Raw genomic sequence first — 264,138 nt, forward strand, 5'->3', positions numbered from 1 at the left:
ATTCTACATTTCTGAAAAGTAAAAATCTTTAATCCTGATCTAGTTTGAAATATATAGATTTATCATATAATTATAAAAGAGAAAGCTCCAACAAATAAAATTTCATTATAAATAAAACTTTTTCATTGCCTGTTGCACAATATCAACCATTAGAGAGTGAGAGAACTCAGAGGAGTAAGAGAAAAATGATGCTTTTTTTTGGCTCATCAGACGCGTATTCTAAATTCATGGATCCCTCGTATTCTAAATTCATGGATCCCTCACATAAAAGAACTCCCTCCAGATCCTAAAATCTTACATCAAATCAGTAAAACTCGATCGCTAACTTTAGCAGTTTCTTCTTCTTCTTCTTCTTCAAATTCATTCTGTTTGGCTTCTATTTCTACTGTTGGATTTTGGTTTGTCTTTGGAATCTGGTGTGTTTAATAAGGAGTGTGAGGTTTCCATGGAAGAAAATAAAGGGTTGTTGGGGCTTGAGATCGGTGGTTGTATTATTTATCTTTTTTTTTTAGATTGCTGATCTGAAAATTAAAATTTGTTCTACTTTAAATTATTTATCGTAGTCTACATATTTGAAAAGGATGCACTTATACCAGATTTGACAGGTGCTTAAATGGTCAAAAACATTAGCTTTAGATGCATAAATGGTTCCCTATAAAGTTAGAAGTACCGTATGATTATTTTTTAAAAGTTCAGTGGACAATCTATTTATTTGGCCTATCATCAATGCATATCTATAAAATATTCTTTATATATAAATATCTTAGGGTAGAAAGATAATATAATTTTTTTTATCAGTCTATCCAACAGATCGAAAAAAGACAATACAGTTTTAATATAATTGAGTTAAACAGTGGTTTCTTCTTCTTTTTAACAAAAAAAAAAAAAAAAATGAGAGTTTTACAATATGTTCATAAAAGAGCAGCTCTAGCTAATTGGATCCCATTTCCATCTTCAATATCACTCTCAAAAACTTTGAAAATGGCTAATAGTTTATGGTCCTGGTACTGGGCTTCTAGCAGCAACGAGAGGCATAACATTTTCAAAGCAGCAATTACCATAACAGTCACAATAGTTACACTCTTCTGCTTATTATGGAAACTCAAGCAATTAAAGAAACTAATCCCTCCATTGCCTCCAGGCCCTCGGGGCTTGCCGTTAGTTGGTTACCTTCCATTCCTGGGCACTTTCCTCCACAAAGAGTTCACAGAATTAGCTCAATTATATGGCCCTATCTACAAACTCTGGCTTGGGAACAAATTACACGTAGTTGTAAGCACTCCATCGCTAGCCAAAGAAGTTTTCCGTGATAAAGATAAGATTTTTGCCAACAGAGACCCGCCAATAGCTGCAAAGGTTGTCACTTATGGTGGAAATGAGATATCATGGTCATCGTACGGTCCTGAATGGAGCAAGATGAGAAAAGTTTTTGTTCGAGAAATGTTAAGTAATTCAAATATTGAAGCTTGTTATCCCATGAGGAAGCACGAAGTGGAGAAAGGTATAAGAGATGTGTTTAAAAAAGCTGGTGATAACCTGTCAATAGACTTTGGTGAATTGGTATTTGAGATAACTGAAAATTCTGCTATCAGAATGTTGTGCGGTGGAATGATTACAGGAGAGAAAGCTATAAGTTCTCTTTCAGAGTTCAGGAAATTGGCAGGGGAAATTATGGTACTTATAGGAAGGCCTAATATTTTTTATCTTTTTCCGATTCTTGCAAGGTTTGATTTGCAAGGTATAGAAAGTCAAGCAAGAAATGTACTTTCACGTATTGATGAGATTCTTAATTCTATAATAGAGCAACGTTTGTATATCGATGGTGTTGAAGAAGATAAGAGCAAGATGAGGAAGAAAGACTTCTTGCAGATTCTTTTGGATTTTAACAAGAATGGAGATTCTGAAACATCTATCACTACCGATCAACTCAAAGCTGTGCTATTAGTATGATTATTCTTAATTTATTAATTTTTGGTTTTTTCATTTCTTTTTCTTTTCCTGTTAAAACAATATATGTTACGAGTTAGACATTTTCTTACTACAATTTTGGTGCTTCATAAATTCTGTTCTTGATAGGACATTATGGTGGGTGGCACTGACACATCATCGACCATGCTAGAATGGGCAATGGCAGAGATAATGCTACATCAAGAAGTAATGAAGAAAGTCTATCAAGAATTAGATGAAGTCGTTGGAATTAACAACACTGTAGAAGATTCCCATTTGCACAAGTTGAAATATTTAGATGCTGTCCTCAAGGAGACATTACGTTTGCACCCTGCACTTCCTCTGTTACTGCCTCATGTTTCAAGTCAATCAACTACATTAGGTGGCTATACCATACCCAAGGGTACTGCTGTTTTTGTCAATGTTTATGCTATCCATAGGGATCCCCTTTTTTGGGACAATCCCTTGGAATTTATACCTGAGAGGTTCTTAATTAGTGAATCTAGCAAATTTGATTATTCTGGCAACAATTTTCAGTACTTACCACTTGGATCAGGAAGGAGAGTTTGTGCAGGAATTCCATTAGCAGAACGGATGGTTATGTACGTTTTGGCTTCATTCTTGCATTCATTTGAATGGAAATTACCACAAGGTACTGAACTAGAATTATCAGACAAATTTGGTATAGTCGTCAAGAAAATGAAGTCCTTAATTCTTGTACCTAAACCTAGGCTCTCTAATGCGGACTTGTACTAGAAGAAGACGTATCTATTTCTTTGCATCATATGCATATTTATGTGCCGCCAGTTGTCTATATATTATCCTGCTTCGTATAAATCGTATCCATACATATATTGAGTGTAATTTAAATTTCCTTAAGTGCTTTTTTTTTTATTATTATTATTACCTTGATTTATGCGTAGCCGGACAAGTTCAAAAATGGTGAAATATCATTTTCGTCGGTCCACACTCCACTTTACATCTATAAACACATATGACAGGACTCTAATTATTTTATGTACAAAATATAATAGCTAAATAGTCAAAATAAAATTATAGCCAATTACGAAACTTGGTTAAGATTATATATATGACTTCCTGTCTTATCTATAATTTTCTTCCTCTCAATCTTTGAGGCATAGCGTGTCAATGTCAGGAAAAAAAAAATTCAAAAAGGTGAAATGGATGTATTAGAAAATTTTCACACATGACATGATATGATAATCTATTAAAGTAAGACAGAAAATTAATAATATACATTTATTTTAAAATAAAATATAGTTAACTACTAAATTTATCCTTACATAAGTGCATATTTATAAGAATAGCTTTTACTATTTTTTTTTTCATTTAAAAATTTCAACGTTTCCAAAAAAAAAAAAAAAAAAAAAAAAAAAAGATGCTAGTATTTTTTGGCTTAAATTTACATTTACTTGGTTTTGATTATATCGAACTTAATTTTACTAAATAATATATAAATTGTGATTCAACAGCTAAATTTTGGAAAATAAAAAAATAAAAAACAACTCTACATATTTTAGCTGGTTTTGAATACATCCGGACGAGAGTAAGGTTAGTGATGTACTATTACATCCAATTTTGTCGAAAGATGTTGAATTATTGTGCTCCTGTCCACATCTATGGAAAAGACAACAAACACCGATTCCACGATAATCTAAAATTATAATTTTCATTTATTCTTTTAGATATTTCAAAATAAGAGTTTCATTTATATTTTTGAACTTTTTTTTTTTTTTTACTTTTTCATGATACTTTTATATAGTAACGTATGTAAATATTAATATTAATTGAATTTATTAAATGGTGGAAAAAAGTCTAATAAAAATTAATTAAAATCTTGATATATTAATCATTCATTTTATTTTAAAAGTTTTAAACCAAGAATGAGAAAGGATTAGGTTCCAAGCATTAAAAACAATATTGTCTTGGACATTTCCTTATCAAATGCAGAATAAATTATGGAGCCGGCCAAATTTACAATTGGATTCTGTAATTATTGGAAAAGCGTGCAATTAAAAACTATAGACGGTTAGCAAGAAATGACATTTCAAGCTTTTAAATATTATTTTCTTGGACATTTCCTTAGCAATTGCAGAATTAATTTAACCATAGAGCCTGCCAAAGTTGACTGAAACCGAAAAATTCTAGTTTAAATTGACTGAATTGAATCAGAACCTAATATTGAAAATTAATTTACTATTAGATTATTTTTTTTAAAAAATCATAATTGAAAACATATACGTAAGCTATTTTTGGGCGACAACAAAACAATAGCCTGAGTTTAATTCCAAGCTCACAACTGTATATAATTAGAGAGACTACTGAGTACTCAATCCATAATTACCTCCACTCAATCTTTTCATTACAATTCTCTTTCTCCAATGTCTGTCTGTAACCTCGCAAAGACAATCTATAACTGGTTCAATTCATGGATTTTCAATGTCAAAGAGCAACAGCACCAAATTGAATCATCACTCTTCATTTCTTTATCAGTTCCCATATTATTAGCTTGTTTACTCTTGTGGGCATTCAAGAATTCAAAACCTAAGGTTCGGTTGCCACCAGGGCCACTTGGCCTTCCAATAGTTGGCTATCTTCCTTTTATTCGCCACAATATGCACCAACTCTTCATGCAACTGGCTCAAAAATACGGTCCAATCTACAAGCTCTCAATTGGACAAAAATTATGTGTCGTAGTGAGCTCTCAAACTCTGATAAGAGAAATCGTACGTCAAAATGACATTACATTCGCTAACAGAATTCCATCTGTCGCAGCAAAAACCTTCTCATACGGTGGAAACGACATAGCATTTGCACCGTATGGTCCCGAATGGCGGGTGCTGCGCAAGATATTCGTCCGTGAGATGCAGAGCAATGCAAATCTTGAGTCGTTTTATCCACTTAGGAGAAACAAAGTCAGGAAAAGTGTAAAAGATTTGTTTGAGAAGAAAAGCGGAAAGGCTATTAATTTTGGAGAATTGATATTTTTGACAATAATTAACATGATGTCAGGAATGTTTTGGGGTGCCACCCTTGACGGAGAAGAGGAGATTAGTGTTGGAGCTAAGTTTAGGTCCGCAACGGCAGAGCTGGTTCAGATTTTAGGAAAGCCAAATGTTTCAGATTTATTCCCGTTTCTTGCAAGATTTGATATTCAAGGGGTGGAGAGGGAAATGAAGGAGGCATCGCAAAAGATTGAGGATATATATGATTATGTTATAGATAAGTATGTAATGAAGAAAGAGTTGACGCAAGGAAAAGAAAAGGTGGAGGTAAATAAAGAAAGAAAGGACTTCATGCATTTCTTGTTAGAGTTTAAAGATCAAGAAACTGGAAGATCAATTTCCAGACAACAAATTAAGGGCTTGCTTATGGTAAATAATCTCTTTTTTCGTCTCCTGCATGCGTCATTTTAACTTTTTTATTCTTGATTTTAGGATATTTCATTAGAAATTATGATCATATATTATGTTTTTTTTTTTTTATTGATTAGGAGACTCTACGAACTAAAATAATACGTGCGTTACACAATATATAGAAATGAGTAACACTCTCTTTAAGTTATAAGTTACTGAAATTTTTTTAACGATTCAAACTCAAAACTTTTCGCTTCAAAAAATTTAAAGAGTTTTAAGTAGAGGAGAATTTATTTCTTTTATGATGAACTCCTTTCACAAAAGTTAAATCAAGTGGTAACATGTGAGGAGATATTGGTATACTATGCAGAAACAAAAATCAGTTCGTGACCATTGGGAGAAGGAGGGGATATTGCCCATAGATTTTTTTATTTGAATTTGGCTTTACAAAATAGTGAATTTTTTATGGACATCGTAATTTTTGAAAATTTTGATTGGCCCATGCTCCATTTTTTCTTTGTTTGTATCCTTTTTTTGTTTTATTTATTTATCATCCAAATAATAATAATAACCAAAAACAAGTATATACATATCCTTCGTTCTTTCTCTTTTTAACAGAATAGTGTAATTGGTGGAACCGACACATCTTCAAGAACAGTAGAGTGGACCATGACAGAATTGATGCTTCATCCCCAAATGCTAAAGAAAGCTCAACAAGAATTAACAAAAGTAGTAGGAGCCAACAACCTAGTTGAAGAATCCCACATTCAAGAATTGCCATATTTACATGCAATTGTAAAAGAAGCACTAAGATTTCATCCGGTGGCACCATTACTCCTGCCACGTTGCCCTAAAGACTCCTGCAACGTCGGTGGCTACACCATCCCAAAGGGCGCTACGGTTTTCTTGAATGCTTGGGCTCTGCACAAGGACCCTGAGTTTTGGGACAACCCTACAGAGTTTGAACCAGCGAGGTTTTTGGATGGAAAGGGCAGTGAGTTGGATTATAATGGGAATCATTTGCAGTATTTACCATTTGGGTCTGGTAGGAGGGTTTGTGCAGGACTTCCTTTAGCTGAAAGAATGGTAATGTATGTGATGGCCACATTCTTGCATATGTTTAATTGGGAATTGCCGAATGGTGAAAAGCCTGATACTTCAGAGAAGTTTGGGATTGTTCATGAGAAAGCTACTCCTCTGATGGTTATTCCGACTCCTAGATTGTCCAACTTAGCCCTCTATGCATAGATAGCAACAGTGACTGTAGACATTTATTTTGGTTTTTCTGTAAAAATGAAAATAAAAGAATAATAGTAATGTAAAATATTGGGAGATTTAGAGTTTGAACACTTTCGACCCAATAATTTTCATTAATTTAGTAAATGTTACTTCAAAGAGAGGTTACTTTTGTTGTATAGTCCATGATTGTACCAAAGATAAAAAGATTTACTTAGGTTAATATTCTCAATATTAAGTGATTTTATACAAGAATTGATAAGAAATCTAGGCCAATCCATTTAACTTGTGAGCTACTCCTTGAGCTCTTCCGATTTTCCATCTACATGAACATAGATGGTGGGCTTTTGTTATAATTTTTGTATTCTGGGTTCTTGTAATGAATCTGATGTGGGCTTACTGTCAAGCATAAGATTGCTGGTTTTTTAGATCAAAGCTTTCTGATACTGCTGCTGGCATTAATGGGAAATCTTCACGACATGGTATGTGATAGAAACCTTATGTGTATGAGATCATTTAAACCTAATCTTATTTCTAAATGTGTTGAGATAATATCATGATATTATCGCTGTTCTTTTTTCTAATTTTATTTTTAGTTCCTATATGATGTTCACGGTGAGTGGAAGCTTGACTCATCATAACTATATACAATTATCTGCATGTGGACACACATTATACGTGGTTGATGGATATAATATCACACTAATCGTTATTAGCAACTTTTGGCATAATCGTTAATTTAATTTCTTATGATTTTTTACCCGCAATCAGCACAAAAAGAGCATGCAAAAATCACCAATCACGTACAATTTGGATGTCTTTTTCATCTTTTGTATCATTTCTTGATCATGGCCACTGTTTAAAGCGCAATACAAATGACTGGTGGAAGCTCTTATAGGGTTGAAAAGAGCATGGGGACAATGTATAATTAGCTAACTGCAGTTCTTGGGGTTACTTTAGTATCTCAATCCTAATTAAAAACTGAAAAGTACAATATGGAACTAAGTATTAAAAAATTATAGTTGAAGTATGCGAATTGATTAATAATCTTATCGATATTACCAAGACAACTTAATATAACGATTAAACGCGTTCAGTACCATGTAAATAATTGTAAAATCAAATAGTAAAACCAGCATTTTGGTTGAAAATAAATTAGTGTTTCATCATTATTTTTTATGACATTATTTGAGAGCATGACAATATTTTCATTTAATATATGCTATTTGTACAAGGAGACCATACGCAATTTTATTTCCCAAGCCATGGGACAACCTGCTACATTTGTAAATTATGCAAATTATTTGGTACTATGCCACTTCAAGCAGAATCTGAAGGTCTACAAACAGGCAAATCTTTCTCAACATTTGGTGGGATCCGAAGAATAGGGTTGCTCTCAAAGAAATTGACTGGCTTAAGATCAAAGCTGGCTGATACTGTTGGCATTATTGGAAAATCCTCCTGACATGGTATATGATGGAATCCTAATGTGTACCACACTACTATGTCCTTGTTCTCAATTGGACGATCCCTTCAAAACAAAAAAAAAAAAATCAACATCACTCTTTAACCATTGAAAAAAAGTTTCCTACTTTTTGAACAAAAACTATCCAAATTTCTTACCTGTCGGACCATACAGCAAGAGTGTCTTCACCTTGACTCTGGTAAACAAATAACCCGCCGGCCCATTGCTCGCTCCGATTATATGGAGTGACCCATATTTGATTATTTGTAAATGCTCCACGTTTCTGTGGAGGATCATCAAGGTCAAGCAAGCTAGCAGCGGTGCCACCAGGCACCACTTTATAACCAACCGGGTTTCCCACACGAGTCTTTTTATTCGGATTAATCACATGAAACTCCGACGGATCATAAAGTTTGAGTTGGATTTGTGCGTCTTTTTCAGTCTTCGCAACATTTCTTTTAGCTGTCAAGTAGCTTCTTCTAGGTGATTCTCCAGGTGAGGTACGTTTCTTTTGGACGTTTAGCTTAACAAAGGAATTATCAGAGCCATCAACGTCCATATCAAGATAAAATGTGATATAATGGTCATGGATGACACCGATCACATTTTCTGATAAAAGGGTACCATAGAGATTTTCTTTGCCAGCTACTTGATTCATGTTTTCATATGAGGTGCCTTTCACCATCAGAATTCCACTAAGTCCAACCTGTGACAAATGACCATTTTGCTTCACAGATTAGCCAAAGAAAAGTCCAATTCAAACATTTCCAAGAAAATAATTATAGTGACTAGAGGCAAGAAGTCCGTATTGAAATTTTTTCCACCCCAGCAAGTGGAGCTGATGCTGATTGATAAAGATTGCATCTTTTCTGATATTTTCAAAGAACAGAAAGATGCTTTTGAAAAAGGTAAAAGAACATAAAGATGTAAGCTTTATAGTTCTTCTCTAACTGGGCTTATAATATAATTGTAACAGCAGATATATATATATATAATCACTAACCTTAATTCTGATTAGCCCATCTATCTGGAACTCCCAATCAACTATATAATCATAGTTAGCAACTGATGCTGCCATTCTCACCACAAGCGTCACTTTTGGCCTGACTTCTCTAATCTGTCAAACAAAAACAAAAGAAACGACAACAACAATTTTAGTGCTAATGTTATCAGCAAATAAGAGCTGCAAGTTTTTTCCATACTGTTTCTTTTTTTTTTTTTTGGAATAAAAAATAATCAGTATAAAAAATTTGCATATTAAACCTGCAATTTTTTTGTTTAATAGTTAGATTGCATTAACTGTACAGTGTCTTTCGAAGTAGTCTTACCTCCATACCGGTAATCGGGCTTTCGGAGTGCCGCCACCCGATGTCACCAGTATAACTCTCAAACACGCAAATCATGTTTGATCGGATATATGGCGTTCCATCACCGGCGGGAAACACTCCGTCCATGTAGTAGGCATTCCGGGGACAATCATTAAGCGGGTCAAGGGGCATGGCCTGCAATCCGAACCCGTATTCACCCGCATCCATGTAAGTCTTAAAATACCACGCGTCAGTAGGGTCCATATATGGCACGAATAACTCTGATGTAAACCCTTTGTACATCACGTTCCTCGTCTCTCCAGTATCCGGGTCCTGGACCTTAGCGCCAGAAATAATAACCCCAGCTCTCGGGTCGGGTTTAAGGTGAAATTCCCAGTTTGCCCATTTAACCAAGTGATTATCTTCTACAGTAAAACTCGGCCCCTTTGGTTGCTCTATGGAAATCGGATTGACCAGCTTCATCTGTTGGTTGACTTTAACGGTGGAGTAAAGATAATCTGTATTGGCGGCCTTCGGTATGGGTATGTTCCTTCCTTTGTCTGATATCTCCACTACCTCTTTAGTGTCCATGTCAAGCAGAACAGTCAACCCTTCTATTGGCCTCATGTAAAAGTTTGCAGTGCCCTTCATGGAATAGCACTGTACCTTAATTAATCTCCTGTTCTCTTCATTTTTACCATACCAGCCTAGAGATATGGGCAGGCAAGCCAGATCCTTAAGAGCAACTCCACGCTGGATGATCGTACGGTTGAAATCAGCGTTTGATAGTGGAGCCCATGTCGCTGTAGTCATATCCTCTATCGTCATCGTCGGATAACCGGATAGTGGATTCGTTTCTTGTATGTCAACCTCGCTCGTAGTTAAGTCCACCGTTAGCACGTGTGATTGGCCGTTGACACGTGCGACCACGGCAGCCTTTCTTGGCAACATGGGATCTCCCTTTCGCCATCTAAGAACAAGCGACTTATCTGGCTCTTCCAAGACTACAGAGTGAAGAGCAAAGGAAGATGACGACTTGAACAGCTGATGCGATGATAGGATTGTACGGACTTTGTTAAGTTCTTTAATGGTTAAAGGATCAAGCGGATGGTGGGGGACGTCGGAGTCATGGTTGTGTTGGCGAGTGGGTCTTGGCGGTTTCTTGAGGATATTTTTGGATTGGAAACGGTTTTTGGAGCTGGTGCACCAAAGGGAGGTGGTGGCGGTGGCACAGTCGAGGAAGTCAGCCGTGGTAGGGGGTGTAGCGTAGGGGAGATGAGTCCAAGTGAAGAGTAAAAGAAGAGCTCCACTTGCAAAGATTAGGAGGAAACGGAGGAAGTTTCTTGATTCCATGAACTTCACTCTTAATTACTGCTATCTCAGCTGTTTGTTATGGGTTGTAATATTAAGGGATGGAACTGAATGGAAAGAAATGGATAAGAGTGACAGAGAGCTAATGGAGGGACTAATTTAGAAGGAAAGTGCCAATATGACAAGTGATGACATTGAGGTGTACACTCGCAAAAGCATACTATATGCTTTCGTGGCCTAAAAAACACCTGGCACTACTAGGAATCAGTGTCTGATATTTTATGTTGAGTGTTAAAAGAAAAAATGTTTTGTGTTAGGTTCTAAAAGAAGATAAAAGGGATTTTGGAAAATGAATCTTGATTCTCAAAAGTCTAATTGGACACAATTTCTCAAATTTTTTTAAGCTTCCATCCATAAATAGACATGTATAAATACTAAGCTAGTATCTTTATTTCATTAATTTGCTAAATCAATGGCATGAATAATACTATATATTTTTCCAACCCTGCGCATCCATCATTAAGTTTAGGATAATTATATATGGACCATCTTAAAATTATAAATCTGCTAGCACAAATTTTTTATTAAAAACTCACATTAATATGAAAATATAAATTTAATAATTCCAAGTGTACGTAATATAAACTCTTTTTAGATCAACAATTCATAATTAATAATTAATAAAAATAACATGAATACTTAATTACTACTACTTGCATTATCAGATTTATTTTGTGTGATTTCAAGATTTAATGATAAATAATTTATTTGTTTTTATTGGAAAACACAAAATAATTGTCCGCAATCAACGTCTTGCATAGTATTTTTCCTATATTATTTCTGGCTATTACTAACTACAAAGAGAAATCTATGCATAATACAATACAATAATATCTGGTGGAGCCAAATATTAGAATCTTCGAGCATTAGTTGGTATCTGGATCTGGAATATTGAGATTCGCGTAACGGACAAAGACTCGCCGGCCCACCACTCCCAAAATAAGATATTCACAAAAGAATCATGGCGCACTAGTAGCAGCAGAATACTCATTTAGAATTTTTTAAAAATTAAAATAACCTCTGGACCTTATTAACAACAACGGATACTTACATTTGGAGTGTCTAAATTTTTTTTTTTTTTTTTTTTTTTTGCTTTTTTTTTTTCAATCAATTACTTAAACTCATTAAAATTCGCATTGTGCTGTCAGAAATCATTGGGCCATGATTCTCAAGCCCGTGAACACTGGCCCAGACCGTCCCAGATCAGACAGCAGGCCGGCAGACGGGCAGATCCTTTTCAAAAATGGGCGGAGCCCTAAGAATTGGACTGTTCTCAAAGAAATTGACAGGCTTTAGATCAAAGCTAGATGACACTGTTGGCATTACAGGGAAATCCTCTTGGCATGGAATGTGATGGAATCCAAGTGTATACCATAACACAATGTCCTTATCCTCGATATCTCTGTTCCTGTTTAACGTTAAAAATTACAACATTTGATTAATTATGCTCAAAAAACAAAACAGAATTTGATAATACAAATTAATGTCTTATATCTTTCAGACCACACAGCAAGTGTGTCATCCCCTCGGCTTTGATACACCAGAAGTCCACCAGCCCATTGTTCACTCCGGTTATAGGGGGTCACCCATATCTAATTAACATTAAATTTTGCAAATGGAAATTCAAAATCTTTATTACTGTTAATCCATGGAACAAGTGCAAGTGATTGAAAGTACCTGATTGTTAGTGTAAGCACCTCGTAGTTGAGGAGGATCAAGGTGATCGAGCAAGCTAGCTGCAGTACCACCAGGAACAATTCTGTACCCAGCTGGATTCCCCAATCTAGACCTTCTTGAAGGGTTAATTACATGAAATTCTGAAGGGTCATAAAGCTTAAGCTTAATTTTTGCATCTTCCTCTGTTTTAACTGTCTCTCTCTTGGCTTTTAAGTAGCTTTTTCTAGGTGTTTCACCAGGAAATTTCTGTTCCTTGACTAAACGAACCTTAACAAATGTGTTATTAGTGTCATCAATATCCATGTCGAGATGGAATGTGATGAAATGATCATGAACAACACCAATAACATTTTCAGAGACTAAAGGGCTTGACATTTCTTCTTCATTTGGTATTTGATGCACATTTTGATGAGGAGTCCCTTTTACCATTAGCATCCCAGAAAGAGAGACCTGCTTAGATATGTATAAAATGCTTAATAATTAAAGAAAATGAAGTGAAATTAAATAAATGACAGGAACAGAGTTTACCTTAATCCGAATTAAACCATCAGTTTGAAATTCCCAATCAAATATGTAGTCATAGTTTCCAATTGATGCTGCCATTCGAGCCACTAATGTCACTTTAGGTCTTGATTCTCTGATCTGCTCCACATTTTGAAGCCAAAATCAAGTGTTCAATATCTACCTTAAATAAATAAATATATATATATATATATATATATATATATACTCTAATTTCACAAACAAAAATATGCAGTAATTGATTTTAGGTACCTTAAAACCATTAACAGGAATCTCGGAGTGACGCCAACCAATATCCCCAGCATATCTTTCGAACAGACAAATCATATCGGGCTGAACATAGGGTGTTCCTTCAGAAGAAACAAAAACAGCATCCATATAATGTGAAAACCTAGGGCAATCATTTAATGGCACAAGTGGCATAGCAGTTGCCCCTAAACCAAACTCACCAGCATCCATATATGACTTAAAATACCAATTCTCATCTGGGTCCATGTAAGGGACAAACATTTCTGAACAAAACCCTTTATACATTACACTTCTTAGCACTCCAGTCTCTGAATCTTTAACCATAGCTCTAGAAATAACCATGCCTTCTCTTTGATCAGCCTTCAAATGGAAAACCCAATTTGCCCATTTAACCAAATGTCCATTTTCTACTGTAAAGCTAGGACCTTTTGGCTGCTCCATTGATATCGGGTTTATAGGGTCCATTTCAATTCGCTTTTCTTGTTCTATATATCTGTAATCAGTATTTGTTTCTTTTGGAATTGGAATTCCCCTCCCTGTATCAGAAAATTTTACCACTTCTTTCTTGTCAAGGTCTACTGTCATGGTTAACCCTTCAAGTGGTCTCATGAAAAAATTTGGTGTACCCTGGCTAGAGAAGCATTGGACCTTAATAACCCTTCTTCCTTCTTCATGAGACCCAAACCAACCAGGTGAGGGGGTTATGCAAGACAAATCTGATAAGTGAACTCCTCTTGCTATAGCAGACTGGTTCAGCTCCTTGTAAGACAGTGCTACTTGAACTGCAGCTGAAATATCTTCCATGGACAGCATAGGATAACCTGAAGCTGAGTTGATTTCATGGGCTGTGACCTGGCCCAAAGCCAAGTCAACATTGAGAAGATGAGTTTGACCATTCAAGACTGCAATTACCAGTCCTTTTCTAGGAGGGAAAGGGTCACCTTGTTTCCACTCCGATACTAAAGACTTTTCAGGCTCATCAAGTGATAAAGAATGAATAGTAGGAAACTTGTTAGAAGACAAAAAGGGCTTATAGAAAGATAAAAGAATGGCTCTAACCTTATTGATTTCTTGTATTGTAAGTGGATCTAACGGGTGTTTAGGTGTTGGACCAGAGTAATCATTGATTTTGGGGTTTCTTGGTATTTGGGTTTCTAAAACTGAACCGAACTTGGAGTAAATTCGGTTCTTGGAGGTGAAGCTATAGGAGGATTCTGGTTTGTTTAAAAAAAATGCGAAAAGGAGCAGAAACATGAACATGAAGAAGGTGAAATGAAGACTTGAAGCAATTTCCATGGTGAGTTTCTTCCTGTGATGAGGGTGTATCAAGATTCGAAAAGGCTTTTAAGGAATATACATGATTGTTAGTTACAAAAATTAAACTGAGACTAATAAGAAAAATAGTATTCCGTAGAATATGTCAACTGTCCTTCCAAAGAGGATAAGAGGGAGTTTTATAGCTAAGAATATAGTGGTTAGGCTTTTAAGTACGGAATAAAGCTGTTAGGCTTTAATTATTGAATATAGCTTAACTTGAGTCCCTCTGGAAACACTATTTTCTGGTTCCATCTTTGATTACGAAGAGATAGATCTTTTATAACTTGAAGAAATTGCAGGCCAAAAATGTTGATGTGCAAATATAGCCAAACAAGAAGTGACGTGAATAGCAAATATTGGGATATTTGATGTATTAATTTCTTTGTCGTTTTAGAGTTTTAAACGCAATTTTTTTATTTGCACACTGTCTCTACACTCATTCAGGATTAGTGATTTATCCAACCGCGAGTTTTAACTAATTAAATAATTTAATCTAATTATTTGAATTATTATACCTCTTATTATTTACTTTCCTTTCACCTTGTCTCCCAAATATGGAAATTTGGTTGTCTGTACAAATTTTTGCACCAGCTTCGAGAAAGGGAATACGTCCGGCCGGTGGCCATGTGAAAAAAACCGTCACATTGTAACCGTCGATGCATGAAGACAATAGGAGTGGTTAAGTTATAACCATAAAATCGAAACCAATACAGTCTAAATCGAACTTTTCCTCAACTACTCTCTAATTAAGCCATTTTTCTCCACTATCTTCAATTTGGCTCATGTGTTCTTTAATTCATTTTGTTTTGGTATCACTTTTAGTTCACTCTTTTGTTCATTTTATTTGAATTCTTAATATCTGACCTAAGTTAATATGAAAGTTACTCTCGCGATCACTTGTTCTGTTCTAACTCATAATCTTTATCGATAGAAAATCACTCGATCAGTATATATATATAAGTAAGAGCAATCACAACTTGTTTATATTAAAGATAAATCTCTCCTAGCAATCGCGACTTTAATTTTTTAACTCCTGACTTTATAAGTAAAGTTCAATCGAAAATGTAGTCCACCAGTATAGTCATCCACGATAGAAACTTTTCAAACTGTGAAGTTCTCTCTCTCTCTATATATATATATATATATTATTTTTTTTAGTATTGATTACCATATATATTGAAGAAATGAAGTTGAATAACATATCGAATTAAACTAGGGAAAAGAATTGTGCCAAAGACATGTATAACATGTTTCTTGAAGGTTAATTTTCATGATGAAATTACACAAGTGAATTTGGTGAATGTCTGGGATTTCACCAATTTTTTTATAAAAAAAAAAAAAAGAAAAAAAAAACATGAGAAACAAAACCTAACTTAAATTAGAAAACAAGATACCATATAAGTATCTTTGAGGAAAATATAGTTGCCTTCTTTGCAAGTTTCTCCTTTTCACTGCTCACCTTCTTGTTACTATTTCAACCAAAATGCATTATGCATCCATAGCTCTCTCACCCACCTCCATTAATGACCTTTCTAATTACTATTTTTTAAAATCCATTACATTTATTTTTTTTGGAAAAAATGATAGCTACCAAGATTCTAAATTTGGACATTTTACATTAGTAAAAGGACCAGCAGTAATAGTAATAATAATAATCATTTCATTTGCTACTCCATTATATACTGGAATGTTCTTTAAGATGAAGCCGCGAATGGTATTCATAATCCTTTCCTTATCAATCTGCAATGTTCAAAGATATCTTCTCAGCCATGCATGAATGTGCTCATTCAATATGGTTCAATGTTCTAAAAAGACAAAGTAAAGACTGCCAATTAAACAAAATTGCTAATGTCAAAACAAGAAAAATCTTATGCCTACTTATTTTGAATATTTGAAACTACAACTTTTTGCAATCTCATTATATTGTCAATCTAATATTTTAGGAAATGGTTTCGTATGATATGGCCCATAAACATTCAAGATAAGTTGGAAAAAAAAATAAAATAAAAGATAAATTACTATCAAATCTATGAAATTTGACAGAAATTATTATCTCGACTTACTGTGTAGAGATAAATTATTATCTCGATTTATTTTAATTTTATTGGTTAAAAAAATAAATGTAATTTAATTTTGATTGGTAATATAAGTTTTCTATTTAAATCTAAATTTTATTGGATAAGGTAAGAAATTATATTATATATATTAAATGTGGTAAGGATATAATATCTTTTAAGGATTTTAATTTTATTTGGTTGAAAAAATAAAATTAATTTTATTTTGATTGGTTATATTATACAATATAAGGTACATATTAAATATGACAAAACTATAATATGTTCCATTATTGTTTTTAATGAATATATATTAGTTATAATTATTTCCTACAAGTAAATTACTCCACAAAAAATAAATGCACTTGATTATTATTTATTAAGAAATATATTATTAGATTTATTTTTTAATATAAATAAAAAATAAAACTCACTAAAAATATATATATATATAATCATGTATTTATATTGGCACCATATAATTCATAGAAGGATTTTTTTTTTCTATATTGGCACCATATAATTCATAGAAAGATTTTTTTTTTTCTCAAACAAAGTAACCATAAATTAATTATATACTAATATACTTTAACAGTAAAAAAAAGAAAAAAGAAAAACACCAAAATTATAAATAATGCTAAAAAAATTACTTTTATTAATTATTTAATAGCTAACACTGATTTCTCATATTTTGGTAAACAGATAATTTATTATATATACGAATCAAAAATTAAATTAAATAAAAATAATTATAAAAAAAATTAAATCGATTGATATGTAATTTTATTTTCACGAAAATTTGAGTGTCATATAATATTATATTATTATTATTATAAGTACCTTCTTTCCTTCGCAAGCTATTTAATTATTAAATTTTTATTTTATTATTTCATAGAATTTTCTTTTCTCTATTTTATTTTGTGAATGTTTTTAGATTTTTAAGTAATATAACTGTTTATAATATTATTATTTATAATAAAAAAAGTAATAAAGAAATTATATATATAAATTAATAAAAAAATTAAATTACATTTAGTACAAACAAACAAAAAATGCACTTTGGAGAATTTAATTATATAAAAATAGCCAGTCACAAATCTGAGCTTGTACTCAGAAAAATTACGCGAGATAGTCGCTACTATACTATAAGTAATTTCCTTTTGATATTTTCTTTTCTCTGTTGAAGCTATACTTGTGGATTAAAAAAAAAAAAAATCAATTGCCCTGGATTTTTATTTATCTTGTTTTTATCCACATCAAGCATTCAATTTCGTATTCTTCTCTTTTTTTTTTCTTTTTTTTTTTGTTTTTTTCCTTTTTATTGAATGTTCATGTTAAATCTAATAATTAAACAATGGGCCAAATTCTGCTTCCTAAGTTGGTATTTTAATTTTCCCTTAAAAAGAAATTGGTATTTTTAATTGTTTTTTCCAAAAAAAAGAACATCTTTTTAATCTCATATATTTTCCCTTTTTTTTCATTTTAATTTTAATTGAAAGATATTAATAAGAAAATTATGAGATATTAATAACAGAAGGATCAACATTAATCTAACCCTCACAAAATCTGTCAACAAATCATCAAAATTTGGTCAAATTTCACCTCCCTCGCTCTCTCCATAAATTTGCAAATGTTCCAACTTTCTCTTTCCCACCACACTTGACTCGTAAAAGCCACCGCTTTGACAGAAAAGAGAGAACCCAATGCAATCCATGTAAAACACCTCCATCCCCTTTTTCCGCTGTCACAAACGCCGTCTCCACCACCACCATTACCGCGTATCAATTAAACCCAGAATCAAAAAGTTTTGGTTGCTAATATTTTTTTATCCAATATGGCCTCACTCCTTGATACTACTCCACCTTCTACACCAGGCAAATTCAAACCGGACAAATCGTCAGCGTACCTTCATCCGCACCATCGCTCTCTCCGGTTACACTCTTCTCTCTCTAAACTCACTTTCTATTCCTTTCTCTTTCTAATTCTTTTTCTCTTCTTCTTTCTCCTTTCCTCTCCTTCTCCTTCCTCTCGCCACCAACCCAACACCTATCCACCGGGCGGTCCTCTATGGGAAAAAAAAGTAGTCAAATCGGCGCGTCCCAAGTCGCGTGGTGGCCTGACCGTTCTAGTCACCGGTGCTGCTGGGTTTGTCGGAACCCATGTCTCCGTTTCCCTGAAACGACGCGGTGATGGAGTACTTGGGCTTGACAATTTCAATCATTACTATGATATTAATCTCAAAAGAGCCAGGCAAAAGGTACTGGAGCGATCTGGGGTTTTTATTGTTGAAGGAGATATAAATGACATGACTTTATTGAAAAAGCTTTTTGATGTTGTGTTTTTTACCCATGTTATGCATTTAGCTGCTCAAGCTGGGGTGCGTTATGCAATGCAGAATCCAAAATCTTATGTTCATAGTAATATTGGTGGGTTTGTCAATTTGCTTGAAGTATGTAAATCAGCTAACCCACAACCTGTAGTTGTTTGGGCGTCTTCTAGTTCAGTTTATGGGCTTAATTCGAAAGTACCCTTTTCAGAGAAAGATAGGACTGATCAGCCTGCGAGTTTATATGCAGCAACTAAGAAAGCAGGAGAGGAAATTGCTCATACTTATAATCATATTTATGGTCTTTCAATTACTGGGTTAAGGTTCTTTACTGTTTATGGTCCATGGGGCAGACCTGATATGGCTTATTTCTTTTTTACCAAGGATATTCTAAAGGGGAAGGAGATTGGTGTCTTTGAAACTGCTGATGGAAGAAGTGTGGCTAGAGATTTTACTTACATTGATGATATTGTTAATGGTTGTTTGGCAGCTCTGGATACTGCAAAGAAGAGTACAGGAAGCGGAGGGAAGAAGAGAGGGCCAGCTCAATTCAGGGTTTTCAATTTGGGGAATACTTCCCCTGTTCCTGTGAGTAGGCTTGTTGGGATTTTAGAGAGCCTTTTGCAAGTTAAAGCTAAGAAAAAAGTGTTGCCTTTGCCTAGAAATGGGGATGTGGAGTTTACACATGCTAATATTAGTTTGGCACAGAAGGATCTAGGATATAAGCCTACTACTGATTTGGAGACGGGGCTTAAGAAGTTTGTGAGATGGTACCTCAGTTATTATTCAGGGTCAAAGAAGAAGACTTCTTCATGGTGAATTATAAATATGCTTTAAATTTGATTTATCTTTGTTGGCACATACTTTGATATCTTTGGTTCATTTGATTATTGACACAAGGAGGAATATTTGTCTTGCAATGTGTTTGATTTGATGAGAATATGCTTTGCAGGGCATATCTGATTTGTATCGAACAGTAATGGTTATTTATTCTTAATTTCTCCCCACATATTGCTTCATTTATAGTTTAGAGTGTAGATAATGTAATTTTTTTGATGATTTTTGAAGCAATTTCAATAAATTACTTTTAATCTTGGATTAAGCTTATATCCCCTTGCTTTTATTAATACTACTTGATTGGGAAGAGATTGGAAATTAACGGTGCTTCTGCGCTTCTTTTCTTTATATTATGCACAAGTGTAAGTATATATTTGCATCAGAATATACCTAATGTAGGTGGCTAGATATTGAAAAAATGCTTGTAATGGTAAAATCTGCATTGGCATGACTTATTTTGGTCTTTTGTTCATTGAGTAAATGTGTGCATGGCATGTAAATACTCCCTGTAGTTTGTTTTACCCTTTTATTTGTCATTCATATTTTTGTAATGTTGATGTAGGACACAGAAACTTGAGAAGAAAACATGGCGAACCTACTGAACAATATAATAGGGAAGTAAAGATTGCAAATACCAATACTATAAATTTCACTTCTTTTTCTTGTCATTTCTTGATTGCATCACTACGTAGAAATTTATGCACTGACTGATGATTTCACTTGGTTTTCAGTTAGATATTGTATCTTTTCTTCTCTATTTTTTGCACATCAGCTAGATTTAATAACTCCGTTCCTGTATTTGTTGATCAGACTAAGCCAATAATAACAGAAGCAATATGATTTTCCCAAAAGAACATCTTTCAGAAAAGAGATAGGTGACAGCAGCTCACTATTTTGAGGTTTTGGTGTTTTTGCAATCCTGGAATTAGGAATCACTAAGCAAGTAGTCTCAATTTAGTTTGAATATATTGTTAGTTACACAAGCTTTTTGTTAAGTATTTATGTCTTTATAATGACACGAGTTTATCTCAAAGTTTGCATTTCCATAGTCATTTGCATCGTCTGCATCTCCTTGTTGATCTATTTGACTGTCATTGAATTGCTTCTGATTTGAGCATGGATTGACTGTTTATTCTTGCTGGAAGAACTTAAAAGGATTTTGTTTTGAAGCGTCGCATTTTAGAGCTTTCTCACAACTGTTCCTTCTCCAAACTTAAGGATTGCCTCCTATTTTAAAATTCAGTAATTAAATTGAAATTTGGTAACAGATCAATTTCTAGCATTTAAAATCTAACAATCAAATATTGTAAAAAATTAATCTCTTGAAGTAGTTGATCAATATGCAAATTCCCAGAAAAGCTTCATTCTTGATTGTACGCCAAAAGTTCAGCCATTAGTGTTTGCTGATGGGCTCTAGTTTGAAAATTCTCACAACATGAGGAAGAGCATTTCTAGGCTGCAATAAACCATTTGAATGCCCTTGCTAATCAAAGTCAATTGTGGAAAATATAACACCTTGTAATTTCATATTCTCACATAGCATCTTCGTAGCAATAATTAACAAAGTTCATATCATATTATTGGTTTGGCATTTGCTACCAGATCAATTTCTAGCAGGTAGCAGCCAAACTTAACAGTCTAATGTTTGATAAAAAATTTCTCTTTTGGATGGACAACTTTGAATTGTACAGCCTGAAAAAGCTTTGATGTTTTTCTCCCTTTCATTCCTAGATAGGATAGAAACAATTCATTTTCATGTAATCACAATCATGGGAAATGGATTGGACCAAGAAGCATATATATATTTGAAAAGTAACATGTATAAATTCTTGTTAGAATAGAGAATTATTCGGATAAATTCAACATTCATAAAGGAAGCTACTTCCTTTTTGAAGTAGTTGATCGATTCAATATCAAATTCAATTATTCAATTTCGCACGAAGGTCTCATTCTTGATTTCATATTTCAGTGCTTGCCATCAGCAGAAAAATGGATTTTAGGCTCCAGTTCGAAAATTTCATTGTTAGAGACAATGAAGATCATTTCTCAACTAAGGTACATAATACCCCTTGATCCAGCAATGAACCATCTGCATCCGAGAAAAACACATCATCGACCATATGAAGTCCATGCGCTTGCTAATCACAGCCAAATCTAGAAAAAAGAATTTAATACCTTATAATTTCCTGTACATCTGCCCAAAACTTTCCAGCTACATTCAAATTATCACATGTTATCTCCATAGCAATAATCGCATTTTGGAGCTGAAATTTAAATAGAATGTTCCTGTCAAAATTATTGGTGATCATTTATTCCTTTGGCATTTGGATTGCAACTGTTCACCATCAACTTACGATGGATATAAATTAAATATCGAGTAAAGACTATCTCCAACAGAAAGTAGAAATGAACAATCTGCAACATATTATGAATTTCAATCCACTAATAATTGCTGTCAGTGTGAAAAGATCAACACCATAAACAAGCGCGTATCTGCTTGAATTTCCATCACAAAAGGTGCGCAATTCTATTGAGGCTAAAATAATAACAATAGAACTACTGAACTCAACAGAGCCCTTCATTGTACATAAATCCTGCTTCACCTATTTTACTGTCTAGGATCACACTCTATGCCAAAAGTATCAAGATTTTTATAGCTATTTATGAAGATTTGATGCAAGGTCTTATATTTGTAGCTTATTGACCAGTGTCCTGAATGTAGCAATATGAAGAGACCAAACAGTGGGCATATACAAGCCAGTGTTTCAACATCCACAAAAAAATGAACTGTGATGGAGTTCAACAATACAAAAACCAAGAGAAAGCTCATCAAATATTTAGATGAGATACCATGGCAAATGGCTAAAAAAAATCTATATGGCACACACTTTTACTCTAATAGAAACAGATAAAAAAATATTTATAGTCCAGCATAATTCTGGCCACTTACAGGAATCATAGGCCATGGTTCCAGGTGGTCTGCTTGTCAAACCTCATAAAATGTAATGGTGAACTTCACCCAAGTAATAAAAACTGATCTTGTGACCAAAGCATGTTTTTAAGCATTAGCCTCTGGATCAGAATTCAACTCCCACCAAGCACTCGCAGCTTCCTTTTGCTTACAGTCAACATCATCTTCATCAAAGATACCACCAAAACCTCCACACTCTCTATCACAATCACCATCATCAGCATCGCCATCATCATCATCATCATCACAAGTATCATCATCATCACAAGTATCATCACTTCCACAATAATCAAAAGCATTAACCACACTAGAAAAATTTTTCTCCTCCTTTGGATCGTGTGTCCACTCTAGTCTCTCCAACATGTCACGGTCCTTCCACCGCCCCACAACTGATACTGCCTCCTTCTTAGCCTTCCCCATCAAAATCTCCTGCCAAGAAAAACCAGCATCAGCAACCCTCTTCAATGCCCCATCATTAATATCCCCAACCACAACAGTCTTCAGACATCTCAACTTAGCCTGCTTTAAAACGCCAGCAAAATCCGAATCATCTGATACAAGTACTAAACAATCAGCCTTCCTCTTATCCATCACATCCACCATATGGTCCCTCAATGCCAAATCCGCAGCCTGTGGCTTATCTGATACAGTCCTAACCCAAAACCCTGCCCTTTTCAACTCATTTGCCAGACCATATCCTACTTTCGGAGTCAAAACATCCCTCACAGCATTCTTATACTTCTGCATCTTCATTGCATACTTTGCCACTAACTTAACTCTCCTATTCCCTCTAGCTGATTCTATTTGATTCAACCGCTTCTGCTGTTCACGCTCGTGAATTTGCTTAAAATGATTAATTAACTTCTCATTATTATAAAACTTTCTACCACAAACTCTACACAAATATGGTTCTACTGGTTTAATCAAACCCTTATTCTCTAGCTGATTCAACAATTTTCTTTCTTTTCTTTGCTTTTTTACAACATTTGGCACATAACTAAACGCATGCCGATTAGCATACGCCACCATATATCTAACAACCCCAAACGAAGACGCAGCCTTTTTAAGCCTAAAAGCAGCCTCATATGGCGGGAATGAATTTGGTGGCTTGTTGTCCAAATCCCAGAAAATTGCAACATTATTTTGGGGTTCTATTGGTGTAACAGTTGTTATTGGGTTTGTAGAATTAGAACCCAGTTTTGAATCGAAATGACAGTATCTAAACAAATTGAGACATGGGTTTAGCTGTCTGGACTGTATTGAACGGAAACAAACACGAAGTTTGAGCAACATAGTTAACGTCAAAAGGTATGTACAAAAGAAAGCATGAATCAAAAGAATAACATGGGTAAAGAAACGAGAAAAACTAAGACGACGAGTATTTGTTCAGAAGCAAGACTCCCTACCGCAAAAGAAGAGAACGCTTGTCTCTGTTGAGACGCTCGTATTCTCGTCAATTATTTCTTAAGAAAAAATGGCGTTTGCAGGTCAGTGAATAATGGGCCGGAGCCCAATAGCCCATCTGTAGAGATCAGTCGCATGGTCGTTCGACTACCACAATAAACTAGAATTCCTAAACGACGGGCTAGTAAGTTGATAAGGAGGAATGTACTTTTTCGTGTCGTTGGAACGATAGAAAATACTTTCTGGTGAACCTAAAATTCCAGCGAGCAAGACAGAATAACGCTGACGAGCAGTTGAAAACGTTACCGTGAATTGACCGTTGAGACCAAGCCACGTGTGTTTATTCATCCGGTCAACCACTTTCTCCGATAATTACAAATAAATAGAAATTGAAAATTTAAACGAACAGCCAATACTAACACGATCATCAATAATAATGAGAGAGATGATAGGGGAAAAGAGGAAATAGCTTTTATTCTCGAAATAAACAGTGATTTGATCTATCAAATCCAATTTCCTTTTCTTTCTTTTCCTCTCATGAGATTTTATGTTTCATAGCCGCAATCAGCAATGAAAGGCGTCTCGTCGGCGCCCGGTGATTATGTTTACTTCAAGTCTCAAGTTCCTCTTCACAAGATCCCTGTTAGTGTTTTTCCTTTCTATTGATTTCGATTTTTTGCCATTTTAATATGAATTTGGCCATGGGTTTTATCAGTTACCTTCATTTTGTTACTGGGTTTGAATTTGTTTTAATGGTAGTTGCATTCTCCTTGGCCAATTTTCTGCACTGGGTTTCGTTTTCTTTTTTTTTTTTTTGTCAATTTCGACATGTATTGATCTGTGTTTTTATTTCTTGTTTGATCATGGCTTTTACTTGTTAATTTGCTCTGGCTACTGGGCATGCTTTTTGTTTTAATCATGAAGTCTTGTATATGTCACTGACAAACTTAGACTTACATACAAGTACCCCATTGATGGGATTTGGTGTCTCTATCAATCTAAAAGATGCAATATTTGGTCTCGACATGCTTCAACCAGTAATTGATTGAGGTTGTAGCTCTATATTCTTATGAGCTTGATTTTTATTTTATATTTTACTCATTTAAGTGTTGCTTATATTGAGTGCTAGTATTGAATTCCACGGATTCGCATTCTCCATTTTATTATCTTACTGCCTTTTGTTTATAAAGATAGGCTCTTTGTTTTCTGTCAGTTGTTTGATTCAAGTAAAGGCACATTTTTATTTTCTTTTTCTTGAAGATTCTTATGTGATCCATCTGAACTTGTATTTTACCATCTGAACTTGTATTTTACCTTTTCATTTTGCTGTTTGTTCTCCTCAAAAGATTGGCACAAAGCAGTGGCGGTATTACGATTTTGGTCCAAAAGTGGTTCCACCTCTTATTTGTCTTCCTGGAATAGCAGGGACAGCGGATGTTTACTATAAACAGATAATGTCATTGTCCATGAAGGTAATTAACCAGATTTTGTAGCTAGCTAGAAAGTGGATTGACATGTTTAGGTTTTCTTTTTCTGCTTTTTATTTCTTTTGTGGAATAATTTGTTGACAATTGAGTTTTTCATGCGCATTACATAGGATTATATGTTGCTTGTATAGCTGTTCTAGAGAAAGCCAGTACTCGCTTGGGACTGATGATGTCATGTCCTAAAGCATGGTACATGATGCGGGATTACTGTTTCTCAAAGGAAATATAAGGAAACCAACTAAAATTATCGAAACAACTTTTTTGTTTGGAAAGATTTATTCTTGCCATAATTGTCGAGTACATGGCAAGTTTATCATTCGGTAGTCGCCAGCATGATATGTATATCAATAGAATTATCATATATCTTTTATATAATAATAAGCCCCGCTTTTCTTATCTTTGCAATTGAGTTAGTTCTTTTCCTTTTCTGCTTCTAAGCTATTTAGAACAAGTTACATTATTGATCTCATTCTCACTTCAATTTTATATGAATCTGCCTTTTTCTGTCGCTAAAATGGAAAAAGCAAAAACTTCTCTTCACAAAATCAATTCTAGTTCATCAGTTATGGAACCTAGGGGCTAAGTTGTCCCATTCGGTACTTAATGGTCAAGGAGAATACCTCATGGGTCATGTAGACTCAGAACATGTTGGAACTTGGAGATATGTGTATTATTAGATATAGAAATATGCATCATGCCTTCATTCTATTCTAAGTTCAATCTATATTATCCATTTCAACAGAAATATGCTAAATATATGATAAATGCTCGGGAACTATATAATTATAAGGTTCAACTGTATTCACATCATACATGACGGCAATCATTTGGACTGCTTTGTTTATTTTATTTTCTCGTGGGAAGCAAACTGCTTGACCTTTTACTGTGACCTGTCCTTTAAAAACTGGACCAGTCTGTTAAGTTGAAGGTAACAAGTCCTATGGCCAATTTCTTAAAAATATTATCAAAATATATTAAATTTCTTTTATATTAACATATAAAATATTTTCAAGTTTAAAAATAAAATATTGAAAAGTTATGAACTGAAAACCCAACCCAAAAATTGGTGTTATGATGCCTGGTCGGACAGGCAACTTGTCCATTATTTTTTTCGTTTTGTAATTTATCTCTTTGTAGTTGCTCTCATCCTGTTTCTTATATTTTTTTTTTTTTTTTTTTTGGCAAATTCAGGGTTATCGGGTGATTTCTATTGATATTCCGCGTGTATGGAATCATCATGAATGGATCCAAGCATTTGAAAAATTTTTGGATGTCATCGATGTTCATCATGTAAGACCTTCATTAGCATGTATCACATACTTTTCCTAGCCCATGAAGCTGTCATATCACATTGAAACTTTGTACATGGTGTTCTTATAGTGTGCCAAATGTTTGCTTTTCTTGACACAGCTTTTTAATGATTTCAAGTGCTTCTGCTATTTTAAAGGTCTGTAATGATGAAGTTACTCCACTTGTTACTTTGAGCCATGGAAATAACTTTCTACAAAAGTAATGTGAAGGCTGCATATATTAATTCTTCACAGAGCTAACAAATAGTGTGCACTGAGTCACCCTTTTTAGAGTGGTCGCTTAACTTAGTTTAGATTGTAAAATGCTTTGTTAGCAGTTACTGAGTCCAGAAGGACCAGAACAGCAGAACTTATTATAAGGTTGATTCATTGATATCTAAGCACCACACATCTCGTATATTCTATATTACTAACCTATGAGAGAAACTTTTGGTACCTTTTTCAGTTCTATTTATATGTATTTGGTTCAACGCCAAGGAGTTACAAGATAGATCCATTTCCTTTATGTTTTTTCTTGTAAAGGATAACCTTTGCTGTTTTGCTCATAGTTTCCGAACAACACATGCTATATTTTCTAACTATATTGGTTCATGTTAAATAGTCTTTGAACCAGATCTACACAGTCAAGCTGTAGAGAATTGGTAAGAATTTGTGTGACAATCAACTATGAGTAAAAGCATGAAATAGCATGCTCATAGTGATCAAAAGTTTATAAGATTATCATTGTTGTGATCATTGTGTTGCACAGAAATGGATATGCAAAAACGTGGAAACATGGAAATAATACAGAAAAACAACATTTTAATTATACTTTTAGATGGGAAAATTATAAGGAGAGACGAATATGCGGAAACATTTCCGAAACGGAGGGAAACACCCATGGCTGAGAGTTTTGTGCATCATGGAATCAATATAATGCTAAAATACTCTATTGTTTCTTGATTTCCTTTAATCACTAGGGACTTATAGATTGAGTAATAATTTATTGTTGGCATTTGGATTAATTGGGGCCTATCATAAAAGGAAGAGATTGTAAATTTGCTCACCAGTGGCATAAGTTCAGTTTATATATCAAACTGAAAGTAACTAGTTATATATTTGCATATATCGCTTACTATTTTCATTCATCTTATTGTCAACTTTTGTTACTGAGAACTGATTGAATAATGTGTATTAACAGGTACATCTGTATGGCTCATCTCTCGGGGGCTTCTTAGCACAACTTTTCGCACAGCATCGTCCAAGACGAGTGAGGTCACTAATACTGTCAAATACATTTCTGGACACACGGGATTTTGCAGCTGCAATGCCATGGGCTCCAGTGTATGTTGTCATATTATTATATAATCTTTATTATTTTATTAACCATCTTCCTTAGTAGAATCATTGGCATTATATTACAATACATATTTGATCACTTGATAACATGGAAATCATATGCATGAAAGATTCTATGATTATGCAAAATAGAAAGGATACATGACATTTTGTATAGGTACACTGCACACCAGAAGAATACAGTTCATATTAATTAGGGATGGCTAATAACCAGGGGAGCTTTTTATGAGATATTAAGAGACAATGATATTATGTGAATGAAACATTTCCTCTACCTAAAGATTGCATTACCTAAAAATTGATTTTTTTTTTTTTTTCTCTGGCATGTTTTCCCGGGCATAAATTTATAATCTTATCTAACAAATTGATTTGTATATTATTCATGCAGTGTTAGCTGGACCCCTTCATTTTTGCTTAAGCGTTATGTCTTAACTGGAATTCGTGATGGTCCTCATGAACCATTCATTGCAGATTCTGTGGATTTTGTTGTTTCTCAGGTAGTGTCTTAAACCTAATTCTACAGACCTTGCTGAAAAGCCCATGTCAGTTGTTCATTAACATTATCTCTATGATGTCTAAGCAGTCTCCTTTTGATGCTTTTAATGTTCTCTGATCTTTTTATCCTACAATCAAACTCCATCTTGTAAGGCTTGCATCTACAATTGTTGAGGGTCATGATGTTCTTTTCATTTTGCTATATCATCAACAACCACCTGTTCAGATTTCAGAGGGTGGGAACTGCAGTCATAGATTATTCACGTTCTGGAGATTGGAGTTGCTCATGTTATTTGCTAAAAATGTTACCATGTTCAGATTTCAGAGGGTGGGAACTGCAGTCATAGATTATTCACGTTCTGGAGATTGGAGTTGCTCATGTTATTTGCTAAAAATGTTACCATCCTTTTAGTGGGAAGATGCAGTTAATGATTTAAGAAAGCCCACAAGAATACAGTTTTATAAAGTTTTGAACTTGAAGTTTGGGTTAGCATAAAAGTTCCAATGAAGCGTTTCAGTTCACTTATTTTAAAACAAAAGTCTCTTGTTCAAAATATTAAGGATATAACAAGTGTAGAACAGCATGCATGTTCTTCATTTTGAATGTTGGTTCCTTGCTGAATAGTGTTGCTATTCTTGGAATCGCTGGACTTTGCATTTGTTTTTGGCTTTTTTAGTGTTATTAAAATTTCTATGACCTATTAGTAAGGAGAATGTTTCCCTATCTTCTGTATAAGGTGGATTCATTCTTACTTATGCTCAAGCTTTGTTTGTTTTACAGAAAATAATTTGTCTATGCAAAATGTTCTTTTCAGAAAAAGTTATTTTCTGTTGTCTAGTCTCTGGCAAATTTTATTTCTTGTTATTAAAACAAACAGGGGAAAAGTGGAGATGATCAAACTTCTATAGGAATAAGTACAAACTTGCGGAATACATAGAGATGCCAAGTACACAATCTTCAGACTACTTAGTGGTATAGACACATATATCACATAATACGATTTTGTGATTGGTGAATGATTAGTAAGAATGATAACAATCAAAATTCACCACTTTGCCATTCTCCTTCATAGACACATATTGTCAAACAAGAGTGTTGCATGCTTATTCGTTTTCTTTATCCTTGCACTTTGAACTAATGAAGAATGCAAGACATGTTAGGACTCGTAATCAACACATCCAAATAATATAATACATTGAAGAAACCAGTCTAGTAATTTGTCCAAGACACTTCGTAAGAGTAAAGTTAAAAGTAGAGAAGTCCAAAGATTTTGTATATGCTCATGAGTGATTTTTGTCCACACATGTCAATATTCACTTTTTCATTAATTAATCATGTTGAGAAAAGCACCCGTTCATGAAACAAGTTCAATACATATTTTTCAGTAGAAAAGAAAATGAATTAGTAGATCTAATTGAGAGGAGAAATTTCAAGTTCAGAATCAGTAGAATATAGAGGAAAGTTCTGTATTACTTTTACTGTCGACTGTGACTTTGACAGTGGCCAGGCTGGGTGATTACTGATGGACTGGTGGTTAGCATGGTGATTATCAAACGTTGGAGCCTTCGTATTTTGCTGTCCTTTAACTTTGTGACTCGTGCTTATTAATTCAGGTTGAAACGCTTTCAAGAGAAGACTTGGCTTCCAGGTTGACCTTGAATGTTGATGCTGCTTCAGTTGGATCTCTTCTACTTTCAGATTCCTGCATCACTATAATGGATGTAAGCTGAAGCTTGCTTTTATATGTGTTTTGAGAAATCATTCCACTACTCATGCATTATTAGAATCTAGATAACAAGGTGATTGAGGAAGTTGTTTTTCATTTTAAGGAAACTGGACCGTAACTTATTCCCTGTACAAAAGACAGTTACAACTAAAGCTTTGCTATGTGCCTTTTTAATTTGATTACTAAAGTTAAATGCTTGCTAATAACCCTATTGAACCTTCGCATATTTACTGCTTACTCATCGAAGACAAATGATTATTGTGCAATTCCTCAACAACTCAAAGACCAATTGGGTGAAAGATATCCTGAAGCAAGGCGGGCTTACTTGAAAACAGGAGGAGATTTCCCATTTCTTTCTCGCCCAGATGAAGTCAACTTGCATCTTCAGGTTGATAGAATATCTATGCTTGCTTATATACACTCTGCTTGCCAACATATGCTGTATTACTAACTGTATATCTGCATATAGCTACACTTGCGACGAGTTGGGGTTGAAGCTCGACCAGATTTAGTCCGGGGCATCCCTAAAGATGGTACTGGTGGGAGTCACAGTGAAAAAGAGAACGAGAAAGAAGATCCAGATGATCAGCCCAAACATAGAGAAAACTCCGAAAGTCCATCTGGAAAAAATCAATTGCCTCCTGCATCAGAAAGTTCAGAATCACATACTGTAGACGAGCAGCTACTTAGTAATGCAGAAGTTTTCCTCATTGATCAGAAAGATATTTCAAATCTTTGTGAACTACTGAAGAAAGAACAAATTATAGACACTGAAAGCATTTTGCAGTCTACCTGGGCGAGTTTTCTTCCATTTTTACTCTCTTCTTATATGCAATCATTGTACACTACAACCAAATTGTTGTCAGAACCTAAGGCAACCGGTTAAATTAGATTTGCACACGACTGTTCACATGGCTGTGCTAAATTTCCACTAGCATATTTGTTGCAAATGGACTCTCCTGGAGGTTGTTAGTGTTTTAGCTGTGAACCCAGTTGTTCTGTTTGACATAGTTGTACATTTGTACATTTGGCAATCAAAATTTTTTCATGAAATTGTGAAGTGAATTTTGTGCGTGTAAGTTATTTTTTCCCTTCTTATTTTATTTTATTTTTTGGTTCTTTAAGCCCCAACACAACTTGGTAGAAAAAGGAAAAAGATTTAAAATTGACTTACCAGAATCTCACTGCTGTGATAATGTGTTCCAGTTTGCAGACTCAACAGAGAAGTGCAGATTATTGACCTACCATTTTCATGGAAATCCTTACATTTTTATGTTGCAATAAACACTCTTCATAAATTTCAGGGTAGCTACTTAACTTTGTAGCTTAAATTGCAATACAACAATATTAATCTCATTGAAGCTAAAACAAAACTTGTGATATTTATCAATAGAAATTTAACTTTGAACTGTTCGTTACAGTTGAGAAAGATGAATTGTGAGCTGTGACACTACATTATAGCAGAGAGCTTAAACAAAAAATGTAGTTAAAAAAATTGAAAAACGCAGAGAAAAAGGTTTTCGCCACGTGATATTTTGAATAGCTATACGGTAAGGGAGTATTGATCTCGAGATACGAGAAGGTTGATAATATAATTACTGCTCTTATCTGTTACTTCTTCGGTTCTTCCTCCTTGTCTTTTTCTTTCCCTCCCAATTTCTGACTTCTCTCACTTTCTTGAATACCAAAGGAAAACCCTTGACGCCTTCGAGGAAATAGATCTTCAAGTTTATGTGCTTCGGGCTGCAAGAATCATTGAGCCGAAGATTTGGAAGGAATATAGTCCTCAGACGGCCGTTCCTTGCAAGAGGAATCTTTTCCCTCTCTCCTTCTGGACAGGTAAAAGGTTCCCCGTTGTGTAAGATACCGAGTGAAAGTTTTCTACCAGTTGAAAGAACTAGAATAATTTGTTCATATTGGGACTTTCTGATTTTAGCAGAATCCAGTAAGAGTCGTGTTATTGTTACATATTACTGTTACATAAATTAAAGGTATTATGTTGCTCAAATAGGCACCTTGAAAGTGGTTAATGCTGAGTTGAAGGAGTGAAATTATCCCTTTCACTGAACATAAACATGTAGCTTATAACCCATATCAAAATTTTACAGCTCCAATAGGATAAAGTGTGAAACATTGCCAATAAAAACAATAGATTAGGTAATCTGTTCCCTTTAAAAACTAAAATAAATTTTTAAAAAATGCAAGAAATTGTTTTCTGTCTGCTCTAAAATTCAGGTAAATGAGTTCAATTTCAGTACAAAGATCCGATATGACTAGTATGAGAGAATTGCTCATCTAGCTAGTAGGTAGCCACGCCTTCATTAAGCAACCAGGGTGCTTGCTGTAGTTGACTCGCTGCATAAATTAATTAAAAGAGGAAATCATCACCAGTTGTATTGAAGGAAAAGCATGAAAATTAGCAATAATGTATAGCAGCCATGGCCAACAAGACATAGGCACATACATACATGAACAAAAATATACAATACAACCACCCACCCACTCATATATCAGCTACAATAAGCCAAGGACACAACAGGCAAAGAGAACGAGATTTTCTTCTTAAAAAAGTGCAAGAACTACATGGTTCAAGCATAATAAGCATATAGCAGCAGATAGATGATATCAGAATTATCAATACCAATAAGTCAATAACACAAGGTTATAGTTCAATACTATCTATACTATCGTTGAAAGTGAAAAGACTGTTTCCTTTCCAAAGATTACTATCCATCTAAGACCGCAATGCTTCAAAGTGCCCATGAAAAAGTTTCCAATAAGCATACTAAAAAAAGGATTACATTTACAAGCAGATATTATCAAGACATAAAGTTCCCCATATTCATATTTAAGATTTTACCTGATATACTGAAAAGAATAGAATTGGGGTGAAATAACACAATAGCATAGAGATCTACAATGATCAAACAAAAGTAGTCCTACAAAAACAAAAATATGTAATTTCTGGTCTCTCCACAGCCCCACTTGACAGAGCTCTAATAAAAAACAATGTCTCAACTTTCACATTCTCAAAACCCAAAACGCAGGATGTATCTCTTTCATTAAATTCTATAGTTACATAGCAAATCCTTATATATATACTAACATGCACCAAGCTACAAATCAATTGCATCTCAAAAAATAACAAAATAAACAATAGTCATCCGTGAAAAATGACAAGAGAATTGTAACGAAACGTACTATTTCCAAACAGGAGGGAGCTTCTTGGTTTTCTTGTAGTAGCGAGCGAGCCTGTGGATCCTACTTTCCACCAAAATCAACCTGAACTTGGAATCCTTATCCTTCCTGTTCCTCTCCAAATGCTTGCGAATCGCAACTGCCTTCTTGATCAAATGGTACAAATCTTCTGGAATCTCCGGAGCCAACCCTACCAAACACGCCGCAAACCCCAATGTCAACAACACAGAATACACACCGAATGACAAAATCCATAATATCCACTCACCATGAGCTTTAAGAATACGGAGGATCTTGTTGCCAGTTACGCTCCTGACCTGAGCAATACCGTGAGAGTCACGGAGAATGACGCCGATCTGAGAAGGCGTCAGGCCCTTCTTTGCAAACTTGCAGATATTTTCCTCAACCTGAATAGGAGAAAGACAAGTATTAAACCTTTTTTTTTTTGGCTTGGTTGATGAAAAAGAAAAGGAATAAATTGAGTTTTCTATTGTTTTTGCAAGTTTTACATCTTGAGCGGAGATTTTGAGCCAACTAGGAGGAGTGCGCTTGTAGGGAAGAGCAGAAGCAGAGATACCTTTGCTGTAAAGAAAACAAGAGAAATTGTTAGTTTAAAGGAAGAGATGGAGATTATATCGGGAAAGAGACGAGAGAGCTAACTGACCCACGACTGTGCATGCGACCCATGGTGGATGGCTACGAGAGTTCAACAATTGCTCAGCTGAGATGACGAGTGGAAACTGGAAAGTCAGAAACCCTAGTTAAATACTGTGATTATATAGGGAGCGAGTTGGGGAGACAGAAATGCTAAACGACAACGCGCTGGCACCAGTAACTTACCAAACTATCGCCTTCAAAATTTAATTATACGTCAATCTGAAGAGTGATTTGTCGTTTCTTGGAATAGTATTTTTCAATGACCTCAAAGCGATATGTCGCATCGCAAACGGTAACGTGCTTGCAAAATACTCGAATAGATTAAGGTGCAGGTCATGCCCCCTCAACATACCTAGGCACCAGAACTATCGTTGAACGACCAAGTAAAAATTTGACGACAGATCCGGGATGTTGTCGTCTTGATCTGATGCTTTATCGGTTACTATTGAACTAAATGTTATCCCTCGTAAACGAGAAATAGCGGGTAACAATTTAGTAGAGACAAAACCTCTGGCCTCCCAAGCAAGTTTTCTTTATGCCCATGATTATGGGAGATATGACAAATCACAGAGGGAAATGCTTGGGCAATTCCATTTCGCTCATTACTAGCAAAGATAAGTTAGAAGAGTACATTTCAATCTCATAACAACATCAAACTGTATCATTGTCATTTTCAAGATAACAAAATAAAAACAGCAGCTATGAAGATAAAATGGGCAATATGGCCCTGCAAGCACTAAACTTCTGCGCCTCATTCGGAGAATAATAGATTCTTCCAAAATAGCTAAGCTTATAATTTACAAGATAAAGCTTGGTTTGACTCTTAACTCAAAAACAACAGTCATCTAATAGGAATAGTTCAAGAAAACAGAAATATATTGCATAATTAGACCTTTGCTATTCTCGATTGAAAGAATAACAAGATGGTTTATTGAAATAGATCAAGAGACACAACTTAAGTAACTCTTCCTCATAAGCAACAACAATATGATGCCAGATAAATCGAATATATTCAAGATATCACTATTTGAAAAGGGAGTTTCTACTGTTTCATAGGCAAATATTTAAAGTTACATTAGAGTTGCTCTAGATTTAGATCAAGTCCTGGATTCACAAAATGCAAAGACTAACAAAAATCAATATGTCTTGCCTAAAAGTTAATTTGCCAGATAAGTCAACAAGACTAATTCAAAAGGAAAGGAAATGGCAATCCTGTTACTAAAAGAAACCCTTTCTGTAAGTTAAACTAAATTATGAAGTTGTCACACTCAATCAAGCGCTGCACTTTCTAACAAACTAGATCTCAATTTTCAGGAAAAGAAACCTCAGTTGTATAAAACACACATTTCAAACAACATTGAATGCCCCAAGACATAAAACCTAGGTATAGTTTTATAATCAACAGAACAAAATATCATGTCGTTTCTGAGTTTTCCGAAAACATGAAACACAAATCAACATAAACTAAAGAGAACAGTTAACCCTGGATCCTAAAACAAAACAACCCCAATATAGAACATAAAAAACTCAGCATGGACCACCTACTCCTGCTGGGAAGTTGGAACTAGCTTAATAGACAACATTTACATATTGGATAACCTTTTAAATTTAAGCATGCCAAGTTTAAAGCCTATTTGATATATCAAAATTCAGTTCACAAAAATAGAAGCATCATCTACTCTCCCATTGCCAAATTAAGCCATCAAGGGTATCATTCTAATCATTTACAATTTAAATAAAATATATAGCCTATATTTTCCAGGCATTGTTGAACTGTATTTTCCTGCAACCATCAGCTAGTTATCTCATTCTTCTTTTAATAGGAAAGCCTAGGGAAAAACTCACCTCTCAAACAGAGACCAATTAAACCATACATAACCAGCACAATGTCAAAATCAGCGCATAAACAAAGTTTTGTAAAGCCAACCAACCCACAAGATACATGTATTTCTATTGCATTAGAAAGTACATCTACTAAACCTCCACAAGCATTTCAATCAGCCAAGCTACTCGCAAGTCATGTTCCGGAATACCAAATGCACAAGAGTCAATAAACATCTAGCCACATAATATGGATCCTTACATGCATCTAAAAGCAATTCAAAGTTCAAAATAAAGAAATGCCAGAAAAGGGGAAAAAGAAATAGAGAAATCTGAAATCTCGAACAGAAACAGATTAAATTAATTTTTCTGGGCCAATCAAGCCAAATACAAAAGCAGCAAACTTTGAATTGCCTGAAAGTACACAGATTCAGTTACATTAGCCGGGACGTTATAAACAATAACACATCTAGAAAGCCCCAAAATCATTAACGAAAAACTTAGCATTACTTCAATAATTCGAAGAACACCATCACATCGTTACCCAAACAAACCCTAATGTCCCAAAACCAAAAACAAAAGGCAAATATTACGCAAAAGTACTTCTGAGAATTATAAAAAAAATTTAAAAAAAAAAAAAAAACAAACAAACACACGGCAGAGTTCTTAACCGATCTTACTTCACTTGGCCACCATCCTTGCAATGAAATCCTCGTAGCGGATTTTCCCATCCGACCCAACATCGACCTCCCGGATCCACTCATCGAACTCGGCGGGTTCCAGCTTCTCGCCAATACTAGTCAAAATGTGGCGCAGATCCCCAACCGAAACGAACCCAGTACCGTCCTTGTCGAGCACCTTGAACGCATCGCGGAGCTGGCGATCGAACGGCTCAGGTTTCATGTGCTTGGCCATGAGATCGAGGAATCTAGGGAAATCAAAAGGAGCGTTAAGTTTTTCTTCAGCGACTATGGTCTTAAGTTGTGCCTGGGTCGGATTGCCGCCGAGAGAACGCATTAGGATTCCCAATTCAGATGGGGCGATCTTGCCATCACCGTCGGTATCGAAGAGCGTGAAGGCTTCTTTCATTGATGAGACCTGGTCCTCACTGAGATCCTTGCCCATTTTCCGGTCGGATTCGGGTCGTGTCTATCTCTCGAAAATGGTCCTCAACTCTCCTTCTCTTCTTGTCTGGAAATGGTGCTGCACGTTGTGTCGCGTGCGTGATTTTGAAGGAAATGATGAAATGGGAGGCAGGTTTGTATTTCTTAAGGGCGAGACGACATCATTTTAGGGATGTTATTTAAAACGACAAGGTAGTCGTAGAGCGGCAAATAAATGACGCCGTTTAAAGAAATGAATTGTGACGAGCGGGAACTTGTGTCAGACAATCATTTGTCCGTGTTGGAAATTGAAATGGAATCAGTTAAACGGGCCCACATCGTTTTTTTTTCGTAAAATAATGTAAAAGATAAAGAATTTTGGAAAATATTTTTCAATTGGATAAAAAATAAAATACTTAAAACATGTTTGGATGGGAGGAAAATGTGGAAAGAAATGATATACCAGGCGTCGGCCATTTCTATATGAGCTTTTTCCTCAAAAAAGATAAGGAGGAAAATGTTGGAGTAAAATCACTTTACCTTGTTTGGCAATAAAAAAAAAAATATTGAAGGAAAGAAAATGTGTATAAAATTTCTTTTAGGCTACATTAAAATTGAATCTTTCGAACTTGAAGGGAAAATAAAATATATTGATGGAAAAATAATACTGTTCATAAATAATTACAATAATATTCATTTATATTATAAGTTTTAAAATAATTACGCTTATACTATTAACTAAATAATTCATTCAAGTATGATTACTCAAAGCAATTTTAGTGGTCAAAATAAAAGTAAGAAGAAAATTTTAAATTAATTCTTCATTTTTTAAAGTTATATATTCAAAATATTTGACAGCTAATTTAAATTTTTATTTTAAAAAGGACAAATAAAATAAGAGAGAATGGGAGTATATAAACATTTATAGATTTATAATAACTTAATACACATAAGAAAATGTTTATCTTTTTTTTCACCTATATTTTTTTTGAAGAATTATTTTTGTTAATAGAAACAAATGTAAGGAAACATTTAACTCCTTTTTTTTTAGCAACATATTTATTAATAATTTACTTAGTAATAAAAAGCAAAAGAAAAAGAAAAAGCAGGGAGAAGAGGAAAGCCCACTATGGCAGTGACAATGTACATGTGAGCCATTTGAGCTGACCCGGCCCATTACTGGTACCCATTCAAATAATAAGCCTACCTCACTACGCTAAGTATAGAGTCCAAAAAAATAGCTCCATATGCAGAAGACAAGGTAGCCTTACTTCCTCTCTCCATAAATATAAATTATCTTATAATAATTATTTTATTTATAAATATAAATCGTTTTTAAACATTATTATATAATGATTCTTTCAAAAAAAAAAAAGTATAATGATGTTTTTTTTTATTATTATTTTACCTTTATTTATATTAAAAGTAATTAATTATTTCTGTAATATTTTAAAAGTAATTGAATCAAATTAATGAACTGTTATGTTATAGATAGGGGGAATAGTTGATAGTTTATAATGGTGCGTAAATCATTATGTTCACATGCAATAAATATATATACATTGCACATCCTAAAAGAAAGTGCAAATTCCCCTTTTCGAAAATAATTATCTTCCAACTTTCACTCTGCACCATCCATTGCTTCCACACTAAGAGCCCACTGCTTAACCATTGCCTTGTCTTCTCGCACTAAAATGAAAATTGCCAATTGTTTTAAACGAATATTATATATCTCTTGTGAGGAAAAAAAAAAAAAAGAAGATTATTTATTAGCAACTTGACAATTTCTTGTTTCTCATTTTGAAATTTTCATGTTTCATTATCCTAAAAAATATATATATTTTTGAAGTAAATAATTCTTTAATAAAAGTTTAATTTAAAAAATAAATCCGAACAAGTCATAACAAATGAGATTTTGCCAATAATACAGAGAAATTTTAAATTTTGATTTAAGAAGATAAATGGTTTGGACTGCCTTGCAATGGGGCATCATCCCACATTCTTAGGTAAATTTTATTTAAACTTTACTCCAAAAAGAGAGGAAGAAAAATAAGAAAGGATGAAAAATAACGAGCATTTATGAATTTATCTTTCATAATTATTTTTCATATTTGTATTTAGAATAATGAAAAAAATAAAATAAATTTAATTTTCTATGTGGAAAGGGCAAAATTTAGAGGAAAGAAACCTTATTATTTAAAGTTAAAAATTATGTCCTCACTTAAATAATGGATATCAAAAAAAAGGGTTAAAATTTATCAATTAATTTGAGGTATTAAAATAATTTAATAAAAGTAAGTGAAATTCTTGATTTTTTCTCCAAATTGAAGAGATTTAAAACCTATAGGCCTGAATAGAAAATAAATAAAATATTACTTTGTTTAATATTTTTTTCTTATCTTCCAAATAAAAAAATATTTTTCAATACATTTTTCATAGTTATTTTCTTCCATTAACAAAAATATTTTTTATTATTCTTTCACTCCTTCCTTTGTTGTACACATATAGATTAAATCTCTAATTTCTCTCTTACTTGATCTTAGCTTCGCTTTTTACTTTTATGAAAATTATGAACTTTTGAGTTGTCGTTTTGGTGTTGAAAGATGAATTGATGAACGGAAACAAAATAACAATGTTTAAATGAATTAATTGAATTCGTTATTCTTAAATTTTTTTCTAAAGAAGGAAATATCCTTATCTATCTCGTAGATTTTTTTTATATTATATACGAAAGGAGTTGAAAATCTTTAAATATTTTTTAGAATTGTATAGGTGAATTCGGCTGTGCACATTACAGAGCGTTTCAATCATTTTACCCATAAATTTAAATATTAAATCCCCCTTTTACCCTCTAATATAAATTCCATTCGAGTAAACTAGTGCATGCATATTTCTCACAACTGGCTTGGGAGACCCACTGTAATCTTAAACAATAACTCGTACCTACGGTGAAGTGGAAGGCGTATGATTAATGAAGCCCGAAGATAAATTATAAGGAATTAAAATTTTCAAAAGTATGTCATATTGACGTCATATATCGTCATTGAAAAAATCTAAGTGGAAGTTGTACTTTTTGCAAAAGTTTAAAAAAAAAAAAAGAAAAAATTCAAAAGTTGTACTTTTTGCAACATATCCCTCGTTTCTAGCATGGTAAAAGACAAAGTAAAAAAAAACAAAAAGCTAATCGAGATAAAAGTTAAAGACGAGTGTGATTTTACGTCTTCACGACTTCATTTCTTGAAAATTCAAATGATAAGAGTAGTCTTCATGATAATTTCTAGAAAGTAATTGAAAAATCAAGATCGACGTTGAAAAAACAAGTTTATATTACATGCCGTTGGATCAAGATTGGCCTGCCAAAAATTTCTTCACACACGTATGCATGCTGTCCCTATTATGTCATTGACATTAACAAATTGCTGCCATATTTGAAATTTGCAAATTGCTTTCTTCGTCATAAAATTTCCCTTTTAATTCTTACTTTCAGTCTACTCGAGAATGGTGGAGAAACTTTTGAAAAATAAGCATAGTCACTTTTCAATCAAATGGCATAATTTTCTTGCTCATACCTCCATTTCATTTAATTTATCAACCACTAACTTCAATTTTATTTCGTCTTTTTCTAATTTATTAAAATAAATACACATCAATTGATTGAATTACTAGCAGTGAACTATATGAACAGCTTAATTCTTTTCTGTTGATAGCTACCCAGCGAATATTTTTTTTCTCTCGTTTGATTGTGTTTAGCAATAAAGGTGTCCATTGGACTTGATATTTTGTCATTATTGGATTTATAATTGATTATTGCTTGGCAATTCTATTGTCGGTGCAATACAACAACACAACAGCTAGCTAAAACCACTAGAAAAAGGTTGGGGGGGGAAGGGGGAGCTCTTTTTGTATTATATAAACTTGGAATCTAAAATTAATTTTTAGTTTTTGTATTATATTAAATTTTATAGATGTTTTTATGAAATTCATCCTTCACCAAATAAAACCTTTGATCATATTGAATTGCAATCTATTAGCGAGTAACAGTGGAAATGTCCAAGGGAATCCTAAGCTCCAAAGTAGTGAGTAATAGCTGGTGTGGTATGACTAATGTCAGATTCCAAATTTACTTTCTCTTCCTAACCTAACGCATTTCTTTTCTATTTGTATCGAGTCAAACTGCATGCACTTTTAATATAATTTATAAGTTATCACAATGTATATATAAAAATTTTTATGTTGGTTTGGTAGTAATAATAATTTACTACAAGGCCTATGTATAAATAGTCAACCTCCATGTGGGGTTGCCGGAGTTAGGTTTCCCACCTCTTGACCTCCAATGCTTTTCAAACTACAGAGAAAAGAGGAACCTAACAATGCTTGATAATCTTCAATCTTTATCGGTGAGTAATACTTATTAAATGAGCATTTATTATAGGACAATGCCTCAAAGGGTATAAAGTTATAGTGGCACTCTTTTATTTATTTATTATTATTATTACTATATTATGTGAACAAAGGAATGATTGCTCCTCTAATTGAATTTGAAATTTTGAAGCTGTCTAGCACTTGCATCTTACCTTAATTTATTCTTCTATTACTATGTCGGATTCCACTTGAATGCTTAAACTACTGAACATAAATATTTTAACTACATTATTCGTTAAATATAATTTAATTAAAATATGCGAGAAGAAAATATTTAAATATTGATGATCTCTTATAAATAAAAAAATTTACATTTTATTATATAATTTATAATATTATTCCGGTTTGATAAGGTGGATTTAATGATAACTTTGTCTTTCCCATAAAAAAATACAAAGGAACAGTTCATATCAAGTAGGGACCCACTGGCAACTACATCAGTCTCAGTTCTTCGGATCAACAGTAGAGAACAGTCCAACAATCACAGCTACAATTGCCAATCTGGCACACCATCTTCTTCACCCTCTTATCCATCCACCATTTATCTATATGTATCTTTACTTTACACGTCTAAATCTAACATTAAATTTCAAATGTGAATGTCCGTCACCAAAAAACTAGCTAAAATTGTACCCTTCTTAATTTAAAGGAAATAAATAATTTACAATGAAAAATTTAATTTATTATTAGAATGACGTGATTATAATAAAATGATTTTGTATTTATCAATTGAAAAGTTAACTATGTAATAATAGACAAAGAAATTGCAGGTTTGAACGCACAATACTGCAAATGAGGTGAAAAGACATTTTGCCTTTTTATCCCGAAACTCTCTCGTAAATTTAAAGATTTTTTGCTATACGTAGCTCTGCCGGTCTTTCTCACTCTTAAATGTTTCTGGCTACTGTCTGCAACTGGCTTCCAAGACGGAGAAAATATAGGGAGGAAAGGAATAGAGCTGGACAAGTCAAGTTCACTGCCGCTTGCCTCTTTTGGTACCTTAAAAAATGGTCAGGATTTGTCGAGATTATAGTCAGAGATCAAGAAGTCCAGAAACAAACTTCATAAGCGAGAGAGAACCGGGTCAATAAGCACTTCTCTTAAAGATAAAAAGGTTTTCATCTTCAAGTGCTTAAGCTACATGCAGAGAGAATTTCGATGAAGGCCTAGAAATGGGCTCTTAGTGATCCAATGATCTGCTTTTTTTCAGTGGGTGAAGTGAGAGAATTTTGGAGGCAAAAACAGATATGGGTTTCTTCTATTTTCAATCGCTTCTTGCTGTATTGCTTGCAATTGCAAGTCTAAAACTTGTATGTGGAAATACCGAACTGAGAGCTTTAATGGAGTTGAAGTCTGCTTTAGACCCAAACAACAAGTTCTTGCAGTCGTGGAACAGTGATGGCGATCCATGCAGCGGTTCATTCGAGGGCGTTGCTTGCAACGAGCACCGTAAAGTGGCCAATATTTCCTTGCAGGGAAAGGGTCTTTCAGGCAAGATATCGCCTGCAGTGGCGGAGCTTAAATGCTTGTCGGGTGTCTACTTGCACTACAACAAATTGTCTGGAGAGATACCGAAAGAGTTATCAAATTTGACTGAGTTGACTGATCTTTATCTCAATGTGAATAATCTTTCTGGTAGTATACCTGCTGAGATCGGCAACATGGCTAGTCTCCAAGGTTAGTTGATTATCAGTCTCTGTTGCTCTCAAGCATTCTGGATTTTGGTTTTACTCTGTTTAATTGGATTTTTCTTTTTTGTAGTTTTAGAGCTATGCTGTAACCAGCTAACAGGGAAAATACCTACGGAGATGGGGTCCTTGAAGAGGCTAACTGTGCTTGCATTGCAATATAACAGAATAACTGATCAAATTCCAACTAGCTTAGGAAACTTGGGGATGTTGAGGAGGCTTGATTTGGGTTTTAATAGCCTCTTTGGTCCAATTCCTTCATCAATCACTAAAGCTCCTCAATTGCAGGTGCTAGATGTCCGTAACAATTCACTTTCTGGAATGGTTCCTTCTGGTAAGTCTGTTCCTTTCCTCTATACTTTTGGAGTGGCTTAATAAATATATTTTTTTGTGCATATTATTGGATTAGACTGATTTTAGGTTTTGATAATTTTGACAAAAAAAAAAAATGAAGCTTTGCAGAGATTAAATGAAGGGTTTCAGTTCAAGAACAACAAAGGTTTATGTGGAGTTGGATTTCCGCAACTGAGAGCTTGCTCTGCATTTGATAAGATGAACACCAATCAAATTGACCCTTCCGGACCAATCGCGGGTAGCAGCAATACTTCGAAAAATATCCCTATATCTACAGTGTTCCATTCACCTTGCAACCAAACCAACTGCTCGCATTCGTCAAAATTTCCGCAAATTCTCATTGTTGCAGGGGTTATTACAGTCACCATTTTGTTGATCGGTGCTGGATTTCTGATCATTTTCTTCTATCGCCGAAAAAAACAAAAGATTGGTAATACATCTGAACCTTCTGATGGAAGACTGAGCACTGATCAGGCTAAGGAGCTTCCTAGAGGTGGCGCCTCCCCTCTCGTAAGCCTTGTTGAGTACTCTAATGGGTGGGATCCATTTGGAGAAGGTCGAAATGGTATCAGAATTTCTGAGGGCTGTCTAAATAACTTCAGATTCAACCTGGAGGAGATCGAATCTGCTACTCAATGCTTCTCTGAGGTGAATTTGTTGGGGAAGAGCAGTTTCTCATGTGTTTACAAAGGAATACTTAGAGATGGTTCTCTTGTAGCAATTAGGAGCATTAACATAACAAGCTGTAAGTCTGAGGAAGACGAATTTTTGAAGGGGTTGAACCTGTTAACATCTCTAAGACATGATAACCTTGCTAGGCTGCGGGGGTTTTGCTGTTCTAGGAGTAGAGGTGAATGTTTTCTCATCTATGATTTTGCTCCTAAAGGAAGCCTATCAAAATATCTTGATGTAGAAGATGGAAGCAGCTATGTCCTTAACTGGTCCTTGAGGGTTTCGATTATCAGTGGCATTGCAAAAGGTAAGTTTCATTCTACTATTTCTACCGTGTAATCTTCTTATCGACTTCAATGTTTTCCTTAAATCAGCATTTTATCACAGGTATTGAATATTTGCACAGCAGTGAAGCAAACAGACCTGCCATAATCCACCGACGCATATCAGTTGAGAAGGTTCTCCTTGATCAGCAATTTAATCCGCTGATTGCTGACTCTGGCCTTCCCAAGCTCCTAGCAGATGACATTGTCTTCTCAGCACTCAAAATAAGTGCTGCCATGGGATATCTAGCTCCAGAGTACATAACTACCGGACATTTTACTGAAAAAGGCGACGTCTATGCATTTGGAGTGATCGTCCTCCAAATTCTCTCTGGCAAACAGATGCTTTCCAGCTCGATGCGCGTGGCAGCTGCATCTTACAAATATGAAGGTTTTGTAGACACCAATCTCAATGGAAACTTCTCCGAATCAGAAGCAGCTAAGATGGCAAAAATTGCACTTGCTTGTACCCAAGAGCTTCCTGAGAACAGGCCAACCATGGAAGCAGTGATTCGAGAGCTGAACAATAGTGATGAGAGCTGAACAATAGTGATGCTGGTTCTTCATGAGTTGATGACGCTAAGACTGCAATGAAAACCTCACCAGAACCGCACAAACTGCTGTAGAAATTGGAAACTGCTTGTACTAATTATTACATTTGTGGCTAGCTTCAATGGAGTGAGGTTTACAGCAAAAGTGAAAAGATGACTGTCTTTTGTAAAATTGAAGTTGATTGATAGAATATTCTTGAAGAAGTAAATTCCACTTGTTTTATCTTAATAAAAAGCTTTCCTAACATCTCCGGAATCTTTATTTGTTTCTTCTGCTGAAATAGTTGATTCAATGTGTCATGCTTAATACATTAATAGCAAGTACGATGCGAGACTTGGTAATGTTCGAAGCATAATAGCTACTAATTAACCATTAAATGACGGCAAAGGCAAGGTTTCTAACATTGACTTCTTCATCAGGGAATATTGATGTGAAAAAGAAAAGAAAATATGACCTGCAGAAAGCCTGCCAAACTCAAATCCACGTTCCCTTCTTTTCCCCTCCCAGAACCAAAAAGTAGTAATCAATAAGATTAAAAAAAAAAAAATCCCATTGAGTGCCCGTTTCCACTCGACAAAATTCATTCCTGCCAAAATCATAGACATTCCATCCAGACCAACAATATTGGCTTGCATATTGCGAAAATAAATCTTGAAACAACTTGTGGTATGAATGAATGTATGGGATTCTTACAACATATGCTTAACATCCTACTTTTTACTTTCTTTCACATGAATAAGCATGAAACATGCTACAAAGCTTTTAACCATGCGGGGTTCGTGCCAGCGAAGAATCCCACAATTTGCATGATTGATCAAGTCAAGGAATATGATCCATTCTAGTTCCAAGTTAAGCAACCGTTCTAAGAAAAAACTATTAAGCAACTGCACTATACCGTTTATGCTCTGGAAACCATTCAGCTGGCCACCATTTTGGTCTAATAGCCTCAACCTTCACATCCTCCTGTCCTTGTATTATCAAAGAACCTGAAATTTTAAATGCTTCCTCCAACCGCAAAAGACCTAGCCCTCGACAACCAAGTGCAGTTGTCACAGGGCCAACCTTCTTGCCAGATACAGCTTCAATCACTTCTGAACCAGGAGCAACTTTCTGCTCTACTTCTGAAATAAGATTATCAAAAAAGGCACTCTGAATATGATCATTTAATGGATATTGCAGAATCTGAATAGGACATTAAATTACCTTTCCCACTATCATCCAGAAACCTTATCAAAAAAGGCACTCTGAATATGCTCATTTAATGGATATTGCAGAATCTGAATAGAACATTAAATTACCTTTCCCACTATCATCCAGAAACCTTAAAGGAAGCAAACGTTTGCGAATGACCCCCCTGTGGTGGGTGCGAGCAATAAGCTCTTGACCCACATAGCATCCTTTGTCAAAGCTTATAGCATTCAGACCGACAAAATTGTATTCAAGTGGAATTGCTTCACCTGCGCAGCATAGTAAGTTCAAGATTGAAAGTCATGCGGTACATTCCGTAGAAAAGTGCAGCTAACTCCATATATACAAGAGAGAAAATCAGAGAACCCTATAATTCAGTATGAAATATGAAGTACAAGTAAAATTCATGAAAGAAGAAAGGAGGGTGCACCTTTTGGAATCTCAGTTGATCCTTCAGCAACTCCATTCTCAATTCTCCATAAAAGATAATTTTCTTCATCTGTTTCTTTGTCAGCCTCAACCAACGGTGCTGCAACCAATCAAATCTTAGTGAATAAGAAGTCGCAGCAGAATCAAAACAGAGGATTATAAGCAAATTAATCATAGAGATGCCTGCCAAGTAAGCATGCAAAAATCTCAAAAGCAGCAGAGGCCTCGAAAACCTACGCATCTTATTGGATGGAAAGACACCGCGGAAGCCAAGACATTCCAATCTAGGGTCTTTAAACCATTGCCATCCATTACGATCCCCATGTGCAGCTGACTGTGCAGTAGGATCAACGCTAGAACCCCAGCCAACACTAGCTGCCTCTGGTTCTTCTGCAACTCGTGATTTTTCAGCAAGCTTTCCACCGTAGCGCTGCCAGCAAGAGAATTCTTCTGCCACATTGTCAATCTCAACCTTTGACCTCAAACGGTATCTGCATCAGAACCTATAAGTTCAGAATCAAGCTTTGCTACTAGATTGCCATATGCAGCAGAGAGTAAAAAAAAAAGGAATAGGAGGATGGAAAAAGAAAGTCAAATCAAATGCATGGGGAAACTTTATCAGAGACCACTAGAAGCCTATTTTATAGAATGCGCAGTAGAAACGTGCGGCTTATTTGTTGTTCGTCAACTACTAATTACACATTTCTTAGATACTTAGTTGCATGTTCTTTCTCTTATAACCCTGGTAAGATGGGGGTATACTTTCAAGTACAATCTTTTTGCTCAACAGGAGGAAAGCTTAACAATCAACTATCAGCCCATTTTAACTTTTGGAAAACCTTTTCCACCTATGTGGCTCATCCTGTTAGCTAAACTAAACAACACTTCAATTGCCCGAAACAAAATTGCTAAATAGTCTAAGCCATTTCCTATTTGACAAGTAAAGAAGTGGATTTCTGTCTTGATCAAAATGTTTGCAGCTACATATGGCATTAAATATAAAAGATTTAGAAAACAAACAATTCTAGCTACGTATTGTTACAACTATCAATTCAATGTCAATCCATCCCTATTAAAATCTAGCAGCAGCTATAAAAATTACAGAAGAAGAAGAAGAAGAAGAAGAAGAAGAAGAACCCACCTTCTAAAAGTCTGCAATAGCTCATCAAGAACCGAAGTATCCACATCCGCCAACAGCTCAACAGACCCACTGGTGTCCGACCCGGGTCCGAATCCTTTACTATCAAGCTTCTCACTAGCTCGCGTCGGTCTATACAAAAATAAATCGTACAAAAATCTTCCTTGAGGAGTCAAAAGCGCAGCGTACATGGGCGACGCGGAGACAGTAGGCAAATTGGGAGTCGGCAGGGATGAGATCCTCTCGCCGGGTGGTTCACCGAATCTTTGTACATCGTTGGTTAACAGACCCTGAAGGAACTTGAGCGTGTCCGGGCCACTGAACCGGATAACAGACCGGGATTTTAAGATGGATACAAGGGGTCCAATGGCGTTATTGTTGAGCGAGTGGTAGCTCCGGGCAATAGATTTGAAACGATGCATTTCGCGATGTCGTTTTGCGGTTACTGTTTGGAGTCGGGAGGGTTTAAACTTTAAAGGGGTTGAAGAAGGAGGTGAAGTGAATTTGGGTATGTGACGCGTGGATTTGAGGGTTCTGGGTTTTTGACACGTAGTATTTTTTAGCTCCATAGATGAATACCCTTTGGCTAACTGGACAAGTTCAGTGCATCTCTAATTCATTTCAGTTGAACCAATGTTGCAAATTCTTTTCTTTTGGTTACATAAGAAGAGAAAACAACAAACAAAATTTTGATTTTCCAATGTTTAGCAATTCCTATTGAATGTTTCATTTATTTATAAATTTATCTAAAAAAAAGATTTACTTAAAACATCAATATAATTTCGAGAATCAAAACTTAAAAAAAAAATTTTACCTACACGGAGAAATTTCAAAAAATTATCGATCATTATAATCTAATTGATCTTTTTTTTATGTGAAAGTAAGAGATTTTAAATTCAAACCCTCTTAACCATAAGAATTTAAACAATTATATTATGTTATTCCTATTGAAGCATAACTCTATTTTCAATATTCAAAACTATAAGATTTCCAAGAAGACTCAGCACATTCATTTCTTTAAGTCTTTTGTACTCTTTTCGTATCGAAATTATAAATTATTTTGAGTATTTTAAAGAGTAATAAATAATTTTTTAATTTATTATTATTTATATCAAATACAATAAAAAATAATTTGATCAAATTATCTGAATTTAATTGTAATTTAAAATTTTTAATTATTTCTTTAATCTCTATATAAAACCTTAAACGAATTATATCATTTTGACAACAAAATACAAAACAATCACAACAAACCCTAATTAAGCCAATCAAATCCATCATAATAAAATCCTAAAGAATTAACCAAGGCAAAGTCTACTTCAATTTCAAGGAAGAATCAAATTTTAGTACCTCATAATCACGAGAAATCCTAAGAGCAAACCCAAAAAAAGAAGTTCAATAATCAAGGTCTAATTCTAATCCTTGAAATTAAGTATTTTCTACCACATAATTAGTCATAGTTATAACTTATAAATATCAAACATTTAAACTTAAAACCCCTTTTCATATTCCAGAAGGAAAGACTACAAGAATTCATGAACCAAATCTTCTTCTTAATATATATAAACGTAAAGATAAAGATGAGGTGGAATATTCCATGGTTTTGACCTAATAAACCCCTTTTAATATTTTGTTATGTGGATGTTTTTAGAAAATTATATTAATTTACGTATCTTTTGGAGTCATTTACAAGGTAGCCGCAAAAAGATTAGAATTTAGATTATTCGTATAATTCATAATTATGGCTATGACCAAAGTAAAAACCTTATTCTACACGTTAATTACATCCTCCTTTCACTTGGGATATATAAAAGCAAAAGAAAATGGTTTAATATGTAAATAAAAATTTACTTTTGAATTATTAGCTAAATGTGTACGTATCAGTAGTTGCAAAAGTAGACTTTTAAATATCTATGGATCGAAAATAAAAATAAATATTCAATTTTTTTAAAATATAAAGAAAAAAATTAAATTTGAAACATTATAATATTTCTAAAAATCTTATTAGTTCTAGTTTCATCCACTTGAGAAAGACCCTCGTCTCTATTCAGGTACGACCATAGTTTTGTTTATTCGTTGAATTCCGAGAATAACTATTAACATTGAAAAAATTTCTATTATAATTATATATAGATGAAATATATATATAAGCATGAATCTTTCTTTTCTTTTCTTTTTCTCTAATTAAGTAAAAAATGTTGTTTGTTGAAATTCGAATGTTGGTGCTAATTCTTATTAAGGCCGGCTTTGACAATTAAATATTTAACATTAGATTAATGCAACATTTGACAAAGTTTTTTTTTTTTTTTTTCAAGTAAATAAATTGCAGGAATTTGTCAGTGTCAATCCCATCATGACAAGGTTTAACTTTGTTTGAAATAAATTTAGGATGTGCGTTTACCTAATTCAGGTTATTGTCGGCATCTAATTTCTTGGCCATCAATTCATATAAGAAAAAATAATTAAAAGATAATAAAACGTCATCCCACAGAAATTAAGCATGATAATGACAATAACTGATACAACTGCAAAAAACGAACACATTTTCTGTTTTCTCTCTCTTTGTTCTTTTGCACCTCAAAGTCAAAAGCCTTTTGATGGCATCCGATAGTGTGTTTGATTGTATGTCGCCAGTAATATATCTGATGGGGAGAGTTTGATTTTTGTAGGGCTGTCATTATTCAACTAATTAAAAAAATTATTCTCTACTGTTGATTTTAGACTCTACTGCAGTACTATTTAATTTTATTAATTCAAGCCTCTATTAATTACTCGTTATGTCTCAAAATATAAGTGAATTTTGTTTTATCTCAAAATATTATTATTTTTTAAAATGTTACGAGTTTTTTTGCATTTAAAAATTTATATTATCACAAAAAAAATTAAGTGGCTTAATTTTACTTGAAGGCATGTAGAAGCTGCATAGGAAGAGAAGTCAACAAATCTGGCCGCTGCGATTTCGTACCGTCCTTTTTGTGATGATCATACGGACATGGTGACCTAAACATAACACCCCCGTTTGACCATCTCAAACTCTATCTCTTGTCTTGGTCTCATCTTCTCGATATTTCAATTTTATTCTTCTTCATGGGCCCACCACGAACCAAATTTCACACTATCACCCATATCCATCGCAATTCAATTGTATATACTTTAAAAAATATTTCTAACATCGTCTTATTAAGGAAAAATTATATTTTTATCCTTTTATTTTAAAAAATAAATTAATTACCTATATTTTCTATACTTATTTATTATTGTCCTTCTATCATAAAAATGTAACTTTTATCACTAAATGTATTGTAAAAAGATATAAGCAACCTTAAATCCAACTCACAACAAAATTTTTTTGTTATCTTCATTGTAGAAATTCATAATCGCTGCTCAACTCTATCATTGCAATCTTTACCTCCATTATAAAAATATAAAAATAAAATAGTGTATTTTCTAAAACACACGATAAAATAATAGTAATTTTTGGTAAACTATAGAAAATAAACTTATAATTTTTATATTATTAATTATTATTTTTTGACAAACATTTTAAGTAATTATCAATAAAAATAAACATGTCATAAAATATTTTGAAAAAAAAAAATTTGTAGAGAGAAAAAAGAGAAGTTAGTTTATAATCAACTCTTAGCTAAATATTAAAGGGAAATCATGGTTGATAACCAATTTCTTCAATTTTAAAATACTTATTGTAATATCTACTATCCGATTCTGTAGGATTAGATAATGAATGTCACATTCTGTGTCAGAGGCACATACTGATTTATTTTATTTTTATCAAAGATATTTAAGTATAAAAGAAATTGTATTTAATCAATCCACATTCGAAAAATTAGTAGAAGAGAAACCTTTAGTAAAAAAATTATCTGTTATATATGCAATTGATATTTGAAACCAACTTTAATACGAGTAAAAACTTTTTCACTGCGATTATAGTATAATATTTGAGAATTTAAAATTCTGAAATATTGAATAGATGATTTTTAATTATATTTTATTATTAATGGCTCTACAGAAGAATCAGTGTTTTAATTCCAGACATTGTTATGCAAATATTATAAAATTCTCAAAATGTCTAAAATTACAGATTTTGTTTAAAAATTAAATTATACTTTCAAAGTTATTGTCAAACAGAAAAATGATACTTTACCTTTTAAATGATATACTAATCAATCACAAATTTTAAAATAAAATAAATCGAATAAAATTAGTTTCGCATTTGAAAAGAAAAAAAATCTAAAAAAAAAAAAAATTTGTATTTGCAATGGAATAAATATGAGAAAATGAATATGCCAGTTAGTTATTTTATTATCACTTGACCCCCAAAAGGAAAGTTAATTAAGATTGTTAAACAAATACTGCAAGCAAGCCTAATCTAATTAATGGTTTGAAAACGAATGCTGATTCCTACATTACGTGTCTTAGTGTAGATAAAACTGACAAGTGGATGTTTTATCTTTTATGTTTATATAGTAATTAACACAATAAACAAGTAATATAGAAAGAAAGAAAGAAAGAAGAAAAATAAATTTAAAAGGGTCTTTTGATTGGTCGGTACTAATTGGTGATTTTGTTGTTAAAAGCTGGGTGATATTAGTGCTCAATATAAGCAGCTGATGACAAGTAGAAAGAAAGAAAGGAAAATGAGGTCGTTAGTGGGAAAACAGTTCTATATATTATTCTAATGCCAATCCCAATCCACCACACGTTGGATTATTTGCGCGGTTTAATGTCAACGGTCTAATAAAACCCACTTTCAGCAGCCAAATATAAAAACCCCAAACATCAATTTCATATCTGTCAACACCATTTCTGTAACTTGGCAACAACGACAAAGCCAAACACAATTTGAAGAGCTCAAGAAGAGGAGGAAAGAAGAGCAGAATTTTGAAGAAATGAAGCTGATTTGGACTCCTGAAACAGCATTAAAGGCTTATATTGAAACTGTTAAATTAGTAAGTAATCCTAATTGTAAATCGAGAATTGTTTTATTGATTTTTCTTTATCTTCTTTCAAGAATTGTGCTTTTTCTTGTTTTCAAGAATGGTTTTCTTGATTTAGTTTCATTCTTTTTTATGGATTTGTTTCCTTTATTTTTTTTTTTCCTTGCAGTGTGAGCTTTTTCAAGAATCTGGAGTGGCTGAGCTTATTTCGGCCATGGCTGCTGGATGGAACGCGAAACTTATTGTAGAAACATGGTCGCAAGGTGGAGTTATGGCTACAAGCATCGGCTTGGCTATTGCTAGTCACCAGACAAATGGAAGACACGTGTGTGTAGTCCCAGATGAGCAGTCAAGATCAGAATATATTGAAGCCATGGTAAATAAGGCCAGGATGTCACCGGAAGTTGTGGTCGGAGAAGCTGAGGAGGTTATGGAAAAGCTTATAGGAATTGATTTCTTGGTAGTGGATTCACGGCGAAAGGACTTTGCTAGGGTTTTGAGGCTCGCAAAACTTAGCAACAGAGGTGCAGTTCTTATTTGCAAGAATGCTAGTTCAAGAACTTCCAGTTTCAGGTGGAGAAGCGTTATTGAAGGAGGGTCTTCACGGCGGCTTGTTAGGTCTGTGCTTCTTCCGGTAGGGGAAGGACTTGATATTGCACATGTAGCTACTAGTGGATTAAATTCAGGGTCAAGCAAAGGTGAAAAGAAATGGATCAAGCACATAGATGCACAATCTGGGGAAGAACATGTTATTAGAAAGTAATTTATAACAGAGAATCATATGATTCTTGTTTCTATTTTTTCTTTTTTTTTTTTTCGTTTTTCAACTTCTAGCTCGTTTTTTGCAGAGAATTTAACTTGTATATATAGTTTCTTGGTTGCTTTCCCCTCTTTGGCTAGGATGAAACGTTCTGTTCACAAATATGAATTACAATATATAAGCATAATATTTTCATCTTTCAACTGACTAATACTTTTGGCTGAATTCCATGTTCTCCATGGCTATTACAGGAATTATTTGACAGTGATAAACAGGAATTACCTCACAAGCTGAGATAAGTAATTGGATAGAAAAGGGAAATCAAGATTGCCCCGTCATCTCTTTTAGAAAAGTAAGCACTCCATTTGAATCTTAGTTGCAGACTAGGATAGAAAATGATAAATAACTTCTGAAATAAGATTATTAAAGCCCTTAAGGATCAAGTTTTTACAAGTTGGTCACCTCAACAAATACAACTCTCAATTTTTAATAGCCTATGGTAAATGGTCAGCTAAATTTATGACTATAGATTTTACAAAATATTGAATGGATCACAAACAAAGAAGTGTCAATTTGTGTCCTGTAGTCTCCACTCTGGAGGGATCTTCACTATGCTATTTGATCCCATGATCACCACTCCATGGAATAAAAAATCTTCTTCAGCTCCTACAAGTATTAGGCAGAAGAAATAACAATTTGGTCACCAAGAAACAGTGTTAAAACAAAAAATAAAAAGAAAAACTGCGGGCGACGAACTTACAAACTGCTCTATGATTGAAATCTTATAAAGAAGTTAATTTAATCCCAGCTGTCCCTACTTCTTCTAAAAGCCTTTTTATCTGAAAGTGCCTTCTTACTTTTAAGTCGTTTCTGTTCTCCTATCGCGGCCCTTTGAAACATGCAAATCGATAATTATATACTGTCACAATTAACTTAAGTTAGATTACAGAACTAAGTTGTGAAACATAAACAGTGCCTAGCTCTTACAGTTTGGCAATTTTCTTCTTTTGTTCTTCTGAAGGAGGAGGAGGCACATAAGAAGCAGCATCAATGATGGCCTGGTTAGCTCATCAATTTGAAAAGAAGGAAATGAGAAAAGTAATTTATCATACTGAAATTATCACTCAAAAGATAAAAAAGGAACAATTAAAAGCAGGGCATATCACATGGCAAGGCATGGCAACTAAGAAACTAGCCGATTGACATACTGTTTCATAGAAGTGAAATTTTAGGCATGCTCATTTTATGCATGTGCCAGGTATTAGCAAGGCTAATGTTCAAATGTCTGTTTACCATTGTAATAGACTATTAAGCATTAAATAGAAGTGAGTTGTCAGAGTTTTTTATACCTGCAGCTTCGTTAAAGCATCTTCAATGTTACCTCTGAGGAGAAAGAGTAAGAAGGATTAAACCAACTGCTCAAGCATCAAATAAATTAAAGTGAAAACTAAATTTTTTTGTCAAAAAAGAAAGGATAGGAAGTAACTTCTGTGTTCTAGTCTTTGTTGAAGAAATAACGATCTCACCATCCTTGTTGATTCGATTCTTTTCCTGTTTATGAACAAAACTATTAACAACTAGTAGAAACACCACAATATAAATTTCAAAGAATTTTCTGTTAAGGGATGACTACATCAGAATCTGACAAAACTGAACCTCCAAGTAAATAAAGTAACTGTGTAGATTTATTTGATTTTGCAGTCATATGTTTTTGTTCCATGTTTTTGCCTTTAATTTTGGCAATCTCCTACAATCATTATTCATTAACTTATATTGCAATTAAGACATTTTGTCTAAATCATTGCAAAAATATGCAAGTAACACTTAATTACCACTATGGATCCTCAAACCAATACTTTGAAAATCATGACCCTATCCTCATTAAATAAAGTTGCATTATGCCTTCTTTTATAATCTTTGGAGTCAGAAACAAACCATTTGCATAATCCTCTCTCTAACCCTCTCACTCAGCCAGTATGCATCTTTAACATTGAAGCGCATGTCCACCTTGGTGTTCACTGTTCAATTAGAAACAGCAACAATAAGTTAAATCCCCCAGCAAAGCAAAATCAAACAGGGAGAAACGGATAAATGTTGAAGTGCACAAACCTTTATTCACATTTTGACCTCCAGGTCCACCACTTCTAGCAAAACTTACTGTAACATGATCTGCCATGGACATATTGATTAAAGATAATTCGATAGACACCATTTATATAATCCAATTAAAACCTAATTAGTGTTGGAAATTTTGTAGGCTTTCATGAGTTGGACAAAAAAAATTATTGATAGTTCAATTTGAAAAATAACAATAGGAACAAAGCAATTAAATTAAGTACCAATAGTGATTTTTGGAGGCGGCTCATTCCCAGCGGAGCTGGCTCTCTCCTCAGCTTCTTGAAGAAGTTGCTGAACCTGCGATAGCCGAGCCGATACCTTCTTGTCATTGGCGGCAGCACAGCGAATCCGGCTGAAGCTGAACTCACGGCGGGTCAATTCAAGGGCCGTGATGGGAAGTGTTAGACGGAAAGAAGGAGAGGATGATATAGAAGAGTAAGAGAATGGTAGCCTATGAGTGAACATCTCCTTGAGGATCATGTTTGTTGTGATTCTAATAACCGCCATTTTTTTTCGGTTGAAATGGAATTAAATGAAAACCTAGAAGTACAAGGGACCGACAGGTTCAGATTTGTGGCCTGCGCTCCTTTGTTGGGTTTCCAGAAATTCTTGATCTGATGGTTCAAGTTTTTTTATTCTTTCACGCGGTTGAGAACTAAACTGGCAATGCTATTTTTTCAAAATTATTTTTTTTTTCCTTCTCCAGAAAATTACAATTTCACAATGATTCAAGAAAATGTTCTTTCACGATTTTCTTACATCATTTCAGGTGATTTATTCCTATATCAATAATTGTTTTATATTCTTTGTTTTTCTTGCTACAATTAATAAATTCTCATTTAAGAAAGAAAAATTACCATTTCCAAATGTTCCCTGAATCTCTGTATTTGTTTTGCGAATTATGTCAAATTATCAATTCTTGCCAAATCATTTTTATTTTATCAATTATAAATTATAGTTAAATACCAATTTTAACACTAAACCATCCAACTTTACACTTGGTTTTATTTGAATTATATTTCTACTTTTTTTTTTAAAAAATATAATTAGATATAATCTTATATTAAAAATAAAATAATTCACAATGGAAGATATCATTACGAAAAATTGCAACATAATAGCATATTCAATTTTTTTTTTATACCTTTATTTCTTTTGGGAGTAGGGTATCATTTATTTACTAAATTAATATTCAGGTTCATATTATTAAGAGAGAACAATGTTTCTCTCCGAAGAATATTTTGTTAAAATATTATTTTTAATATTAGCTAAATTAATGAATAAATCTCGTATTATTTTATTCAGAGAATAACTTTTTTTTTTAACAAAAGAATTTACTTTTGGTAGTGCGCTACACTGCCAACATCTGAATTCTAGCGGACAACTTCCTATCAAAACAAAAAATAGAAGTTTAATAACGAAAAATAACAAATTAGAATTTTATGATCTTAATGAAAACTAATATTAACCCGAGACCTGGCAGAGGCAAAAAAGGCAGTAATTCTATTGCTACTCTCGTCCAAGCCATGTGGTTTGGAAAACAAAATTAAAACTTTCTGAAATGATAACAGCGACTTCCTTTTGATTAATTTCCCCTAATCTTCGTAAACGAGATCTAGAACCACTTCCTCTTGATTAATTTCCCAATATTTTTATATAATACGAGAATATATATTCTAAGAATAGACAAGACGGGAAGCCAATGAACAAGGTGCATGCAACAGAATGAAAATGATAGAAGAGACTGCATTCACATAGTAAGTTCAAGGAACAACTCAAGTAGGCTTAATCACTCGTGGGAATTTTTGCAGATTGCTGTAACTGACAGTGCCCAGCTAGCACAAATTGTAACTGGTAGATTCCTGTGAGGCATCCCTAGCCACGTAAAAATGGATAACACAGAGATATATAAGGAAAAACTCATCTGAGAATCTCCTTAATGCTCCCTAACTCACCCTTCACCGTTCACCCTCGAGAATATCCACGTTTGTCCTGGATATCTGATGAGCCTCTGCTCTTTCCAGATATTGTGTGCTGCATCCTGGAAAATCCTGCCTTGTTTCTAGCATCTACTGCTGTCCTCTGCAAGTGCTCTTGACTCTCAGTGGATGGAAGTGCCAGACTTTCCTGCCTTGCTTGCATAAACTGTCTACTGCTCCCAGCCCCTATAGCCCAAAAATAGCAAAGCATACAACTGATAAGCATTACAACTAAGCAAAATATTCAAGGAAGAAAACTTTTGCTGCTCTATTTCAATATCTAAAGGCACAAATACAACGGATAACTTGATATCAGTCAAGTGTTCTAAGGACTGTCGACAGACAGTTTATTTCATAATTGCACAAACACAGGCCCATTAATTACCAACACACGCTTAGATTATAAAATTTTCACATATTTCATTTAGGATATGAGTGAATATTGACTGATTGATGACATCCATCATCATAATCATGCTAGATATTAGTTTCCAAAACCCGCACAACTTTAACACAAAGTCTCATGAAATGAAACTTAAGAATATTCCGGGTATTACATGCAATGCATCTCCTCATGCTAATTTATGCAAATATCCACAGCAGGATTCCATATAAACTAGAAAGCAACAGCATCACAGCAGAAAAGATGCTTCAGCCATTGGCAATACATATCTTACAATGAGAAGCAACTCCATAAGATCACAATTCAAGCCAATCAGAACTGAAGCCTGATAATGAACACAAGCAAATGAGAGATTCAAAAGGAAATTTAAAAAAAAAAAAAAAAAAAAAAAACTTACCCACACCATCATGGCCACTGAAATTGCCATTCCATCCAGGAAGATACTTTCTAGTATTTCCATCCCAAGCTTCTTCAAAACCAGCAAGCTCATCTAGTGACAAGCAACCAAATATTTCACTCAATCTTTGAGAATGCATTAAGATATATCATTTAACAATAAAATATAATCCCTCCATACCTTCGTGAAGATTATGCAAGGTCTGCATTGTATTCACCTTACCATCTGAGTTGAGCTTCCTCGTAAAAGTATGACCCTGTAAAATCAATTTTGAACATCAAGAAACTGTCCGACCCAATACATGAAAACCAAATATACAAAATGTAGAATATAATTCTCAGAAGGATCATATCAAATAACACTAGTACCTTGTTGTAGAGTCCCCTAGAAATCTCATGAGTTGCTTGCCTAGTAGAACTATCAGCTTCTTTGCGTTCTTCAAATGTCACCTAGTTCAAGAAGGCCACATAGGTAACAAGACCAAAGCAATATAAACCAAGTCAAACTTGCTTAAAAAGAAACACCACTCACTCCATCACTCCCAGTCCTCCTAGTCATTGATGAGGTATAGTAAGCTCCATCACCACCACCATATGTGACAGTAGAGCTTTGAAAAGTGAAACTGCCATTTCGAGGCTGCTGCTCCATGTCAGTGAACCTGTTATGGCCATTTCTGTACTGCAAATGTTTATGCTCTCTATCTGTAACATAAGAAAAGACAAGCCACTTTCCTAAGACTAACAAGGACTGAGCATAACACAGGCACAATGATCATAAAATGGAATGCAATAATGCACTTCACCTTCAACTTCATCATCTTCATCGTCTACGACAGCATCTGGCTGCTTGCTTGACCTACCATGGATTCTAGGATTCTCTTTCTTTTTCTTAAACACTTTTTCTTTTTCATCATCTGAATTTATTTCTTCAATAATTGGTCCCCTTCGAAATTTAGGCTCTGGAGCTTGATGCTGAGGAAAAGCTGACGGATGCATGTCAGGAAATGGATTCCCATTATAACCCATGAAATTAGGTGGAAACATTCCACCAAAAGGAGCTGTGAAGAAAGGATCATCAAATGGATCCCTTCCGCCCAATAGACCAGACATCAAACCCCCAGCATTTCCGAAAAGCCCACCGAAGGCCCCAAATCCACCAAAAGGATCACCAAAATCACCCCTTCCTCTTCTTCTTGACATTTTCAGACAAGCATAAACCCTAAAAAGAAGTAAGCATTACCAAAAAAAAAAAAAAGTTCAGCATATCAATTAGATTAGCTTTTCCTATCATAAAAACTACAAAACCAGAACACCTCAACCATAGTACAAACTCAAAGCCCTCAATGCTTGTTTTCAAAAGTAAATTACGTATGGAATCAACCATATTCTCCAAAGGGAAAAAAAAAAAAAAGAGAGACATAGACGAGGCAAACAAGAGCAGAACGTTTTCTGCTTCCTCATACTGTTCCAAACAACAAGAAGCAGATCAAAATGCCTATAAAATGACCATCAATCAATCTTGAATCTAAAACTCCAACAAGTAATTCAAAACTCAAAAAGTGCAAACAACAATCAACGTCCAGCAGCAAAAAAACATAACCCGACCTTGCATCGATTATATTTAACAATAAAGCCATCAGAAAACAAAATTATAGTTAAAAAAAAAAAAGAAAAAAAAAAGAAGCAGGTGCTAGATGACGGAAATGGGCGATGATCATGATTTTGAAATTCTACATAATCAATCACCGATATCTATAGTGAGCAAAGATAATATTAACTTCAAATACCAAATAACAGCACAAATAATCGATAAAACAACTGATCAAACAAGATAGTATTTAATATACACAGTGAATCTTCGATAATATCAAACCCTAGATGCCACCGTGAAGAAGATTACCTCCAAAAGCACAATTGAAGAATTGAAAATCAAGAGAATTACAAAACCCTAACCGCAGGCGAGAAAGCTTCAGTGCAGATTTTTATCCGGAAGATGGAAATGTAAATGTCCAACAGCCTATATTACTGGAAGAACATATATGTGGAACATACATGTGGAAGGTTCTAGTGTTTGCGACTGCACGATATTACTGGCGCCAATCCACACCAGCCACGAGATGATGCTGAATATTAAATTTACTAAACAATCCTTCAACTGTTAATATTCCCAAATCTTTTCCTTTTCGAACGGAAAGTTTTCTCTGTCGTTTCGTTTACGTTGTGAGATCGATAGTTTGGATCGCATTTTTGTTTTTTCTCTCTTCTAGGATATTTATGGGCCGTGTTAAGAAGTTCAGAGTTCAGGCTTAGCTGGGCTCTACCCGATTATCTTGAGATGATATCCACAAAAATATTACAATAGTAAAGCCCATCCAGAAAGCCTAACAACTTTGCTTTATCGATGTATAAACTAAATAATTTTTTCTTTACTGAACTTAATTATTCGATCAAAGATAATTTTTTCTCATTGAGAATATCTCTTTGTTGAGCTTTTTTTAAAATGGTAATCATTGCGCTTTTAGCTTTCTTCTTTATTGTGTTTTTATGTTCTTATAATGTTTGATAATCCAGTGTAGTTTTGGAAATTTGATTTTAAACATTATGCATGTTGAGTGACTGTTATTTAACGTTATGCCACATATGCTGAAAGTATTTCTTTCAATTTTGGTAATGCTTTTCTGCGAATTATGCATGGTGGTTTGTGTTTGTTGGAGTTGTTTAATTGCGAAGAAAGCTGCTTTTTGGTTGTTCTTTATCCAATTAAGAACTTTGAGCTACTCCTGTGTGAAGAAGATAGAATTTGGTTTGCATATAAAAATGGTGAATTTTTTTCTCGTTGGCCTTTATAAACTGATCCACCTGATTTCCTCCTGTTTTTGTCTCTGAATTTGCATATGAAATCCAATAAACTCTCCTGTTGCCTCTCTGTCATCAAGTTAGTAATGAAACATCCAGATTCACCAAGTTTCAGTAGGTTTGAATCTCAAGATGGATATGGGGTAACAAACCCCTTTTGAATATGTTGTGATAGGTTGATTGAATTTGTATGTATCTCTTATACATAGGGTTTCCTTTGGATTGTTCGCATGATAATATTATGCTCGACAAGTTTCAAAAGCTGCTCATTGCTGACTTTTGGTAGGATATAAAGAGGGTACAGAGCACTGTACTAGCGTTGACAGATGACATAGTTCTTACAGTAAGTACAGTAGTACATACAGTTAGGGAGCTCGGTAATGAAGGAGCTGAGCAATGTGATCCTCATGTTGTCACTCAAGCATCATATCTGAGTACTTCCCTTAAACTTTTCTCATTTTTTCTTAGTGTTTGAGTTCCTTTTTGTGGTCAAAATGCTCACGCAGGCATGCTCAAGTGGATACTCATACACTTAATAAGTTTTTCTTAGTGGCAGTATTTGTCCCTCAAATTGGAAGTCATTGCCCGGCAGTGTTCTGTATCTTCATTTTATGAGTAGCAGAAGCTTGAATTGTTAGATGGCCTAATTGCAAAAGGCTCATTTTTATGTTAAAAACTGAGAAGCCGAAATAAGAATCACCTGTCCAAAGATAAATCCACTTTCTTCCCTAAGGGTTTTTCTGCCATTAAAGTTTATGTTCCATGTGCATCATGGAATAAGATACTTTCTCTTACAATGGTAAGGTTTGGAAAATTGTTTGCAAAGTTTCTTTCCTTTTCTTTGATTCATATAAGGAATGGCGTTCTTCTTAATAGAATGCCTTGTTATTGTCACCAAGTTGCATTTTGTGATTTATTTGGTACGAGGGTTGTCTATTCTCTATTTTTGTGCATTTGGTAAATTTCCTCCCACTAGTTATTCTCGCATAGTTGTTCTTCAACTGGTATCATGTCTTGTCATATGAACTCTTCTTAGTATTCTGTACCTAAGCAATCACTCCCACCTCGCCCCCCCTCAATCCCGCTAATTTCAATTGTGCAATGATCTTTGAGTTTTTTTTTTTCTGGTATGGTTGCCTTCAAGAATCCTCTTTCTGTTTGTCATATCACATGGCTTAGGATCTCTTACGCTTCCCTTTTCACTCCCTCAGAAGAGTTACATATGCTTTTCCATTTTTAAGTCCATTGGTACAGTTGGCTCTTCAGACTTAATGATATCATGATAAAAGATACCATGTTCCAAGTAAAGAATATTTTTCTAGCTGATTCTTCTATACTTTTTTTTTCCAATTTATTTTTATTATCTTGAAACATTTCTACTGATTAAGCAGCTAAGACTATAATATTCATGCTTGAGTTTTATCAGGTAAGCTGCCAGTGCAATTTTCATCCATGGATATTGTCATTTCCATCAGTTAGTCACTCCAATTTCCTGGCGACCGGTTGATAGAAGAAATCTCAAGAGTGTTGAAGCCTGGTGGAATTGTCCTGATTTACAAAAGTCTTCAGTCTGTTGCAGAGGAAACAGATAAAGTAAATATGATGTTGTTTCAGACCGGGTGAAGTTTTAGTTAAGATTAGTTTGTAGTAGAGTATCTCACGATGGTGTTTCTACAGGCATTAGTTGCTCCAGAGCAGAATTGTTGTCAGCAGGGTTCTTGGAAGCACAAGTAGTCCAGTTGAAATCTGTTTCACTATCTGGAGCTGTCCAACCTTTTGGGGTGAGTTATAGTGTTTCTTTCTTGCTATTAATATAATCTTTGACATTTCTCCTTCTTATCTGACTATTGTTATACGCATTTTCAAGCCTCTGCTTTGGATTGAATTCTCCTCCTCTTTGAAGGGGATTCCTATCTTGTGGAGCTTTACTTGATTTGATTTCTGTGACTTGGATGAATAGCTTGCAGCAGCATGATAAACGACTGTCATAATAAATCACAATGTTCGACTGCAAGTGTTCTCTAATTTTATGAAAAGCAGAAACCTCACTTGTTTAATTCACTTTTATGTTGTTCCAAATGGGACAAGATAAAAGCATTGCAATAACTTTTAAAAAATTGCTGTTGAATATACTGAGATGCTAATATTAGTAATGTTTTACCTAAAGCTATGTTAGTGCTTTTTTTTTTTTCTAGTATTTCCCTGATCTACCCTCAACTTCTACTTGAGATACTTGAATTTATTCTGGTTGTAAGCTTGCAAGAACTATAAAACAAGTTCTAAGTTTCTATACCCCAGCAAAACACAATAACTTTCTATCATCTGTTTTTCACTCAAATTTAGGATTTTATATTTTTCAGGTTATTTACATAGTATCTCCTCTTTGTATTTATAGGTTAAGGCTAAGAAGCCTTCTTGGAAGATAGGATCATCCTTTGCCATTAATAGGTCCATGAAAAGTCCAGTCAAGGTTTGGATTGATGATGATTTAATTGATGAAGATATCCTCTTAACTCAAGGGATTTGGAAAAACCTCAACTACTAGCTGGTTAGATAAAAAGGCCTAAACTCCCTTGATTTTACCAATTTGTTTTGCTTTTTAAGCCATGCATTAGCACTTTCTTTCTTTCTTTCCTTTGTTTTTTTAATATGCGTGAAGTTGCTGATTGTGAAGTCGGAAGCACAAGGAAAGCTTGTAAAAACTGCACCTGTGGGAGAGCAGATGCAGAGGGGAAGGTGAAGTTAGGATTGACAATAGACAAGTTGAACAATCCTCAATCAGCATGTGGCAATGTACGTTTATTAGAACTTTAAATTATGTCTCTCTTTTTATCACACGTGAATGACTGACCACTTTACTAGAGTTAGTATGAATATTTAGATGCTTAAGACATCTTTGGATCATGTGCATACATATATAGATTGAGGAGTTAAAAATTGTTTCACATTTGAGTTATCCATGGTTTTGTGTTTTGTTAGACTGGTTTAGTCAATTCTCCTTTCGTTTTATGTATAGTGTGGACTGGACGATGCTTTCCGCTGCAGTGCGTGCCCTTACAAAGGCCTCCCACCCTTCAAACTTGGCGAGAAGGTATATAATGAAATGAAGCTTTTCTATCTGATACTCTTTTTCTTATCGACGTCGGTTTGTGATAGTTGGAGCTAAGTTCTATATTCTTCCAGCAGGTTTCACTGCCAGGAAACTTCCTTGCCGCGGATATTTGAATGTGGAAAAAACTCGGCAAAACAATGTTTTGATTTTTAGTAATTTCTTTTAGCCTGAGTAATGAATAGACTCGTATTTGTTTAATCATTGTTTACTTGATTAGTAGTGCAACCGTTTTATTTTGGATTTTTCGTTTAAAATGCTAACTGTTGTTCAAACTTTGGAATGTAATAAATAATAGATTTTACTGTCTACGTTTTTACATTCATTCTCTTTTTTTTTTTTTTTTCATTTTTCATATATTATCTGATTAAATAATAATTATAGAAAAAAATATATACATAATTATTTTCTAAAATGAGGGAGCCTCAATATGTCAAAGTTAGGTGTACCTACACACGTGATGAAAAGAAAAACAAAGTTGGCAGAAGTTGGCAAGCGACCTTGACGAAGATGGAGTGCCGTGTATAAATGATACACGGCTCTCTCATCCTCCTCTCTTATAAATAGGAGAGGATTTGCTCCGTTTAACACACACCAACAAGACAGAGAGAGTGAGAGCAATTGTGAGAGAGCAATTGTGAGAGAGACAAATAGTGAGATCATTCAAGAAGAAAAATTAAGCTTAATTTTTCGGGTATTCTTAAATAGAGGGTTGTGAGTGTATGTAAACACTGTATTTATTTTTCTTCTATAAAAGATCTGTGGCAGTCCGGAGACGTAGGCAAGATTGGCCGAACTCCGTTATCAAATTGTGTGTTATTATTTTCTTTTGCTCCCTCGTAAAGGGGATTTTGCGTAATTTTTTCCCAACAACTGGTATCAGAGCCGAAGGTTTCGGCAGGTCCAGCCGGTCAGATAGCAGTACCGGATTCGTGGATATATTTCAAAAATAAATATACCACGACGACGAGAAAATTACGACGAGTCTATTGGTGTTGTCCGCTCGGAAAGTCGTTGCAGAATCGACTTAGTGGTGAATAGTAAAACAGTAACTCAAAGTGGTGGTGAACAGTACTATTGGAGTACTGTTAAGCCCAAGTAATATTCACGTATAGTACTATTCACATATAGTATTATTTACGTGTACTGTTACTATTCACGTGTACTATTACTATTCACGTATACGGTTACTATTCACGTATACGGTTACTATTCACGTATACTAACAATCAAGGCGGAGTTAGACTCGAGTGGGAGCAATGGCTGCAGATGAAGGAAAGTGGAAAATTGAAAAATTTGATGGTGCAGATTTTGGTTTTTGGAAAATGCAGATAGAGGATTATCTGTATCAGAAAGGTCTTTTCCAACCTCTCTCTGGAATAAAGCCAGAGGCAATGAAGGAAGAAGATTGGAATCTTCTAGACAGACAAGCACTCGGGGTTATTCGTTTAACCCTCTCCCGCAATGTTGCCTTCAACATAGCAAAAGAAAAGACCACGGCGGGTCTTATGGCGGCTCTTTCCAATATGTACGAAAAGCCATCGGCCGCAAATAAAGTTCACTTGATGAGGCGGTTATTCAATCTACGAATGACGGAAAGCGCATCGGTGGCCCAACATCTCAACGAACTCAATACAGTGACAACCCAATTGAGTTCAGTTGAAATTGAATTTGATGAAGAGGTACGAGCATTGATACTTTTGTCTTCCCTACCAGAAAGTTGGAATGCTACTGTCACAGCTGTGAGTAGCTCGTCCGGAAGCAAGAAGTTAAAATTTGATGATGTTCGTGACCTAGTTCTCAGTGAAGAGATCCGACGGAGAGAGTCAGGTGAACATTCAACTTCTTCAGTCTTGCATATAGAATCGAGAGGAAGACATTCAACCAGAGGGAATGGACGCGATAGATCGAACTACCGAGGCAAATCAAAGGACAGGAGGTCCAAATCCAGGAATCCCAGCAATTTCAATAGCACAAAGACCATTGAATGTTGGAATTGTGGAAAAACTGGTCACTACAAAAATCAGTGCAAGAATGCACCTAAGCACCAGGATGGGAAGTTAGAGGCAAATGGTGCCTCCACCTCAGGAGAAGATGATGCGCTTATATGCTCTTTGGAGAACAAGCAGGAGTCTTGGGTTTTAGATTCCGGTGCATCATTTCATGCAACTTCACAAAAAGAACTCCTTGAAAGGTATGCCCCCGGAAACTTTGGAAAAGTATACCTTGGTAATGACCAACCATGTAATATTGTTGGTAAAGGAGTTGTGAAGATTAGGTTGAACGGGTCTACATGGGAATTGAAGGATGTCAGACATATTCCTGACTTGAGAAAGAACTTAATCTCAGTAGGCCAGTTGGCCAGCGAAGGCTACACAACAACCTTCCACGGTGATAAGTGGAAGATTACAAAGGGTGCAATGATGGTTGCTCGTGGAAGTAAGAGTGGTACTCTTTACAGCACAGGAGGAGCAAGCTATTCTATTGCTGTTGCAGCAAACAGTGAAACTCCCAATTTATGGCATCAGAGGCTTGGCCATATGAGTATGAAAGGAATAAAGATTCTACACTCACAGGGAAAACTACCAGGTCTTCAGTCAATTGAAATTGACATGTGTGAAGACTGCATATTTGGAAAGCAGAAAAGAGTCAGCTTTCAGACAAATAGAAGAACCCCAAAGAAGGAGAAACTTGAGCTTGTACACTCTGATGTGTGGGGACCAACTACTGTCTCATCCATTGGTGGGAAACACTACTTTGTGACTTTTATTGATGATCACTCTCGGAAAGTTTGGGTTTACTTTCTAAAATATAAGTCAGAAGTATTTGATGCTTTCAAAATTTGGAAAGCTATGGTTGAAAATGAGACAGGACTGAAAATAAAAAAGCTTAGAACCGACAATGGTGGTGAATATGAAGACACCAGATTCAAGAAGTTCTGCTATGAGCATGAAATCAAGATGGAGAGAACCGTGCTAGGAACGCCTCAACACAATGGTGTAGCTGAGCGCATGAATCGAACGTTGACAGAAAGAGCCAGAAGCTTACGTGTACAATCAGGCTTACCAAAGCAGTTCTGGGCAGAAGCAGTCAACACAGCAGCTTACTTGATCAACCGAGGTCCATCGGTACCATTGGAGCACAAAATACCAGAAGAGGTATGGAGTGGAAAAGAAGTAAAACTCTCACACTTAAGAGTTTTCGGTTGTGTAGCATATGTGCATATAAGTGATCATGGCAGGAATAAGCTTGATCCCAAATCTAAGAAATGCATTTTCATTGGCTATGGCGGTGATGAGTTTGGATACCGCCTCTGGGATGAAGAAAACAAGAAAGTGATCCGCAGCAGAGATGTGGTCTTCAATGAAAGAATAATGTACAAGAACAGACATGACATAGTTGCCAGCGACTCAGAGCAGAGTGGGCCAGTGTTTGTAGAGATGGACGATATCTCAGAAAGTCTGCCGAATGAGTTAATTAAAGATACTCAATTAGAGGAATCAACTGACACACCACAAACTTCTCCTCCAAAAGCTTTAAGAAGGTCTGAACGTCCTCCAAAGCCTAACAGAAAATATATGAATTATTTGTTATTAACAGATGGAGGAGAACCTGAATGCTTTGAGGAAGCATGTCAAACAGCAGATGCCAGCAAGTGGGAGCTTGCCATGAAAGACGAAATGAAGTCTTTAATCTCCAATCAAACATGGGAACTAGCTGAGTTACCCGTAGGAAAGAAGGCACTTCACAATAAATGGGTGTATCGAGTGAAAGAGGAACATGATGGTTCTAAGAGATACAAAGCTCGACTGGTAGTCAAAGGGTTCCAGCAGAAGGAAGGAGTTGACTACACCGACATATTTGCACCAGTTGTAAAACTCAATACTATCAGGTCTGTGTTGAGTATTGTTGCTAGTGAAGGGCTCTACCTTGAGCAGTTGGACGTAAAGACGGCGTTTCTTCACGGAGACTTGGATAAGGAGATATACATGTACCAGCCAAAAGGATTCTCAGAAAAAGGAAAAGAGAATATGGTGTGCAAACTCAAGAAGAGCTTGTATGGACTGAAACAAGCTCCAAGACAGTGGTATAAAAAGTTCGACAGTTTCATGCACAATGAAGGCTTCCAGAAGTGCAACGCCGACCACTGTTGCTTCTTCAAAAGATACAGGTCCAGTTATATCATTTTACTGCTTTATGTTGATGATATGTTAGTAGCAGGTTCAAATATGGATGATATCAGAAACTTGAAGAAGCAATTGTCAAAAGAATTTGACATGAAGGACTTGGGTCTAGCGAAAAAGATTCTTGGAATGCAAATCACGAGAGATAAGCAAAACAGGTGTTGCAGTTATCTCAGGCGGATTACATCAATCGTGTATTGCAAAGATTCAATATGAACGAAGCTAAGCCGGTCAGCACACCCTTGGCTAGCCATTTTCGCCTATCCAAGGACCAGTCCCCTCAGACGGAAGAAGAGAGAAAAGACATGGCCAAAATTCCTTATGCTTCAGCCATAGGAAGTTTGATGTATGCGATAGTCTGTACGAGACCAGATATTGGCCATGCAGTGGGAGTTGTTAGCAGGTATATGTCAAATCCAGGGAAAGCTCATTGGGAAGCGATGAAGTGGATTTTGAGGTATCTACGAGGCACTACTGAGAAGTGTTTGTACTTTGGTAAAGGAGAACTAAAAGTACAAGGTTATGTAGATGCAGACTATGGAGGCGACATTGATCACCGAAGAAGCACCACAGGTTATATTTTCACTGTTGGTACTACAGCTGTTTGTTGGATGTCACAGGTACAGAAGATTGTAGCTCTATCCACAACAGAAGCTGAATATGTCGCAGTGACAGAAGCCAGCAAAGAGATGATATGGCTTCAAGGTTTGTTAACAGAGTTGGGTTTCAAACAGAAAAAGAATGTTTTGTACAGTGATAGTCAGAGTGCAATACACTTGGCAAAAAATTCAGCATTTCATTCCAGAACCAAGCATATTGGACTTCGTTATCACTTCATCAGATCTCTATTAGAAGATGATGTGTTAATACTGGAGAAGATCCAAGGAAGTAAGAATCCAGCAGACATGTTAACAAAGGTGGTGACCATTGACAAACTGAAGTTGTGCTCGACTTCAGTTGGCCTGCTAGAATAAACAGACCAGAGAAGATTGCCGCAGAATTAATGTGTGAAGACAGATTGAAATCAGTCTTCAAGTGGGAGATTGTCAAAGTTAAGTGTACCTACACACGTGATGAAAAGAAAAACAAAGTTGGCAGAAGTTGGCAAGCGACCTTGACGAAGATGGAGTGCCGTGTATAAATGATACACGGCTCTCTCATCCTCCTCTCCTATAAATAGGAGAGGATTTGCTCCGTTTAACACACACCAACAAGACAGAGAGAGTGAGAGCAATTGTGAGAGAGCAATTGTGAGAGAGAAAAATAGTGAGATCATTCAAGAAGAAAAATTAAGCTTAATTTTCCGGGTATTCTTAAATAGAGGGTTGTGAGTGTATGTAAACACTGTATTTATTTTTCTCCTATAAAAGATCTGTGGCAGTCCGGAGACGTAGGCAAGATTGGCCGAACTCCGTTATCAAATTGTGTGTTATTATTTTCTTTTGCTCCCTCGTAAAGGGGATTTTGCGTAATTTTTTCCCAACACAATACTACTTTGATCTGAATGTTAAACCAGCATAAAGAAAAATTCAAATATTCCATCATTTAAACTCTACAAGTCCTGAAACATTATATATATGTACTGCGGTTGCATTCTAAATCCTGAAATGTTTGAAGTTGAACAAAACACTAAATAATGGCGACGGTTTCTACTTTGTATAGAGTGGGCCTCTTTGATCAGAGCAGAGGTGTTCGATCTGGATCTGTGGATAGTGTGCTTAGTTACCCATGCAAGAAGGACAAGTAGGGGCAACCATACACGTGATCTCATACAAAAAAAATAGGGTGCACTTTACACAGGTCAGCGGCTGCCAAAAATTGACAACGGGACCACTCCAGAGTCCAGACTCTTTCCCTCCCTCTCGTCTCATTTATTAACTTCACATGCGATGCGAAACCCATCTCTCTCTTTAGAGTTACGTTGGTTGTGGCATTACATCCACCGCATTGAGTAAGAGTTTCATCTATCCATGGAATAAATGTGAGTGGTTGAAGATCTTAGATGGTCATAAATGCGACAATTCCTCTACTTCAACCATCTCATTAATTATCCCTCAGTACGGTCCAACCCTATTTTTCTCCTTAATCTATTATTCTTCAGAGAGGGTAATTTAAAAGCATATCTTTCTTAAATTCAACATAGCAGAGTTTTATTATGACTATGGAATATGGATGGAAATGCCAACATTTCTCACTCACTCTCACTTCATTCAATTTAAAAGCTACGAAAAATGTATCCGACTGCAAAAGTATTTAATGGATGGGTACCACATTTGATTTTTTTTCCAAGAAATACTATTAAGCTGAATGCTATTCAGCACTTTCACACAACAATATTATTATAATCTGAGAATTTCTTGTCATCGTCTCAGGAAAATTCCTTATTTTCTATTTCTGATAGTAGATGTTCATGTTATATACACACACACAGCAGGGTGACCCTTCAAATGGAATTGTCAAGATAATTTATTTTCTGTGGCCAGAATAGCTGACCTACAGGGAAGAGTTTAGAATATTTTGGATAAATGCCACTTGGAATCATTTTTTATTAGACTAATTAAAATTGACCATTTTTCTTCTTATTACTATTATTATTATTATTATTCACGAGTATTGCTATATTATTTTTTGGTAGAACAATAATCTCATTTCGAGATTCATTTATTCTTTTTACTTTGGATCTTACAAGATTCTGTTAAGTTTTATTAAGCTTGGGAATTCTTGATTACCGTTTGATTTGAATCTGGAATAATTGTGGTCCTACAATTTGACCCCAGTTGCTGCCCATATAAATTCAAATTGGCAGCAACTGCGTTTAGTAATTAATCATCCCATCCTGTAATTCTATAGGCCAGCTGATAGTGATATATGTATTGTTCACATTTAATGGTGTACTGTGCAGTCAACAAGTTGATTATGCTATTGTCATTGATTGCTTATTAGGGAAGAAATTACAGTACCTAACTAAATTCAATATAATACAAATCTTAATTAATTGTGATTTGAAAGCCTAACCTAAGTGGTCAGGATTTGGTGGGCTATTATTAATAATTTGATGCTGCTATTTCGACATTTTATCTCAATTAGTGACTCGATGCATTTAGGTGTTCTGAACTAAACAACTACTTTCTTCAAAGGCAATGGCATTTTGAAATGAAATGTTCTTAGATAATATGTTGGAATTCTATTTCACTCTTTCTTTTTTCTGTCGTGCATGTCAATTATACATCTATATGAAGAAATTATTATTTAAACTCAAATGCCAGATTCATAATATTCATAATTTCTGTGACTACTAAATTTTTACTCCTAATGGTAAAATGATTTTGCTAAGCATATTGATTTTTAATGGGGCATTCAAACAGTAAAGACTTGTATTTTCACATTAAAAGTGATATGAGTTTAAAAAAAAATTCTGAATGTCGACGTTGGAATAATGTTTTTAATGCAAACTTTACATGCAAAATTGCAGAAAGAAATAATCATACATTTTTAACGGCCTAGAAAATATAGGGATGTCACGAAAATCTAATTACATAATTTCACTGTTTTCAGAATCTACAGCGAGTAGTAACACTTGAATGTCTGCCTGTGATATTCATCGCCATGATTACAACACGACGAAGAAGCAACCTAAGAAAGTGAAAGAAAACGAAAAGAGACTGAACCACGAGACACAACATTAATTTAAAAAATCAAAAATAAAAAAAAAAGTTAATCCACCTCTTATAGTATCAAATAAAAAGAACAGACCTCTCCAAAAATGAGATAGATAACAAATTAAACATGGCTCCTTTGTCTTCTTCTTCTCCCTCCTCTTCTATGTCCCCTTCTTCCCCTCCTTATCCTCTGCCCTCTCACCCGTCTCCTCACTTCACTCCTGTAAGAACCAACATCTGTTTTGTATAATTTTCTGAAACAAAAAAGAAAGGTTTAGTGTTTGTCTTTCCCTGCTAAGTTGTATTCTTTGTTTCTTTTTGGCAGATTCAAGAATGTGAAAGAGAAGAACAAGAAGATGTATATAGTGCAACACCGGCGTCAATTGATAAGAGAAAGGCTGTAAAGCACCAGCCAACACCTCTTCATGTCAAAAACGGCAAGCCCAATATCAAGAAAGGACATGCATCAAGTGAAAATTGTGGAGAAGAATTAGATGGTTCTGTTTCTTGCAACAAGTGCCGTCCACACTCAAGAGAGAAGATATCTGTTGTTCCTTTAGACAACAATGGCTTAAACAAGCACTCATCATCTTTTATTGCGAGTCCTAATGGACTCTTTAAGTCTATTTTCTCTTCATTAACAAGAAAGAGTCCAAAATCCTTAGATGTATCATCGGCAAGAGAAGAACAATTGAAAATTGCAGTAGCTGAGCTTTCCCATAAGCTTATTCAAGCAACAAGAAGGAAAGACGAAGCAATTCTTGAAGCTTCGAAGCTAAAATATTCGATGTCTGAACTTGAAAAAAAGCTTAATAAGCTGGAAGTTTATTGCCATAATTTGAAATCTGGCCTTGATGAGTGTAGCAGCAATAACTCACCGTATCGGGCTGCAAAAGGTTTCAATATTCATATGCATCAGCAACAACAAAGTAGTATTATGGGTGTTGGTGACAAGGTAATTGAGCAATTCTTGGTTTCAGTCTCTGAAGCTAGGGCTTCAGTTAGGCTTTTAAGCAGGTCACTTACTACGCAACTAAGACACATGGGAGTTAGAGTTTTTGAAAGAATCTCTCTTCTTCTTCAAGCTTATGATATAAAGATTTCATTCTCCAAGAATCCCAAAAGTGTTCTTTTTTATCTTGAGGCTTTATTGAATAAAGCTTTCTTTGAAGATTTTGAATCTGTTGGGTTTCAAAAAAGTTCTATTAATCAAATATTGAACCCCATTGATAGATGTGAAGCAAATTATGCATCTTTTATTGTCCTAAAAGAGTTGACATGGGAAGAGGTGTTAAATAAGGGGACCAGGCATTTTAGTGAAGAATTTAGCAAGTTTTGTGATAGAAAAATGAATGAGATTGTTGGCATGTTAAGTTGGAATAGAGCCTGGCCTGAGCCATTATTGCAGGCATTTTTTGGTGCTTCTAAAAGTGTATGGTTGGTGCACCTTTTGGCTAATTCAGTGCATCCTGGTTTGCCAATATTTAGAGTGGATAAGTGGGTAAGGTTTGATTCTGTTTACATGGAAGATATGGGTGGAGACAGAGCTAAGAAGTTGGTCCCTACCATGGTTCGGATCATGGTTGCACCTGGGTTCTATGTCTATGGCAATGTGGTCAAGAGCAAGGTTCTTTGCAGGTACTATAGCAATAATAATACTAATAATAATAACAATAACAATGTTAGTGATGAAAATTGAAAAGGGTTTGACCCTCTCTTTCTTTAGGGTCTTGTCTTTTTAGTTTACTTTGTAACACTTTTGTTGTTAATGTTACATGGAATTGTCAATTAAGTGAGCATAAGATATGTCTCATCGGGGTTTTTGAATTGGGGATTTTTGGGTCAAAGTAACAAATTGGCATTTTGTGATTACTTTGTTTTATTCTTTGTTTGGTCAATTTTTTATCATCATCTTCGCTCTCAATGCTGATTCTTGGGAATTGAATTTTCTTATGGGTCCTATTTTCCTAACTCTCTGGATGGAATTTATAACAAAAAAAAAAAAATATCAATTAAAAAAAAAAGACCCATGTAGATAAGATGCTTGTCCTGTGACATTTTTTTTTTGGATTTTCTACTTGAGTTTTATCCCTAGTTATGAAAGCCCTTTTCTATGCCAACTCATAGTTCTAAGGTCCAGCTCATTCCTCATAAATCAAACATGGATTCTTCTAACTTGTTTTTGCAAGAACTTGGTTTTCTGGTGATTATCCATTATTATTCAATTAGAGTTCCATATGATCCTCTGCTTTTCTTTTTATTTCTGGGAATTGTCTTCATAGAACAATTCCATGTCAAATAGCAATTATTTGAAACCCTTCCTTTTTTTTTTTTTTTTTCTAAATTTACTCTGCAACTGTACTTTATTTTCAAAAGATTTAGATTCCAGTCTTTATCCTATCAATTTAGAATATTTCACTAAAATGATGATTATTGCTTTGCTACCTGTCAATCCCTTCATCCCTTTTTAAGATATGTAATAGATGGATGAATGGTCGGCTGAAAAGTGTGTAGGAAAAAGAGGTTGCAATTGAGGCATGTTATTTCTGCTTACTACAATGTACCTTCCTGAACCATGGGAAAGACAGATTTGGAAGTTTATGTTCTGGACAAATGTTGTTTTTGATTAAATGATTGAGTGAAATGGTTGGCAGGCCTTTTGTTTTCTGTCTGTGATTTGGTTGCAAGTGTAGGAGAGATAGTTGATGGTCATTTCTCTCAAGTTTAACGTATAATGATTTGGTCCAAACAATTGCCTTGTTTAACTATTAAACATAATAAAAATGGAGAAAGGTGGGCAGTTAGAAACTTTTGCGATTGCCTCTTTCAACGCTATCGCCTCCAAAATTAATGGATTGACCTATAAATCTGGTTTAGGCAGTGTTTTCCTGAAAATATAATAAATATGTTTTTCATGGCATGTTAAAAATTTTCAACCTTCCTGTGTTAACGACTAAATAGTGGAATCTTTCACTTTGCAGACGTCATAATAACTCCATTTAATTTAATTGCTGGAAAAAAATTACATTATTTGAATAATTTTCCTTAGAAATGTCGACTTCTCAATATTTCTTAAATTGTGAACAATAGTCACATTGTTCGGCTGCAATAACTGTAGAATTCTTTAAAAAAAAAAAAATTCCTACGTAATATTTATATTTCGATGAACTAATATATATGTTGGTAGCCTAACAAACGGCGATTTATACAAGGACACAGCTTGGTAGGAGCTACAACAAGGCAAAAATGTTATGCAATTTTCAAATACATCTTCATCTAAAACAAAATTAAATTGAAAGTAAACTCAAATTTTATTTAATTACCCCTTAATCCTTTTTTTTTTTTTTTTTGAAAAATAAATGAGGAGCAAAACTCAAAGAAAAGTACCAAAACTGCTTAAACTTAAGCTTAAGTAATTTTTGCACAATCATGAAAGCAAAGATAACAATTTAGTAGGCGAAGAACAAAGCAAATGAGCACCCAGAGGAAATCAAATGCTTTGGCAACTTGAAGGATAGTAAAAAACAAAATTTTCCCACGAAGTAGTAAATTTGACATCAAGACAACAGAAAGAAGCTTCCTTTCAACAAAAAGACCCAAAGCCAGGACAGACTTTTCTTCCAAGAAAAATTGGCTTATCATTGAAGACTTTATCTAAACAAGGATAACTGTCCGCAGACCTTCCTTCTTGGAAGCTCACCATCTTTCGAATCTTCTTGTAATTTATTTATCTTAACACTATATTTTTTTCATATTATTTTATTTTAATAATTAACTGGATTTATATTTTAGTTTTAATAAATCAGTTTCCAAATGTTTTTGTTTTGATTTTTTTTCTTAATTTAATCAATCTACCATATTAATCAAATTTGGCACTATAACTTATCCAGAATGTAAAATAAACCCGATTTAGCACCATAATTTAAACATATTCTTATTATAAAATAATAAAAATTATTTAAAATTAAAAAGGAGAAAAACCAAAAAACATTTTCGTTTCTTCTTGTTTATCATTTTCGTGGTTTTTGTTTAATATGCAAGTGTTGGGTTTTAATAACTTGCAGGTGTGGTGGGTGGAAGTAGGGGAAGGGGGGAAGAGGATGACGGAGAGGACACGTGTTCCTCTGCTTTTATTTTGTTGGAATAAAACTTGCTATATAATTTTCTCAAAAATCAATTTTTTTTATATAATTATTACTTTTAACTTTGTATCAGACAACTAAAAAAGCCGAATTCAGACAGAAAATAAATATTTGATTTAATCAGAAAATTAATAAAAAATTATAGACATTATATTTTATTTAATTATTTTTAAAATCAAAGAGATGAGACACATACACTTTTGTAATTTTTCCATAATTATTTTTTATATTTTTACACATTTTTTTCCTAATTTTATACTTTAAAATTTTCTATCAATTAAAAATATTACTTCTATTTTTTTAAAATTGATCTTTTTGTTCACATGATGTAAAATTTGAATGATAATTATATAAAAATTTGGGTGATAGTAGTATAAAAAAAAATTATTTTTTGAGAGAATTGAATATTTCTTCCAAAATTCATGGACAAATTGAGCTATATTCAAATTTGGTTTTCATTTTTGACGTTTTATAATTTTTATTATTTAAAAATATAGAACTTAATGTTTTACAACTTCCTTATAAGAATTGGACGAAATTGATTTTAATATCAAAGTTTTTGGTGCTAAATTGATCTAAAAATAAGTTTAGGGATCAAAATGAATAATTATTTAATAAGTTATTAAATAAATAGTCATGTGTTCAAATTAATTAAATTAAATTAACATTACTATGAGTTAAATTAATAGTCATTTAGAACAACTTTCTTAATCTAAGTAACAGATTAATCCGATTTAATATGATAAAAACCGGGTAATATTGTTAGTCCAAAAAGAAGAAAACAAGTATTGAAACTTCATACCGATTCAAAGACGAAACGCGAAATAACAATTGGCCGGTTCAATCAGGCTTCTGTTATGGTCAACACGTCACCCCCACGAGAGCCGTTTTTCCATAAATATATAAGTCAATAATTAACTCGTAATAAAATTAAAGAAATTAAAATTTTCTTTTATCTCACGCCCTATTTCTTACCTTTTTGATTGATCTTGCTTTCTCCTTCGATCCTCTAACCCGTCCCTCTACTTCCATTTCTAGAGCAGCATCTACCTGCAATTTCTTGTATTTTTGGATCAATAGACATGTCGTTCTCAGATTCTGACTCGTCATCTTATGGTGGCGAGTACAAGAATTTTAGACAAATCAGTCGTGAACGTGAGTTTTCTTTTCTTTCTGATATATGAATACAAATGCATATTATTTTCCTTGTTCAATTCAATTTAAAGTATAAGCAATTTGATATGAGATAATTTGATCGGTTCTGTTTTCATAATGTTTGAGTTCTTCTCTGCGATGTTCTGTTAAAGTACTGTGTAATTCAATTTGCTTTGTTGAAATTTTAGTGTCTAACTTGTGATTTATAAGCATTTGTATACTGTAGCTGATTTTGGTGTGGTGATGATATTATTTGCTGCTTCTTCAAGTCTAATGTAAGTTTAGAGTAGCTAAATGCGAAAATCGCTTGGATTGGATTTTAGTTGATATGCAATTGATTGACCTCACTCCTGTCTTGTAATTGCACTCCACTGGATACTTGAAATGTGCAAAAATTTTCTAGGCTTACACACACACACACATATATATTTAACTTTTGAGCGACTATGGCCTTCACGGCTATATTATACATGCCTTTAGCTAAATGATTATGGAATTTGTCTATTGCTAGTCTACTAGACACTCAAAGAATTAGGATAAGCACAAGGAGGTCCCGTGGTTTTCATTAGATGAAATACTTGTATTGCTATTTGAATTCTTGGATTCAGGAAGTAGAAAAATGAGACGCTGAGATAGTTGGGCCTGGGCATCTTAAATCTAGTAGAAGGTCAGTTTTTATGTGCTCACTATAGATTAAGAAAAAGAATGCCGTGATTGATGCATAAGGCTGAAATTGCTGCATTCAGATGGTAATTCCAAGCATTTCAAGTTTCAAAACTTAGATTATAGAACCATGGAATCAATTACTGAATATTTATGCTATGATGGCAGGTCCTATGAGTCTGTCCTTTTTGTTATGAAATGTTTTCTTTAACACACTTGAAAAAAAATGCAGCATTGTTATAATGTTTAAGTCCTTTATGTCACTAATGGATTTTCCTAAAAACACTATGGGAAAGCCACTTAAATTAGACCATTTCAAGTTTGATGTTATTGTCTGTGTTTTCTGTTTGATATTCTGTTAGAAAGGCATAGTCAATTGCTTGTTATATGTGTTAGTTGGCCTGATTATTTTTTATTTGAATTTGTTGACTGTTCAGGTTTGTTACATGAAATGCTTCGATCTGCAAAATCAGGGGACTCAAAGTCAACCTGGAAGGTAAAATAACTTGTAGATTCTTATCACTTGTTTATTGTTTGCTGGTCCTGCATATCTTGAAAAATTTAGAGTCTTGTGTTCTTCCAAAGGAAAAATTCTAGAAGTTATGTGGTGTTTCTTGGACTTTGATGTGAAGCATCAGGCATATGTTAATTAGATACTCTTGCACGAATTAAATGACTTAGTTTTTCATGGAGTTCTGGGAATATTTTTCTTTCAAAACATCAAACGATATCGATACTTAGGATTTGAGTGTTATCTGCCTTGCTTGCATTTTATGACATGTTGACTAGATCTATTCGATATTACACAAATTTTGGATCTGTTGGGCGTGATTATATCCAACAGGTTGTTCAACGTGGACGAGATGTCCCATAGAAGTGTTTTTTTTAGGGTCTTACAGATTGCTTAGGCAGAATCAGTTTGCACTTTCTACTTTAAAAAATTTGAAGTGCAGGTCTTTGCATTTTGTTTTTTTATTCATCATGCAAAAATTTAAATAATTGATCATGTCTAATTTAGTTAGACCCTTTTCTCTCCTTGAAATTTCCTTTAGCCTTACAATCATGTTTTGAGCATATGAAATATGCTCTCATTTCTCTCAAAGAGATAAAATGAGAAAACATTCTGCATGCACTTATTCATTTATGAGTTCTGTTATCTTTGTATTCTGTCTAATTGTTTGTATGTAGAGTTGTTGCTGAATATATATAAACTGCGTGAATAAAATGAGGTAGATTGAGGAGTTAGACTGGTTATGAGTTAGATGTTTATACGAAAGCTTGGATCAGGATTAGATATGCTGGGTTTTTCTATGGTAATTCTTTGGTATGTGGCTTTTGAGAAAGAAATTAGTGATGAAATTCTTACGTTAGGTTCTTTTTTTTTTTTTTTTTCTGAATGGAGGGGCCTTCTGGCATGGTAGTCAACTGATGTAGTTGCTTTATGACTGCATATCCATAGGATTATATTCTTATTTAATTTAACCTTTTCTTTTCATTCTTCTATGTTATGGTGGCGATGTGTCATATTGCATGCTTTTGTCCATTGTATCTTTGCATGATATTGCTAAATTATGTCAATTCTTGAATGTCTTATGTTTAGGTACTTATCATGGACAAACTTACTGTGAAGATCATGTCTTATGCGTGCAAGATGGCTGATATCACACAGGAAGGGGTTTCATGTAAGAATTAGAATGGTGAACTGTGAAAGTTTAGGGCTGCTTTTGCGGTGTTGTTACAGAATATTTTTGAAACATGCTTTAGAGCATAAGAATAGGGGAAAAATTTTATTCTAGTGCAGTTTTTGGAGTAAAGTCTTGTTTGAATTCCTACTGTTTGTGTTTTTCCTTGTTCAAAATGTATCAAACTGCAAAGAAAAACTTTAGCTTTTGTTTATTCTTAATTGGGTTTATAAAAAATTGTCTACAGAAGAACTATACTGAATTTTTCACGTATAAATTAATCTTCATCTTCAGAGGAGGCAGACTATAACTGTACCCAAATTTGGCTTTATTGAATTGAGTTGAATTAACATTTGATGATACTATAATAATAACTACTAAGTAAATGCAAGTATTTTGAATAGTATAAGGAATTTTTTGAGGCGCAGATAATTTAATTAAAAAAGAAAACCCCTTGCTGTGTGATTTGTTTATTTTTCATCTTTATTTACATGTAAGTGCTCTTGCTTTTCTCTTGCATATAAATTACATGGGTTAGGTGAGACAATATGAAGCTATGTTAAATAAGATGTTAAGTTCAGTTTCTTGTTCTAGTTCCTCAATAGTTACTGGATTTTCTTATTTATTTCCCTTTTTTTTGAAAAAAATTTTTTCCTTGTAGTGGTGGAAGATATATACAGACGAAGGCAGCCATTGCCCTCCATGGATGCTATATACTTCATCCAACCAACGAAAGAGAAGTAATATATTTTCCTTTTGCTGGCTGTCAATATTGATTCTCTTGTGCACCCAAACACATCCTTATTGTAATTATTGAGGCACTTACTTTGATGGATAAGTTATTATTGGAAGTTTGATTCTAAAATTGAAAAATAGATCATGCTTGAGCCCTCTTTGTTGCCCTAAAGAAAAAAGAGAAAGGAAGAAGAAAATGGTGGAAGTTAGCCCAAATGTTCTTAGTTTTATATTAAGTCATTAGTAGGTAATAGAGCCTATAGCCTAAGTAGTTGAGATTGTGATATAGGGTTATTTTACAAAGATTGGATCTCCAATGGCTGTCTTGAGGCAGTTGAATGAAATATTTAAATACAATTTTAGGATTAAAAAGTACATTAATATTCCATCATTTCTCTCTCACAAGTTCACTGAGTTTGCATGGTAAGATTACAAATGAACGTGATGGTTCATGGGCTTACATGATCTGGATCTAATTCTTTCATGATTCCTTTTTGTCAATCTAATTTGTTTCATTGTTGTACCATGTAGTTCTTGTGCAATTTTATGACCAGAAACCTTATGTTTGCAATTTCCTCTAGGGTTAAAATTAACTTGCAACTTAAAAATCTACCATGTTGGTTTAGGTTAGCTTTTAGGGATTGGTGTGCTGTATTTCTGTTTTATTTGTCAGATGAACTGGTGTACTCTGGCTTTCTTTCTTGTTTTTTCTCCATAGATGATTTTAGACTCTCTCTGTCTCCCTTCATCTATCTATGTTATTTATCTGATTTTCTTAATGTGTCTATTTTTCAGTGTTGTGATGTTCTTGTCGGATATGTCAGGGAAGGCTCCTTTATATAAGAAGTATGTCTAAGATTTTTATTTATTATTTTGCATTTGTGCTTGGATTCTGGAGTCCTAACTTTCTAATGTTTTGTCACCCTTTCTTTTGTTTGCTCTCTTTTATCGGTGAAGGGCATATGTTTTCTTCAGCTCACCCATTTCAAGAGAATTGGTTACTTATATCAAGAAAGATACAAGTGTATTGTCTCGCATAGGAGCATTGAGAGAGGTAAAGTTCTCATTTCCTTGGAAAGCTGTTATTCTTTTTTTGATTGATGAATATGCTGAAACAACTTATTTTTAGCTATTTGATATACTGATGGATAGTGAATTTTTCTGATCTGTGTGAGGATTGCAGATGAATTTGGAGTACTTTACTATAGACAGCCAGGTATATGACACCACATCAATCTATTTGTTGAATATTGTGTCGTAATATGGGCAACGAGCCGTTCCATTAGTGCTTTATGGATGAAGTTCTGTTGTCAATTGATTGAAGCTTTGTTGTTAATTATTATTGCTGGGAAAACAGTGTTTTACTCATGGTTGAGTTTCTAAAGCAATATTTAGGATGCCTCAAATGATCAATGATGTTTCTACCTTGTGTTATTGTTACTCTATCAACAGTAGAACTTCAATCAAATTGGTTTTTGAAAATTTGATGTTAAACTTTTGTTCAAAAGTGTTAATAGTTTTATTTCTTGACATTGTAATAGTGTATTGCATATTTAGAAGTTAGATGCTATCTGTGGTTTGCTAGTATTGTTAGAGCTTAGAAATTCACTTTTGTTGTTTCCTTTTCTTTCTGTTTTCTTCCTCTAGTGCTCTCTTGTACACTAGGGCGCATCTCTTTTGTTTTTGGCACTTTTGATAAATTTGTTGCTTTCTCTATAGTCCTATATAATTCCAACTACATCTCTAGAACCACCCAGTTTCTGATATTCATAACTTAGCATAAGCTCTTCTTTCACTTTGAGAAACATGGGAATAACTGCATATAGCTTATCAAAGGAACAGGGGGTGAGTGATGATGTAATTTAACTCTCACCTGATTTTAACCACTTAAACAGCAAATGATCTGTATGTTAGGCTTGAGTAAGCGTAATGGTCAGAATTGGGGTCGAAAAGATAAATTACTATTATTTTGCTGTGGCTGAATGTTGTGGATATTGTTTGAGAATTCAAATCAGTGAGGAAGAGAATAAAAGTTAAAATATTAGGAAATTCTGTAGAGCAAAACTTGGTTATCATGGTTTCAAGAGAACAAAATGTCTACAGAATTACTGAATACTACTTAATGTGAACTAAGTTTCAAATTGCATGGCTGTGCTTGTTTAAACTCTTTGGTATTTCTAGTTCAGCTAGACTTGCACAGGCCTTCCTGTCCAGACAAAGGTTTTTTTTTTTTTTCTTTTTCTTTTTTAGTTTTCAGAAATTTATGTATTGCTATAACATACACTATTTATTTTCTTAGACATTTTGTTGTTTTTAATATTCTATTGGCAATGATGTTTTCTTGATCTTATTTCATCTTCTCATCATCATCCCAGCATTTTATGATCTTTATTTTTGTTTGGTTCAAATTTGACATTCTTAATACAGGGTTTTGTCACTGACCATGAAAGGGCTTTAGAGGAACTTTTTGGGGATGAGGAGGATTCTCGGAGTGGTGATGCATGTTTGAATGTGATGGCTACTCGCATTGCTACAGTTTTTGCTTCTCTAAAGGTATATAAAAGTTAAATTGTCCCCAAACTTTGTTGTGGACTTGTTATCATATTTTTTAATTTATTTTATTCATATAAGATTATTATTTTTGCTTAAAGTCTATTTTATTAATATAAACTTCATTTTGCAAATACATATAATATTATTTTAAAAAATATGATAACATCTGCTGATTGCCTAGCTACTTTTGGTCATATTATGCCTCTTAGAATCTTTGCTCTTATTTTTCCACCGCCTGATCTTGTCCAGCATCATTTTAAGATGTGTTCTTAGCAGCGCTCCCCTTCTTTGAGGCCTGTTAGAAATTGTCCTTATGACTAATGGATAATGGAAAAAATTGTTGATAGAAATTTTATAACAAACAGTTTCCATTTAATTTTAACAGAGGATCCTTTTTTAAGTTTATACATATAAATTAAGGCCTGTTTGAGCTCATCAAAAATAAAGAAAACACTTCAGCTTAACTTCCGCTTTGCTGTTATTTGCTAATGTTAGGGGAAGAATGTCAATTGAGCCAAAATCACTGTTCCCATGAACAGTGATTTTGGCAGCGATTTTAGTATATATATAATAATGGCCATTGAGTTGTGATTCACATTGTTCTGATAATATTCTGAGGCATGCACATATCTAATTTTCAGGAATTTCCTTATGTGCGCTATCGTGCTGCCAAGTCACTGGATGTGACTACAATGACCACTTTTCGTGACTTGATCCCCACAAAACTTGCTGCAAGAGTTTGGGATCGCCTAACACATTATAAACAAAAGATTGAACATTTTCCACAGACAGAAACATGTGAGCTGCTCATCCTAGATAGATCTGTAGATCAGGTAAACACATGTTGCCTATTGACTCACTATACTCTTGTTGCATGGCTTGGTTAATGTGTTTGCTTTGCATTTCTAGATTGCTCCCATTATACATGAGTGGACGTATGATGCCATATGCCGTGATTTACTGAATATGGAGGGAAATAAATATGTACATGAGGTGAGTTAATAAAGTATTATCCACATATGCATGCTTTTGCCCATTTCCCATTGGATCTCTTTTGATCATGAATCCTACTGTTCAGGTTCCTAGTAAATCAGGTGGTCCTCCTGAGAAGAAAGAGGTTCTTTTAGAGGAACATGATCCTGTCTGGCTTGAGCTTCGACATGCACATATAGCAGATGTAAGTATGGTGCCTATATTTCTTTCGTGCATCCATGATGTTAATACTCAGTGATCCTTGGTTGCCTTGTCAGGCTAGTGAACGGTTGCATGAGAAGATGACCAACTTCATATCAAAGAATAAAGCTGCACAAATCCAACATGGTTCAAGGTTTGTTTATAATTGTTGTTAATGAAAATTGATCACTTTGTCCAAGGGTGTATAGCATTAGGCAAGAGAATTCTCTCTGATGATTTTTGAGTTGCCTGGTATATTCTGTCTTGCAAATTTAAAATAAGATGAAAAGTTCAATTGATATGAGCCTGTGTTGAGTGACTTGAGTCATATAAATGAGAAAGTTTGCTTCTCTGAAAATCTGGTGCAGCTTTTTCTCAATATTTCTGGGTATTCTTTTTCAACATTGCTTTTCTTCGCTGTATCTTTTAAAACCAGGCACAGCATGTGTTCTCCCTCAGCTTCCTCTTCATTCTCTTTGCTTTTTTGGGTAACAATCTCGTCTTAACCATCCTCATGGTTATTTTTTAGGTTTTCTGTTGTATAAGCTGAATTATCACAGCCAACAATCTTTATATTGGTTCTTCAGGCTAATCAAATAGATCAGTGTTCATTGCCTATATGAATGAAAAGAAAATTTAGAAAACATCGATCCTCATTATTTTTAGTTCTTGTTGTGGAGTCTTGTAATTTTGTTAATTCAAGAGGTTTGATGATAGGTAACCTGATACCTGTATCTTATTTATTCTGGCAATGGAGATCCTTAGGAGGATGGTTATGAGGTTTATCAAAGGTGATTTTAGCTTTAGGTATGGGTAATGTGTTTTTGGAATGCTGATTCTGGGGCCATTAGGAGATGATATGCTATCCAGTTCACCAATGACATTGTGGAGAAAATGCAGTTGTTGTGTTGCATCCTGTTTTAATTTTTGGGCAGTTCAGAGTTGAGTGAAAATTTTATATTTGTGAATTAGTACCATTGCTGGTATATGTGTCAATTAATGAGCCAGCAGGAATTAGGTTGTAAGTTGGTCCTTCTCCCAATTTCTTATTTGGGGTTTATGTTCGTTGGGTTTGTGGAGGGGCATCTTTAGACAAATGGTTCTGCAGGCTGAGAGTTGAAAGAAAGTCTGTGGAGGAGCTAGTGGACCTCAAGCATGGAGGACAGAATGACATAAGGTTCTAATTACATTACCTGTCATAATTACAGAAGATTTAACAATTGTGGCTGGTGATGCCATGGACATTTTGGAAAAATTAGCTTGCAAAAGAGAGGATGTAAATGGTTCAATGGTTGAGGTCCATAACAAGAAAAAAATAATGGTCCATAATGGGGTATAAAATGGTGATAACGGTCCATTTTACCTGCGATTCTCAAAAGAACTATATTGTTTTCAGTGCAAAATAATGGCTGGGCGAAAAAATGTTAAACATTGGTTGTACTTACAACCATGAGATGAATGAGTTCTGCAGTTTGCAGTTAGTTTTTCTTGGCACATTTCTGCCTTTGTTTTCCATCCCTGTGTCCTTGGTTCATGTAGGACTGGCATATATAGTTGTCTTCATATCAACAATTTATACTTGTTTGCATTGTTGAAGAAGAGATGCTTGCATACCCCATGCTTTCTTTTATTTGTTAGCTTCTGGACTTTTAACTACGATTTCAATGATTAGTTGCTGTCATGATATATTTCTTATTTTGAAGTCTCACATGTTGTGTAGAGATGGTGAACTTTCCACCCGGGACTTACAAAAGATGGTTCAAGCTTTGCCACAATACAGTGAACAAATTGACAAGCTTTCCCTGCATGTAGAGGTTGGTTTTTTGGTTTTGACCGCAGAGTATTATTATTCTTCTTCGCTGAATAGTTTTCTTATATAACAACCTCGTCTATCATCTTTGGAGATATTTTTCCAGATATTTTCTTTTATTTGTCCAACATGGTGCAGAAGTAACATTCTTTTCTTGGTTTTTGAAACTCAATGAAATGCATCTTGGGCGTTGGTTCACATAACCAGCAATTGCTTTCCTTAAGTTAATTGACAAATTTGTTACATTGTATTCCAACTGTATTCGTTGCTTATTCTAAATTTCTTCCCCATTTGGCTTTGTTAAGAGCCTAACCTTTGACAAAACAATATGCCACCATGATTGGTAAATGGTGGTGGCCGCCGGTGGGTGGTGGTGGTCGGTGGCAAATGGTGAATGGTAGCAGTGACTACGATGATTAATAAATTTAAAAAAATATGGATTTATAAGGTTTGTCAATGTCCGGAAAATGTTTCTCTCTCTCTCGAAATGAGAAATTATTTTCCTTAAAAAATAATTTAATTTTCCTTTGACCAGGAAAATATTTTCCATTGATTTATTTTCCTGAACGCTCCATACAACGGAAAATTCTGAAAAATATTTTCCTGCAAGTTGTTTTACGGAAACAAACGGAGCCTAAGTTTGAAAGGCATAAATATAATGGACTGAAAATTACTTTTAAACATGTCATTTCAAATATACTAGAAACTTTGGAATTCTAGATCTCAAATCAAATTTATATCCAAACAAAACATAAAGTTAATAGATGCTATGGCTATAACATGAAGCATTTCCCCTATGATTAAGAGGTGTGGATGCTTTTGGGCATGAAGATCAACTGGTAGAAGATATTGAATGTGGTCAATGTAGATCAGCATATGCTATTAATAGTAGGGTATCTACCTATGTGCAGTGGAATTATGGTCTGTTGCAAAAGATTTCAGTGAGCCTGGGAGGGAATTATGGAAACAAATTATAGAGGTGGACTTTCAACTGATTTGATATTTTAATTTGGCTTACGAGGAAAATATTGCTGCGGATTGGTTGGCTGAGTTTTCTCCTCCACTTGTTCTTTGCTTCTTAGTTATCAACCTCTAGGTTGGGTGCATAGTTGCTTTGACTCTTCAGCTTACTTAAATTTAATTGTCTTTGACAAGGATTCTTGGACAGGGTTGGACGGTTCAATATTTCCAATTAGTGGGAAAACAGTGGTGGATCTACATAGTAAAACGAGGGGTCAAGTGACCCTTTTTTTGACAAAATTCTGTGTTCTAATAAAATACTAGCACCTGGCAAAGTTAAGAATAAAAAATAAATTAAAAAGATTTTGTTGTATAATGGCACACTGAAAAGTCATCATCAAACTTAAATTTATCCACTTTAGTTTAGCTTTTTTTTCTATAGAAAAAAAAACTCTCTCGTCTCTTTCTCTCTTTCACACTCTTTTTAATTTTATACTATATGAGATACATTTGGGTAATTTAAGGTATGTATATTTTTCTATTTCGAATTTCATTTTGTTTCATTTTCTATCTCTTTGTAATTCTAATTTCATTTTGTTCTTTAAAATAGTTAGTAAATTCAAAATATTAGTGAACTCAAACCCAACGTATTTAATTTTCAATTCATTTGGAAATTTCATATGCTCTTAATTATTTCTTTCATTAATGAGTTACCTATTTCGCCATGGAAACAAAATTTTCTGGATCCACCGCTGGGATAACCTAGGGATTTTTGGAAAACAGGCAACCCAACCCCTGGACCAAAACATGAATTAAGTACTTGTACCAAGTCCAAATAATGCAGTTCGGCTACTGTTACTAAATGTTAATTGCTTAGTGGTGGCTTGCCACAGAATTATAGCATGTAGCAAGGTAGCTAAAATGTTGTAAACAAAAATACTCCATTTTTCTTCTAAATGCATATGATGAGACCAAGAATATTAGAAGGAAAAGAACATCTACTGGTTGCAAGAAGTTTTCACATGGCCAAGGCTTCATGCAAATTAAATTTTACGGATGCAGATTGCAGGAAAAATTAACAGAATTATCAGAGAATCAGGCCTTCGAGAGATAGGGCAACTGGAACAGGACCTGGTTTTTGGAGATGCAGGAATGAAGGATGTAATTAAATTTTTGACTACTAAAGAGGTGAGGATTTCTAGTAAATTGTACGGAAGTACTACAACTTGTCAAATGTACTTATATCGTTTAACTTCCTCTCACGCAGGATGCATCTCGTGAAAATAAGTTGCGTTTGTTGATGATTCTTGCGGCAGTTTATCCTGATAAATTTGATGGCGAAAAGGGTCTCAATCTAATGAAGGTTTGTCTCTTGGCTCTTTTTCTTACTCTATTTACAGTTCTCATTGTTCCATTTGCGAAGTCGGGTGTGTAGTTGAATCACACCTTTCCTGACTTGATGCTACTGAAATATCTTTGTATGCCTATTGATCCCTATTATTTGAATGTCTTTTCAGTTAGCAAAATTACCTGAAGATGATATGAATGCTGTGAATAATATGAGGTTTCTTGGGGCGTCTACAGATTCCAAAAAGAGTTCAACTGGAACTTTCTCTTTGAAGTTTGACATTCATAAAGTAAGAATACATGTTGCTGAAATGCTGCTGCTTTCTGTTCAGTAATCTAAGCCTAATCTTGCCTCTTCTCTTTCTGTCCCACCACAGAAGAAGCGCTCTGCTAGAAAGGACCGTGTTGGTCAGGAGGAAACACAATGGCAATTATCAAGGTTTTATCCAATGATAGAGGTACAGTTGAAGTTGGAATCATTTTCTATGTAGTATTTCATGCATGCTTTCGCATTCCCCTTTGTTTTCTATTAGCATAAAGAGTCTCATGATTGGAGCACTTATAATAGCAATCATTTACTTTTTAGGTGCGAGTATTCAGCCGGTTCGGTTAGTTTGGTTTGAATTTTTAGCAAAACCAGATTAAGAGGAACTTCTTAAAAAGGAAAACCAAATCGAAATGCTAGGAATAACCGAAAAAGCAAACTGAATTAACTGAAACTTTGAAAAAATATATTTACATATTGCTTAATGTATGAAAATATTTTAAATATATTTTTATATATAAATATAAATAAGTGTATTTATAACTTGGTTTAGTTTGTTTTTTTTTTTTTTTTTTTTTTTTTTTTTGGTTTTTTTGTTCCCAAAATCAACCTGAACCTAAATTTAACAAAACTCAAAACTCAAAACCAAAACAAACCAAACCAAACAAACCAAACCAAAATTGGATTGGTTCAATTCGGTTTTCGGTCGACAGAACCATCTGCTCACCTTCCCTATTTGTTTTTGCCTAGTATTTTTTTTTTTTTCTTTTTTACCTATTTTGAGAAGGTGTGCCAAAGTTGATCTCTCATTGTTTGGCAAGTTTTGGCAACAATTGAATCAAACACAATTTTGCTCTGAATCTTCAGATGTTTTTATGGCTTGAGGCCATGGCTAGCAAAAATCAAATGGTTCATAATTTGTTCTTTTGCTTGGGAGAAAGGATTTTTTTTTTAAGTTATCTTGTAGATTTTCTTCTTATAGTTTATTGATTTTAAGTTTTATTATGAACTTGTAATTTATTTTGGTCATCCATCTTACTGTACAAAATTATTCATTTTGTGACCTGTTCCTAGGTTATGATGAAAAGAATTCAAACTTGCTGAGAATGCTCTTTATTTTTCAGGAGCTTGTTGAAAAACTTAGCAAAGGAGAACTGTCTAAGGATGAATATCCATGTATGAATGACCCAAGTGCAACTTTCCATGGGGCACCCCATGTTGCATCGACAATTCAAGCTCCAACTCCTCATTCAATGAGATCAAGACGGACAGCAACATGGGCTCGACCACGAAACTCTGATGATGGGTATTCAAGGTGTTTTTCTTTCTTTTGTAACATAGGCAGATTTATCCTATGCATCACCCTTTTAAATGCCCTATTTACCAAATAATAGTGTATTCCATTGTTGAAGATCTTTGGATTTGGAAATTCCCATAAACTAATTTTGCTGTTTTTGCATCCTGAATTGAAATGTTTACTTCTGTTGACTGACAGCGATTCAGTGCTGAGACATGCATCTAGTGATTTCAAGAAGATGGGCAAACGTATTTTTGTATTTATTGTTGGGGGAGCTACCAGATCTGAGGTACAAGTTCTGGTCTCAAGTTCATTTTTTAATGTTTTTTTTTTTTTTTGTCTTGGATGGTCCTATAATTTCTCATAATAATCCATCCTCAGCTAAGGGTTTGCCACAAGCTTACAAACAAGCTACAGAGGGAAATAGTTCTAGGCTCTACAAGTCTTGATGATCCTCCTCAATTTATTACGGTAACTAGTCCTTTCTAGAGTTTCCAGTGCTCCTCTTCCATTACCAGCCAAATCTGTGGCCTAACTATATTTTTTATTTAATTATACTGCAGAAACTAAAGCTACTGACTGCGCATGAACTCTCAATAGACGATCTACAGATATAAATGATGTGGGTCAGGAAGCTGAGTAGGCGCTTTCAATAGGTTCCTAATCCCATTTGTGTTCGTAGATAGGCATTTGCATTCATTGAATCCTTTTTTTTTTTTGGTCTCCCTCGGTTTTTAGTGTTCAGTGTAAAAGTTTCTGCTTTTTGATATTTGTAGTCGCTTGGCTTTGTCTTGCACGTGCTGAAGCACCCTGCATTGCCAGGCTTATTGCAATTGGCTTGCGGATTGTAATTGATAAGTCTGGATGAAACTTTATGAGAATTTACTGTGTATAATATTATTTTACTAACCAATAGAAATCAATTGAGCTTTGAAATGGGAAAAAGAAAATGTAAAGCAGTGTTATTTACGCTTTGTGGTAATGTTTCTCTAACAATTGCTTTTTTTTTTTTTTTTTGTTCTATTTGCTTTAAAATGATGCCCTGTTTTTGACTGCCATAAGTAATCTAAGTTTTCTACTTTAACATAGATTACTTTGCAATTCCCAAAATCACATTTGTAAGTTCATATATTATAATAGATTGGACAAATAAATTATTGATTCCATCATGCTGCTATTATGAGCCTATCTGCTTGTCTTACTTGCATGTTAAAGAGACAACAATAATAATAATAATAATATATGTGAATAACAAATCTAGCCGGCAGAGCCAATAGCATTTCAGAAAACTTCGCTTAGATGCTAAACTCCGAACAAGACCTATTTCCAAAATCATGCTTCAATAGATTAATCATCATCTTTTTGTTAGGGTCAGCATACCCACGTAACTTAGAAGCCGACATTTTTGTTTCCACAGATTACACGGTGTAACAGAAATTTTAAATGCGGAGCTCTTTTGATTTGGCCCCAAGCTGAGTTTCTGCCTTTCTCTTCTTCTTTACTTCACTCACAAACTTCTTGACATAGGCAATGTAGCCATCAACATCAAATTTCCTTTTGCAGCCTGCATAGTTCATATAACGTATTTTCCCAAAAACTTGCCTTTCCTTCCAACCCTGAATGGCAATCAAGAGGACTTCAATGATGCTAGTGCCTATGTAAGAGAAAGTATAGTTTGTAACTACACTAACAAAACAGGTGAAATTTGAGAACAGGCCTCTATAGGACAAAAACTTGGAGGAACTCAAGTCAACTGAAATCCTAAATTCCACCAACAAAAACAAGTAGGGGGTAAAAGCGGGAGAGAAGTGAGTGGAAACCTGGTCATGAACACCACATATTGACCACATGCAACCAACATATCCATTTGGATCCCTCCCATCTATTTCATACTGCAAGAAAAGATGTAGGTTGAACAAACTTGTGGAGCACTGCTAACAACATTAATGGAAGCAGAAAGGAATTATGATACATTACCTTATCATTTAGATAAATTGATATTGCAAGGGCTTCTTCCGGTCCTTTCGTCCACTCAAGAATCTTTTTTGCCCAATACATACTGCACAGGTTTTAATTCTGATCATGACATTTTAGCGAGAAATTTATATTAATTTTGTACAGTGAGAGAATATGTAGGAGGATTAAGATCTCCGCCTGTTGAGGTAAGTATATACACTTTATTGTCTTTACATCTTAATGTTATTATGCTCACACAAGACGAAGAATTGACTTGAAGTATTATGTTTTAAGTCGCTGATCACAACAACATTTAAATCTTTTTCTCCAATTCAGTGACTTCCTTTCAGGATAGAAAAAACAGATAGAGAACTAATATCTAAGAAATCACACCTACAGGGAAGCAAAGTAAATTAACCAAAAAGCACTTGCCGCATAAAACCATGCATCTTCCCAAGGTAAACCATCTCCAGCTGAGAAGCATTCCAAAGCTGACATTTGTGATACGATCATTAGTATATTAATAAGAATAGAAAAGTAGAGAACATCCGTAGAAATATGATTTGAGTTCACAATCATTAATTCACTATTCCAAAATATATCAAAAGGACGGGGAGGAATTGAAGCAGAAAAACTGAATTTGGTAAAATTGAAGTACAGTGTCATTTATAAATTACATCAGAAAGTAGGCATACCGGATCAGCTGTTTGTGCCCTCTCCAATTGCTCCATCCTACAAATTTGGAGGCCATTCAAATCTTAACCTCACCCAGCAAAACAAAGAAAAATTCATGCAATAATAGTATAAGTGAAATCAAGAAAATTACAGGGGCTAATTTATTTATATTTTATTTTTAACAACCTTGATATAAATTCTTTTAGATACTTTTGCCACAGTTAGAAGGGAGAAAATATAGTTCATATTTCTGGTTTTTCTTGTATGCCCGGGAGAAGCGAAAAAGAGAGGCATAGTTTTAAAGGAACCAAAAAGATATTTGGAGGGCATGGGGGCCATGGCCACCCTCAGCCCCCCTCCTTCCACCGCTGCTTTTGCTTATGTGTGAAAGCACCTAGACATATGAAATATGAAATTTCCTATATATATATATATATATATATATATAAACTCACGAGTATATATGTTCTCGCTTGTCAGATTTATGGCTCAGCAAGGTATTACGCGCCCATTCCCATGCCCCCTGTAATGTATCATAATGAGGCTGGTAGAAGCAAAAGTTATCAGCAAGTTCTCTTCGCACAATCAACTCCTCCAAAAACACGTCAACTGACTTCAGAGCAGCAAGTAGATGCAGAAACATTCAGCCACATTAAATTGCATAAATTGTCAAGAAAATGCAAGAGATAGAACATAAAGGAATAGACAAAACAAAGACTACAAGAAATGAGATGAAACCAAGTCTTGGAACCCGTATATAACATGGCAAATTGAAATAGCAAGCTGATTATGGTTCAACCATGTTTCACTCAAACAATAAAATAGCTAAGCCGTGAATTCAAAAATTGCTTCCACAAACCTGAGGAGAATGATTCCGTACTTTACAAGCCTCCAATGCACACCTCTGTGCAGATATCTGCCCAAAATGAAGATAAGGAGAGAGACCAGAGAGTCCTTTAGGCTTTAATGGGTTATTCCTATCTGTAGAATAATTCTTCAATCTTGTGGTCAAGAATCCATCTTTACTTCCCATTAATACTTCACTTGCACCTTCTTCTCCTGGCATGCACCATTCGATTTCAGGAACATCTGCTCCTTTCCTAAATAAGGAGCAAAACTATAAACTCAGTATTACAATTCTCATGATACTCAAAATGGATTTATTCATATAGTTTAATGTCTGACCTTGTAACTTCATCAATGAGACTATCCCAATCAATCAACTGATTTGCAGCAGCAACCCACTTTCTATAAGGTGGTTGTAAAACAGGAAAATCAATGAGGTAATCTGTTAGCCTTTTATTTATCTTACCTCTTAGAGTTTTAGCACTATACTCCAACTTTTCTGATGCTATCCAAATAGGCACTACATTGTGAGCATCAACTTCGTGAATGGTCACTGGAGGACTCACTTTTTTACAAATTTCATCTTTACATTTACGGATTTCTCTTAGAGGTGAGAAATCAGTAACCAAAAGTGAAGCCCCACACTCTTTTAAAAAATTTGGAATCGTCTCTTCAGCTTCTCCCTATATTTAAAGCCCAAAAAATTAAACACAACCTACGAAGTTTCCATAAAAATAATTAATAGAATTGCTAATCAAATACCATCAATATGATTTAACTTAAAAGAAGAAAAATCTCAACTCAATTTAGATGCAATAAATTAGGAAGACAAATGCTAATCATCTCAAGCTTATAACTTACAACAACCCACAGCAAATTCAAAATGGACCCAGTTCAAATTTAAAGTGCATAAAGCTTTTCTCTATTCAACATTTAATTTGTTGTTTCGGAAATTCCCAATATTTTCTAATCATCCAGAAAGACATAGTATGAACTATTAAGGGAGAAATTAACTTACTTGGAATAAGAAAAATGGAATTTGAAGGGTCTCTTCGATTTTCCCCTGAAGTTGACGCAAACCCTTTAACATGAACCCTAACTGCCTCGCTTTGGCTCCCAAAAACTGATCGAACAAATTAAAAGCAACCGCCACAGGCACACTGGCCTTGTTAGCCTGATCAATGGCGTGGATTAACGCCCAGTTGTCTCTCAACCGTTGATCTCTAAACATCCAGTAAACAACAGGACCCACACGCTTGGTTGATCCTTCTTTAAGAACCCGAATTCGACCAGGTTGGACAGAGTTGGTTTGGCCTGTTAGGGGCGATTGCGAGGCCATTGAAGAGAAGAAAGCAAAGAAGATGAGTGAATGTCTAAGATTTCTAAGTTGCGCCGAGGGTGCACAGAAGTGGAGGATAGCTGGAGCCACGGCGCGTAGTTTGGGAAGGAGGAACCAATGGGTTTTCATGGAGACGAGGGAAAATGGAGGGAAATGAAAACCGTTAAAGTTGTGGTTTTGAATGTTTGTACGTGGATCATTAAACAGTAGACACGTGGTGAAGCCGTTATGTAATGGACAAGGGTTGCTGGAAATTCGGCCCACATAATTCTCCTAGAGAGGGTGGGTGTTCGGCCCACTTAGAAGAGGGCCATTCGATTGTATACGTTCTTGCGAATTTCATAATACAAGCGGAAACTTTGAGTTATGTTTAGTTTGGAGTTGGAAACTAAACTGAACTAATGTTCTTATTTTTTATTTATTTTTTTATTATTATTTTTTTTTTTTTTTTGTTAAAAGGGATGGTATTTTTCGGATTATACACATAATTTGGAGTTGGAAACTCTTAAGCTATTTACTATTACGATGGTTTTACTCTAACAATACTCTCAATTCTTAATTTTGGTTCTAGTATAAAAACACGTGTGCAATCCTAAAAAATAAAAATGTAAGTTGTATATACGAAATCAAGCATCATATACATATGTGTGGAAGTGCACTTGTTATATACCAGAAAAAGCAGTAGGGAAGTTTAGCTTCGCTGCCATACGAGGAATTTCAAGAAAATAAGTAGAATGTTATGTCATACCACATCAATATATAAGTAATATATACAGCATTTGAAGTAAGACATATATGATCTCATATATATTTGAACATTCCTCAAGTAAAAATAGCATATATACACAATAATACACTTCATCTTATTCTTATCCCGTCAATTAAGAGAAGAAATCAATCAATGAGAAGCAGGAAAAAAAAAATGCAAAAAGAGCAGTTGCTTGGTGGGTCAAATATTAATAATAAAAATGAAAAAAATCCAATCGACAGAAGCTTATTTTGTACATGTGTCGTGACAGGATGAATAGAGATTGCTGTCTGACCCAAAAACAGACCTATCTTTTATATGTATCTCTCTCTTTTCTTTTCTTGTTAAAGTTGTTTCTTTCCAGATTCAGAGAGCTTGATTGAAGGAAATACTATATGCTCATTGCTACGTACATGTAGTGGAGTTATGGGCTGTACGTGGGTCTATAATTGTCTCAAAGACCATGCATGTGTCGGCTTTTACTCTGCATTTATTAGTTTTACCTAACTGTGTACATGTACGTACGATGTACCCTCCCTGTCTATACGTAAGCACAGTTATTTCTTCTCAAAATACAAGTTAATTAACCTAATGATGATTATTCTGTGTTCTTAAATTCCAAGTCACGAAACAGATCGGTTTGAAACTAGCAACTACTCGTCTTGCTGCTAACTAATTTTGATATGATGACACTCAAAAGTTCCTCTCGCTTTTCTTTTCATGGTCAAGACCCAAAGCAGTTTGCTGCTTTCTGTTCCATTTCTCTCCAGAATTTATTCTTATAATTAGCTACTTAACTACTTATCCTGATAATTATATTTCAAAATTAGGTGTGTTTGTGTGTGTATTTTATATGTACATATGTATAAATTATTCGTGCTTTTGATAATTATTTATATTAGAGTGCAATCATATTTATGATTCTCCAATATTGCCACCAAATTTAGCTGCAATAATTTCACGTTTCTTGTTCCCTTTTCATTGAAAAAAGAAAAAATTGCACTCACATGCTCTCTTTATTTCCTCACTTGATGGCGATGATCATCATTTCCCAATAGTAGTTATAGACATATTTAATGGCACAACTCAATTTTATATTTTATATATTCATGACACTAGCTTAAACACTGTCTAAATGCTTCTTTCATTCGCAAAATATAAATCGTTTAAAATTTTTGTAATGGATGAAGGAATAAAATAATTCTTCCACCTTATAATAAAACCAATAATAATTTAACTAAATTACTTTTAAAATACTCAAAATGTCTTATGTTTTGGGATAAATATTTATTTTAAAACGATTTATATTTTAGAATTTAGAACGAATAGCTCGTAACTTATGGTTATTCTTCTTTCTTTCTTATTGAAGCAATAGATTATTAGAAGTTTCCATTCGGACAAGCCAAAGGACGATGTTATTTTTGTTTCCTAAAACCAAAAAGAAATTCTACTACACAATAATCTAATAATTAGGCATATACCTACAATTATAAGGTCAATTATTCTAACAGAAAAATAATTATCGTTGAAAAGGGTTTTTTTTTACCTATTCAATGACTTGGTTATATAGAATTTGAATATTTAAAAACGAGTTGAAGATTAATTATTTATTTCAGATTCGGCGAACTCATTTAAATTAATAAATAATATTTTATATAATATTTTATTAAGTAAAAAACAAATTTAAGATCTTTTTATAGAATTATCATTTTTTTTATAATAATATAATGCTAAAAATAAATAGAATTTATAAGTTCAAACTGAATAATGTTAAACAGGTGTTATACCTAACAGATGTAATAATGTAAAACAAAAGGACATGTGCTATAGCTAGCAGATTAATTTTATGCAACTATTTCGTAATGCGTATTACTTTAATGATTGTCCAATATCCAATAGCAAATTTTTTATTTCAAGTAATCCACTAAATTTGGAAATAATAATCCACTAAATCTTAGTGGTAAAGATTTTATACGCTACTTATTTATACAGAGAATCTGGCTAATCTCTTTTGAAAATAATAATAATAGAACTGACTTGTTTAAATATTCGATATTTGTGAATTGATAAAATCACTGTTGAAAATGTTTTTATTTATGGACATGTCACGATGCGAGTAAAATTAAATTTAGTAAATATATAACAAAATAGTAATATAATGGGCACTCCACTTGTTGAAAATTAAGAAAAATTAATTGAATATACAAATCACTAGCCTTACATTGCACTACTCTGTATACTTTAATCCCAATTAATACAGTTAATAACAATAATTATACTCCAAAAATATTATAGTTAAATGAATGCATGATTGACTGCTTAGAAAGTGGAGGATAAATAAATAAAAAAATTAAAAAGGAAAAAGAAAAAGTAAAATAAGGGTACTTAATCAAATTATGTTAATTAGACAATTGGCCCACATTCAAGACCATTGGATCAAAAAAAAAAAAAAAAAAAAAAAAGCAAATTCAAACCCACATCTTTCAACAAATCATAATATAAACCCTAAATGTCCCCACATTGAATTTTCAATTTTCAACTTTATTATCATTTGATTGGAATGGTTATAAATATTAATTAATTACTGGTCGATAGTTAAATGTCCGTACTAATTACCTAATTATGGACCACAATTAGAAGAAGGGTTAAGAATGTTTAATTAAAATAGTAAGGAATTAGTAAAAATTAAGTGGGGAAGATGGTAGCCATGATACCGTTCGTTGTCTGTGAAAGCTAAGTTTTAACTGAAACTATATTATATTTATAATTAGTTAATTAATTAATATATAATTACGGGTTAAAGATATAGAAAAAGAAATTGCATGATGATCTATCTTACCCACCTTGTGCTATGAGTGTTGTCGCAGGAGATCCCAGCGGTTCCCGAGTCCGATGCCCACACGTGCCATTCATGTGGATAGATAATTACAAAATTTCTGTTGGTTATTTATTTATTTATTTTAATATTAGTGGAGACTTGATATATACTTATTTACAATAATTGCAGAAGAGATTGCTTAATTAGGCTGCTTAACATTGAAGTTTACAGATTAGACATAATTATTATGTTCCCTAATATTGCAAATTATTTAGGTTGATATGCCTTTTTTGAATCATCATTCAGCTTTGGGATATAACTATTAAAATGTATTTTTGTTAATTTTTATAAGATATCATATTATCTCTATTGATTATTTATTAGTAGAAAAAAATTATATATTAAAAAAATTAATTCATATTTAAAAATTATTTATTCGGCGTTGGAACGATATAATCTAACTTTTTAATCATTTATCCTCAATTTTAATATAAGTAATATAGAACGAATGAACTATAATATTTTTATATTAGAAAATACTTGCTCATTTATCATTATGTATCTCAAGTCTTAATTCTATTGCAGTGGAAAAATAATTAAATTTTCACAATACAATAAGGGTAAGATTGTCAATTTAAAATTTAAATTAGTAAGTGGAGTGGCAAAATGGCCCACCCTTCAACTTTTAGCAAAAATGAAGGCCTTTGATTTGGGGAAGCTAATTAAACCAAATAAGCTCTTTTTAAAAGAAATAATATTTTATGAATCAAAAAAGAAATAATATTTTACAAAATTCACATTTTGTTTTGCAAATTCTTTATATTGAATAATCCTAGTCAAGACATAACTCTGCCTTCTAAAATCACAATTAAGATTATATCAACAATGTTTTCAGACACTATAAGTGTTTTCTTAACAAAAATTATTGAATTTATTTTTGACAACAGATAGGAAAATTGATGATAAATTTGGAATTATTATACACACCTTTAATAAATTATCTTTATTGCTTAGTTAATAACAAAAATTAGATATAGATACTTTTTTTAATCGAAATAAGTATTTTTTTTTCACCTTTTTAGCGAGGAATAATTATTATATAGTATAAAAATTTTTAATTGTATTTTATAAATACCCAATTTATCTTCAATTAGTACTTTATTAGTTAAACTTCAAGGATAACATTTTAGTTATAATTTAGGGATGTTCATTACTTGGTCTCAAATTAAAATTCTAGCAGAATCAAATGGTTATAAATATTATAAAAAAAAATCTTCTATTTTGTAGCCCATTTTTATATATTAATTAAATTAAAACCGTAAGCCCATGAGATGACGTCAGTGGAAAGGGAAAGGGGACGTCATGTGTACGGACATTGACCAATAAGATCGCATCACAGGAATCACCAATCAATAGTAGTAGTACATTTTAAGGGCACGTGACTTTGGAATATTTTGTACAGTTGGTACTTGGCGGGATTTGCCGACCCGGTCTCCTTGAATTTTCAATTTTCCTTTTTCCTGTATTACCAAGTCAACGTTCACTAATTCCAAGGTTAATCAAACAAAATCTCATTATTTTCTTGTCAAAATTTTACCTACCTCATCATTTTTCACTAATCTTCCCACTCTCCTTATTAAATAAATAAGTTATATAAATATTTTTTGTAAAGTTTATTTAATTGAGCACGTCAAATATAAGAATAAGAGGAATAATTATATCTAGGACGAATTATCATATCGTACATGCAATTTTCGTTGGATTATATGTTAATGTGAAAGAAAAAGCGGAAAGATACACCGATAAAACAATATAAATAATTTTTCGCATAAATTTTATATAAAATTTTTCATGTTGTATAGTACCATTATTTAAAAATTTTAATTAAGGGGAATTAGAGGTGTTAGACACTGTTAAAATTGCGATGACAAGTTGATTCGAACATCATTATTGTTTTGTTATTGTTGTGATAATTACGTGTCACCAAAATTTGATATTACTAATAATGTAAATGTAATATGATTCCAAACAAATCACACACACACATATACCCACAGTGCTTTCTTTTGCGATGGCACTGTACGTTCTTCATTATAATTACTGATTAAGACACGTGTTTTGTCTTTGAATTATTTAAAAAAAAATATATTTATAATGTTTGAGTCATTAAGCCGAATAATAGTAACCAACGACCCGACTAGACGTGTTGTCATTGATCTTTAAATTATTATAAGCAGTGGAGATCTCAAATTCAAACTCTCTAAACCACAAAACTAATTAACTAAATGTGCAGTACGAATTATGTTTAATTTGATTAATTTTCTTACTTTTTAAGATCGTGCAAGAACTAGGCTTATGTTTTATATTTTTCGAATGTTTTCTTATAATAATCATAGAAGAAACTAATTTTACGGTTACAAATAATTTAGTTTTGCTTACCTGACCAAATTTTCTGGCTCCGTGATGGAAAATCTATATATAGTGTTAAATATTCCTTGAAATCATAATGTACTAAAGCATCTTTTTTCTTCATAGACATAATATAAGTCACTCACGCTTGTAAGACAAAAATTTTGAACATAAAACTATTGAAATGATTGAAAAGTATTAGCATTTTCTTCTACTTGTGCTTTATAGAGATAGCTATCAATATATATCAGTCAAGAAAATACATTTTACATTTTCTTCATAAATCATATTGGAAATTCTTATGATAATAATAATAATAATTATTATTATTATTATTATCATTATTAATGTGGTATATATGATTGTGAGTACATGTTTATAATATACATAAAGAACCATGCAAATAAGGGTGATGAAATGTAGGACCACAAAGATATTGCATAATGATAAATAAGGACACATAAACAAAAACAAGTTGGGATTTGGTGAAAAAAAACATAAAGAGAGAAGACTTTTTGGCAGCATTTCTAAGATTAGCATAATTTACCCAACAAAATAATAAGGTACCATGTGAAACAACAGTGTATTTTTTTTTTTTTTTTTTTTTTTAAAAAAAAGAAAAATTTCAAGTAGACCGTATCTTTCTTTCCCTAAAGAAAGGTATTTTCAATTTTCTAATCTTGACTTTATAGGTGAAAACCCAATGATCTCACCTCTTTTTTTATAAACTAAAAAAAATAAATAAATAAATTAAAAAAAAAAGAAAGAAAAGGGTGGTCCATGAGGACCATCATGATTATATATATATATATATAAAGTTAAACATGAGAGGTATTTGTACATACATTTGTGTTATGCACTATATTATATGGACCATTTATTTTTTGTGAGAAAAAGAAAAAAAAAAAAAAAAGAAAAATCTTCCCTTATATGATATGGATTTGATATAAAAAGGGCTTGAAATTATTGTACTTGGCTAATCCAACTACCATCACTACTCAATGTGTGAGTCATTTTAGTATAATTTTGATGTTTTTGACATTTCACCAAAATTTAGAGGCAATGAGATAAATTAAGCAACATCATGACATATGCAAATCCTATGTATATCTCTTGTTCTATTTTTTGCTTTGTCTACATCTTCCTTCACTTTTATTCTCTTCTTCTTCATGCTATGCTAATGTTTTAATTAATTTCTATTTTCATAAAGTCTTAAGTTTGAATTTTTTTTTTCTACAGTGAGTACTATTCAAAGGGTGTAATTTTCTTGCTGCACGATTTAAAATATTATTCCGACTTATTTGACTTTTTATAAATTCAAAATTTATACATCATGAATTTAATTATGGTGTAAAAAACAGGTAGCATGTGAAACAAGAAAAATCTCTCTTTTTGCTTGTGGAGAAGTAGAAAAATTTAAAAATAAATAAGGGGGTAAATGTAAAAAACAAGAAAAATAAGAGAAAAAAAGAAAAGAAAAGAAAGGGAAAAAGAGTTTTATGTATAATGAGTAGCGTTGGAAGGGGGGAAGAATCTTGTATAAAAGAGAAGGGTGTCGTCCTATACTAATCATTATATTTCCTTTTCCTTTTAACCAAAAAATGAGTGGAGCTTAGCATACCATACTAGTGAAAAAGCTAAGCCTTAGTTGGTGAGCAGTCAGCGTTGGTATGTCTTGCCGACAAGAATTTCTGTCTCTCCACTTAATCACTAATTACAAGACCTTCCAATGGTAATTATATAAAAATCAATCAATTACCTTCTACTTTTCTACTATCAACAAAGTGTAAAAAAAAAAAAAAAACCCACTTGATTTTCCACCTCTTTTACTGTTTCTTTCTAATGGTGGGTGGGTGAAATTTTCATTTTTTTTTTCAAAAAAAAAAAAAAAAAAAGGTTGATACCCGTCAAGAAATTATTCCAAGTTTTTAACCCCTTTGAGGTAATTGTATGATGATGAGTGAACACATGACTTTTACAGTTTTCTTGAAAAATCCATACTTGGGTTTTCTCATGAAAAAGCTACCAAATAGCTATAAAAGAAGTCGCGGCATTCCCATAATTGGAAGGCTTTGCTTTCTTGTAGAATGGTTGATGAATTGCCACTTCCCTTTATCTATTTTGCCTATCAAATTCAACCTCTTAATTCCTTTTTTTTCTTTTTTTTTTTTCCTTTTCTCTTTGGCTCTAAGTTTTAGAACTCTCTGGTTCCACAACTAAAATCTTTTTATTCTTTGTTAATTTAAATCTCAAGTTCGAAATTGGAACTTTATAACTCTAAAAATGACTCCAAGTACCACTAAGTCAAAAAATATTATTAGAAATCTTGAAACCATGTTTTTACACCACATATAAGGTTGATGATGTACAAGTAAAAATCATGCAACAAAATCTTCTTACAAGGAATCAAAGAACGTCCAAGTTAAGATAAAGCACTTTGCTATTCAATTATACATTCCAATTAATACTTGCACAACTAAATATATTACATATATACAACCAAAAAAGGAAAAAAGAAAAGTTAGAAATAGAATTTTTTGCAGAATCAATCTGAAGCATCTTCAATGTTGCTTCAAGCCGACAATCTTCCTTTGCTTTGGGTCCTATAAACACCTGTCTTGCAATTATGAGGAGCATTACCCAATAACCCTGCAATGCATGAACGTTAAGAGTTTTGGACCGTTTAAAGAAGACGTTACCCACAAAGAGAGATGATTTGATAGGAAAAAACCTGATGAGAACCAAAGTTTAGAAAAAGACTTCCACTTGTTCATATGGTGGGGTTCCACATTCCAAGCCAGGATAATATGGATATTGGGAGATGAAGAAAATTAATTTAACTGTTATAAAGTGCTTCTCCAGCTAGAAAGGTGAGTTCTGAGGTCCTTCCGAGGTTGCTGACCCACGCCGCGCGATCTGGCTTGCCATTCACCCTACCGGCTTGTTCCAGTAACCTCTGCTGTCTTACAAAAAGGCGTTTCACTCCCAAATATTTCAAGTCAAGCTCTCTTCTTGGATGCTTATGGCAGCATTCCAATCTTTAATCATGTAGAGTCCATTTCTCCATTCTACTTACCACCAACCATCTTATGGTGGCCTCTCTAGTCCAACAATATCTTTGTCGAATGCTTCTGCCACCAAAAAGATCAATTTAGCATAATTGTCTTTAGCTTCTTCAATTCAACTAACAATAATAATCAACATTCAAATCAAACTTTTATTTACTCCCTGATACTTAGTCCCACTAAAGAATTCCACCGCTGATTAAATTCACATCATTAAGAAGTTAAAACGATAGCTATCAAAAAACAAAAGAAAAGTGGAAAGTAGCATATCCAAACCTTAAAGAATATGTGAAAGCAAGGAGGAACTAGGCAAGCCACTTGAGTAGCTCTGATAAATTTACTTCAAAAGACTAAGATCATGTGCAGGTGCTCATTTTGGCAGGAACTTTACCCAATCTCATAACATCAAAAGGCATATACATTATAAAGGTGCATCCAAGAATTTGTTCATCAAACCTAGAGCAGGAACCTCCTCCTAAGTCTAATTCGCTAAGACATCTTCTATACGGCCATATAAAGGACCGCATATTCTCAACAGTCCAAGGACAACAAGAAAGCAGAAAGTTTTCAAACAGACCCCTTTAAATCATTATCTTATGCATGGAAAGAAAAACATGCAATTCAAACTTGGAGACATATGATTATACAAATACAGCCATTCATGCTGCTTGTTTAAGGAATTATAAGATCACCAGCAAGAAATGAGGGATCCACAAGACAATTTATAGCCTCGGGTGCACTGCACACTTGCATCAACTTCAAAAGATCAGTTGGACTTTTTTAAGAAGGGGCATTTGACAAACTTTTAAGACAAAAGGTCAAGCACCTTTGGAGATAAGTGTTTCAACAATCATGCAGAGCGGCGAAGAGCCGGAGATTAGTATTATAGAGAGACTAACCATATAACCGAACAGCCTATTAAATGTATGGAAAGGCCACCAAAGTTTCACAGTAAGGTTATGAGTGCAGTCATCAACGTATATACTTTCAGTCTAAATTGAAAGCAGAAAATGATTAGCATTTAGCACATAATGTTTGCAGTGATTGTTTTCCACTGCTCTTGTTAAAACTCAAATGATAAATTAGAATAGAGCTATGATCTCATAACCAAAGGAGAAATAATAAAACCTTTCCCCTTGTCATACTGTCATTTATCCAAATTACTTGAGGAACAAAAATTTTACAACATTCTTCCTGATCTGTAACATCTCTTCGTACAGCCATTGCTATCTTTACAAGCAAGAAGATTTTCTTTACTGCAAACTCAAAAACTTCAAAAATCATTCTAGGATGAAAGATGGGCAATTGCTCAAATCATGAGCCCATGCATTACTAGCTAGGCATACAAAAACTGAATCCCCTATCAATTCCCCCTCTTCCTCCCATCTGACTGTCCAAAATCTTCTAAAGAGTAAGTAAAGAAGTACAAAAAATGGAAAAAAGAAAAAAAAGAGAGATAAATAGTGGAAAGAATTCAATAAATCCTACAAATTTAAAATTTGAAAGTAGTAAAAAAAAATTGTTACACTGAGGATGTATCAACAAGAACCTCATTCAGCACATCATCCTCACCGTTTGCCAATGCGAAAAGCTCTGCATCCTTATCTTCATCGCTTGAAAACTCCCGTCTGTCAAGCTTGGAATGAGCTGCTATGAATATTAACTTTTGTGCCTTGTCCATGGCTGCTCTTGATTGCCCATGAGCACACACCCATTTCAATAAAGACCAATTGCATTTAAACCCATACGCAGTAGCATGAAGGAAAATAAGTCTAACTGCAACTTTCCCTAGTGATTTAAACTCTGTAAGATGAGTCTCCCACACAAGCCTACTACTTTGCGGATTGGCTATTCTCATTTTTCCTGTAATGGGATCTCTTTCCTTCATCTGGACAGCTCTTGCATACACCTGATCAAGTCCTTCCGTTCTCCATTTCATGAGTTCCATTAATGCAATATGTGCCTCCTCCCTGGACACAAGCCTTGTTATAAGCTTGTCCACATCTTTTTCCTGCTCAGGTGTTAGGCATTTGAAAGGAGGAAGGTACTTTCCACTTGTGTCCCTTAGCAAATAAAGTGGATCAAGTATGTATGCAGCAGCCCAAGCAGGATGATAATTCTTCTTGAACCGTCTTTCAATCACTTTCTCTACTGCTTCTTCTGCAATGTGAAACTTTGAACACCACTCCTTCACTTTTGCTCTTAGATCATCCCATAATGGCAGGCATTGCCCAACTAATGGCCTTTCTGTTTCAATCTCCTGAGCCATTTCTTTAATCAACTTAACTAATGAATGGACTGCCTCCAATTCATTCCAAAAACTCACATCTCTGATCATATCAGCAACTTCTCTAGCTGTTGGATCCTCCATGGATACTATCTTATACGATTCATCTAGCAAAACCATTGGCAATGCTCGAGCTGAGCTCAATATATCCTCTAGCATAGTATAAACAGGACCAAAATCCAATTTCTCATAGTCGCGCAAAGGGACTCTTAATAGTCCTGCATGCCCATACTCCTGTAACTGATACTTACGGAAACTATTTCGAATTTGAGTCTTGTTATTGAAAAAAGTTGCAAGCTTGAAGCAATTTTCAGTGACAGTTTTGAACAACGGAAGCTCCTTACTAAAGTCCTTAATCAAACTAGTGAACCCTTGAAGCTGACAAGAAAGATTAATCATCCAATGGTTCTGATTCTCTAAATTCCTCAACGCCTTAGCCTTAAACCTGTCTGCAACTATTCCTACACACTGTTGGACAGCATTTCCACAAATGCCTGATATGGTTTCCCATAAAACCTCCTCTGCATACTTAGAAGGCACTGAACCACTAACAAACACAGCTCTCCGATACAAACTAGTGCCATTAGGCAAATTCACTGTCAAATTCACCAAATTCACCTCACTAAAACCTGTATAACTCTTAACTTTCCAGCCATCCGATGCAATCTGAAAAAACATAGCATCTCTAATTCGTGCCTCAGACTCTGCCTTAGCTTCCTCAAACCTAACATCAAGTCTACTACCGCAAAACTCTCTTCTTGAAATGACAGGCAAGCCAACTTGATTCAAGAATGCCCGAAATTTCGGGTGCTCGAGAGCAGAAAACGAGACAGACCCACAGGACTCATAAACCCAATCAGCTAAATAATCAAGGGCAGTGTCAATCTGAGTCCTGCTTAAAGCCCGCCCAGGTGAAGTTTTAGGACTTTTCAATTTTTTTACACTGTCTTCTAACATGGCTAAAGCACCTAAATCTTCTTTCCCGCCGGAAAGCATCAAATGTGGTTGTTGAGGCAACACTGCTAGCTCGCCTGAGAACCTGGATGGATCCACGATAGCAAGAGGACTTACTTGTTGGTATGAACTGGCAGAAGCAGCAGGAGCCACAGCCGTTATAGGATACGACGAAGCAGACACCACCCCAGAACTTGCACCAGCAGAACGTTTTCGATTATTGTGTACTACAGAAGATGAAACCGCCGCAGCACCGCCAACACTAGACGGTGAAGCTAAGGCTACGTTTGAAGATGGAGAGATAGACGAAATGGGCTTAGGAAGCGAGTTGAAATTCGGACACGTCCCGCGTTTTAGATGCTCAGAGGCAGTGCGAGAAGGATTGGAAGCAGAAAAAACGGCGTCGCATAAAGAACACCGGAGCTTGACCGCTTTAGGAAGACCGGTTTCGGCGTTCTGGACCAACATGGGCTCCAAGTGCGCCCAGTACCACGCGCCTTTCCCCTTTATCGCTTTCGTTCTAACCATAACAAGACCTTCATATCGTTTGTGCACGGCCTTGGCGGTGAGTTCGTCTGCCGATGTTGCCGAGTCCACCGCTGCAGTAGCGGTGTTAGTGGTGGTCGCCATTGTTCTCCAACTCGTTTGAATGAAGAAAATAAGTGAAATAAAACTCGGACTGCTCTGTCGGAATTGTGGGTTTTTGCCCAGTTTGGTTTCGAACCGGCGGCGTTTCGTTTGCATTCATTCAGCTAGGAAAGGCCGCCGGCGGTGGTTGCCGGATTTTAATTCTCCGGCGAATATCCATGGCGGCCTCCGGCGATCTGGGCCGATTATTAATTAATTAATTATTTTAATTGGAAGCTGATTTGGCTCTACTGATTGACTGACGGGTCTATTTCGATGTTTGTTTAGAGAGAAAATGTGAAGAAAGCAGAAAGAGAGAAAGAAACGATGGCTAAAGAAGAAGAAAATTAAGAAGAGGGACATGAAAGAGAGAGTAGTTCAAGTGGGCGTGCTGGCGCGTGAACACTCTCTCATTATATGCGCGTGGGAAACATGAAGGAGCCATGTTGATGGAAACTGCTACAATGCAGTAACACCACAGTCGACGTACGAAAGCACTACAGACATTGGCTGTCACTTCTTGGTCATTGGAGAGTGAAACACACGCGTTCTAAAAAGGTTGTCGTTTTGGTATCCCTCGGTGTTTTTATGCTTTTTATTTTATAATTTTCTTTCGTGTTATTGGGGTCTTGTAGGGAAGGGCTCTCTTGTCCGTTTCTTCCTTTTTTTTTTTTTTTTTTTTCCCATTTAGTTCTTTTTTTAGTTTATTAGAATATATATATATATATATATGAATATTTATTATATAATAATAATCATTTTCCCCCACTAGTATAAATAAATAAATTTGGCGTTCCCTTTTGTGACTTATTGTTCATGTGGGTTTTTATTGAGAATATGGACATAAAAAGGGCAACCTAGGAATTGCATATGTTCATGTTGTTGTTCTAAGGTCTTGTTTGACCAAGACAAACCCATTTGAGAATTTGAATTTATATTTTTTATTTTTTATTTTAATTTTAATTTGATTTGTAAAAGGCTCACCACCAAATGCCAATGTGCAATCAAAGAGAGGGAATTTTCCCTTTTCTTTCTTCATCATTACTATACTTTATTTGTTTTCTTTTTTTTTTTTTTTTAAATAAAGATGAAAGCCTATAAGAGTAGGTGACAAAAGATTATTAGGATAAAATGGAGAGAGAGAGATTGGATATTTTTGTAGCTTCATTCATTCACTATATAATATTAATAAATAAATTCATTTTTATGTCATACCCCATTTCCCACTACATGGCATAGTAGCCTTTGTTTTTATTTTGTTGACTTGGTTGGTTTGTTTTATTTTATGAGAGAGAGAGGAGCTTTCACAATGTTTTTAACACTAATCCATAATTATTACAACACTATTAGTCCAAAATCTTTATTTAAGACTGTCTGATGATCCAAAACAACTTTGATTTGTTTTGGATTTTTTTACCAATCACTTGTACAGTTTTTGGTTTGATTGATTATTTTTAATTTTTCATTTAAAATGTATTTTTTTTTAATTTATAAGTAATTTTAAAATTAAATTGTCAAGATGATATTTAATTTGGCTTTTATGTTAGTAAAACTTATTTTTAACTAAAAATTTATCAGCAGTAAAATTTAATTTGACTTGTAATTAAAAGAATTATTTAAAGTTAGAAATTAAAAATATCATATTTATGATTTTATGCTTATTTTAAAATTAATTTTTGGTATTATCCTAGTAAGTTTTTTAAATATCAACATTATCCTTATTTGCAAGGAAGTCCTCCTATTTAAATAATATTTATCAAATTGATAATAACTTTTATTATATAGAAAACTCGAATTCAAAACATTTTACTTCTCGTATCTTTGGTAAGATATGATAAGACTAATTAGCAGACTTCTATTTATTTAACATTATCTTTTTTTGATAATTTTGATAGATTAAGTTATTTTTAAGTATTAATTACCTAAATACTTAAACCACTTGAAAGTTAGGTTTGAATAGTTTTACCAAAATATTAAATATATATTTTTAAAATTAATTTGTAAGTTAAAACGTATATTTTTAAGTCAAAAATAAGAAATAAGTAGTCAAACCAAATATGTTTGGTCAATACACAAATTAAAAATAAATTTATAACAATGACTAAAAAAATGGTATATTAACAATTAAATTGAAGGTTTGAGAAATCATTAAAATTAGGATAGCATTGATGTTTGTAAAATTATTAAGATAAAATGGTCCGTATTTGGTCAAAAATAATTTCAAAATAAATAAATAAAAATAAGTACTCGATACATATCTTAGTACTTATGCCTTATTTATTTATTTATTTATTTTTTTGAATTTATAAAGCCAAATAAAACACTATTTTACTTATTACATGTTTTTTAATCTATAACATTCTTTTCCATTTTATTTTTTATATTATATTCAAAAAGCACTAATGCTCACCTAAATAATGCATTTTAGTGTTATAATTATTATTATTATTATTATTTGAGTAAATATATGTCCAATTTCACTTATCTTTTGGATATGATTGTTATTAATATTTCATGAATAAAGTATAAAAGTAGTGATTCTCTAGGGCAGTATTTTTGAAAGAGGTTAGCAAAAGGAGGTGTGGATTATGGAGGGGCCAAGAGCGTTTCTAGTGTGACTCATCAAATGCTCTATCACTTTTATGAATGTATTTATTTTATTTTTAATTATATATATTTTTAGCTATATCCATGAAAAATAAAATTTCAACAATAATTTTTTGCATATTTATAACTTCTACCTCAAACTTTAGCAAAATTGCTAGGCTCATGTACTTCAACTTAGGGGTAAGTGTAATAAAAAAAATATAAATTGTAACCCATTTACTTAGTCAAGTCATATTTTTTTAATTTAGTTTTAGGCTTTTGATTGATGGGTGGACTAATATATTATTCTGAAATGATTATAATTTTGATATTCATTTATTATTGGAGTTAGAATCAATGACTTATTTTATATCTTGATTTAGTTAGTTCATTTTTTCTATCCATTTGCCAAAATGCATTGAATCACTATCAACAATAATTTACACTATTTATTTTCTTGATCGGGAAAGATTCATAGTTGTGTGAAACATATAACATAGCTTAGGTTGTTATATCAAAAATAATATTAATAATAACGAGCGTTAAGACGAGTAATTCGATACTTTTATCTATTAAGTGAAATTAAAAATTTAATCCTCATGGATGAAGTAAATACTCATTGAGAATATTTTATTTCTAAGGAGACTGATCCAGTGCGAGCAAGATTTGATTATAGTTTGATTGTCCGGAAATACCTATGATTAATAAAAAGAGAAAGGGTAAAAAGGGATTCTATTGATTGGCCGACATAAATGAAATCTCATTTTAACCTCCAATGACTGGAGGTTTTAGGATATTTATAAAAAAAATAAAGATTCAATACTTTTTTGCTAAATTCATAGAAGATGACTAAATGAACAAAGATGCATAGTTTTCTTTTTATCTACCAAATGGAGGTGATAATTAAAGCATTAAATGAGGTTAGTAGTCAATATTAATGTTTAATTAATCAGTATCTAATCAGTCAATATTCAATTGGTATATGTCACAACTGTCATCCACCTTCCAAATCTAAGCATATTTTTGAATCCATGAAACAAAGTGGAAATAATCCTACTTGGTTATATTGACATGCAAAATTTGAATTATAAGATATGGCCATTAGGGCCTATGAGCTAAGTCCAAATTAGGGTTTTTGGCCTTTGACAGTGTAGTGACTTGTTACCTAAAATTCTGTCTGTACGCTCATAGAAGGGAAATTTTGAATATTAGGTCATATGGATTATTGGTCTCCCCATTCTTTTGTTATATCACCATATTTATATGCAAAATAGAGAAATCCTTAAACACCTAGGAATTAGGATTTGGATTTCAAGACAAGGAAAAATTTTTGTTTGGCTTGTCATTTTCATAACTTTAAGTGCTTACTACAAACTTGGTTTTGCTTTCAAAACATTTCTTAGCAAGTCTTTGTCACTTCTTGTTTTATGTTTTTTCCAACTCAAGTAACATTTTTAGCTCTTTACTATTACTTTCCCAGTAGAAAATAAAAAATTTTGAATTTCCTTTTCTTTTTTTTTTCCTCCCTCCTATATATGGTCTATTCAAGTGATTGGAATTGATAGCCCAATCAAGAATGAATAGCAAATTAGTGAAGCAATATATATATATGCTTTTGTTTTATTATTTGAATTAAGGTTGTTTGGTAACTTTAAATAGGTTTACCAAATTTACATATGAACGGAGATAACCTTCTTTTATCAGAAAAAACATCAAACAATTCCAATTTTCTATATTTCCACGTAAATTATCAATCAAGAATTTCAATATTATTACAATATCAACAGACAACAATAGGAATTTAAATATATAATTTTCTTTTTCTATATTCTCCATAGAGCCTTCAAATATGAAATGTTTGATGTACCACGACATAACACCAATAAGATTTGGTAACAAATAATATAGTTAAAGTTCATAATTAGACACAAAGAAAAGGTGAATTGTGGTTCAAAGTCTCATATATGTAGCTTTCTAGCAAAAAGGGGAAAAAAAAGATAGGGTTTAATATAATGGACCCCATATTTTTATTGACATTATTAAAAAGTTTAATTACACAAACAAGTAAGTTTAATGGACAGTCTCATTATGAAAATGCTCACCCCTTTATCAATTACTGCCTAGTTTGCATTATTGCATATAACTGTTTTTGTTTGAATTGATGATCATCAATATAACTTCTTTTCCTCTCTTATCATATGGAGTATAATAGAGGATGTCTTCTTCTTTTCCCCACTATACCATTCTCTTATTCTATTTAGTTTAATTTTTATAATTGGATATTAATATTTACCTTAAAAAAAAAAAAAAAAACTCTTATGTCCAAATTTATGATATGACCAAACCTTATTTCTTAAGTGGGTGAAACACACAAGTTGTATGGTTCGGTGTTTATCCCAATCACATACAATTTTGCATAAATGAGTTTTGTTGCACTAATTCGTGATTGTTTCTTACCAATGATAGATAGCTCGAAGGAGGCTTCAATTATAAATTATCCACAAACATGCAAAAGAGATGAGTGTATTATTCATGTTAGAGATAAATCATGCACTTTTTTTTTTTTTTTGTGGCATCAGTATTATTTTCGTAGAAGCAGAAAAATTCAGAACACTTACAAATTCATAAATCGTATTACACTCATCTTACTTCAGATATATAAATAATATAATATAAAACTTGTCTAGATCCAGTTTATGCATTCATTCAACTATACAAACCTTGAATTGTTGAGTATACTTGATAATTATTAAACCTGTATACTTGAGCTTTGAAGCCTTCAATTCTTTAATCTTCAAATTCGATTCTTTTAGGTATAATTTACTTCTTTGTCAAATCTCATAAAAATTTTTGAGTCCAATCCTAATACTTTTTATAAGTATAGCGGCACAATCATTTAAATCTAAAAAAAAATCAATTCTACAATTTATGTTAAAAAATTTTCTATAAATAAATAAATACGCAAAAAAAGAAAAATGTGATAATGTATCATTGGACTATACTTCATGTGGGATCAATAGCATGTCTTGGTTGACATCAAGTTAGGAGTCACGAATGTCACAAAATAAGTAATGTTTCTCCATGATGAATATTCTCCCATGTGGACCAGAGTGGAAAAATATAAAAAAAGAATAAACACAATAATAATTATATAATAAAATAAATAAATGGTGTGTTTAAAATGGAAACAGGAGAGCTCAGAGCTTTGTAATGCACTTGATTTGGGACCCATCATTGCCAAAGAGATTATGTCCACGTGTATGATAAAGATTGATAAGGTCACATTCCCCAAATGGTGCCCAGAAAAAGAACCCAATTGCCTCTAAGAAATTATCAGAAAATTTCCATTAGCAATGCCAATTTACCTTTTCTTTTTCTTTCTTTATTTTTTATTTTCGTATAAAATATATTACAATTTTCGAATATATCATCACAAATATAAATATATATGACTGAAAAGGATTAATTTATGAAATCGTTAGATTCAAAACATTAATTATCGAACCGGGTATCATTTTTTTTTTTAATGAAAATTGGAAAAAAAGTGTAAAAAAAAATGAATAAATAAAGGGGCCAATGAGAGGTTAATACATTTGGAGAGATGAAAAACTTATTGTTGCAATTGGAACAGCTGGCTATATCAAAGCACATGATTGTTGGACCCACCTATGGTGAAATTGGTAGCACAGCGTTCTTCTTCCACCTGGAGATCACTTAAATTTGACTTAATTGGACAATAATGGTGGCAATTTCAATTTACTCGTCTGCTTCCTTCTACCTTTTTCTTTTTACGTTCTAATCTAGCTTTTGCTCTGAATTTCACTGTCTATGGGCTTGTTGGGCCTCAGGAAATGGATGTAACATATTGTTTGATATAGTCTATAAGGGTTTTTGTGGCATTAGACCACTAGCAATTAGCCCATTAAGAATTAATTTCTGCTTCTTCAGATCACATTTTCAATTTTGAGAGAGATGTATAAATATCTATCTATCTGTAAAAATAGAAGCATATTTGCTTATGGGGTATGATTTTAGAATACTAATTAATGAATTAGAATTAATATTTTGTTTTTTAAAGGAATTTTTTTAATTTATATTAATTATTTTAGACATTAATGAAATTAGAACTAAAAAATGAAATTAATTATATTATTAATATAACTATTTTCACTCTAAAACTGTAAAACTCACTAATTTCTTTTTTTTTCGATGATAACTTTAATTGGATATATTAATATAGTATTAATAATTAATTATTTTATAGATGATAAAGTTGGAATTAAATAAAATAAATAATATTATTAATTTAATTATTCTTATTCTAAATAGTGAAACTCTTCAATTTTTTTTTTCTTTCAATAACTAATAGTCTTAGTAATAGGTTTATTAGATTCATTATTTCTCGTAAGTAATAGAATACAACAATTAGAAAGCGAATGTTTTCTAGTTTCTAGAAATAATTTAAACGTTAAAACATAATAATAATGAGTAATTAATTACTCATAATATCTTTCTATTAATTATAGTAGTAGTAAAATTTAAGAAAGTAATTTAGCTGAGTAATTTCATTAGTTACAAATTTAAAAAATCTATAATCTTTTTATGAACTTGATAAAGTAATTATTTGTTCTATATAGTATACTATATCAAACTCACAAATCAAGTATTTTTAAATAACTCTTAATACAAAAGAAACACAACACAAAATATTTTAATAATTATATTATCAAAGCATTTTTGTAGTAAATTTTTAAAATTTTAAATTTCAAATTTCTATCACTTTTTTATTTTAAAAGTAAAAAGATTCATATAATTATAACTATTAAATTATTTTATTTTATGGATATAATTTTTAATATAATAATCAATAAAAATAAAATTTTATAGTGTACATGAATGACTAGTTTATAAATATTGTATTAATTATTTCATGTAATTTTCATTCTCAATGAAACACCAAATACGAAGTATATTTTTGACGGTTTCAAATAATCTCATGGTTTTATTCAATAATAAAATATTAATTTTTAATGTGAAAGAAGAACTCAATTAATTGAAAAATAAAAATAAATCGCCCACCGTGGGGCTCGAACCCACGACCACAAGGTTAAGAGCCTTGCGCTCTACCGACTGAGCTAGACGGGCTTCTTGTTATTGTTTTATACTTAAGAATTGTATACTAAATATATTGGTATATAAATCCTCTGCCACTCCGTTGAATACTTCAGTTTATAATTTTACATTTTGTATCTATTTAAATGCTTTCATTTGCCGCAAACATTTATTGGATATTAAAAAAACATGAAATTATTATTCTAAAAACTATATCAACTACACATTAAATCAATATTTTACACATAAAAACAAAAGCAAAAAGCCTTAAAAGCTATTGTTACTACTAGTGTGGGGAGATATGAGATTATCATAAAAAGTAAAATTCAACATTGCCAAAACTCAATTTTAAAGTTTAGATGCCACAAGATTTCTTTTATCGAACTTAGTTGTAGCCCTTATTTGGCAAGCTTAGCCAAGCAGCCAAATGAACACCTTTCACATGAGTTGTGGGAAAAACTCAGCAAATCCATCCAAGCTGTACCATCTTCAGGTTTCCACAAAACATGGGCTAGATATGACTGTCAAAAAGTGCTACTGGCTTGTAGCTCTAACACTGAGATTCTTTAACATTGAGGATCAAAGGAGATGCGTATCCATGCAATACATATAAATCTTAATGCATGCAATACATATAAATCTTAATTCATGCAGTACTTGCTCCAAGAATAAAAATGACGTCTGTCACAGTATCTGAAGTTACAACAGGAAACATTATCGATATTTTGATGTCGAACAAATATAAATCTTAATTCATGCAGTACTTGCTCCAAGAATAAAAACGACGTCTGTCACGGTATCTGAAGTTACAACAGGAAACATTATCGATATTTTGATGTCGAACAAAAGGCTTAACAATAACACTTAGAAATCTTAAATTCACAATCCATAATATACAAATCCACTGAACTTCATTAACAAAACCCCCAAAATGCTGAAACTTAGCATTGCAAACTAAACCCTCCTCATTCTACATAAATCACAGTTAATTTCCACCTGCAATATTAAATTAACCAGACTAACACATTGATGTCAACTTGAAATCAGAGATTTCCAATAGATGTACCCTAAGTGCATTGATCTGAAAGAAGAGTTTTCAGCTCCGCAGCTAGTCAGATTTAAGATCTTGGACATAGTATGAGCCTCCATTTTGTTCACCATCGCTTCTTAATCCTTCTTTCAACTGAATTAGATAAGAATAGAATAATTTTATCAGCCACAAATTTACACCAAAGTCAAGGCAGAAATTGTATTTATTCAGTTAGCTTCATTCAAGCTATAAGCTTCTGTTTAGAAAATGCAGATGCTACATATCAGGTAAGCTCCAATACTTTTAATTGATATTTTAACAACGAAAGAGTATTGTAGGTTTACCTTTGCAAGGACTTTCTTCTGGTACCGATAACCCTAAAAAAAAGAAAATATACCATATAAAAATTAATAAGTTGAAATTATATCACAAGTGTGCAAAGTTTAGTTGCAAGATTTGTCCAATTACCTTGTCAGTTCCATAAATAAAGTCACAGTAGGTGAACACTGAAGCAAAGTTGCTCTGGCTCTGCCCTCCAACATAATGATGGTAATCATGGTAATCTGCACCACCATAAAATGGAATATATTTTGTGGGAGTCCAGGGGAAGTCATACCTGCACAAGAAGTTAGAATATGACATGCTTTATCTGCCCCAATAGCTAAAAAATGCGTGCATGGTATACACAGGAGGTGCATGAAAAATAGCACTTAAAAATTATGCAACATTTTTGCAGCTGATCAAAGTTAAATTAGATCAATAAAGGAAGACACCATCATTTACAATAGGAATTCTTAAAGCTTCCTACTATAAGCAGTGATGGACAAAAGAAGAAACATATATTACCAACAATGCACAAAAGAATGGATAAAACTGTCATGGATAAATGAATATCATATTCAAATAAACAAATTTATGAGTCCATTAACTTCTCATGCCTCTTTGTCTTACTTTGTCATAAAGATGCTTTTTAGGTAGTACCATTTCTCTGCTAGTTGTCTGACACATTTTTCTTAATAGACATTGCACCTATTTCAATTGCCAAACAAATTTGAAGGAACAATAACTAAAAAAGCAAACCATCAGTACGTCACCCCCTAATCTGCATCAACTATTTCAACCTAAGTGATATGAACCTTTTCTCATGAACAAGCTCTTCCAGTGTATCATTATAACTGATAAGCATTCCATCCATCATGGTGGAGATGCCATCTGACTCTGTCCACATGAAAATGACTCCTTAAACAACAGATTTAGCTCCGCAGAGAACAATTTTTCCAATTTTATTAGCTACTGTGTTATCTATTCATCCATTGCATCATCAGAGATATGCATATCTTAAGCTAACACAGCCCGAAATACTATTTCTCATTATTTGTTAGCTGTGTGCTTCTCTTATATTTCAACATCTACCCTAAAGAGGAATGAACAAATACATATAGCTTGCCATCCATTGAGAAACAGAATTCAGCAATCCAGTTGCTATGAGCCTGTGACAAAATTCTTTTTTTCTTATGAATGAAGTTTCCAAATTTTCCTCATTATAACATCTAATACGAAAGTTTATTCAACTAGGTGGAAGACCATCATACACTACGTAATGCCACAGCAAGCATAAAATTTAAACAATACAGGATCATTTGATACACCTTACCACCTAATCACATGTAGATATAAAGGAACCACACTTGGGAACATAACAACAGACAGGCATAGCATATGAACCAACAAAGACAACAGAATTACACAATAAAATATAGGCCCTCCAAGTTCATGTTGAAATGTCCAATTCAGGTTGTCATAAATTCTTTCTTATTTACTAGTCCATATTTCTAACTTTTCATAGTGGTAAACCCATGCAAGTATTGAGGAAAAGGTAAAATGGGAAAATTAAAAAGATAAACAAATTCACAAGTAACAGCCAGAAACGTTCACACCCTGCTCTTACTACTTAGCAGGCTTGTATTGGAGCAATGAACGACTATTAAGAAAAGCATAAAAAAGAAAAAACCAATATCTAAGAGGTGACATATAGTACATTCCTTGGCATGCATAAGAAAGTAATGAATGCAGACAAACTGGCTAGTACTTTTGAAGTATTGCATATGTGAGAGCTCAGCAGTTGACCAAGCAACAGTAGCCAAAGGAAAACTGACAATGCAACATGTAATCACGCTTTCCATCCGTCCAACTCCTATAAAAAGTTAATTTCTAAAATTGACCAAAGAAAATCAAGAATGATAAAGAATTTTATATTTCTGAAGAGCTATGGCTTGCTCTGAAGGAACTCACATCACTTTCCCAGAAGAACACTCATTACCATGTAAGTTTCAGATTTCTTTTTTAATCCCAGTTCTATTATTTGATTTTGTACAGGAGATAGCCAATTGTTAATTTAGGAAGCATTAGCAACTAATTCACCAAAAAAAAAAAAAAAGAAAAAGTGTCCTGCTGATCCTAGTTCTCATCAACGAAAGGTATAGCACTACTGAAGATACTTGAAATCTCCTAGTACTTTACCAAAACGGCAAAGAAAAAAGAAACAAAGAAACTCAAAAGGTGGCATCACTTTCTCACAAATCAACACATGCGGAAAGAGTTATCAACAATAAGAAAAGCAGTAGCATGCTTACCCACTGTGTGTCTCGATTGCCTCGATCTGCCGTAAAGCAATCCACAACCAAAATGTGATCATGTGCCCAGGAACCATTGCTGGCCCAAGAAAAGACGGAATTCCCAGGATCAATATTTCAGCCCAGTGTGCATATGGTGCAGCAAAACCAATTGGAGCAGCATATTCGTGATGGACACGATGAATTTTCTCATAGCCCCATTTACCATGAAGAAATCTGTGGATCCAATAATTGGTATAGTCCTCTACCATGAAATACACTAACAACTGTAGAAAAATTTCCCATCCTGAAGGCAATGGCAAACTCGTCCGAATCCCGATCATCTATAGGTACAAGAATTAAATCCACAAAACGATATTAAAGAATTGGACAAAATAGCATTATTTAGCAGACAATTGGGAATACACCAAAATTGCAACAGTTAAAAACACCACATCAATCATCCGAAGGAATCAAACTTTTGAAATGATTAGTCAAGAACGAACAATAAAAAAAACCCGTAAAAATTCATAGATACAAAAACTCAAAAGTCATTGCCAATATTACCAGCACCCACTTAAAAGGCATCTCCATAATCCTCAATTCCTAATTGTAGTAGAAACTAATGTCTAATTGAATGAACAACTAGAACAAAACACATTTAAGGAAAATTCCATAAAACAAATACTTAAAAAGTGAAAACCAGAACTCCAAAACCTCTAATTGTCTAACAGAAAATGAGAAATTAGGATTGTAGCTCAACGAGATTCTGCACAAGTAAATTGACCCTCCAATGCAAAACCCAGAAATCTCGCTATAGAGAAAAATGGTAAAAAAGAAAAAACTCACTCACTTCAGTAATTTTTGGGAATAGAATAAACAGGCAATATCACGAATATTATAGTTATCCATACGATTTTCAGTAAAAGCAGTGGATATAGAAATCAAAAGGTAAACGCAATTGCCAAAACCCGTAAATCCAATCTCACATAAACCATCACAAATACAAAATAGTTAAAAAATTAAAAATTGCAACAATTTCTAACCACACAAATCTTAGCAAAATTCACACAGCAAAAACCCACAATTGCCTAATCTCACCTGGATAGAAGGATAGGAAATCAATTGCAGAGGACCCACCACAAGAAAGAACATGCGCATGACATCCTTATAACAGTTAAACATCTCGGAAAAGGAAAGCTTAACTTTGGGCTGAATCTTATACTTTTCAATCCCAGCAGATCGCATTATCTCAACGAAAACGAGAGGCAGGGGCACAATAGAGAAGATTACAAACAAAAAGAGAATGTTGTGGCAGTAGAGGAAGTAATCGGACTTGTTTGCGGAGTAATTGAACCACAATGTCTCAGCATATGTGAGGTTCCGGCCCAGAGCGGCCGCCGCCTCGTCGAGAGTGTTGAACGGCAGCATTGGGGCGGTGGTGAGTGGTGGGGAGAGGAAAGCGAAAGTGTGGGGATTGGGTGACGATGTGTTAGTTAAAATATGCGGGAAGTTTTGAACGCATTTGCCGATACAAACAATGGACGAATCTTTATATATCGCGTGATTAGAGAAGAAGAGAAGGTACACGACAAACAAACTACACATGCTGGCGCCTAGCTTTGCTTTGCTATATACATGCACACTTGGATCCCACTTTATTTTTTTATTATTACTATTATACTTATTTTTTATTTTAATAAAAACTTGCAAATTATTATTATTATTATTATTGTATTACATTATGTTTTTTCAGGTTATAAGTATGTTAATTCCAAAAAGCGCACAAAATTTAAAACTGATAAATCTATTTTGATAAGAGAGCAAGAATATATAATGTTATGCAAAAACACTTTGGCTACAACTAAGGCTTGAAAGGTTTTCATGTCCGTTGCATTATTTTTGGATTTATAGCAATTACAAAATGAACCCGAGGAATATTATGTGTCAATATTTATCAAATTGATAATAAAAATAACTATTTAATTCAATTTAATTAACTGAATATCACTTCAACACAAATAATATTTAATTTTATGTTGATACAGTGAAATTTAAAATTTGTAAAAGTGTAATTATTAAGAGAGATAGAAGATTTTGAATTCGATTGTTTTTTAGTCTTTGACCACAAGGATTTTACTATTTAAAAAGTCAAGTTCTCTCACATCTTAAACCGGTGGATAGCTATCAAAAACTGAAACGAGCAATAACTCTGTTATGTCTTAGTCGAACAAATACTTTACAAGAATCACTTTCAGGTTCAAATGATTGCTTCTCTAACCCACTTCAAGCTGAGCAAGTCACAAGAAATGCATTCAATGTCAAAAAAAAAAAAACCAAAAAAAAAAAAAGTCACAAGAAATACACCCTGCTGCTAAATAAGTAAATATACATATTTTATAAAACCGTGACTTTTCCATAAGTGTTTTTCTGAAATTGAAATTGATCGATAAATTTAAATATGTCTTATTCTTTACAGCAAACAGCGCGCTTCTTCAAAATTATTGTTTATGTTTTTTTCTATTTTCTTAATAAAAAAATAAGTTGCAAATGGTAGATAAGTTGCTGTCAAACTTTGAAATGGTTAATTATTAAAGCTAGTGGTAGACAGTAGATAATCAAAATCTTAACTTCTTTTTAAAGGGATTCAGAAGATAATGTAGTAAAAAATTAGAACTAATAAATTAACCCTTGATGTTGATAGTGTGAAAGTTCCTACTCTTCGGTTCTTATCATGATTCATGATCAGTCTAAATTCTTTTGACTGGGCCATGTTTGGCTCTTCATTAATTAGGAAAACAATTGTTAACACCAATATAAATGTTTAAACAGACAAGTGTCACATTTCTAGAACTTAGACAAACATTAATTGTTATAATTCTCAAAAAAAAAAAACTTCCTTTTATTATAAATAAGCATAATATAGTTAATTTATTTAATAATTTATTATAAATTAGATAAATTAAATAGGACGATATGACACTTATTTATGGACGAGAGTATTTAGATAATGAAACAACGTTAGAAAGAAATTAATGAATCGCTACAAATAGAAAGAGAGACAATAAGAAAAATGAGTATATACATAGGTCGATATAAATGCCATGATAAGTTGCTATAAAGCTTTGAAATTCTCCTTTTCATCATTATACCTTTCCTTCTATTACTTTCGCGGTTAGCTTTTTCCTTTAAAAAAAAATATTAATGGAAGTCCCACCAAAATTATCATATATTGGAGCAGTGGTTGATGATGCAAATTGAAAAGAAAAGGTCAATTCATTTTATACAAATTTCCTTCATATATCTATAGGTTTTTCTAAATTCATCCCCTTAAAATTAAAATTAAATTCACTCCATAAGACTTGAACTCATCTAATTTAATATCTTTCACTCTTCATATAGATGAAAAAATTAATTAAACACACTTATACATTATTTATCTATTATCGTTTTTGTCTCCCTGAAATTTGTCGCGAGCCTTGAGCTATAAGGATAGTAATGATAGAGAATAATATTTTGGTTGATTTAATAATTATATAAAAAGTATAATAAATTTTAAATAACTACTTAAATGCATACTTCAAAACAAAATATCGGAAATTAGAGTTTGAATATTGACGATCCTTAGAAAATGGGATTGATTGACAAGTGGTTAGACTTTGTGTCCCAGTTAAATCTTCTTTCCTTTTTATAAAATTAAAAATTTTTAATATTAATTACCAGTCATTTAAAAAATTAAAAATTTAATAGTCGATTCAAAACTTATTTATCAAAATAATACTGTGCCCTATATAATATAAATAATTTTTTCATTAACTCATTAAATTAGAGTGAAATTATATGATTGAAAAGATTCAAACTCGATACTTTTTATTTCGTATGAGTGAAAAAATAAAGTGGACTACTGTATAAAATATAATTAGATAGTAGTTATCCAAGCTTTTGAAATTACAACCGTTGGCGACTAAATGTCATGTTATGAATATTTCAATGATTCAGTTTGACTAAACAGTTAGTGTAATGCACTTTTCGATCTCTTTTGCAAAAAGTTAGGGTCCCATCAAAAATAAAAATAAAAATGGTCCCTTTGAGAAACAACACAATCGTGTTTAGACTGACAAATGATAATTAAGGGAATTATTAGAAAGGACAACTAAGAAGCATGACTACCATGATAATTAAGCCCTCTTAAGTCTTAAATCTTAATTTACAGCTTTGTAATGTTCTTTCTTTCCATCATTAGCTCTCTTTCACGCTATATATATATATATATTTATTTATTTGGATTCCATTTTATGAAAATCTCTTTAATTGCTAATTGTGTCATCGGATACCTTTCGGTCTTTACCATGATAGTTTCTAATCTTTAATGTATTATACCTATACATTATACATATATGCTAGGTTAATCATATATATATATATATATATATATATATATATATATATATATATAGGTTTGAAAAAAGATAATTCTGTTTTTTTAAAAAATAATATTAATGATAATTGATGTACATAAGCAAGCTATGACTGCATATGTTATTATTTCTCGCATGATATGATAAGTTGATAATTCAATTATATGCATGCTTCATTTATCTCATGGTAAATGACTATTTTTTAAAAATATTAAAAATATATTTTTTATTAATTATTTAATTATATTATAATGCATAATATTTTTAATAATTAGGAATGCTGAATCACTTTTAAAATATTAATGCAATCTTCATATTTATAAATTATAAATTGAAATTGCAATGAAAATATATTTAAAAAGAAAAAAGGAAAAAAATAGAGCATGCATGATTCACTCCATTTGGAACGAATTCCAATAGATTGAAGAGTCTATAAACAGAAAAATTTAAGTGACATCATGTAGGTGAAAAAGGTGGACCAGAGATTTTATTTGAGCAAGGCATGGCAATGGCATCTTCATCTTCTTCATTCTTTTCAGTAAAAAAGAAGATGTTTTGATTCACATTACAGCAAAAGTTAAAAAACGGGATTATATGTATCGCGACTTAATCTTGTGGTGGGGGCTCTCATCTCTCTCTGCATTTTGACGCAGCAATTGGACCTACACCTACCATATATATATATATATATATATATATATAGATTACACACACTTTGATCAATCAATGAGTTTGTAGTGGTGATGATGATGATTGATGATGTGATGTGTGCAAATGATTTGGCGTGTAGACTAGTGTGATTGGACTGCCACATCTTTTACCACATCGTTGTCCCATTAAAATGTCATTGACCCATTTCTGATAACTCACTGCCACCGTTACCATCACCATATGCATGCGAGGGGATTACTTATTAGGTCAAAATGCACAAGAAAAGGCTACTATATGCTAATTTTTGTGGTTTATATTTTTATTTAAAATTGATGAAATGTAATTATTATATTTTAAAATTTTGAATTTTGACTGTGTATAATTTTATAAGGAAAAGTTAAATAAAAATTATATGAAAATTATAAATTTATGGTATCATTTTTAGTTCTTCGTGCTACAATTAATTTAATTTATTAATTTCAATGTTTATTGTTAAGAAAAAAAGAAACATCTCTATATATTGTTTTTTGGTATTATGACGGCTATCCACATACTCTTTGGGGCAATACTATTTTTGTTTTGAAGTTTGAAACTGCCCTAATCTTACAGGAATCTTTATATATTTGTTCTCATAGTTATTTAGATTCAAATTCAAATCGTTTAATTGGCTAGGTTTTGAATATTGTAAAAAAGGCACTAAATCAAACCGACTGTTGTTCGCTGGTAGTTTGATTCGGAGCATTTTATCGTGCTGTCGTTCACAACATATATACACGAGCATTTATCGTGTTGTCGTCCATATATATATATAATTACCGCGGCGTGAAGAACATTAAATGACCGTCTTCCATGACACACGAACGTCGTCCGACGACAGATTGCCAAAAGTCTGTCATTTTTTGTTTTTCTTTAAATCGCCTCCATACTCGGCTTCCTGATCCTTCCAGCTCCGACAAATCTCCAATTTGCACAAATATGGTCCATAGACTAAAACCCATATTGAACAAGTGTTTAACTGCTAATCAAGCAAAACAAGTCCATGCTCAGATCATAATGAACAATCTTTATAACCTTGAGCCTCTTTTGGTTCGCCAAATTCTTGCCTCTGCTCGCAATTACTCTAGAAGTATTGCTCAATATGTGCAAAATATCCTTTACAATCTACAAATTCCAGATTCCTTTTCATGGGGTTTCACAGTTAGATATTTCTCCCAGCAAGGCCATTTCAATGAAACTTTAATTCTCTATGTTGAAATGCTTAGACAAGGACTTTGTCCAAGCTCATTTGCTATGTCATCTGCTTTAAGGGCATGTGCTAGGATTTTATATAAGACAGGAGGAATGTTTATTCATGCTCAGAGTTATAAATATGGGTATTGTAGTTGTGTTTATGTTAAGACAACTTTAGTGGATTTATATTCAAAATTAGGTGATATGAGTAATGCAATTGAGGTTTTTAATGAAATGGTGGAAAAAAATGTGGTTTCTTGGAACTCAATTTTACATGGTTATTTGAAATTTGGGAATTTAGCAAATGCTAAGCTTGTGTTTGATCAAATGCCGAAGAAAGATGTTGTGTCTTGGAATTCAATGGTATCTGGGTATGCAAATATTGGAGATATGGACAAGGCTTGCCTTTTGTTTCAACAGATGCCAGAGAGAAATTGTGCTTCTTGGAATGCAATGGTTAGGGGGTATGTGGATTGTGGGAATATTGAATCAGCACGAAATGTTTTTGATGAAATGCCCTATAGAAATAATATTTCTTGTATCACAATGATTTCTGGGTATTCAAAATATGGAAATGTTGATTCTGCTTGGCAATTATTTAATCAGATGGAAAAGAAAGATTTGGTTTTGTTCAATGCCATGATATCTTGCTTTGCTCAAAATAACAGGCCAAAACAGGCGATTCTATTGTTCCATGAGATGATTAAAGATAACGTGGATGTTCAACCAGATGAGATGACTTTGGTAAGTGTTGTGTCAGCTTGTTCACAATTGGGGGATGTTAGGTTTGGGTCATGGATTGAGACGTATATAAAAAAAGCCGGAATTGAATTTGATGATCATTTGGTCACTGCTTTGATTAACCTTTATGCAAAGTGTGGGAACATTGATAAGGCGTATGAGCTATTTCATGTCTTGAAGAAGAAGGATGTGGTTGCTTATAGTGCAATGATACTAGGATGTGGCATAAATGGAAAGATTACTGATGCCATTAGACTTTTTACTGAAATGTTCGATGCGCAAATTCGACCAAATTTAGCCACATTCAATGCACTGTTAACTGCTTATAACCATGCTGGTTTGGTTGAAGAAGGTTACCAATGCTTTGACTCCATGAAAGATCACCAACTTGTGCCTTCAATGGATCATTATGCAATCATGGTTGATCTTTTAGGGAGGGCAGGGAGATTAGAAGATGCATTTGAGCTTATAAAGAGAATGCCGATGCAGCCTCATGTTGAGGTTTGGGGAGCTTTACTGCTTGCTTGCGAGGTACATAGCAATGTTGAGTTTGGAGAGATTGCAGCTCAACATTGCTTTGATTTGGAACCTACCACAACTGGTTATTATTCTCTTCTTGCCAACATTTATGCTTCTGTTGGGCGATGGGATGATGCCAGGAAATTGAGAAAGGTAATGAAAGAGAGGAAATTGGCCAGGATACCAGGTTGTAGTTGGACAGAATCAACTTAATTCTTTATAATATTGCGATTATAAAGCGCTATCCAAGAGCTTTATTAAAGCATATTACGGAATTCAATCTGGTTTTGATTATGAAATTTGATTAATTTTGCTTATGGATGTGGCTAAACTTGGTTGAATCTGGGCATCCACTATTTCTGCCAAAAGTCAGATCGCATCAATATACTTCGATAAAGCTTAATCAAAGCAGTGACCAAATGACCATCAAATTCGATTCCAACCTTTTTTTTAAGGTAAGTCTAAATCCACGAGGACCATGATACGAGCCTCACATCCCCAAGCACTTGTTTTGGCCTGTTATTTTCAGCAAAGAAGACACAATGGCATTCTAAAAAACAGATCTTTTTCTTCCATCAGATTAAATAGTTGAATTCCCAAGCAGGATCAGTATTTCTATATAGTTTGAATTCCAGAAATCAATACTAGTCCAGGAAATATTATTTCTTGGGGGCGTTTCATCAACAGATCTTACATACATTCTATAATTATTTGCCTGGGTTTTGTCTCGAAGGCCATATGCCCCTTTGTATCTTGAGAGGTTAATTAGAAGTTTTCCAATTATGTAATATAAATTTTTCTTAATAAAAAAAATGAATATATAATATCATCCCTGTGCACCATGTCATCACTTGTATTTTGTAGTGTAATAATTTAATTCATTTATTTTTTTTTTAATATATCTTAGTTTTAGTTCTTTATAGGTTAAGTTTGAAATCGACTTGGACAATTTTATATATTTCAATGCTTGTAATAAAATATAAAAAATTGGAAATGGGCTTGTCCTAAAGCTCTTTAATTTAAGTTTATAACGTTATTAGCAAAATCTTGGTTTCATTAGAGGGAAAAAAAATTGCATCTTTTTGTAACAGAGAGATAACTTATTAGCTTTTGGCCTTTTGCATGGAATGAAAGAAAGACTTGTTTAAAGCAAAGGATTCCAAGTTTCAATGGTGAAGCAAAGAAAGGGGATGGATTAGTTAAGCTTGTTATTCCATTACCAACAAATGGGTTTCCAATTAAATTTGTTAATTTCTGAAATTTATTGAGTTCATGAATGCAAGAACATTTTCGTTTCTGGAAATTTTCAATTTCTCCCTTTTTTTTTAAAAAAAATTCCGGTCAACAAGATTTTTAGATCAAATTGCACATAATAAGATTGAATTAAGTTTTTTCAGAGAAATTGCTTTTCTGATTTTAATAAAATATTAGTTTAATTTCAAATATTAGTCCTTAGTAAAAGAAATATTCTTAAATTTTGGAGTTTGAGGTATTGATGTTAAAATATAAATAAATAAATAAATATATATATATATATATATATATATATATATATATATATAAATTAAAAAAAAAAAAAGAAAAGAAAAGAAAACATGACCAATAGTCATTTAGAGGGTGAGGGGGGGATGTCCTCAAGTTGAAAGTACATAAATAGCCAAACGGAATCAAGGCAAAAGACAGTGAGCAGTTATTAATTAAGTCAGAAGCATCCCCTTCCCCAACTACCTTTCCAACGTCCTTCTTTTACCTTCTTCCACACATAAACCAAAACCTTACACTACCAACAACGATACACAAACAGAGAACACAATCAATTAATCCATAATCTCTCACTATCCATCTTCGTTAACGCTTTTTATCTTTTTCCCTTACAAGTTTATACAAGGTACATGCCTGAGAGGAATCCCCGGCGAAGAGTCCTGCCGTCCGGCAGCCGGAAGATTAGGCCGCCGCATCCATCGCCTTCTCCTACCAAAAGAACTCCAACGCCTCGGCTATCTTTCAAGCAATCTAAACCCATAAGGATTTTGAACCGATGCTCATCGGAGCCTGTGCTGTGGAAGAACAGTGGTGATGTCGTTGGTGGAAGTGAATATCAGCAACAGGAGAGTTTTTACTCCGATGCTGATGGTGGAAGTGATCTCCCTCGGCCTCATATTTGTATTGATGTTTTTGATTCCTCTCCTTCATTGATGGCTTTTTCTCCTAAGAGGTCTGAGGTATGCATAAATTTTGAAAATTTACATTCAAGTTTGGTGTTTTGGGGTATTTGATTTCTTGTTTTTATCGAAAAATTTTGAAAATTGGATCACTCTGGTTTCTTCCTCTCTGAGAAAGAGGAAGGGCATATTGGCTTTTTTTTTTTTTTTTTTTTTTTTAAATTACATTTATTTTATTTATTATGTTTTCAATTGGTTTTCTATTGTTTGATTTATCATTACTGCATCTAATTATAATCATCTCTATGATTATCAAAGAAAAAAAAAATATTATGCAAGCAAGAATTTCAGTAGCAGAAATGATTTTATTTTTGATAAACCTTGCTAGAAAGCATTGTTGTAGTTATATCTCTGATTTGTGTGTGAAAATTGGAGTGCAGGGTTACAAGAAAGATGCAAAAGTGGTGGTTAACATAACAGTTGAAGGGAGTCCTGGACCATTAAGGACGATGGTTAAATTGGGATCAAGTGTGCAGGATACAATTAAGCTTGTTGTAGACAAGTATTGTGAAGAAGGGAGGACCCCTAAGCTTGACAAGGACGCAACTTCTTCATATGAATTGCATCACTCCTATTTCAGCCTTCAAAGTAAGTAAAGATGTGGACTTCTTGTTTAACTAACTCTTACTGGTTATCAAATTGATTTTGAATATTTAAGGATTAGTAAATGTTCTTCCCCTGTCAATGAACCAACTAAGGAAAGCTAAATTAACTGACAAATTAACCAATTTCAAACTCAATTCCCAAATAGACTTTTAATATCGTATTCTCTGTTTAATATTCCAGTTATAGATCTGATTATAAAAACTCTGAAATTAAGCTTTTAACCCTTTTTATGTTCAAATATGTGGGTTCTTTTAACTCATTACCACATCAATGGATATGCTTCTCATTATATATGCTAATGATATGATCTCCTTGTTTATAGGTTTAGATAAATCAGAGCTGATTGGGGATATTGGTAGCAGGAGCTTCTATCTTAGAAGAAGCAGTAGCAACCGCAGTAGTAATGGGTCATCCTCTCATTGCATTTCGGAAAATGTTGTGGTGCGGGAAAACTCACCGCCACCAATTCCTCCCCCGGCATTCTTACTCTCCAATTTTCTTGCACGGAAATTTGGAAAAATTGTAAGACGAACGCGTAAACTATGTAAGGTCTTGGTTTGCTGGCTTTGATCAAGATCTACCATTCTTGGGAGTACTGCACCGTATTATTTGTAGTACCCTAATTCTTTCTTTTATTCCCATTACCTATCTTTTTTTTAAAAAAAAAAAAATCTGTATACCTGTAAATGAAAATATAAAGTTATGCATTTCTTCACATTCTATCTAAATTATTGACTTATGAATTGCTGTAAGAATACCCCCAAAGTTGCAGGGGCTTGCAATCAAATGAAAACAGGATTATTGACAGTTTTTCTTGTTTCATTTATTTTAGCTTTGAATCAAATTAACTGGAAAAATAATTTGAGAAGTTAAAAGTTTTTCTGTAGTTTTCAATGGGCTTGAGGGAAATTTCATGAATTTATTCTTTTTTTTTAAAATGATATTAGTAAGATCTTATTTCCAGAGGAAAAGTTGCTCCAAGAGCCAAAAATGATTTTTTTTATTATTTAGAAAAATATTTTTCTTGCTATGGCAGTTTAAATTATGAGTCTATTTTATAGTATTGTGATGTAAACATAGAAAGTAAAGCAAACGTTGCATGGTCAGCAAGCATTTAGAGGAACGTGGTCGGTCACGTCGTCAAAAGTTGAACCTCATAACTCATAACCTTTTGTTGTGTTTTGTTTACTTTTTTGACATTAAATAAATTCGTTTTTTTCCTATTATTTTATTTATGCCTCTCTCATACTCGTAGCCTAATGAACAAGCCTAAACGAAATTGGGTTGTATGGACTTTAATTTAGTTTGGGCTTGGAATTCAATTTATATTTCTGTTTAAAATTAAAATTGAAACAATAATGATGAGGGCTAATTTGTCATTTTCACATGGCAACGTATTATAATATTCCATAGGAGAATCCAATGGACAATTTCTTTTTGACGAAGCTGCTTGTGTCGTTTTATGTTATTTCTGCAATAACCCAATTTTCAATTTCACACGAAATTAGAGACCATCATATTGATTTTCATTAAACAATTAATTAATTTCCCTAAACTATAACAAAATCAAAAGTAATTTATTCAAGTAACTTCTTATCTCATGTCATTACTCATATCTTATATCATTATATTATGTCTAACATAAATAAAAATAAAAATAAAAATTTATTATTCTTTAAAATATTCAAAGCGTTGGAATAAAACAATCACTCTAAAACGATTTATATTTTGAGATGAAGATAGTAAATTATAAGATTCATGGATAATTACATTCTCCAATGTCAACGACTAATATAGGTTTTAAGCAATCAAATGCATCCATCATCAATATAAACAAACATGCTTCAAGTATCCAACTATCTCCTTTTTGTGTTACAAACAAACATGAATCACATTTCAGTTCATAAAAATTGAAAAGCAAATTAAAACAACAACCCAAATTATATCACCAAATAAAAGATAGACATTCTAGTGTAATGACTAAAAACATGTAAATAGCCATAGAGCATAGGAGTACTATTTTTTACAAACCAATGGATTGGAATTAAGATTAGCCTAACCAATTTCAATTTCAACCGATCGGTTTTTCGGTTTCCAAAAAGATATCGGACTGAAATCAAATGGATCTGGACCAATTTTACTTACTTTTAGTTCTTTTAAAAAATTATGCCTCAGTTAGCAAATTATTATTTGATGAATAATTAGTAAATTCATAATATTAGTAAACTCAAATTCAATGTATTTAACATTTCAATTCATTCAAAATTTTCACTATACTCTTAATTGCTTATTTCATTTATGAGTTATCTTTTGAAAGTAGGCCACATTATTTTCACCAAAAAAAAAAAAAAAATGTAGGCCACATCATGAAATTTAAATTATTTCATTTGAATTATTATTTACTATTTCATTTTAATTATTTTAGAAACAACTTTAATCATTGTATTGGTTAGTTTGGATAATATACAATTATAGAACTTATACGGCAAAACTTTTTATTCAAACAATCAACAAAAGAAAAAAGCATATTTGAGGTATTTTTAACAAAATTTTATCATTTATTTTATATATCTTGACTAAAAAAAAAAACTCTATGAATTAGCCACTAAAAATTTAATTAGATATCAATTAAACTCTGGTTTAATAACTTTAAATCAGTTTATAGTAACATGGATGAATCGAAATTTGAACCAAATGCCTTTTTAGTTTAATTATAAATAAAATGATCGGTTCCCCCCCCCCCCCCCCAAACCAAAAAAAAAAAAAAAACAAGAGAATCGGTTTCAGTCACAGTCGGTTACCGCGAGGCGACACAGGATAATCCCATATAAGTAGCGAAGTGGTCACTGCCAAAACCAGCCACTTTCTAGGAAGTTTCGTGGATTTCTCGTTTTTATTTAACTGTCTCAAAACCCAAACACGCCATAGCCATGCTCGTGGCCTCCTTCAACTGTCACATGACGTAACTGAAAAAATTTCTCTGTAAAACCAAAGTCACACTGCTCACCACAATACTATTAACTCCATGACTAGTCGCGCTCCAATCACCTTCCGCCACATCGTACACAGCAGCACGCCGCGCTCCACCTCCGACAGATTGTTGCAGACTTTCCCTCCCGAGAGATACTCCGACCTCGTTCGTCAGCGAGGTGGAATGATATCTGTTCCTCGAAAATTAACGTCACCGGCAACGGAGAATAAGAATAATGGGCCAAAGAAGCTGACTAAGTTGTTATTGAATGTTAATATAGAGAGGAGTCTAGGACCAGTGCATGTCATTTTGGCGCCGGAAAACACGGTGAAGGATTTGATAAAGGCGGCGATTGAGATTTACGTGAAGGAGAAGAGAAGGCCTCTTTTGAAAGATACTAATCCTGACTGTTTTGCACTTCACTACTCGCAGTTCAGCCTTGAAAGTAAGTTTTATTTTCTTTAGCTGGTCCAAATTATTTTACTTTATTTAAGAAAAATTGCTGAATTTAAAAAAAGAAAATGAATTCCACACGAGAATAATTTACAGTTATACAATTTGGCATTAGCACTTAGCAGAAACGCTTAAAAACGATAACTCTTTGGTATTAATTTTTATTTTTAGCTTTATATATAGTAGTATATATTTTGGTACAGAAGGAGAAAGATTTGACAGATTCAAATTCTCCAAGTAGTATATATTAGGCCAATCGATCGAAAGTTTTAATAGAATGAAAAAAAAAAATCTACAAGTGACGTGAAACTATTGCCGAATAGAGCCTCAGCGATTATGCAAATGGGCCTAAACTATTAGATGGGTGGGGTGAGAGGCTTGGCCCACATAAAACAAGTTTGCATTAAATGTATCACGATGGCCCAAGATAATGTTTCTCATTTCACTTCTTTTAGCATGTTTGTGTGCTTAAAAAGCATGCTGAATTTTAGGTACATATATATGGTGGGTGCAGGTTTGAAACCAGATGAGAAGTTGATAAATTTGGGGTCCAGAAATTTCTTCATGTGCTCAAAGCCTTCAAACTCAATCAATTGTTGTTGCTCAGAAGAAGCAAAATTGGGAATCAGATCAACATTAACATTTCCTTTTATAAAGTTGATGGATTTCTTGCTATAGCCTCCTTTTTTTTAAAATTTCCTCTAGCTACATAATCTAAAAGCTGTAGAGTAATATCTAATAGAAAAGGGCTGCCAGGTGAGCTGGCAAGGCATGATTTGTAAATAGTAGCAGATTGTAATCTATGTGATTAATCCCTTTTGTAGCAGATTATCCAATTGTAGGGTACCAGTTTACCATATACACGTGTACTCTTCTATCTATGGACTATGCAATGAATAATTGAAATACACTCGTATAAATCTGGCAAAAATGTTGAATTTGGGTTAGATGAATCTAAACAGATAGGACTGAAGTATTATTACTCAATAATACCTCTATCAAGAGGTTTTAAATTCAATTTTAAAAAGCATGAAATTTTTTAAAAGAAAAAAAAAATCAATTATATTGCATAACTCAATGAGAAATAAAGATGTGTAATGGCATAAAAGTATTTTACCATAATTGTTTAAATTATTCAGTTTAAATCTTCCACCAATTTAAAAAAAAAAAAAAAAAAAAAGTTCTAGTCTTTATTCGTAAGTTTGTATTTTCCTTCCTTGTCAAGTTAGTTATATATTCCTTTCAAGTTTAATTTTTAGATATTTACTTATATCAGTTAAATTTACACACACATATGTATATATCTGAAATATTTTTTAAACTATTTCAAAATCTATAAATTTTATATTATAATCTAATTAAGAAATTACATTTTTTTCTAAAAAGAAATACCAATAAAATTTGAATTTTTGTTTTGAAAACAGGTTTTTTTGGATGAAAGGAAAAATATGAAAAATATCAAGGGAAAATCATTTCCCCTTAATAACAAATGAAGGAGCATATGATTATTTTTCTGTCCCGTCTACAAAATTAGAATATCTTCAAATTGAAGAAGAAATTATAAATAAATTTCAGTATTTAATGTGAAATTGATTTCATTATTTTATTTCCTCCTTTACTTTTTTTCTCTGATAGTTTCTTTCCCTCCTTTGTCCAAATAAAGCCTGAAAATTTATCATATTTTTCATTATTCATCTGAATATATAATTTTTAATAATAATAATATAGTTTTGTAAATAACCAATTTGATTTTTAGGCCTTGATTAATGAAAATAATTTTTCATTATAATAAAAAAATCGAAAGAGCCAATTATATATATATATATATATACATATATGTTTGTTGACACATATATATTATTCATAGTTATAAATTTTTTATGGAATAAGCTGGTATAATATATAAGGAAAATAACATAACTGTATATGTACAGATAGAGTAGTACTCGTATTCTGTTTTTATTTTTTGTATTTTACAAGAAAATTTCCGATAAAAAGAGGAAAACCAAAGAAAAAGAAAAGGTCTTCTCCTTCTCGGTTCCAAAACATAGGCGAGTGCGCATTACGCACCAGACTGTCGTCAGTTGCTATTGTGCAGCCTCCTGTCAAACCCGAAGCAAGATTGGAGGAGAGACTAGACAGTTCAACGGACGGAGAGATAGGTAGAGTAGGGTAAGGAGTATGGGGGATCTGTATGTGTGGCTTATATCCTTCTTCTTCCTTATAGCCCTACTAGTCATCATCGTCTTCCAGGTCTATTCCAAAACCCTCCTCCTCTTTCCTTTTATGAATAGTTCGTCAATTTGTTGATTCATGGCTTGCAACTTTTGGACTTAAACTTTTAAGTCATATTTCATTAGCTATTAGACTTGTTTGAATCTTTTGCGCATCAAAAGTTTGTTTCTTTTTAATTTTTAATTTTTCATATTTGCCCTGTGTTCATAGTTCCGCTCATTGGATGCCTTGTTTAGTTTGAATTTCGTTGACTATGTATTTTCTTGTGTAATCATAAGTAAGAAGCCCAAAAGTAGAAACTTTTTTGCAGGATATTTTGCTTACTGGTTTCTGTTCACATGCTTTATATATATAAATTGTTCATTGATCAGTTATTCACCAATTCATAAATTTATAGTTTCACATGAAGAATTGCTATTACTAATTGTAACGCAGACTCTGTTTTATTTATTAATTGCAAAATTAAAATGCTTTTGGGTGATTATCGAAATCAAAACAATGTGTGGGGAAATTGGAATTACTTGTAAGGGGTGAAAACTAGGGTTTCATTCATTTGCTTGTGGTTTATTATTGCAATTTTTTAGATGTGTAATGTTGGGTAATGGCAGTATAACATTCTGGAAGAATTTGTTGCAGCTTATGTGCTTGGCAGATCTGGAGTTTGATTATATCAATCCTTATGACTCTTCGTCTCGGATAAACAAAGTGATTCTGCCAGAGTATATAACAGAAGGAGTTCTATGCTTGTTTTTTCTTCTAACAGGGCACTGGTGTATGGCCCTCCTGTGTGTTCCTTACCTTTATTACAATGTGAGGCTGTAAGTTTTCTTTTCTCCTTTGCTTAACTGAGTTTGTTTTGCCTTTTCTATATGTAAATTTTTGTTCATCTCTAGGAGGGAGAGAGGGGATATATCATCAAATATTTCATCAATGCCAGAATGATTTTTTTTTTTTTTTTACCAATTAGTGCTCAATTTATGCTGTTAGACCTTTTGATTGAGTTGGTTTCTGTTTGGTAGTCGGCAAAACTGCAATTAATATTCAGGAATATATCCAACTGGAGAAATTATGTCTTGTATTTGAAGCCAATAGAATCATTTTAATGCTTTATTACCTGATACTTGTTTGGACACAAGGCTCAGTGTTTGGAGGGCATGGCCTAAATGGCTAATTGCATCTATCACTTTGAAGTTGCTTCACACAACTTGCTTACTTACTAAGCTAGCAGAAACATCTAAATTATGCAGCCAAGTCCATGGCTAAATGCAAGTCTTCAGAAGTTAGAGACTCTTAACTTGCAGATGGCACCAATTGGTGTTAATCATCTCATCTTAAAAATGAATATTTATAATCACGAGCTAGGAATTGTTCTACTTTTGTGACATTTTTTTGTTGGATTGCCTCCCGTCCTGTGTACTCTATGTTGCCATAATGAGCTGACCAAGCTGCCGAACCAACCATGGCTAGGGGGATGCAAAACTGTAGAGTTGACTGATAAAAGTTGAAATTTTTTTTAAAGAAATTAAGATATTACCTATACCTTGGTGGCTCTTCCTGACAAGTAGACTGAATTCAAGAATGATGCTAGGGTTAATACATCAGAATTAAGGATATGCTGTGTCAAAAATTAGTGTTAACGTCTACTTCTTGTTAATTGATTTCATTTCATTTTAGTGATTTTGCTTTTGATCCTTGAAATGTTTGAAAATTTGCTAGGCTTCAAAATATGCTAGTTACATCTGATTCTTTTTCTAACTTTTCTGTCTTTTTATGATCAGTTACACACGGAGACAGCATCTGGTAGATGTGACTGAGATTTTCAACTTGCTTCATTGGGAAAAGAAGCAACGGCTTTTCAAACTCTTCTATCTCATTGTTCTCCTCTTTCTTGCAATTTTCTGGTATGTGTCAATACAAGAGTTGATATTATTTTTTTTTCTAATTATGGAAATCACTCGTACGAGATTGTTGTAACTCTTGTCTCTACATGTAGGATGATTTTGACTGCATTGGAAGACCATGACCTTGAATAGTTGGATACTCTGCAAGCTTCATTTGATATTGAAAGGAAGTCCCGGATTCCATAGACTGCTGGTTGTATGAATGGTTAGGACAACCAGGGGGGTTCTGTTGTAATTGATATAGCTCACTTTCCAGGATTGTGTTGTTAGATTTGCTGTTGATTTATTAATTATAATTTGAGGTGCCAACATTTCTTGGCCTTTGGCTAACTTTCATATGTTTTTTGAGTCAATTCTATTTAAGTTCATTAATTTCTTCCTCTTGTTATAAGTCTGCCTTACCTGTTTTTAAGGCATTCTACTACTATAACATCATTCTTTGGGGGCGTATGCTACTGCCTATTACTTGCAACCTCAAATTTAGAACTTGGGTTTTCTTCTGTGGAGTGATAGAACTACCAGGTAAATTAAACAAACGTTAAGAGAATATTAACCATTTCAATCAAACCCTTTTGGCTTAACGTGTCATAAGCAGTGCCTAGAAAACCTCGAAGAAACCAGGGAACTCAAACACTGACTGCTCAACAACAATTCGGAACCATATGACAGTTTGCTTCGTGGAAGATGATGGCACTGTGTTTGGTGGTATTTGTCATATAGTTAGAGCTACAATTTACGTAGCCTTTTGAACACTAATGCAGAGTATTCTTTCATTTTTAGAACCAAATAGTGCAATTAATCACAGAAGGAGTTTTTACACACACATATAATGCCCATGCAGCTAGCTGAAAAAGTTGCATCTGCCTGATTTTCCCACATAAAAATTGTATGAAAAATTATTTGTAGTCATTAAAATTGTAAATTTATCTGATAGCTAATTTATATATCATGTTATACTCATTTTACTTGATTATACATTAGAAATGGTATTTGTAAATCAGACACACACGTACATATACATACATGTATTAAGATATTGGAGGATAATTAACTATTACAACTGTGGGAATTACTTAGATACACCTAATTAAATGATGATGGAGGCTGGAAGGACGTAGATCTTTGTTTTTATCTAATTAAAATTTTATTTTATATAAAAAAAAATAATCGTTGTTACTTAAAATGTAGATATCATATTAGTAAGTGCTGCTCTGAGTTTGGTAGTTTAGTTAAAGATTGTGTTGTTGGTTGAGTTCAAGTGTTAATATTAACGAGTCTACTGTTTCCCTAGTCAAGAAAAGGGCCGGTCCAGCCCAAACATTAAATAATGATTTAAATAAATTATTAAATTTTTACCTAAATGAAACTTTTCTTTCTGCTCGCTCCTCTTCGGCTCTTCTTTGCTGCCTGGTTACCATCTGCTTCTCTGCAAAATCTGTTCAAGTAAGTTGCTTATTGTTTTTGTTTTTGAAACCCAAAATCTTCATAACAGAAAACGAAATTCAAAGTTCAAATTACATATAGGATCAATTTTCTCTAATTCTTTTGGATTTACTGCAAATGGGTTTATGGGTGAGAAAATTTTGTATATTTGGTCGAATAGTGGGATTCAATCCAATTGGATTTTGATTAGATCGGTTCTATCGCTTTGGATTTACTGCAAATGTGTTTATGGGCGTCGATGGATTGGGAATTAAATGGACGAATTGGATCTTTCTTTCTGAAACCAAAACTTGTTCAGAGATAGGGATGCATGCTTTACCATTTATTTTGGCATCACCAATTAAAAGGGTTAAATTTAAATGATCCGTTTTCAATGTCATTAAAATTATTTATGTTTTTCCTCTCTCTCTCTCTCTATATATATATATACTTATGGTTTTTTTTTTCTGTTGAATGCTTTATTTTAGTTTTATACCTATTGCTCATAATTTGAATATGAGTCTTTGATAAGTTTGTTTAGTCCTAAGAAATTATTTGAAATTTCTTCTATATTTCTTTAATTTGGAAATTAAGATTATTGATCAAAATCCTTAAAATCAGTCGATTTGTCTTTCTGTTTTTATACAACAGTTTGTGGACATATAGGATTTCATGGCATCATGTTTGGTTTATTTTACTCCCACAAATTCAATGTCAAACCATGTTTTATATTTTTAAATGAATTGTATGCTTCAAATTCTTATATCAAATGACACAAATGAATTTTCTTGCATGTCTTGATGGTGACTGTGATCTGCACTGCACTTTTCTGATGGTATAGGCTTTGTGCTTGTTGTTGATACAAGATGGTCAATGCCACAAAAGGATTGTTTGTGTCCTGGTAAATAATATATCTGAACTAACTTGTTGGCTTTTAATTTATTGCTCATTGGTAATTCATACTGACATTAGGTTGTTTATATTGCAGTGACATTCCCATGGCGCAATTCATTATCAATATGAATGCTTCTCTGCCTGCATCACAGAAGTTTATTATTCACATTTTGGATAACACTCGTCTATTTGTGCAACCCCATGCGGCTGAAATGATACGAAGTGCCATTTCTGAGTTTAGAGACCAAAATTCCTATGAGAAACCTGCTTAATTCTTTTTAATTCGTTTTCTCTTTCATTATATCATGTAGAACTCGTTGAATTATATAATACTTCCTATTTCTGAATCAGCCATCTTCAGACATTTTGACATTAGTTTTGGCATTAGGTCGGGGCTATTTCAAGTTTGCAACAATATAATTTTCTATATTCACAACTTAATAATAATTAAAGAAGTTCTAACATCAAGGGTCTAATCAAAATTAATGGAATTTATTTTTTCAAACTCTAAATGCTATAATAAATGCGGCATCACCGGACCGATAATATAAATTATCACCGCACTGATAATATAAATTATAAAAATAGTGTTTTGACCTCTTAAAAATGAAGATTAATATTGATAATCAATACTGAAGCAAACAATTTGCACCTAATTAAAAAAGATGACGGTTGTTCTTCTTCTTTTTACTGATCTCCACAGAATAAAAGAAAGTATTTGCTAAGTTTTTTTTTTTTTTTTTTTTGGCAATGTTTTGTTAATCTCTTTCAATATTTAGCGCAAGAATTGGAGTAATATAAAAGATTAGGTAAAGTATACAATTAGTTACACCATTGTAGTGGAAGTTGCAATCAGTTGCACTCAAATATTTTTGGGTAGTAACAAAATTTGTTTTAACGTTCGTTTAATGACGAGCCTAAATCTGACGGTCAGCGTGAGTTTCTTGAGAAGAGTTTATGATAGTACCGGCACCATTGCAACCTTCCCCTGTTGAGCCATCAACAACTTCGAAGATTCAAGCATTGGTTGCAAAGCTGAACTTCATCTTCTTTGCACCAATAAACTCGCATCATTCTGAAAATGGCGTTTTCTCTCAATACAAACCTCAACCAACCTTCTCTCAGGTTCGCTCCTCTCTAATAGATATACCATACTCTTTAAATGTATAACTGTATATGCGCACGTTTGAGTATTTTTCGAAATTATTGTGGTTTCATGTATGAAAAAAATTAATTGATTCGTTTATTTTAGTGTAATGGGTGTTTATTATCGTTGGCAGTTGCGGAACCAAGCTTTATTCAGGATTGAAGCTTCAATCTCCAAGTCTGCTCATTTCTCCCGTTCTCTCCTCTAAAAATTGGTGTCCTTTTCCCTTCTTTTTAAACAAAATTTTCTTGTTTTTTATTTGAAATTAGGACTGTATTCAACTGGGAGACCTAATTTGACAGCAGAATTCTATGGCAGGGTTAACAAGAGCCTTCACTGCGGGTAATTTCAATTTTGTTTTTATTAGTACCTATCTTTTCAATAACATGATTAGGGCTAACATTCAGTAAGAAATGAAATTAAAAATCAGGGTTTTCTGTGATATTGTAGTTGAATATTATTGAATCATAGAAACATTGCATACCAAGAGAGCATTTAGTTAATCTACTCTGTTACATATAAATGCTTAATCTTGAATCAATCCATTTGAATATGCTTTAAGTTCGACCGCATTGTCCATCAAGTATTTAGCTTTAACTATTGCTACTGCTATACAAGTGTTACGTGTAATACATTTATGTATTTTCAGGAGTCGCAACCATAGACCAATTCGAGCCGGAGTTAGAATGATGCCCATAGGAACACCAAGAGTGCCCTATAGAACTCCTGGTGAGGGAACTTGGCAATGGGTTGATTTGTGGAATGCCCTAGTAAGTTAATCGAGGTTAATTCATTAGTGGAGATTGTTGTTATAATTTATTTGATGTGGGTGGTGCATGCATCAGGGATTGGACAAGTTTTCTCCTGTATCTCACCAAGCAGTAGTTTCTAGGTTGCTCACTTGATATATCTCTCGTGAACTTGTACTTTGAGCCTTTTCTGACACTAATGTGAACCTTTTTTTTGGCCTGTAATGGAGGACTTTTACTTTATTGGGTGTATGTAGTGATCTCAAAATTTTGTTGTTGAACCTTCCTTGCTAGCCTTATGGAATGGTGTATCAACAACTTGACTCCATATGCTGTAGGAATTTTCTTTTATTTCAAGTTACTTTCTGATGTAGTTCATAACTTCTATAATTTAGTTTAACATTTTCTGCAGTACCGAGAACGTGTGATCTTCATTGGACAAAATATAGATGAAGAATTTAGCAACCAAATATTGGCAACAATGTTGTACCTTGACACTATTGATGATTCCAAAAGGATTTATTTATACATCAATGGTCCTGGTGGAGATGTGAGTTCCTTGTAAATCAATCTTATTAAACAGAACCTTATCTTGTTCATTTTGGTAAACTTTATCTTCTGCATTTGGGTACTTGGCTTATGCATATTTCTAATCAGTAGTTCTCCATGTGCAGCTTACTCCAACCTTGGCCCTTTATGATACTATGCAGAGCATAAAAAGTCCTGTTGGTACCCACTGTGTGGGATTTGCTTATAATCTGGCAGGTTTTCTCCTTGCAGCAGGGGAAAAGGTATACTTCCTCTATTGAATATGGATGTGTGAAATTTTGTTGATACCATCCATAAGATTTATTCTGAAGTTAATCTTGATCAATTGTGGCATCACTTGGGTGGTTTGCTTGTATGTACACAAGCTAGTTGAAAAATTGTAGACTGGCAATGGATAACTTTATTTTACATTCTAGACAGTATCTACTGTATATTTAGTTTGTAGTAACAGTAAAAACTGAATTGATCATATAATAGATTTACTGTATTAGGATGTCAAGAGATATTAGGCCATTTTGTTTTAGCCTCAAAATTCATAGCAGTTGTGTTGTACTGATGATTTATTGTACAATATCCCAACTTTATATAAAATTTTGGCCATATTGATTGCACCATATGATATAGCAGCTAAAACCTGAAAATTCCACCTTGAGACTCTCTCTTATGATTTTCTTCTGTGTTGAAGGGGAATCGCTCTGCAATGCCTCTTTCAAGGATTGCTCTACAATCACCAGCAGGAGCTGCTCGTGGTCAGGTATTAATGCTATCATGTCATGAAAAGCTAAACTAAATATCTCGACCAACAACCACTATGCTTTTAATGTTTTTTTTTTTTAATATGATGTGCAATATATGACATGCTTACAGGCTGATGACATTCGAAATGAAGCAAATGAGCTTCTTAGGATTAAGGACTATCTTTACAATGAATTGGCTAAGAAAACAGGACAGCCCTTTGAGAAGGTCTGTGTTCCAAATGTCAATAACTTTATACTATTGTATCTTTTGTTGGTTTTTCAGCTGGTTGATTGTTAAGTAATATGGTCCAGCAAAAGTGAATATTTTTACTGTGTGCAGATTAACAAGGACTTGAGCAGAATGAAACGCTTCAACGCTCAGGAGGCTCTTGACTACGGGCTCATTGATCGTATAATCAGGCCACCTCCAGTGGATGCTGACACAACTCCTAGAGATCCATCAGCAGGTCTTGGTTAGGGTAATCTAATGGTTGTGGAATCGGTTTATGGTTGTTATAAATTAGTGTTTTCACATACCGTGTAATTGACTATTCAATTAGGAAGTTCTACATGGAAGTTTGTTCTTGTGGTCGTCTTTAATTACTGGCATATGGTTAGAGCTCCTTGAAGGCTTAAATTTTGATAAAGAAAGGTTTCCAGATAAATTGATTGCCATCAATTATCAAAGTTTGTCTCATGGAGGAACAGCAGCTCCACTGGATGATCTGATTCTTAGATTTTTTGTACATTCTAATTCTCCCAAACAGTTAATAAGCTTCAATTCTCAGAAACCAAATGACATGAGAACAAATGTTAATATGCTTTACAAGTAAAAATAAGGAGTCATTCGAGAATGGTTGATTGGAAGGAAGCAATATTATGCAAAACGACAGGAAATGCTTCCATTTTGTTAAAAACGACAGAAAATAAAAATTTCTTTTTAGGCTTTATTTGGAAAGAGATGCGAGAAAATAATGGTGGAAGAAAGTAATGAAATGTAGTTCACATTAGACAATAAAATTTTCTGTTTATTCATTTTTTTCTCTAATTTAGAGAGATTTCAATTTTATAGGCCCGCAAAAGAAAAGTGACAAGTTTTCCAATTTTATATGCCCACAAAAAAATAGTGAATTTTTTCATTTCTTTAATATTTTCCTTATCTTTTCTAAATAAGGAAAAATCACTGCCTCAGATATTTTCTTTCCTTCAGAAAAACCTCCTTTCTAAATAAAGCCATGGTTCGAGAAATGACAAATTCTAACTAAAACGGTCATTCCTTTTCTCAAAATTGTGAATTTATAATAGATAATAATCCATTTGTCTGCTTGATAACTAGATGGATTAAATTTTATTCAGTATAATTTGAACAAATAGAGAATATAATAACGCAAGAAATAAAAGAATAACATATATACATCAATTTTACTATGAATTGGCCATGCAAGTCACATCATTTGATGCTGTCCCTAATATTCGAAGCATCAATATTAAACCATAACCCAAAACCAAAACAGAACAAATAAAAGGAACCATGGAAATGGCACCTGCTGACATAGTTCACCTCCAAGTCAAGCCATGTAGAATCCCCTACAAAAATGAAACTCGCAATTATGGAAATATTTTCACACCAAGGCACAAGTGCACTTGGCTAACCTCATGATCATCAAAACTGATTATCAAGATTCTCTCTTAACCATTCTTCCCTCCATCCTTTATTAACCTTAGCAATGAAGTCCTCAATTCTTCTCTGCAAATTTTCATCAATAACTTCCTCCTCCTCCTCATCATCATCGTCCCAACCAACCTCACCATCGCTACTACTATCATCATCATCTTCGTCATAGCCATCAGAAAAGTAATTTTCTTTTCTACAATCATCATCATCACTATCATCGTCACCATGGTTCTTGTATTCATCTTTAATATTATTAGTATAATGGAACATGTCGTCGTTTTGGTCTTGATGTGAATAAAACCACGCTCCATCGATTTCATCAGTAGATGACGGCCTGTTACTTCCGAGAATAATAATAGATAACACTAGCGTGTTGAATAATGAAAACAAGAAAAACTGAGATGAAAAGTTGAGAACCAAAGCAGAAGATAAAGATAGAATCAAGAACAAAAGTACAGGTAACCCAAGAAGCTTCATGTCCAAGATATATATGTTCGATGGATTGTTGTAATGGGTTCCAAGTTATATATATAATATATACCTATGTGCGTGCATTGAAGAGAAAGAGTGTTGCTGTGGAGAGGAGTATATTCTGAGAAAGTGTTGTGACGTAAAAGTATAAGATCACAAGTAATTTCTGTCCTTTTTCTTTTTTTCTCTTTGTTTTACGCAAATCATATGTTCAGGTTTTGTGTCCGTGTTTCTTAAACAGCTTCAACTTTTTTACCGTTTTCACGCTTCTGGAATCAGTTAAATTGAAATCCATATTATCCATAAAGTTAACGTAGCATTGATTTGACCAATAGGATAGTAATTTATATCTCCAAACAAACTTTATTTGTAAGATCAAAATTTGAAAATTAGAGATTGAATTTTTTATTTTTAACTTTACGAATTGAGGTCATTTACCACTCAAACCCACACCTTATTAGTAATAAAAAAAAAAAAAAAGTAGAAAAGGTAAAAATAGTTCCATGACTTGGATTTGAATTTTTATGGTTTACAAGGTTTGAAATTTTATTTGGCAATATTGCCTTGATTTTATTTGTTATCGCTAAATACAGCTAGTTTGAAAAATTGAAAAAAGTCTAACTAGAAAAAAATGATAAGAAGAATAAAACACAAAGTCAATTTGAAAGAGGAAGCGACAAAATAAGGGCTACTCCCCCTTTCTTTGAACAATTAGCAAATTACCCACTAAATTTCCTGGCCTTAGAACGTTAATTATTCAAATTTGAAAACAGTATAGTGATGATTTAAACTCTGAAATGAGCAGATTAATCAATATTTAAGAGAATAGAATAACAAAAAACTTCATTCGTACACAATATATATCATGACAAAAAAAAAAAAAAAAAGAAAAAAAGCATTCGTTACATTGACCTAATCATTAGCAAAATAAAAATATGAATATATATATATATATATAAGGTGTATTTGATACCTTGAACTTTAGAATTGACTATTTATGTAATATGAATTTCTATATAAATAATTCGATATGATAGGAGCTGACTTTGGAGGTAATTATAATTTCCGAATAACCACTTCTTGGAAAGGAAGAAAAGAAAAAGGAATAAAAGGGGTCAATTTCTATGTTCTTGGAAATTTTAGGTTTACTTTCGTAAATAATGAAAATGAAAGACTGTATAACGTAAAGTCAGAACATTTATCATTTAAGACCAAAAAAATAGAAATTGGGTTGTTGCTTGAGTGATTGTGACTTGGTCCATATATTCTTCGAATGAAAGTCTTTTTGTGATTAAGCAAACTATTTTTGAACTGTTGCTTTTGTTTATGGATTTGAAACTAGATTTAGCTTCAACTGCCATGTTTGATTTTTGCTTTCGTTTATGGATTTGAACTCCGTTTAGCTTCAATTGCTATATTTGATTTCGGCGTAATGAAAGGTAATGTAATATAATCAAAAATTTTCAAGGTCTGCAATACTGCAACTTATAAGTCTTTAAAAAAAAAAAAAAAAAAAAAAAAAACTCAAGAATTAGAACCCTTTGGAAGATCCTACAAATAAGAAAGTAGAAAATAGAGCTGACGAAATGTTAGAAACAACAACAAATTTTCAGACACAATACACCAATCCGAAGAAGGGCAACTCGAGGTGTAACTATTACATTAAATATTCTACATGACATAACAGCAGCAGGTGCCTACCTAATTGGCTAACAAAACTCTACTCGGAAGAAAAAAAAAATGGGGTAAAACAAACATGCCAGTACTGATAAAATAGTCAATGAGGGGGTTTTACAGACAACACAGGAAGGTGAGACTCTACGCAGGAAGTCGACAGCCATTGTCATCAGTGACAAATCTCTCAATGCGCCAGTGAGGTTAAGTAATTTAACCTGCCGGCAAAGACACATTAATGTCAGTTGGCTTATTCCTTGAATCTGCCGGCAGAGAAGACCAACTATCTCCACGGTATGAGGAAGGTGAGAGGTTTGATTTAGGATCAGCTGTAGAAATGGGAATAGCAGCTGTCGGTGTGATAGTTGATATGGCGTCAGGTTTCTGCTTCTTTGGTTTCTGCTCGTGCTGGTTCCCTGCCAGAAAACTGCCTACTACAACCTGATGATTAAAGAAAAAGCAAATGAAAAATATCAAACAATCTGCAACCACTATCATCTCTGACAAAATGCTTTCTGCTGTGTTGAGAATGTGATGCATCTTTACAGGACAAACCTGCACAGGACTTGCAGCCACCAATAGACCTGCAACTCCACCACCTACGACTCGTCCATCTGGACTTGCCAACGACACACTCATCCCACCAGATCTGCTTCTTGTTCCTCCACTTTCAGTGGGCATAAATGAACCAGATAAAGACAATATCTCAAAGCGACCCTGGAAGAAAGCCAAAGGGAAGAGATTGGATTTCCATTGACAATATTTTATATAACAAGAACAAATCAGAGATGACTACAGAAGCAATCAATATCAGGCACTTGAATGAGATAATCAGCCAATTATTCCAGTGTGTTGTATCAGATAAGTTATTGCCTCAATAGGGAGAGCAATGACAAAAAATGTTTCCAAGGCTGAGTACAAGGAAGACAGGAAAAAAACAAAAAAAATAAACTATAGATTGAACAGCACAGGGGGCAAATTTTGATAAAACATCACTTTTTGGATCTAATAACAAATATCTGATCTTATCATAAATTTTCAGGCTTATACAAAATACAATAAGATGGCCATTTTATAATTTAGCACCAGGTGAGAAACCAATGCAACAAATGAGGCTCAACCATACTTGCCCTCATGGTGAGGTAATGATACCTAATACAATATTAACACAGATTAACCTTCTTATATATGGTGCTACTGTTAGGCTAGTTTCAATAATGCATGAATTCACTGATCAGATTTTCATTCCACCAACAGATATTTTACTTGAGGAGGATAAATTGCATCACCTCATACGTTAGTGTGCCCCCAGAGGAATCAGGCTGACGAAGTGTTACACTTGAGATCACACCATTTGCAGAAAGGACGCATATAGCTCGAGGACCTTGTTGAGAAAATGATATGATCTTCATTGTGACATCCTGAACAATAAAGTTAAGAATTCCAAGTAAGCCAATTCAGCAAGTCCTTAACACAGAAAAAACCATAGTATTCAATGTAGTAAGTACCAAAAGAGAACAAACTTTTCTACTATACTGCATAAAATTATAGTTACAGCTTCCTTAATTACGAATAGCTCCAACAGAAGATTTTATACACCTTTCAAGAAAGATCAAAGATGATGGGCCAAAACCCGATTGATTCACAGTTACTCAACAATCTGCTTAGTGCAAAATTTGTTTTATATACGATAAATGTAACATGAAACACATTTTTGTGACTGGAAATCTCAAAGTATACCTCTCCAGCATTAACAGTGATGATATGGGGAGTAAAATTAGCACCAACCGAGCATGCAACCCATTCACCTACAACAGCAAATTTCAACAATATAAGTGACAATGATATGGAAATTCTCACTTCAATCCATGCATAAAGCAATGATGTAAATGCATCCAAAGGAAACAGGAAATTTATGCATAGAAGTGGAGAAAATTAAAAATATGACAGTATAACATATTACACTGTCAACTTTTGTTTGACTATACAATATATTAAAATGGTAGAATATGGACTCCATTTCACCAATTCATAACAGAAATCAACATCACTAGTTGCCAGTTATCCACCCAATCTTTAGTCGGCACCAATGGATTAAACAGTCAAGTAGATTCGCTGATTAGAGTAGATCAGTTCTTGATATAACATGGTAATGGGAGTGAAGAAGAGAAAAAGGAGAGGGGGATGCGGAATAAAAAATAAAAGCAAAGGTATATAGCATTCACCCAGCATGTAACATATACATTATGAAATACAAAAAGCAAGGATGATTCAATTAAGTACTTGAACAGATAGCTTAAAAGTTCATACGAGAAAGTGGGATAATGCTAATTAATCTCCAGTCAAAAGCCCAGAAAGGCATAATAAACAACAAGTGATATACTACTACAACAACATTCTTCTGGGGCTCAGACTGCCTATCACATGCAGCTTCAAAGTTGAATTGGGAATTCTTTTGTGGAATGATAAAACTACAAGGTAAATTAAATTAAACATATAGAGAATAGCAACCATTTCAATCAAGCACTTTTAGCTTAACATGTGATACGCCTGGAAAACCTTGTGGAAACCAGGCAACTCCAACACAAAGTAGTCAACCACAATCCAGAATGAGAGGAAGGATATCACCTAATGCACATATGCAAAATGAAACATCTAGTTAAGAATGTTCACAATGATTTTCAAGGCATTAATTTAAATTGAGTCCATTTCGATAATAAAACACTAGACTTCTTGTACAATAAGACTAATTCTTTTATGGAAGATGATGGCATGGCGTTTTGTGGTATTTGCTACATAATTAGACCTAAAATTTAGACCTAAAATTTAACAAGGATTCTGAATATTAATGCAGTATTTTACAAAATCCCTAAAAACAAAAAACTCAGAGCTACATAATTGTTATTTATATCCTTATATTCTTCCATTTTTAGCAATAAAATCTTATTTCAAAAAGTAACCAAATAGTACAAATCTAACTAAAGATGGAGTATATAAGAGTCAAACCAGTAACCAGCAAGGCAAGAACAAACTAGATTGTTAATAAATATTATGTTCGTTACTAATCATAGAAGGACGGGTTTTTACACACATACAATACTCATGCAGCTACCCAGAAAATTAAATTAAATTAAATTTCTCATTTCCATATTGAAAATTAGTAAAAGAAGGTAACCTTAGAGAGGCCATCAAGTTGCCCAGTAAGATAAGAGGTGTAAAAAAAAAGACCAGTCAAAATCATAATTCCAGATATTCATACATCCAAGACCCACTTGGCAAAAAAGAATCACATTAATAAGACACAAGAATATCAAGACCAACAAGGAAAACATCTAGAACACATATAACATATTAAACAGAAACAGTAAATGTCAACAAATTATAGAAACAAAACAACTCCATTCTTTCCCTTTTGGCGGCATGTCAGCCTGCCAGTTGATGACATCTCTACATGGTCTGATTCTGTTCACCATGACAAAGCAAACCTTTACCAGACTTTACCAGGTACCCGTATAGTTCCCTCCACAAATTCTCTTCCCAAAACGGGAACAGAAAGGCCAAGCCAAATGACACCTTATACTAGCAAGACAAGATTCCCTCATTCCCATACCTACTACCCACATACCTCACTATCTCTCTAAACCCACCGCCCACGTATGCACATACAGATCTCAATTGACGCATCATATCACAGGTCCCACATCCATAAGCCTGTACTTAAAACCACCCAATTTTCGCATGGAAACAATACAAAACCACCAATTCAAGAACTAAAAATCCCAACTTCGATCACAAAACAAACAAAAAAACACCTCAGCTCAAAAGTGTATTTATATAAATCATCAAATTATCCATATACCTAAATTCTCTAGCTCGTACTTGGTCTTGCTCACTGGCTTTGTTTTCCTTTGTTTCTCAGCAGAGAAATCGATCACCGGAGGTGCAGGAGCCGCCGACGATATCGGCTTCGGGGACAGTGCCATCGTGACACTACCATCAGGACCATACTTTCTTGGCCTTCCTCGCTTTTTCTTCAATGGCATCGCCGGATTCGCCGCCGTGGACGGCGGAGGAGCCACCGCCGGTTGCGACGGAGGGGTTGGAGCTGATCCAGTGGCAGGGCTAGGGTTGTCAGCCGACCTTGGAGCGATTTGGTAGTCGGAAGGAACATCGGATCCCACCACTGTAACCCCACCTCCACTGCTACTACTAACAGTTTCTCTTGCTTGCATGCTTAAACCCTATAGATTTTATTTTCTAAACTGTTACTAAAACACCATTTTGTTTTCAGCTTAAATCATCTAAAACAAAGTTCAATTTTTGAGAAAAAAAAATAACAGAAAAATCCAAGCACTGTTAGTAAAACAAGCTTAAAATTTAGAACACAGAAGACAGAGTAAAGAAAAAAAAATAGTAATCTTAAAAAACACACACAAAAACGAAAAAAAGAAAGAAATTTCTGGGTTTTGAGGAGCTAAGCAGGAGCTAGAAGATAAATTTTACAGTGAGATTTAATCTACAGAAACTTGGGTTTTAGCTTAATTATAAAGATTAGGGAGCTGAAATTAGCAGAAAAAGAGCTTAACTGGTGTTTTTAGGAAAAAAAAAAAAAAAAGAAGAAAAATTGGCTTTTTATTTTTTATTTTTAGAGAAAGAAGAAAGATTGAGAGGAGAAAGATAGGATTTGTGGTATTGTGAATTTTGATTTTTGTATTTATGGATTTGAATTGGAAAAATGGTTTTGAGATAATAAAGAAAGTTTGTTTTGTTTTTTCGTTGTTGTTGAGCTAATTTAAGTTCTTAACTTTTCTAAGCCTGTCTGAAATGAGATTAAAAAATTAGGGAAATAAGGTAAAAAAATATAAATAAAAAATATAGAATATTAAAAGTAGGAATTGATGAATATGTTTGCAATGATTTCTTATATATTTTATTTTAAAAAATATAGATATTTTTTTGTTTTGGTAGGAATCTGGTGAAATATACATTAAATAATGGTGAAAGTGGTGGGGGATTTTCTTTACTCTTTTTCTATTTTCTTTTTTTTTAAATATTTTATATTATATAAATAAATATATACAGGGGAAAGTGGACAAAGTGGTATTATTGTCATCATTTTAATTATAGTTTCCATTTTTTATATATAAATATTTGAGTGAATGTCAAGTAAAATTAGGTTTGCCAAGGCAAGAAGAAATTAGCTAAAAAGGAAAAAAAAATTTAAAAAAAAAAAAGAAAAGAAAAAGTGGGTTAAGACATGCATGACATTTTTATGGGGCCTTGCCACCATTTTCTGATGCAAGCAAAAACTATAATTACATAAATTTTATAAAAAAATATAGCTTAATTAATAGATAATCCTTTTTATACACTTCACATTTATGTTTTTGCTACCCTTAATTGATAAGAAACACCAATTACTATATCAATATTTTTTTTTTTTTTCCAAATGATTATCCTTCCACTAATTGTGCAAGTAAGAAAGCTTTTTTTTTTTTTTTTAATTTCTTTTGAGAAAAAGAAGAAGAAAAAAAAGGAAAAGAAGAAGAAGCAAAGCAAGGAAGTTACCTTTCTTAAAAATTATGTTTAATTTAGAATCTTCTTTTTATCCTCCATTGTTTCATTTTCTTTTGTTTTCATTCCAACTAAAGAACCAAAATTAATAGACATGACTTGGAATGATTAACTAATGCAACAAGAGAGATTTAGACATGCTTGATTAGCATTAGTTAAGGTAATTAGAAAAATGTTAATTAAAAGCAATAATTTTATCTTCTTTTCATAAAAATTCTTGGTTATTTTCTAAGGAAATCAAGAGATTTTTATTTTTTATTTTTAAAAAATCATAATTTTTGAAAAATATAAACATTTAATATTACAAGATGAACAGGTGATTAAAGAACTATCAGTTTAAAATTATATTTAAAACAAAAACAGATGTTAAAAGATAAACATTAATTATTTTCTTTCACCATCTCAATTGTCTTATTTGATTTAATATAATTCTCTATCGTGAATTATGATGAATTTGTGTCATGATTTACATTATCAAAACTTTGCTGATAAAGACATATATCAATTAAGTGGAAAAAAAATTAGAATTCTCAATAGATTATTTAATGAGACAAAACCATATATAATTTTATGCCCGGATTGTAAATCCTTTAATATAAAACAAACCCATGAATATTATTTTTTTTTTCCTTTAAATATACTATTGATATTAGGATTCAATTGGGACAGTTTTTCTTTTTGTTAAAAATTTAATTTATATAAAATACGTTTTTTTAATTAAGTATTTTACATATAGTTGGAAAAATTAAATAAAAAATTATTTTATATATATTATAGTTTCAGAAAAATAAGAAGTACACAATTATTTTTACTTTCCTAAAAGATTTTATATTTATTATTTACATTATTTGTAATTAAATATGAAGTTATACGACAAAAAGTTTGTTTAAAAAAAATATGACAATAAATTAATACATTATAAAAAAGTAAACTATAGTAATTGTTAATGGACTAGTTGGCGTTTACTCTGTATCCATTTTTATCTACCTCTTTATAGAAATTTTTTTCATTCAAATTCCGCGTCATTTTAATAAATTAAAGAGTATTAACTAATATTTTTTCAAGTTTACCTTTATTTATGTTATCCGGTGTCTTTTTTTTAATAATCCTCATATTTATGTTTTAATATAGTTCGAGTTATTGTTAGATTATTATTGTCTATATCTTGAAATTTTATTTTCAAATCTACTAACTTTTACGATTTTTGAGTTTTTATTGTCGCTATTACGGTGATAAAAGAAAAAATAGTGATCATAAATAGTCACTAAATAGAATAAAGTATCGCTTAGGGCGATTAACTCAATGGGATATTTTAAATCAAAATTATATTTTTTATTATTTATATAAGTGATTTATTACTAAATTTTTTATGCAGTAATATAGAAACAGATAATATCGTCTTAATAAAATTTTTAATTTGATTTTTTCTTTAAAAAAATATTAAACACGCGTTTTTAGAATTTTACCTTTATCAACAGTTTACTTGTATAGGTGGAGATTCAAACTCATATATATAGAATCCACTTTTTCATAATCCACCTTCTTACTTCCCTTGTTCTCTCCCTTCATTTTGGTAGTAAATTAATGAAAGGTAATTATTGAGATCGGTTTAATTATATAAGATAAATGGTAATTTAATCAAATTAAAAAGTATTTTATTATAATATTGGCGATTTAATTATTTTTTTAAGTATTATATAAAATCCTTAAACTGAATATAAAAATAAATGGAATAAACATTTGTGTAAATATTCATTTTTTTTCTTGAAAATGTCCATGAAACTTCATATTAAAAATATGATATCATTTATCAACGTTGATTGGAGCGAAGAGGTTGAAATTTTTTCTCATTCAATCAAATGTCTTAAGCTCAAGCCTGTATATGAAAATTGGAGAGTCATATTTATGTGAGTTGGCCTTTCGGATAATAATGGTTTAAATAAAAAAAAAATAGAATTGAAATTCTTCTTGAACAAAATCATTTAAGTTTGATTAAGTCAACTTTCAAAAACAAAGAAAGATATGTGTACATATTCTCTATTCTGTTTACCAAAGGAATGTGAAAAAAGAAAAAGAAAAGTGAATTGTGAGATGAACCTTACTTGAAGCCTTCTCCTAATAAGCAATTGGTCCTTTTATATTATTTTATTTTATTTTGAAATAACTTTTCTTTGGAACTGAATATGTCTTTTTATTTGGAGAATTATTTATTTCCCACCTAATCTCTAAACTCTATCTCTTTTTTTTTTTTTTATCTAATTAATTGTTTTAAGATGAAGAAAATTAGAAGTGATTACAGATCATAATAATTAATTTAATACATGAAGGGGACCACTGCTAATTGACCATTAATATGCAATTAAAGACAGCTATTCAATTCAATATTCATAAAACTTAAAAGCATCTTTTCCTGAGTAAATATTAAAAATATACTTTAGATAAGAACGAAACAATTATTGAATTTCTTGAGCTTTTTTTCTTTTAATAAATATGTGGTGATGAATTCGATGCATATATATTAATTTATTTTTAAAAAATTTTATGGCATGCTTTATTTTAATATTTATTTTATTTTTTGGTCGGTCATCAGACCTAACTTTTTTTGAATTAATTAATTATGTAATGGTATGGAGAAAAACTGGAATAACATTTGAAAATTACTAATTTTATATAAGAAATTACCACTTGAACTTAGTGGTGCCCATTGCAAGTCCATGTCAAAAATGGAATCTCGATAAGATGAAACTTAAATATTATTTTTTAATTATATTTTTGAAAAAGAAAAATTAATTAACAAGTTTTAATGGCTATTTCCACTTGACAATTGCATTTTGTTAATGATTTAATATGTATGCTTAATAGAAAATACTGTATTTAGTCAACTTCTTTTTCTTTCCTTTTTTTTTAGGTTATATTAATATTTGCTGACCATTTCAAATATTGAAAGTGAAATATAATGGCAAAAAAAAAAAAAAAAATACAAAGATTAAAAAAAAAATCTAAGCCATTTACATGAAAAAATTACAAGAGGTAATTAAGGTAATTAAGGTGCAAGAGAGGTCAAGATTTGTTGAAATATTAGTCAAATGAGTTGTTGATTATATCTAGGTTAGATCTTGGTGTAAGTTGGACTTCTTGACTCTACTTTAATATATGTAGAGAGGAAGAGAGAGATTCATTCAACAGTGAAAAACCTACTTGGACAGGTATATGACCCTATTTATAAACCAAACTAATAAAACTAAATATTTTCATTGAAACGAGTGTATTTTTGACTATATATTTGAAATAAAATTTAAAAATGATAAAGTCGAAATATTTTTTGAAAAAATATTAATTTAATTTATTTGGTTCATAAGTAGGTCATGAATCTGATCTAAGTAATTTTTTTCCTTTAATCATAATAGTGTTTCTTTGAGTTAAAATACTTATGAGTCAAAGTTACTAAGGCCAAAGCCAAAGAACCCAATATTTGTTTAGGGTTTTGGAGAATTAATAATTAAGAGTCATATTCTTGTCTATTCATGTTTTTGGTTCCTCTTTCTTGTGAACATGAAGAAGCATGGTGGTCTCCTTCTATTATTACTACTTGTACATAGCCTCTTTATATGTATAGCTAAGCTTCTCATCATCCAAACCCAAATTTTGAGGGAGAAAAACTCCAATTCATCTACTTTTTTTTTTTTTTTCTTCTTTAAGAAGAAAGGGATACATAAGGAGTCAAATAGACTAAATTTGTCCCCACTATCTTTGAAATGAGATTGACTAATTCTTGGAACGAGAATCAAACAAATCAAGTAAAGAATAAAGATTCCATGAGATCTCCTCCAATCATCTATTGTTTTGGTGTTATAGATTTGTGAGTTATGTCTTTGTCCTTTTAATTTGTTCTAGTTGTATTGGAAAAGAGTAATCTCTTAGCTCACTTGCCTACATTTATATTGTTATATTAAACCTAATTATTATGATCTCTAACTAGCACTAACAAGAAATATGGAATGGTAGAATGAGATACATAAACTACACACTACCATTTTTACATTTTATTTAAGGAATTATCTATATTTTCATTTCAGACTTAACTCTTTTTTTTTTTTCTTTTTGTCAGAATATTTTCTTGGTTTCGTAAAAGTAAGCTCATTTTCTTTTTCCACTTGTCCCAAATTATAATCCTATTTCTCTTTTTAGATGAGGGTAAACTTTATAATTTTATATTCTATCATTATTTATTATGCATCTCTATCGAAAAATACACTACTATTACTATTAATCAAATCTTAAAACAACTAAAGTAATTATTATTATCTCATATATTAGCCAATTTAAAAATTTTGAAATATAGTTTATTGATATTTAATATAAGGATATAGTAAAAAAATTGAGTAAAAATTATAGTTAACATATTAATTATATTTTCTTAATATGAATGAAAGTAAAATTAGGACAATTATTATTGGGATGAATAGAGTAGAAAAATTGAAGCTTTATTTTGTCTCAATTCTAAAATTTTCTAAGTGACTTGAAAATATACATAATAGATTAATCTAGGTTGTAAGAATCTAGTTATCCTTGTTTATCAATTGGGATTTTTTTTTTTTTAACTAAAAAGCATTACATCAATAAAAATATTTTTGAATACCCTAAGTCGATATTGAAGAGTGTGCCCTTAAGCTAATTAGAGTAAATTCAATCTCATCGCAGGTACATTAGTGGAAATATATATTTTTCTGCAAGTTTTTTTTTAAATAAATCACACAAGTTAAATTATCCACATGATATAAATCAAGGTAAAACCTCGCAACAAAATACAAATAAATTAGTTAATCTTATTATTAATGTTGAAAGCTCAGTATTCATATCAAATATTTTCCAACAAAGAGTTTTTACTAATTTGATAAGTCAATCGTATTGTATAGTTTATAATATTATTTTGACCTATTAAGTTTATTAGTGAATAAAAAATTATTTTAATTTAAAAGAAAAAAATAAAATTCCATTCCTATTTTTTCACTTATTATTATAATTATCTGTCATTTTAATTTTTTACTCGGTAACAAAAAAAAAAAGTAATTAAATCATTTAAATTATACTTTCATAATTTGTTTAAATAACTATTTATCTTGCTTTCAATTTCATAATACTCTTTGTATTAATTTACCACTAAATTAAGAAAGAGAAAAGGAGAGATAGAAAGATACTTTTAGAAGATTGTAAGAAATAATTATTGTTTTCATTTAAATGAGTTGTATGCGGATCTTAAATTAAACATAAAGCGTATGATATATTTAAATAGATGGATTGTACGATGATTATAAAATCTAACATATGTAAATGACTATTTTATCCTTAATATCATAATGAATTACATGGATTATTTGTTAATCAGTTCGGTTTTTTACTATCTAACACAACATGTTAAATTAAAGGGATTGTAAGTAATTCTCAAATTAATTTATTATTCAAACTTGGATCATAAATATATAAATTCTAAACATGTTACTTTTGTGTGTTTAATAAATCATGATCCATTCTGATACCCAGGCTTTTTGAATGGGCTTGTAAGTAATATTTCAGTAGAAAGAAACTGGGCTCAAGCCCAATGTCTGCGCTGGACTTTGTTTTAAGAGTCATATTATTGAGACCCATGGTTACATGGCCTAAAAAAGCTTTATAAAATGGAACCTAGATTAGTTTAATTGGACCCCCATTGTTGAAATTAGGGATTCCGTCAAGTGCCCATCCAACCCTACTCGAGCAACATAGATAAAATCTGTTACACTTAAAGATGTGACTATTTTTACTTTTTAATAAGCCTATGTTTTTTTTAATTTAATCCAAATAAAAAAAAAATAAAAAACTTAATAAAGATAATATTATTATATTGGTGGTCAAGTAGTTGTATCATTTTCAAGAGGAAACAACTCAAGAGACCCTACATATGACATGGAGAACAATAATATGTGCCAAATGACAACTAGGGAAGCCAATTTTTCTTACATCATTTTAAGATTTCTACAAAAACAGACAATAATCATCTTTTCACAAGTCTCTTAATTTAGATATGTTTACTTACTAAAATCGATTATTTAATTGATAGAATATAAATATTTATTAAGGATTTAACCATAATTCATATGTAATATATAATTATATTTTAAAATCAAATATTATTATTTGGATAGAATCATAATAGCATGAGGAGATTTTATTTTTAAAATCAAATATATTTCTTCACGAATACTTTTTTTTTAACTAATTTGATGTAAAAACCGTTAGAAAGAATAAATAAATGTATATGGAAAGAAATTAAAGTGGAACAAATTGACAAAATGAAATATTGCTAATTTGGCTCTAAATTAACTAGTAATTAAGCAAGGTTAGAATATTTGATGACTAATTAATTGAATTAATGGATTATATTCTTGGTACGGACATATAATTAGTTTCTAGAACAACAAAGATTGGAATTAAATTAGAGTAATTTGTACTTTCAAAGGGATAATAATAATAATAAAAAAGAAATGGAATAGGATGAAAAAGGTGATTAAAAGTATGAATAATTAGAAATTTTCATGAAAATAACCAATGAATAACAAAAAGATAATCATATAATTTATAGTTGGGCTAAGAATCTCTTTGGATAGGCCAATTACTGTAAATTAGTGCTTTTGTAAGATTCATCTAATTCTATATACTTTGGATGCTTTGCCTTTCCAATACATTTTGCACAAGCGGGATGTTCAAAGTAGTGTGAAAATAGAAGAAAAGGAAAAGCCAAGAACAAGAATCAAAATTATAAAAAATTGATTCTTGCTTGCAAAAGGAAACTCCTAATACTAAAAACAAACAATTCTCATTACCAGGCAGTAGCTTTGTTGGATTCTTCAGCAAACTAAGATGCTTCCAAAGGAAAATAGTTTTTCATTTGGGAGCTGGCTTGCTAAGCTTAATTTTATAGAGATGATTAGGTTTGTCTTCATTTTTGTCACTGAGCTAATTGATTGCAGAGAATATTACAATCATATTAGGACAAAGTATGCCACTATGTACCTTAATTAATTACTACAACACATATTGATAAAATTAATCACACTAGCTTGTACTTAATAATACAAATTTTAGTGGCCTTCACACACGGTGTATGTAGCGTTAGAAAAGTTTGATATGCAAAAAAGTATTTATAGGGAGAATCAGCCGTAAATCCTTAAATAATATTAACTCATATTGAAAAGTGAAGACTAACTATATTACAGCTGATTGATTTCCAAATTTTACAGTTAGACAATATTAATAATGCATTGTTGTTGGTTAGCTTTATTTATTATTTTTTTTTTTCCATAGTTGTACACAAAGAATATCATCAACAGAGTATGAAGAATAATGGGTTGATCAAAACTGAAAAGCATACATAACATTGGATGATGAAGGCACATGGGAAGGTGTAATTGAAAAGCCAAGTCATGCATAGCTACTAGCTAGTTAGGACTTAATTTAAGGAGATGACTCTTCAAAATCTAAATGGAACAAATGCATATATGGTTTTTCCACTATATATTCTGCTCTAATTGTCTACTTGTATTTCTAGAATGTTTTTTTGTCTGCTTAATTTCTTTCTTTTAATTATAAATTACTTTAATTATCCAAATTATATATATATATATATATTAGATTCGAAATGAAGTTACTTTGGCATAAAGATACGTACTGAAATTAAAGCATTTCTTCAGGATATCATAAAATATATATAAATGCATGCATTTGATGTTATGATTCACATTACCATATATATATATATATAAGATAGGATCTGTTCATTCTATGCAATCCAATCCCATTCTGTGTATATATGGAATATATGTCAAACGTCTATTATTGGGATGATGATAGACCAAAATTTTAAATATTTCTGGCTTTTATATCAATTTAAATTCCTTGTTTTTGCATTGTTCAAGATATGAAATCTCTAATTTATTGTCAATATTGTCAATTGGGGAAAAAAAAGCCAATATTGTCAAAGTATCTCTAATTTATTGCATATTTCTAATATCTCTTCCTGAAATCTCTCTGTAATTATATTCACTATTCTTTCTCATCTTAGGTCCATTATGTAAACCCTATAAATAGACACTCTGTTATATACTATGATTAAGACAATACAATACAATCTCAATTAAAATGTTGAACTTTAAATTTTCAATTATATAATCATCAATTTCTTAGTGGTACAGATCAAATAGTTAATCTCATGTTATGGTCACAACCAATTTGAGAAAAAGAAAATTGAAATCAACCAATTTTTAAACCTAAAATTAAAATTAAAATCCAAATCAAATGGCTTAATTTGAGATGATCTCAATTTCTGATTTTGAGGAACCAAACTTACGGATTCCGAATTGTGGCCACCCCTATCGATTACATATGGAATTGAATTAAAGAACAAATTAACCATTTATCAAAAAGAAGAAGAAGAAGAAGAAGAAAAAGAAGGCTAAAAAATTTGCAGTGTTGCTTTGGGTGCCCCTTCTGAAGGCGGTAAAATTGACATCTTCATAGTGTTCAAATAAGTCTAATTTCACTATCATCCAATATAATATTACTTTTGCCAATTTATGTATAGACATGGAGAGGCATAGCCCACAAAGACTGCCTGCACAAATAAAGAAAGAAAACAATTACATTCTGTATTTAGGGTTAGTTTACGTATTTAGACCCGGTTTATGTGGGTCAGAGACACATGAGTATGTTGAACCGTAAAAGAACCGGTTCAGGCAAAGTATTGACCAGTCGATGCAACAAAATGAGAGAAAAAGCAAAGAAACAGGTTGTATATATATATATATATATATATGAAAAGCAGAGCCAAATAAATATTGTACATAAGATCTTAATTACAGAGATCACGTGAGTTGCCACAGTATGTGACAGTGTCACTTTGTTTTCTCAGTGCCACATTGCCAGCTCAGCTACCCATCTTAACCGGCGGATTTACCGGTTAGATTAGCCAACTATCGTCTTCAACCCCACGATTTAGGGTTAAGTCTGAAAACCTAAAACTAAAAATAAGAAAAAGATACTGTTAAACAAAATTTTGCTCTTTTCTCTATAAGTCAAAGACTCTTAGTTGTACATCACTCACTTCGATCACTTTCAAAAGAATTTGCATATTCTGCTCCTGTGGACCCTCAATTATTTAACAATAACAATAATTCTTATTTTTTAGAAAATTAGGTTTAAGTTTAGTTCATTTACAAATTTTTTATAAAATCGAGCTTCAACAGTTCGCGAACAGCTTAATTCATTTACAGTTCTATTATACATAAAATAATTACAACAAGAACGTTAAAGGTGTTCTTGCACAATAAATCAAATTGCATTTCTGATTATTTCTAAAATTAATATAAGAGTCCAACAAATTGAATACTGATTTTATAATGTAGGTAAAAGAAAAGGAAAAAAAACCAAAAAATGGAATGGAAAATGGTATCTTGAAAGAGAGGGAGAGAATGAGAAAAAACCAAAAAAAAGATGAATCCAAAGCTCACCTGGAACAAGTGAGCAAGTAGTTAGTTTTTAGGATAGACTGAATGTCGGGAGCTGTGTTGTTTTCCTTGGACATACAGAAACATAGTAAAGACAAGTGGCCGTCTCTCTTTCGTTTTTGAATATTTCACTCTTTGACCACTTTCCTTTAAAATAAAACCTAAACCCTACACCTTCAAATTATTATGCTTAATTAATTAATTATCAATCTTAAACTATGATGACGTTTGTCGGTTTCAAAATGTTGAGTCAAATGTTTAAATTATCCACAAAAAAACAAAAAAATAAAAAATCCAGTTAATACCAGTAATGGAATAATATACCAGTATAATCCATTCAATCATTGGCTATTAGAGATTAATTATTGTATTCTAATCTTATTATTATCTAAATTATTATACTTAATCTTCCTCCCATATATAGTCTCAGTTTCTTTTTTTTAGAAGAAAATCAAATGATAAAAGAGGGATTAGGACGGTGGTCGGTGCATGCGGTTCAACCTGCATAATGAGCCTCCAATCTAAACCATACGCGTTATCACCGCCATAAACCATCTGTCTTTTCAATTATTTTTATTTCATCCCATTAAGACTTTTTATCCACCTCTTTAGTGTAGGACCTCATGTCCCCATTTATACCAAAAGAAATCAACTAAACACAAGATTCTAGATGAAGAATGATATAAAAAGAATAACAAGTCAACCATTAAAACTACTATATTAAGAGGTCGTTATGTACAACTGTGAGCTGCGCTGTAAATCAAGAAATTGTTTTCAAATTTCTACCTAATTTTCCTTCTCCTTTCCTCCATTTAAGATCTTCCCTTCAAACTAAGCATCAACTTTCAATACATATATATATATATATAGACGATATGGTGGAGCAGCCCTACAATGTGTCTCTACCTCTATTCGGCCAACCAAACCCAACTACTACTGCTACTACTAATACCACAATCCTTCACCTTTTGCCATATGTACACCACATGCTCAAACCTCAAGCAAAGAATATGCCCACCTCAAAAGAGATGTCATCAACAAATCTTCTTTTTCATTTCTTAAACCAATTTGCCTTTTTGTGTTTCACTTTAAGAATATGATCTAATTAATCCCAAATTGTACAGGTTCTTCCTAAATAGGCTTCCAAGTGATAATAACACCGCCCCGGCAACTCCTACCCCTTGCTCTTCCCTTTCAGCCTCTTCATGATATAACAATGGTGGCAATTCCTTCACTTTCAAATAACTCAATCCAATTTTTTGCCTCACAGAATCGATTAACTTGGGATCTGCAGGATTACCAACTGCATCCGTTACATAAAATACATTTGCAGCCATTTCACTCGTGGTGGATATCTCAGCTCTTGTGACATTGAGACCATTCTCCCTAAACGTTCTAGTCACATCTGCTAAAAGGCATTGCCTATCAGGAGTACATAATTCTAGCATTACACCCTGCAATTAATACAAAATATTCCCATTAATATTTGCAAAATACACATAATAAATCATAATAATTTCAAGGACATCAACTTGGAGTAAAAGAATTACCTCAGAGGCTCTTCTCTCAACTGCAGCTTGTAAGCATAAGATCACTCGCTGCCTTTCAGGCTCTGAACTAATTGGGGTTCCGTCTGTGTGTTTGATGTAGAATTCCTGAAACAAAATTAGCACATAAAAATCAGAACGTGAAGATCTAAAAATCAACAAAACTAATTTCATCAATAGAAATCAAATTAAGAGAATTCATATGAACATATACCAGATAAGCTCTGTCCCCAGCAGTGTTGATTGTGGCATGAAATACAACATAATCCATGTCTGTCAAGGTGCAAACAACATCGAACAAAAGTTTCATTCGATCCTTACACTGAACATTAACAACCGAATAGCCTTTCTCTAGCCAATTCTGCACAGTCACTAAAGGAGAATCAGCACTAAGCCTCAAAATAGGCTTTCTCTCGTAGTCCCTATCAGAAAACATCATTTGATGCAATCTTCTCTCAGTATGTGTGACTGCCATAGATACAGATGTTTTTGCACTTCTAATGTCATTATGCCCTTTAAGAACATTCCTCAAACGAGCCTCAATTCTATCAATTTGTTGTGAGTCCTCAATTGGGGACCCTGAATTGCAATCTTTTACATGAATTAGTGAAGCAATTCGTCCATTATGAGTCCAGACTTTAGCCTTTACCACATCACATTGCAGGTCAGCTAACACTGCAAAGACCTCTGATAGAAGGCCAACTCTGTCGGTACCAGTTAGTTCTAACGCTGTCAAACCGTTAAAATCATGGGTTCTACCGTAATGAATTGTTCCAAGTGACTGCAATGCACAAAAACATGAAACGTCATCAGTTATCTCAAGAAAATACACGTTATAAAATTATAAAGACGTCATAAATTGCTTTTAAGCATGACAAATACCTGCTCAATATAGTTAATAACGCTTTCATCTGTCAATTTATTTCCGTTCAGATCAGTCACATGGAAAACTGCAGAACAAAGAGAAAAAATAAACCCAGAAAATATTATTAGCAGAACACTCGAGAAACTCTGGTTTAATTCAAAGAAGCAAGACATTGCTAACTGCACTATCTTACAGGAGCAAATTAGCAAGGAATTAAAAAACAAAAAAAAAGAAGTTGGTTTTTTAGTTGAATTCTTACCATCCATGAACCACCTTCCATCGGAAGAGATGTAAGCTTTTTTAATCGAAAGGTTCAGATCTGTGAGAACCTGAACAGCCTCAAGCAATATCCCATGTTTCCTGGCACTGTCAACCTGCAAGAACAAGCAAAGGAGACTTTTAAGTCAATATTTTTGAACAAATTAGAAGGAAACTTAATATGCGTTTAGTCAATTCTTTTGACATTTCTGAAATCTGATTTGTAGGTACTTTGTGGTTTCGTGGAAGGGTTACCTTGACAAGAGTCGCAGTGGGGCAAACGGCATTGTCGATCACGACCCTGTAAAAGCAGGAAAGGTCAAGTCAGAAGAATTACTTTTACAAGGGAATTTAAATTCCAAGTTAAAGGAATGATCTAGAGATGAAACTATGTTTTTACATGGTAGAAAACAAGTGTGAAGTATTTATCAGACATCATTGAAAACTTCTGTTAAAAGTCCAAGGTTAAATCGTAAACTTCTCGGAAATCAAAAGAGAAGCCAAACAATTATTTTAAAAACCAAATAATTTGAAAAAATTAAGTTAGGTATGTTCATAACTAAGGAACACAGAGTTAATTTTTGTGAAAAATTAAAAAATGGAAGGATATCAAAAGATGAGATCTCATATACTCAATATCTGTATGGGTTAGGTAAGTAATTTCTGGAGAACAGACAACAGAGATTTCGGTGTCAGAAATTTTAGTTTATTCAAGAAAAAGTACTCTTAAACCCATGAATTTACCAAGGAAAAAGGGAAAGAACAAAATAATAACAATTGTTGATCGCCATTGAAGAAATAAATCCGAACCAGGAGTTACAATATTGTGGCTGAAGAAAGTGAATCTACATGAAAACTAACCTGGGAGTGGTCATCCTATACACAAGCTTTTCGTACTCATCCAAAGACGCACTCCACTCCATAACTATTTCTTCTCTTCTTTTCCTTCAATTTCAACACCAGGATAAAAACAGAACCAGACTGAGTGCTAAAAATAGAGGTACTTCCTCTCTTACTCTCGCCTTTAAGCGGATTAGCCAACAAATAATTCAACAAACGACGAGATATTCAAAGACCCAGCGTAGACAAACACAGAAGAGCCCGAAAAATAACGATCTCTTCAAGCTGTTATCAAACAAAGCCAAAAGCCAGATTTTCTTAAAACTCTAACTTATCTGTCTCCTTAGTCCAAATCGCCATTAACAATCCCTACCAAACTCAACTTCTTTTCTTTCCCTCTTCTATTTTTTTTCCCCCCTTTCTGTCTCTTTCTCTCCAAGGAGTTACGATTTTCTCTCACTAAACTCTCTCAAGCGCAAAGCACGCCTTGTTCTTAACTCTCCTTGCCCTTGTGCCTCTCCCTTTATATATTTTATTTTTTTATTTATTTTATTTTTATTTTAAAATATCGAAACCTAGCCACGCCTAGAAGGAAAGACGGGGTCACATGGCGTGACTAGCGCCTGCCCGTAGAGACTTCTATGCCCTCTCCTTAACTTGAGGTCAACCAAATCGAATTGCCACCTGTCGATCGAACACCCAATCAAGGTTGTTCGAATTTCCAGCTCGGATTCCACGTGTGTACTTTTTGTGTCCTTTGCGTGCGATCAACTCAATGGGAACAAGGCTTCTGTTTCATTCTTGATGAACGGGAAGGGTTGTTCCACGTGGCATTCTAGGTGGCCCCAGCATTCTTTTCGCTTGGTTATTAAGTTGAGATTTGCCGACTCGGATTTATGACGTCTACAAGTGACAACAACTCACCCCCCAACCCGCTCCTATCTCGGCTTTTTACTTCTCACTTTTTCGCCGATTCGATTGTATTTTTCGGTGTCCTTGATCTTTACACTTACTTATAACTTTTTTTTTTTTCTTTTCACTTTTACCCTCCCGATTTTCATTAAAGTTCTTAATCCAAATGGTCAATTCTGTCCTTCCATCTCTATACATGATAAATCATCGGATTCATCGCTACTTGGACAGGAGATTTGCTTTTTGAAAAAAAAACAAAAAAACATGCTTTGATCAACTTGCATTGTTATTATTTGTGTTTACAATGTGGGAGGGGAAATTAGTCATTTGAAAGATGGTTTCACGTGATCGTATTTAATTGGTCGCGGCATCAAACGGCTCGCATGGACTTAGACGTAGTCGTGGAGGCACGCTTTCGGACTTATTATGTTTCTCTTTGGGCGCCCCCTAGATGAGTGACCTCTTAAATTGCCATGACTGTGACACGTGTCGAACTTATGAGCAGTGTCAACTCCATAATATGCTGTCACGAACCCCATATAAGTGTAACAACGTGGGCCCTACAAGTTCTGACAATCACGTGCAGGATTGTCAGAGAACACGTAGTCGAGTTGGTCCGTTGTCTCTCGCACCTCAATTAAACACTCTTTTTCAAAATAATAACAGTAACAACTAACGATAGATAACTATTACTCTCCGTTGTCACAATGATCGGTACCGTTCACCTACACCATCAAGCCACGTGGCGTTTAATATATCTAAATTTTTGCGACGTGGCTTTGCTACCAGAAACGGAAAATTAACGGAAGGGTCTATCTTAACTTACCAACTGACAGGTGTAGCAGTTTTAAAAAAAACTACTCGAGCCATATATGACATAAAGGTAATAACTTCTGCCGGCGGATTTTTTGAGTGCTTTTGAACTAGGCGTGGCTTATGCTATGTTTGGAAAAAGGTATGAAATAAAATAAAAGAGGCGGTAAAATAAGGATTAAAATGATATTATTGATTTTACTTTTTTATTTTGTACTCATTGTTTGAATTGATGTGAAGTAATTTCATTATTGTTATTATTAAGTATGAATAGTGATATTTAGAAGGAGAATCGTATAAGAAAAAATAAATTTATTTTATACTTTTTTTATTATTTTTACCCAAACTAAATAAAATAATTTGAAATTTTTAGTACATTTTCACCTTTTTTTTACATCTTCTCATATTTTGCATCCATCCAAATAAAAGTTTAAATTTGTCTCACGCTTTGGCGGGAAAGGAGTGAGGTTCCCGCCAAATCGGACGGCGGTGGGTGATTGGGTGGGGAGGGGGCCAAGTCATCACGGGGAAATATCCACATCGATAAATGTAAGATAAGGGCCCAGTTTTCTTTTCCGTTTATTGACGTGTAAACTACGTTGGTCGGGGGGGTTGGTTGTGCGTGCGGGCGGGTAAATTTGTTGGGCGAATAATTCGAAGTTAAAAATAACAGGGGGCCAGGGCCAACAGTGTAGTGGCCTTTGCACTGTCGAAGGGGCCGTGTACGAGGTGCTGACAAGAGAGAGTGGAAAGCCATGATGACACGTGGATGACAGCTCAGACGTCGGTAACTGGGTCCCCAGTGTCATAAAACCTTTATCTTATTTTAATTTGTTTTTTTATTTTGGAAATCCCGCCCTGAGGCTTTGCTTTATTAATGACTTTTGGCGCCAAATTCGAAACCTCATTCACATTTGGAAACCAGGGGCAACAGCATTACTTTGGAGTTGGGATTGTATACAGCGGCGCCGCACATCTCTCCGTGAGACACTGGAGGCATGTTTTCATCTAATTAACGTGATTAATTAATTTAATCTGGAAAATCTGGAGTATGATTTTGGGCGTGAATTTGGACTTGTTTCCCAATTACTAGTAATTTAAAAATACAATAATTAAGGTAATTTTATTTTATGGTTTTGTTTGTGTAAAATGGAATGCATGTTTCTCCTGGGTCCCATATAAGGAAGATTTACTGGGTCAGGAGATCTTGGCCGTCAAATTAGGTTACTGAATTAAAGAATTTGTACAAAGTTTGGTCAAAGTGGATGCATGTGAATGCAAAACCCAACACACACCACATGGCTCGGACGTGTAGCTACAGGCTACAGCGGCAGTAGTGCTCCTTTCCTTAATAAGTGTTCGTTTTGCAAAAACATACTAACAATTAAGGAAATAATTAAAAGTCATTTTAATATCGCTAATACTTTACTAAACTGTCATTCTAGTAATGATAAATTTAATTCATTACTTAATTAAAGTAGAATAGTATATTTCAAAATTAAAAAAAAAATAGACATTCTAAAACAATTGTATACTGCTTACATGTATATCAATTTTTGTAAATACGGTGTTTATATTTTGATAAAAAAAAAAATACTATTTTGTTTCAACAACAATGTTATGGACAGGCAATGCTGCAATATAGACTGCGTGTATATCAAATTGACTGAACAAAGGTTTAAAAAGAAAAATATACAAATTAGACTTTTCAAATTTTGAAATAATGAATTAGCTATGGTCAATATGAAATCTTTCATTGGTGTGAGAATATTGTTGACCAAGGAAACTTTGTTGACGTTTTGATTATAAAAATGATTAGTTGATTACTAATAAACGTTGTATGTTAAATAACGTTTTTTTTTTTTTTTTATTTATACAAGTAGCCTTTTTTTCCACAAATAATTATATTTATTCACGAATAATCATGTCTATTCATTAACAGTTACGTCTGTATGAATTGGTGTCACTTAATTTCACTCAAATTTTAGAAGGAAAATTTAGAATTTGCTGTATACAAATTTCCAAAATTTTCTTATATTCTAAAGAGTATATTCCCATGTCCAAGACAAAGATTCTGGAAGCTTCAGAATTCGAAGAGCAACGCACCGTTTTGACGCATTCAGATGGCTCTAAGTATTATAATTACATCATGAGACTAAAAAAAACAACAACGTAAGCGTAAAGCAAAGTGTGTTTGGCCTCTTCCCAACTCATGGCTTGCATTGCAAGTCTGGTTTCTAACTGCTCTGTTTTTTAATTTTAACAAACCACACATAGATTTGACTTCATCACTCACTGACCCACTCTTTACCAACCGGTTCGGTTTAACTAGTAAGAACACAGGTCTCGGCTTAAAGTACAATATTTTTAAGTGTTCGTGTTTTAAGTATATGCTAATTCTATTTTTGGTTTTATCATGTTTTGATGAAACTTTGTTATAAAAGAAATTATTTGACATAAAACATAGGTTTATATGTCAGATATTGTTTTGTTTGTTAGAGGAATTCACTCAGAGCATTCAATTCATAGTAATACGTAATCATAAGTAGAGCATTTCCATATTTAATACGCAATTAATTTTCTTCAATCAAAAGGAAATTTTGATCAATTAATATTTTATTTTTGTAATCTTTATGGATTTTTGTTCAATTTGATAGTACTTCCTTGTATTGAAAGTTCAACTTCACACGCAATGCTTAAGCACTACTCAATTAAAAGCTATTGGCTATTTATTTTCTTTTATCTAACTTTAATGGAGAATATACTCTACAGCATAATGATTCTTTGATTTGATCGGTACGTGTCTATTGTGTGATATTAGGCACGGGTTCGTATCAATAGGAATTTCAAATTTTAAATGATGTAAATACAGTTTATTTTTATTGATCTAACCGTTTATAGATGTAAATATCGACAATCAAGCAAAAATAAATTTGTGGGTATTATCCAATTCTATTGCTCGATAGCTACGGAATTTATTATATAAATCAATATAAAATACATAATTATGAATAGACATGTAACTTTCAGGTGGATGTTGTTTATCTGGAATTTTGGCTTTTTTAAATATGTAATTGTGGCTAAGAAAGGTGGATTAAGCGAATGTGAAAAAGAGAGATGGATTGAAAGGGAGTTGTTAAATCAATTCAGCCAGCTGGGGGGAAATGGTAGTTAGGAAGGAAAGCTTTCAATTTTGTGCTGTGACAGAAGAAACTACTGAAATGTAATATCAAAGAAAATGACATTATTTTTGACATTCGAGATTATGGGCATAGGGGGACTTTTTAGCTCCCCTTTGAGAAGACATTACATCTCACTTAAATTAAACATATCATTACCAAATCTAAACAATCCCCACCACTATTTTTTTTCTTTTTCTTTTCTTTTTTCTGATTTGATCATTAATTTCTTTTGTTGGTTTGTAATTGAACCTATTCGATTGTGAAACCTTTATAAACACCTCCATTGATCTTATCTGCTTTATAGTCTACTAATAGTTTGACATATTTAGTCGGCTTGCTAAATATCGCGAAATAATACTAAATTAATAACAACTCATATGGTTGAGAGATTCAAATTTAAAAACTTCACATTGATTGAAAATAGTAAGAGTGAGTAAACTGTCGATTTGATTCAAATCGAGCAGAATCAGTTAGTTCAATTGGTTTTAATTGATTTACCATATCAACTTGGTTTTAAATCTAACTGATTAATTTACGTGAGACATAACAAAACTAATAGTAACTTTAGTTCAAACCGATTAAATCCGATAAACTGAACTTCTTTTGAATAAATTGACCTAATCGAACTGGATCGGTTGATTTTTTTTGTTGACTGGACGATGGTATTGCATGCTCCTTGTTGAAAGCACTCAAATTGAAATCTTTCACTATTCATATTTTTATAGAAAGTGAAAAGATTAATCAGACAATATACATCATTAGCAGAATTTAAACATGTAATGATGAAGTTCCTAAGAAAAATCTTTTAAATAGGGTAATCAAATTGCATCAATTAAAAAAAGAAAAGAAAAACATTAACCAAAACAAAAATTAGGCATGAAAATGACAGTTGCACTGCTGTAGCTAAGAATTATTAAAAATGAAAAGGATTGCAGTTGGGTTGTTCTTGAAGAAGCCATGATCCTTGTGGTGTTTGAACTTCAATTTCAGCGAACCACATTATTAAGATCATGCTGTGCGTGAGTAAACCCTAAGCAAATATCAATGCGAACATATAACTGCTGTGGTCCTTTCAACTTTTCATTACCAATAGAGAAAATACGTCGTGAGAATCATTAGAAAAATAACACCAAAAACCAATTTAATTTGTAGTTAATTCTACTAATTAAGATTTATTGAGGGATTATTATCGTCATGCTTTTGTCAGAACTCATAATTAATCTGTGAAGAGAAGAATTAAAATTACTCATGATTGCACATGCTTTGACCTTGTATTTTAATTTATCCAATCATGTGTCCACTGTTTAAATTTTGTGACCCTAAAAAATCTTCTTGTAGCTTAATTACTCGACAAAGCTAATTAATTTAATTAAGAAAAGTTAAATTTGGTACAAAATTGAAAAAGTTACTTTTGATCACAATCTCTGAATAGTTGGAATATAATTAACCTAAAGTTATTTTTCAAAAAAAAAAAAAAAAAAAAAACCTAAAGTTGGAAAAAATTATTATGTCCTAAGTCCTAATTATGTTTATTAATTCTTCAATTTGGATTCTAATTAATACTAATGACTTTTTCTTGTTTGAACGTTATGGTAAAACGTCGGTGGGTGGATACAACAACTGCAGTTAATAGTATATTATTTAAAAAGGAAAAATAAATTATAAGCAAGGGAATTTGATACGAGAATTTCTCCATTGACTTTTGTTAACAGTATCAAACCTTATTTGTTAAAAAATAAATAATTTTACCATTATTCATAAGCAGATCTGAACCACATAACTTGAATTCCATCCCAAAAAGAGGAAGATGAAAAGAAGTCAAACGTATAAGAAACGGTACACTGGAAAATAAAGGGTAGGGTCCTAATAAGTCATTCCATACACAAGATCATATACGGTGTGTGCCTGCACAGATTACTCCATAGTTGAGATTGAGAGTTGTATTTTCTTCTTGTCTTATACTAAAAAACTTTATAACCTTCTACTTTGACTATCCTGATTCACATTCTCTGTTAGGCTGTTAGCCTCCACAATTTAGTGCAAGAAAATCAGACGGACCAGATATGGCCAGAAAATATATCAATCAAATGTCTTACTGATCTATGTGGGCCACAGTATGTAGAAGAGCCAGTTTTTTTTATCAGGAAAGAAGAAAGGAGCCCACAAGAGAGCTGCAAAGGTTGACAACTTCTTGTGAAACTAGTAATTGCAGAAAGAGATATTTTGAACAGAATCATGATAAAAATAAAAGTGGAATGTGATTTTGTCTTTGCAAATATTGAAGCTTTGATTAATATAAAGTAATTGTCCCTTAAAAGATTTGTTTGTTTGTTAATTAGGTTCTTCTCCCATATGTTGCCAAATCACCTGCCACTGCAATTATGCTACTAAATATGTTATGTTTTGTTAGAAACTTTTTTTTTTTTTTTTTTTTTTGAAATTGGATTCCCACTTAAAAGTTTAAATTTGCAATCCCGCAACTAAAACGTTATTTCTCTAAGTTAATTGTCCCATTAGTCTTCTCATTCATATGTAATTGAAATCTCTCGACTATAAGAGTTTTCACCGGTTTGATGAATAAAAGAAGGTGGTACCTATATTTGTAGCTTATAATATTATTTCGACTTGTGGGATCTCTAGTTAATAAAATAAAAAATATTACTGTTTTAAAAGAATTTGTAATTTGGTACAATTATATTAAAAGTTGAATATTTGTCCCCGTAATGTAGGAAATTAAATATTCAAATTATGGTTATTATGTTATATTTTAAAAGATCAATTTATAAGAGGGCTGTAATGTTAATGGATACAGCTTCTGATGAATAACAAGTGGAGTGGTGTACTGTACTCTTTCAAAAATAAAAAATAAAAACAAGTGGAGAGGAGTGGTGGTGTAGATGGCTTTAGGGAGAAACCCGGTGCTTGCTTATTACATTTAGAAGGTAATAGAGGTCTAAAAAAGATATTGCAGAAACATGCTTTGTCTGCCTTTAAAACGGAGAGAAGGGGACAGCAAGACACCCATGTCGTGTAGGAAATTAGACATTGGTTGAGACGCTAAATATTCAATTAGGCTCGTTAATGACTGATTTTCTGAAAAATAAATTTTTAAGGAAATTACTATTAAGAAGTATAATTTGTATATATTTAATATGCAAATCAACTTTTTAGAAAGTAAATTGCTCTCAAACTACTAATTACAATAATATTTATAGTATAAATTGGAGTAAAGTTAGATAATAGGATAAATTGGTAAACTCGTTACACTTAACTAGAAAAGTGTAACTTCCTTAATTATTTTTAAGAAACTTACTTCTCTTGTGTAAGGGAAATTTAATGATCTATTTCACAAAAAGTAAAACTGATAATACAGATCAAATACAAACACTTTATATAATTTGGGGGAAATTTACTTCGTCTCATTCAACATCTCCTAATTAAAAAAAAAAAAAAAATATTTACTATCCAAGAAGCTGTTGGCTCGACTCGTTTATAGTGCAAGAAGAGGTAAGGTAAGGAGAATCCCCTTGCCAAAAAGGACCAACCAAGGCCAAGCTTGGGCTATTGAATTTTAGGGTTTCTGTTGTGGGTTTAATAATCCAATATCACAGTGTTGAATGGACATTTTTGACCCAAATATGTGAAGCCCAAGCTCCTGGGCTTGTTTTACAAAACACTAACGCGAACACGATTTCGCTGGACGTCTTTCCCAATCTACAATCCACGTTTAGTGCAAGCGTCGTCCAACTGTACAGAGCTCGCAAGAGATGGCTGCTCAATCGCTGGCCAATCTTCCATGGACAACCCAAGCAATCAGGCATTCCAATCTTCAAAAAACACAATCCAAATATCATCTACCGCACTCTTTTAAACCCTACACTTCAAAAAACCTACTATGGTTAGGTGCTACCACCATACACAAGACCAATCTTTCTTTCCAATCCACAAATCCCAGACATCAATCACTGGCTCGCCGCCCCATCTCCGCCACGGTGTCCAGCCTTCCAACTGCGTATTTTGGCTATTTCCCATCTTTAATTTCCCTTTATTTAATAATTTCCTATTTTCAGAGGACTAAATTGTAATTTCAGGTTTTTGCAGGAATCCAGAGAGATTTGCTTCTGCTGAGAAAGTTCCCAAGTGAGTCAATTTTAGCTTGGTTTGGTTTTGTTAAAATGTTTGTTGCGTTTTGGCTTAGAGTGAGGTTTTGTTGACACTGGGTGTGGCTGAAATTTTTAGGTGGTCATGGAGGGCAATAAAGGCATTTGCTTTGGCTCAATTGGAAGCTAGGAAGCTCAAGTATGCAAATACTGGGACTGAGTCTCTTCTTATGGGCGTCCTGATTGAAGGTAGTAACAAATTTTGCTCATCTCAAGCTTTTCGTTTTCTAATGTCAATTTCGAGTGAATTTTTTTTAGTTCAGTTCACCGTGTTCTGCAAAAATAGTACAAATAATGGACTTGCAGACTATCCTACTAACCCCGCATGGTGGAATTTAAGTAGTTTCTGTAGCCTCCAGTCAATGTCATTCGCATATTGCAAACTATATATGTCTACTACTAACTTGCATTGGTTTTACTTCATACTTTTGTGTTAGTTTATTGGTGATATATTGAAAGAACAGGTGTCCGATATCTTTTAGATGAGTTATTATGTAAAGATTTTTATTGATATCCTTTAATGTGAAAATTCTTCTTGTTTGGATTCTAGGGACTAGTCTAGCTGCAAAGTATTTGTGGACAAATGGAATTACTCTTTTCAAAGTGCGTGAAGAAACTATCAAGTTACTTGGAAAGGCTGACATGTATTTTTTCCCACCTGAGCAGCCTCCCTTGACAGAATCAGCTCAAAGAGCCCTTGACTGGGCTGTTGAGCATAAACTAAAATCAGGTAAGTGCAGCTAATTTGTGCATTGTTCTTATACTTGTTTTTATTCCAATGCTTATTATTATTATTATTATTATTATTATTATTATTTTTTAATAGAAGGTCTTGAAAACATAGGCTATGGCTTTTCTAGGAGGTTATTGTAACCCTGATAAGTGATATCCTAAACACGCGAAACCATTATTATAATTCTAGAGCTTATATAGTAGCTAGTAATGCAATTAATCTCTGTTGTAAGATTGGAGGATAGGGGATTGATCTGTCATGAATGACCGAGAGAGGAACCATGACCAATCGGCCATGAACGATTGTGTTAAGGTTCATGAACTGTACAATGTTGAAGGAGTAGAGGGTCATGGATAATTGAGAGAGGAACTGTACAATTGTAGGATATTCTTGATTGTAGCTTCAGTATACGAGTTTTCATGGTGAAAGATATGGAAGATTGGAAATGAGTTTGTGGATTGATTTGGGTGGTTAGGATTTGTGTGATTGGTATGGAGCGTGCAAATAGGCAAAAGAAGAGATTGAGCATGTTGCAATCTGGTGTCCTTTTGAATTGAATCAATGTGGATTGTGGAGCCTACAGCAATTAATTTTTCATTCTGAAACCTAATTTGAGCGCGAGGTGCAATAAATATCTCTAAGCTGCATTTTAGGATATGCTTGTCAAGAAGTTGAAACTAGGTTGCAATTGCAACAAGTTGCAAATGCAGAATGTTTCTGTGTATTAGGCTGTTATGTTAAATTGAAGCTTTTTCAGTAAGTTGCAATCAGTGATTCACAATGTTGTGCTAAGATAATTCTTGGGTGCAAGTGTTCATCTATTGAGAAGTGTTCTGCTGTTTGACCAGTATTTATGTTGATTGGCATAATTATTCTGTTTAATAACTCGTCTGAATTTCAAGCCATAGTTTCCTGAAATGAACTTTCATGGGAAAGGGCATAAAAACAGGGTTTAGGTGTTTATACGGCATGCAAAGATAGAACACTCACTTTTAACTAATGTGTCTCTTGATTACAGGGGATAGTGGTGAAATTACAACAAGTGATATGCTTCTTGGCATTTGGTCAGAAGTGGACTCCCCAGGTCACAAAGTACTGGCTGCACTAGGCTTCAATGATGAGAAAGCAGCAGAGCTGGAGTCTTTGAGTTCTGGACCTGGGTTTGTAGATGGATAATGCCTTCATTTTTCTTCAGGAGCAGTGAGATTCTTTATAATCATAGGAGTACAAAGAATTGTACGTTTGTGTGTTTCAACTGAAATTGCAGATCCTATCATTCTTGCACGAATAAAAATCTTTTTAACATTTGTATCTTCTGCGGGCTAAGTTATTTTCCGTGGAAAATATCCAGCTGATTGAACGCCGAAAATGCTGAATCTTCTCATGGTACCCTCGCCATGATAACTAATGTTTCATTCCATAGATGAATCTATCGGATGAATTAGGATATGATTATAACATACCAAAACGAAACAAATGTTTCCAAGTTATTCTTATACATAAGCACTGTCAACTGTATCACTAGTTTTATGATTTTCTCTGTCTTGAATAGTCTCTTCCATGTTACTGGCTAGTTTTTGTGCTTTGCCAGCTTCTACATTCCAGTCAATCTTCATAATAAACACCACTAACAACATCAAGCAAGCTGCCAACCCAACCAGGAAACCTAACAGCAACCCCCCAAGCCCAAGTCCAGCTTTAAAGGCTAAAAGCACAGCTACTGGCAAAGCAATTAAATAGAATCCACCAACATTTGCGTACATACCCAACCATGGCCTGGCAGTTCCTCTCGCGATTCCTCCACAAACTGCCAGAGGAAAGTTCACCACTTCTATCAACGCCATTAGCAACATCATCTTCGTTACACCTCTTACAATGCCTTTGTCATGGCTAAACAAAGGCCCCCATATACCTCTTGCTCCTACCATCACCAACGCACCAATGCAACCTGAAACCGAACTCACCGCCAGTGAAACATTAGCTGAGCGGTAAGCAGAGCCTGCTTGATTAGCCCCAAGCTCATTTGACACACGAATTGAAGCAGAAGTGGCTAGTGAAAGCATTACAGAGAACAGCAAGTAATCAAAGTTCAACACAATAGCTAACACTCCTACTGCTTGCTTTGCATTCGACAATCGCCCAGTGAGCAAGACTAAGATCTCCCAACACCACCATTCAAGGCAGCTGGTTAGGCAGCACGGTCCGCAAAGCTTTAGCAACCTTAGCCAGTCTTCAACTCCTTGGTCTAACCATCCTCCCTCTTTCCACTTCCCTCCTTTACTATTTTCCTTCACCAACACATATAAAGCTAGTAAAATCATTACTATAAGATCAGTTATCCATATAGCCATGGGTATTCCCTCAAGACCCCTGCTTTTTACGAGGAAAATATTTATGGGTATGTGAAAGGCTAGGCCTAGAGCTGAGCTAAACATTATAGGAATTGTCATACCTTGTGAACTCAAGTAGGCTTTGAGAGGACAAAGTAAGCAAGTGATTGCCAAGTCAGGGAGAAGATATAAAAGGTAGGTTTTTGCAACAAGTGAAATCTCTTGTTGTTGGCCAAAATGGATTAGAATTGTCTCGACATTAAGCCACAAGAAAGATATAGGAAGAGTTGCTAATAGCAACAAGAAAATTGTCATGATAAGGGTTTTGTGTAATAGCCTAAAATTTTTAGCCCCATAAGCTTGACCACAGATAGGTTCCATGGCACCACATAGCCCATTTAAGACAGAGAAGCCAGTTACATTAGCAAAAGTGAAGCCAAGAGTGCCTCCAGCTAACCGGAGCTCTCCAAGCTGGCCTAGGAAAGCCGTTGTGATCACTATTTTTGCGAACCATGTCAAATTCATTGCTAATAAAGGAAGGGCTATAGTCCGTTGTGTTTTTAACTCGGAAAATAATATTTGCATAAGCTTTGTTGAACATTTTTGTTTGATTAGTGATGGTGGTGGAGAAGAAGATTGACATGTATTGTCAAATGGGTTCACTTCAAAATTTGATGTTGGGGTAGACATTTTGGCTTAAGCAAAACGGAATGGTAGAGTAATACCCAATATATATATTTTTGTTGATAAGAAACTATAGTTTCTTTTTGGGAAGTTTAGATAACAGAAATCAATTTTTAGTGCATGGTTTCGTGAATGCGTTAGTTTCTAAAGCAGCAAAGTGTGGCTTTTTGGTCTTAACCAATTAAGGGAGAGAAGAGTTGATGGTGGATTTATAATGCGTGATGACAATGCAAAGGGCCATATCATATTTATCATGCTTGCTCCTTACAGATTACTTAATTATATATAACATTATAATTAAGATATTCATTTTTATTTTAATGTGTTATTCCTTTATAAAAAGAGATAAAAAGAGGATTCTACTGCTACTATTTATATTTCTACTGCTTTGCATATACTAATATTTCTGCAGATGCAATTCTCATTACTTTTACGAGGCAAATTCCTTTCAACTGGACAGAATATCTGAAAAATGAAAAAGTAGTTCATTTTTGAGTTTCATGATTTTTAAGTTTTTATTTTTATTTTTTATCAAAATTCGAATGCTTAGCATCTTCCAGAAAGTCATGCATGGGATGCAAGATCATACTTAAAAGAAGATAAGAATCCATACTCATTAGTCATAGAACAAATTATGGCTACTCGTAAGACAAGATAACCTGGGATTCTTGGTCGGTTTGATCAGCAAAAAGAAAACCAGTTCTTGTGTGTGAAGAGATTCTTAAAATGCTTTGAAGGGTTAATATTAATTCTTAGATTTTTAGTTAAGTAAAAGGTGTTTAGTAATAATTAGTATGTTGTCCTCTATGCCATTTAAAGGTGGCTAATGGGCTGCAAGGTTCTGTAACTGTATATGAGTATCTGGGCCAACCATATCAAAGCTTTTCCTTCATTATTTTTTTTTAAAGGTATTAATAATTGATGTTCTTACACATCTTTTCATTTTTGTCACTTTCACTTTCTTAAAAAAAAAATAAATAAATAAAGTTCCATAACATGCTTAATTATTTGTGCTAACAGTATCATCTATATCTTCCAATTTAAAGGAAGAAAAAATAAAAAGAAAAAAAGAAAAAAATTCTTTAGTATGATTTTCAAATTGGCCAAGAATAACAAGTTAGTTAAATTGGAGCATATGCCTATGCCAAATTATGTTTATCTGCTGAGGAATAATTCAAAGTGCACTACTCTTCCTACTTAGATGCCTCTTTACAAAACTCTATCAAGTTTAAATTTAAATATAAATAGTTTTTGGATATCATTTTGAGTATTTTAAGAGTAACAAATGATATTTTTTTCCAATGTTATCTTTGTTTATATTATATACAATAATTACATTCATAAATTACTCTTAGTTTTGAGATAAAAGATAATTTATTTGGTTTTATTATAATTTAGGGAGAATTTATTGCTCTTTAATTTCCATACGAAAACCTTAAACCACGACAGAAAGAGAGTTTATGTTTACATTTATACATCCATATTATGGGTCGAAGGTATCTATTGATTTCATATCTTCTGTTTTTGACATTTCTGTCTTAATTTACTCATATCTTCCTTCCTATCATAACTCTTCTAATTGGTCCATATAAACCGGTTCTTTTTGTACTTTTCCAAAATACAATTTTCACAAACTTCTTCCATTCTGCCTATATAATCATATGATTTTCTCAATTAACATTAATTTTTGAGACTTAAACTTTAAAATAGATTAATTAGTGGAATCATCAATCTTGAGTGGGCATCAAATTAAAGATACGAATCAAATTAGTTACTTGTACATGAAATGAAATTCCATATTGATTTTCTATACTCAGTGTTATAATCAAAATGAAGATATAAACAAATGTGTGATCTTGAAAACTAGGATGGAATAATGTGATTCTAGCTAGCTAGATATGGTCTTTAAAATGCTACTTTCGGGTAAAGAATGTACTAATTAGAATTAGAATCGTATGATAGAATTATGACTACGAGACTGCTAAAGTGTACTGAAGTTACTCTCGGTAATTTCAATTAAGCAAACCTGTTTAGCTACACAAATTAGTATTAGAAGTTACTTAGATCTAATGTGGTTTTTGGATATATATAGGTAAAAGGGCTAAACATAAATAAACTTACTATTGAACTTTACAGAAAAATTATTATGATAATCCTAGTTTTATCAGAGAACTATTCTATCGTTGAAATTATGAATTTTGGTAATATTTTACGGTTTCTCATATCAGTAATAATAAGTTTTAGTGTTTTTGACATTTGTGTGTAAAATCTTTACTTGATGTGTTTGTAGCATAATTTTTTAAATAAAAATTTTCATATTTTTCAACTATTTAACAAATATTTAATGTCTAATTTTATCCGTCTAAGTGTTCAATAGAATAATTTTTATTAAAATATCTAATGGAAACAATTTTATAAATTAAAATATTTAATACACTGCAATAAAAAAAAATTATGAGTAACATGAGATTTTTTACGGATGAATTTTTGTATTCGATCTGGCTAAAAAGAAAATACCCATAAAGGGTAAGCTAGCAATGAAATAATTGGAGCAATTAGCAAATGCAAAATCTATCTGGCACACTATGAATCAAAAGGGATGGGCACATCAATGAATCATTTTCTTGAAAAAGAGGATCTCTTGTGTTTCCATTTCCAATGAAAAAGCAACAATTTATGTTTGTAATGGCCACTACTACCTCACTCATAAGATTTGGGGTGGGGTTTGTCCATACACAGCAACTTGCTGCTTTTCATTGGCTTGTTGTAATTAAATTACTGCCATAACTTCATAATATATTAGGCCTATTAATAATTTCTTATGCCAAAATGCACAAACAAATGTTTCCTAGATGATAAGGCTTTCAATGTGAAATTGATGAATCTTTTATCCTAAATCAATAAAAAAAAAATCGATCTCTAATGATGATAAGCACTGAGAAATCTTCATTCAAGTGCATATGTCATTAATCATTAAATCAATATCAAAGGGTTAATAGAATTTGAAAATATTTTGTTTGGAAATATAAAATTTAAATGAATTTTGCGAAAAATTTTAAATGTCATACCAAATTATGTTTAATTATTTGTGTGATTATGAGATTATATATAATCTTTAGTGAAGAAATGAGATTAACGTTTGTTTCTGATATTAGTGACAGCAGCTTGAAGTGGAATCAGAGGTGTACCTCTTCAACTAGTTGTCGGACTCGGTAAAGAAAGAATGCTTGGTGGTACACTTACTTTAGCTTTCTGTTTTCAGTCAAGGTAGAAAATACCATTTATTATATTTTAAAACTCCACACGAAACTCCAAAATAAAAGAGGAGAGTGAGAGCTGTAATTTTCAAAAAAGAAAAAAAAAAAAAAAAAGATATTTTGTACCATTAATGGGTTTCATTTTCAAGTCCTACATTTCCCACTAAAACCCCAATCATTGATAACAGTTTTTTTCTTAGGACTGAGGAAAGGATTTAAATCGAATCTATTTTCAAATCATATATGCATTGACATGTAACATTTCAATCCGACAAAGCAATTTTAAGAGGGCAAGTAGAGCAAAATTTCTGACTAGTTTTTAGGATGACAGGTTAGCTATAAATAATGAAATGCGGGAAATAAGAATGAATCGAATTAGCTTGATCAAAAGCAGACAATTTCTCTGGTGGTTAGAGTCGGGCGTGATATTATCACTAGGCTATACCTTGGTATGTTTAATAGTTTTAGTTTAATAGCAATTAATCATTACTAATAATAGAGAAAGAAATTAATTGGAGGTTGGAGTTATCCTAAAAGTATGGGTTAGGTACCTCAAATAAAATATGCAATATTTTAGTTACAATCTATCTATTAAAAACATTTTTAAGTTCTATACTTATCCAATGATCTAATTGCATTAAATTCAATAGAAAAATTTAGTATACCCATTATGATAATATTATTAATTTAATGTGTGGTTAGAAAAACTTTTGGAATAATAATTTTCACACTTTCATTTATCAAATAAGTGTTTAATCAATATAATTTTATAAGTTAAAATGTTCAATAGAATAATTTTATAAATTTTAGTGTTTAATAGATGAAATTTTATAAATTACAATATTCACTGTATCAAAATAAAAGTTGAAGATGCGGCAAAGTTTTTTTTTAAATAAAATGCATAGGTAAGTTTATGCTTTTGATCCATCTCTAATTATTATTGTGATTATCCAAGTCGTTCCATCGCAGGTGTCATGGTCCAGAGATGATTTTGAACGGCCCAAAGCAATAGAAAAACAAAGTGTAAGCCTGTAAAGGATTCCCTCATTCAAAGTGGAGTGTACCTGACTCTGTTGGCTCTAAACCCGGCCCATCAGAAGGAGAATATGTCAGATTTTCTATTTGGAAAAAGGATATACCAGGTCCAATATATCCCTGCCAAGGATCTTTTTGTCAATGTAGAAATTTTTTTTTTTTTTTTTTTTTTTTGAGAATCAAAAATTCAACTTAGGGAATAGATCATTATTAGCTCTGAGCTCTATTGGGTTATAGCTTAAAGGTCCAGAAAGGCTTTATTGGGCTTTCAAATATTACTTTGCACATTTCGTTAAGCTTTAGGGGACTCAATCCTGCGAGGTGTAGGGCTATCAATCCATCCCTTAAGGCTCTAAACATATATATATATATATTTTCTTTGCTTGGCATTCAGGAAGTGACTCAAACTTATTAAGCAATTCTTTGGTATTGATATTTAAAATCCCTTTTTAAGAAAAAAGATGTTGATAAAAAAGATAATTAGATAGAAATTTTTATAATTAGATTACGTGAAATAGGTAAATATCAATCAATTAGGACCAATCATTTTATCAATAATAAGATCATATTATATAATTTGTTCATCAAGAAGACAATTTATGTAGTATAATTTATTTTTTCCATAAATTAAATTCATGATATAATGCTTAAAATTTTTAATCTCTCTAGCACTATGTATATATAAATTGAATATATAAGGCAGTGCTTTGTGAATCCGCCAGGTGGACTAAATTAGTAGAATCAATTTACATATATAAATATATAGTTAGGCCAACAAATAAAATTTTGAGGCTTGTTAACTATTAACATCATCTGTCAATCAGCCTTTTTGGTAGTTTATAATTTACTTATATATATATATATATATATATATATATATATATAAATATGTACATGTGTAATGTTGGGCAAAAGAAGATTTGATAGCACAAACATTCTTCAACTTTCAGCTAACTGGTGGCCATTAAATAAATTCATAGCATATGTATAAAAAATAATTTGTAGCTGTTAGATTTTTATTTAGTGATTATTAATATTATATGAGGGGTGGAATTTATCCCTTCAGATAATTAGTTAATTACTCTATTCCTCAAACATTGGAGGAATTGATGCCTAAATAATATAAGTGATACTAGAAAATGTTATTTTTGCTTCATGCACAAACAACCAAGTACATTTATTTATTTATTTATATATGCATTATCCAGTATATATAGATTACCTTTTTTAAAAAAAAAAATTTTTGTTATTTAAAATAATATTAGGTCCTTTGTTATCATGCTCTCTAAGGGCTGTGTATTTGTTAATTAATAATAATATGACCTAAAATTTAAAATAAAAGCACTTTAGCTTTGCGATAAGGATAAACTAACATCAAACTAATTTAAAAATCAACAACCTGTATATTTGTAATTGTCTCAAAGTTATCAGTTTTGTCTGAATATATATTTATCTGGTCTTGCCGTACAATAATGATCGATGCATACTTAATTTATGATTTAATTTAATTTCTTATCTATATATATATGTATATATATTAGACAAGAACCTTAACTTAAGCATACTTTAGTATTGAAAACTTTTGACAATTTTATTTATTTAATTTAAAGCTCAATTTCCAAGCTGCTTTGCTTCTTTATAATTAAAAATATTGTACCATATATATATATATATATATATATATTTTTGTATTTTTATATATATAGCCCTTAATTATTGCAATATATTTGATGTCTACATTTAGCTAGCTGCTTTATAAGTACACTTGTAAAGACAAATGCCCCTTCTAATCAATCACTTTAGAACAGAATTCTAGGGTTTTTTATTTTTTATTGTTGCAAGTGAAAGTTTCACTTTTGGGCAGCAATCCTGTACTTATGCTATTTATTTGTTGGGATGCATACGACTTTTTTTTTTTTTATTATGCATATATAGCTACCAATTGTTTGGAAATATGTGTTCAATAATTACTGTTTAAGAGGGGAAGAAAATAATTTATTATTGATTTGAGTTGAAATGTGACTAATTATATTATATCGACCCAATTAGGTAGAAGAATTAAATATTTTTGGAATTCATTCATGTCATTGCAAGCAGGACTTTGAATGGTCAATTAATGGGTTCACATTAAATTTTATAGCGGAAATTTCATTTTCTTGATCATCATAGGCGTTTGAAATATGCATATTTCATGTCGTGTTGGAAGCCTTGTCGTATGGCAGGCTTTACTTCTAAAATTCTCCGTGAACTTGAAAAATTCCATAACCCTATATATATGGCCTTTGAAAATATAACCATATTGCTACCTGTCTCATCACTTTTTTGGAATACATAAATTTTCCCCTACCTTTCTTAATTTAATAATCTTGTATCACTCTTAATTAATTTAATATATGCAATGATTAAATACTTCTAAGTTCTTCATTATCATTAATAACTCAAATAAATTAGACATCGGAAAAGATAAAATAAAATAATAATAATAATAATAATAATAATAATAATAAGCAATTTGATCGAAAATGTACAGTGTCGGGATAAGGAGATTTCCCTTTTACTTGAAATGAAATATTAATTATTGCTGGATAAATTTATATATTCTAAGTGTAGTATATATACTCGGATAGCATGATAATCAAAAATGAAATAAAAAAACATTTGAATTAATAAATTTTGAACATATGGATCACTTATTAATTAATTGGATGTATAAAAGAACTATTTAAGCTAAATATAAGTAAAAAATTGTAAATAAAGGGTAAGAATTTTTCAAAAATTAGTTTAAGGTTTTGCTTATATTCAGTTGTAAAGATAATAGAGATCGCTCAAAAATTCTTTTGAATTTATTTTATAAATTGGTGTTTTTTATTTTTTTCCTTTGCCCTTTTAATTTTGAAATATTAGGTTAAATGTATTTTGTGCTAATTAATATGTTTATCAAAATTAATTTTTTTTCTCGGATGAATAAGGTGAATTAAAGAAATTGTAGATAAATAAGGTGAAGAGAAAGCTAACTGAAAAAATTGTTGCTAAGATCTACTTTTCTACCTAGAAAATATTTTCATAATTTAAATTTAATAATTAAAAAATTAAGCAAAGTTTTATGCAAATATTAATAATTTAAAAAAAAAAAAAAAAAGAGTGTGAACGAAACTGTCAAACAAAGGTAACATTGGATCAAGCAGGTGAAGTAATGACCAACAAGATTCCACATAGATGGCCAATTGACCTTTGATCACGTGGGTGCCTTATTTGTCGTTTGCTTAGTCTGTAATTAACAATTAATTAATTAATTAATTAATTAAACCCCACTACATGTGAAAGGTTAGTACTGGTCCTTCCTGGAGATTAAGCAAAAATAATGGAAAAAAACAAGAGACATTGAAGTTGAAAGAGAAGAGAGGACTTTTGATGAGAAAGCTGAAACGTGCAATACTATTATGGATTCGAGGCATAAGGTGCCTTTCACATGGGTTTGATTTGTTTAAGGCATAAAATGGGATATGATTGTTTAATAAGAAGATGGTAATGGTGGGTTCATTTCTTTAATCAACCCTAATTAATGGACTTTTATTTAATTTTAATTATTATTATTATTATGTGATTGAGCCACTAGAAAAAATTAAAGCTCTTTGTTACTTTCTAAGTATTCATCTCTTTCCTCATCATCATTTTCCACAACTTCTTTCTCAAGGTAAGAGCCTGCCTTTCTTGAAGACCCCACCCCACCCCTCACCATCTCACCATTCAACCTACCTCATGCATATATATTTCTTTAATTTGTCATTTTCTCTAGAGGACTTGTTTGGATTTTCTCATTCTTTTTAGGTTTTACATATATGAACATGTATATACGGTGTTCGATAATAACTTGTTAAGTAATTTTTAGTATTTTGACTCTAAAAGGTTAATTTCAATAACATTTAGTTTTAAAAATTTATTGAAAGAAAAATATTTTTTATTATACATTTGGAAAAAAGATAGAGTCGGAATACTTCTTAGAAAAATTTTTAATTTCATTTGCTTGGTCCATAAATGGGGTTATGCACCTAATGCAGACAAGTCTTTTCTTAAAATTTTAGCGTTTTATGAAAAGTTATTCAAAAATTTCAATGTTAAAACAGACTCAAAGAGTTTGACTATAATATTATTTTAAAATTATATATATATATATATATATATATATGATGGAGTTTATAATAGCAAATCATATGATATCATATTACAATTTTACGAACATGACTCAAAGATTGCGATTGCTTACTTTGAACTAGGATTTGAATTACAAGATGCAAATAATGTTAAATCTTTCATAAATCTTTCATAAGCCCGTGAGTTCAACATTGTTTTGAACGAGTTTGAGGGGATGAAGCAAGGTCCCTAAATTGTGTTTGACAAAGGACAAAACTATATCAATTCTTGTGACCTTGAAAGCTTAGGGAATCCAACTCACTACTAACACTTACTACCATTATTAAGATATAAAAATAATTTCAAGATTCTACCAATTAAATGGATGATTAAATGCATCCCTGACCTAATTAATAGTCTAATACTGAAAAAAAAAAAAAAAAAAAAAACAAAAGCAGACAGACCGATGATAGTAGAATCATGTGTTATTGAAGTGACTTTAGGATTTGTGATCTGATTTCTTATTGGACAGTTAAGTTAGTAATCAAGTGAATTTATTGGTTAATTAATGGTTTCAAGAAAATAAAAAAAAAAAAAAAAAAAAAAGAAAGGGAACAGGCATTTTCCCATATGCAAAAAGTCTAAAGAGCAGCAATCTTTTGGCTGCTAATTTGTTTGTTTCTCTAATTGTTTGAAGATTTTAGGGTAGACCCACTTAACATCCAATTTTATTTTATACTATAAGACATTAAATTGGTTAAAAAGAGATATGGTGGTCTGGTGAGGTGAGGTGAGTACTCCGTTGACCGATTCCGTTTTCCATTTGTTTGTTTTCAAAGAAAATAACACGGCCGGCCAGACTCAATGAGAAAGACAAATTATGTGCCTTAAAGTGTTGAATGTTCTATTAATTTCATTTAATTCACTTTCTCAGAAATTTTTCAAATTTAAATTCCTAAATTACATGTACTTCACTATTAATCAACAAAACTAAATTATTACGTAATCTTTTAATTTTAAGAAAACAAAAGGAAAAATAAAAAATAGCTTGATTCATGCATGATCCATGCATATTCTTTTCTGAACAAATTTTTTCTTAATTAATTAATTTTGTTCTCCCACTTGTCCTCATAATTAATGCATGGTTAGCATCTCATTATCCTTGCCCTAATATTAATTTGTGTCTAAAAAGTCAATGCAAATCGCATTGACTATGTGTATATGTTATGTATGTGTCTCTCTTATCTCTCTTCACCATTATTATCCGTGAACTTATGAAGTCAACAAAAAAAAAAAAAAAAAAAAGACAGGAAAAACCAGGATGGAAATATTTATTGCTTTAGATTTTGTTCATATGATAAATCTGATCTAACGTAAGATTGGGTTTTCTGCTAATAGTTATCAAGATATTGTGGTATATATAGTTTTTATTATTGATTGTTAATGTATTTTTCTTTATTATTTAGCTTATCTATACGGAGATGTATTTTATTATATAATTAAAAAACGTTGCAATCAGACAAAAATCGAGTCAACTTGTTGTAATATTATTTGGTACTAATATATGTATATATATCTTTAGTTAGGTAATTGAGGAAGTTAGCTTGTTTTGATGATTAATCTGTTGCACCTTCCAAAATGAGAGTTTGTCTAAATTGGAAATTAATAAGATATGTGTGATGTTACGCAATTAATTTTAATATTACAAATATGAAAATTGATTCTGTCCAAAATAATTAAAGCATAATTTCCAACACCCTCCTCCCCACCTTCCATACCTCCAACATGAAACACTACTAGGGTTTTGTGATATTCATTTCTTCTATATGCTTGAGGGGAAAGAAAATAATTCAATTTGATTAGTAGAAGTAAATTGTATCACTTGGCGATCTTTATTTGCAAAATTATTGAAAAAGACTTGCAATCGAATTTCATGCGTTATAAGAGATTTCATGTAATGCTTATGGACATATATATATGTATAACTTGTAATGGAAGTTCAAATATCAAGATTTCACATAAGTACAAAATATATAAACAGTGTTGAAAATGAAAGCTTAATATTTTAATGATTTATCCACTTGAAAAACACAGACATAAAAAATATATCTGAGAAAGAAAGAAAGAAAGAAAGAAAGAAATGGATGATAAGCATGAAGATCGGAAGAAAAAGAAGACGAGAAATGAAAGAGAGGGGCCACCATAAGAGAGATGAAGCCGACAAAGAGCATCTTTGGAAAGAGAAGAAATGAATAATATAACATATGGGTTTGCGTAGAGAGTGGCTTTGTTTCAGATTGATGAGTCGCAGGCAGAGGCAGCAGCTTCTCCGGCGCTCGTGTAGGCAGAGGCAGCAGCAGCAGCAGCCTGTGCCTGTGCGTGTTCAATTTGTTGTTTTTTTAATCTGTGTCAGCGAAACCCACGCGTTTTTCATCTCTTCTATTGCTTGCTTTTGCTTCCTTCTACTAAACACTCTGGATTATGCGGTCAAACCCCACAATCAATCCCCATATGCTCATCGCCACCCACTACCACCTTCCTTCCTTCCTTCCTTCCACCCTGTACTAATATTTGTGTCTCTCATCTCATCATTCAGTGTTTTCTGTCCTTTTCTTCTCTCTAACTTCAACTCTCACTAACTCTACACACGAGGATAAAGACATTTTTCATTTTTGGGTTTTCGTTTTAGTCTTGCATCCAAGTCTACTACGGCTGCTATAATTTATTTTACAATTTTAATTATCATCTTGCATAAGTTAAATCTAAATTAAATCTCATGTTTATTAATTCACAACGTGTATATATCTAAAGTAACAACTCAAATCTTACGCTAATTTTTCTTTTGCAGCGATATTTTAATCTTAATATAGATAAAATATATTACTTTCTCTGTCTCAAATTTTTGTCTTGTTTCATTTGTTAGAAGCAAATAATATATGAAGTTACTATTTTACACTTAATTAATATGTTTCTTGTCTACAAATAGTCAAATTACTACGTTTTCATTAATTAAATCTTGATATAAATAAAATTAAAATATCAATCTTTAATCTCTAAAATAAAACTCTATTTAATCAAACGTTTATTTACGGTTTGATTAATTTCAAGAATAATTTAATATGGACTATTTAATTTTAATGATTAAACTAAATTTTCATAATAGGTGTGGAAATCAAACCAAAACAAAAATCATGGAACCAAAAGAATATATATTAATTCAACTAATAAAATAATTCAAAGGATTGTCTTAATTGACAATGATGTTTGCTCATTATTTTATTGACCAAGGTTGAATTCTATACAGTAACACTCAAAAATTAACTTTGAAATGTACATATATCAAATATATGAAAATATGTCTTTAGACTCATCGAAATGAAAAATCTAACCTAATTAATTGATATATGTACAAATAATTTGGATGCTAATTAATTCATTAGTTAAAAAACAGCCATAAAATAAAACAAAAAGCATTAGATGGCTAAACAAATCATTATATCTAATCACTAATCATTATTAGAATATGCTTAGTTAAAACGTTTAATTTATCATTTTATAAAAAGGGCATAATTACATTTATGTAGAATTAATTTATAATGTCGTTGCAATTTCATGCAATAAAACAACTAAAATTCTTTATATTTCAACTTAGTATTTATATATATTTTTTCATTTATTTATTTTTTGGGTACGTAGAATTATTTTTTGTAGCTTCAGCTAATAATAGGACGACGGAGGAAGAAGAATAGATAAGGCCTAATTAAGTGTCATAAGTGCAATGCAAGGCATGACAAATACCGTGAAGATCCATAGGAATAGACCGCGAAGGAGCGGGGGAGGAGACACGTGTCATGCTTATGAAGCATTTGGACCGCAACGTTAACATTGAAACAGAAATAGATAGGATTTGCTGCTACCTGTTGCTCCATGTGGGTCATCTTTTTTTTTTGCTTCCTGCTACCATAATTTCTTCCACGTTATCATCAAACATATAATCTTTCTCTTCTTTTACTTAATTTTAAATATATTATTTTTTATACATGGAATGTGCAATCAGTCAAAATAATATTACCGTCTAGCAAGTAAGAATAATCCTCTCTTTTGAGTAACCTTCGTTAAATCAATGATAATTTTTATATTGAGAAATGATTCAAAATCAAAAACTTCTACTCCCTACAATTTTTACAATACGTAGAAATACCAATCAAACAGTATCTGATTAATAATTTTAAATAATGCATCGTTTTTGTACCTAATTCATTTTCATCTCTAACAGTACATGCGTATTTTAAAGTTAAAATCTTTTCAACAGAAATAATTTCATATTTCAATCTCTAATTTTCCAGGTAAATTTAATCAATTTTGCTGCTTTGAATTACTATTGGTTGATAGTGAAATATAAATTTCTTTCCAGATAACAAAGTACTAATTTAAGATTAGCAAAGGAGAAAAGAAAGACGTTGAAATTAGGAGATAAGGACTAATTAAGTTAACAAAATAAAAAAATCATAGTATATGTATATAAACAAGAGAGAGAGAACGTGGAGTGCTGGAAGGGACAAAGAAAGAGAGAGAGAATGGTGGGGACCGATCCACCGCCCATACGCACGCAGTAGTCTTACCAAAACCAAAACCAAACCCATCTCTCATCTTTGTTTTTTTCTCTCTCAATCTAACCCTAACCCAAACCCCCCAATTACAAAACCTTAAACGCCATACCCATCTTCTCTCTACCACCTACTCCTCTCTCTCTCTCTCTCTCTCTCTCTCTCTCTCTCTGTACATTCCACTACTTGATATATGTTCAATTCAGCTCTAATTATGGTGCCTTACACCAATAATCCACCCATGTTTTCCTTTCTTGGGAGCTAATACCTCAAGAATTCACTTTCATTACCATTAGTCTAAGAATCAAGAATCAAGAATCCAAGAAAACAAAGAAAGCCGCCCCAACAGTAGTAGTCAAGATAACAAGACTTCCTTCTCTCTTTCTTGTTTCTCGTTATTTATTTCTCTCTCTGCTCCCACTAAACCAGTTTCTTTAATTTTTCCTTTTTCAGTCACTACAAACGTTAACGTTTAGTGCTGCTTTTGTGTTGTGCTGTGTTTCCATTAATTCTTGGTCTTAATTAGGTCAGAGAGGTAAAAGAAAAAAAAAAGTCAAAAAAGGGAAAACAATATGGATCCAGTAACGGCTCATGGCCATTCTCTTCCACCGCCTTTCCATACTAGAGATTTCCAGTTACACCATCAATTTCCTCACCATCAACAACACAACAACAATTCTGAAGATGAACAAAGCGGCAGCAGTAGCGGCGCCGCTGGCCTTAACAAGTCTCAAAAACGCGAACGCGATGAAGGCAACAACAGCGAAGGGAAAGAACTAATCCCAACCGGTTCTCAAGGAGAGATAACAAGAAGACCTAGAGGCAGACCGGCCGGATCCAAGAACAAGCCAAAGCCTCCAATCATCATCACCCGCGATAGCGCAAACGCTTTACGTACTCATCTCATGGAAGTTGCGGATGGGTGTGATATTGTTGAAAGTGTAGCTACATTTGCTAGAAGAAGACAAAGAGGGGTTTCTATTATGAGCGGAACTGGAACTGTAACTAATGTCACTTTAAGACAACCAGCTTCCCCTGGTGCAGTTGTTACTTTACATGGTAGATTTGAGATACTATCACTAGCTGGGTCATTTTTACCACCGCCAGCTCCGCCAGCTGCGACGGGGTTGACTATATATTTAGCTGGTGGTCAAGGGCAAGTAGTAGGTGGAAGTGTTGTTGGTACGTTAACTGCTTCAGGTCCTGTTGTTATTATGGCTGCTTCGTTCAGTAACGCAGCTTACGAAAGGCTTCCGTTAGAAGAGGAAGATCCACAATTACCTATGCAAGGAGGTGGAATTGGGTCGCCAGGAGCGGTTGGGCAACAGCAACAGCAGCCGCAGCAGGTTTTAGGAGAAGCAAACGCACAGCTATTCCATGGGTTGCAGCCAAATCTGTTGAATTCTATTCAGTTACCAACTGAGGCTTATTGGGCTACTGGCGGTCGACCTCCTTACTAACCATATTGTTAAAGATTGATCAAAGGGTACTGTACTAGTTTTCAGTTTCTCATCATCATCGTCATCATCGTCGTCAGCTTAATTAGTTTATCAAGAGATGACAGACTTAATTTAATTGGTAGCTAGCTAGAGAATTTGGGTTTTCAGCATTTTCTCCATCAGGTTTTTAATTCGTTTTACTCCTTTTAAAATATTCTATGAGTTGCTGCTTTTGCATTTGATCAAGATTTTTAGCTTATTATTACCTATGCCTGCTGATTGTTGATTGAACGACTGGAAAATTTAAGGACGTGTTAATCCGGTGAGTTTCATTTCATTATGTCAATAAGTAGTGCTGCAAGTTTCCCCCGATCCAAACAAAACATCGAATAATGTGTTTGTTATATTCCAACTTCATCTCTTACAATTTTCTTCTTCTCTACGACAATGGAGTTGTATACAGAATTTTCGGATCGAAAATCGGAATCAAAATTAAAAATAATTAAAATTTTCGTTTTTCTTGTAATAATAAGAGATACCCTAATTTGTTTCTTCTTTGGAAAAAATGAGCATTTCAACATTTTTAAAATTTTATCAAGTAATGCCAGTTTCTTTATATTTCCTTGCAAAAGGGACAAATAGTATGCTATGTGTATGTTATTTGAAGGGATACAGACATATATTTCTTTTGTATCAAAATAATAGTAGTCCATATTATTTATTTGGGATATTTTGACTTAATTGACGTCTACCATCTTCTTTAAGTAGTCATAGAAAATAATTTTGTGTTACGTTCTCATTAATGGTGAAAGAGGGTTGAACTAAAGGTGAGAGTTTTGAAAGGAGGGGAGAAGGTGGTGAACTATTTACGAGAAGCACAGAGGTATGGGCATATACTGAGTTTTCCGCGTGTAACTTATTTGTTAGAGGTTAGTAAGTAAGTAAAACAAAAACCCCAACAGCTACTGGGTCTACAAAGTACTTACTGTACTGAACTTACGGTTTTAGATATGGAGACCTCAAAATAATTTTGGGTACTGGTTTACACGTGCACTGCTCTGAACTAGTTCCTTTCCGAGGCAAAGCCATAACGCTTCCGTAAAAAGCCATTTACTGACTTATATTCTATCTCTCTCTCTTTCTTTCAATTCATTAGATTTAAAGAATTTAGGGATTGGATTGGGCAGCGACTTGCTGTAAATATGAAGCAAAAACATGCTCAGATTCTCTCCACTTGCTATTGTTATGTTAGCTACACCTCCATGTGTTATATGTATTATTGCTTTCTTTTTTTTTTTTTTGTTTTTCTCTTAAATTTATCATTTAATGCTTAATATATGCATATCTAATAATAATTTTGTACTTTTGCTTTCCTGTGTTGCAAAGAAACATGAACAATGGGCTTCTTTTCTCTTATTTCCTTTCATCTTCCTTTTTGGTGGTCTACCTATTTCTTCACAATTAAAGGTAGGTTCTTGAACCTGAACCCAACTGTCTTCTTTTCTGTATGATCAGTAATTAAAGCCCATTGCCATTAATTAAGTTCAATTATTCTGGTAGGTTTGATACCAACCATTTCTCTGTTAATTACTGGTACTTCATTTCGTAGTTCTTAAATGGTTGGGCAGCTCATCATATATATATATATATATATATATATATATATATATATATATATATATATATATATATTATAACCTCTTCTTTGGAGACGTAGTATTAAGTATTGATAGTATAGTTGGGAATACTAATCTTTCTTCTTCTTCTAGCTATTTCTACATTAGTTCTTGTCAAATCCTTAGTTTGGACATTTTTTATATTTTTGGACCATAGAGAGAGTTTTTCTATTTGGGACTTGTATGCATGTTTCACGATGACAAACATTAGACAGACTTGGTTGACTAATATTTTGGTGCAAAAACAAATTTAAAAATTTTTTTCTTAAAATGTATTATTAAACTCTATTTATTTATTCTTTAAAGAAAACAATTATTTTTTTAAAATTTCATTTCATTCTATGAAAGATAAATTAAGTATAACAAATAAGATTTAACTCAATGATACTGCACTGCACTGGTATATTCTTTGTTAAACGACTGTTCTTTATATATATATATCTTCGTTACGACTCGCCAAACAAACCCTAGTTTTAGCTTATTGTCTCCACAGTCGGAAACTTGACGTTTTGCTTTGGAAGAAATCCGGTTTATGTCAGTTGTCTGTTTATTTTGAAAACTATGTCTCTCTTATGTAAACGACCGGTCAACTCTTTTTACCTGTCGTCTGCATGGAACGGCGGGCGTTCATTGGAAGAGACTACAACGTCAAAATTTTAAATTTGTGAAAGGATATTATTCCTCCGTCTATTTCCGAAAGATATACCGTTCATATGAGAACTACAGAATCTGTTGTTAGTGTTACCTGTCGCCCGCACACGACAAAATGGTTGGAAACTTGGAAGCAATGTAGTCGGATTTGAACTGGGTGTGTCGTTTCATTACATGATTCTTCTATTACTCCGTCAAAAAATAAAATTAAGCCATTCATCTTTTTCTTATTACGTATATATATTATATAGGCCAAATAATAAAAAATATCCTTAACTTTGATAAAATTAAAAAAATCGACTAAAATTTTGGAAAGTATCACAAGTTGATAATTCTTTTTATGGTTTGACCTATGATATAGGTCCATTTTTCACTTCCATTCATTTCATTGAATTCACTTAATCATTCTTAAAAAAAAAAAAAAAAAAAATGAAAGAAAAACATTACATATTAATTTATAAATGACTTGATAATATATTCATTTTCAAATCCCTTCTTAAATTCTTAAAAAAAAAAAAAAACAACCATTACCCATTTATTGTTGAAGTGCCCCTATAATGATTTTACTAATGAAGAAACAAATTATGGTACAAGGAAAAAATAATTCTATTTCTTGAGAAACCCACTTTGACATTGCTCAATGTGAAAACAGAGACTTAAAGATTAGACTTTTTCCTTATAATCGTCTTCGCTAATAGAAGCTTTGTATTTTGCGTTCAGGGAAACCCGGAACACATTAAATTGACTAGTATGGTGTGAAGCTTTTCTTATGACATATATATATATATATAAACTAAAAGCTTTACTAAAATTTAAGAGGCTAAAGTTAAAAGGATAAATAAAGAAAAAGAAACATAGTTTAAATTAAAAAAACAAATAAAAATTGGCACTTGGCAGTGTTGATACGCAAATTGTTCAATGTGCAATTTGCGTTCTCAGCAGTGTTGTGAATTGTGAGGCAGTTTTCTAGGAATGCGAATCTGATGAGAATTTGGACTTTTGAATCATAACGTATACAAGTTCCATGATTGTCCAGTACCTATGATCTCAGACTATCAGACATGCAATTATGGCTATTTCTAGATTTTCTTTTCATCGCTACCGACTCCACAATAACTCCAAACAATATACCAGACTCTACACTCTACACTCACATCACCCTGAAAATCTAGTTTTCAGATATAAAAGTACAATACCCATAAATTGCTCTGGAGTAAAAGTATGCATTACATAACAATGGCCAACATATTCAATCTAAATGTTTTTTTTTTCTGTTTTTGAACTTTACAATAAATGCTTGAATGTTAGTGTTTTCCCCTATTCATTTCATATACAAACAAACTTATACACTAACTAGCTACAAGCTAATACAGGGATGGACTCACTAGTGTTATAATTTGGAAACAGTAATTTATCACAAACCTGAGGCTTTTTTTTTTTCTTTTTTCTCTATGTACTCAACCTCTTCAGGGGACTCAAAATCACAGCCCTAATAATTAATAACAAAATTTCAACAAGAATATAGCACATAGTATTCTTGCTTGCTCTTGTTAGCAGGGAGAAACAATCAATAATAAACTAATTAAAGTTGATATGCTCTTCTCTAAATCTTCAAATCCAATGCCATCTGCATAAGTTCATCAATAATTTATACGTAGCCGCCTCAATTCTGATTGAAATGTAAGGCTAGAAGTTAGGGTTCGATGTGCAAGAGTTCTTATATCATCCCTTGAACAGTCTCGCGAGATGCGAACCAGTTCCCAAAGTGCACCTCCACTAATCATGTCTTTTGCATTTACTTCTGCAAGGCAGTCAATTCAACCACTCTTTGCTTATAAATGGCATTCAATTCAAGATATTGATTAATGTCTAAATGAAGAAGCAAACTTACCATGTTGTGCTAAGTGGCAGAGTGCAAGCTCTATATGCCGCTTGATTTGTGAGGCTTCATTGTTTGCATTTTGTACAATCCATGGAAGTGCACCATCCTCAATCAGAAGAGACTTCCCATTCTTATTTCCTGCACCACTTAAGATACTAATTCAGAATAATATGTAAATAGAGACTTGACTCTGGAATTTAGCATACAACCAATAATTAGATAAAGATTTAAATGGAAAATATTAATTTAACGGTTAATTGCATGAAAGGCAGAGCAAATATGTTGTACATTAAAAATAGCACTGCATTTTTCAATGAGGCCTCTTCCTAAAGTATTTAATTTACCTTGAGTTGATGCTCTTGACTCGCATTTTGCAAAATTCGCTATTCCACGAGCAACTTGTGCAAGGACATCAGGATGCCTGCATCTCACCATTCCTAGTAAAGCCTTAATGCCACCTTCACCTCTTAGTTTCATTTGCAACTTATCTGGATAGCACAACTTCATGTTACTTGTTTACAGGCTCACAGATGTATGGAATTGACAGATTATAATATTTATCCCCTTAGATTTTCATCCGATGCCAGATAAAAGTCATCAAACCAAGTGAAACTTCCAAGTTTTGGGGTACTAAGGAGGCAGATAACATTTTAAACTCAGTTAGAGTAAACATCTAAAACTATCCGAGAAGTTTACCGTTGCCACAAAGGTTAGCGATGGCTCCAGCAACCATTCGAAGGGTTTGAGGATCCTCAGCATTGGCTGCTGTAATGGATAATAAACGAATTCCCCCTTGAGCCATTATAAGCTCTTGGTTGGTTTCTGATTGAATATAGAAAAAAGTCATGCAAGGAAGATGAAATACCCATTAAGAAAAGTAATGATTTTAACAAGATCAAGTGACAAAACGCTTACCATTCATTGCAAGATTGGCAATGGCACCTGCTGCAACTCGATGTACAGTTTCATCTTCACAGCTGCTTAAGAGTGTCAACAGTGATGTAAGACCACCAGCTTCTACAATCTTCTCTTGATTTGCTTCTGCACAGTGGGAATCTCACATCATTAATGGGAGATGAAATAAGTGTGGCAAGTGATTATTGACCTAGAAGTGATCATAACATTTATGGAAATGTATCAAGAAATCACGAGAAACAACTATAACATGGCAAAAATTTTACACAAGAAGTCCTTGCATTATGGGTGATCGTCAATTCAATTAGAAGTCGACATGTATCATCCACTTCTGCAAACATGAAATTCCTCTCTTAATGACAAACAATATTAGTCCTGAAGAATCCTCTAAGTTGAAAATATGCTGAAGTGTTGCCAGTTACATGTTGTACACCTGTACTCCAAGCAGCACTATAAGTGCATGCACGAAACAACAGCAATTAAACCCATTCAATTATTTAATGGGTCTTCATATTTTAAAAGGATGAACAGTAATGAAGCCCTCGAACAGTTGTAACATTTCTGAGTCACCAATATCAGGAAGTGCAATAACAAGAAAAACTAACACATTCACTTGCAGCAAGACTTGAAGTCTGCAATGGCTTACAAGGAGGCATATTCAGCACTATGGCCATTCTAAGTAAGCCGAGATAAAGTTGAAGAATGTTAAAAAGAAGTTCTCAGAAACAGGTAGAAATGCACCTTCAGCTGCTAGATTTGCTATGACTTTCACTGCATGAATTCGCACATCAGCATCTTCTGCTTCAAGCAATGACAAAATCTTTTGCAACCCAACTGAAAAAATATTGGATTAGATTATGGGGAAAAGTCAAAGAAGATAAACTATACTACAGAGCCAACCTAATAAAAAAAGTACATAGATTGATGGCACCAACTATTACCTTGTTCAAAGAGTTTAGCTACAGAGGCCTTCTCCCCATTTCCTGAATCATTGAGCTGTGGATGCTTAAATTGAGACATTTGAGAATCTAGGCCACCAAGAATTTTTTCAGAACCGCCTCTATCAAGTCTTCTTCTTGTCTGAAACGTACACAATAGTCAGGCTTAAGATTCCAGATATCAACCAGTCACACTTTTTAGTGTCATACGCACACAACATTGTAGGTGATGACTCATTTGTTAATAATATGAGTGCACAAGCCCTAACATCTCATAATAAACAACCAATTAATTTTTTAAGTCGTGCTTAAAACATTTGGTCACTTCTGCAGTTGTTATATTTGTGGGGTAAGTAAAAAGGATGGAAAAAAAAAAAAAGATTCACAATTAGAATTCCAGGCATGGCACCCTGCTGCTCATGGCATCAACGAATCTCTCTCTTAGAAGTAACTTAAAAAGCTTTCACCAAACTGTAACATACTAGTAATTCCCATGAAGAGCATACCTCATCAGCCTCAAAACTCAATTGTAACAACTGACTTTGTAGTAGTGCTATTTCCCCCTCAAGTTTTTCTTTCTGGTGCACCTCATCTTCCAGCATCTTTCGAAGCTTTAAAATCTCAGAATTTCCTGATGCCTAGCATACCAAGTTTAGAGTTAACACCAACTCAAACAAAGGAAGAATAAGAACTACCAAGGGACACAAAAAACATACCTCTGACTTCTTTGATTGAGCCAACTGACTTTTAAGATTATCAACTTCCTCCTCGGAAGCCTTCCTTAAGAGTGTTTCTTTGTGAAGCAATTTTTTTACCTCAGCAAGTTCCTCCACAGCAGCAACCCTGCAATCCTGTGCACCACAAGTGAGAGGGTGAAGACCAAAAATTGTCTATACAACAATCAAAGTAGTGAAAACATCCAACAATTGATTTTAAGGGAAGTGCTTCAAAACCTAGGTTTTGATCTTTTTAACACCAACATCAGCATGTCTAGGAAGGCAAAAGATGTAGCAATTAAATGTTAGGGTGTATCAATGGGCTTGGCCTTGATGAGAATATAGTTGTCACCAAGGCTGTGAGGTTGTTAGTTCAAACACTAGTCAGAGCCTAATTACACGAAACAAAAAGTTAGAAAGCAAAAGTTTCTATAAGCTTGGTTTCTTGCCATCATATGCAATGAATTTTAAATATTAAAATTTTTCTATTGAAAATTAAGTATAATAGCCAGGCCTTCTAAGCATTTCACAGCTCACTGATGCCAAACTAATTGCTTTCCACATTGCCAATATTATTTACCTTCAATTATAATCAACACGTGCTTCAAATGAATATCACATGCGAGGAACGACACAGGTGAAGTGACACCACCAACTTAACAATATTAAAGGCCATGGCAATTGAAAAACTACAAGGTGTTATATAATTACCTCTCCCTTAGATTTCTCATCAGAACTGGCATCTTTTCCTCCAGGCTTGTTTTCATCATTAGTATGCTTTTGCCGGTTCATCTTCCACTTTTCTTCCAGTTTCTTTATTGAATCCATATACTCTTTTTGATATTTCACTCTTTCTTTCTACAAAAAAATAAATAAATAAACAAATAAAAGAAACAAAAGAATCCAGTCCACCAGATCAAGCACAACAACTAACAAAAACAAGTTCAAGGGGCAATTAAACCATGGGTAATGTGGAAAAGCTTGTTCCCACATAAATAAATAAATAAAAAAGTTATATTCCTAATAGTAAAATGTACAAAGCTCATACAAATAATCAGTTAATCATATGTTTAAAGCTTTTTATGAAAATTTCAATGCGAATAACAACGCTAAAAGGTATTATAGCATTATATGTACAACACCGAGAACTTTTCTAACATACAAGTTGAAAAACGGAATGTGAGTGATTCTCTCACCTCACCAATCGACCCATCCACCCACAAACAAACCAAAACTCATCCACCCATCCACCCACAAACAAACCAAAACTCATTTATTGACAAAAATAGGTACCTCCAATGCATCTGCATAGCTCTTTTCAACCTCAGAAATCTGATTTTGTGCTTCTACAGTTATTCTTTCGATTTCCACCTCAAATGCTTTTTGCTGCCTTTCATGTTCTGCTATGACTTTGTCCAATTGTATATCTAGCCGTCTAGCCAAACTTTTGTAATCAAATTCCTCCTTCAATTTCAACATATTTTCCACCTTCATTGCCTAAAATGAAGAGATCGCATCATTATGGATAATAGGAAGTAAAGGACATATCAAGGATAAAGAATATGGCATTTCTAGAATCACAGTACTGCAGCATATTGAAGATGATGGGAAAATATGAAAATTGACAACTGCATCAGCTATACTATAATGCCATCTTCAAAATCACAGTACTGCAGCATATAAAAGGAAAAGTTAGTGACTTCAGTGCCCACCCTTTGTCCAAACATTATAGTACTTGCTGTCTCTCCTCGATGGCGTGGGGATGGACCAATAGTAATAACCAATGAAGTTCTCGCTGTCCCTGTTAAAATTTCATTTAGTCAGGCACCTGAAATATTGCATCGAAGAACGCAGACTTGCTTTTGTAACTTCAATTGTTCAACTGATATTTTATAGTAATTTAGTTAGATATTACAATTCCATATAAGGTGCCCCTAAAATTTTGTGGATGGATAAACTTTACAGAAGGGGTAGAGTAAGGAAGTGAAATTGATTCTGCATTATGCAATTCTACGTGTATTTCAAACCACCCAGATCACAGACATTAAAACATGACTGCATAAAGTCAATGATTATTTATCCAGTAAATAACCCCTTAATTCAGTGAAAAAGCCAATGTAATCCAGTGACTGACAATTTTGCCATTGTATAATCTATAGGAATCCATAAATGAGCATTCTGAGCCACAAATTTTTTTTTATAAGAATCCAAAGGACGTGTTCATGCATGAGATAGTAGAAACCTAAGCACAAAAGGAAAATATATACCACATATACAAACATATTACCTCCAAATGAATCTCGAAGCAACCTAGTAAGCTTTGAATCACGAACTGGGACATGGGGACTATTTTCTGCCAGTGCGTTAATGCACTTCCCTAGTGCACTCAAGGAGAGATTGATAGATTTGGCTTCCTCTAGTGTATGTCCCTCGCTTCCTGCAAAATAGTGAATGAATAAACAAATTTCAAACGTGATAGTGAGCACAATACACTAAGAATGATCCCAAGAGAAGTGAAAATAGGGAAAAAATCAGAGTGACCTTAACCCTGAAAATGAACAGATTGCAGGGGCCAAGGTGCGAGATTTATTCATTCAGTGTTACTAACACACTACATATTCCTAACTGGGTTACACATCCAGACATAGACAACAATCGACCTAGTATTTGCAGGTTACAATTAACCATGTTATACAAGTGTGTCATCCATCAAAATCAGGTATTGTGCATTTTACAGGCGAAAATGCTTGCATATGCAGCTGTTAACAGCACAATTAAAGAAATATAACCTATCAAGAGCCAAGACAAATATAGGCTCTTAAGTTACAGACATGCTGAAAAAATTAGAAAAGGTTCCCAAATGAGTGAAGCAGAAAAATAAATGAGAGGAGAGGAAAACAATCATGAGACCATGTTAAAAAAAAGGTGGTAATGGGCTAATGGTACATGTTTCAAATCCAAACCTTGTGCACTTACCTGACTTGTCAATACGTTCTGAGCCAGCAAGATCTACCACAACAAGCTTGCCTTTCCGAACAACAGGAGGTTTCAAACTTTTAACCATGTGAGGGCCATTACCATTTTCACTTGAAAGAGTAGAATCTCTTCCCTTGATAGACCTCTTTACATTTACCTATAGTATTTGAGGTGTCTGTTAGTGTTGCACTCAAAAATGCAGGCAGAATTTCAAACAACTTTCATTAGCTTCCAGCTAGTTCAAAGTAATTAATCGTAAAATAAGGAAAAACAAATTAATTCACCATTAGAATAGCATGACTACGAGAAGATTCAGTATTCAATTTTGTATTAGCAGCAAATCTGTGTGCTTCCCCTAACCGTAATAGTTCCAAAAAACTCTCCTGATCTCTAATTTCTACTAGGCTAGCTCCGGGTACTGAAACATCTCCAGTCTTTGGGTCTTCCACGATAGCAATGTTATCATTAGATGGATCAAGGAGGTCCTGTATGGTCTCCATATATAACTGAAATTTTTAAAAAACAAAATATTAGACAGATATGCCTGTTCCATAATTTAGCATAGACAGCACTAATTATAACACCAGATTTAGAATAAAAAATTTCTGTAATGGCCAACAACCTGTAAATAGGAGACAGACACAGAATCTGTCTCCAAGGAAACATCTGACAGTATATCCTCCATAGCCCGAACCATTATCCCACGAGCAGCTGTATCTTCCTCTCCAAGTCGTCCAAGAGTATATGTCTTACCAGTACCAGTCTGCCCATACGCCATGACTGTGCCGTTATATCCGTCCAAAACACTCTGAAGTAATAAATGAACCATAGAATAAGTTCAATTATAATACATTCAATCTAACCTAATTGGAGAGGTGATAATTAACAACAGCATTACTAGGACAGAACCACTTTGATTTCTCTTGATAATGAATCAACTTACCAAAACAGAGAAGGAAAAAGATTCTAGAGGTAGGAGGAAGGGAATCGTAGTGCCCTTATATTTATTCAGGAACTGCACCATCTTTATTAAGTTCAAAAATATCCATTTAAAAAAAAATGCATTCTAATTTATTTGTTTAAATTGAAAAGCTCTGCTCTTCGCCACTATTTTTACTTCATTAATGAACGCAAAGAAATGTAAAATGAACCTAGAGGTATACCATAAAAAGTAGAAATAAAAACATCTATAAGTTTTACCTCTACAACGGGCTTTGCCACAACCTCATAAACACGTTTTTGTGAAGCAAACTCAGTGAGCAATTCATCAAACTCATAGGTATCCGAGTCCCAGTTGTTTTTCCGCAGTTTCAACCTTTTAAGCTAAAATCAACAGAGATACAGAAGAGAAGTTATCTGGCATTTAATTAGTACAAACTTATCGAACGGATATGCAATTTATTTAAAACTTTGTCAAAATACCTCCGGCTGTAATTCTACGCAATCACCAAAATCAGCATCTGCCACCATTTCCTCTGCATTTCGTGGCCGCAATCTCACAGCTACTCTTACTCTTCCAGGAACTACACGCAATCAAAATCAAATAACGATTCATCCTTTACAAGCTTCAACAAAAATGCATAATTAGAAGTTTGTAATGATCAACATTGACAGACAAGCGGTTTTAACCAATCTAAATTTTGCGACTCCCAAGGAAAAAAAGGCAGGAAAATTGAAACTAAAGAGGAATAAACAACCTTTTTCTCAGTTCAAAGCAATTAAATGAAGTGGTTCAAATTAAAATTGCGAATTCAAACTTTCATTAATAGAATTTTCTATTTTTGAAATGACTTAAAATTCAAACTTTGTTATCCTGCCACTCTGCTTTCAAAAACTAACCATTTCCAAAAAAAAAAAAAAAAAAAAAAAAAAAGACCACAACAACATAACAAGATCTCAAATTCTCAATCACTAAAAAAAAAAAAAAAAAAAAGGCAGAAACAAACCTCCAGTACCATCCTTGGCGGCTCCGGAAGCACCTCCAAGAGAACCAGGAGCGCTTTTCCGGAGCCCCGAAGTCGGCAAGGACTTGGATTTAAAAGAATTCTTCGGATTTGAGTTTAAAGAGAGAGGTCTATCCACTTTGCTGTTATTGCTGAGAGAGTTCCTGCTGCTATGATTGCCATTTCTATAACTACCAACACCTGAAGTGGCCATAGTGCAAAGAAAACGAAACTACCATAAGGTCAATGAAACAGCTAGCAGGTTGTTTCACACAATGTTTGGTTCCCGAGACAATAAATGCTCGTGTTATGAAAACGAGGTCACAGAGAGAGAAACAGAAACGAGAATCGTGTGAGATGTGCACAGATAAAACCGGAGGGGCTTTAAGTTGGAGCGAAGAAGAGAAGATGGTGGTAGAGGTGGTGGTGATGGTAGAGTGAAACCGGTAGTAGTAGTAAAGGTCAAGTCACGGCTTTTGTGGGTCCCGCATTCATAACTCCCCTCTCTCCCTCCTTTATTTAGTATATCTGTCAAATTACTTAAACGTCCCTCCCTCCATTAAGATATATACAAATCCGTAAGTTAACGTGACGGTGCGTTTAATTAATTAAATACGACGCATAATAGAGCGGTAGATACTGGGTAGGCTAAGTTTACTGAAGTGCCCTTCGCCCACTCTCTGCTAGTGCTAACTGTTTTTCGGGTAAATAGAAAGGAGGCTGTAACTTCCGACGGTTGTGAAACTGATTATCTTCTGGATAATGTTCGTTAAAATAATTGCCATAATTGAAGGGATTATTAAGAGTATAATGTAAACTTGTAATTACCAACCCGATTGGATCAGCGAATGGACTGCATTTTTTTATAAAAAATTTTATAATTTATAATATAATTACTTGATTGAGATTGATTTATTTGAAATTAAATAGGGATTCTTAGAGTAAATTTCAAATTATTGTATTCACATGAAATCTATTGCATTGCATACCCTTTATATGAAATTCATTATGTGTGACAACTGATAAGATATATCGTACAAATTGTATTCTTACAATTCTTAATTTTAATAAAATTAATGGTACGACATGCGAGTAGAATTATATATGCATATTAAATATTAGATAATAGGATTATATGTTATTAAAATTTTAATTTTACACTTAATTTATCTGAACGTGTCTCTTCATATTTACATGTACATTTTAAATGACTTTTATTATATATTTAGGACGAGAATAATCTTTAAAAAAAAAAAGATTAACATGATATTATCAAGGATGTTTTTACATGATTAAAGAAATAATTGCCGAGAAACATGATATAAAGTTGATAATTTCAAGAATTCGAAAAAGCTCCTCCAAATCTTTCTTTTGGCCATTTCTGTTCTAAATCTTATTATAATATTAATTTGAATGTTTTCATTTTATATTCGCAAAGAAGAATGCTTAGGAAAGTGATAATAGAATAAAGCAAACTTTAACTCAGTTCTCAAAAATATATATATAATACTCACTAACATGATTGAGTTTCAAATTTGATTTTGGCTTAATCACCCTAGTACACGGTGGGACTAAGAACATTATGATTACAATGATTCTGCTATCACTGCTGCATAACTTTCAAGGAGTGTAAACTTTTTTTTTTAAAAAATTAATAGGTTATAATTTAAATTTCTTGTTGAATTTTAATTACTTAGAAAAAGGAAAAAAATATAAATTTTAGCGGCTAAATTTATTTACTAATTGAATCGCTCTTATTTCATCTCTCTTGTCCGGTAAAAGATTAACTGTTTCTTATTTTTATAATTCCTAATGTCCTAAAAATATGAATTAGAGAAATTATTTGATATAAATAATTTTAGAAATTAACAATTTTTGATTGCATTGTATTTAATTTGTGAACCTAGCTAACAATTTGGTACCTAATTAAGTTGAATTAGAGATGATATCCTATTAAACTAAGAAAGGACAGTCTGGAAATATTGCAGGATTGCAGGCAAAGAAATTTTAAAAAAGCAAAATCATGACAAAGAAAAGAACTTTTGCATGAAAAAGAGGAAAGCAAGAATGGATATGAAATATTTGAAATGTATTGATATTATAAGTTGTAACGCACAAACACATTCAAATTCAAACGTGCCAAAAAGGGAACTAGCCTCTTCAAAGGTTCAAAATATTGTCATATATACATACATATATATTTTCAAAACCAAAGCTTAGCTTAAAGCAAAGTGATACATGTAAACTTTAAACAATCTTAACATATAACAATTGGTCTTGTAATGTAAACAAATCCAATGTCCTTTCAAATCATACTCACCTATTCACATTGACTTTGCTTATAATTTGCATTGAGGGCCATTGATGGAAACCTTAGAGACAATGAAAAGACAATAATCTATGGGTTATTTCATTCTAGCTAGAAAAGAAGAAAGGCAAGAAAGTTTTGCTTTTTAAGCCATGGGTTGCACCAATCATGGATGTCTTGCAAATTGTCAAGTTACATATATGTAGAATGTGGTAATTCTTGTGTATCCAAACATAAACCAAATAATATGTTAAAAAGAATGGTTTAACCGACTTTAATCGTGCTTAATGTACTATTAGAGACTTAGAGCAATGATATGGTAATTATCTTTTTATTTTTAAAAGTTCATTATATTATCCTTTTAAATATTTGGGAGTGAGCTCTTTCTCGTGTTGGCAAATTTGGATTATTAGGATGATCAGATCAGCATGCTTCATATATGGATGGTTAAAAAAAAAAATTTGATGCTTGCTTCTTCCAGTCAATTAGCATGCGTTTATTATGTGGTTGACAAGGATGGGATTGCTAAATCAACCTTGAGAAGATAGAATGGCAGTATGCAGATCTAAGTGGTGAGAAGGTTCGATCAGATCAAATATCACCTAACCCAATTAAAGTTAATGTAAAGAATGTGTATGATTTAACATTTCAACCTGTTCTACCATTCCAGCAGTTCATATGTCTATTTTTGCACCAGGACCCTCTCAACCTCAACCTGTGAAAAATTCAACTAATCATTCTTTTCAATCAATCTATTTTCTTCTTCTGTGGTTTAGGGACTTAAAAAAGAAGGAAAAAAAAAAAAAAAAAAAACAACTTATCCTTAATTATTATCCATACTTTTTCCACAAAAGAAGTTTCTCTTTATTTACTGTACAACAATAATACTGCTCTTATAATTGTTCGCATCAATCGCAAATTTGAAAACTTTTACATAGAATAAAGTTTATGATAAAAAAGAAGAGCGGCTTCTTATTATATTGCTCATTTTAATATTAAGCACGTCAAAAAAAGTGAAAACTGAAAAGATTTTATTTTTATTTCTTAGAAAACAAGAATCATTGTGAAAATAGGATGACCAATAGTGCACAAATTGTCATGCAAGTGATCATGATTCTAAGTTAGTTTAGAGGACAGACACACAACCAAATGGTCCAAGAAGATAACTAATAGCTATATATGGTCCAAAGGTTAGTAATTGAGCAGTGGGGGATGTTTTTTCTTCCATGATGAGAGCTCCATTGATTATTTTCCCTACACTCCATTAATGCTTATCTTTTACAATGAACTTATAAAGTTGAAGAAAGGAAAAATGGAAAGGTATGAAATGCTTGGCTTGATAGAGATTTCCATAACTGCATCAAAAAAAGAACAGGGTATAAGTAGTCTGCTCCAGCATGGCAGGCCTTATGGGTAACCTTTAATTCTCTTTTTTTTTTCCCCTTCCAATTTAACTTTGGTTTTTGATTAAGACTTGTCAATTTTACTTTCCAGAGTTTGTGGTCCTTAAAGTGCCTTAAAAAAGAGTACTTTTTATAAGGTCATGTAGGGAACATATAGATACTGTCCTATGTAAAACCAGATCAACGCCTATGTTCAAGTACTAGCGAAGTCATTCATAAACTAAAGAAATGAACAATGGAAGTGAAGAAGAATTAGCAGATAGTAATAGTTCCACTGCCACATGATATGTTGTTATACAAGAAACTTCATGTTGGTTCAGGCAACAAGATCAAGAAAAAGAATAATTTATGATGATGATGCTTATATTTAACATCTTTGCCTCCCCTTGGACCATCACTCTAACCTCTCAAAGGGGGAATTGGAAGGAGGGTTGGCTTGGCTTGGCTAGACATTTCTTGACCTGCATAAATTGATGTTTTGCACATGGTGAAAGGAAGTTGCATTGAATTTAGACCACAAGTGTCAAATAATCATAAATAAAAGCTGCACACTTCCACTGTAGTGTGTTCATTCAATTATAGGTGCCTACTTACTTGCTTTCTTTTATTTGCCAATTGGAAGAGATTGGATAGGGAATCTTCTTGGCTTGGGCTCAGGATCCAATTTTGTGGCTTTTAGCTCTAAAATTTTTGAGAAATCAAATGTCAGTGTTTCTTCTTTAATCCCCACATCAAAACCCCATAATTCTACACTAATTAAGTCCTCAAAATGCCAAAAATATTAGGAGCCAAGAATCTAACTGTGCAGATCAAGATGCATTTCCCTATTATATCACATGAACAAGATTAGGAAAAGGAAGGGATGAAAAGGAGAGTTCAAAGGAGCAAATGAACAATTGATTTGGCTCACAATAACTTTGCCCCATCTATCTCCCTTCTTCCTCAGTTCTAAAAGAAAAACATTGCTAATGGCAAAGAAATGCAGAGCCTATTGGGCTTCAAGTACGGCCGACCAGGGAAAAAGAACTTGCATTGGCTGACCACGGAAAGACCTCAGCGGTTGCCTGTAGTTGTGTGGGAAAAAAGAAACAAGAGCCAAGCAGAATAAGACTTGCAAAATGCATATTGAAACTTATAACACTCATCCCATCATTTAATCCACACCAAATACAGTATATAAATTTTATCCTCCTTTCCAATTTTAATCTAGTAAAATTTTACAAACTAACTTCCCATTTTCACCTTCCAATCGGGTTCTAATTGTTCAAGAAAAATTTCATATATATTTTTTTTTCCGAACATCTCTCAAAGACGCGATTACTGTTGATCATGAATGTAACACAAGTAAAACAAGAATGCTATAGTTAACAATCTAAAGCCCTCTGCGATGAGTTCAACAAAGTTCAAGTTTGTCCCACAAACCAGAGGACAGCATTATCCTCCAAACCCCCTACTATAATGCAAAAGAAGCTGGGATCAGAGAGCTTCCTAATCCAACTACTGTTCCAATGTAACCATTCACAACTTTAAATCCAGTTTCTACTAATCCTTGAAACTCACACTAAGAGGTACAATTTGGAAATAGAAGTTACTGGGTGTTGTTTTGTTATGAAATTTTCATGATTAGAATATGTGAAAGGAACATAAAAAATAAATTTTTATTACCTATTTCTCAATCAACAATGCCAAACACACTACATGATGGAAATCTTCACATTAAACACAAACATTAAGCCACAGCACTATAATAAAGGAGGTAGTGAAGCAAGAATGCACTACTGAATCCAGGGATTAAAAAAAAAAAAAAAAAAAAAAAAGAAATGTGGAGTGAAGATGCAAGCATATCTATATTTAGCTTTATGATGAACCTAGTATAACTAGACAGAAAGCATAAACCAGTACACAACTGCATCAAGAGTAGTATTACCATAACACAAATGGAAACATACAAGCATGATTGAGAGATGGGATAGCATAACACTTGAATAGTGACCGACTGCGAAAGCCAACCAAAGAAGCAATAAATAAGCAACAACTTAGCTATCGTTTGAATTTTATCAACTATTTTATATACTAAAAATATTCACATGGAGCAAAATAAGAAGATATGCAGAGGAAGATGCCAATGTTGGCAAAATATAATAATAGAAGAAAAAAGGGGAGGAACTGACATTATAGTCATATACAAACAGAGCAAGCACATAAATAGATATAGATAAGAAGATACATAGACATGTGGTAAAGATTCTTATCAGCACAGAAAGAGGCAAGCGAGAAGCATTTGAAAAGCAAACAATCCACTGATATCCATTTTTGTTATGGAATCATCTCCTCCAAGCAACCATAATTATCATCCAGCCTATGCTCCCCCTTACTAATTCCACATAGCACTAACCAAACCACCAAACCAGCATTAAAAACCAACCCTTTGACCCGCTAACACTAATAATCTATAATATAAAGAAAATAAATTAAAAGAAACCTAAAAAAGAAAATTAAGAAGACCCCGTTAAGAATGCCAAATTACCAATCCATTGAGGATCAGATCCTCTCAACTTTATCTGCCTTCACAACTGGATTCGCCTTTGCGATCGCACTGCGACCAGCTCCCTTGAAATCAAATGAGCACTCATGATTCTCTGGGTACCGATGAATTCCACAAAAGGTACTCCCGCACTTGCATTGAAATCCAGTCAAGCCAACTTTTTTATTGCAGCTAAAGCACCTAGTCGCCGCCTTAGGCGGAGCTTGATCGGCACCAGCCACCTGAGGCTCCGATGATGAAGATGATGATGATTCATATCCAACCACCGGCACAGAAGGAGGAGGAGGAGGAGGAGTTTGAGTAACCACTTGATGGATATCAGCAATAAAATCCTCTTGCTTGGATTTGATACTGAGCGTCTTCTCCATCGCCGCCTTGGCAGAGGCAGCCTGTTCTTCGTTGGCGCGGAGGTCACGGTAGCACTTGGAGCAGAGGTTCATGTTTGCCGCCGTGCCAAAGAAGCCGCACCCGTTAGCGCAGGGAATTGGCTCAGATGGAGGAACGCTTGTGCTGTCGTTTTTCTCTGAACCCATCTTCTGCACACGAAATCGAGGGTTAGGGTTTTTGAAACTTTCTAATTTTTGTTGCGAAATAAATCCGATGAGTCGACGATGAGAATCGTATCATGCGTTTGTAATTTAGATGAAAACAAACAAGTTGGATAATATATTTATACATGTATTAGAATTAAACATTATTGGTTTGGTCAAAATATTCACATTAATCATCCTGCAAATTGACTAATCTACCCTCTGACTCATTGCCCAAGAAATGTAGGAGTCAGGAAAAAAAGATTAGAGGCATCAATGGCATAAAAGACATTTTCAAGGACAGTATTGTCAATAAAACAAGACACATAGCCTTTTATGAGTTGTGAGCCGTGGAAATTTTGGAATTGAAGTTTAAAAAGGAAAGAAAACAAGTACACGAGAAATTACTTAAACGTCCCCACGTATACTTACTTGGCACGCTTTTTTAGATGGACAGTATTGACCTTATATAAAGATTAATAATAAAGGCAAAGAAACAAATTCCAGGTCCAGCGCAGGACCTCCTTGAAGAATCCAAAAATTAAACGTTGGTTCCAGCTCATATGATTTATCTTCTAATAATTAATAAAGTTTGTCTAAAAATTAGACATATCGTCAACTACTTGGGCATCACCAACCAACCTCGACCGTCCAAATCTCATGACCAAAGATCCAACGGTCATTAAAAATCATACAACAAAAACAATAGTATTCAATATTATCAAAAAAAAAATTCATATACACAATCTGTTCGTCTGTTCATAGAAATGCAAAAAAAAAAAAAAAAAAAAAAAAAAAAAAGAAAGGAAAATCAAGACATCGAAATCGAGGAGTTTCAACGAGTTACCTGATAATACTCGAAACTCTCAGCGTACTATACTATCTATGTCTGTTGTCTTCCTTTGGATTGCTCCTAAAATCGATCAACAGAAAGAATCAGAGAAAGCAACAATTTTGTGGGTAAAAGTAGGAAATGGGAGGGAGTAAGACGATGAACGTTAGAGAGGCGGAGGAGAAGAAGAGAGTAGATGTTGAAATTGAAAGCGAAAAAACAAACCCTGCTTTTGATTCGATTAACGTTAAAAAAGAAGAGAGGACATCCTCTTCCCCTGTTTTTATGTTTGTTTCCAAGGCAAGCCCATGGTTTCGTGTCGGCTATAAACTGCGTTCCACCATATTATCATAAACTCCAAATTTTAGCTGTCCGATAACATCCTAATCTCCTGTGACGTCATACTTTATTAATCTAGCGGTTAGAATTTTTTTTACAAGTTACAAGTTAGAAGAACAGTGTTTCAGTCAGGGGTGCATTTATGTAATTTAAGACGGTTTATGATCGAATTATTAATAAAAACTAATATTAAAATATTGTAAAAGTGCTTTCACGCACAAAAATAATTATTAAAAAAAGGCTAGAGCTTTTTCTGGTCTTTAACCCAAACCAGTCTGTCGCTTCAATTACACGCTTCATCCCGAGGCAGAGAGTCTACGGCCTACGGCTAGATAAACCAGACCGTTGTGGGGCACACATATGGATGGTCCACTGAGGGGTCCCCCGGGGCCGGAGTAACGAGCCTTCGTAGGAGTTAAGTATTGATATTTTTTAAAAAATTTTTGGGTAAGTTAATCTCACCCAGGCGTCAAGGAATAGATTTGTGAATTGTGTTTAGGAACTCAAAAGACCCGAGCGTTGCGTTTGTTACACGATCATTTGAGGAGTGTGGGTATTGTTCTTTGATTCCCCGGTGCTATGCCGGCAGCGTTGTGTTGTGGGACCTGCGGTGGCCTACCTCTGACAAGGATGACAAATGCAAACCGCCGCGTTTCGATGTTTCTGGGTTTTCAATTTTAAATTTTTAATTCAAACATTTTATAAATTCATCACAGTTGAGTACATCACGATTTAATTGAAACTTAATCATTGGAGTACAAACATCAAAATTATATCGGTTCAGCATCCTACCGTGGGCCAAAAATTTGGGCCTCAAGGATTATTTGGGTCCAAGATTGTACTGAGGTTACGTCTAGCCCATCAAAATCCAATTCCAATTGGATTGGGCCGTGTTTCGCTTTTCTTTAAAATAAATCGCAATGCAGGCTTTTAAAATGCCTCATTAATATGATTGATTGATTGTTAATACAGATTACAGAACATTTGACGTTAATTAATATATTATTGTTATGATTACAAGCGGTGGCTGAGTCATGAATCAAATTTTGGAGGGTAAAAACAGAACTTTTCAAAAATTTATTGGGGCCAATAAAAAATTACAATTTTTTTTTCAAGGCAGAAGATAAAAAAAATTGGAGCTTCTCCGCCATTGATAATATGGAGTTTTATAGATTCAAGTGATAAAAGTGTTAAGACTTTATATGTTATGTTTTATTTCTGTATAATTTTCTAAATTTATACATAATCACCATATTCTTTCATGGAAATCATTTGCATTTTTCCATTTTTTTTTAAAAAGGAAATAATGATAATAATTATATTAAGCTGCATTTTTCTGATTCATTTGTCGTTTTGCCTACTCTGCAATCTCTATAGCTCTTGACTCTTGAGCAGGGAGCTTGGCGAATATTGGAGCTTAGCATAAGTAGCAATCATGACCTCATCTACCAATTTTCATTCCATTCCATTTTAATTTCTGTAGGTTATGGTCTCATAATTTTCTATACTACAATTATCATATTTGATATTTTGTATGGATATGTGCATAAAAAGGAGTAATTTCCATCGATATGTATATAAGAAATTTTTTTTTATATTTAAAAAAAAAAAAAAAAAAAAAAGGAGAAAGATGTACGTAATGTCCACAAATGTAGAGATAATAATGTACAAGTTGAAAAATAAAACAGAGATAAAATAAAAAGATCAAAATGGCTATGATATATAAATATGTGGTTGATGATGAATGTATACAGCAATATAAGAAGCAATCAATTGCAATGCACATATTGGATTAGACATTTAAATGAGAGTGTCGTTTCTCATAGTTGTATGTGGAGATGGATGGATGGATGGATGGACCCATACTTGCCATTAAAATACTGCCATAATTGATGCATGTGAGACCCTCATATATACGCCAAAAAATAATATATATATATATATATATATATAAATTAGGGCACTTGAAGAGGTAGAAGAAGATAGATGAGGAGAATTTCATTTCTTTTTTGACTATGTGCAGCCTCATATATCGTTTTATGTAGTAGAGGTAGTAAAACATGAAATAAGTGGTTTTCAATATGCATCTTCTTATCCAATTCAAATATGGCATTATTAGGGTTAGAATAGCTTCATATTTATGCTTTTATTTTTGGGAAAAATACTCTGTATGTATAAAATTGTCACACCCGACTCTAATTACCAGAGGAATTGTCCGCTTTGGATCAAGCCAAATCGCTCATACAAGATGGCAAGACCCGCAGGTGAAATGGGAAACTTCCCAGGAGATCATCCATCCTGAGATTTCTGTTAAGCGAGCACGTTTAACCCTGGAGTTCCTCCAACTGTCCAGCCATTCCACCAAAAAGCGCCTTTAATGATTAGTTTCTCCCTTTTCGATATATAATTCGATTCATTCCTGTGTCCCGCATTCCACTACCCTAGCTAGCCTGCCATCCTAAAAGCTAGCCAGACGTTTCGCTCTACCCGCCCTCTTAGGATCGCTTTGCCGGGTCGGGATGTCACAAAGATACTATCTAATTTTTTGTATGTATATATATAGTATAATCTTGAGTGGCATACACATAATCTTTAAGTGTATATTTATGTATAAAACATTTCTTGTGGGTTGACTTTCTTGCAACCTAAGAGAAAATGAGTGCTTCAATATTTATTTTTCGCTATGATTTTATAAATCTTGGATGTTAAAAGAAGCAACAGTATGACTTTCACTTCATTTCTTTAGTATCTACACACATAAAAAATAAAACACAAAGACAAGAAAAATAAAAATCGACAGGAGATTGGATAAATAGAAATGGAAATTTGTAATTGTTATTGTTAAAAAGATTTCACTTATACTATCTCTACTAAATATGGAAATATATATGAAAAAAATAAATAAAAAAGGAAACAAAATAAAGGAAAGTGATGAAATTGTGGGTTGGCTTTTTGAATTTTTTTTTATTTTTTTCCAAATGGAATGAAATAAGAGTAAAGACATCACAAATCTAGAAAGATTGTTTGGTGCAACAAGCTATAATATTATTTTAATATAAAAACTTGCATCCCAACTGTTTTTTCTCGAAATAGAAAACAAAACTGCAAAAATAAGCATGCATGAGAATCATGTTATACCAAACCACTCAATCATAATGGATTTTCCACCATTTATATATAGAGTTATAGGTGAGATCAATTGATTATATAGCTTGGGTCTTGGTGATTATAACAGCAAACATCATAAGTATACAATTAATTAATATCTAATACATGCATAAATACACATATCATTATCATATGTCATATCATAAAAACTAACATGTACAACTAATTGATGTATGTAGTGTATTCAGGAATTATTTTTGAATGTACTACCTCAACTGTGTCTTTATTCTTGGAAGAAAAGAAAAAGGGAAAAAGAATTAAAACCTTGCCTTTTAAAGACAAATTAAAATCATTTCCATAAGGACATTAATTATATATTCATAGGGTTTGGCTGTTATACCTGTACCCTCATACATATATACATCATCATCATCATCAAGGAATATATATCCCCAAATTTCTTTTTTTTTTTTTTTTTTGTCGAAGCATCATTTGTCATCAAACAAAGAATAATGAAGAGTTGATGGGGTTTTCAGGCCCTCAATGTAACATTTGACTCTTAGATATTTGTGTTCAAACAAAGTATAATGAGGTAAATAAAAGTGGAGTGAGGAACAGAGTCTAAATCTAATATATTTGTACATATGAAGGTGCCTATAACCCACTCTCTTCTTCTTCTTCTTCTTCCTCTTCTCCTTCTAATGATGGTCCACCATGCTAAAAAGTCAGAGATATATATCTATATATATAACCTCTCAGAGAACTTTAATGTCTTCTTGTTAATGCTCACGCTTGCAATGGGTCCCTTCAAGACAAGGTCATCCCAAAGGAGACACTTCTAATTAGCCTGTCCATCCATGGCTATCCTTTGGCTTTGACACTCACCATACTATATATATATAAATTAAAAATTTCTAAGAAAATTAATAGTAAAATTTTGAATATCTTCTGTGATCTTTTGTATTGACGAAATAAATATTTGATGATATTTGACTATATATATGTACCTAAAATCTTGACTTATAGTTTAAAAAAAAAAAAAAAAAAGAAAGAAAGAATTGAAAATTAACTTAATGAATCGTTTATAGTCAGAAGATGTTTTAACTTGCTTAAAAATTGAAATAATAGAGTAGTAAAAAATTAGGTAGGCCAACCTACCAATAATATTATGCTATTTCAGATACTTTGTTGTCATTCATTATTGCTTATCAGATCCCCTCTCGTTAAGAAAACGGCTATTGTGTTATTGAAGATTAATAGATATATGTATATGCTTCATCATCCACATGATTGAAATATATAATTCATTCATAATTGATTAACTTCCTTTAATTGCATATTTGTATATCAAAACAGTTCCAAAAGAAAAGGACGACGGATCAAAGATGACCATTAATAACCTTAAACACATATATTATCATTTCCTTATTGGTTTATTTGAATGTTAATTGAGCTTATATATAATTTTATGTATAACCCTCCATTTGCTAGCTTATAATTAGCATGATGTGCTTTTTATTTTCTTCTTCGTGCATCATATATATATATATATATATATATATATATATATATATATATATATATAGGGTTGCTTCCCTTGGCAATCATGAGTCCAACGGCCATCATTACAATAGAAGAGAAATCTCTCTCTCTCTCTCTCTCATACATACCCACCAGCCCACCACATGGATAATAATGCAAACAACACCTATATTTATAGGAACTTCATCCACCTCTAACCTCAGTGATCTTCTTGAATTCCAAATAAACAATACATTTTCTAATTTCTTCAAGAACGACAAACAAAAAAAAATGTGTATGAACAGAGTAGAAAAGTTCCCATCTCCTCCTTTCCACCCTGCAAATAAGAGAAAGCAGAGATTAAAGAAACCTAAGCTTCAAGTTCTTGGTCTCACAAGGTATATTGTTTATATATATATATTTATGAAGACTTTCTGTTATTATATGAATTGGACTAAAGATGTTTTCTTTTCTTTTCTTTCTTTCTTTTTTTTTTAACAGGATAATGAATAGAAGGTGCCAAGAAGAGGAACTAGGGAAGGATATGGAACTAAAGAACTTAAAGCTGTATTTGGAAAACCAAAGTATTGTTGAAGAGAATGAGAAGCTGAGGAAGAAAGCTAATTTTCTTCTCCAAGAAAACTTGGCTTTAATATCTCAATTTCAGAAGAAATTCCCTCATTTGGATAGCTTTCCCATCACTACCCTTTTTCTTTTACACAAACATAAGTAGTTAGTTAATATTATATAATACATATATATATATATATATATATATATATATATATATATATATATATATATATATATATATATATATATATATATATATGTGTATGAGACCAAAAAAAATAAAAGAAAAAAAATCTCTTTTTTAGTCTTCTCTTTTTGTTTCTTTCTTTAATATATTTTCTTGATCTTTTGAAGCATGTTAATTAATTAAAAGATGTAATGGAATTGTCTGCAAGTAGATGTTGCTATAATCAATTATAATGGTAAATGATGATGATGAAGTATTATATACCAACTAAATATCAATTATGATTCTCTCTATCTCTTTTTGTTAATTTGGAAGTTGATGTATCAACTAAAACCTCAATGATTCTCTTATTGCCTTGGTTTTCAAGCCTGCAAATGATCTGAAGATGGAGACTATTCTTCATATTTAGCATTAAGTATACTTAAACATCAGCTAAGTACACTGGCTGCAGCCTACCTGCAATTTCACATTTATATTAAAGTGTTGTTTGGAAAGCATTTTTCTGTGAGAATTTTGAAATTATCTAGGTAGTGATTACTCAGCAGCCACCATGCATATATTTATTTCTTTCTGATATCACATGTAATACAATACTAATTGGGTTTAAACTGTAAAGTGAAGGTTTTACCTTTGTTTTAATCTTTAACAAGTCAACATTTACATCTCATGTTCGTGTTTCTAGTTAGTGATGCTTGTCTTGATTGTTGGTCTTGAGACTATTTAGAGATTAGTCATGGCAACTGTTCGTGTTCTTTGTTCGTATTTTAAATTGCATCCTCGTTATTATTATTATTATTTTCTTTTATTAAAAAGCTAAGATTTTTAATTATAATTAGTAGGGAGACAGATTTTTACAAATTATTTAATGTTTTAGTGCTTATTTTACCTGGTTGCTGCATGATGTTAGCCATGTTGCTTGTTCTAAAGTTTGTTTGTAGTTGTAGTTATTGCTACAGCTTTGCTCTTCCATTTTCAACCCAAAAAAAGAAAGAAAGTGCTAGAATCAAAACTGGACCATTCAAGATTCTTTCAATAATCCTTAAAGCTCTCTTTTAATGGGTTCCGCTTTCTAAATTCTAATGCTCAAGTGTTCATGGCCTACCATGCCCATGGAGCTGACTGCGATTAGAACTGCACTACTTTTGCAACTAAAAATTTTGGTTCCTACAAAAACTATGGTGTTGAATATATATGAACAGAGTATCTTATATTATATTGTCATATGAGTGTATATCAATTCACAAATACTGAATGAGAAGTCTGCAACCTTATTCATGTAAAAAGGGTTTTTGCAATTGAAAATTTCTCCATCAGATTAACTTAAAGCAACCAACAAAATAGAAAACAAGAAATAGTAAATGTTAGCTAAAACTTTCTCCATACGACAGAGGTTCAAGAAACAAGAAGGCCTAATATGTTAGTATGTCACTCTCAATGGTCATTATTATTGCAATATCTTTTTCAATGCCAATGGAGGGATTTGCAATTCAGCCTTTATTAGCAATAAATCCAAATAGCTTCTTCTATTTCCTTTCTTTGTTCTTGTAACCTTCCTTCTACAATGTCAAAAGACAATCATGGCTAAGTTGGAACAACCGGCACCGCCATCCTTTTGGGCCAAGTTCAAGGAAGTTTCAGGTTCATATGGCCTGATTAGATGCATCAGTAGCACGCGAGTCAACGACCAATTATGCTTAAACATGGGATTCAATTTAACATAAGAAAAAACTCCAAAAAGATGAAAAGGAGTTGTCAGAAAAAAATATATAGTCTGCAGTTGCGGCAATGTTCCATTACTTTATCCAAACAGTTGTAAAGAAAATGTAAATTAATCAATTGGGAAGGCTCAAGTCAATCCCACTTGATTGACAAATTCACTTACTACGATGGTTAATTTCAAACATCATAGATACAGCTCAGAATAATTTACAAGATAAAAATAAACCTTCCCATACTTTAGATTTTAAAGAGAAGAAACAAAAGTAAAGTGAAAGAAAGAAGAAGGCGACATCTAAATTTAACTTCTAGCTAACAGCAAGAACCAAGTTTTTTGTCCTGAAATGTGAAGTTTCCTGCAAGGGATATCGCGTTTCCTGAAAGCAAGTACAATGTTTTACATATCTATGTGAATGTGCACACACATGCTTAAAAATGCATGTGAATTTATGTATATGCACATAAATATGTGTGTTTGTGCCTGTGATATCAGAAATTCCAGTTTTATTCTGAGCATTATTATGGAAAGCAACATTACCTTGCCATTAAATAACTGATATAAAAGGGCATTTCCTGGCACATAAAAATGGCTTACAGACTTGGAAACTCTCAGAGATTCTCAGGACGTTCCTTCGTTGATTTGTATATACGGTATGCAGCAATACACATTGTGGCATTACCTATTACTGTCAGTGCTGCTTGAAGAGCCACCAATACCTACAAATCACCACAAAATCAACTCCATAAATTTAGTGCAAGTTGATGAGAATCAAATCAGGGAAAGTCAGAAAAAAAATACACATCCCAGCAAGCTTGTATTCATGATGCACATATAGAAGTAGAACAGCATAAGATAAGTATCTTTAATATGAACTAAATCAAATAGATACAAGATCCCTAAAAGTGCGGAGACAGTAATGAACTCTTCTACTACAGCGTGCAATGCTCTCAAGCACATTTGTAGATAAATTTGGTTTGGTTCATCGACAAAGATAAATTATGAACAAAATAGGAGGTTAGGTCTCATTAGTCTAAAACAACCTGGCATAGTATTATTTCCTATGGCCCAAAAATAGAAATCGGTGGAGACTGGACTTTGGCCAATCGAATGAGAGCCAAATAAGAGTTGGTCAACCAACCTGGATGCAGTTCTACTAGTGCAGATCGCATAAAATCACATACAAGTTATTGCAAAATAATTAGAAAATATTAAAGTGGTAACAATGTCAATGCAATGCTTTTTTAAGAATGTACTACACAATTATAGAGTAAGAAATTTTATAACGATTTTAAAATATTCAGGTACAGACTATACAAGAGTAACCAGAATTTCCAAACCCACATGTTCTAAGTATCATATTCAAGTCATCATTCCACTATTTCCTAACTCATCATTTAAAATAAATTCTAATTTGATTAGTTCATTCAGCAGTTACTTCCTGCACTTCAATCTTTAGCTGATATCAAATTGTTGCATGATTGAGGAAACAAATTATTGTAAATTTGCAATAAAATGATAAAACCATTCTTACCTCCAGAGACTCGGAATTATAAAAGAAATGCCATGTGCATGCACAAAATGCTCCACCGAGCAGAGGCACCTAAATTAGTTATATGTTAGGAACAAGTTAAAGAAAAAGGAAAGAAAGAGGGAGAATCAGTTATATTTTGATTACGCCAGTTATATATAATTAATCTAAAGCCGATAGGGCAATATATGCAAATAGAATACACCAAAATGATACATGCTTGACATGTACTTAAACTAAAGCAGCAACGAACAAAGAGGGTATCAACCCAATCCTTGATGGCAATTCCTACTAGACGAGAGTGATCCCCTTCATAAATTAAGGGCTAACATAAATATATTGATTTTGTTAATAGATTTATGTCATTCACAATTTTGCAATAAATAAGCAGAAATAGTGTTGTCAGTAGTAAATCTTAGCTTCTGTGTAGGATTATCCTCACAACAGAGTAAAATTTAATCAAAAGACAATTCCAACCGTTCAAATACCTAAATAATAATATCAAATTCACAATAGCAAGTAGAATAACTCACCATACCCCAAGAGAGGCCCTTCCAAGATTCAAAACCGGATTTCTCCCCATATTGCCACACCAAAGCCATTGCGGTAATCCTGTTTAGCAGGCAATTTGCAAATAGCATTAAAATTTTGAAAACACAGAGAAAAGGTATTAGCTTTAAGCATCAGCTACCCAAGTAAGTTTGAGATAAATTGTAAATTTTTTTGATTAGACTATGAATTAACAGCAATTATGCTATCTTAATCTTTAAAACAAATCAAAATTAGTAAAACAACAAAAAGTTGCAGGTTAGATAAATATAAATAAGACCACCATAAAATAAAAATTAAGATAATAATTATTAACAAATCCCCAGAACTGAAATATTACGATATGAAGAGTACAAAAGAACACACCACTCAACAACACTGGAAACGTGTATAGCCCAGGTGGGCAAAGACAGTGCGTTGGCAGGTTCAGTGAGTTGACCTAGCAAAGGTAACTCGGCAGCTGAGGCAGGTCCCATTACAGTCAACGCTAAACCCGCCCCTAGTAAACCCACAACGGAACCATAAGTTGAGGATTGTCGGGTCACGCAGCGGGTTTGAGAGGTGAAGGCAGTGCAAGTAGGTGGAAGAGCCAGAGAAGAGAAAAGGGTATGTTTGGATTTGTGAGAGGTAATTTGGTTACCAGAGAGCAGTGTTATGGTTCTCGTTGCGGTTGCCATTCGTGTTTTTAGGGCGGGTAAACTTTCAGATATCTTTTTCCTGGTTAGTGATCAAAGTTAGTTATGGACATGCTTTTCAAGATTTTGCGGGAGGTAAAGAAGACGGAAAAAGAACGAAGATAAATTTTTTGCCAACTGTTCAAAGAGGACGAAATCTTTTCTGCTATGCAACGACAGGAAAGGTTTCCTCTATGGACGGCAAGAACCAACGTTTATCTGACGCGTGGCATGGTTGGAAAGTAGGCTGGCCACGCCTCATTTCGGAATTTGACCAAACCGGCTCAGAAATTTGATTGAAATCGGTTCAGAGCGGATTTGGAATTGGCCTAGAACCAATATGATCTAGAACTCTAGCTTCCAGGATGGCTGAATCAGAATGGATGAATCAGAATCAATCGGAACCGACTGAAAAACCAATCGGAATCCACCAGATGTGCCGGAAACAGTTAAAAAAAAAAAAGGAACAAAAGAAAAATATGGAATCGTGCTGGAACCAATTAATTTCTACAGCTAATATCCTTTCTTGTCACAAATGAAACATAACAGAAACAACAGGAACATGTTACATTACATAGATAAAAGACATCACATAGTGCCTTCAAATGATCCTGCAAGAGCTTATCGATGGCTTACAGGAATGCATACACGCCCAGGAGAATGGATGGACGGGTCAAATTCAAGAAGCTGCTCCTTTTCCTCAACCGAATTAACAGGATGAGAGAAATCCAACAGAGGAGCAATCAGAGGTTCACTAGCAATGTATCAAACTTCTGAAATTTGCACAAGCTATCCCTCATCATACTTCTTTCCTCTTAGTCCAAACCATTACAAGAAAGAAGCCCATCAAAGACATCATTACAGTCTGCAAATAACAGATGCTAAGATCAATAGGAGATTCTTAAAGCCATATATGCAGAGATAAAATAGTAAACCTACATTATATAAGTATATCATGCAGTAAAAAAACAAATGTCTTTAACATGATCTCTCATTGCCAATTTAAATTCGGAGAATTCAATGGCCAATTTATACAAGGCTATAGATTTACTTACTCACAAGCCAAAAAGGAAAATTCATTACATCAGCACACTGGATGTGACAATTAGATTGAAAAAAAAAAAAAAGAATTAGGAGGAGATCATATATAACATTTCTCGGATATGATGCTCAAAAGCCAAAGCAATATACTCAAATCCTAAGTTCATTTAACAAACACATACAGGTCCAATTCCAATATGTTACTGAGGTAACTACCAACAATATCCATACATATGAAATTATGAACTAAATTTAGAACTATTGAGTGAAAAAGATGGCCACAATTGAAAATAAAATACATTGCCTGAAATTCATTTTAGTTATTATTTAAAATTTTATTTTTTTTCATGAAAAAGAATATATTTAGTTAAATATATATCTATCCAAATATGTGCTTATATATGCATGTATGAAAAATATATACACTAGGGTCCTTGTATCAGGATCTTAGTGTTCAGTTCAATCCTTTTAGTAAAATGTTGGGCCGAGTTTCTGCTCAATGTTCTGCTGGAATTGATTCCATTAGTAAGAAGAAAACTGTGAACCCTGAGATGAGATCAGTATGAAACCTCAATGAAAATCATAGAATTACTAAGAGTTGCACTCATATAGGAGATGAAAGTTCCTGTTTCTTGCAGAAAGAAAAAGAGTCACAGTGTGCACAAGTTTTACTTTATAGAAAGAGAAACGGAATATAACACGCAGATATCTCGAAATTTAAACTTACAGATATTGCTGGAGGCACAGCCACAAGTGGATCTTGGAAAAACCTATTTGCAAGTGCAAGGGCAAGAAGACTGCTCTGCATCCCTGCAACCGAACAACATTTGAGCAAGAATTTTGAGAAGTTTGGTAAAATGAGACAGTTTATGATGAAAGAAGTACCTGTCTCAAAGGACATTGTTCTTTGAAGTGCTTTCAGGTCAGGTTCTTTAGGGAAGACAAGGCCAGCAAGAACATAACCAAGAACAAATGCCAACAGATGAAATAAAACAATGAGTGATAGTATGGTTGCCCCAAAAGAGGACATAACAGACTCAACATTGATAGCAAGTGGTGCTCCAACACAGCAGGCTGTTACAAGTACTGAAAGAGGAGGTAAAAAGGGTCGAATAGCATTAGAAATCCAGGGGAAGAACCTGCAGGAGCAAACATACGAGATAATAAGACGCCTTAAGGAGATTCACACTTCTGACAACTTGTTTCGAGTGTAAATCACCTGTTTAGAAGCAATCCTGCGGCAATTGGGGCCACTACTATCTGCAGAATGCTGGATATCATTCCTTTTACATCAACGGGGAGTCTCTTCCCAATAAGCAAGAGCGACAGTAATGGCGTAACAAAAACCGCAGTAGCAGTAGACAAAGATGTCATGACAATACTTAGAGGAGCCATTGGTGGATCAGTAAGAAAAGTAGCATAATTTGAAAGCTGGGCCCCACTAACACAGGATACCAACATAATCCCAGCACCTGACTCATTGACTCACAAATGTTAGCACAGCCTCACCAGATCCAGAGATCAGATAGAATGAACCTCACCTATGGGGGTAGGAAGGCCAAAGACTGATACAGATATTATGCCAAAGAAATATCCAAGAATAGGCTTCACAACAAATTGGCCAATGTAACCAGCCAAAATAGCCGCTGGTCTCTTGAATGCTTCAACAAAATCCTTTTCACTGGAATTGACCCCAACTGCAAACATCAGAAACCCTAATGCAGGAGCATAGTACCTAAAATAGATTACAAGAAAAATCATAAGCACATAACTTCTCAAAAGCTTATTTGATTGTATTGCATATTAGAGTTCACTTTTTTCCCAATAATCAGACCTGGGTTCAGTCTCACAATTTGTGCTCAAAGCCATTCATATCACTTGTGAATTTCTACATTCAAACTGTATAGAGTACAAATATGCAATAAAGACATATAACTACTTAACTAGCATGTTTCCCCTTTCACATGGGAAAATAATACAAAGGAACAGTCAATTTATATTGCTTATCCTGATGAACAATTTTTGCCTCGAGAGTAAACCAGAAAAATTGCCCAAATAAGTAATATTCATAGATTAGATGAGAAAGCAACCACAAGAGAGAATCTAACAGTTTAGGACATCATTTCTTCTACTTTTTTTCCCTCTACGTTTCCTGTAAAGTGTAAACCATGCTTGATATTCTAAACATAATATGAGAGAGTTTATCAACAGCAAAATTGTGAAATTGACCAACTGGCCAACGGGTGCAACTAGAATCATGTCAAGAAGATGATACTCCTTTACTTCAACTGCATTAGAAAAGCACATGCAAATTGTAGATTTGCTTAAGAAATTTTAACAACCTGGTGGTGAACCACGTGAAAGAGGGTGGATAAACAAGAGCTAATAGTGTACTAGCAAGAACTACATGAGGCAGAAGTGAATTTGATTGTTGCAAGATATTCACAATAGAAAATTCCTTCTGCTTAAGCACCTGAAACAAGAAATGCAACAAGTAACATCATATGTACCAGGATAGCTAAAGTCACTTCTAAATCAATGAGTACAAACACAAACTAGAGAACCATCAATACATGCAAGTCTAAATAAGCAATTAAGACTTGTAAATGGCAACACTAGCAATATTATCAAATATCCCACTGAAATCGGTAATTGCTGCAAAGAAATTTTTACTAACCTAGAAAATAGATAAAAGAGAAATCAACCAAGAAAATAATTCAAGCATTCTGGTTTTGCAACTGTTTGCTTAGTGATTAACCCAACTGAAGAGAAAACAAGGAAAAAAAAAAAACGTGTATTTACCTTATTTTGTTCGGTTGCAAAATTCGGACCTTGATCCTGCTCCTCGAAAGGATCCGAAAACTTCTCTGACGAACATTTGCTCACTAAGAATCTTGAGTTTCGAGCTATACACGATAAACATCAATAAAACACTCGAACTGTTGGGGGCGCGGAAATGAAAATAAAATAAGAAACTAAAGAACTCATCAAATAGACACTCACAGTAACATTGAGAATCGGCGCTTAATTGAACTGAAGAACCGAGAGACCGCAACTCTAATAAAGAAAAAGTAAAGCATCAATCACATAAGACAGTAAAAACCAGATTACCGAACAAGAATATGGTTAAAGAAGAACCGAACCTGAAGGCTTTAACGAGCAATTTCGAGGGAAGATTGGGACAAGACGGCACCTTTTAATATGGGAAATGTTTTGTGCATGGAATTGAGAGATACGCAAGCCTTGAAACTGCCAGTGCTTAACGTTGGCACTCATTTTTGCTTTGGTAAAACCCAAAAAGAGCGCAGATGAAAGCTCTATGGCTGTGGTGGGTGTGGGTAATCCAACTCTTTCGCTCTTCCTTTGAATGTCCCATTTTGTTTGATATGGGTATCGATACTTGCACTCCCTCAATTGATAATTGCACTCCACTATTACTCAAAACTTTGTCCGTGCCGGTCCTACCGGACGCAGTTTTCGGAGTGCGATTATCACTCTTTGGAAACATGAAAGAGACAGGGGTTGCACTTGCACGCCTGCATTGTTCTTGACTGACACTGTGTAATAATAATAATAATAATAATAATAAGTTGTATTAAATTAGTTATGTAGTGTTGACTTCCGACTTTTAAATTAAATTTTAATGTTGATATTTTAATTTTTTACTTTTAAATTAAATTTTAATGTTGATATTTTATTTTTTTAGGATTGTTGACTCTTAATTTTTACGTCATTTGTTAATTTATTTAATTGTAATCATACATATATTTTTAATTGTATAAATATTTAATTAATCATTGTAGTCTAACCAACCCCTATTTATTTATTAATATATTAAATGATTTTAAAATTACTCTAAAAAACTTTTTTATTTTAACTTGTATTTTGCTTTACATGGATATTAACCTAATCAAAGCGGACATTCGAAACAAAAAATTTATATAGCCGACCTCTATTAATTTGAAATTAAGGCTCAATTATTGTTGTTGTATAAATATTTAATTTCAATAATCAAATTAATGCTATGTTTAGCTTCTTTTTTGGCATAAAATATAAAAAGAATGAAAAATGACTTAAATAAATTAAATAATTTTCCCCATTTGTTTGAAAACAAAGAAAATATGAAACGAATGAAAATATACCAAAAAAAAAACTAAATTGATGGTAAGTTTTGTGGTGAATAATATTTCACTTTTCACTTATTCTATAAGATATAACAAGACCAATTAAACTATATCTGATTGCAACGGTATCAATTTATATTACCTATTCTAAATTATTACACATTTTATGTTTTATTTTCTTACTTTATATTTATGGCGGAAAACTTTAACATGAGTGGTAGCTCATATGGTAACTGATATGCATATTTAAGTTGGCATAGATCTCTATCATAAAAAAATAAAAACTTATTCTTCAAATCAAGATTATGAATCTCGAAATGAAAATAATTTCATATCTAAAAGCATGAGAATATTGTCATTTTACATATTTAAAGATAATTGATAGCAAAAATAAGTTTTATGTAATAAGGAGCAAGAGCTCTTATTTTTAAAAGTTCTCATAATTTTTTGAATTTTATTATTTTTAACATTTTTACCAATTTAAATTGTAAATTATATAATAATTATAACATCATGTTTATTTTAGCAACAAATGCATGTTTGATTTAGGTAAAAAAAAAAAAAACAATAGATTTATAGTATTAATTCTCATTTAAAGAGCACCACTTCCTTTTCAAAGTCTTTGCTTTGACAAATATCAAATATTTCTTTGATTGCCACATATCATTTGCATTCTTCAATAATTGATCTAAAATTATATAAAATTAAAAATAGATAAAATTAAAAGATAAATATTAAAGAGATAGTGCTATATGAAACAACAATGATTGAAAATTATGCTATTAATGTATTTTGTAGAAATTAAATAATAAAAAAATCCGATTCCGACATTGTTGTCTTATTGGAAGGATTGTTTTAATAATGTTAAAAATAAAACAAATAGAAAACTCTCACTTTCATGAGATAAAAGTGAATGGAACGCTTAGCTGGGGACTAATAAAATATTATTTTTCTTTATTGGAATTGTCGGTTGCTGAATTTCATATAGTACTTACTATATTACAATGTTTGCTTCTTTTTTTTTTTCTAAATTGAAAACTTGAGAAGCTCTCCAATGGCAAATGTACACCTCGAATTGAAGTGCCTTACAAGCTTAAATTCATAATTTTATTTTTTGGCATTGGAAAATACTTAAATTTAATAGATAGAAATAATATTCAGGTAAAATTGTTTAAGTAACAGTCATTTCGAGTTTTATCTTGTAATTAAAAGTTTATATGATTAATTATTTAATTATAAGTGATTTATTATTTATGAGAAAAGAGTATGAACTAAATTAGTTATTTAATTATTACATTTAATCTTTTGATTTAGTTAAAAGTAGAATATTCACATTAATTCTTAAAAGTATAAAAATAATACAATTAAAAGGATAGTAACTATCTTTTTTTTTCCAACAATTAGATTTGTTTTTTTTTTTTTTTTTTGAATCATAGATTAGTGGTTAAATAGTTGAGCTCAATTACATCTTGCAGTACAATTTTATTTAATGTTTTTTATTAATTACACTTTTATTTAAGTTTAAATCGTTAATAATTATAACTTTTCAGTATTGATTCATCGTGTATATATTTTTTTATACTTTTCCTTATACTCTAATATAATTCATATATTATGATGGATAAAATTCATTTAGACTCCGTTTGTTTTCGTAAAATAACTTGTATAAAAATATTTTTCTCAATTTTCCGTTGTTTGGGGCGCTTAGGAAAATACGTCAACGGAAAATATTTTTCTAGCCAAAGGAAAATTAGGTCATTTTTTAAGAAAAATAACTTCATATTTTCGACGGAGTAAAATATTTTTCGGACATTGACATACTTTATAAATCTATATTTTTTTTAATTTATTAATCATCATCATCATTATCATCAGTCACTATTTACCACCGACCACCACCACCGCCGGCGGCTTTTTTGTAATTTACTTTTTTTTGCATTCTTTTTATATTTAACAATAAAATTTTTAAATTATAAAATTTATACTATTATTAATATTTTTATGGTCTTATGAGATAAAAATTTTAATATTTTTAACTAATTTGCAATATTACAACCAAAGAACGGAAAATAAGTCATTTGAAAACATTTTTCTAGGAAAATATATTTCATGGAAAACATTTTTTAGCAAGTTATTTTTCTGCAAGTTATTTTATGAAAAAAAACGGAGCATTAGTCCATTAATAGAATCAACTCATATATTAATTTATAAATTAATTATCACTTATAAAAAGAATTTGATATTATTTTTTTTCTAGTGTATTAGCATAAATACTCTCATTTAAATTAAGCATTGATTTCATGTCAAAGAAAGAAAAATCAAGTATTGAATTTATTTTTATCTAATAATGGTAGAAATATTTATCAAATCACAACTAAGAAGTTAATTATTGAATTTGAATTATATACCGCATCTTTTCCATAATACTTGTCAGAAAATAGTTGATTTCAACATATTTATGGTTTTAAGAAATAATAAATATTTTTTTTCGTGTTTACTATTTGTATATAATCAATAATTATTACTTTAATTTAATTTTTTTTCAGAAAATTAGTATTAAATTAAGAAAAATATAGTCACTTTACTTAATAATTTATTACAATTTAAATAAATTTAATAATTTTTTTAAGTAATATAAAATTTTAAATACGACAAATATTATGAAATTTGAGATAGTAATTTCATAAAATTTAAATTACTTTGTATATTCAATTAACGGGAGATTTTTATTTTAAGCCATCTTACTTTTAATTACACGCGTCACATTCTGATTGCAACATCTCCTGCACACTCAAAGCTCATAGAAGCAACACTTATAACATGCCGTGTCTGTCTACTGTGACGGTGTCACAAAAGCGAGAACTAACGTCCAAAATTAACAACAAGCGAATCGAGCACTGAGTTACTCAGTCACCAACACGGTAACTGACTCACTGACTTAAAAGTTAAAATACTTCCCGTGACGGCAAAGTCACGAAAATAAAATCACCCTAACTCCACGTCGTTACAATATCCACTCCCGTTACGCCACGTATCTGTATACCGAAGTCAGCGTGTTTTTTGCCAGTATGGAATACAAATGATAACGGCTAACCTATAACGACGACACGGCGCCGTTATATGTGGCATAATCGAAACGAATAAAGTAGCGGAAATATTCCATTATTTTTTTTAATTAATTAGGAATTTCGCGAAACAGAAATCTCTGCTTTTTATAACTTAAGGCCTTCGCTTCTGAAATTGTTCATTGATCGTCTGCTTTTCACCTGCCAGTCTTCTCTTCTCCCATTCTCTTTGTTTCCAAGAATGGCCACACATTGAGATTTTCCCAGTTCGGCTGTTTCAAGAACCAAACAGAAAGTTGCAAACTTCAATTTTCTCTTTCTTCTTAGGGTTTTTGCTTTGATCAGATGACTTATAACAAGGATGGCATTGTGGTGTCACAGTTGACGATGAGAGTGGAGGCTGACAGTAATGAAGAGGGTAATAACAATGGGGAGTATGTCAAATTGAGAGATTGTGAGGTGGAAGATGGGGGATTTGTTGCGGCTGCAGAAGGGTCTAGTTTTTGTTTATGGAGATGGAGGGGGTCTGTGGTATGGTATTGGGTCAAGTTAGCTTTGTTGTTTACTTGTTTGGGATTGTTGGCTGCTGTTTGCCTCAAATGGGTGGCTCCGTTTTTCATGGACAAGGTTAGTTTTGCTAATTAGATTTTATGCATTTGTGGTTGAAGCGATGCCTATTTGTGATTTCGGTTCACTGTTTGTTTTTTCCCTTGTTGATTTGCTTTGATGTCACAAGCCGCCCAAGTAGGCAGTCCATTTCTGGAAATTGGCTGGGTATTTTTATATGGATAACATTATTTTGTTTATGAATTTTTATGCTTGGGAGGATTCAATATATGAGTGTGGTTTGGGTTTATTGATTCTGATTTTCAAAATGATTTTAGTAATTTGTTTATAGGGTTGCTCTTAGTGATTTGTGTGAATGGGATGGTTTTGCCCATTAATTTTGCCAGTTTCATTGCTTGTGGAGGGTATTTCTGGTGTTCTTCTGTTCCTGTGAAATTGTGCAATAATGCTTGTCTAGAATGAAGCTGGTTTCTTTTTTATGCAATTTTTTTAAATGCAGGTCTTGTTATTTGTAAAATCAAGTTCTTATGCTTTTTACTACGAATCTCTGTTGGGTTGTTATCTAATTGGAAATGTTGGCCGATATTTTCTCTTAAATATTTTGACACGACAATTTTTATCATGTGGATTTATTTGTGTAATAATGTATTCTGATGAAGATGGTGTGGATTTTATTTGATTGTTTAATCCTATGCTTAGCAGTGCTTTAGTTAGCGTTTCTTTTAAGTGGATTAGAACCTTTATGAGTAAATGTGTTAATCGATATGCTGAGGGTTTTATAAGTGTATTCTCAGTTCTGAGTTTCATGGTCTTAGGCATTTTTTGCTGCTTGATTTTCCTTAGCCATTGAATATTATTGTTCTGGTTCTTGTGTGTTCTGATTCGGTAGTAACAAGATGCCTTTTAGTATTCCCTTCAGTTGTGAAACTGATGCTAAAATGCTAAGAAAGTTCGTATTATTTGTGCAATTATTGAAGTTGGTCTCTAACTGATTAATACATTTTTCAGGAGCTCATTCCCATCATAAATTGGGAGACAACAACATTTAGCACTCCAGTGCTGGCAGTTCTGGTCTTTGTTTCTGTGGCATTATTCCCCACCCTACTTTTACCTTCTACTCCTTCTATGTGGGTAGCTGGGATGACATTTGGTTATGGCTTTGGATTTCTGTTAATTATATCTTCAGCAGCTGTGGGTGTATCTCTTCCATATATCATTGGCTCACTGTTCCTTCATAAAATTCAAGTATGAACCTTGCACCAAGTTTTCCATTCAACTATTTACACCATTTATTTATTAATGTGCCTAATGTAGTTCCATGATTCTTGATGCAGGGTTGGTTAGAAAAATATCCAAAAAAAGCTGCTATTTTGAGAGCAGCTGGTGAAGGAAACTGGTTTCATCAGTTTAAAGCTGTAACATTAATCAGGATTTCTCCATTTCCATATATTTTATATAATTACTGTGCTGTTGCCACAAATGTTAAATATGGTCCTTATATCTTAGGATCATTGATAGGAATGGTGCCAGAGATTTTTGTTGCAATCTACACGTAAGAACTCTACTCTATCAAATGCCCTATCTGCAAGCTATACACACACGCACACTCAAAATTTATGCATATGTTTCTATATGTGCTTGAAACATAGGTTTCCACCATCCCGTGATATGTTTCTCTGGCTCTTGAATGTTTTGATTGCTTACTTCAGGACTTTGTTGACACTGTAATCAACCGTTGCTTTATTCCCACAAGTTGCTTTTGGGTAGATGGGGAGGATAGAATGGTCATGATGTGTATATCCAATTGCGTTGTCAAAGTTTGGCTTGAGCATGATTTGTGCTTTTTGAGGAAATGTAATGAGTTTAGGAAGCATAGTATTTTTGCACATTGAAAAGCATATGTTGGGTGATCCAGGTTTTGATGTTGCATGTGTTCTGTTTGAATTTTTTTTTTTTTTTTTGTCTGTTGTTTGGTGCTGTGGGCTCGTTTGGAAAATGACGATGCAGGCAAAGTTCTTTCTTAGTTGCCAAGATTAAGTAGGGTAACTTTTGTTAGAAGGAAGACAAATAGGCTATAGCCTAATTTCACTAGATAACCTTTTAATAAAATTTTAATAATCACATTTTCATTTTAAGGGTTTTGATCAAGGCATCTAATCTTCCAATCTTCCTCAGTTCACGAGTGCTCTTTATCCACTTACTTCTGCTAAATGTGAGATTCTTCCCCTGTTGTCATCATGTCATAAACTTTCAACTGCCAACCACAGAAACATTGTGAATACTGGTTATTAGCTTGCTGCAGCATGTGAAATCATCCGTTCAAGGAACAACTGCTGCATTTTTTAGCAGATTCATTAGATCACCTCTGTCAGCAAGTTTCTTGCCTCTTTTTTCCACTTGTTCTTTCCTGTGATCACTTGCTTCTGTTTTGTTTTGCTTGCACATGCCTACTTCAGCAAAAAGGAAAGTGAAATCATTACTCGCTGCAGAATGTGAAATCGTCAGCTCTGCCATGTGTATTGCTTTCCTTTTCCTTTTCCTTTTATTCTATTAGGCAACTGGGTTACAGTCTATTTTTATTTTCTTTGCATGACACATAGAACTTTTCTGCTGGTCATCAACTGAAAGTAGACTACAATGGTTGGGTATTGAACATGGTTCTTAGCAACTAGTATGTCTTTGACTTGTTCCTGAACTCATAAACTTTGGATTTATTGCAGTGGGATCCTTATAAAGACCTTGGCAGATGCTTCAAATGACCAGCATTCACTTTCAGCTCCACAAATTGTTTTCAATGTCATTGGTTTCTGTGCGACAGTAGCTACCACAATTATCTTTACTATATATGCGAAGAGGCAGCTCAAGGTATTGCAAGATGAACCATTACTGGCATAGCTTCTGAATATAATTTGGGTCAGGGTAACACTCTCTGCAACCCGAGACTTCTCAGGGTAACATATTTAAGCATTGGTGGGACTTGATGAGGTTTTATTTTATTGAACAACTTCATCCATAGAAAGGCGTCATTGTGTGACGATGTGGATGGTGCTATACAAAGACTCGAAGTGGACAAATACCTAACCTAGTATAGAATACAGAGCAAGCTTGTCTTTTTGGTTTTTTCTTCATTTTTTTTTTCCACTTCTTTAGGCCTCTCATTTGTTTCAGTTGTTATTTGTATATGATTGATATTGAAATCTTGGCCTTGAAAATGTTAAAGTTGGATTGTTGCTTGTAAATGAAATATATATTATAAAGAAAACATATTTATTTTATCATTCTTCAGTGGAGTAAAATGCCTGTCATTTTTTAGCTCAATCTTCTTGTAGTCTTGCAATTGTTAATTCTTCAAGGCCTTGGCCGACATGGAAAAGGACAGATCCTACTTAGATGCATAGTAGTGAGTCTAATCTTAATTTCTCTTTTGGTTTTCTCTTTGTAATTATTTTTGGAAACATGACCTTCCTGTACTGTTTGCCCATTGAATAATTGAAATCTGCATGTGGATCCATGAGTCCCTTTCATTTAATTTCCCTTTGTACGTTTAGAATATGAGTGATCTCTAGGTAGTGAAATGACAAGGACATCAAAGATTTTCTTATATATATTTGCATTTTCCCAAATAAATGTCATCATTTTCTGTATTTCAAGAATTAACGCAGTGTGAAAAGCTCTGTGCTTTTTCATTCAATTTTCCATGGAGTTTGAAACTGAAGCCACAATCGCAAAAGAAGGATTTGTTAAGTTGATGAAGAAATGAAGCAAAAATAGGAATCTCATTCCATTCTTTGTGTCCAAGTCCAACATCAATATGCCTGTAGAAATGGGAATCACGTTATTTCTCATTAAATTTTCTAGGAAAGTTCAAGACTTTGTGAAATCCAATGCATTCATATTTCCCTTAACCCCACCAAACATCCTACTTTCTGATTCAGTAATGGTTGGCCACAAGCTCATGTCAGTTCTCTGTAGGCTTTGGTTATTATAGTAACTGACCTGTAAAAAAAGATGGTTGAACCTAATCCTCTATTTAGCTCTAGATGATTCCTTTAAATTGGCAAATTTACGAGTTTAGTGATGAAAAATTCTAATCCAACACTCTCTTTTTTCTTAATAAATGGTAACTAAATCAGTTAAAAATATATCATAACACTTATTATAAAGCATTCCCATTATAGTTTTATTCAATTAGAATAGAATTGACATGTCCTGTGTTGCTTTCCATTTGTTCTAAGTTGTTGTCTTACCTTCAAATTCTAATTTCAGACCAAAACAAATGTGTATTGGCAAAAGTTACTGCAAAATCTTTGAAATTGTGAAAGAGAGTGTGTCATAAAATTAAATTAAATTGCTTTGACTGCCAGTCCACGCTCAAAACAAATCCACTAACTACACGCGCACTCGTAGATCTTGATAGGTGTCATGGAAAATTACACGCTCATTAAAGGAGGGTGAGATTTGGCTTGCTGCTGGAGCCATATTAAAGTGTGTCGCAGCTGTATTGGATTAAAGGTTGTATTGACGTTGATATGGCCAATTACAGAGAAGAAACGGAAGGCCGTGATTAAGCCTCTGGGGACCACTAAAAGACGTGCCAACAATGCAGAGGGCCCCGCTGGTCATCCGTTTGAACCGAATTGAAGTCCAGATTTGAATTGGACCGAATGTATCCAGATTTGTTTTTCGGAAAAAACTTTACCTATACCCATTTTTACGCTGCAATCTATATATAAAACTAATTATTATAATATTTTAATTTAAATAAAAATATTTTTGATCATATATTAAAAAATAATAAAATAATAATATTTTAAAAAAAAAATTTCTTTAATTGACTGAATGGACAGGATTACCCTAACACAGGGTGTAGATAAACTATTTCCTTGTTTTTATAAACTCTGATCGGTTTTTAGGGGTAATGTTTCTATTTATATGGAACCGATCAAACACGGCATAAAGGACCATCATAGAACGGAGGGTCAAGGAATTAAGAATCAAGATGATCAGTCAGAATTGAATGATCAACGGGTATTAATTGTTTTGTTGGTGAGGACTCAGTAGGTCCACTTGCATTCTATTTAATGCCATTTAGGTTTTGGCCAATTTTATTTCGTGTTTATAGACTATTTGAATGAGAAATTTAATACTGATTGTACAGCGAAAAATCGGCTACAAATGTTCAATTGGAAAATTAATTAATTTTATTCTATTGTTTGAAATGCTTAATAATTGATATTAATTATACAATAATTAAGAATATATCCCAATAAAAAAATGCAATGTTATTTTGTCCCTAAATTAATTTATTGAATGGTAAACATAATTTTTAAGCTAATTATTTGATTTCTTTTTAAAAAACTTTAATCAATACAATTATTTATTATTTGTAGCAGCCAAGTATATCTTCCAATAATTTGCTATTTATGAAAGTTTCATTTTAAACGGTTTAACGAAACTAAATTTTATGAACAATCTTGCGCAAATAAAAATATAATTTTATTTTTATTCACAAAAGTCATTTAATTGGTAAAAGAATTTAGAGAATTTAAACTCGAAATATCTCACTGTTTTTTCTAGAAGTGAAAGCACCAAAATCACTTGAAGCATGATCATTGTTTTGGTAAGTCATACCAAATGACATTATTAGTTAAAATTTTCCATTGTAAAATGCTATAGTAAAATAGGTTAAAAATAAAAATGATAGCTGCAATACTACAATAGAAAGAGTCCTAGGTTTGGATATCCAGATGGGATGATCTGAGGTGGGTACCCTTCCTCTTTGTAAGTGGAGATGAGTGATGCATTATGATTCCCCTCTCCAGCTGGAATGAACTGTTCTTATTTATGCAACCACTGAATGTTCTACTGTGTTTTTAATTTTTTTTATTACAAAAATGTCATTTATTTTTAATAAAAAATTACAAAAAAATATAATAATAATAGGATAAGAAGCATGACGTTCCAATCTACTACAAAAACTAATAAAGAAAACAACGAATGTCCTCTCAAAGTCTCTGTCTAAACGGACACAAAGAAACTTCAAAGCTCTTAACCAAAAAGCACAACACCACAAGTAGAACTCGTCAACACTACAGACAAAAAAGAAAACCTTCTCCTTCCCCTTCTCCTTCCTCTTTTGCTTTACTTTATCTCTCCCTCTTGTGTATTGATGAGGTGGTCACCAATGTGGCTTGGTTGGTGAGAGAGAATAAATGCATTGCTTCACACAGTCACAGGATCATATAGCTGGTCAGTGGTCAGTGAACAAGACAGATTAATTATAGGTTTCTTTCTTTCTTTCCTAATTCATCGTAAATCATAATAACTTTGAAATCAAATTTATTGTTTTTTAAAGAAACAAAGAGAGTGAGAAATGGACATGCACGTGGTTCATCCTCCGTTGGTACTTGGTAGCAACCATTACATACATATATAGAGGGACTTTTTAGAGCAGTTTATTAAATTGCCTCACCTGCTTCCTTTCCAGCCAAGGTACTGTCACCACTTGCCATTTCCATTCCTCACCCCACCACCATCACCACCACCACCCTTTCACCATTTTCATTGCGTGTCTCTTCCAATGCTTCTCTGCCACCATTAATTTCATTTCTTTACTCAATCCCAGAAAAGTATAGCTAAAACCCCCTTAAATCTTTGTTCATGTGCCCATAAACAAAAGGGTTTTTAGATTTCACTTCTATTTCCATGTTTTTGTGTGCAAATGTGGTCGCAATTAAAGAGCTTTCTTTAATTTCAGTAATATCCGGAGGAAATTGAAAAAATGTTGCTATTTGGTTATGATTGTGATTTGCTATTTCTTACTTTGAGAACTCCAATAATTGCTTCTAGTAAAGAAGAAATGCTATGGTCGCCTGTAGGAAGTCTGAATTGGATCCATCATCAATAATAATGCCAAACGGATAGATCCATTTATCAACATTTTTTTGTACAGTGAGCATGAGCAGATTTTATCAATTTTGTGTCTCTCATGCTCTTTTGCTCTTAATTTCTTGCTTTCTTGGATTCACTTCTACTGTTTCACCAGCTACTGAGAAAGAGATCTTGCTGCAATTCAAGGCAAGCGTCACCCGTGATCCCTTCAATAGCTTGGTTACATGGGTTCCAAGTGGCAATCCTTGTGATTACAGCGGTATTTTCTGCAATTCGCTTGGGTTAGTAGAGAGAATTGTTTTGTGGAACAAAAGCCTATCTGGGTCTTTATCACCAGCATTATCAGGTTTGAGATCTTTGAGAACTTTGACATTGTTTGGCAATCAGTTTACTGGTAATATCCCACAAGAATATGCAGAGTTAAGCACATTGTGGAAGATAAATTTAAGTTCGAATGCCTTATCTGGGTCAATCCCAGAATTCATTGGTGATTTGCCAAGTATAAGGTTCCTCGATTTGTCAAGCAATGGGTATAGTGGAGAAATATCATCGGCTTTGTTCAAGTTTTGTTACAAAACCAAGTTTGTTTCTTTATCTCATAACAATCTTTCTGGTCCAATTCCTGTCTCAATCTTAAATTGTACTAAGCTTGAAGGTTTTGATTTCTCTTTCAATAATCTCAATGGTGAATTGCCTTCTCGAATTTGTGATATTCCTGTGTTAAAGTATTTGTCTTTGAGCAGCAACGTGTTAACTGGGAGTGTAGAGGAGGAGATTTCAAGATGCCAAAGCTTAAATTTTTTGGATCTTGGCAGCAACATGTTTACGGGACTGGCACCATTTGGGGTTGTAGGATTCCGAAACATGAGTTATTTCAATGTTTCACACAATGGCTTTACTGGAGAGATTCCTGAGATTGGAACATGCAGTGAGGGACTGCAGATCTTTGATGCTTCAGGTAATCATTTAGATGGAGAGATGCCGTTGAGCATTACAAACTGCAAAAACCTTGAAGTTCTCAACTTGGGGTTTAACATGCTAAATGGGAGTATCCCAGTTGGGATTGCAGATATGGAGACGCTTCGGATTCTTAATTTGGGCAATAATTTGATTGGTGGGTCAATTCCCATAGGTTTTGGACGCATTGACATCCTTCTGGTCTTGGATTTGCACAATCTCCACCTTACCGGTGAAATTCCTAAAGATATAAGCAATTGCAAGTATCTCCGGGAGCTGTGAGTCTATAATTGCCATCTTGAAATGTTTTAAATTTTATCAGCTTTTCTGTTGATCCGAATTTGAAACACTTCTGATGTTCTGATGCAGGGATCTTTCTGGTAATGGCTTAGATGGAGAAATTTCCAATACACTTTACAATATGACTTTCTTAGAAGTCCTTGACTTGCATGGTAACCAACTGAATGGTAGCATACCAGAAACTCTAGGAAACCTGTCAAACCTCATACTGCTTGACCTCTCGCAAAATAATCTTTCAGGGCCAATCCCATTTTCCCTTGGAAATTTGCCAAACTTAACACATTTAAATCTCTCCTCTAACAGCCTTTCAGGTCCAATTCCTTTGGTACCAAAGATCCAAGCTTTTGGTGCATCCTCATTCCTGAACAACTCCGGGCTCTGTGGTCCTCCTTTAGACATTTCTTGCTCAGGCACTGGCACAACTCCAGCATCAAAGAAAAACAAGGTGCTTAGTAATTCTGTAATTGTGGCAATTGTTGCTGCTGCATTGATTCTTTCTGGGGTTTGTATAGTATCAATCATGAACATTAGAGCACGCGGTAGGAAAAGAGAGGATGAGACAATGGTTGTTGAAAGCACACCATTGGGTTCTGCAGAATCTTCTGTTATAATAGGAAAGTTGGTTTTGTTCAGCAAGACTTTACCCTCAAAATATGAAGATTGGGAATCTGGCACCAAAGCTTTGCTTGACAAGGAATGTTTGATAGGTGGTGGGTCAATTGGAACAGTATATAGAACTGATTTTGAAGGTGGGATTTCAATTGCAGTGAAGAAGCTTGAGACTCTGGGTAGAATAAGAAACCAAGATGAATTTGAGCAAGAAATTGGTCGGTTAGGTAACATTCGACATCCAAATTTGGTTGCTTTTCAAGGTTATTACTGGTCTTCAACAATGCAGTTAATTTTATCTGAATTTATTTCAAATGGTAATCTGTATGATAATCTACATGGACTTAACTATCCAGGAACCAGTACTGGCGTAGGGAATACTGAATTGTACTGGTCTAGAAGGTTTCAGATTGCTTTAGGAACAGCAAGAGCACTTTCTTTCCTTCACCATGATTGTAGGCCTCCAATTCTGCATCTGAACATCAAATCTACTAACATACTCTTAGATGAAAATTATGAAGCAAAGTTATCTGATTATGGACTAGGGAAGCTGCTGCCTATTTTGGACAACTATGGTTTAACCAAGTTCCATAATGCAGTAGGTTATGTTGCACCAGAGTTGGCTCAAAGTCTAAGATTGAGTGAGAAATGTGATGTGTACAGCTTTGGAGTGATTCTATTAGAGCTGGTTACTGGGAGGAAACCGGTAGAGAGTCCAACAGTAAATGAGGTAATCGTTTTGTGTGAATATGTTCGTAGCTTATTGGAGATTGGCTCTGCTTCTGATTGTTTTGATAGAATTTTACGAGGTTTCTCAGAGAATGAATTAATTCAGGTTATGAAATTAGGGTTGATTTGTACATCTGATGTTCCTTCAAGAAGACCAAGCATGGCTGAGGTTGTTCAGGTTCTTGAGTCCATAAGATCTGAAGTAGAATCCTCGTAGTCATCAAAGTGCTCTAGAGTGTTTCCTGCACTACCCCAGAGTTAAATTAACCATGTTCATTTTGAACCAAAGAAAGTAGTCTAGCTGGAAGTTGGTGCGAGTCATGTGTGCAGTGAAAATGGAGTTGCATTTTAGGAGGGAAAAAAAATTAGAAAATCATTCTTTTCTTTATTCATTTTTGGAATTACAATCATTAAATTGTTCCTGACATTTGTAACTTTCGCCAATAAAATGATTCATTTATTGTATTTCATATGCTGAGAGATACAAAAATTAACTGAATTTTGCAATCTTTTTTTTTTTTCTTTTTCGTTTCTGCATGCACATGAAGTGGAATCTTTAAGGTGGCCAGTAAAATTTGAGATAAGACCAGCTCTGAGTCCGCTAAAAGAATAAATTGGGATTGGAATAGTAAAAAGAATTCTAAATATTTATCTGATATTTGCAAATATTTGATATGATACATTTGAAAGAATTTATTCAAAACTATGAGCAAGAAATTTAAAGATTGCTTATGTTCTGCCTAATTTCAGCAGCAAATACCACTCAACATATCACGGAAACTTCTATGTACTTCTATTGTCCAAAGCCATTATTAAACAAGCTACTGCAAGAATTCATCTCTAGCCCCCCCAAAAAAATATGTATGCAATCTAACTCTGTGAAATAACCTGAATAATTCAACTGCGAGATTTACAGGATTCAGCAATTTTCCAGATTCGTTCCATAACTACTGGAATATCTCTTTCAGTCATGGTGGTAAAACAGAATCTAAACCATCCAGGTTCAATACAATGACAAGAAGATCCAGGAGTTGCATTGAGCTTAGCTGTATTCAACAATTTTTCCCAAAGCTCAAGTTCTCCTTTCTCACTGTACGAGCTGATTAACTCACTCATATCAGCCCAACAGTAGAAACCCCCATTGCTTTTTGTGCATTTAATCCCTAGTTGCTTCAATCCTGCAGCGAATGCAACATACATTTGTTGCAGCCTCTTCCTATTAATCAGAATGAAACTTTTAACAAATTTGGTATCTGAAAGCATGGAGATGAGTATTCGCTGGGTTGGAGCTGAAATGGAAGAGAACCTTGCTAGCTTCTTAGCTGTAGCCAAAACATTCTCATTGGAGGAGTAGATAACGCCCACCCTAAAACCTGCCAGGGACAGATCTTTCGACAAACCATAAACTATATGCACTCTGTCTCTGTCTGAATCTTCCAAATCGATGAGTTCGGCCATGCTTACAAACTCTTCACTTCCATAAGTGGACCCAGCAAATATCTCATTAGAGACTATATGGATGTTCTTCTCCCTAGCGAAATCCAGAAGGTTATAAAGTGTTTCTCGGTTAAGCAGATTGCCCACAGGGTTCGAGGGGTTTGAAATTATAATCCCACGGACCCTGAGACCACGTTTCTTTGCCTGGTTGAATGCTCGATCAAGTGCCGTAATACTTAAACTGAAGTTGTCAGCACTACGACAGGGAACAGGTATTATCTCCACCCCTGTTCGCCATTTTACATCCCTATCAAATCTGCATATTGTGTTTCAACCTCAATTCTTTCACAGGATAGCAAGTTACTTGAATGAACTTTATAAATAGACAGATTAGTAGTTACCCTGGGTGATAAGGCGTTGGAACAAGAAACGCATTTCCAGCATCTGCTAAACAGAAGCTAAGCATCTCAATTGCAGGAGTTGCACCTGCTGTCAAAACTATTTGTGAAGGGTTAAAGGATACTGCATTTTCCAAGATTTGAGACATAAATCCTGCCACAGCCTGCAGGGAAACAGCAGTTAGAGAAGAAGAGACTATATGCAATTGAAACAGATGCCGTTCAACTGTAATAGAGCAACATTCACAGCCCATGTGAGTGAAGCACTATAGTTCAAACCAGGCGGCATGATTCATTATTAAACTTTTTCCCAAGTTAACCAAGCAACATGCAATGAGTTTTTTTCTGTTGTTTTTGGATTTTGGATAACTTTTACCAAGTCTTTTTAGTTCTAAAACTATTCAAGAACGTTGTAAACTAAGAGAAACATGAATACACGTGAAAGCTAATATGACTTTTTAAGGTCAAGAAATTTAGATGGGCGTTCCTCTGTTTGTACAGGAACTGTTCTTCCAACTAAACTTTTAATAATCGCACCTAACTTCTCATTTGTGATACAATTAAGTTAGAACCAAAAGAAACACTTAGAATTTCTTTCTGACCTCCCAGAAGGCAGTTTCTACCTCATGCTAGAATTTTTAAGCTGATCCCCTCTAGTTTTCTTGAACTTCAATTTCAACTCCTCAACTCCTCATTTCTCCTTGTAGTTTAACCATTTATAAAATGACTTATTTCAGTTCTTCATAACCGGGGAATGGTGTCCACAGATAAAGAGATTTTACAGAACATTATAAGTGGACAGAATTCTACAGTCCTGTAGCCTATACCTCCGTAGACTTTTTGATTTGATTTACTGTGAAACGCAAAAAAGTTCACAGACTCTATTCACTATGCAAGGATAATGACCAGGTGAATCTTCACTTTGTCTTCTGCCTGAACACTAGTGAGTAAAATATGAATTTTAAGTAATTCAAACATACAAATTTCCAAAACCTATCAAATCCTTTCTTACAAATTATATATCTAAGAAAGAAACAATTCCATACTAATATAAATCAGAACACTTTAACAGGGAAATTCATGTTGTAAGTGATTTATTTAATGAATATTGAATAGAAGATCTAAACACATTGAGATGAATAAGAAGAAGAGGGAAATGGATTAGTAAGTACCACTTTTAACTCCATTAACCCATCAACAGGCTGGTAAGAAGCAATCCCACTAATGTTCAGCTCCTCTCCTTCATCACCCAGTGTTGCTCCTCTTGCATTATCAACTAGCCACCCCTTCACCAAATCCAATGATAACTACACAGCCAAAAGATAATATTTTTTATTTAAAAAAAAGGCATAATAAGCTAATTACTAATTCATCAAAATAAAAACGAAACCAAATACAAACCACCACCAACCCCCACCCACCCACACAAAGCCAAGAATAAGCTAAACTCACCTTATTCTCAGCTAGACAAAGTTGAATAACCCCATTCGGATTACCTAACTCGTCATAGGGATCCTCCGCGGCCTTCCTCAATCCAACAAAGTAAGGAGAGTCAACACTCTTCACTATCCCATTAGCCCGACTCGACAAGTAAGGAGGTCCACTTGGACTTCTGGGAGAGCTGAAGCTCCGAGAAGTAGACCGAGTAAACCCAGAAAGCTCCATCAGCTTCCCCTCAGACCCCGACGGAGATGGTGCCGCCTGATTTTGGGGATTTGGATCATCCGAATCCGACTGGTCATCACGGTGTCGTTTGAAATAAAGCTGGAGGAAGTAAAAAAGAGCACAAGGTATCACTGAGCCAAAGAAAAGGCCACCTCTGCCTTGAACCACTCCTTGTAATGGTACTATAATTCTCATGGCGGTTCCACCTCCACTACTACGAGTAGTGGTTGGTGTAGTATCTTCGTCTGGTTCGGGGGACCGGCTCCTAAAGAACCGGGTCCTGGTCATTTCTGAAACATGAGAGTCATGGAAAGTTTGTGCTTTGTGGTTTAAAGGAATTTCCAGTTAGAAGGCCGCTTTACGGTGGTGATGATGGTGGTGAAGAAGGTGGCGAAAGGTTGGCGTGGATTTGTTTCCTTGGTGTTGGGATTTTTTGAATTTAGGTATTATTTTTTATTATTTTATATAAATTTGTTTTTAATATTTTTTGTAAATTGAAATATTTGTATGCCGTTCCTTGTTTGATGGAGGGATTAGGATCTAGTCGTTGGGATTTTTTAGGAGGCTATTTGCGGTTTTTTTACTTAAATGACCTTTCTTTTATGAAATTTTAAGTAATTAATTATTCATTTTGACAGTTTGGCGTGGCTCTGGCGCCAATTATAAATTTGTGCTGCATTGACCATTCTTTTGAATTTCAATCCCTCAAGCTAGGTTTAATTCAGCAGCCATTTTATATTATAGGGAAATATTTCTTTTATTTTATGAAAAAATAATAACAGAGCCTTAAGTTTTATTCTAATTAATACTTAAGGATCTTTGTTTCTAAAAACTAATTTAGATGTCTCTAAATTTTAATTCTGTCATCAAAGAGATTCTATCGACAAAAAAATTCTCAAAGAGATCTTTCTGTTAAAAAATAAGATTTTTTTCTTGTTAGAGGTCTAAATAGACATCTAAATTAAAATTTAAAGACGTCTAAATTAATTTTTAAAAATAGAGGTCTTCAAATATCAATTAGGCCAAAACTTATCCCATTATTATTTTCTTTTATTTTATCTATGACTGCACACTAAATTTTGCACTTGGTCAAAAATTAAATTATGAAGTTAGTAATTTTAGTCAAGGTCGAAGAATAATGATATTTATCAAGAATAATTTTTTCAATTTTATATGCGTGTTTTCATATTAGGACTATAGGTGATATTTAAATAAAGTATCATGCTATATTATGAAAAAATAAATGCTTCAATCATGTTATATTACTATTTTTCAAATCAAATAAAAAAAGATTGATCGTTGATCATTTTTATGACATCAGCAAATACGAGAAATTCATTTTCTTATATTTTGAGGGTGGATTTATCTATACATTATTCCTTGTTGTTTTGTTTTTGTTGATATGACTCCAAATGCCTGAAGGTTACATCCACACAATAGGCAAATGTTTTATTGTAATTTCAGCCATCTTTTCCTAGCAAGTGACAATTTTTTTTTTTTTTTAAATTCTTATTTTATTTTCTTGAGGTTTCCCAATTCCCATTCATCTGAAATCCATAGGAATCTCCACACAAGAGATAGAATCTGCTCCCAATTGGCCCTAAATGTCCCTTATCACTCCAAAAATCTGTCATTTCCTTTGTCCATCACAGCCACCACAAAGCTAGAAGGCAAGCATAATACCCCTACATTTTTCAAAATCTGATTGATTGGATTCTAGTGGAGTTATTTCATTATGAAATTTATGAGATTAAAATGAAAATCATAATTGCAATGTTTGATATTATAATTAATAAATTATATTTTCAAAAAAAGCAAAAATCATATTTATTAAGAATCTAAAGTTTATATTTTGTTGCATAAATTTGTTTACTTGGGTTACACACATGATTTACGTATTTCATGTGGAATTTTGAGTGATCCAATCACACACAGCACCGTCGCATTTATATTTCTCGACATGATTGCCCAGTGATTGGCTTCTAGATTGCGGCTTGCACACTCAAAAACTGAATAAAGCTTCTATTTTTGTACTATTTTATATCGATAAAAACAATTACTTAATAATAGGGTCATCATTAACAAAGTAGCAATTTTTTTAATATAATCTCCGGGCCTGATGATCGCAAACCTCCAATTAAAATAAGTTGTATTTTCAAATTTATGGGAATTTAAGTTTTTTGTTATTTTATATAGTTTTATAGCAAATTTTGTGGGCTTTTTATATTTTTTATATTTTAAGGGTGAGATATTTTTAAAAAAGAAGTTCATTTGCAATAAAAAATTTATTATATAAACGCAAATTTTTCAATTATTAAATGAAAATTCCTTTTTATGTCCCATTTCTTTAAAAAATTATTACTATTATAAAATACATATTATTTTGTTTTCTTTTTCGGCTATATTTCTACAAAAGAAAAATATACCATGGCTACAAGTATCCTCGCAGGACAAAATTAGCCTGGAAAGGTTTTTGCGTCCAAGTACAGATTACTTAAAGGCGTTGTGTCCTGGCTTGGAGTTTGATGGCTGCGGAATTGGAAATTCCAGCTACAATTTGTGACACTTGTCTGCTCCATTTTTGTCATTTCCTACAATTTTACCTATTGGGATTGAACTCTTGAGGTCGACATTTCTTCAAGCATATTGTGACCCTGTTTTTCTTGACGTTTATAGATTGGCATACATAGCGTATGGGGATTACGTTTGAGCATTACATGCTTTTGGTCAAGGTAATCCACCGGAGCCGCCGCAAACGTGAGTCTTTAGGGCAGTTGTCGCTACTTAGAGACCCGAACTTAGGTGTTGATTTGAATTAAATCAATACAAATCAAATAAATTGACTTGTTTATAAACCGAGCAAATCAATTTAGTTCAATTTGATTTTTACTATTAAAATCAAAATCAAACCAAATTTCTTAAAAGTTAAATTGAACTCATTGGTTTGATTTTTTAGTTGATTTTACGGTATTATGTGCCAGAGATACAAAGAGGGTACAGAAACAAATAGTTTGATAGTGATGAGAGGTTAGAGATGATAAGAAATTTTGTGATGGTTATAGGCTATTTATTGTCATTGACATGTGTGCTCTATATTTTAGCTCAAGGATCGAAATGAACTTATTTGGGCCAGTAGTTCATTTCTTTAGCTGGGCCACCCACCCATTGCCGGCGGAATATGCAGCTTTCAATTAGGGCCTTTCCGTTCGTTTATTGGGCCGTGCAACCATTTATCAGGGAATTTAGGGGAATGAATGTTAAAGAAAGTGAAAATTAATATATATATATATATTTTTATCCTGAAATCAACAAGCTCCTTCAAATATACTCCATCCTAACTTGAAAATGTATTTTCTTATAGTCTTTACATATATGAGTACAATAGTTAGTTAAGTTAGGTGGAATATTTTATATTAATTCTACTTCAAAATTCTTTTTCCTTAACAATAAAAAAAATCTGAATTTGAATTTTACAGTAACAACGTACTCATTATATGTATTTTAACAACTAAATTGAAAACTTGAAAGATATACCATATTATCAAATGATAATAATCATATTTCTAAGTTATTGTTCATCAAAATTAGCTGTTTTAGTAACTAGTAATTATTCTCGTATATATCAATCATTTTACAAGCATTTCATTAAACGTTAAAAAAAATTATATTTTATGATCCATTATTTCAAACTCTATAAATACAAGTTTAAATGTTATATTGCCTTCGAACTCTATAAATATTAATATAAATACTATATTGCTAAACATTATAAATAATAGAGAGAGTATTTTAATTAAAACATTGAAAATTAATTTAAAAGTTGTTAGACACCATAATATTAGAAATTATAAGAGAAAATTTTAAGTAATATAAATGCTAAAAAAAAAAAAATTTTCATTCTGTAAGTAATTCAAGAAATAAAGCAAGTAGCGAGTTCTGAACCTTATGTGACTCAGCACATTTTTTTCATTTTGATTAATGAGTCGCACTGACAGTATATGAAGGTATCCAATGTGGATCTCGTGATGACTTTAAATGAACATATATATCAGATACACTAATGGATTCTTGGAATAATAATGAGCAACGTTTATATGTTTCTTTTAGGTACCGCCCTTTAATATTTTCATCTACCGACTGGTTACCTTTCAACTTTTATATGATAAGTTTCCATAGCAAGTCAATTCCCAAGAAAATAACAGCTAACTTTTAAGTTATGATGATCTATCATCACAAGACCCACATTTCAAATTTCTTCAACGTGTGGTACACGACGGTCCATCTCAACAAAATAATCTTTATATACCCCTGAGATTTTCCCCATCGAAAAATCTTACTTAGGCCTATATATTGGCTGACTTCTTACATTAAATTAATTAAAAATAAAATTTTAACGTAACGAGTGTATTTTTGATCATTTGGTAAAAAAATAAAAATATGAACAATTTAAAAAAAATTTTATCGATGAATAAATATAATAGCTTACCTAATTTTAAATTATTATTATTATAAATAGTCTATATTTTAGTGCTAAGATGAGACTGTGTTTAGTAAATGTATTTAAATTCGCATCATTATTTTGTATATTCTTATTGGCCGAGTGGAAATTGACTCCATTTGCAAGCCAACTTTACTTCCAAAATCAAACATTTATATATTGAAAAAAAAAATTGCATAATTCAAGTCTTGCAACTACCAAATATATAATTTAACTTTTAAATTTTATTACTTTAATTTTATAATATTTTAATTTTCAGGGGAACATATTATGTTTTTAAATTACGATTTTTGGTAATAATTATACATTTTTTCATACTAATAAATAATAATTTTTAAAATTTTTAATTTTATGCCTAGAATATTGATTTGATGTATATTATTATTATTATTATTATTATAATAATAATTTTTAAAACTATAATTGTTATATTTTTAATTATTTAATAAATATTTTATTGATATAATTTTATAAATTAAGTGTTTCATGAATGAATTTTCCATGAATATAAAGTAAAAAATTATGGAATGAATTTATATATTAACAGTGCGACCAATATAACAACATTTTAATTTTAACTAAATAAAACATTTCATTGTTAAAAAATCAAATAAATCAACCATTTTCTTTATTTTAATTCCACATTTAACCTTATATCGTCTCCCTCTATATCGTCTCCCTCTCATTTTTGAATTTGCAAGGTCGGGCCCCCACACTTCCCGACTCCTATTACCTGACAAAGGAAAATAACCGTTAGTGGCAATCTTGCAATTCTCTGAAAACCAGAAGGGCAAATCCACTTCCCGCCGAAATTTCAGACTCCATCGACAGTTTCTCTCTGCCCGATACCACTCTCAAACCCCAATAAACCCTATGTCGCTTTATTCAAAGACAAAAATCAAAATTCTCAAAATGTCACTTCAATTTACTATCTTATCCCTCCACTCCAATCAAATTTCACTTCTCACCCGCAAGCCAACATCTGCCATTCTCCGATATATATAGGGGCAAAACTGTCTTAAGGTTTTCGACACACATTATTCAAGGGTTTATGTTATTTCTAGATATTCAAATTTTGGATCGTTACAAACCGAAGTTACAGAACTCAGTGCTCTAATAAATCCAAAAAAATAAAAAAACTGCTTGTACTTTGTGCTTTATAATGTTGTACATTTCAAACTCTGGATGGAAAGTAAATTAATGAAATCAAATTATTTATTTCTTGGATACTACAATTGCGTTTCGTTTCTCTTCTTCTCTGCTAATACAGAACTTCCAGCTCGCATTTTCCAGATTTAGGGTTTTTATCGAATCAAATCAAAAACGTATGTGCATATGCATTTAAGAGAGAAGCTTCTATGGTGTTGAGTGTCAGTACATTGACGTGAAGCTATTGGAAGAGAGGTTTTAGAGATGGAGATGGAAATGGAAATGGAAATGGAAATGGAAGAGGAAATTGAAATGCAATTTGTGTTTGAGGCGCGTGAAATTGATATCGATTATGAGTTTGATGCGGCAATGTTCTTCGATTTCACCCGTGAGGAGTCTGCTGCTGACGCGCGTCAGGCTGAGCGGTGGTTCGAGACGGCTCAGAGCTATCCTCCATCGCGTAAGTTACTCTCGACATCAAAATCCCTAATGTTGATTGATCATGGAAATGGCAATCGCTGATTTTTAAGTGCATTATTTGAATCTTTTTGTCATTTTAGTTTTATCAGTTGGTCTGATTTAAGCTTTAGCTAGCTCCATTACATAAAAATGTCTCATTTACTAGCGATTACAAGAATTTCTGTTTTCTGATAAGAGTGTATTAATTATTTTTCTTCTTCTTCTTTTTATTTTCTTCTTTCAGCTTTTGTTGCAAAGTTTGTGTTGAGAGAGGATAGTCTTCTGGAGGATATTAGAACCTCTCCAAAATCAAACGATGCGGAAAACACGGCCACTTTGATCAGTGATGACTGTAGTGATGATCTTGTTGCAGATCTTCCTGCCATGGAGGCGAACAAAGGTAATGATTAAGTGCGTTAAAATGTATGTTCCCCTAATGTTTTCTGCAACTATTCTCAAGGTTTTTGGTGTGACTTAACTGTGAATGGTTCTCTAACCATGATCAAACGTGAGCTAGAGTGTTTTTGCAAGCGGTTGTATCGAACTTGCAATTCACTCAAGGTGATCCATGTAAGTACGAGAGTTCAAGCTTATTTGAGCACCAGCACAAGCTTGGCCCTTAGGTGTGGTCAAAGCTGTCCTTTGAAATAACCTGTGGATTCTGAAAACAAATATAAATGCTAGTAGGAGTTGAAGTAGAATTTCTAATTCATTGTTCCGCAAATGGTTGACCTACTGATCTGCACTTGAAGTGCTCAGCAGTTTCAAATCTCCATCACGTCAAGGTTCAGGCACCTTTAGACATGAACAGTAGTCATCTAAAAATCTAACACGAGATTACTTTTTCTCAAGCTTTGATAGGGAGAGAACTCATGAAGCAGGGGTTAAAAGTATTCGTACACAGCTTTGCACCAAGAATAAACACCTCAATCAAGTTGTTTTTAATGGTTGAAAAAGGAAAATTGGTGATTCAGATGGCATATTCATATTGATACTTTTTCTTTTTGCCTATCCAGAATCCAAAGGAACATATAGAGGAATCTTCACCAACTTGCAAAGCAGCAACTTGCAAAAATTTTCAAATGAACCACTGGAATTGAAAACAGGTTCAGTTTTGATGATTGTTTATGTGTTGCAAGAGGTTTTGAGTAGTTTAATACTTTAGATAATATAATGATAGTTTGATACTTCAGATGATGAATGTGATTGTGGAATGTGCTTTGTGTTCCATATCATTTGAATTATCTACAAACATAATTTCTGGTTTGTATCAAGCTTTTGCCAATATATATCCAGGAAATAGAATATCATTCAGTTATGATATTGATCTCCATCATCATATTGACTAGGAATTTCTCAATTCCTTGCCAGCTGAAATTAAGTACTTTTAAGATAGTGATAACTTGCATCTGCCACAATTTGACCATAGGTCCTACATTATTTCCATTGCATCTTAGATTGCTGCTGTTGTGCCTGCAGGATTGACTTATTACAATCATTCATCTACTGATAAAGCAAGAGCAAAAGTCAAATCTACTGTAAAGCCAAATCTTCCGAGGTGTTCAACTTTGATGAAACCCACAGCAAGCATGTTGGCAAAGCAAAATCGTCTGCTTCATGTCAATGGTTCCAGGTGATTCTTGGAAAGTACTTTCTTCTTGCTAATTTATTTTGGAAATTGTGATTTTGAACTCGTTTAGGGTTATGGATAACATCTTGGACTCCATGTATAGAATGATTTATTTTTTAAGCATGCCCTGATCCTTAACTCTTGTGTTGTGAAATTATCAGTGGCTTTGATAAATCAGCTACTTTACTATTTTGATCTTTCTCTTATGCACAATGGTACATGTGTCCCCTAAATTTTTAAATAGGATTATTCAATAACGAAGTTAATTTATTTGCTTAAGACAGGCAGCACCTGCATATCAATTATGGAACTAGAGTCAGAGGCCTTCTTGTGATAAATTGACTTGTAATATTATGTTTGCTGTTTGCTAGACTTCAGATGCTACTGGTTCAAAAGGAGAAGAGCTTATGCAATTCTATGGTGGAAAGTCAAGCTGCCAAGAGGCAGAAGCTAGAAGGAGGTCACTCTTGTAGGGTATGTAATATGATGTAGTTCTTTTGTTTGCTTGTGCTTTGAAAAACTGGCTGGGGAGCCATCTAGGCTTTGCTGAGTAATGAGTTCCATTGATAACAGCCTAAAAAGTAATCCCTTAATTTGATGTATGGATTTGGTTGAAATGTCCACAGCCACAGTGGCAGTTAACACATAAATACATGTTAATGGAATAGTGCTTATGATATTTTAGTGCGTTGTGCATATCCCATTAGCAAACTAACAGAGGTGATAACAACTTGGGTGGCTATGGATTGGCATGTTACCTGACCTAGCATTTTGTGCACCTGGCACTAAGTTCTGCCTTGTCTCCGAAATTGAGCCCACAGGGTCACAACTAATGCTTTAATATGATTTTTCTATGTTGATTAACCTGTTTTCTATCAGGTTGGTGATGCAAAGCAACAAGCTGATTTCATCCACAAGGCACCTAAAAAGGTATTGGTCTAATGCATGCATTTGCCCCTTAAAAGTATAATTTTATTTCCATTGCAATTTGATCAAATAAATTTCTCTTGCAATATAACTTAAACCAATGTTTGAGAATATGTGCGCTAATTGATGATGTGATGGCATATATATTAAAATATCCTGAACCCAAAAGGTAAAGTTCCAAAACTTCACATCAAAAATTTGTGACTTTTAAGGCAAAAATTTCTTGATTCTATATATCCTTCAAAAGGAATGAAAACCCTGTTTATATTAACTGGTCATTTGCAAGTTCTGGGTAAAAATTTTTTTAATTTGGATATCATGGTATGCTGGAAAGAACAAGTTAAAAGCTTCAAACCATAAAACGATGTCAAATTTATTTGTCTTTAGATATGATCTTTTGGTATATGGTATGATCCACAGATAAAAGAATAATCTCTAATAACAGGAACATTGTGGGGCTGAACAAGGGAGAGGTTATATTTATCATATTTAAAGAAATGTTTTTATGCATCTTATTTAAACCAAATATCTCTATGCGGTCTTGCAGGATGGAGCTGTTGATAAAAGTTGTGCTCATTCAAAGCTCAGGCTCACCATTCCTAGAGAGCCTGACCTGGAAACAGCACATAGGGCACAAAGGATTAGGTTTGTTGCTTATGTTTTAATACCCTGATGAACTGTACAATGTGCTCCTTGATTTCTTACGGATCCACTGAAACCTTTCTAATAATCCAGGCAAAAAAATACCACACGATTTGAATGTGTAACGGTGGCTGTACAAAGATTCAAAGCACGCCCATTGAATAGAAAAGTTGGTACCAAAAAGTTGCTAGAAACATGATATTTTATGGAAGTTCTATCTGCTGTTTCTGATAAGATCATATTCACATTTTGCAGATTCTCGAGGCTCCCTCGTTGCCTCTTCCAAAGAAGAGTACTCCAAAGTTGCCAGAGTTTCAAGTACTTGAACTTGCTTCCTGCTTTATATTTCTCTTAAAAAATTTCTTCTGTCTCTGCAGAGCAGAATAGTCTGTTTGGCAATGGAGGTTGAAAACTGATTTCTGAAAAATACACTTTTAGATGCTGTTAGAAAATGCAATTTGAAACTGCTTTAAGCTATTAATGGCACAGATGCTTATCTAGTATCTCAGAAATAATGAAATACAGACCCTACTACCATTTTGCTGACCGGCTTTAAAGATACAGAAGAGGGAACATTTTTGTTCAGCAAATATTTTTGATCATTATTTAGCTAAAATTTGTGTTTGCACTGCTTCTCAGGAATTTCACCTTAAGACATCAGAGAGGGCAATGCAGCATGCATCTGCAGTTTCATCTACCTCGTTTCAGTGCAATGATTCTGAACAGGTGCTAAAAATTCCTTGAATGGTGTTGGCATTCAACCCTCAATTGCAACATCCCACCCCCCCCCCCCCCCCCCCACTTAGCTTTCTTATTGGAAAGAATGTGTTTGTACTGTTCTCATTCATAAAGTGCATTATTATTTGATTCATCCTGTTTGCATTTAAATCAATGATATGCTCTAGGTAATTAAAGATAGAAAAAAACTGAATGCTATCATTTGCAGGGGTTGGACAAACCTACTACAATTTCCGTTGCAGAGATGGGGAACAGAGAATCCAGAAGGTAACAGAATTATTACTATCGTTTATATTAACTCTAGAATGAGAAAAGGAAAGTGCTGGATTTGCAGTTTATGATGCTTATACACATGACCAGTAGATAGAAATGGAAGAGAGAGATACAAAATGCTTACTTTCTGTCGCTCCTTTTCTCAGACCAAGCACAATGGATGCTCAAAAGCAAGATGGATGTAGCACAACACACATATTCAAAGCTCGCCCTTTGAATAAGAAGGTAATCAGAAATTTTGTTCAAATCGTAAGTGTGAATGCTAGTAGTGATGATTAATAAATGTTCTTCGTGTCTGACTGCAGATATTCACAAGTAAAGGGGACATTGGTATTTTCCGAAACAGCAAGCGGGAGACCACAGTGCCGCTGGTAGTTTCATTGATGATACCAGTTGCTGTGTTCTTGTATATTAATTGTATTGCATTATCACCTAAGACCATAAGAAACTTTGAATTCTGCAGGAATTTAACTTCCGTACAGAAAAGAGGATTCAGCATGACCCACCTACAGAACTTTTCAGTAAGGTATAACTTGTAGAATGTAAATTTTGAGCTCTATTTGAAAAAATTACTGTCATAAACTCTTCGCAGATGCAATTATTTCATCTTGCCTTGTTTTTTCTTGTTTTTGTTATCTTAAATTTTTTGCATTAATATTATTCCCTTTATTCTCATGTGTGTTCTTTTTCTGTTTTCCTAAATGCAGCTCTCTCTGAAAGCTGAGCTCCAGACAAATAATGGATCTCGGCTGCAATTGCCCCGACCAAGTTTTTTATCCATAAATGTATGAACTCCTTGTTCCTTCTAAATCCTAATCTCGGTGGACATGATATATCATTGATTTTTATTTACACTTTGATTAATATTCATAATTGTTTCATTGATATCAAGGGCTCAAAAGAAAATAGATTGAATCATTTGCAAACAGAACATAAGGTGAGCATATGGCACCATTCAGGAACTCCTTTGAAATCTTCATAGTTTCGCTTGTGCTTGCAATGCTAATTGAAAAATTTTAAGTTCTATATGAAATATCTTTCTCCCATATCTGATACATGGAATTTTTGTGTACTTTATAGACGACACATTTGATGAAAGAAAAGCCATCTATTTTTGGTGGAAAGCAGACTCAATGCAGTGAAGTGGCAAACCAATTGAGCATGAGGTATGCCATAGGAAATCAAGTTGGTTATTACAACAATTTTCTCCCTTCACATTCTGAATTGTAAATTTTGCTATGAAATTGCCATAGGAGCTTGGGCGTCCGGTGATGGTAACAGAAATCAGAAATTTCAAGTGGTTTTCTGCACAGCATCTGATGAGATTCTGCAGTTGAATAGGAGTTTAAAAGATGAATACTTGAACAGTACAAAACAGTTGGAAAAGATTTTAACCTTTTTGTTGTATACAGAATCGATGGTAGGGAATCCACATCAATTGTTTAGCTCTTAAGAAACTGATCTCACACAGTTATGTAAAGCTAACTGCTCTCTCTAATTTGAAGGGCTGTCCTTAATCCTAGAAAATCGGTTTGCAGGGCCAGTGTTGTACAGCCATTAGCGCTTGCTCAACCTATATACCTTCCTTTTTCCTTTTTTCATAGCGAGCAAACATGTAATGACTATTAGTGAAAAATCGCACAGGAATGGTTTAACTCTTATGGATATGCTTTTATCCATGTACATGGATCTGCAATTTATTACTATTAGTACATGGAGAGTCTACTACCTTTTTAATTCAATTATTTAAATTTCATTTTACTTATTTGAGAAGTAACAGATTAAATGTAGGAGTAAATAATTTCCGTGTATCCAATGCTCGAACTTGATATTTAAATTCATCCTCAAAAGAGACATGTGATCTCATCTCATCCTTTCGGGTTAATATATGCTCTATTAAATATTAATATCTAAACTAAAAAATTACATCATAAATAAAATAAATAAATAAATATCGATAAAAAAGTAATTATTTTTTTAAAAAAGAAAAAATATTAATATTTTATAATTTCATTAAAATTCTATAGATATTTAAAATAATATTAAAGATATTTATTGATTCCATTAATTTTTAAAAAGTTAAAAAACTTATTAAGGAAGTTGAAACATTTTTAAAATATGAATGACATTATTAATTTATACTTGAAATTATGAATTTTAACATTCTATAGGAGTAAATAATTTCCGTTCGTTATGCAATTTATGAATTTTAACATCATATACTTGAATCAAATGTATAAGACATTTAGGATAACTGACAAATGCAATGTATCAAAATTATTAATGGCTCAAAAATATTATTAATAAGGCAGGCAATTAAGAAGATTACAAGTGCTGTTATGCAAAGTTTGTTCCATCTCCAGTTTACTGTGGAGTAAGCAAACCATCATCTTCTCCTTTCTTGTTTGGTTGACTCTGCTTATTAATAGCCTGCTTTGTCCAACGCCTAATATCATAGGCTTTCTTGAAGGGTTTTATGTCTTTGACAAGTCTTTTCTTTGTTATAGCAATGGCAAGATCATTAGGAAACAAAGTCCGCCAAACGAACGCATGGAGAAGGGTGGAGACGAAGAGTACAGACACCATTGTTGAAGACATGAAAGACAGCCCAAGTGCAAGCACTTTGCTTGGAACACCAGGAACCTGCTCTGCATACTTGATAGTTGCCACTGATACTGTTGTCATGGGGAAAGTGTAAGACCACCATGCCACCGAGAACCTGTCAAGTTGTTAGCTTAATTATTACTCCCTCCGATTCTTTTATATATACACAACTAATTTTACACAGAAATTAAGGAATTAGTTTCACTGAATTATTTGATAGAGACCAATTCTAGACCAGGTATATGAATCAAACAAGAATAGCATATGAACCAGAACCACTAGTCTGAACGGGATTGGACTAAATTAACAGATACATATATATTGGTTAGGTTTACCTGAAGCCTGTGAAGAAATTGATTCGTACAACAAGGGAAATATAGAGAAAAAGAGCAATGAAGTAGCAATTCCTTGACAAACCGTCAAAATCACCATAAATAGTTTCCCAAGCAATACTAGCAGCAGATGGAGCTGCAATGAACATAGAATAAACAGGATGAAGTTCTTTAGGCAATGCTTCGCTTGTTGGCAATCTCTGGTACAAAGTTACAAACACTACAAGATAATGTGCAAACCCAATTGCCCACAAGAACTTAGCTACTTCCTTCCATCCAACTTTAGAAGCTAAAATTGCACCAACAAAATTTCCAACCACAGAAAGATGTGAAGATGGATTAGCTACTTTGCAAAGACGTCTCTTTCCACCAGAAAGCCATTGGCCATAAATTTTTAGCTCCAAGAAGAAATATGGTCCCATAAATGTGCACCAAAGGGCAGGGTGTAAGGTTTTAGGAGCTAGAATAGGAGGTACACTAATGGCTAGGAACATACACACAATCCACGGTGCAAAGAAAAAGTTGACACGAACTGGATGAAAGTACTCTCTTTTAACTGCTTCAAAGTAGAATATGCATTTGAGAATGTATGTAAAGGCAACTGAGATTAGGACCGCGACTGCTAAAACCCAGAGAAAAAGGTTAATAAATGGTCTAATGTGGAGAAATTTGGTTGCTGGGCTTGTTGCAAGATTAAGCCATAGAACAGCTTGGCTACTCAGGCCAAGACAAATTCCGAAGCAACCAATAGGGAATCTCAGGAGAAAAGGCCATTTCTCATCTTTTGGAAGGAGGATATCCTCATATTCCTGCACAACAAAATAAAGGGAGAAAATCTAATTGAAATAACGACACTAAGATCAGCAATTAAAGAACTAGAGTTTACAGTTAAAAAATTTTGGCTTTTTGTACACCACCTAGCTATACTTTCAATTGTTGAATGTTGGATTTTAAATTCTGAGCTTAGATATTGGAATATTATACATGAGTGATAAAGTATTATACCTTGACTTGGTCTAGCTCAGGTCCTCTAAGAGCAGCAAAGTATCTTCCAGCAGGAACTCCTTCATTAACAGACTCATCAATCCCATTAGAGGTATCAAGTTTTTGATTTCCCGTATCTCTTTCTTTTCTTCCAGGCAACAATGAATTCTGCTTACTAAGAGTGGCTTTGGTCTTGAAAATACTAAAATCTCCTTTCCCAATATTAATTCTATTAGTTGAATCAAATCCTCCAAAACTATGTCCACTTCTTGGAAGAACCCTCCTTTCATTATTAGCTTTAGATTCTCTCTTAAGAACTGAAAACCCTGTCTCTAGTGAAACTTGCCTGCTAAAAGTACTTCTGCGAGGTCTTCTTATTTCTCTAGGTTTAAACTGTCTGTTTAGACTTCTTCTTGCTTTATCTTCTGCCATTCTTGATTTTCCTTCTTCTTCTTCTTCTTCTTCCTCTGGCAATATTTCATGGATATCTACAAAATGAGTCTCAAGAGAACTATGAGAATTTGGTCTCTCTCTATTCTCCATTTTGCTTTTTTGTAAATGATCAAACGAAAAACAAAATCCAAGTGTTTGACAATTTTTTTTGTGTTGAATTGCTTAACATAATATTTGCAGGTACTTACGTAAATATATATATATATATGTAATGATTAAGGGATGTCACGAGAAGCTGAAAAGATAGGAACTGAGCTTGTTTTGGTTAGAGGAACTGAAGCCAATACTTTCTTGGAAAAAGGTAGATAGCTTTGGAGGGATTTCCCGTGATACAAAATCTTTAAAATTTGTGGCATAGGTAGCCTCGTTCAATGCCATTCAGAAGAAAACTTTTCTTCGACCCGTGAATAACTCGTAACTGGCAAATCTTTCCCTGTCGTCCGCAACTCGAAAGGAAACTTTTCCTCTTGGATTAGTGGCCATTAAGCTGTTTGCAATTATGACTTACTAAAGGCCTTTCGAGTAATAATTTAAACACTATCTGGCCCAATGAAAATATCCTGAAGGACTACATTGACTGAATCATCATCTTGGGCCCGGCATGAAATTAGAACGCTACACTGCGAAATGGCCCTGAGCAATAAGCTTTCTTAACACTAATGTACAGAAATTTACAGAGGAAAAAGTCACCTTAATTAGCTTGGCAGTTTATTGAACTAGTCTTACATAAAAACCAGTCTTGATACAAGAAAAACAAAATAATTTTAATTGAAATAACGTTTCATTCTCCAATGCTGCCATTAGGCGTTGCCACCTCTAGCCGGACTCATTTGCCGGTTATATATATTTTATTATTCTGTTAATTTGAGAGATTAATGAACACTATAAATAGACAAAAAGATTTGAGCTTTTTGTACAACAACCAAATAGTATTCCAATAACAAATATAAAAGTTGCTTAAAGCACAATAGTTTTGCAGAATGTCTTTTAAGATGTGCATGTTTATTGCCACTATTGCTTTGTTCATTCCTTCAATTCTGGCTACAGATTTTATTGTTGGTGATGAGACTGGTTGGACTACCAATTTTGATTACCAAGCTTGGGCGGAGAGAAACCAATTCCATGTTGGAGACAGACTTGGTAAAAACTCTACATTTCTTTACAGTCTCATAGTTCTGATAAGCATTTTTGTTTTAAATTAATTACTTGTAACTAAAAATAACTTGGTGGTGCAGTTTTCAGGTATAAACCAGGATCACACAATGTGTTGAGAGTAGATGGAAATGGATTCCAACAATGTATGTCCGCTAATGGCACAGTAGCCTTGACGACAGGAGAAGATATAATCTCGCTCGCCACTCCTGGAAAGAAATGGTACATTTGTGGTGTGCCTAATCATTGTGAGCCTGGCAACATGAAACTTACTATTACTGTATTGCCTCAGTTGGGATCTCCGGCGGTTTCACCTTCTCCTACTCAAAACCCAGATTCAGCATCAGCAGCACCAAGCACCATTGTTATATCTGGGTGTCATTTTGCCATTGCTAGCTTAATTCTTGCTATGATCATGGTTTAATGTTGCCGAAGGAATTTTATTTTATTAATTGTGGGTTGAGTGTATTTTCTATTTTTCTTAAATTCATCTGGATTTAAAACTTTTGGGCTGTAATAGTATTTGGTTCATTGATAAGAAAGTATTACCATTTTTTTCAATTGCAATATTTACAAGCACATTTGGTGGCGGCAGAGAAGCCATGCCACTTTTACCGGCCAGCAACGCCCTTAATATAGAACATCCATAGCCATAGATGGAAATCATTTTTAGGCTAAATCTCAATGATTATTTTATTTAGCTTTTTTTGTATTTTAATTTTAGTTTTGTAAATTAATCTAAAAGAGTAAGTTTGGTAGGTGATATGAATTTAAAAAATGAATTTTTATTTTCAACAGATCAACTTTCGAGTGAAGCTTATTCCAAAATTGATAAGAATCATTCAATTGTTACATAATTGAAGTTCCAAGTATTTTTCATTTAAATAAAAACCAAAAAGTCTATTAATACTAAATTAAGCGACAACGAATAAAATTATCCGAAAAACAAAAATTCACAATATTAATTTGACAATTTATCCCCAAAATTGCAGATTTTATGGCAATTAAAGTTCATGAGATAATTTTCAAAAAAAAAAAAAAGTTAATGAGATTGATTAAAGCAGTATAATTGAAGGTATCAACTTGGGTTAAAATGTGTATCATCATGAGAAAATAGTCCATATGCTTGTATTGTACACCAAGCTACCAAGTAAAGTATTCTTTGGTTTTCTAATATAAAGTCAATGGGACTGTATTACGCCACCTGCAAAAGAGATCCTAACTACTAGAAAACATTAATTGCAATTAATAAAAAATTATTATTGCAAGCCCTAGCAGTGCAGAAAATTAGGCATTCAGAGTTCCTGTCAGTATCTTTCTGATGGATCAAAAGAAAATAATGTATCTACTCAAAGGCCAAGCCTGAAACAGAAAAGCTTGTCCAAGCTTTTAAAAATCTGTAATATATTCAACCTGAAATGACAAGATGGAGTTCATGCGAAGAGTTTTAATCTCACCCTTCAACTACTCATTTTTCAACTAACAATTATGTACTAAGCTAAGCTAAGTTGAGAAGGAAGTTGTAACAACCAATAAATCTGAAGCTAAGTGCTTCAATTTTCATGTCCCACGTGATATATATAGTTCACTGCCCAGAAAGTTACCAAAAAAGGTATAAGTACAAACCAATTACACAGTGGTTGGTTGTTGTGACAGAAATCAGAAGCATCTTAGTCAAAAACTAGTCTTGGGGCGTTGAAGGTGCATATGTCAGCTTTCATGCTAAAATTAGTCGCTTTCGAGCTAAAGCGAACCAACAAGCACCTGATGGTGCTGCATATTCTCTTAGAACATAATTTTCATTTGTTCATCATGCAAATAATCAGAAGTTTAGTTGGACCATAACTATGCAAGGACTCTTTAAGAAGTGGACAAAGTTCCATGAAATGTCAGTTTCTAATGCAAGGCTAAATGCCTGTGACTACCCACATGGAATCCTGTCATTACCAAGTCATGTTCTGTCTTCATAACAGTCCAAATTAAGAAACAGAATTTGGTTTAATTCTGCTAGTCAGGCAATGAATTTGAAAGACATTCCAAGAGAAATATGATAACAATAACAACAGAAGATGAAGCTATAAGAAGAAAGCTACATAGCAAATTCTATTTATAGGCGCTGAAAAATAAGGTAAAAAAAATAATAGAAAGGCACATTATATTGTTTGATTTAGAGAGAATTGGCCATAACAACCTGTTCCCAATTTTAGATTTCCATGCCATTTGGACTGAGACTCCATAAGTTTCATTGCAAGCCTTCATGAAATTCAGTGAAATGAAATCAGCTCCAAAGCTGCTAAACTTAATTAAATTCATTCAAATTGCTAACTAATTGAATGAACATTAGCCTGAAGGAGAGAAATATATCAAACAGGAATAATTTGAATCTAAAAATTAACTAGAATGTGCCTTGTTATTATTATTATTATTATCATCATTTCACGGAGAACTTTGCCAGCAGGCTGATTTGAATGTCTTCTAGCTATCAAGAATCAATGAACATCAAGTTCTCTGTTTTATGCATGGTATTAATTCTCAATAGATCCAAAAATGCCAATGGGCAAAGCCAACCTGGATGACAAATAATTGCAAGAAATTGGCATACTCCATCCGTCCAATAATACCATGACTCTCGATGACAATCACAGTTCACCACATAGAAATATACAGTCAAATTAAATTCAGTTTCATCAAGGATTCAACTGAAGGCGCCATTAACTTCATTCTTCTTTTTGTTTAAAAATTTTACATAATTGAATCCTGATCTGAAAACTGGATCTGAGTAAAACCAAAGTGCTTGAACACACCCCTCACCTAGAAATTTGGATATTAAAGGCAAACAGCCTAAAAAAAAAAAAATAAATAAAAAACAAGGTTGCTGCTAGTTTAGTTGAGGACAACAAGCAAACATAGCAATGAAAAGAAAGAAGACAAATAGCTAGCTCCATACCCAGAAGCTTATCCAAAGAATGCCAAATTAATCCACAGTCAGATGCTATATCAAAAGGATTGAGAAAAGACCAATGCAACAATAGGTAATATTTTTGACAAATAAAAGAGGGAACTTTGTTCCCTCTCCAATAAAAACACTTAGAAATCAATTTCCTTGTTTTTTGTCCATTTGCAAGAGAATTCAATTATATAAGGTTACACAGGTAAAAGTTAGAGAGAATTTTATTCTCTACAACTATCCCCAACAGTGACAAATTCAAAGCCAAAAAAAATTAAAAAGAGGAAAAATAGCATAATCCTTTCCCTTATGTTCCACTTATGCCCTGTACAATCCAATTTATCCGAATTCTCTTCTTCCTTCCAATTATAAAAATCAAAAGTTGAAATTGAACGCTAAAGCGAAAAGTATTAAAGCAAAAGGAGAAGAAAGAGCCGCACCAGTGTTTGTGGCAATCAAAATGAATCTTTTAATATTATCTTTTAATGGGTTGTAACCTTGGATCTCTTCTTTGCCTCGCTGTAAAGCACCACACCCATGATTGTAACAGCGAATCCTGTCATTCCCATCACGGTCACCGGATTCCGAAAGATCAAGACTGAAACAACTGCGGCCACAGCAGCCTTGGCATTGCCTAGCACTTGCAGAGTCAAGGCACTTGTGTGCTTAGTCACCAAAAAGTTTGTCAAATTTACCAAATAAGCCACCGTTGCATTCCCAAGCAACAAGAACACAACAAATGGATCCCCTCTTGCTTTCTCGATCGTAACTGCTGCAACATTCCCTTCTATGTAAAGGGTAAATGGTAATAAAATCAGAGCAGCCATTGGGGCCATATAGAGCAGCAAATTCATAGAGTGGAGCTTTTCAGCTTCTGATGTTAATAAAATCCCTTGAACTACAGATTTCAAAGCACGCCCAGCAGTAGAACCAACACAGACCAAGAACCCAAATAAATGAAATAAAGGCTCACTGTTACTGGCCAAAACAATCCCAAAAACTACAGGCAAAAGGGCACAGTAAACTTCGGCAGATTCCTTTTTGCAAGTAATCAAGAAAGCAAAAATGGCAGTAAAAAACGGCGTAGTTGCTCCTATAGCTTGATTAAACGACACTGGCAAGTACCTCAAAGAAGTATTACCACAAACAACAGAAAAGCAGAAAATTGCACTTAAAGCAAAGATCTTTAAGAACTGTCTCCTCGATAAAATATGCTGCAACGGCACTATTTCAAGAAACTTTATTGCTACATAGCTATAACAAGCGCAAGAAATCATGTGCAACATTGTTAAGAATATTGGGTACCGGTAGCCATAGAAGCTGAGGAGGTACTTATTCAAGAGCAGAACACCAATGTTGGAGAAGTACCATGACGCAATGATCATGGCCGTTAAAATGGTGGGAGAAAAATATGATCCAGCGGCAGAGTAAGCATTGTTCCTCACATCACCAGGTGGGGTTGCCGGAATATCAAGTACTTGGTCTGCAGTAGTAGCTACGGTGGGGGAATTGGCATCCAGCCTCGGGTTGCTCATTCTCCTTGTCGTCCATGTCTGTGCCTCCACCATCTCTAGCCTAAGGGGCAAAATGGGTATTAAAAAAAAATGCTCCTCACTAAAATGTGCAAGTGTAGAGAGAGAAAGCCAGTAAGACTGCGT

At 33.2% G+C, this 264,138-nt stretch overlaps 43 protein-coding genes, 1 non-coding gene and 1 pseudogene across 62 annotated transcripts; 22 read left to right on the plus strand and 23 right to left on the minus strand.

Annotated features, from left to right (window-relative positions):
• The first annotated feature begins 841 nt into the window (after window positions 1–841).
• On the plus strand, window positions 842–2,784 carry LOC105646084 (cytochrome P450 71AU50). Its single transcript, XM_089720042.1, has 2 exons — window positions 842–1,944; window positions 2,077–2,784. Exons 1-2 carry the CDS (start codon window positions 892–894, stop codon window positions 2,701–2,703), a joined length of 1,680 nt encoding a protein of 559 aa, XP_089576168.1. The 5' UTR covers window positions 842–891; the 3' UTR covers window positions 2,704–2,784.
• Window positions 2,785–4,213: 1,429 nt separating this feature from the next.
• On the plus strand, window positions 4,214–6,671 carry LOC105646083 (flavonoid 3'-monooxygenase CYP75B137). The gene is made up of 2 exons (XM_020683860.3): window positions 4,214–5,342; window positions 5,943–6,671. Exons 1-2 carry the CDS (start codon window positions 4,350–4,352, stop codon window positions 6,570–6,572), a joined length of 1,623 nt encoding a protein of 540 aa, XP_020539519.1. The 5' UTR covers window positions 4,214–4,349; the 3' UTR covers window positions 6,573–6,671.
• Window positions 6,672–7,698: 1,027 nt separating this feature from the next.
• On the minus strand, window positions 7,699–10,880 carry LOC105645963 (amine oxidase [copper-containing] gamma 2). The gene is made up of 4 exons (XM_012231717.4): window positions 9,354–10,880; window positions 9,029–9,142; window positions 8,184–8,731; window positions 7,699–8,091 (listed from the first exon to the last, which is right to left on the minus strand). Exons 1-4 carry the CDS (start codon window positions 10,683–10,685, stop codon window positions 7,881–7,883), a joined length of 2,205 nt encoding a protein of 734 aa, XP_012087107.1. The 5' UTR covers window positions 10,686–10,880; the 3' UTR covers window positions 7,699–7,880.
• Window positions 10,881–11,391: 511 nt separating this feature from the next.
• On the minus strand, window positions 11,392–14,910 carry LOC105646082 (amine oxidase [copper-containing] gamma 1). 3 transcript variants are annotated; one of them, XM_089720811.1, is made up of 6 exons: window positions 13,352–14,910; window positions 13,155–13,252; window positions 12,909–13,022; window positions 12,381–12,830; window positions 12,207–12,295; window positions 11,392–12,111 (listed from the first exon to the last, which is right to left on the minus strand). In XM_089720811.1, exons 1-6 carry the CDS (start codon window positions 14,445–14,447, stop codon window positions 11,907–11,909), a joined length of 2,052 nt encoding a protein of 683 aa, XP_089576937.1. In that variant the 5' UTR covers window positions 14,448–14,910; the 3' UTR covers window positions 11,392–11,906. The 3 variants fall into 3 exon arrangements, with proteins under 3 accessions (XP_089576937.1, XP_089576936.1, XP_089576938.1); XM_089720810.1 differs by having other exon boundaries at window positions 13,155–14,908; XM_089720812.1 differs by lacking the exon at window positions 12,207–12,295 and having other exon boundaries at window positions 11,959–12,111; window positions 13,155–14,906.
• A 3,159-nt stretch (window positions 14,911–18,069) lies between these two features.
• On the plus strand, window positions 18,070–19,950 carry GAE5 (UDP-D-glucuronate 4-epimerase 5). Its single transcript, XM_012231716.4, has one exon. It carries the CDS (start codon window positions 18,357–18,359, stop codon window positions 19,665–19,667), a length of 1,311 nt encoding a protein of 436 aa, XP_012087106.2. The 5' UTR covers window positions 18,070–18,356; the 3' UTR covers window positions 19,668–19,950.
• A 1,535-nt stretch (window positions 19,951–21,485) lies between these two features.
• LOC105645961 (zinc finger (C2H2 type) family protein) lies at window positions 21,486–24,150 on the minus strand. 3 transcript variants are annotated; one of them, XM_020683905.3, is made up of 3 exons: window positions 22,636–24,150; window positions 21,861–21,949; window positions 21,486–21,774 (listed from the first exon to the last, which is right to left on the minus strand). In XM_020683905.3, exon 1 carries the CDS (start codon window positions 23,947–23,949, stop codon window positions 22,744–22,746), a length of 1,206 nt encoding a protein of 401 aa, XP_020539564.1. In that variant the 5' UTR covers window positions 23,950–24,150; the 3' UTR covers window positions 21,486–21,774; window positions 21,861–21,949; window positions 22,636–22,743. The 3 variants fall into 3 exon arrangements, with proteins under 3 accessions (XP_020539564.1, XP_012087105.1, XP_089576940.1); XM_012231715.4 differs by having other exon boundaries at window positions 21,861–21,971; XM_089720814.1 differs by having other exon boundaries at window positions 21,486–21,971.
• Window positions 24,151–24,187: 37 nt separating this feature from the next.
• LOC105645960 (alpha/beta-Hydrolases superfamily protein) lies at window positions 24,188–31,470 on the plus strand. 2 transcript variants are annotated; one of them, XM_012231714.4, is made up of 8 exons: window positions 24,188–24,702; window positions 25,407–25,532; window positions 26,739–26,837; window positions 28,038–28,180; window positions 28,584–28,692; window positions 30,305–30,412; window positions 30,665–30,805; window positions 30,887–31,470. In XM_012231714.4, the coding sequence occupies exons 1-8, from the start codon at window positions 24,631–24,633 to the stop codon at window positions 31,301–31,303; spliced, it is 1,215 nt and encodes a 404-aa protein (XP_012087104.1). In that variant the 5' UTR covers window positions 24,188–24,630; the 3' UTR covers window positions 31,304–31,470. The 2 variants fall into 2 exon arrangements, with proteins under 2 accessions (XP_012087104.1, XP_037495656.1); XM_037639728.2 differs by lacking the exon at window positions 26,739–26,837.
• Window positions 31,471–32,475: 1,005 nt separating this feature from the next.
• Window positions 32,476–34,436, minus strand: LOC105645959 (small ribosomal subunit protein uS15). Its single transcript, XM_012231713.4, has 5 exons — window positions 34,280–34,436; window positions 34,125–34,197; window positions 33,884–34,022; window positions 33,619–33,805; window positions 32,476–32,772 (listed from the first exon to the last, which is right to left on the minus strand). Exons 1-5 carry the CDS (start codon window positions 34,300–34,302, stop codon window positions 32,739–32,741), a joined length of 456 nt encoding a protein of 151 aa, XP_012087103.1. The 5' UTR covers window positions 34,303–34,436; the 3' UTR covers window positions 32,476–32,738.
• Window positions 34,437–36,426: 1,990 nt separating this feature from the next.
• Window positions 36,427–37,364, minus strand: LOC105645958 (putative calcium-binding protein CML13). Its single transcript, XM_012231712.2, has one exon. The coding sequence runs from the start codon at window positions 37,216–37,218 to the stop codon at window positions 36,775–36,777; it is 444 nt and encodes a 147-aa protein (XP_012087102.1). The 5' UTR covers window positions 37,219–37,364; the 3' UTR covers window positions 36,427–36,774.
• A 5,019-nt stretch (window positions 37,365–42,383) lies between these two features.
• LOC105645957 (Leucine-rich repeat protein kinase family protein) lies at window positions 42,384–45,453 on the plus strand. Its single transcript, XM_012231710.4, has 4 exons — window positions 42,384–43,295; window positions 43,380–43,640; window positions 43,761–44,639; window positions 44,720–45,453. The coding sequence occupies exons 1-4, from the start codon at window positions 42,866–42,868 to the stop codon at window positions 45,196–45,198; spliced, it is 2,049 nt and encodes a 682-aa protein (XP_012087100.1). The 5' UTR covers window positions 42,384–42,865; the 3' UTR covers window positions 45,199–45,453.
• Window positions 45,454–45,816: 363 nt separating this feature from the next.
• On the minus strand, window positions 45,817–48,525 carry LOC105645956 (Glycine cleavage T-protein family). Of its 2 annotated transcripts, none has more exons than XM_012231709.4 (5): window positions 47,966–48,517; window positions 47,062–47,315; window positions 46,826–46,924; window positions 46,506–46,664; window positions 45,817–46,328 (listed from the first exon to the last, which is right to left on the minus strand). In XM_012231709.4, the coding sequence occupies exons 1-5, from the start codon at window positions 48,382–48,384 to the stop codon at window positions 46,084–46,086; spliced, it is 1,176 nt and encodes a 391-aa protein (XP_012087099.1). In that variant the 5' UTR covers window positions 48,385–48,517; the 3' UTR covers window positions 45,817–46,083. The 2 variants fall into 2 exon arrangements, 1 of the variants encoding a protein (XP_012087099.1); XR_016320483.1 differs by having other exon boundaries at window positions 46,177–46,328; window positions 46,411–46,664; window positions 47,966–48,525.
• A 4,082-nt stretch (window positions 48,526–52,607) lies between these two features.
• On the plus strand, window positions 52,608–53,880 carry LOC105645955 (ankyrin repeat/KH domain protein (DUF1442)). The gene is made up of 2 exons (XM_012231708.4): window positions 52,608–52,929; window positions 53,087–53,880. Exons 1-2 carry the CDS (start codon window positions 52,870–52,872, stop codon window positions 53,678–53,680), a joined length of 654 nt encoding a protein of 217 aa, XP_012087098.1. The 5' UTR covers window positions 52,608–52,869; the 3' UTR covers window positions 53,681–53,880.
• A 193-nt stretch (window positions 53,881–54,073) lies between these two features.
• On the minus strand, window positions 54,074–56,518 carry LOC105645954 (Class I peptide chain release factor). Of its 2 annotated transcripts, XM_012231707.4 has the most exons (8): window positions 56,017–56,491; window positions 55,787–55,846; window positions 55,613–55,695; window positions 55,164–55,228; window positions 55,027–55,060; window positions 54,665–54,735; window positions 54,438–54,566; window positions 54,074–54,343 (listed from the first exon to the last, which is right to left on the minus strand). In XM_012231707.4, exons 1-7 carry the CDS (start codon window positions 56,300–56,302, stop codon window positions 54,476–54,478), a joined length of 690 nt encoding a protein of 229 aa, XP_012087097.1. In that variant the 5' UTR covers window positions 56,303–56,491; the 3' UTR covers window positions 54,074–54,343; window positions 54,438–54,475. The 2 variants fall into 2 exon arrangements, with proteins under 2 accessions (XP_012087097.1, XP_020539727.1); XM_020684068.3 differs by lacking the exon at window positions 54,074–54,343 and having other exon boundaries at window positions 54,459–54,596; window positions 56,017–56,518.
• A 993-nt stretch (window positions 56,519–57,511) lies between these two features.
• LOC105645953 (glycine-rich protein) lies at window positions 57,512–60,644 on the minus strand. The gene is made up of 7 exons (XM_089720721.1): window positions 60,474–60,644; window positions 59,377–59,792; window positions 59,106–59,275; window positions 58,943–59,023; window positions 58,755–58,830; window positions 58,575–58,667; window positions 57,512–57,960 (listed from the first exon to the last, which is right to left on the minus strand). Exons 2-7 carry the CDS (start codon window positions 59,771–59,773, stop codon window positions 57,761–57,763), a joined length of 1,017 nt encoding a protein of 338 aa, XP_089576847.1. The 5' UTR covers window positions 59,774–59,792; window positions 60,474–60,644; the 3' UTR covers window positions 57,512–57,760.
• An 871-nt stretch (window positions 60,645–61,515) lies between these two features.
• LOC149497199 (anamorsin homolog) lies at window positions 61,516–64,841 on the plus strand (annotated as a pseudogene). Its single transcript, XR_016320329.1, has 8 exons — window positions 61,516–61,572; window positions 61,716–61,902; window positions 62,856–63,022; window positions 63,107–63,210; window positions 63,825–63,977; window positions 64,104–64,222; window positions 64,446–64,520; window positions 64,616–64,841. The product of XR_016320329.1 is annotated as an anamorsin homolog (transcript).
• A 7,545-nt stretch (window positions 64,842–72,386) lies between these two features.
• LOC105645952 (cyclin-dependent kinase-like protein) lies at window positions 72,387–74,253 on the plus strand. Its single transcript, XM_012231705.4, has 2 exons — window positions 72,387–72,604; window positions 72,707–74,253. Exons 1-2 carry the CDS (start codon window positions 72,509–72,511, stop codon window positions 74,078–74,080), a joined length of 1,470 nt encoding a protein of 489 aa, XP_012087095.1. The 5' UTR covers window positions 72,387–72,508; the 3' UTR covers window positions 74,081–74,253.
• Window positions 74,254–77,452: 3,199 nt separating this feature from the next.
• Window positions 77,453–91,132, plus strand: KEU (Sec1/munc18-like (SM) proteins superfamily). The gene is made up of 21 exons (XM_012231704.4): window positions 77,453–77,678; window positions 78,779–78,837; window positions 79,942–80,023; window positions 80,685–80,763; window positions 81,554–81,604; window positions 81,716–81,812; window positions 81,942–81,974; window positions 83,186–83,311; window positions 83,953–84,144; window positions 84,221–84,304; window positions 84,390–84,488; window positions 84,562–84,638; window positions 86,205–86,298; window positions 88,317–88,442; window positions 88,522–88,617; window positions 88,772–88,891; window positions 88,979–89,059; window positions 89,991–90,181; window positions 90,362–90,452; window positions 90,545–90,634; window positions 90,727–91,132. The coding sequence occupies exons 1-21, from the start codon at window positions 77,606–77,608 to the stop codon at window positions 90,778–90,780; spliced, it is 1,995 nt and encodes a 664-aa protein (XP_012087094.1). The 5' UTR covers window positions 77,453–77,605; the 3' UTR covers window positions 90,781–91,132.
• A 258-nt stretch (window positions 91,133–91,390) lies between these two features.
• PHR1 (photolyase 1) lies at window positions 91,391–95,141 on the minus strand. Of its 5 annotated transcripts, none has more exons than XM_020684048.3 (9): window positions 94,659–95,139; window positions 93,980–94,323; window positions 93,654–93,894; window positions 93,250–93,338; window positions 92,815–92,851; window positions 92,552–92,610; window positions 92,141–92,222; window positions 91,984–92,055; window positions 91,391–91,779 (listed from the first exon to the last, which is right to left on the minus strand). In XM_020684048.3, exons 1-9 carry the CDS (start codon window positions 95,106–95,108, stop codon window positions 91,603–91,605), a joined length of 1,551 nt encoding a protein of 516 aa, XP_020539707.1. In that variant the 5' UTR covers window positions 95,109–95,139; the 3' UTR covers window positions 91,391–91,602. The 5 variants fall into 5 exon arrangements, 3 of the variants coding, with proteins under 3 accessions (XP_020539707.1, XP_012087089.1, XP_012087092.1); XM_012231699.4 differs by having other exon boundaries at window positions 93,250–93,407; window positions 94,659–95,137; XM_012231702.4 differs by having other exon boundaries at window positions 91,655–91,817; window positions 93,250–93,407.
• Window positions 95,142–103,248: 8,107 nt separating this feature from the next.
• Window positions 103,249–108,239, minus strand: LOC105645948 (uncharacterized). Of its 3 annotated transcripts, none has more exons than XR_002285730.3 (3): window positions 105,592–108,239; window positions 103,686–104,082; window positions 103,249–103,603 (listed from the first exon to the last, which is right to left on the minus strand). XR_002285730.3 is itself a non-coding variant. In XM_020683913.3 (1 exon), exon 1 carries the CDS (start codon window positions 108,002–108,004, stop codon window positions 105,542–105,544), a length of 2,463 nt encoding a protein of 820 aa, XP_020539572.1. In that variant the 5' UTR covers window positions 108,005–108,238; the 3' UTR covers window positions 105,124–105,541. The 3 variants fall into 3 exon arrangements, 1 of the variants encoding a protein (XP_020539572.1); XR_002285729.3 differs by having other exon boundaries at window positions 103,686–104,085; XM_020683913.3 differs by lacking the exons at window positions 103,249–103,603; window positions 103,686–104,082 and having other exon boundaries at window positions 105,124–108,238.
• Window positions 108,240–115,545: 7,306 nt separating this feature from the next.
• TRNAK-CUU (transfer RNA lysine (anticodon CUU)) lies at window positions 115,546–115,618 on the minus strand. Its single transcript has one exon. It is a non-coding gene; the product is annotated as a tRNA-Lys (tRNA).
• A 773-nt stretch (window positions 115,619–116,391) lies between these two features.
• LOC105645947 (methylsterol monooxygenase 1-1) lies at window positions 116,392–120,819 on the minus strand. The gene is made up of 5 exons (XM_012231696.4): window positions 120,329–120,819; window positions 119,249–119,571; window positions 117,084–117,231; window positions 116,960–116,992; window positions 116,392–116,768 (listed from the first exon to the last, which is right to left on the minus strand). The coding sequence occupies exons 1-5, from the start codon at window positions 120,656–120,658 to the stop codon at window positions 116,694–116,696; spliced, it is 909 nt and encodes a 302-aa protein (XP_012087086.1). The 5' UTR covers window positions 120,659–120,819; the 3' UTR covers window positions 116,392–116,693.
• Window positions 120,820–124,973: 4,154 nt separating this feature from the next.
• LOC105646080 (Tetratricopeptide repeat (TPR)-like superfamily protein) lies at window positions 124,974–127,612 on the plus strand. Its single transcript, XM_012231846.4, has one exon. It carries the CDS (start codon window positions 125,146–125,148, stop codon window positions 126,997–126,999), a length of 1,854 nt encoding a protein of 617 aa, XP_012087236.2. The 5' UTR covers window positions 124,974–125,145; the 3' UTR covers window positions 127,000–127,612.
• Window positions 127,613–128,446: 834 nt separating this feature from the next.
• On the plus strand, window positions 128,447–130,424 carry LOC105645946 (PPR containing protein). Its single transcript, XM_012231695.4, has 3 exons — window positions 128,447–129,008; window positions 129,389–129,596; window positions 129,937–130,424. Exons 1-3 carry the CDS (start codon window positions 128,679–128,681, stop codon window positions 130,182–130,184), a joined length of 786 nt encoding a protein of 261 aa, XP_012087085.1. The 5' UTR covers window positions 128,447–128,678; the 3' UTR covers window positions 130,185–130,424.
• Window positions 130,425–132,469: 2,045 nt separating this feature from the next.
• LOC105645945 (uncharacterized protein At4g22758) lies at window positions 132,470–133,958 on the plus strand. The gene is made up of 2 exons (XM_012231694.4): window positions 132,470–133,030; window positions 133,553–133,958. The coding sequence occupies exons 1-2, from the start codon at window positions 132,640–132,642 to the stop codon at window positions 133,714–133,716; spliced, it is 555 nt and encodes a 184-aa protein (XP_012087084.1). The 5' UTR covers window positions 132,470–132,639; the 3' UTR covers window positions 133,717–133,958.
• Window positions 133,959–135,033: 1,075 nt separating this feature from the next.
• LOC105645944 (Cornichon family protein) lies at window positions 135,034–137,546 on the plus strand. Its single transcript, XM_012231693.3, has 4 exons — window positions 135,034–135,291; window positions 135,910–136,091; window positions 137,052–137,174; window positions 137,267–137,546. The coding sequence occupies exons 1-4, from the start codon at window positions 135,220–135,222 to the stop codon at window positions 137,304–137,306; spliced, it is 417 nt and encodes a 138-aa protein (XP_012087083.1). The 5' UTR covers window positions 135,034–135,219; the 3' UTR covers window positions 137,307–137,546.
• Window positions 137,547–138,466: 920 nt separating this feature from the next.
• LOC105645943 (Nucleotide excision repair, TFIIH, subunit TTDA) lies at window positions 138,467–139,837 on the plus strand. 2 transcript variants are annotated; one of them, XM_012231692.4, is made up of 3 exons: window positions 138,467–138,617; window positions 139,438–139,497; window positions 139,585–139,837. In XM_012231692.4, the coding sequence occupies exons 2-3, from the start codon at window positions 139,463–139,465 to the stop codon at window positions 139,760–139,762; spliced, it is 213 nt and encodes a 70-aa protein (XP_012087082.1). In that variant the 5' UTR covers window positions 138,467–138,617; window positions 139,438–139,462; the 3' UTR covers window positions 139,763–139,837. The 2 variants fall into 2 exon arrangements, with proteins under 2 accessions (XP_012087082.1, XP_037495091.1); XM_037639163.2 differs by lacking the exon at window positions 139,438–139,497 and having other exon boundaries at window positions 138,473–138,617.
• Window positions 139,838–140,454: 617 nt separating this feature from the next.
• On the plus strand, window positions 140,455–143,337 carry CLP2 (CLP protease proteolytic subunit 2). Its single transcript, XM_012231689.4, has 9 exons — window positions 140,455–140,615; window positions 140,771–140,814; window positions 140,907–140,979; window positions 141,287–141,407; window positions 141,799–141,936; window positions 142,061–142,177; window positions 142,621–142,689; window positions 142,803–142,898; window positions 143,013–143,337. The coding sequence occupies exons 1-9, from the start codon at window positions 140,572–140,574 to the stop codon at window positions 143,148–143,150; spliced, it is 840 nt and encodes a 279-aa protein (XP_012087079.1). The 5' UTR covers window positions 140,455–140,571; the 3' UTR covers window positions 143,151–143,337.
• Window positions 143,338–144,088: 751 nt separating this feature from the next.
• On the minus strand, window positions 144,089–145,066 carry LOC105646078 (uncharacterized). The gene has a single exon (XM_012231845.4). It carries the CDS (start codon window positions 144,822–144,824, stop codon window positions 144,336–144,338), a length of 489 nt encoding a protein of 162 aa, XP_012087235.1. The 5' UTR covers window positions 144,825–145,066; the 3' UTR covers window positions 144,089–144,335.
• A 1,310-nt stretch (window positions 145,067–146,376) lies between these two features.
• LOC105645941 (AT hook motif DNA-binding family protein) lies at window positions 146,377–151,286 on the minus strand. Its single transcript, XM_012231688.4, has 5 exons — window positions 150,352–151,286; window positions 148,233–148,300; window positions 147,782–147,913; window positions 147,048–147,209; window positions 146,377–146,933 (listed from the first exon to the last, which is right to left on the minus strand). Exons 1-5 carry the CDS (start codon window positions 150,722–150,724, stop codon window positions 146,706–146,708), a joined length of 963 nt encoding a protein of 320 aa, XP_012087078.1. The 5' UTR covers window positions 150,725–151,286; the 3' UTR covers window positions 146,377–146,705.
• Window positions 151,287–162,288: 11,002 nt separating this feature from the next.
• Window positions 162,289–165,619, minus strand: ACR7 (ACT domain repeat 7). Its single transcript, XM_012231687.4, has 7 exons — window positions 165,137–165,619; window positions 164,531–164,576; window positions 164,277–164,391; window positions 164,035–164,102; window positions 163,367–163,933; window positions 163,156–163,260; window positions 162,289–163,059 (listed from the first exon to the last, which is right to left on the minus strand). Exons 1-7 carry the CDS (start codon window positions 165,196–165,198, stop codon window positions 162,694–162,696), a joined length of 1,329 nt encoding a protein of 442 aa, XP_012087077.1. The 5' UTR covers window positions 165,199–165,619; the 3' UTR covers window positions 162,289–162,693.
• Window positions 165,620–173,709: 8,090 nt separating this feature from the next.
• LOC105645938 (ATP-dependent Clp protease ATP-binding subunit CLPT2, chloroplastic) lies at window positions 173,710–176,226 on the plus strand. The gene is made up of 5 exons (XM_012231686.4): window positions 173,710–174,034; window positions 174,124–174,162; window positions 174,262–174,371; window positions 174,733–174,912; window positions 175,934–176,226. Exons 1-5 carry the CDS (start codon window positions 173,790–173,792, stop codon window positions 176,089–176,091), a joined length of 732 nt encoding a protein of 243 aa, XP_012087076.1. The 5' UTR covers window positions 173,710–173,789; the 3' UTR covers window positions 176,092–176,226.
• Window positions 175,856–178,115, minus strand: LOC105645937 (MATE efflux family protein). The gene has a single exon (XM_012231685.4). It carries the CDS (start codon window positions 177,933–177,935, stop codon window positions 176,409–176,411), a length of 1,527 nt encoding a protein of 508 aa, XP_012087075.1. The 5' UTR covers window positions 177,936–178,115; the 3' UTR covers window positions 175,856–176,408.
• A 12,834-nt stretch (window positions 178,116–190,949) lies between these two features.
• Window positions 190,950–192,635, plus strand: LOC105645936 (Putative AT-hook DNA-binding family protein). The gene has a single exon (XM_012231684.4). It carries the CDS (start codon window positions 191,532–191,534, stop codon window positions 192,417–192,419), a length of 888 nt encoding a protein of 295 aa, XP_012087074.1. The 5' UTR covers window positions 190,950–191,531; the 3' UTR covers window positions 192,420–192,635.
• A 3,293-nt stretch (window positions 192,636–195,928) lies between these two features.
• ARK3 (armadillo repeat kinesin 3) lies at window positions 195,929–204,547 on the minus strand. Its single transcript, XM_012231683.4, has 19 exons — window positions 204,099–204,547; window positions 203,575–203,675; window positions 203,353–203,475; window positions 202,775–202,960; window positions 202,437–202,658; window positions 202,153–202,309; window positions 201,464–201,613; window positions 200,889–200,977; window positions 200,470–200,673; window positions 199,888–200,034; window positions 199,177–199,311; window positions 198,967–199,098; window positions 198,464–198,602; window positions 198,264–198,356; window positions 197,523–197,648; window positions 197,304–197,429; window positions 196,952–197,095; window positions 196,617–196,745; window positions 195,929–196,526 (listed from the first exon to the last, which is right to left on the minus strand). Exons 1-19 carry the CDS (start codon window positions 204,307–204,309, stop codon window positions 196,366–196,368), a joined length of 2,775 nt encoding a protein of 924 aa, XP_012087073.1. The 5' UTR covers window positions 204,310–204,547; the 3' UTR covers window positions 195,929–196,365.
• Window positions 204,548–209,914: 5,367 nt separating this feature from the next.
• Window positions 209,915–212,078, minus strand: LOC105645934 (A20/AN1-like zinc finger family protein). Of its 3 annotated transcripts, none has more exons than XM_089720433.1 (3): window positions 211,939–212,078; window positions 211,729–211,794; window positions 209,915–210,884 (listed from the first exon to the last, which is right to left on the minus strand). In XM_089720433.1, exon 3 carries the CDS (start codon window positions 210,882–210,884, stop codon window positions 210,348–210,350), a length of 537 nt encoding a protein of 178 aa, XP_089576559.1. In that variant the 5' UTR covers window positions 211,729–211,794; window positions 211,939–212,078; the 3' UTR covers window positions 209,915–210,347. The 3 variants fall into 3 exon arrangements, with proteins under 3 accessions (XP_089576559.1, XP_089576558.1, XP_089576557.1); XM_089720432.1 differs by having other exon boundaries at window positions 209,915–210,887; window positions 211,939–212,077; XM_089720431.1 differs by having other exon boundaries at window positions 209,915–210,887; window positions 211,729–212,030.
• Window positions 212,079–216,752: 4,674 nt separating this feature from the next.
• LOC149497200 (uncharacterized) lies at window positions 216,753–217,449 on the plus strand. Its single transcript, XM_089720343.1, has 2 exons — window positions 216,753–217,079; window positions 217,183–217,449. The coding sequence occupies exons 1-2, from the start codon at window positions 216,856–216,858 to the stop codon at window positions 217,412–217,414; spliced, it is 456 nt and encodes a 151-aa protein (XP_089576469.1). The 5' UTR covers window positions 216,753–216,855; the 3' UTR covers window positions 217,415–217,449.
• A 1,260-nt stretch (window positions 217,450–218,709) lies between these two features.
• LOC105645933 (YCF49-like protein) lies at window positions 218,710–222,077 on the minus strand. 2 transcript variants are annotated; one of them, XM_020683943.3, is made up of 5 exons: window positions 221,602–222,077; window positions 221,220–221,298; window positions 220,690–220,758; window positions 219,696–219,874; window positions 218,710–219,090 (listed from the first exon to the last, which is right to left on the minus strand). In XM_020683943.3, exons 1-4 carry the CDS (start codon window positions 221,910–221,912, stop codon window positions 219,767–219,769), a joined length of 567 nt encoding a protein of 188 aa, XP_020539602.1. In that variant the 5' UTR covers window positions 221,913–222,077; the 3' UTR covers window positions 218,710–219,090; window positions 219,696–219,766. The 2 variants fall into 2 exon arrangements, with proteins under 2 accessions (XP_020539602.1, XP_020539601.1); XM_020683942.3 differs by lacking the exon at window positions 218,710–219,090 and adding an exon at window positions 219,219–219,534 and having other exon boundaries at window positions 221,602–222,075.
• Window positions 222,078–222,387: 310 nt separating this feature from the next.
• LOC105645931 (Sodium Bile acid symporter family) lies at window positions 222,388–226,334 on the minus strand. Its single transcript, XM_012231675.4, has 9 exons — window positions 226,094–226,334; window positions 225,954–226,007; window positions 225,753–225,856; window positions 225,293–225,423; window positions 224,492–224,685; window positions 224,170–224,422; window positions 223,836–224,089; window positions 223,678–223,760; window positions 222,388–222,774 (listed from the first exon to the last, which is right to left on the minus strand). The coding sequence occupies exons 1-9, from the start codon at window positions 226,224–226,226 to the stop codon at window positions 222,709–222,711; spliced, it is 1,272 nt and encodes a 423-aa protein (XP_012087065.1). The 5' UTR covers window positions 226,227–226,334; the 3' UTR covers window positions 222,388–222,708.
• Window positions 226,335–230,252: 3,918 nt separating this feature from the next.
• Window positions 230,253–233,984, plus strand: LOC105645930 (Golgi apparatus membrane protein TVP38). The gene is made up of 4 exons (XM_012231674.4): window positions 230,253–230,766; window positions 231,715–231,951; window positions 232,041–232,258; window positions 233,427–233,984. Exons 1-4 carry the CDS (start codon window positions 230,485–230,487, stop codon window positions 233,599–233,601), a joined length of 912 nt encoding a protein of 303 aa, XP_012087064.1. The 5' UTR covers window positions 230,253–230,484; the 3' UTR covers window positions 233,602–233,984.
• Window positions 233,985–236,743: 2,759 nt separating this feature from the next.
• Window positions 236,744–240,662, plus strand: LOC105645929 (Leucine-rich repeat protein kinase family protein). The gene is made up of 2 exons (XM_012231673.4): window positions 236,744–238,832; window positions 238,924–240,662. Exons 1-2 carry the CDS (start codon window positions 237,664–237,666, stop codon window positions 240,407–240,409), a joined length of 2,655 nt encoding a protein of 884 aa, XP_012087063.1. The 5' UTR covers window positions 236,744–237,663; the 3' UTR covers window positions 240,410–240,662.
• A 156-nt stretch (window positions 240,663–240,818) lies between these two features.
• On the minus strand, window positions 240,819–244,198 carry ACS10 (ACC synthase 10). The gene is made up of 4 exons (XM_012231672.4): window positions 243,480–244,198; window positions 243,200–243,334; window positions 242,031–242,191; window positions 240,819–241,945 (listed from the first exon to the last, which is right to left on the minus strand). Exons 1-4 carry the CDS (start codon window positions 243,978–243,980, stop codon window positions 241,090–241,092), a joined length of 1,653 nt encoding a protein of 550 aa, XP_012087062.2. The 5' UTR covers window positions 243,981–244,198; the 3' UTR covers window positions 240,819–241,089.
• Window positions 244,199–249,278: 5,080 nt separating this feature from the next.
• Window positions 249,279–255,750, plus strand: LOC105645927 (protein TPX2). Its single transcript, XM_012231669.4, has 18 exons — window positions 249,279–249,799; window positions 250,043–250,198; window positions 250,815–250,904; window positions 251,278–251,431; window positions 251,800–251,902; window positions 252,308–252,358; window positions 252,903–253,000; window positions 253,091–253,166; window positions 253,253–253,315; window positions 253,637–253,723; window positions 253,944–254,002; window positions 254,155–254,233; window positions 254,314–254,379; window positions 254,472–254,534; window positions 254,716–254,793; window positions 254,901–254,945; window positions 255,089–255,174; window positions 255,262–255,750. Exons 1-18 carry the CDS (start codon window positions 249,604–249,606, stop codon window positions 255,278–255,280), a joined length of 1,569 nt encoding a protein of 522 aa, XP_012087059.1. The 5' UTR covers window positions 249,279–249,603; the 3' UTR covers window positions 255,281–255,750.
• Window positions 255,751–256,277: 527 nt separating this feature from the next.
• On the minus strand, window positions 256,278–258,615 carry OZS1 (C4-dicarboxylate transporter/malic acid transport protein). Its single transcript, XM_012231668.4, has 3 exons — window positions 257,950–258,615; window positions 256,948–257,753; window positions 256,278–256,727 (listed from the first exon to the last, which is right to left on the minus strand). The coding sequence occupies exons 1-3, from the start codon at window positions 258,469–258,471 to the stop codon at window positions 256,373–256,375; spliced, it is 1,683 nt and encodes a 560-aa protein (XP_012087058.1). The 5' UTR covers window positions 258,472–258,615; the 3' UTR covers window positions 256,278–256,372.
• Window positions 258,616–259,257: 642 nt separating this feature from the next.
• Window positions 259,258–260,077, plus strand: LOC105646077 (blue copper protein 1b). The gene is made up of 2 exons (XM_012231844.4): window positions 259,258–259,521; window positions 259,617–260,077. The coding sequence occupies exons 1-2, from the start codon at window positions 259,362–259,364 to the stop codon at window positions 259,955–259,957; spliced, it is 501 nt and encodes a 166-aa protein (XP_012087234.2). The 5' UTR covers window positions 259,258–259,361; the 3' UTR covers window positions 259,958–260,077.
• A 2,543-nt stretch (window positions 260,078–262,620) lies between these two features.
• Window positions 262,621–264,138, minus strand: LOC105645924 (Nucleotide-sugar transporter family protein; the record flags this gene model as incomplete). The annotated part of the gene is given in 1 exon segment (XM_020684037.3): window positions 262,621–264,138. A coding segment is annotated over 1 exon segment (1,086 nt). The 3' UTR covers window positions 262,621–262,962.

The sequence above is a fragment of the Jatropha curcas genome, chromosome 4 (genome assembly GCF_041381405.1).
Source record: "Jatropha curcas cultivar XTBG-Jc1 chromosome 4, XTBG_Jcur_1.0, whole genome shotgun sequence".
NCBI lineage: Eukaryota > Viridiplantae > Streptophyta > Magnoliopsida > Malpighiales > Euphorbiaceae > Jatropha > Jatropha curcas.

Excerpts from the sequence above, each read along its gene's own strand:
- LOC105646084 (XM_089720042.1), top strand. The coding sequence starts at position 892 with ATGAGAGTTTTACAATATGTTCATAAAAGAGCAGCTCTAGCTAATTGG. Across the intron at positions 1,945-2,076 it reads AACTCAAAGCTGTGCTATTA|GACATTATGGTGGGTGGCAC; the intron begins GTATGATTATTC and ends TGTTCTTGATAG.
- LOC105646083 (XM_020683860.3), top strand. The coding sequence starts at position 4,350 with ATGTCTGTCTGTAACCTCGCAAAGACAATCTATAACTGGTTCAATTCA. Across the intron at positions 5,343-5,942 it reads AAATTAAGGGCTTGCTTATG|AATAGTGTAATTGGTGGAAC; the intron begins GTAAATAATCTC and ends TCTTTTTAACAG.
- LOC105645963 (XM_012231717.4), bottom strand. The coding sequence starts at position 10,685 with ATGGAATCAAGAAACTTCCTCCGTTTCCTCCTAATCTTTGCAAGTGGA. Across the intron at positions 9,143-9,353 it reads GCCCGATTACCGGTATGGAG|ATTAGAGAAGTCAGGCCAAA; the intron begins GTAAGACTACTT and ends TTTGTTTGACAG. Across the intron at positions 8,732-9,028 it reads ATGGGCTAATCAGAATTAAG|GTTGGACTTAGTGGAATTCT; the intron begins GTTAGTGATTAT and ends CATTTGTCACAG.
- LOC105646082 (XM_089720810.1), bottom strand. The coding sequence starts at position 14,447 with ATGGAAATTGCTTCAAGTCTTCATTTCACCTTCTTCATGTTCATGTTT. Across the intron at positions 13,023-13,154 it reads TTCCTGTTAATGGTTTTAAG|ATCAGAGAATCAAGACCTAA; the intron begins GTACCTAAAATC and ends AATGTGGAGCAG. Across the intron at positions 12,831-12,908 it reads ATGGTTTAATTCGGATTAAG|GTCTCTCTTTCTGGGATGCT; the intron begins GTAAACTCTGTT and ends ATATCTAAGCAG.
- GAE5 (XM_012231716.4), top strand. The coding sequence starts at position 18,357 with ATGGCCTCACTCCTTGATACTACTCCACCTTCTACACCAGGCAAATTC.
- LOC105645961 (XM_020683905.3), bottom strand. The coding sequence starts at position 23,949 with ATGTTGCTCAAACTTCGTGTTTGTTTCCGTTCAATACAGTCCAGACAG.
- LOC105645960 (XM_012231714.4), top strand. The coding sequence starts at position 24,631 with ATGAAAGGCGTCTCGTCGGCGCCCGGTGATTATGTTTACTTCAAGTCT. Across the intron at positions 26,838-28,037 it reads ATGTCATCGATGTTCATCAT|GTACATCTGTATGGCTCATC; the intron begins GTAAGACCTTCA and ends GTGTATTAACAG. Across the intron at positions 28,693-30,304 it reads TGGATTTTGTTGTTTCTCAG|GTTGAAACGCTTTCAAGAGA; the intron begins GTAGTGTCTTAA and ends TTATTAATTCAG.
- LOC105645959 (XM_012231713.4), bottom strand. The coding sequence starts at position 34,302 with ATGGGTCGCATGCACAGTCGTGG. Across the intron at positions 33,806-33,883 it reads CCGTATTCTTAAAGCTCATG|GGTTGGCTCCGGAGATTCCA; the intron begins GTGAGTGGATAT and ends CGTGTTTGGTAG. Across the intron at positions 32,773-33,618 it reads CTCCCTCCTGTTTGGAAATA|CGAGTCAACTACAGCAAGCA; the intron begins GTACGTTTCGTT and ends TAATTTATGCAG.
- LOC105645958 (XM_012231712.2), bottom strand. The coding sequence starts at position 37,218 with ATGGGCAAGGATCTCAGTGAGGACCAGGTCTCATCAATGAAAGAAGCC.
- LOC105645957 (XM_012231710.4), top strand. The coding sequence starts at position 42,866 with ATGGGTTTCTTCTATTTTCAATCGCTTCTTGCTGTATTGCTTGCAATT. Across the intron at positions 43,296-43,379 it reads CAACATGGCTAGTCTCCAAG|TTTTAGAGCTATGCTGTAAC; the intron begins GTTAGTTGATTA and ends TCTTTTTTGTAG. Across the intron at positions 44,640-44,719 it reads TATCAGTGGCATTGCAAAAG|GTATTGAATATTTGCACAGC; the intron begins GTAAGTTTCATT and ends ATTTTATCACAG.
- LOC105645956 (XM_012231709.4), bottom strand. The coding sequence starts at position 48,384 with ATGCATCGTTTCAAATCTATTGCCCGGAGCTACCACTCGCTCAACAAT. Across the intron at positions 46,925-47,061 it reads CTTTCCATCCAATAAGATGC|CACCGTTGGTTGAGGCTGAC; the intron begins GTAGGTTTTCGA and ends GATTGGTTGCAG. Across the intron at positions 46,329-46,505 it reads TCTGGATGATAGTGGGAAAG|AAGTAGAGCAGAAAGTTGCT; the intron begins GTAATTTAATGT and ends ATCTTATTTCAG.
- LOC105645955 (XM_012231708.4), top strand. The coding sequence starts at position 52,870 with ATGAAGCTGATTTGGACTCCTGAAACAGCATTAAAGGCTTATATTGAA. Across the intron at positions 52,930-53,086 it reads ATATTGAAACTGTTAAATTA|TGTGAGCTTTTTCAAGAATC; the intron begins GTAAGTAATCCT and ends TTTTCCTTGCAG.
- LOC105645954 (XM_012231707.4), bottom strand. The coding sequence starts at position 56,302 with ATGGCGGTTATTAGAATCACAACAAACATGATCCTCAAGGAGATGTTC. Across the intron at positions 55,061-55,163 it reads ACAAAGACTAGAACACAGAA|AGGTAACATTGAAGATGCTT; the intron begins GTTACTTCCTAT and ends CTTTCTCCTCAG. Across the intron at positions 54,736-55,026 it reads ATGCTTTAACGAAGCTGCAG|GCCATCATTGATGCTGCTTC; the intron begins GTATAAAAAACT and ends TGAGCTAACCAG.
- LOC105645953 (XM_089720721.1), bottom strand. The coding sequence starts at position 59,773 with ATGTCAAGAAGAAGAGGAAGGGGTGATTTTGGTGATCCTTTTGGTGGA. Across the intron at positions 59,276-59,376 it reads TGAAGATGATGAAGTTGAAG|ATAGAGAGCATAAACATTTG; the intron begins GTGAAGTGCATT and ends CTTATGTTACAG. Across the intron at positions 58,668-58,754 it reads CTTGCATAATCTTCACGAAG|ATGAGCTTGCTGGTTTTGAA; the intron begins GTATGGAGGGAT and ends GCTTGTCACTAG.
- LOC105645952 (XM_012231705.4), top strand. The coding sequence starts at position 72,509 with ATGGCTCCTTTGTCTTCTTCTTCTCCCTCCTCTTCTATGTCCCCTTCT. Across the intron at positions 72,605-72,706 it reads CGTCTCCTCACTTCACTCCT|ATTCAAGAATGTGAAAGAGA; the intron begins GTAAGAACCAAC and ends TCTTTTTGGCAG.
- KEU (XM_012231704.4), top strand. The coding sequence starts at position 77,606 with ATGTCGTTCTCAGATTCTGACTCGTCATCTTATGGTGGCGAGTACAAG. Across the intron at positions 80,024-80,684 it reads CACACAGGAAGGGGTTTCAT|TGGTGGAAGATATATACAGA; the intron begins GTAAGAATTAGA and ends TTTTCCTTGTAG. Across the intron at positions 90,453-90,544 it reads GGGGAGCTACCAGATCTGAG|CTAAGGGTTTGCCACAAGCT; the intron begins GTACAAGTTCTG and ends ATCCATCCTCAG.
- PHR1 (XM_012231699.4), bottom strand. The coding sequence starts at position 95,108 with ATGAAAACCCATTGGTTCCTCCTTCCCAAACTACGCGCCGTGGCTCCA. Across the intron at positions 92,852-93,249 it reads AAGCGAGAACATATATACTC|GATGGAGCAATTGGAGAGGG; the intron begins GTGAGTTTATAT and ends CCAAATTTGTAG. Across the intron at positions 91,780-91,983 it reads TATGTGGTGTTCATGACCAG|GGTTGGAAGGAAAGGCAAGT; the intron begins GTTTCCACTCAC and ends ATTGCCATTCAG.
- LOC105645948 (XM_020683913.3), bottom strand. The coding sequence starts at position 108,004 with ATGCAAACGAAACGCCGCCGGTTCGAAACCAAACTGGGCAAAAACCCA.
- LOC105645947 (XM_012231696.4), bottom strand. The coding sequence starts at position 120,658 with ATGCTGCCGTTCAACACTCTCGACGAGGCGGCGGCCGCTCTGGGCCGG. Across the intron at positions 117,232-119,248 it reads GCAATCGAGACACACAGTGG|GTATGACTTCCCCTGGACTC; the intron begins GTAAGCATGCTA and ends CTTCTTGTGCAG. Across the intron at positions 116,993-117,083 it reads TTATTTATGGAACTGACAAG|GGTTATCGGTACCAGAAGAA; the intron begins GTAATTGGACAA and ends TCTTTTTTTTAG.
- LOC105646080 (XM_012231846.4), top strand. The coding sequence starts at position 125,146 with ATGACACACGAACGTCGTCCGACGACAGATTGCCAAAAGTCTGTCATT.
- LOC105645946 (XM_012231695.4), top strand. The coding sequence starts at position 128,679 with ATGCCTGAGAGGAATCCCCGGCGAAGAGTCCTGCCGTCCGGCAGCCGG. Across the intron at positions 129,009-129,388 it reads TTTCTCCTAAGAGGTCTGAG|GGTTACAAGAAAGATGCAAA; the intron begins GTATGCATAAAT and ends ATTGGAGTGCAG. Across the intron at positions 129,597-129,936 it reads CTCCTATTTCAGCCTTCAAA|GTTTAGATAAATCAGAGCTG; the intron begins GTAAGTAAAGAT and ends CCTTGTTTATAG.
- LOC105645945 (XM_012231694.4), top strand. The coding sequence starts at position 132,640 with ATGACTAGTCGCGCTCCAATCACCTTCCGCCACATCGTACACAGCAGC. Across the intron at positions 133,031-133,552 it reads CTCGCAGTTCAGCCTTGAAA|GTTTGAAACCAGATGAGAAG; the intron begins GTAAGTTTTATT and ends TGGTGGGTGCAG.
- LOC105645944 (XM_012231693.3), top strand. The coding sequence starts at position 135,220 with ATGGGGGATCTGTATGTGTGGCTTATATCCTTCTTCTTCCTTATAGCC. Across the intron at positions 135,292-135,909 it reads TAGTCATCATCGTCTTCCAG|CTTATGTGCTTGGCAGATCT; the intron begins GTCTATTCCAAA and ends AATTTGTTGCAG. Across the intron at positions 137,175-137,266 it reads CTCTTTCTTGCAATTTTCTG|GATGATTTTGACTGCATTGG; the intron begins GTATGTGTCAAT and ends CTCTACATGTAG.
- LOC105645943 (XM_037639163.2), top strand. The coding sequence starts at position 138,535 with ATGAAACTTTTCTTTCTGCTCGCTCCTCTTCGGCTCTTCTTTGCTGCC. Across the intron at positions 138,618-139,584 it reads TCTCTGCAAAATCTGTTCAA|TGACATTCCCATGGCGCAAT; the intron begins GTAAGTTGCTTA and ends TTTATATTGCAG.
- CLP2 (XM_012231689.4), top strand. The coding sequence starts at position 140,572 with ATGGCGTTTTCTCTCAATACAAACCTCAACCAACCTTCTCTCAG. Across the intron at positions 140,980-141,286 it reads AACAAGAGCCTTCACTGCGG|GAGTCGCAACCATAGACCAA; the intron begins GTAATTTCAATT and ends ATGTATTTTCAG. Across the intron at positions 141,937-142,060 it reads TCAATGGTCCTGGTGGAGAT|CTTACTCCAACCTTGGCCCT; the intron begins GTGAGTTCCTTG and ends CTCCATGTGCAG.
- LOC105646078 (XM_012231845.4), bottom strand. The coding sequence starts at position 144,824 with ATGAAGCTTCTTGGGTTACCTGTACTTTTGTTCTTGATTCTATCTTTA.
- LOC105645941 (XM_012231688.4), bottom strand. The coding sequence starts at position 150,724 with ATGCAAGCAAGAGAAACTGTTAGTAGTAGCAGTGGAGGTGGGGTTACA. Across the intron at positions 148,301-150,351 it reads GTACGAGCTAGAGAATTTAG|GTGAATGGGTTGCATGCTCG; the intron begins GTATATGGATAA and ends TTGCTGTTGTAG. Across the intron at positions 147,210-147,781 it reads GGGGCACACTAACGTATGAG|GGTCGCTTTGAGATATTGTC; the intron begins GTGATGCAATTT and ends GCTTTCTTCCAG.
- ACR7 (XM_012231687.4), bottom strand. The coding sequence starts at position 165,198 with ATGGAGTGGAGTGCGTCTTTGGATGAGTACGAAAAGCTTGTGTATAGG. Across the intron at positions 164,577-165,136 it reads TATAGGATGACCACTCCCAG|GGTCGTGATCGACAATGCCG; the intron begins GTTAGTTTTCAT and ends CTGCTTTTACAG. Across the intron at positions 164,392-164,530 it reads CCACTGCGACTCTTGTCAAG|GTTGACAGTGCCAGGAAACA; the intron begins GTAACCCTTCCA and ends TTGTTCTTGCAG.
- LOC105645938 (XM_012231686.4), top strand. The coding sequence starts at position 173,790 with ATGGCTGCTCAATCGCTGGCCAATCTTCCATGGACAACCCAAGCAATC. Across the intron at positions 174,372-174,732 it reads TATGGGCGTCCTGATTGAAG|GGACTAGTCTAGCTGCAAAG; the intron begins GTAGTAACAAAT and ends TTTGGATTCTAG. Across the intron at positions 174,913-175,933 it reads TGAGCATAAACTAAAATCAG|GGGATAGTGGTGAAATTACA; the intron begins GTAAGTGCAGCT and ends TCTTGATTACAG.
- LOC105645937 (XM_012231685.4), bottom strand. The coding sequence starts at position 177,935 with ATGTCTACCCCAACATCAAATTTTGAAGTGAACCCATTTGACAATACA.
- LOC105645936 (XM_012231684.4), top strand. The coding sequence starts at position 191,532 with ATGGATCCAGTAACGGCTCATGGCCATTCTCTTCCACCGCCTTTCCAT.
- ARK3 (XM_012231683.4), bottom strand. The coding sequence starts at position 204,309 with ATGGCCACTTCAGGTGTTGGTAGTTATAGAAATGGCAATCATAGCAGC. Across the intron at positions 200,674-200,888 it reads CTATAATGTTTGGACAAAGG|GCAATGAAGGTGGAAAATAT; the intron begins GTGGGCACTGAA and ends TCTTCATTTTAG. Across the intron at positions 199,099-199,176 it reads CTCAATCAAAGAAGTCAGAG|GCATCAGGAAATTCTGAGAT; the intron begins GTATGTTTTTTG and ends TTGGTATGCTAG.
- LOC105645934 (XM_089720433.1), bottom strand. The coding sequence starts at position 210,884 with ATGGGTTCAGAGAAAAACGACAGCACAAGCGTTCCTCCATCTGAGCCA.
- LOC149497200 (XM_089720343.1), top strand. The coding sequence starts at position 216,856 with ATGCAAACAACACCTATATTTATAGGAACTTCATCCACCTCTAACCTC. Across the intron at positions 217,080-217,182 it reads CAAGTTCTTGGTCTCACAAG|GATAATGAATAGAAGGTGCC; the intron begins GTATATTGTTTA and ends TTTTTTTAACAG.
- LOC105645933 (XM_020683943.3), bottom strand. The coding sequence starts at position 221,912 with ATGGCAACCGCAACGAGAACCATAACACTGCTCTCTGGTAACCAAATT. Across the intron at positions 221,299-221,601 it reads GTTTCCAGTGTTGTTGAGTG|GATTACCGCAATGGCTTTGG; the intron begins GTGTGTTCTTTT and ends CCTGCTAAACAG. Across the intron at positions 219,875-220,689 it reads ATAATTCCGAGTCTCTGGAG|GTATTGGTGGCTCTTCAAGC; the intron begins GTAAGAATGGTT and ends GGTGATTTGTAG.
- LOC105645931 (XM_012231675.4), bottom strand. The coding sequence starts at position 226,226 with ATGAGTGCCAACGTTAAGCACTGGCAGTTTCAAGGCTTGCGTATCTCT. Across the intron at positions 225,857-225,953 it reads CGCCGATTCTCAATGTTACT|CTCGAAACTCAAGATTCTTA; the intron begins GTGAGTGTCTAT and ends TATCGTGTATAG. Across the intron at positions 224,090-224,169 it reads GCAGGATTGCTTCTAAACAG|GTTCTTCCCCTGGATTTCTA; the intron begins GTGATTTACACT and ends TTGCTCCTGCAG.
- LOC105645930 (XM_012231674.4), top strand. The coding sequence starts at position 230,485 with ATGACTTATAACAAGGATGGCATTGTGGTGTCACAGTTGACGATGAGA. Across the intron at positions 231,952-232,040 it reads TGTTCCTTCATAAAATTCAA|GGTTGGTTAGAAAAATATCC; the intron begins GTATGAACCTTG and ends TTCTTGATGCAG. Across the intron at positions 232,259-233,426 it reads ATTTTTGTTGCAATCTACAC|TGGGATCCTTATAAAGACCT; the intron begins GTAAGAACTCTA and ends GATTTATTGCAG.
- LOC105645929 (XM_012231673.4), top strand. The coding sequence starts at position 237,664 with ATGAGCAGATTTTATCAATTTTGTGTCTCTCATGCTCTTTTGCTCTTA. Across the intron at positions 238,833-238,923 it reads TGCAAGTATCTCCGGGAGCT|GGATCTTTCTGGTAATGGCT; the intron begins GTGAGTCTATAA and ends GTTCTGATGCAG.
- ACS10 (XM_012231672.4), bottom strand. The coding sequence starts at position 243,980 with ATGACCAGGACCCGGTTCTTTAGGAGCCGGTCCCCCGAACCAGACGAA. Across the intron at positions 242,192-243,199 it reads GGTTAATGGAGTTAAAAGTG|GCTGTGGCAGGATTTATGTC; the intron begins GTACTTACTAAT and ends GTTTCCCTGCAG. Across the intron at positions 241,946-242,030 it reads CCAACGCCTTATCACCCAGG|ATTTGATAGGGATGTAAAAT; the intron begins GTAACTACTAAT and ends CACAATATGCAG.
- LOC105645927 (XM_012231669.4), top strand. The coding sequence starts at position 249,604 with ATGGAGATGGAAATGGAAATGGAAATGGAAATGGAAGAGGAAATTGAA. Across the intron at positions 251,432-251,799 it reads CTTCATGTCAATGGTTCCAG|ACTTCAGATGCTACTGGTTC; the intron begins GTGATTCTTGGA and ends GCTGTTTGCTAG. Across the intron at positions 251,903-252,307 it reads AAGGAGGTCACTCTTGTAGG|GTTGGTGATGCAAAGCAACA; the intron begins GTATGTAATATG and ends GTTTTCTATCAG.
- OZS1 (XM_012231668.4), bottom strand. The coding sequence starts at position 258,471 with ATGGAGAATAGAGAGAGACCAAATTCTCATAGTTCTCTTGAGACTCAT. Across the intron at positions 257,754-257,949 it reads CTGAGCTAGACCAAGTCAAG|GAATATGAGGATATCCTCCT; the intron begins GTATAATACTTT and ends TTTGTTGTGCAG. Across the intron at positions 256,728-256,947 it reads AATTTCTTCACAGGCTTCAG|GTTCTCGGTGGCATGGTGGT; the intron begins GTAAACCTAACC and ends ACAACTTGACAG.
- LOC105646077 (XM_012231844.4), top strand. The coding sequence starts at position 259,362 with ATGTCTTTTAAGATGTGCATGTTTATTGCCACTATTGCTTTGTTCATT. Across the intron at positions 259,522-259,616 it reads CCATGTTGGAGACAGACTTG|TTTTCAGGTATAAACCAGGA; the intron begins GTAAAAACTCTA and ends TTGGTGGTGCAG.